The sequence below is a fragment of the Agelaius tricolor genome, unplaced genomic scaffold, assembly GCF_023055355.1.
Source record: "Agelaius tricolor isolate 1412-34295 unplaced genomic scaffold, bAgeTri1.0.p SCAF_18, whole genome shotgun sequence".
NCBI lineage: Eukaryota > Metazoa > Chordata > Aves > Passeriformes > Icteridae > Agelaius > Agelaius tricolor.
Window position 1 is genome coordinate 12,472,193 of NW_027269278.1, and position 273,783 is coordinate 12,745,975.

The 273,783-nt window shown below is 53.4% G+C and overlaps 16 protein-coding genes across 25 annotated transcripts in view; 8 read left to right on the plus strand and 8 right to left on the minus strand.

Annotated features, from left to right (window-relative positions):
- The first annotated feature begins 684 nt into the window (after positions 1-684).
- SYNPO (synaptopodin) lies at positions 685-14,950 on the plus strand. Its single transcript, XM_071443378.1, has 3 exons — positions 685-1,156; positions 9,778-11,726; positions 12,999-14,950. Exons 1-3 carry the CDS (start codon positions 700-702, stop codon positions 13,764-13,766), a joined length of 3,174 nt encoding a protein of 1,057 aa, XP_071299479.1. The 5' UTR covers positions 685-699; the 3' UTR covers positions 13,767-14,950.
- Positions 14,951-15,872: 922 nt separating this feature from the next.
- Positions 15,873-20,661, plus strand: MYOZ3 (myozenin 3). Its single transcript, XM_071443383.1, is given in 6 exon segments — positions 15,873-16,463; positions 16,767-16,930; positions 17,169-17,243; positions 17,343-17,490; positions 17,770-17,941; positions 20,428-20,661. Coding segments are annotated over 6 exon segments (870 nt in total). The 5' UTR covers positions 15,873-16,315; the 3' UTR covers positions 20,591-20,661.
- Positions 20,662-22,508: 1,847 nt separating this feature from the next.
- Positions 22,509-29,927, minus strand: RBM22 (RNA binding motif protein 22). Its single transcript, XM_071443382.1, has 11 exons — positions 29,783-29,927; positions 28,977-29,030; positions 28,071-28,100; positions 26,856-26,988; positions 26,499-26,599; positions 26,159-26,331; positions 25,426-25,626; positions 24,778-24,942; positions 24,276-24,364; positions 23,642-23,773; positions 22,509-22,953 (listed from the first exon to the last, which is right to left on the minus strand). Exons 1-11 carry the CDS (start codon positions 29,834-29,836, stop codon positions 22,823-22,825), a joined length of 1,263 nt encoding a protein of 420 aa, XP_071299483.1. The 5' UTR covers positions 29,837-29,927; the 3' UTR covers positions 22,509-22,822.
- A 164-nt stretch (positions 29,928-30,091) lies between these two features.
- Positions 30,092-43,642, minus strand: DCTN4 (dynactin subunit 4). Of its 3 annotated transcripts, none has more exons than XM_071443379.1 (14): positions 43,456-43,642; positions 42,092-42,162; positions 41,479-41,657; positions 39,541-39,584; positions 38,728-38,835; positions 38,125-38,145; positions 37,130-37,203; positions 36,681-36,793; positions 35,281-35,390; positions 33,807-33,880; positions 33,401-33,455; positions 32,829-32,936; positions 32,354-32,451; positions 30,092-32,183 (listed from the first exon to the last, which is right to left on the minus strand). In XM_071443379.1, the coding sequence occupies exons 1-14, from the start codon at positions 43,588-43,590 to the stop codon at positions 31,970-31,972; spliced, it is 1,404 nt and encodes a 467-aa protein (XP_071299480.1). In that variant the 5' UTR covers positions 43,591-43,642; the 3' UTR covers positions 30,092-31,969. The 3 variants fall into 3 exon arrangements, with proteins under 3 accessions (XP_071299480.1, XP_071299482.1, XP_071299481.1); XM_071443381.1 differs by lacking the exon at positions 43,456-43,642 and adding an exon at positions 42,678-42,698; XM_071443380.1 differs by lacking the exon at positions 38,125-38,145.
- A 2,090-nt stretch (positions 43,643-45,732) lies between these two features.
- Positions 45,733-47,796, plus strand: SMIM3 (small integral membrane protein 3). Its single transcript, XM_071443744.1, has 2 exons — positions 45,733-46,122; positions 46,785-47,796. Exon 2 carries the CDS (start codon positions 46,786-46,788, stop codon positions 46,963-46,965), a length of 180 nt encoding a protein of 59 aa, XP_071299845.1. The 5' UTR covers positions 45,733-46,122; position 46,785; the 3' UTR covers positions 46,966-47,796.
- Positions 47,797-52,388: 4,592 nt separating this feature from the next.
- On the plus strand, positions 52,389-55,092 carry GPX3 (glutathione peroxidase 3). The gene is made up of 5 exons (XM_071443388.1): positions 52,389-52,596; positions 53,567-53,720; positions 53,901-54,018; positions 54,189-54,288; positions 54,376-55,092. The coding sequence occupies exons 1-5, from the start codon at positions 52,510-52,512 to the stop codon at positions 54,595-54,597; spliced, it is 681 nt and encodes a 226-aa protein (XP_071299489.1). The 5' UTR covers positions 52,389-52,509; the 3' UTR covers positions 54,598-55,092.
- A 636-nt stretch (positions 55,093-55,728) lies between these two features.
- TNIP1 (TNFAIP3 interacting protein 1) lies at positions 55,729-69,874 on the minus strand. Of its 3 annotated transcripts, none has more exons than XM_071443385.1 (17): positions 69,736-69,874; positions 63,863-64,033; positions 62,738-62,860; positions 62,350-62,432; positions 60,182-60,373; positions 59,914-60,008; positions 59,754-59,835; positions 59,425-59,514; positions 59,114-59,179; positions 58,698-58,829; positions 58,485-58,613; positions 58,051-58,167; positions 57,617-57,742; positions 57,222-57,302; positions 56,912-57,106; positions 56,579-56,669; positions 55,729-56,224 (listed from the first exon to the last, which is right to left on the minus strand). In XM_071443385.1, exons 2-17 carry the CDS (start codon positions 63,993-63,995, stop codon positions 56,199-56,201), a joined length of 1,761 nt encoding a protein of 586 aa, XP_071299486.1. In that variant the 5' UTR covers positions 63,996-64,033; positions 69,736-69,874; the 3' UTR covers positions 55,729-56,198. The 3 variants fall into 3 exon arrangements, with proteins under 3 accessions (XP_071299486.1, XP_071299485.1, XP_071299487.1); XM_071443384.1 differs by having other exon boundaries at positions 59,425-59,517; XM_071443386.1 differs by lacking the exon at positions 59,425-59,514.
- Positions 69,875-76,246: 6,372 nt separating this feature from the next.
- ANXA6 (annexin A6) lies at positions 76,247-92,438 on the minus strand. Of its 4 annotated transcripts, none has more exons than XM_071443389.1 (26): positions 92,286-92,438; positions 89,931-89,989; positions 87,287-87,371; positions 86,945-87,039; positions 86,673-86,786; positions 86,475-86,565; positions 86,282-86,361; positions 86,150-86,206; positions 85,908-86,001; positions 85,730-85,825; positions 85,424-85,482; positions 85,054-85,176; positions 84,816-84,874; positions 84,313-84,388; positions 83,343-83,424; positions 83,021-83,115; positions 82,480-82,593; positions 82,002-82,092; positions 81,500-81,579; positions 81,247-81,300; positions 79,332-79,349; positions 78,442-78,538; positions 78,045-78,140; positions 77,722-77,780; positions 76,877-76,999; positions 76,247-76,601 (listed from the first exon to the last, which is right to left on the minus strand). In XM_071443389.1, the coding sequence occupies exons 2-26, from the start codon at positions 89,946-89,948 to the stop codon at positions 76,542-76,544; spliced, it is 2,016 nt and encodes a 671-aa protein (XP_071299490.1). In that variant the 5' UTR covers positions 89,949-89,989; positions 92,286-92,438; the 3' UTR covers positions 76,247-76,541. The 4 variants fall into 4 exon arrangements, with proteins under 4 accessions (XP_071299490.1, XP_071299492.1, XP_071299491.1 ...); XM_071443391.1 differs by lacking the exon at positions 92,286-92,438 and adding an exon at positions 92,016-92,156; XM_071443390.1 differs by lacking the exon at positions 92,286-92,438 and adding an exon at positions 91,851-91,983.
- Positions 92,439-92,662: 224 nt separating this feature from the next.
- Positions 92,663-101,228, plus strand: LOC139597965 (cationic amino acid transporter 2-like). Its single transcript, XM_071443791.1, has 12 exons — positions 92,663-92,710; positions 96,478-96,850; positions 96,934-97,089; positions 97,346-97,514; positions 97,761-97,897; positions 98,265-98,487; positions 98,929-99,065; positions 99,404-99,506; positions 99,619-99,761; positions 100,024-100,190; positions 100,709-100,817; positions 101,074-101,228. The coding sequence occupies exons 1-12, from the start codon at positions 92,663-92,665 to the stop codon at positions 101,226-101,228; spliced, it is 1,920 nt and encodes a 639-aa protein (XP_071299892.1).
- Positions 101,229-103,077: 1,849 nt separating this feature from the next.
- CCDC69 (coiled-coil domain containing 69) lies at positions 103,078-111,202 on the minus strand. The gene is made up of 9 exons (XM_071443746.1): positions 111,005-111,202; positions 105,986-106,055; positions 105,423-105,577; positions 105,156-105,231; positions 104,910-104,983; positions 104,574-104,675; positions 104,282-104,401; positions 103,936-104,033; positions 103,078-103,359 (listed from the first exon to the last, which is right to left on the minus strand). The coding sequence occupies exons 1-9, from the start codon at positions 111,050-111,052 to the stop codon at positions 103,191-103,193; spliced, it is 912 nt and encodes a 303-aa protein (XP_071299847.1). The 5' UTR covers positions 111,053-111,202; the 3' UTR covers positions 103,078-103,190.
- Positions 111,203-115,840: 4,638 nt separating this feature from the next.
- On the plus strand, positions 115,841-120,687 carry GM2A (ganglioside GM2 activator). The gene is made up of 4 exons (XM_071443393.1): positions 115,841-116,136; positions 117,937-118,089; positions 118,919-119,101; positions 119,215-120,687. The coding sequence occupies exons 1-4, from the start codon at positions 116,020-116,022 to the stop codon at positions 119,368-119,370; spliced, it is 609 nt and encodes a 202-aa protein (XP_071299494.1). The 5' UTR covers positions 115,841-116,019; the 3' UTR covers positions 119,371-120,687.
- An 878-nt stretch (positions 120,688-121,565) lies between these two features.
- LOC139597743 (proton-coupled amino acid transporter 1-like) lies at positions 121,566-142,418 on the plus strand. Of its 2 annotated transcripts, none has more exons than XM_071443394.1 (11): positions 121,566-121,680; positions 125,032-125,179; positions 125,873-125,963; positions 126,552-126,640; positions 126,871-126,966; positions 127,683-127,767; positions 129,819-130,037; positions 130,277-130,375; positions 131,763-131,929; positions 136,856-137,025; positions 139,746-142,418. In XM_071443394.1, the coding sequence occupies exons 2-11, from the start codon at positions 125,037-125,039 to the stop codon at positions 140,012-140,014; spliced, it is 1,428 nt and encodes a 475-aa protein (XP_071299495.1). In that variant the 5' UTR covers positions 121,566-121,680; positions 125,032-125,036; the 3' UTR covers positions 140,015-142,418. The 2 variants fall into 2 exon arrangements, with proteins under 2 accessions (XP_071299495.1, XP_071299496.1); XM_071443395.1 differs by having other exon boundaries at positions 121,588-121,744.
- Positions 142,419-143,856: 1,438 nt separating this feature from the next.
- Positions 143,857-200,642, minus strand: FAT2 (FAT atypical cadherin 2). Its single transcript, XM_071443396.1, has 24 exons — positions 200,432-200,642; positions 185,699-188,984; positions 184,984-185,298; positions 178,523-178,584; positions 177,372-177,683; positions 176,533-176,743; positions 174,066-174,205; positions 172,106-172,381; positions 171,458-171,668; positions 166,443-170,495; positions 163,919-164,115; positions 163,137-163,290; positions 162,225-162,458; positions 161,057-161,446; positions 160,055-160,269; positions 159,333-159,470; positions 158,369-158,512; positions 157,919-158,116; positions 155,987-156,794; positions 155,104-155,249; positions 151,589-152,030; positions 148,794-148,947; positions 146,504-147,096; positions 143,857-145,445 (listed from the first exon to the last, which is right to left on the minus strand). Exons 2-24 carry the CDS (start codon positions 188,961-188,963, stop codon positions 144,913-144,915), a joined length of 13,191 nt encoding a protein of 4,396 aa, XP_071299497.1. The 5' UTR covers positions 188,964-188,984; positions 200,432-200,642; the 3' UTR covers positions 143,857-144,912.
- A 30,952-nt stretch (positions 200,643-231,594) lies between these two features.
- On the minus strand, positions 231,595-241,780 carry SPARC (secreted protein acidic and cysteine rich). The gene is made up of 10 exons (XM_071443397.1): positions 241,626-241,780; positions 235,689-235,757; positions 235,463-235,513; positions 235,224-235,308; positions 234,674-234,795; positions 234,348-234,468; positions 234,032-234,165; positions 233,753-233,901; positions 233,039-233,187; positions 231,595-232,852 (listed from the first exon to the last, which is right to left on the minus strand). The coding sequence occupies exons 2-10, from the start codon at positions 235,743-235,745 to the stop codon at positions 232,824-232,826; spliced, it is 897 nt and encodes a 298-aa protein (XP_071299498.1). The 5' UTR covers positions 235,746-235,757; positions 241,626-241,780; the 3' UTR covers positions 231,595-232,823.
- Positions 241,781-256,148: 14,368 nt separating this feature from the next.
- On the minus strand, positions 256,149-261,109 carry ATOX1 (antioxidant 1 copper chaperone). Its single transcript, XM_071443398.1, has 4 exons — positions 260,981-261,109; positions 259,492-259,567; positions 258,058-258,214; positions 256,149-256,364 (listed from the first exon to the last, which is right to left on the minus strand). Exons 1-3 carry the CDS (start codon positions 260,984-260,986, stop codon positions 258,081-258,083), a joined length of 216 nt encoding a protein of 71 aa, XP_071299499.1. The 5' UTR covers positions 260,987-261,109; the 3' UTR covers positions 256,149-256,364; positions 258,058-258,080.
- Positions 261,110-263,132: 2,023 nt separating this feature from the next.
- The window catches only part of G3BP1 (G3BP stress granule assembly factor 1), a 20,089-nt gene continuing 9,438 nt past the window's right edge, over positions 263,133-273,783 (plus strand). For both annotated transcript variants that reach the window (XM_071443399.1, XM_071443401.1), the window contains exon 1: positions 263,133-263,288. The gene's annotated coding sequence lies outside the window, so the exon portion shown is untranslated. The remainder of the gene's footprint in view (positions 263,289-273,783) is intronic.

Sequence of the window (273,783 nt, forward strand, 5' to 3'; positions counted from 1 at the left end):
TCTGTCTGCGCTTGTCCTGACGCCGCATGAGTCACTCAATGGTTAAACACAGTTTAGCCGCCTGCTGGAAATTTTCCCTTTTTTGTTCCTGATAACCCTGAGCAACATCCTCAGGGGTTTGGTTCTTGGCTGGACACTCCCAGCTGCAGAGCAGTGGTGCCACAGTGCTGAGCACTGGCAGGGGTGCCACATCTGGTCTGACAGAGTGAGGGGAGCCGGGCACAGGGTGCTGTCCCCAGGGTGAGGATGGATGGACATGGGGTGGCCAGCACGGTGGTGGGGTTGGGGCATTTCCAAATTGCATCTCAGGGGGCTCTTCCTCATGGGAAGTGGTGCTGGAGCTGGAGTTCAGGTTGGGGTTGCTGGGAGCTGCTCTGTGACCATAGGAAATCAGTGCAAGCACAAGCATCCTCAACACTCCTCCCTCCCTTCACACAGGTCTTTGGATGCTGGTCCTCTGCCCGGAAAAGAGAAATTCATGCAAAATCGTCCCTGCTGGCCTGCCTGCCCTGGACACATCCCTCCATCCAGGTCTCCAAAACCTGCCTGCTCCTGTGGCATCGTGCCTGATCCTCCTGCAGGAGCAGCGGCTGCCCTCCCTCATGCTGCCCATGCTCTGAGGGAGGATCCACCCCCCTGGCTATGCAGAGCTGTTTGGAAAGGCTGTGGAGTGCCAGTGAAGGAAATCAGTGAAGAAAGATGCTGAGGACAAGGCTGCAGCAGTTCTGCCTCCACTCCCAGCCCGGCTGCCCTGTGCCTGGCGAGGCTGAGCAGCCCCCCTGTGCCCGTGGGACAGCCAAGGGGGACACTGAGGGGGACAGTGGCTGCTGGCAGGAGAGGGGCAGCAGAGGGGGGCAGAGCTGCCCTCAGCTCTGGGGTGCTCCAGAGGCAGGAGAGCAGGAGGCACGGTCGGGACTGCTGGGAGGGAAATCAAATGGGAGCTGCCAGAGGGACCTCAGGGGGCTCAATGGGGAAGCACCACAGCCCCCATTGAATGGCAGCAGCCTGGCCTTGGCAGAGGAGCCTGCAGCCCCCCCCAGGTGCCCTGGCTCTGCCCCAGAGCTGCCCCCCACAGCAGACAATCCCAGCCAGGAGTGGAAAGTGGTGAAGATCCAACGGGTTCTCATCAACCCTGACTTGGAGCCAAGGAAAACAGGTAAGAGAAACCCCCTTTGGCCACTGTCCCCCCTGGAAAGGCACTACTGTGCTCCTAGTGAGAACACCCAGCTCTTCCCAGGGCAGGACTTTCCCTGGGTTAGAGGTTCCAGGCTTCCAGCAGAGCTGCTGGGACTAATTTAGCTTGAGATGATCTCTTTGGCCTTAAAAATAAGGAGGAATCTGTGGATTTTCTCGGGAGGGGGCTGGGAAGGCAGCAGGCTGGTTCCCACTGTCTGCAGGAGCTCAGCCCATCCCTCAGTGGGGCATGACCAGGATGGAGTTCCCAGCCCTCACCCTGGCCATGGGGCTTGGTGGGATCCTGCCCAAGAGTGATCAGAACCAGCTCCCATGCACTGTCTGGGACAGGGACCCCTCTCCTCCATCGATTTGGGATGGCCAAGTGTTCCTCACATGGCTTTGGGCCATTTTTGTCAGCCCCTGTTTAAAAACCAAGCGCTTTATTTCGGGCTGGTTGGTTCCTCCAATGCTCTCTGCCATCTCCTCACTCACAGCCCCATGCCACAGCTATTCCTCCCCCCATGACTGTCCCTTCAGCCACAGTCTCAACCACAGGCTCATACCGAGGGTTCCTGGGGCTGCTGCCATGCCTGGGATGCCCCACGTCCCTGTGGGAGATGCTCCCACAGCACCCATCCTCTTACAGGCATTGGACCCATTTTTAAACCCCTCTTCCACCCTGATTTCTATTTTGCTCCTGCCCAGCTGTTATCTCAGCTGCCACACCGTGCCAGGTGTGTCCCTGTCCCCATGGGGGGGTGGCATTATGGGATGCTGCTGCTCAGCTCAGAGCCTGGCTCTCCCAAGGCAGCCCCCAGGACTGGGTGGGACCGACTGGGGGTGCTTGACACGAACCCAGTGTGCAGAACCCACTCCCTGCCCTTTTGCAGTGTCAGGCATCCTCCAAAGCAGCGGCCCCTGGATGGGACACGGGCTGGGAAGCTCAGCCAAGCCCTTTGGCTCACAGCTGCCCCAGCAGCATCGTGTTTCAGGGCTCAGCACACAAACCAGATGGACCCAAATAGTCTTCCCATTTCTCACTGCTCTGGGATGGCAGATCTGTGGTGGGGAAAGGTCAGGCCTGACTCTGTCCAGGCTCAGCATTTTCCTAATCCATGCAGCCATCCAGCGCTTTTGCTGCCAGCCTGGAATTTTAAAGTAACTCAACAGGTTTGTTGGAAAGAGTTTGTCTGTCCCGTTTCCTCCCCCTCCAAGTGAGATCACCAGCAGCCACTGCCTGCAGGACCCGTCAGACTTTCCAGAGCCTGCAGGCAGGATGTCCCCGAGGGTCCTGGGAGCAGGGACCTTGCCAAAAGCCTGCAGCTCTGGGGGACAGAGCTTTGGAGCAGTGCAGGTGAGAGGAAAGGGCAGTGCCCTCACAAGTGGCTCTAGGGCTGTTCCTGCAGCAGGAGCATCCCTGGGAGGCGTCAGGGGCTTGCTCCTCTTCTCTTTAGCTGCCATGGGCTACAGGACCCTCCACCTTTTCCAGCTTCTTCAGGAGAAGAGGGCACATCCATCCACACCCAGAGTGGTGCAGGGCTGGCCCTGGGAGCCAGGAGCCAAATGGGTGCCCCACCTTGAGCTGTGTGGACCCACCCAGGCGGGTCCCAGGTGCCCCTTTGGTCCCCATCCAGCAGCCCAGGGCCAGGCTGGCTGCTCTCAAACATCCAGCACGGCAGCCCGGCCTGGCTGGCACCTCTCAGGGCAGGCTGGGGAGCACAGGAGCCCCGGGAAGAGGCAGAGGCTGGGAGATGCAGGAGGCAGGACTGGTTTCTCCGTCTGGTGTGCAAATAAATGGAGGTTTCACTCCCCGGGGGCTGCAGAGCCAGCGCCAGGCTCCCTCAAAAACCAGGAAAGCACAAAAAAGCACAGAGGGGCAGGAAGAAAGGAAATTAGAAAGGCAAAAAATCAAGCCAAGAGCTCATCCTGAGGTGTGGACAGGCATGGGAAGGGGGTGAGGCCGGTCTCACCCGCAGCCAGGGAGCTCTGCAGCCCTAGAGGGGTGGTGGAGATGATGCTGCCTCCCCAGGGATCGTCTGGGGTTCCCTTGGGAGCAGCCCTGCCCTGGCAGAGGGGATTGAGGGCTGTTCCCAGGAGGTCCCCAGGGCAGTGACACCCGTGCTGGGTTTTTGTCTCTGGATTTTTGCCTCCCTCCAAGTGCTTCAAAACGTTAGCACTGAGGAAACCTGCGGGAAGGGGAGGCTCCACACCCCCAGCAGCGTCTGAAACGTGAGGTGCTGTGGGGGGGGAGGAGGGAAAAAGGGTGAGGGGCTGGGTAAGGGGGTGTCCCGGGATGGGCGAGAGGATGCTCAGGACGGTTATAGGGAATGTGCAGGGCTGGGAGAGAGGGATGCACCGGGATGGGATCAGGGGATGCCCCAGGATGGGATAAGGGGATGCCCAGGCTGGGTTAGGGGATGCCCAGGATGGGATAAGGGGATGCCCAGGCTGGGGAAGGGGATGCCCAGGCTGGGGAAGGGGATGCCCAGGCTGGGGAAGGGGATGCCCAGGCTGGGTTAGGGGATGCCCAGGCTGGGGAAGGGGATGCCCAGGCTTCTCCCCGCCCCCGCAGCGGGCTCAGGGCAGACCCCGCCGGGACGAGACCCAGATGTAGATAGAGAAGCAGCGGAGCAGGAACATCGGGGGCGGCGGGGCGGCTGCCAGAGTGGCCGGGCGGGGGGACCCGTCCGGTCCTGTCGGTCTCTCGGTCTGTCGGTCTGTCGGGGCGGGCAGGGGCAGGGGCCACCCCCCCGGGCCGGCCCCCGCCCGCCGCCCCCCCGGGCCCGCTCCGAGGGCGGAGCTGCCGCAACTTTCCTGCCCGCCGCCTCCTCCCCGGTGCAGTCGGGCTGCGCGGGGAGGCGGCACCGGCACCCGGCACCGCGGGTACGGTGGGGCTGGAGGGGTACGGGGGCAGCGACCGGGGGGCTCCGGGCGGGGGCGGGAGGTGCCGCTGCAGAAGGGACAGGGCAAGGAGGCTGCGGGCACGCAGAGGGGCTGGGGGTGTCCGGGGTGTCCGAGGGATGGCAGCGCGCAGGGGGTCCGGGGTGCATGGGGGGGACGGGAGTGCATGCCCAGATGTCCCGTGGGTGCCATGGTGGGCGAAGGGTGGGCGATGGGCGCACACAACCGGGGCTGAGCGGGGTTTGTCCCCAGGAATGAGCGGGGCAGGTGTCGCTTCCCTCCGCCGGCACCCGGGTGTCCGATGGGGGTGTGGGAGGCACGGCGGGGACACACGGCGGGGACGCGGAGGGACCTGGGGGTCCCCCTCGGGGCTGGCAGGGTCGCACACCTGGCAGCTCCGCGGAACTCCTTCCCAGGCCATGTCCCCTGTCCGCTGCGTCAGGGACGTGACCTCCCCTGGCCGTGCCACCCATGCTGGGGACACGAGGTCTGGCCCTGGGCTTGGCAGGCAGCAGGATGGATCCTTTACGGGTTGTGCAAGGGACAGGCAAAGGCCCCGCTCCGTTCCGCCGCCCTCCCCGCTCTGCCCACCCCGCAGGGACACTCGGAGCCGTTTGACCTTCTCGGGGCACCGGCCCGGCGGGGCTGCCCCGGGACCTCGCAGCCCGGGACGGGTCACAGAGAGCTCCAGCGGCTTTGGGCACAGCGGGGCTGGGGCGCACTTCCCAGGCAGGATGGATGGAGCGCCCGTGGTACCCGGCCGGCCGTGGGACGGGCTGGTTCTGCTGCCCTCGGGGTGGATGGATGGCAGGGCTGTCTGGGGGAGGTCTGCCCGGCTCCAGCTGCCTTTTCCAAGATAAAAGCTTGATTTTAGCCAGCTGGGGAAGGTGCTGCCTCTACCTGTGTGATGGCAACAGCTTCTTCTTGCCCAGTGTGGACACATGTAGGGCTGGGGCTGCTCACTGCATCCCCCAGGAGCTGGGGATGGGCAGGGGCAGAGAGCCCCCACTCAATCCCCACCACCCCCATCTCCTCCCCCTGTGTGGGAATTGGGTGCCCCAGCCCTTGCTGCTTGGAGACTGTGGGGCCATTTCAGCAGGATTTGGGTGCTGAGTGCCAGCCACGGCTGGGGAGGCAAACAGCTCCAAATCCAGCAAAGCCCCTGCGAACAGAGCACAGGCAGAACTTGCAAGCGCAACGAATTTTCTGGCTGTGCCACATTTTGTCACTGGCAAAGGCGCCCGTGTGGAGAGGCCCAGCACAGAGCGTCTGCCAGGCAGGAGAGGTTGATCCCACCACTGCACCCACCCCCTGAGCCAGATCTTTTTGGGGCTGCAGGGCCAGCAGGGATGAGAACCTCATGGAGGTTTTGTATCTGGGGCATAGGAGGGCTGGAAGCTGGGAATGAGGCAGAAAATTGTCATCTTTCTATCCATATGTTTGAATCATATCCGTTTCTAGCTAGCTCAGCTGCCTGTCTGTGCTACCCTCTGTGTTTTCCTAGCTGCAGATTATTTGGGATAACTGGGAGCTGGAGGGGAATGTGTGCACAGACTGAAATGTGGGTGAGTTGGTAAGCGTTGCAAAAAATCCTGCACAGCTGTAGCTGGGGCAAGGGGCCAGATTGCTGCTCTGCCAAAAAACCTGCTTACATTTCCTCAGTGGCCAAAGTCCTCAAGGTTTGGGTGAAAACATTGGATCTCCTCTCCCCAGCATTGCTGGCTGTGGATGTGCTCTGGGGCTCGTGTCAGGTGGCACAGAGCGTGTCCCTCTGGAAATGGGGTTTGTCTTGGTTTCGCTCTTGGTTTTGCCAGTGGGATTTTACCAGCAAGAGGCACCGTTTGGGTTGACCACAGAAGTCCAAGAAATGTTTGGAAATGGGGAAAAGTGCCTGCTGGTTGTGGATGGTGGGTGCTGTGTCCAGGGGTGGTCTGGTAGGACACCCTGAGCATGGCCAAGCTGGGCAGCAGCCCCAGGGTGGCTGAGCATCCACACTTGGAGCAGGCCAGGGACAGAGCCCAAACTGAAGACTTTGGAGTCACCTGCCAGCTCTGACTCTGAGATTTCACATGACCTGTGGCACCCTGCAGGTCCCATTAAGGCCTGGGTACCTCTTGTCTTCTGTCTACAAGGACTTCTCACCAGGCACAGCTTCCAAGTCTCTGTTTTTCCTTCCTGTGATATCCCAGCCATGTCAGGATCATCAGCTTTCACTGAATTTGTCAGTTCAGTGAAACTGCAATTTAAGGCCAAATCTTCATCCCATTTCAGCTCTTGGAGTCCACCTTAGGGCAGGATGGGTCACAAGCCATGTCTGAAACATCCTTCACCTCCATTTGGGGTCAGATGGTGATTCCAGCCTTTCCTGGCTGGGCTTCAGACATCCTGCTTTAGCACCCTTCAGGGGGATCCATCCTTTGCATGGAAAGCTGAGATGGAAGGAATTTTTCCCCCCCATCTGTCCAGGAAGTGAGAGTAACAAAAATGCCTTTCATCACCTTCGTCATCCTCTCTCTGGAGGAGAGAGCACTGCACATGCTGTGGGAAGGATGGCTGACAGCTCACAGAGAAGCTGTTAAGCCCTGAACTTGGGGGATGTTCAGGAAGTCACCCCTGGAGCAATGGAAAACCTACAGAGCAACTGCCTATAAATCTATAGATAGAGATCTATAAATCTATAGATAGAGATCTATAAATCTAAAGATCTATAAATCTATAGATAGAGATCTATAAATCTATAGATAGAGATCTATAAATCTAAAGATCTATAAATCTATAGATAGAGATCTATAGGCTCCTGTGGCCAGAGCTGGAGTGTGTTAAAGCAGAATAGCACCTGGAGCTGCTCTGTGTGCCAGGACTCTGGCAGTTCCATGGGCCACAGGATGCACAGGGAGCACCTCCTGCAGCATCCCTGGACCAAGAGAGACCCAGGGAGGGCACAGGGCAGTGGAGAGGGCTGGTGGAGGTAATTGTCCTGGAAAAAGATGGGATATTTGGAGAGGGGAGATGTTTAGGAAGGAAGGAAGGAAGGAAGGAAGGAAGGAAGGAAGGAAGGAAGGAAAATAGGAAAATAGGAAAATAGGAAAATAGGAAAATAGGAAAATAGGAAAATAGGAAAATATAGGAAAATAGGAGCTGTCACCTGTTGGATTTTGGACTGGGTCAGGATAATGGGTGGAAACCAAAGTAAAATTACTCCCAGTGTCCTTGGACACATGGAGTAATTTTACTTTCACTCCTTCCTGCCTGGCTTTGGCTGCCTTGAGCCCCACACCCCTTTTCCTTCTCCTCCTCAGCACCTGGACATTCTCAGTGCATTCCCTCCTGCCTGCCTGGGGCTGGGGAAAAGGACCAGCCTGAGCCCCCCCGGGGCTGGCAGGAGATGGCAGGGAAGGATGAAGGAATGTTCCCTGTGGCTGGGAGGGGAGTGTGTGGTGTAGAAGCTGCCCCAGATGACAGAATCCCTCCAGACACCACGGCACATGGATAAAGGCTCTAGCACTGGGTGAATAACCTCAGCCCATGGCTCAGGCTGCAGCAATTTCCTCTGGACTGCCAGAGCCTTCAGGGCTCTTCATCTGTGTCACAAAAATCGGATGTGAAGAGCAATTCTTACCCTCAGCATCCCAAGCAGTATCCTGAGGGATTCATTTCCAGTGCACCCAGGTGCACCAGCCCAGGAATGGGCGGCGCTGGGTGGGCAGGGGGCTGCTGGGAGACTGGAAGGGATGGGTGTGGATGGAAATGGATTCCAGGCAGGGGATTTTATGTGGTGGAGTCCACCCTGCAGCACACCCTGGCCCGGAGCAATGCCCTGGAGACACCCGGGGCAAAATCCCGGCGGGCAAATCCCGGTATTGGTCCCCGCTACGTGGGAGCGTATCTGGCGGCTAGTGCAAGCAGGAACGGGCTGGCCAAGAGCTGAGTCATCCCTCCAGCACGGAGGAGATCCCCCAGGGCCCCTCGTTTGCTGTTAAAAGGCAGTAGCAAGAGCAAGAGGCTGCGAAATGGCTCCGCCGAGAGCTCGGCTTCTTAGGCAGCCCCGGCCGCCTAAGGAGGAAGCGGGGATGGATGCTCCGCTCGGAGCACGGAACCCGCAGACATCTGGAGCCTGTGGCTTCTTTCTCGACGGCTCCTTGGCCGCGTTTCTCCTCCGTTTCGGAGATAAAGGCGGCGAGGGTGACCCCGTGGAGCGGGAGCCGCGGTGCTGGCCGCCCTCCAGCCAGCCCGGCCGGAGGAAGCAGCGGCCCCGCTCTGTGCCGCCGCCAAAGCAAACAGAAATGGGGCGTAAAACAATGCTGGGCGCTAACGGGGGACTCTGACCGCCGGCGACGCCGCTGCCGACGTCTGCAGGCGAGTTTCCACTGGCATCTCTGCCCCCTGCCCAGATAAAACCCTGCTGAAGACTTCATGCAGGGCATCCTGCACACCTGAGCTGTGTGCAAGGACTTGCCGGGTGCTGAGGGAGGCAGGAGGGATGAAGGGTGAGGAACAGGAGTTGCCCGGCTTCCAGCGGCCCTCCTGCTAACCGTGGGCTTGCTGGAAGGGTTTGGCTTAGTCATCCATCCCTTTCCCTCGCTGGTAGGCTGAGCCACTGCTGAAAATATCCTGGAAGAGTCCCAAGCAGCACAGAAGGCAAGAAAATGAGGAACACATTGAAGGAAAGGAAGACGGGAAGGGATGGGATGGGAAGGAAAGAAGAGCAGGGCTGGGAGCGGGCTGCCTTGGCCACCCACCTTCCTGCTGGGGCCAGAGCAGAGCAGGGACACCGTCAGAGCCGTCCTGGCAGTGCCTTTGGAGAGGGGCTGCACCCTTGCTGGGTGCGGGGCTGATGCCGATGGTGTCTGTGCCCAACAGTGGCCTCGGCAGGGTGGGGGGCACTGCCCTTCCCACGGGCGCTTTCGGGGGGGCCAAGCTCATAGGAAATGGCTCACGCTGAGAAAATGCATTCCCGGCAGCTCCACATCCTCTCGGTCTCAGGGAAGGGCTGGTGCCTTGACCTTTGTCCGGCACAGGAGGAGCCCAGCGGCACCGGGCTGCTCGCCGCGGGGCTCGGGCCAGGCTTTTAGCACATCGCTTTTAGGGTGGCTCCTCGCTGTGTCCGTGTCTGTGTCCGGCTGGGCAGGATCTGCACAGCCTCTGTCGGCTGCTGCCATCTCGTGTTGCTCCGCACATGAGTCCCCCGCCAGGGCTGCCCACCGGCCTTGCTGTGCGGTCGGGGTGGGCTGGCATTTCCCCCGGCTTTGTGTCCTGCCCGCTCGGGGCTGAGCGTGCCGGGATTCGGGGCGAGGGGCTGGGGGACACCCGCTGGCCTCTTCCCTGCCACTGCCTGAGTGAGCCGGGGCCGAAGCCATGGGAGCTGCAACCCGAGACCCGCTCCGAGAAATTCCTTTCCCATGTGGTCAGCGCGGTGGGTGCGCAGAACCCAGCCGAAACACGGGCTGGGGTGGTGGAAAGGTCCTGAGTGTCACTAGGCGTCCCCTGAGCTTTCCCATCTGTCCCAGCATCTCTGTGATGGCTGTGCTGGGTCCCTGCTGTGCCCGGACCGTGTATCCCAGCCCCAGCGCATCTCCCCGCTGCCAGGGAAGAGTCGGGATGCCGGGGGATACCCGGAGGAAGGGCTGCCAGTCCTGGGCGGGGAGGATGCCACCCCACATTCCCTCTGAGAGCCTTAATGCCCCTCTCCTCTGTGCCCAGGTCTCTCTCGCAGCGCCAGCCTCTCGGAGAAGGAGCTGAAGGAGGCGAAGGCGCGGAGCCAGAGGATCGCGGCTCAGCTCACCACGGCGCCCGGCCCCAGCTCCAAGGGCGTGCTGCTGTTCCACCGGCGCCGGCAGCGCGTCGAGGGGCTCACGGGGGCCGGGCATGGCGGGGGGCAGCCGCTGAGCCCCCCTGAGCCCCGGCCTCACCAAGGAGCCATGGAGCACAGCCAGGGGCAGGGCATGCAGCCGGAGCCCGGCCAGCCTGGCAACCCAGGAGAAGGGATGCTGGCAAACGCCTCCCCGTGCCAGGAGCTTCCTGCTGAAGCCCAGCAGGTCCCACTCAGCGTTTACCTGAAGGAGAACATGGCATCGGCCGCCACCAACGGCGTGCAGGAGCAGGCGGCCAGCGGGACGGAGAGAGGGGTGGAGGGGCTCGGAAATGCAGCAGCCCCTGCGGGGCCGAACACGGCGGCTTTTGTCCTGCCACAGAGCCCCGAGGAGGGGAAGAAGGTCAAAGTGCCCGGGGAGGCTCCCGCTGAGATGCCCGGGGAGGTGCCCAGTGAGGTGCCCGGCGAGGTGCCCAGCGCGCCAGCGGGGACAGCCACAGGGATGGCACCCCCAGGCGGGCGGCAGCAGAACGGGACACAGGGCCGGCAGTACTACGAGGTCCACCTCACCCTGGCCAAGCCCAAGCCCGTGAAGAACCGGACAGCCAGACCCTTCGGCACCCAGGCATCCCCCGCCAGTGCCCAGCCGGCCGAGGAACCCCCCGCCCCCGAGCTGCCCCCGCCACCAACCTATGCAGAGACCCTCAGCAGCCCCCCACCCCTCACCCGTGTCCGCTCCCCCCCTGCCTACTCGGCCCTGTACCCCAACCAGGAGCAGAAGGTGCTGCCGGATCCCCTCCTGGGCTGCGGGGTGAGCGGACCAAACCCCTTGCCCAAAACAGGGATCCTGGAGGAGTCGGCTGCACGCAGAGCCAGCAGAAAGTCCATGTTCACCTTCTTGGAGAAGCCAAAGCTGAGCCCCAACCCCGACCTGCTGGACCTGGTTCAGAGTGCAGACAGCAGGAAGAAGCAGAAGGAGCAGGGGGAGCCCAGTGCTGAGGATGAGCCCTTTGCCCTTGGGGCTGAAGCTGCGAACTTTGTCCCCAACAGCACAGCCAGGGGTGTGCAGCACCTCCCACCAGCTGAGGATGCTCCAGCGTGGTCCTCCTGCCTCAAGTCTCCCACTATCCAGCCCAAGAAGAAACCACAGCCCAGCCACATCCTCACTGAGGCGAGAGGGAAGGGGGCCGAGCTCTTTGCCCGCCGACAATCCAGGATGGAGAAGTTCATCATTGAGGCCCCCTCCCAGCCTGAGCTGCTGCGGTCACCATCACCCACCATGTCCCTGCCTCCCTCCTGGAAGTACGACAACAACGCTTACCTGTCACCCATGGTCTCCAGACGCCCCTCCAAGAGTCCCTGCAGGCCCTCCAAAACCCCTCCTGCATCGCTGTATGGCAACAACCTCATGGAGAACGAGGTGTCCCAGAAGGAGCTGGAGATCTCCAGGCACCAGCCTTACCAGCTCCAGTCTTCTCTCTTCATCCTCTCTCCATCCAAGGGGCCAGCAAGGTCCATGCCCCAGGAGGTGCCTCCACCCAGACCCTCTCTTCCCGACTCCTACCCCTATCCCCAGCAAGCCTCCTGCCCGCCCTCTCCGCTGCCTCCTTCCCCGGTTTGGCATCGCCCCGTGGTGCCCAGCGCCGGCCAGAGCAGTGCCAGCCCCTTCCCCAGCGCTGCCGGGGCTCTGCCCCTGGCTCAGGAGAGCCGAGCCAGCCCCGCAGCCCCGGCCGAGGCGCTGCTGGCCTCGCCCTGCCGCCTGCTGCCGCCGCGGGCTAAGGCAGGATTCCAGGCACCCCGGCCCTCCTACTCCACCAGGAACGCCGGCATCGAGCCGCAGGTGTGGAAACCTTCCTTGTACTACAAGTAGTGGTGGCAGAGAGAAAAACGCAGCGGTGCTAGGCTGAGTCCTCCCGAACTAACTGCTCATGGGAGAGCCAAAAGCCAAACCAACCACTAAAAAAAGTTGTGGGGAGGGGGAAGAAAATAGAAAAAAGAAGTGGTTGTGATGTGGGGCTGCAGTGCTGGGACAGTAGGTGACAGACGATGCTGAGCCCCCATGCAAGAGGAGCTGAGGAGTCCCGGGGAGGCAGCAGGAACTGGGCACAGAGGTGCAGGATTCCCAAAGAGGCAGCAGGAGCCTGCCTGTCCAACAGGGCTGCTCTTGCTCTTCTCTCTCCTGGAAACTGTTATGGAGCATCTCACCTCTGGCTCCCTCCTTTCCTCACCTCTGGCTTTTCCAGCTCTCAGAGCTCTGCCTGCTCCTCCACATCCCCTCTGTCCTGGGCTCTTCTCAGCTTCCTACCAAAGCAAACCTGGAGGGGACACACTGCCTTTCTGCCTCACTGTGCCTGCTGCTGGCTCTTCTGTTGCTCCTTCAGGATCTGTCCTCGTTTGCTTCCTCACTATGGAGGAAGAACTGCACCCCTTGGGCAATGGCAGAGCCCAGTGGCACCGGGCCCAGGGTCCCTGTGGGGTCCCTGTCCCCACCTGGGCTCCGTGTGGCACGGCTGGAAGCAAGGGATGTGCTGGGATGAGGAGGGTGCCAAGGGCAGGGCTGCTGGGTGATGCTCAGCCCAAGGCTTGTCATCCAGCTGTGCCTCTGCCCATGCCCTCCTGCCACTTTCCCCATGGTGCCAAGTTGCCTTTTGACTGTGCTTTATTTCTGCATTTTTCTTTTCCCCTCTTTCTGAATACACTCTCTGCGCTGTCACACCTGGCTCTTCTCTTTCCTGCCGCCTGGGGAGCAGTGCTGGGTGATGGATCCTGGGGCAGTGCAAGGGGGGCTCCGAGCATCCCCCGCAGGGAGCCTTTAGGAAGCTGCGGGTAATGACAGGTCCTGGGACATACTCTGGACAAGAATGATTGTTGGCAGGCTCAGCCTGCCCCTATCTCCTTGGTGGGAGAGGGGGTACAGGGTCAAATGCGTTTTGGGGACCCCTTGGAGGGGGGGCAATGACAAGGAGACATCCCCAGCTCTCGTGGGGCTGTGCCAGCATGAATCTTCCCTTGGCACCCTCCTGTCCCCTCCTCGGTGCCCGTCTGTACCCCTGCTCTGTGCCTGCATCCCCCCCGAGCGGGGGTCACTAACCTGCTCTCTGTCCCTCTCCAGGACAGGCGCTCGTCCCTCCCTGCATCGCCCACCTGGACGCCCCGGCTGGCGCGGCGCCCGGGCAGCCTGGACGGCTGGGCCAGCCCGGCCTCGGTGCCCGAGCTGGATGAGGGGCCCCCCACGTCCCCTCCGTGGAGCGAGCGGTCCCTGTCCCCGCTGCGGCAGGACGCGGAGCCCCGCGCCAGCCGGCAGATGCAAGCGCGGCTGGCCAGGAACATCATCAACGCTGCCCGCAGGAAGAGCTCCTCTCCCAAAGCCCCGGGGCTGGAGAGCTCCCGGCCCTTCACCCCCATCCCCGCCGGCCCCCCCAGCCTGCCCCAATCGCCCCGGCTGGGGCCGAGAGCGCCGGCGCTGCAGGCAGCGGGCAGCGCGCTGGGGAGCCTGGGCAGCCCCTCGCCCACCCACAGGAGCCCCCTGCGATCGCCCCGGGCAGGCAGCCCCCAGCCCTGCGCCTCCCCCGGGATGCCCCGGGCCGCCTGGGCAGAGGGCCGCCGGCTCCTGCTGCCGTCCAGCGCGTCTCCCTGCCCCGTGGCCCGGCTGTCCCCCGTCCCCAAGAGCCCCCTGCCATCCCCCGTGGTGGGCGGGCGCTCCCCAGCCAAGCGCTGCACCTCCCGGTCCCCGACGGACTCGGACGTCTCCCTCGACTCCGAAGACTCGGGGACCAAGAGCCCGGGAATCCACAGCTTCAACCTCTGTCCCCGGGGCTGGACCAGCAGCCTGCGGCTGAAGACGGGGGCTCTGCCCTCAGGGGCTCCCTGCACCTCCTAGACAAGCCAGCCCCAGCCAAAAACCCCTCTCCCTGCTCCCGTCAGCCCGGGTGAAGCCCTCGCTCAACCCCCACCGGGAACGCACCAACCCCCGGGGCTGAGGTCCCCAAAAAACAGTGTCCCTCCAAAAAAAACAGCATCCCTTCGGAGCTGCCACAACTCCTCTGTGTGCCAGCGGGGTCAGGTGCCTCCCGCCCGCCCGCCGCCCCATGGCCCTGCTCTATTTTTACCACGCTAACCTTTCGGGGCAGGACTGCGTGGTCAGCAGGCAGAGGGGGGAGCCGGCCCCTCCCTGCCTGCCAGCCAGCCCCATCCTGCACAGCCAGCAAGGGATGGGCTGGGTGGTGCCCCGTGAGCCCTTGTCCCCAGCTCCCAGGTGTTATCCCGGGCTGTCACTGCTTCCCTGGGGGGCACATCTGCTGCGGGTGGGCTGCATCGATTGGATGCCATGAGCAGGCTCTCCCAGCCTCCAGATTTGGCTGGTGTCAATTAAAACCAGATTTTGGAGAGGAAAATTTAATTCTTAGTTCCAACCCCCAAGTTCTACCCTGCCTTTTTTTTAAACTTTTGACTCCTTCTCAAAGAAATACTCCTAAATCCTTCTTTCCCTAGAAAGCAAAAGAGCCAAAGTTATTTATTGCCATGTTAAAGGGGACTGTTTACAGGTGCCCTCCTGCCCTGCCCAGACCAAGAGGGACAGCCCCACCGTGTACCTGTCACTGTCCCCATACCCAAGTTCACCACATCCCATCCCCACTCTGGTGGATGGAGGCACACACAGGAACCAATGGGTGCTGTGACAGCAAGGGCAGGTGGGGAACTGGAGGAGCTGAAGGAAATGGCAGAAGTTGCAGAGGGTTTGAAGAAGGTGTTGGCACAGAAGGCGATTCTGAGGATGTCAGTGTCCCCACGACCTTGGGCCAGCTCTGGAGAGGAGGTTGTGTTTGGGCTGCCAGGGCTCTGGCATATTCCTATTCACAGAGCCCATCACCCCTTCCCTTCCCCCAGGACACACTGCTGAAGCCATCCCTGATCCCTGGAGAACCTCCACAGTGCAGCTGCCCCTCCTGGAGCACAGCCCCCCATTCCCAGGACACATCTCCCACCCTGGCTCCAGCAGCCAGCACAGCCTGCCTTCACCACACCGCTGTATACCCAGTTCTGAAATAAACCTCCGTTATTCCACCCAGGCTGGCTCTGATCTGTCCCCCAGGTGGCCTGGGCACACATGGCACATGGCCACCTCCTGCTGCTGCTACATGTCCCCAGGGGTCAGCTCCATGCCAGGTGACAGTGTCTGCACCCGTGTGGGTCAGCCCTGCTTCACGCTGGGTTGTGGCGTCCTGGTCCCCAAGGGTCAGAGCCCTGCTCCATGCCAGGATTATGGCATCCTCATCCCTGTGAGTCAGACCTGTTCCACGCTGGGGCGATGGCATCGCAGTCCCCAAGGGTCACAGCCCTGCTCCGCCCCCTTTCTCAGCCAGAAATAACTTCTGTCCCGTGGCTGGACCTTGGCATCTGGGCTGGAGCCCAGCACGGCTTGGGGCGAGCAGCAGGAGCCCGAGGGTGCCGGGAAGGGCCAGCAGAGGCCACCGGGTGCTGGTGGCTGCACTTTGGCTTCAGCCTCACTCCCACCACAGCAGGAGAAGCAGCTTCAGTGCCCCAGAAGCATCTGGGGTATCCCCTGGCCAGGTAGGGAAGGTGAGGCCCCACATGGGGGTCAGCAGGTGGGTGGGTGCACAGGGCTTGGGGATGTCCTTGGAAAAGGGGACAGCACCACTGTGGGGGTCAGGGTACCGTCTCCCTGGAGGGGGGCAGAGGGAAGGATGGGGTGCAGGTCCCTGGCTCGTTGTGTGGGTGGTCAATGCTGAGCTCAGAGCTGGCAGGGAGCTGTGCCAGGCACCCCAGCCCCACAGGAACCCCAGCACTGCAGGGCCCTCAGGGGAAGCTGCCCTGCATCAGCCCGAGCTGAGGGGTGCCAGAGGCACCAAACAGGGTGGAACAGCACCTGGGGAGCCGAGTGTCCCAGCAGCACAGGAGGGCTCTGCTGCAGGTGGGCAGCTCAGGGGGCTCACACTGGAGCTGGTTTCCAGTCACCTCTCCACATTGGAGCAACCCAGCTGAGTGGTGCCATGACTCTTGCTGCTGGCTGGGCTCACCAGCTCCCTGCAGGTTCAGGGCTGCAGCTCCTGCACCCCGGGAGCCAGCAGCTGAAAATAGCTCTGCTAAGGCGGAGGTGCTGGGGGGGCAGTAGCCAGGGCCCCTGCCCGGCCAGCACCTGCTGCTCCGAGGGCACTTGGGGCACAAGGACAACAGCTCTCTGTGGGCAAAGACAGGGACAAGGACAGTTTCTGCCCTAAAGAAAGGTAGAGAGGAAAAAGGACAGGCAGGGGCTGAGGGGCAGTGTGATTTGAACATTCTCTATGTCTGTTGAAGGCGACAGAGAGTGGTGCAAGGAGATGCTATGGGGTGATGCTGAACAGGGGAGATGCTTGGGGATGATGCTGAACAGGAGAGTTGCTCAGTTGAATCCCAGCATCTCTCTGGGGCATGCCTGGGGCTGACATGTGCCCATGTTTGGTGTCACTCCTGGAGTGCCTTTCTCTTCCAGCCTGACAGGATCCATCCTCCTCCCACAGAGCTGCTCCAGGAGCACAGCAGCAAGTGATGGCCATCATGAGACCGGGCCCTGAAGATGGTAAGGGGGTGCAAGTGTGTCACCAGCCCCAGGACAGTGCTGCCTTCCCTGCCTAGGGGCCAGACCCAGCTCTGGTTGAGGCCTCTTGCCCTGTTTTTGCTGGAACAGTCCATGCACAGGGTGGGAGAGGCTGCTTGAACCTCTGGAGCTCCCTGGCAATTCCTCACACTGAGGAAACGCCAGTCCCTGGGGTGGGCAAATGGCCCAGCCACAGAACACAGACCCCAAGGAGGGGATGCACAGTCTGTGCTGCCTTGGGGGTCCCCAACCCTGCAGCATCCTCAGCTGTAGCTGCTCTCTCAGCCTCCTCAGAGCCCCAGCTGGACCTGGGGAAGAAGATGAGCACAACACAGGACCTGATGATCGAGGAGCTCTCCCTGCCCCACAACCGCGGCTCCCGGCTCTTCCAGCAGCGCCAGAAGCGCGTGCAGCGCTTTGTCTTTGAGCATCCCAGTGGCTCCAGGCAGGTGGGTCTGAGGGCAGCCCTTCCCTGGCCCTTGCAGCCTTTCCAGGGAAGGAATTCCTGATTCCTGGCAGGGTCAGTGCTCTATCTGCAGGGCAGCCATGCTTGGCTGTCTGCTATGCAGAGGTGAGAGATGTCCTGGTGGGCTGGGCATGGAGATGGGCAAACATGGGGTTCAACATCCACCAAAGAGGAGGGGGATGGTGCTGATCCCCTCTGCACCCACTCACTGTCTCCTGCAGCTCCCAGGGCAAGGGGCAGGCGGCTCCCACCACACTGGGAAAGGTGGTCCAGAAGGAACAGTGAATGAACAGATGGTGAGTAGATGGAGGAAACTCTGAGGTGCTTTCAACCACCCTGAGTCCCAGCTGGGGCAGGGGGAGCTCCCCTGTGCCTGTTAACTCTCCCTTCCACAGGCAGGTGAGAATGCTGGGGGCCAGGAGAATTATCACTCCGAGCTCCATGTAGCAGCATCACCCCAAGGTGGCCCCCCAGAAGTACCCAAGAAGTCAGAGAAGGTCTTGCATATGAGCAAAGTGCTGAACCCCAGTGCCCTGGCCCCAGGTAAGTCAAAGCTTCCTGCACCTGAACCCAGCTTTGCTGTGATTTCAGAAACATGGGGCTGGAGGCAGTGAGCTGCTGCTTGCTCAGGGGTCTGCCCAACCTCCCCCAGAGATTTTATATGTACAAAAAAAAAAAAAAAAAAAAGTATATATATGTTGCAGATACTCATTCCTGCCCCAGTAACAGGCTGTGGCCATGCAGAGGCCAGGTTGTTCCCAGCCCCCTGCCTCAGCCTGCCTGTGGCCCCTGCAGCAGCCCACACTGTCTCTCCCTGCACAGGGTACTCAAGTCCCCTCAAAGAAATCCCCCATGAGAAGTTCAATGCCACTGCCATCCCCAAGGGCTATCGGTCCCCATGGCAGGAGCTCTTTGGTGACAGGGACAATGCCGTGTACAGCAAGAACCCGCCGCCCATGAGACCCCCTGCGTGGGACTTCAGGAGCTTCAACAGGTAACAGGGGCAGACACCACCAGCCACAACAGCCCTTGGCCAAGCCCTTTGGCCTCAAGGAGCACCCACCATCCTGCCAGGGAAAGGCAACCATTGATGCCCTCTTTATAGCCCAGAAGGGCACAGTAAGGGCTCAGGATGCTCTTTTCCTACTCAGGAGCTCCTCTGTGGCTCCCTGCAAAGGTTCCTGCCTCCAGCAGCTCTCCCCCAGATCTCCTCTCAGCTTCACTACTGGGCTCACACAGCCTTAAGCAGCTTGACCTCACTTGGTAACCTCAGGGATGAAATTTGGGAGGACCAATTCTTACAAACGTGGCCCTGGAGTAGGAATCACTCCTGTTCCCAGCTGGGCACAGCTCTGAGCTGGGTGGAGGAATGACACAGTGCCAAGTCTCTTTCCTAATTTCCTTAAGGTATTCAAGCAGCTGCTGGAAGCAGTGGGGGTATAAGGTTAATCTTCCCACAGAGTGCTAAGAGGTCACCAGATTCCTTCCAAACACCTGCTTGAGCCCAAAGCCTCCAGGCCAGGGGGTTTCTGGTGGCTCAGCCTGGCAAGCTCCCTGCCCTGTGGCTGCTTCTGGTGGAGCACAGCTGGTGCCCCCTCACACCTCCAAATTGCACTGGGGTCAAGGGTGGGACCCTGGAGCAGACTGCCAAGAGAGATCTCCTTTCTGGAAAGGAGTTTAGTGGGGATCCAGGAGCTGGAGATCTGCTGGTAGCAAAGCATCAGCAGCCCATGGCAGAATAAGGAGAACTGAAGTTTTAAGCTGAACATCATCCCAGGGAATCAACAAAAAGAGTCCTGGCTGTCCTCCTCCCTGAAAGCCCCTGTGATGAGGATGGAATTACATTGGCTTTGGTGGCCTGGCTAAAGTCACCTTCCAGAAGTCAAGTTCCCACTGGAGTTTCCCCCTGGGACACAGCACTGGTCTCCACAGACCATGTGCCAACAGCAGCAGCAGCATCTCCCCTGCACCCGCCCCAGGGCTGGATTGGAGGCATGCTGTGCTTTCAGCACTTGGCAGAAGGGGCTGTGGGGGACCACAACCCCTCCTTGTGGGAAAAGCCATCCTAAAGGGCAGAGATGAGCCTGGCCACCACCGTCCCTTTGCTGCTCTCCTCCCCCTCAGCCCTGGGGCTTTGCCCTGTGGCTCTCCTTGAGGAGTTTGAGCCAAGGAGGTGCTGTAGGGGGAGAACAAGGAGCTGCTCCAGACACTCGGCTCTTTTCTTTCAACATTTTGCCATGTTTCTGCCTCAGGATTTATTTATGGACAGGGACTGAAGCAAGGGCATGTTTCTGAATAATACTCTACCCTGTACCATTTCTCCCCTCTCACACACTGCCTTTCTATTTTAAGTCTTCAACTGTAATTTAATACAGATGGATGCTAATTTAACTCCAAGCCTCTTGCCACCTCCTCTAATTCTTCAGTGAGGCAGAAAGATTCAGAAAGCCAATCTGCTTTTAACTGGGCTTTTCACAATTTTCCAAGCTTTTAAATCACTTCTCAGTTCAAATACCAAGCCACAGAGAAACAAACTTTTTGGAATAAGCTGGCTATCGAAAAGCCAGTGGTCTTGCCTAAGGCTAGCTGAATCCCAGCACAGCTCTCATGGGTCACAGAGCAAGGGCAAGTCCACCATCTCCACAACAACTGCGTTTAAGCAGGCTGATTTATCCACAATTTAAAATATTCAGACGGATGCAAAAACCTGGGCCACCTTGCTATGATGTGCTGCTTTAAGAGAGAGTGAAAACCGAGCTTTGACAAAGACTCTCTTTTCCCAAAAGAAAGTTCCTAGAACAAACTTGTCTCATTTGCCTTTCCCCTCTTATTGCAAAACAGTGCCACGTTATTCATGTTCTAGCTGTGCTTCCCAAAGCAAACATTCCCAGTTTTGCCTCACTGATAACTCAGCCCCCATGTGCTGCTCCAAAACCAACATTCTTGGTTTTTTGGGGGCTGGCACACTCTTCCCCAGTCCCTTTCCACATTTCTCCAGAAAGAGATGACAGCTCTTGCCCCCACACTGCTCCTCCTGTTAGTCATTGTTCAGGAGTGGTCCCAAAAGGCAGGATGGAGGCAGAGCCAATAGAGCTGCATGTGCTGGTGTGATCCTGAGCAGTGCTGTCAGCCCCAGCCCTCTGCAGGACACAGGACATGCAGATGAGGCACTCTCAAGACCAGGGGTTTGTCACTGTCACCGGTCTCTGAGTCCAAGCCCTTCCACGTGCAGAACACTTCCCCCAACATCCAGGCATCAAACCTCACTCTGCAGGCTTGAGTTGAGGTGGGCTCTGTACCAGAGAACCACCCTACTGGGCTGGCAGGGCTCTAACAGTGTGCTGGGGAGGAAGAGGAGGGTTAGGCAATGCAACAATGCTACATTGTGCTGGGCTCAGTAAATCCAAACTTGTTTTTTCCAACACCTTCACAACATGCCCAGCCTCTCCTTGTGACTGTGTGCTTCTCCTTGTGCTGCAGGACCCCAGCCCCATTTGACAGGGCGTTGGTTGGTGAGCTGTTCTCCTTGCCCACTGTAGAGCTGGATAACCTGAGTGTGCTGGAGGTGATTTCCCACAGGCCCAACTTCAACAGGGTGGCCCAAGGCTGGGTGCGGATCCTGCCGGAGAGCGAAGAGCTGTAGGACGTGCATTCCCTTCCCCGTGGCCATGGATGGATCCCTCACTGGACTCAGACACGCTCACAGGGGAGGGGAGGGAGGGCAGGTGTCCTTCATGGGAGCTCAGCTGGTGGGCTTGGGTCAGCATCTTTGAGTGGGGTTTGAATGAGCTCGAGTGTGGGACCATTCTGAGCTCCCCTTGCAGTCAGTGCCAAGCCAACCAGCCAAGTCCTCGCTGTTAATCCAGCGGATCCCCGCAAGCACCCGTACAAAACATCCCGTACAGCCTGTCCTCTTCCCTGCCTCATGGAAAACAGCAGCACACCAGCTGCAACACCCCAAAGCTGCCTCACTGCATCCTCACTGGCACACAAGACCTGCTTGGACAGAGAGTGCCTTTGCAGAGAAATTCCATCTTCAGGACAACTCTGCATCGGTCATTCCAGTCAGGACGCAGAGAGGAGGTGATAATGGGAGAGCAGTAGCAAAACAAGTTACTTGAGGCACTGGCATGTTTAAAGCAGCTACCTTGAGCTTGGCTGGACAACAAGAACAAATGAAGGAGTGGGAATCTACCTGTTTACCAACACAGCACAGCCACAATAGAGGGGAGAGGAATGCTGGGAATTGGAAACTTGTGCTCTGTTTTCCAGAAGCTACTGGCTAGCACTTGGCAGCTATTTCCCCCTTCCTACTGCTCTTTGCATGTCTCGCTTGAACATCTAATCCAGGCTCTCTGAGTGACTTATGACAGATTTGCTTCCTGTAGTTGGTCAATGATCAGGCCCTGCAGAACCACACCAGTGTGAGGATGCTGCTGGGGTGTTCTGGTAACTTCCACACCAGTGGGAAGGAAAAGCAGCACGGCCGTACCTCCAGAGCAGGCACAGGCTTCCCTGGGAACGTGAAAATCAGCAATGAGGATCCAACTACACCAACATTTCCAGCAGTGACACACAGTGGGACATGCAGATAACAACAGCCTACAGTCACCAGAATACCTGGGGAACCCCATTCACAAAAACCTCTGACTCAACACAGGCTTCCTTCAATTGCTTTTGTCAGGTTCTTAACGTTACCCTTTCTTATACTCCCAAAAGCACCAGGATAAAAGTTCCTTTTTCCACCACTGTGGTTAAATGGGGTAAGTAAACATTGTGGTAAAAATGCAGTTAGCAGCTGCCTCATTTGTGAAGTTTGTAACGCTGTGCAGAGCAAACCCCACGCAGGGATTCTGCTGCCACAACATATCATTCAGGTGGGAAGCTTTCATTACTCTGTTTCCCACAGAACCAGGAGGGGGCAAGCAAATGGAAAGAAAAATGGTTTGTTCCTTAGAAACAATAAATCTGTGATGCTTAACTGCTGCCCTGTTCCAATTCCGTTTCTCTCCTCTTTGTCCAGCATCTGCAGAATCTAGGCACCCCGGGTAACTGGCTGGAAATAATAAATAAATTGGGATGATGTGAAGCCTCCTGCATGCCAAATCTGTTAAAGCACTCACAGGTCCTGGCTACAGACACTCTGGACCAGAGCAGTGCAAATGCCACAGCCCTCTCTCATCCTCCAGCATGTCCAACACCACCCTGGGTGAGCTCTCCCCTGACAAAAACAGAACTAATTACCCACACCCAAAGCCCAGCTCTTTCTCCAGAGAAAGCCAGCCTGTGGTGCCACAAATGCTACACCTCTTCTGCTTTGTTTTCTTATCTTTTTTTAATCAAGAAGTCAGGAAAAAAGAGGGAGGAAAATTCTGTATAGTGGTAAGGCCAAGCCATGGGTTTGGCAGGTCTGATGAACTCGTTTTTCAACTCTTATTCAGTCCTGGTTTAATACCTCATTAGAATAATACATCATTAGTTATCTGACAGAAAAGTGTCTCTGGTTACATTTTAACAGTCCATAACATTCCGACTGAGGATATCAAATGGCTTGAAAAGGGTTTGGTTTTGTTTTTCCAGAAGTTTATTTCAAAAGTGTGCCAATGGGATACACAGATAGCACTGTAATTCTGGTACCCCAGACCCACAGACCTCTGACAGCCCTTCTGTCTGTCCCCCACCCACCCCCCACACTAACAGAAAGACCTGGAACATATCAAGAACCCGATTATAAGTGGAGACACGGAGCTGAGCTTGCCCTGTGGCTGCAAGCAGGGAAATAAGGCATCTCTAGCTCACCCACAGCTCAACATATGGTGCTACCATGGTAACTAGAAAATAACATTTACTTCAAGGATGAGGGTGGCAGGACGTGCTAGGGGCTGCTGTGCTTTCCTGCGTGGGCACCCATCCTCTGGGGATCCTGGGATGGGTAGTGGATGGGGCCTGGGGCTCTCATGAAGGGAGGTGGGGGCCCCATGGCGTGGAACATGTGTGGTCCAAAACCTGCAGAAACAAAAGTTGGCAGCTTCAGGCAAAGCAACAAAAACCTGATGTGTGTGTACTGCTGCTTCAAAGTGCTGACACCACAGCTGGCTGACAGCTGTGCCCCACAAATGTGCACATCTCCCATCTCCCTGAACTCCTGCCCCTCTTTTCAGTACAACTGGGGCCAATCCCTACCCAACACACATCCTTACAAATAAAAGCTGGTAGGGGGACTGGGCAGGTGTCTCTAATATCCATCTAAATCCTTTCTACTCAACCACAGAGCAGAGCAAATGCATCTGTGAGAGTCCAAAATTCCATTAAAAAGAAAAAAAAAGTATCTCTGGATAGATATATAGAGAGCCAAGGACATGCCAGCATTCAACCATCTGCAAAATTACCCTTTGAAGTTTGGGTTAATGTGGCATTTACACAGCCAGCAAAAGCACTGAGTAGGTCTCAGTACCAGTAACAGTGATCTCCAACATGCCTGGGAATTTGCAAGCAAATACCAACCACAACAGGCAGCTCAGTTTAATTAAACTGTGCTGACAGCTCAGTTTAGCTCATCCGTTTACACTGTGTGATCAGGGACGAGGAAAATCAGCTCAGGGCATGCATCAGTAGTGCAGCATGGCCTGGCAGGGAGGAAGAGACTGTCTAACACTGAATTTCACAGCCCCTCTTGAGGGGGAAGCACAGGTACCTGGAGGCGGCGGTGGAGCGATGCCAGGAGGAGGTGGCAGGGCAATGTTCACCACAGCTGAAGGGCCACTTGGAGGTAGATTGAAGTAATTTGCAGAAGCCTCCTCTTCTGCAGCTGGAGGAGGGGGGAGGGCTGCAGAAAAAGTACATATGGTTATGAAAATCTCTCAGGCAAGACAAGCAGAGGTGTCTGCCTTCAGAGATGGAGCACAACACACGTTTTTCACAAGGGCAAACTCTTGCTACTATTGCATGTATGAACTGGAGTGAGAAGCTGAACTCCCCTGAATTCCCAGTCACCAAATTCCTCCATCTGAAACCAGCTTTGCTTTGTCCATCATACAACACTCACTGGACATTAAAAGCGTGGGTTGCAAGTATCTGTGAGCTAAGTAAGTTGAAGTCAGCTTTAACTTTTCACTCATCACATAAAGAGCTCTCTTTTCATCAAGGATCTGTTGACAAAGCTCATCTCCCATCCAGCTGGATCTGCTGCAAACCTACTGTAACTGCTCTGGGCTCACCACAGCCTCTAACATCCTGAACTGTAACTGCTCCTGGAAGTTTAACTTCCAGTCTCACTCATGGAAGTGGGTCAGCATTAAGTGTTTCAGAGATGGATACAACTCCCTTACCTCCAGGAAGTCCTGGAACTGGCTCCAGCTTTATCCCCGATTCTGTAGTGCCTTCCTTGTCCTTTTCTTTTCCTCTTGCTGCCTGGGACCTGAAAAACAAACAAAAGTTTGAGAACAAGGATGAGAAAAGCAGGCTAAGGAGATATTTACACCAGAGTGGCTTCACATTATCTATTCCAGATCCGTTTCTTCAGGGCAAAGATGAAAAACTCACAGAACATCAGACAGATGGTACCAAGTTTGCAAACAGTGTTTACAGGAGATAGACTAGGAGCAAAGCTACCAAAACTCATCCATAATCCTCAGCCAAGAAATCTCCTATGCTACTTGTGTCATCTCCAAGCCAGATCCCATTATAAAAAAAAAAACCCAAAATACAAGAGGACCCCAACTATTTACCAAACAAGTATCAACTTCTGCATAATACCCAATCCTGCCAGTCAAGTCTGTAAACTGAGAGAAGAACTTACAAATCCTCCAGGCTTCCTTCCCCAACCCTTACCTTCCCCATTTGACGTTGAGCCTGCGGCCGTTGACGATGAGTTTGTTGAAGGATTTCTCAGCAGCCACCTCTGCAGCCTGCCTGGTGGCAAACTGGATGAAAGCACATTGCTGCCTCTGCACCACCGTGATCGTCCGGATCTCCCCAAACTGGTAGAAGTGATTTCTGTACAGGACCAAAAAAAATTATTATGATTCCCCACTCCTCCTACTCACAGGGTACAGAGCAGGTGAGATAGGCATGCTCAGAAATTTATCTTCTCCATTTCCAGTTCAAACTAATCATTAGAAATCAATAATCAGTTAATCATAACTGGCCCTCCATGCAATTATGGAGCAATTAAAGCTCTGCAGCAGCTTCTCTCAGTAGCTAGCTAGAGGATACAGGAACTCCTTGTAAAGAAAGAGTTCCACAGTATCCCCAACAGCACAAAGGGATGACTCATCTTAAAAGAGATAAATTTTAATCAAAGCATTTGAAACGTTCCTTCTTGTTCTCCAAAAAGCTGGTACTCCTCTGCACTTGCCCACCAACCAGTTCCCCATTAAAAAAAACCTGAAATCCAGATTTATTTTTGTTCCTCACTTGAAGAGCCATTATCAAAGTGTCAAACAAAAAGGCAAGGGCAATACAGATTCACAAACACACCTGAGATCTGATTCAGTGATGGTATCTCCAAGCCCTCCAACATACAGTGTAGTAATAGTCTTGTCTTCAGGAGGATCTAGACGAGGCATGGTTGATGCTCGTTTCAGAAGTTTGTCAGCCACAGGATCATTAATTCCATAGTAACGATCCTTGATGTTCTGGTCAGCCAGAGGATCATCTGGATCTGTAGGTTTCTCATGTCTAAGGTGCAGCAAACAAAGCACTTTATAACATCAGGGATGACTGAATGGATTAAAATTACTGTAGCTGCCAGTTTCCCTTCTCAAAGCCTCGGGTCAATTATATCCTTAACCCTGTTCACATAAACATGCCAAAATGGAACAAAGCCCTGAAGACTTCAACTGCAGCCAGGACTGCGTCAAGTTCTGAATGAATGGTGCTTCTGACAGCTCAACACTCAGCACTACAAAACACAAGAGCTGGGTTTGAAACAGCCTCTTGTTCAAATACAAAGATCTCTGCTTGAGGGGACTGACGCCACAAAGGGAAAAAATTGACTACACAAGAGAAGAGCTGCAGTCACTGCTTTGGCAAAGGACACAGCCAACTTCTCACAAACCAACTTGCCACCACAGAGATTCATTTGCTGGCACTGGATGCAAGTGTTGCCTTGACCCAAATCACTGTAGTGTCTCCTGCCCACTGCAGCATCTCCAAGGGAAGCTGCATCTGACCATGGTGAAGAGATGGACTGTCCAAGCTGTGTCTGTACCTGTAGGGACACTCCTCTCCTCTCTTGCACTCTCCTTTTACCCAGAAGGAACAGATGTGAGGACGGTTGCGTTTGTAGTATGGAGTGGTTCGGGCCAGCTTCAGCAGCATGTCACTGGTAGAAGTAGCTTTTCCTAGTGCACCAACTGGTCTGGTGCCATCAGAATTGGCTATCTAAAAGCAGGCAGAACACAAATAATTATGAATGTATCAGCACTGAACACTAATGCACAGAATAAGAGCAAGCAAGTGGTTTTAAGAGAAGCTAGGTCACTGCTGCCCTTTCCTCCCCCCACACACACAGGCACCCAAAAAGCATAATCATGGCTGGCTACACTCACCTCTCGCTCCATGTTCTGGGTGTAGTACTCCTTGTTGACGTCAGATTTAGGCATTTCATCCTTAAGGGAGAGTCCTGCATCCCGGACTTGGATAGGCAAACCTAAAATGAAACAAAAAACCCCAACCAATCCATATGAAGAATAAGCTGAAAGAGCAGAAATAGTGATTTCTGCAATCTGCACTGACCAGAGGTAAATCATCTGCTGCTCAGGGAAAACACTTTGCCCTGAAGAGACAAGAGCTGTTCTTCTCAAAGACTGTGCAGTGCCAATAACATGCACACATTCAAAGTGATTTCGTCAGCTCCCATTTCAGAGGGCAGCTCCCTGTCCCGGATGAGGTTTTTGGGTACACACCATATTCCAGGTCGAGCAGGCAGGTCTGACAGACATTCTTCAGCTTGCTGCAGGTCTGGCACACTTCTGTCTTCTTGAAGCGCATCCGCACGCCGGGGCACCAGCGGAACACCGTGAAGGGCCTGGCACAAATCTGGGACACAAAGGTGGCACTTGGTTCACCCTGCACACAGCTACTGTCTGCTTCTGGCATGGAAACACACTCCAAACTCATCCAGCTTCTCCAGACCATAAATACAACTTCTTTGTCCTAAAGCTAAGACTCAGAGCTCAGGAAAAACGCATTTCTAATTGGGGTTTTATTTTGATAGGAATAAGTGTTAGGGAAGCTGGTTTGTTTTTTGGGGGTTTTTTTGTTTGTTTTTTGGTTTTTTGTTTTTTTTTTGGTTGCTGTTTTTCTTTTTATTTATTGCATTTATTTATTTATTTATTTATTTATTTAAATGCAGATCTACTCAAAGATACATAAATTCTCTTTGATTCCAGGTGATGTCAGTGTGGAGCTTCTAGAGATGAATTACAACGACGGGTAGATCAGGCACCAGCACAGCAGCAACCTGGAGGAGGTTATGAGAGCTTTGGTGCAGAAGAGTGATGCTCCCTCTTATCTCATGGAATGATGCATCTGCTTCCTCTGCAGGCACAGCTTGAGTACACAATACAATCTCAGTATGTGCAGACTCCAAATTATACCTTTTCTCCACCTCAGATGAAAACTGATAAAAGGGCAAAAACCTTTAATTTTCTCAGTCCAGGCAACTCTGAGCATTTCTTGCTCTTGGAAATAAGTGTGGCTTATTTCTTGGACAGCCAACACAAATCATCAAATAGCCATGAATAACATACAGTAAAACCCAAACTCCAGGTATTTTGCACTTCTCAGTAAAAATAAGAAACTCACCCAAGAAAACATGTATCATTTAAAATCCTGCAATAACTTCACATATAGTACAATAGTATTTGCAAAACCTCATTCTAATAAACATGAAGATTTGTTTACACAGACTCGGATTTGCTCAATAATTTTACTATTTTAGAACTAACTCTGTCTAACAAGCACAGTAGACCGACCTAAAAATTTAAATAGTTACATAAATATTTTAAGTTAACCCAGATAAGCACTCTTCTGAAGCTGACAGTTTTTAATCATTAAAATGGATTGTTCCTAGATCTGCACCAATTTTGACAATATTTCTTCAAAACACACAAACATACCTTGCATTCTTTTCCATATTTTTCTTTGGTCTGAAATATAAAAATAAAACATGAAACATATAATTGATATGATAACACAGTAGGTTTTTTCATATTTATGCTTCATTTAGACTCACTCATCCCTACGTATTTGGCTTACTCCTTGGAAAGTAAGCAGGACAAAAAATATAAATCCTAAATACTTTCAATACACTTTTGGTTTAAAAACTTTCAAGTCACAGAGCACTTTAAGTCCCACCTCCTGTACTGATGAAAGGTGAGAATGAAAAGGAACATTATCAGCTCTTTTTAAGGAAAGATGATATTACATTAAATAACCCATGGAAACAAACAGGTTTTGAAATATCCCCTATAGTAACATTAGGGTTATAAGAACAAACCAATCTCTCAGAAAATTTGTGCAACATGAATGTGGAGGAGATAATGTCAATGTAGGTCATGGGCAACCAGGCCAGGCAGAGAAAAGCAACAGAACGTGGGGTGACTCACCCTGCACAGAGCAAACCTAGGCAAACAAACAGGAATTTAAACTACCTTCATAAATCACCTTTAACTTAATTTTAGAGGTGCATGTTTGTCACAATTTAGAAATTGCACTAATTAGAATTTGAGCAGTTCACAGCTCTCCATGTTGGACCTTGTCAATACTAAAATTTCATTTTCTACCATTTCCTGCACTCCAGACACTGGACTGGATCATCTTCTCTTCTCTGTGATTGATTTGTTCTTAAATCACACCCCTAACTGTGATATTACACACCAACAACAGCTGGAACCAGATCCTGTTGTGCAGAACCAGCTGTTCAGCACCTCCTCCTGTACCCAGCCCTATTTCAGTCCCCAAACCCACAGTTTTAGGGCCACCACAGAGAGAGGGAAGGGCTGCAGTGCCCAACAGGCACCTACCATCCGAATGTAGGGATTTTCTCCAAGACACGTCTGGCACAGGATAGGGAAGTCCTGAATCGAGCAAGAAGAAAATTAGGAATTTGTAACAAGCTCTGCCATCACAACAGTATTCAAGTCACACTCTGAAAAATTATCTAGTTTAACTCATCAGACAAATTAAAAAATGCAAATGGATTCAGAGACACTGGGAGACCTGCAAGCCACGACCCTGGCCCAAATTACTACAGAATCATAATCTGGTCGCTATTGGAGTTTGGAATAAAACTTAGAATAACCGAATAAAAAGTGTATTCTTGAGAAAAATCGTATTCTTGCGTTGTGAACCTGTCAGTGCCCGGACTGCAGCAGGTGACACCGCCCCCGTTATCCCTCAGCAGCGATTGTCTGCACTGGGCCCACTCTGGGGAGGCTTCAGCTGGAAGGGACGCGGCCAGGGGCACCCGAGAGGCCCAGCTCAGCCCCGCAGCTGCTCCAGCCCCTCACGGCGGCGCGGGGGAAGGAGCGGCGGGCAGCTCGTTCCCTTTGGGCCGCAGGAAGAGCCGGGGAACCGCGGCACATCCCCCCGGGGCGGCTCAGCCGCAGGTGGCGGGTCCCCAGGGAAAGCAGCGGGTCCCCAGGGAAAGCAGCGGGTCCCCAGGGAGGGCAGCGCGTCCCAGGGCAGGTCCCAGCCCCGGGGCCGCCGCCCCGCACTCCGCCCGCCTCGCGGCCTTGCCGCCCCCCGCGCTCCCGCGGCGGAGCAGGGCCCCGCCGGCCCAGGCCCGCCCCTCCCGGCTGCCCCGGCCCCTCGCGGCCGCCCCGCTCACCGCATCCTCCCAGTTCTGCCGGTTGTAGGTGTTGGAGCCCAGCGATGTGGACATGGCGGCCCCACTCCGCTACCGGCAGGCGGCGGCCGGAAGTGACGCCACTTCCACCAGCGCCGTGACGGAAAAGGCGGGCTGCGCGAGCGGTGACGTCACAGCGGCAGGGGGCGCTCCAGGCACGGCTCGACGGGCGAGACCACGCGCAACGAGCGGGGGAGCACGGGGACGAGACCATTGGGAAAAGCGGGGGGAGCTCCGCCTTTTGTGCTGTTTAAATAATGAGTGTTTTGGAATAAGAGCCAGCGCACAGAATCCGAGAGCCACGTGTGGTTTATTGAAGGTCACTACACGACGTCAAGCACAAGGCAACAGGCGCCTGTCGGGGAGAAGGGACAGAGGCAGGGACACGGCAATACCTTTCCTATGGCCTACAGCACCTGCAGGGAGGGGAGAGCAGCTCGCTGAGCTCAGAGCGCCACAGCCCAGTGCACCTTTTGTTTGTAGTGAGAAGAGCCCAGGTCACGTTGCCTGCAGCAAACCCCAGCCCCAGGCACAGCTCCAGGCTTGGGTCCTGGGAGGTCTTTCTGTGGTGCTGTCAAAGTGCAGCAGCTGTTTTGGCTACTGAACAGAAGTTGTGGCCAGAGGTGAAGTGCTTTGTTATCCGGACAGGGAAAGCCACAGCAGGCACTAGCACTACACATTAACTACTAACTACAAGTCTCAAACTCATGCTGTACATCTGTGTGTCACCTACACAGAGCTGTAAACGTGATGCCTCGCTGCTTTGAGACCCGCTGCAGGAGCAGGGCTGTGAGCCCCCCAGCACACCACAGCAGGTTCCTTGAGCTAAGGGAGATGTTTTGGGGTGCTGCACCACCCCCCCAGGGAGCAGGCAGCCTCATGCTGCCCCTCCATGCAGAGGACTGGCAGAGCCATGGCACAAGCATCATGACAGGGCCATGGCTGGCTGGCGTTCAAGCCTTTCCCAGCACAGCAGGGTGTCAAAGCCCCTCAGAAATGTTTAACAAAGGTCAAGGTCTGAAGTGGGAATGCTCTGCAGGAAGAGCCATCTCACCTGCCTGCACCAGCCATGCACTTCTCAGTAATTCAGTCTCCTGGATACACAGCTCTTAATCACCCATTTTAGCTTGGACTGCAGCCAAATTATACCCTGGGTAAATGACCTTCTGGTACAGTGTGTGTCATTAACACATAATGAGTTTCCACCTTTACACCTCCCTCCCACCCACCCTAACTGGAAAAACAAAGATTATGAACCCAAATCACCACTGTAGCTTTATAATTACCAGAACTAATCTTAACTCTCCAGGTTTCATACCCTCATTGCTACAACCCCTAGCAACACAACATTTACTGAGCTGAGGTCTGCCAGGGAGCCTCTCTGGAGCATCCTTGCCTCTCCAAAGCATTCTGAGAGCTGCAACAGCACCTGAATTCTCAGCTTGCAGCACATCCTGCTGCCACATCCAGCTGAGATGCAGCAGGCTTGGTTGCCAGTCAGATCCATGAACACTACAGTACACTATGTTTAAAGTTTAAAGGCAAACTGATCAACTCCTTTGTGAAAAAACATCTGCCACCTTGGCTAAGCAAGCTACATATGCCAGAAGGGTAGGGCTCTGTGGCCCAGCCCCCACAGTTGAGGTATCCTATGAGGGAGCAGAAAACCAAACTAAAAGATCATGCTGCTGGCAGTAACTTGCCAGAATGCAGAAGGCAGGGACACTCCTTAAAATGTTTGTTTGGGAAGGGCATTGCTCTGTGTGAAAGAGAAGTTGTTCATTATTGGGTATGTAACATCAGGTTTGTGGGCTGAGAAAAAAACAGTATGGCTACTTTTCTGCTGATAAATCCAAATTCAGCCCTAATCATCTCTAGATAAAGCCCAATTCAGTGCAAACCTGGAGGGAGATCTTTTTCTGTGCTCTAAGTCGTGCTGCAAGTTACTCTAGCCTGGGGCAGTGAGGGGAAGTGGAGTGGTGGTTAGTGGGCACTACACAAGGGGGGAGAGAACAAACCAGCCCAAACCACGGCAGCTCAGCCCCCTCCTGGCAGCTGGCCGGGCCCGTGGCACACCCACACATCACAGAGGAGCTCTGGAGAACCTTTCAGAGGTGCTTTCTCAGGGTGCCAGTCCATCCAGCCGTCGGGAGCAGGCGCTGGGAGGCGCTAGGGGAGCACGGGCCCGAGGCTGAGCTCCACGTGGTGGGTGAGCCAGATCACCTCCGAGGTGTGGTCACCATCCTCGTTGGGCCTGATGGGAGCAGTGAGGTTTTTGAACTCGTGCTTCATCTTGAAACTCACGGTCACCTCGCCCTCTTCTTTCTGTGGGGTGACCTTGATGAAAACTCCCACCTTATTGGCTTTTCTAAAGGCAATAATGCTGCAGGGCAGAACACACAGGAACACTGGGTCAGCCAAGTTCTCAAAGCATTGTTCCAAGTGGAACAATGCTCTCAGAGGAACTCAAACCACACTGAAGACAGACAGGAAGAGAGGGAATTACTCAAAGAGCCGAGTTTTTAAGGGAGAGGATCCCCACAGGACACTCACTCAGGATCATCCTGGAAGTCTTGAGGCTCTGCCAGCTCATCATATTCTGCTGCAGCATCTTTGCCAGCCAGAATAAGCTCCTTAGGAGGAACTGCCACCTGAAACAGAGCAGGGAGAGAAAGAAGCCTTTTAGCAGTGCAAGCAGGAGGGCTCTCCTCTTCTGAGGTCTGCTTCACTGCAGTTTAACAGAAAACTGACTCATCTGCAGCTTTTCTCTGCTCCAGGACAGCCTGATTACTACCCTGCCAGTGAAATAATAAATTTCTCCCTTGGGTTTTGGATCTCAAGGAACAGCCAAAATTTCAAAATAATTAATGAGCTGCTGTTTATCTTGGTGACAGTAATTTATGCTCCAAGGAGGGAAATGCAGCACAGTTAGCAGGGGTTGAAGTACATATGAAAAGTGTGTCCTGTGGAAGGACAAATGGGAGTGGTAAACCCATGGGCTTACCCAGCAGGAGGTTACAATCAATACCTTGGCAGTGCTGTTGATGTTATCAGGATCTCCCTCCTCACACTCCAGCAATGTGACATGTGTGACGTTCTCCACAGGGTTAGTCAGAGTCAGAAGGACTTGGCTCTCCTGGGGAGATTCAGGAATCACAGTTCAAGAAGCAATTGTGCTAAAAATCATTGTTACTGTAAGCACCTCCATCTTCTCTGACTCAACACATTCAAAAATTGCATCACATCCTCTCAATGGATGGACAGTGACTGCCCCTCATCCATAAAAAAGGCATCAATACCATGCAAAACTCTTAATATAAGAAATATGTATCTTGGGAGTCTAACTGAGATCTCAATTCCACACCCTTTATTCTTCAGACATTGGCAAGTGATGATGTCACACTGCACAGCAATCTGCTGCTGCAGTGACAAGTACATGCAGAGTTACTCTGGCCACTCCTTTAAACCCTGTACCCTCTAAATTGAGAGAGTGGAGCCCTCAGGGAACAATCATCACACCATGTCATTTTCCAGAAAGATCCCACATTCACAGCTCCTGGCTATGTCTTAGCCTAAGACATTTCTGGAAAAGCTACTGACCTTCATGTAGCGCAGGTTGGGAATAGACATGATTCTCACTTCAGGGATGTAGTTACTACAAAACAACAGAGCAAATGACTGTGAGGGACTGTGTTGCTGTCTGCAAAGCTATTAGAGCTTTCCTAAAAGGAAAAATGAAGTGTCCTTTTGCTCCATAACCCTAACCCTACAAAACCCTGCTGCAGTCTGGGGCTGGCACAGCATGAAGTGTTTTTGTCAAACTGCTGAAATCTTTAGTAGATCAGCAAGCAAACCTATTACAGATAAGCTAAATATATTTAAAAAGGTGATTACACCATCCTAAGGGATGACACAATCCCACAAGAGGTCAAAGGAAATTAAAATAGAAGGCATTAACTAAGCATGAACAGGGAGTTGTTGTCCCCAGTCCCCATTTCTTACTTACACAGCAACCAGCTGGATCTTGAATTTGATAGAGGTTGGATTGAATTCTGGTTTGCTCAGGTTATGTTCACATTTCTAGAGAGAAAGGTATTTCAGTCAGTACCAAAGACAGTGTGCAGTCACACACTGAAGAATCAGAGCCACAAGTGCTGCGTCACCAGCCATGACATTACAGCCTCCAGCACAGCACACAAAAACTATCTGGGGTGCCTGTAGCCACCCATGTGCTCAGCTATTGATACTCCAAAATGTCATATCCACCACTGCCAGCACCACCTCAGAAACACAAGACTTTGAACCAGTCTTGAAAACACCTGGACACTGACTGCAGCACAAATAACTGCCTTATGCTCCAGAATCCATTAAAAAATGAAGCAGCTAGAAATCCTGATCTCCTCACAGGCTACTCTTCAAATACTGGATCAGTCTGAGATTACTTATTTCTGAGAAAATACTCTGCATTTGTTCAGCATCCTGCACCTTAAATACTTACAATAATTACTTTAGGAACTAGATAAATAAATATCCTTGTATGACTGAGAAAACCAATAGTGTAGTAAGGGCCATGTAGAAAGCCAACAGCAGAACTTGGATTTAACCCTTGCCTGTCTTCACAGATCTCTGCTATGCTTCTCTGAAATACCATCTTCCTGCCTTCAGTCTAGTGACATCTTCAGTATTCTGCACTGCCTCTCCCTAATATTTTGTTTGTTGACTTTTGTCCTTAGTAACAACAATTTTTTTTTATTTCAACTGCACTGGCAGTATTCTTGGCTAGACAGGGCACTAGCACAAACCACCTTGGTGTCTTTATACATCCTTGACAGTGTTGTGCCCCTTTCACAACTGTCATCCCATCAGAGACATGACAGCCTCGCTCACCCCCTTAATGCTGCTACCACTAACTTGACTGAGACCTTTCAACAAGCAGAAGCATTTGAGCCATTTCTTTTGAAAGAGGAGCACAGAGCCCATTTCCCAGCACCCAAGTGCTGGGAGCCTGGAAAGGGCATGTAGGAGAGTGCTCTTTGTTGACAGAGTGACAAAACTATCCTTTGCCTCCTTAAAAAGGAAAGAAGCTCGGAAGTTTCTCTCTTTGATTAGGTGAAAAAGCCACCTCATAGGCCTAGGAGACCTCACCTCAAACTTAAAGATAGTTAATTAGACAGAAGCCAAAAAGTCCTGCCTGGGCAATTGACTAGAAAAAGAAGTAAACAAAAAAACTAATTTCTTTTGTAAGGTGTTTTACCAAGAGCAAAGACCTCCTGCACCTAGCTCAGTTTTTCTCTGTTTGTTATTTTGCCTTTTATTAAACTTTTTGTTTCCAACATTGCAACAGAAGCCATCCTGCTGATTTTTCTGCCTCCAAGGGTAGCTGAGCTATCTTGGGTGTGTTCCAGGCCTCTGAGAGCTCATGAGACCTGGCTGGAGGAGGCTCCTGTAACAGGGGCAGTGCTCAGGATGGAATTGCCTACCCGGCAGCGCAGCGAGCGTTTGATCAGCAGGTGCTTGTGACGTGGGTAGAGCTGGGAAGCGCAGATGGGCTGGAAGTCAGGCTGCAGCAGGCGCTGCCGCAGAGTCGTCACTGGCAGCACGACAGAAAGCAAGACAAAGAAATGTCTCAGGAACTGAAAATGGATTCTACATATGCACCTCACACTGTGTGGAGATCTGCCACCATCTCTAAGAGACTTAATTTCACCTGCACCTTGTAATTCAGAAGGCACTGGCAACTATCACATTTCTAGAAATAAATAGAAAGGCAAAAGCTGAATAAAGGGCTGCCCTGACTGGGCACAGTAACATGAGAACAACATCAGTGTTAGCCCAGGAGAAACAAGGTACTCACATCTTTTTTCACAGCTGAACTAGGATGGAAACAAGAGTTTTCTAACCATCTAGAACACAGTTCTTTCCCTCACCACAGCAAATGAGTTTCACATCCTTGTTACCCTCACAGCTGGGTGCTGCATGAGTACAATACAGAGCTTCTTAGCAAGGAGTTTGCATAACTCAGACTTACACGTAGAATTAGAGAAAACAGTTCCCAAAGCAAGAAACTCCCAGCAGCTAAAACCTGCCATGGGTTTCTCTCAAAATGCAGGTTCCTCACTGTTTCAGTACCTAAGAGGCAAGTGAGCCACCTGGCAGCCTTTTCCTCACTGTGAGGAACCAGGAAAGCTGTCTTCTTCAGCAGCATCAAACTCACAATGCCAACAGCCTGATGAGAAAAGGAGACCAAGAAGATCTACTTCTTTCCATAAACCTTTCATAAATTAATTGATACTGGCAGACTTCGTAGGCCTGCAGAACTACCAACATCATCCGTTCCACTTGGAGCTACCTCAGCTGGAAGCCCACAACACTCCTGTACCTGCTGGTTTATCCTGTTCACATCAAGTCTTACTGATCAATTTACAGTATTTATGGATTAAATTTATGAGTCAGCTAAAGAACTGGCAAGTGTACACAGGCTGTTCCAAGCTGATGTCAAAGCAATGCGCAATTGTTACTCAACAGCCCACTTCTGTTCCAGATCCCCAGCAGCTGCTATTTCCTTATTTCCTGCTATTATTTGAAAAAGGACATCAGCTTTTTTCTCCATCCACACAGAAATTAAGGCCAGCAAGAAAATTAAATAACCTTTCAGGCCTTCTGGCTCTGTAGCCATGTACAACATGACTTCTTTGCATGAACAACATGAAGCTGAGGCTGGATTCAAAGTTACCATTTAAAAAGTCAAGTTTTTCCCAGTATTTCAATCCCAGCATAAAAATGACCAGGAACTTGGGTCATGACGAAATGTCACAGACTTGTAGGCAATGCCCATGTTACAAAATATAAGCCAAAAAGTGACAGAATACTAAGGTTTTACCTTCTGTCAGATTGATTGGTCTTGTGTAGTAATCTTCAGGAAGAGGCTCCACTTCTTCCACTGCATCAGCTGGCTCGATCTTGATCTCCTTGTGGTCTTCTCCTTCTTTCAGGCTGAAGCAAAATAAGGGGCAACTCAGTCATGAAATAGGGCATGTGTGCTCTGACAGCAACTGCATTATAGCCCAGAAGACAGTGAGAGCTGAGATTGCACAACAATAATTGCAACAAAGGTGTGAGCAGTCCCTTGCTCCTCTTGGGAGAAAGCAGAGCATTTGGAGCTGCTGCACAGAGATGCCTGAGGATCTGACACCTCTCCAGTGCTCAGAAGGAGAAGTCTCCTCTCACTGCTATCTGCTAATTGTCTATCATCTTTCTAGAGCTGCTTTACTCCTCTTTGCCTACCCCTCCAATGCTCCCCACAAACATAACCCTGACCCTGAGACTCACGAGAGTCCAGCGAGGGCACTGATGGGAGCTCCGGGCCTCTGGCGCTGCAGCCTCGTTCCAAGGCTGTATTTGTCCTACAAGGAAAAAAGGAACTGTCACCCTCAGGTCTGCCTCTGATGGGACACAAAAACCTGCTGCAAACTCATCCTTTGAGCTGCATGACAAGCATGGGGGTACAAGCAAAGGAAAGCAAAAAGGAAAAGGTATTCATCGCTTGCTAAGATACATTTTTCTGCTTAAACTGTTAGCAAGGAGAAAACAATTCCCACTGCACTGCAGATGGGGAAAGACAGATGTGTGTGGCTACTGCTAATAAAGCTTTTTGCTCCTTCCACAAATCATCAGCCTGCACTACTGACACATATTCCCTGGATATTCTCTTCAGAGCAACTCCATGTCAAGTAGTGTAGAATGAGAGCTCAGTTGCCAAAAACAGTGGGTTGATGTGGTTATGCATCCATCTGAAAGGCTCTGTAGCACTACTTAAAGCAGCTGAAAGCTGTCAAAAGTTCCTGCAAGCCTCCTTACCTACAAGTCTCATTCACCAGCAATAGCTGAGCTACTCCTCAGCTTTCTGCAGCTGAGCTGTATGCAGGGTGCTTGGGGGCAGACATCTTCCTTCTGGGCAGGGCTCAAAACCTGAATTCTCACCAAATGAGAAATGTGAGCATCAGCCTACTCTGGTGATTTTTCAAGGATGAGATGATTAATGCTAGTGCCACCTGCCTTGGCCAAGCAGACAGCTGTGTTTCAGCCTAATTTGGTGAAGGACTGCTTTTCAAGGGTACATTACTTACTCAAGACACTGCCCTGTTTCTAAACTAACACAAAATATTTTTGTAACAAATGTTACCCTCTGAAGAGTTAGGCTTCACCTGTGTTTGTTCTAGGCACACCTAAGACAGAGGCCCTGAGGCATGGTGTAGGATCTGTTACTCCCCTTCAGTTGGTACCATGAGAGCTTTAACACCAGCAGAAACTGTGAAAAGACTTACCACTACGTGTATAGTGTGTTGCTGTGGAGAGCCCCCAAAATAGCAGCAGGTAGCAACGGAGACAAAAAATGCAGCCATAAGACACAAGCAAGGGCACAGAGCAAGCACAATTCATTGAAGTAGCAAGCATATGCAGTCACTCAGCTAAACAAAGTGAGCATTTACCTGCCAGGTACAATAAACAAGTCATTCAAGCCACAACCAAGTCTTAAGGTTAACTTCAGTAGAGATTTCATGCAGAGAAGTGTCAGACAATGCTGATCTATCTGTCACTAAGCTGTGGGATGAACTGTCCTGAGAAAGAGCTGCCACTGGCAATGTGGCTGCAGTTGGACTGCACTTCACTGCTGGAGAACATATTCCTAGGCATGGCAAGTATAAACCTTCTGGCACTGCTGGGGAGGACTATCAGAGAGAGTGGCAATGTAATACACAGTAATGAGTGTAAAAGTGTTCATCCCTAAAGAAAGCCTCATTTTCTTCATGTTGTCCTCAATTAGCCAAAGTTGGGCAGCCCTATCATGCTACCAGCTGTCTAGTTTTCCAGGTTGAGGCTGTTGTGGATCCCTTTTGCTGCTCTGAGAGGATGGCACAGCAGCTCACCGAGAAGGCCAGTGGAACGTAGTTGCGGCGTCGCACCAGCTTCTTCCTGTCCCGCTCGATCTTCTCCTTCTGAGCCAGCTGCTGGTAGTACTCAACCAGTTTGTTAATCTGGAGGGAGGAAAGGGAGTACTGTCACCTCAGCTGCAGCATTTCTTTGTGAACTAGCTGGGGTTCCTGCTGCTTGTTTCACTCTGTTCCTAGTACCAGCTGTATTGTGCAAGCCTGTGTACCTTAACATGTTAAGACAAAATGACCCTTCCTGGGAATGATGTGTATTGGAGGGCAGTGTCCAATTCTCACTTTGCAATTCAGCAACTGAGACTTTGTTCATGAATTTGCTATGACTGCATAGAGTAATGCCATGTGGCCAACTCTGAGCAATTTGGATTGGCAGAGCAAACAGCATCTTTAGCATCTTTTCCCCCCTCCCCGAGGCTGGTCACGTTTAGAGTGGAGCTCTAACGGGTAAAAGGGAAGGGTGTTAAAGGTGCAGTTGTGTTTTCCAGATCCTGGACACACTTTTGATTGGAAAACAGCTTTTTTTCACATACATACACAGCACATTCACCTTAACAGCACCATTAGATAGGTTGATTTCAACTGAGCTTCTTCTCAAAAGGAGATTTTATACTGCGATATCCTCAGGGCAGCCTCTAAGAGGCCTTCCCTCCATTCAAGGTGCAGATTAGGAACTGGAACTGGTATCTGAAGGATTATATAGATGCAGAAAAAGTGATTGAGAGGGCCTGACACTCTAACAGTTCTTTCTGGCTGATGCATTTCAGCCCAAGTACAGCTTTCCCACTCACTCACCCTCTGTGTGTGAGGATTCTCCGGCTCCTGCCAGCCCCCACTCGCTGCACAAGAGAAGAGAAAAAGCAAAGTCCACAGGAGGTTTCCAGATGCCACACAGAAATCACACCCAACACTCACCTATCTTGGTGTTATTTATAAAATATGGCATTCCCTATTTTTCCTACACCTACATTGTAAAGTTCATGTCTTTACAAATATACACCTCTGAAAGAGTTGCACAGGCAGGTTTGGAATGAATGAGCACTGACAGCTTTTATATTGTGTTTTTAAACAAATGTTGCTTGAGAGACACTTAGGACAGCACCCAGGAGTGACTTCAGCAGTAGGTACTTGTGTTTATATGTGCATCTCTTATAACTGGCTGCTGCTGTCTCTGCATCCTCAGCTCCATTTTCAGTCACATCAACACTAGAAGCCAGAGGATCTGCTTGGCCTACCCAACCCCACCTAACAGATATTTTCTGTACATCTCACATACCAAAAAAATAGATGAAAGCTTTGTTCTAGTGCTCTTGTGAAGAGAAAAGCCAAGTTCAAACACTGACTAGCAACTCTGGAATAAGTCTAAGTGAACAAAAGTGATGGAAAATAAATTAGGTGTTTATGCTGTCAGACTGAGCAGCTTCAAAGCCTGTGAAAGCACACAAACAAGATCTCAGCAGTGGGGAGAGTGCACTGACTAAAACAGTTTGACAGTTTTCTCACTAGTCAGGTAACACAGGCATGAAAGTGGGTCACACAATTCCACTAACTCAGCTCATCTCTTCAGAGGAGTCTTCAGCAACAAAGAGTTTTCCTGTGAATTTCCAACTACAACTCCAATCCTCACCAGATATCAAGTCCATAGCACAAGTCTGGAGCTAACTGGATTATCTGTTACCTTCAAAACACAGACTGGGCTCATGCTGTAACTCAGTTTTGTGTCTGTTCCAGATTGCTAGGCAAGATGTATTCTATTACCATCTGTATGGCAGTTGTCTTTTGTGGAGTGGCAGTTTTCCTTATCTCTCTCTGAGTGATCACAATCAGTGATCCCCTCCCCTCTGAAGAGGACATCTGTTGATAACAGGCTATTGAATGTCACTGCCTGACTGATAAGAACTACAGCATCCCATTGGGAGATGCTCTGCCCAGAAGGAGGAGCCAAGCATTCCCATCCAGATATAATCTGTAGATTTTGGAATACCAGTACAGCTTCTCCACTGGATTTCTCAGAGGAACAGCAGCTGCCTCTTCTTCCACTGGATCTTCAGAGGAAGACTACACCTTTCTACAGGATTCCCGTTCCAGCAGAACCACCCCTGACACTCCAGGAGGGCTGCAGCCATGTTTCCAATTGGACTGCTACCAACACCCTGACCAACAGGGTGTCAAGGCTGAGTTCTAACTCTGTCAGTGTTGCTCTAGTGTACTGGATTGTTCATTTTATCCTTTTATTTTCTTCCCTATTAAAGATCTGTTATTTCCTCCTCCCATATTTTTTTTGCCTGAGAGCTCCTTATAATTTAAAATTTATAGCAATTCGGAGGGGTGGGGAGGATTTTCATTCTCCATTTCAGGGGAGGCTCCTGCCTTCCTTAACAGACACCAAGACAGTCTTTTAACTGTCCCTTACCAACAGACTTGTCTGCCATTCTAGAAATTTGAAAACTTTGCTGGATTCCCCCAAAACTAAAGCCGCCAGCAACTAGGACCCTTCAAGTCCTTAGAGCCCCAAACACCACCTTCGATCTGATCCCCAGACCCTGGGGAAATGATTTCTTTTTCCCATGGAAAATGTCCTCAGTTTGCCGCCACTTGCCCTGGCCGACAGAGCGGTGCCAAGCTGGAAATTGGCAAACTTTGCTGGAACTAACTGGATTACCTGTTACCTTCAAAACACAAACTGGGCTCATGCTGTCACTCAGTTTTTTGTGTCTTTGAACTGTCCCTTACCAACAGACTTGTCTGCCATGCCCACATCCCGGGAAGTCCAGCGGCAGAAGCCACAGGCCAGGTAATAGGCTTTCTTCATGGTGGTCTTGGCCGGGTCGTCGGGCAGCGGCGCAGGGATGCTCGTGGCCCGTGTGGAAAGGGTGTGCATGCAGCACGGGCAGTCAAAGCAGTTGGCACACCTGCAAACAACAAGGCAGGGCTCTGAGAAGGGTGCCAGGCTGAGAGAAATGCTCCCAGCAACCACACCAGCACTAAAACAACAGATCATTAACTCCTAGGCAACAGCGCGAGGGACAACGGGCTGTGACGGGAACTTGGGGGATTCAGAGTCAGCATAAGAGCAGCAGCAGTGAGAAACACAAAGTGATACTAAAAAACCTCTGTATTATGAGGCCAGGTCATTAAAAAAATCCCAAAAGTCCTGAACATGAACAGCCCTGTTCATCATGGAAAGACACTTCCCCTGATACATCATGGAAAGACACTTATTCCCCAAAACAGACTCAAATACAACAAGCAGCTATGTAATTTTGGAAGAGTTTCAGACAGACATGGGAAGGGACTGTTTTAAACAGGGAGACTTGATGAAAAAAAAAACCCAAAGAAACTTTACCTGTTCTTTTTCAGCTTGGCTTCAGCTGAAGGCATGTTTTCCAGGCAGCTGGGGCAGTAGTGAGAGTCAACCTGAAAAAGACACAGCCACATCACACACATTATCTGGCACACCTTTGTCCAAAAAGCCCCAAACTGCCACATGATCCAACAAGGATTTGTATCTTGCATCAGCAAGGTGAAGCCAGGAAAGGCTTGAGATGTTTTTTGGTATGCAAAACCTTAGCCCATCTCAGCCAGATTTTGATCTTTAATAACATAAATTATAAGGTTTCTTTAGGCAGAATGGATTAAACTACTCTGCCTTGTAAATGGGAAAAGATCAGCTGAGTGTTGACCTTTAGCAGTTAACAGAATCTCATTTTTCAGCTTGAACAAAAATTTTAATTTTTATTTTCTATTTAGACCTAAATTTATTGTGTCCTCACAGTTACACTGGTCAGATATTTCAGAATATGCATATTTCAGAAGATGCTTTGTGTCTCTCGGCTGTCATGGTGAATTTTGTCTATTAAAACAACAGCAGCAAGACTGGGGCCCCATTCTTGAGGAGGAATTCAAACTAATTATTAAGCATGGCCACGCACAATGACTGCACTGCTCACACCACAGTGAATTCATGATGGATACAACCAGGTCACAAATCCACACTTCAGAGGCCTTAATTTCATTAAGCTGCTTTTTCTGAGATCTGGGCTGCACAGTCATTCCTTCAAGGCTTCCCAAATCCATCACAATTTCTTAATTCACCCATTCTTCCATCAAAACCAATCTCGGCGATTTTAATATGACAATTTACGAAGCCAAACCCCCCCTCCACACCAAAAATCGTAGCTGCAAAAAACACACACAGCCCTCCACAGCAAAAATCGACATGGGGTGTGGGTCTGGGGGTCGGCCGGGCCCGATGGGCATTGGTGTGGGGAAGGGTGGGGTCTAGACCCAAAGGTTGGGTCCCCGCGAGGGTGAGGGGTCCTCGCGGCCCCGGTCGGGCCCCACTGAGGTCTGGGTGGGGATCCCCGCTCCCCCGGCCGGGCCCGTTTAGGGGGTCTCGGCCCCCATGAGGGGAACCGCCCCTGTGCCTGGGCGCTCGCCTCAGCCAATCACAGCCCGAGCTCCGCCGACGGACAGGCGCGCACAGCCAATCAACACTCATCCCCGCCCCACCATCACTCGCGGCCAATCAGCGCGCTCCGTGGAGCGCTGCGCCCACCCGCCAGCCGCGCTAACAACCAATACCAAAGGAGAAAAGGAGTGAGAGGCAGGAGTGCGACCCAATCGCTGCGCGTAGAGAGAGCACCGTCCCGCCCGGTCCCGCCTAGTCCCACCCGGTGCGCGGGTGCGGCGCGGCCGGTCCGCCGTTACCTCGTGCGAGACGCACTCAAGTGAGCGGAGCTCGCTGCAGTAGCGGCAGAAGTACAGCTGCGGCAGCGGCGCCCGCAGCTCCTTCTCGCCGCGCACCAGGTACAGCACCCGCTCCGATTGCAGCAGCGACGCCATCTTGGGAGGGGGCGGGCTCCGCCGCGCCGCCGCCGCCTGACGTCACCACGTCGGCCTGGCTACGTGACACCACGTGGCTGCCAAGGGGGCGTGGGCAGAAAGGGGGCGCGGCCTCCCTTAAGTGCCACCCAGTGCCACCTGGGGCCACCAACTGCCCCCAAGTGCCATCTAATGCCACCCAGAGTCACCCCTGCCATGGTAGCGACACCTTCCTTGGTCCTGGAGCCCCTCCAACACGGCCTTGGACCCTGCCGGGGATGGGGCAGCCGCAGATGGTCTGTGCCAGTGCTCCCCACCCTCACAGCGAAGGATTTCTCCCCAGTATCCCATCTGTCCCTGCCTTTGCCAATGGGAAGCAGTTCCATCGCTCCGAGCCCGTGTCCTCATTCCCTCTCCAGCTCTCTTAGAGCCCCTTTAGGCACTGGAAGGGGCTCTAAGATCTCCCGGAGCCTTCTCCAGTTTTCCCAGCCTGGGTCCCGAGCAGAGGGGCTCAGCCCTCAGAACCTCTCCATGGCCTCTTCTGGTGTCACCTCAGCAGCTCCGTGTCCTTGTCACGCTGGGGTCCAGAGCTGGACACAGCTCAGGTGGCTCTCACCAGAGCAGAGCAGAGCAGAGAGGGTGGTTTTTCACACCCCAAAGGTGGTTTCTCTTGGTTTCTCTTCAGTCTCACCTCCACTAAGACAGGATCCTGACAAGAATGAACATTCCTGTGCCGTGGGATCAGCAGGAAAGCACGAGGTCTGCAGATGCTCTGCTGTGTGCAGGCAGAATAAACACATCAGCAGACTTTAGGAGATCTGAAGCTCGGTGTCTACGCTACAACTGCTTCATTCTCTGCTGAGGGCAGAGCTGGCATCAGCAAACCCCTCCCAGTGTGCTGCTGGAGAGCCCAAACAAGGCAGAGCCAGCCTGGCCTGTGGCATGAACCCCCCACTCTCTCCCCGAGATCCATCCCCACACAGCGCCTGCACTCAGTCCCTGCCCTCTGCTCCACAGGAAAGCCCTGTCCATGAGGATGTGCCACTGCTCAGATAAAAACCTCACGGTTTTATCCGCCTGCAGCAGCTGGAGGGGCAGGGAGGAGGCTGTCTGCGCTCTGCTCCCCTCAGAGCTGCCTGTCCAGGAGTGCCTGGAGCACAGGGGTGTCTTGGAAGGGTGAAAAGTGCATATTACACGGCTCTACACAGATATTTACTATATGTATTTTGTTGTATTGATTAGTAGTTCTGTATTAACATTTTAATAGTATGATAAATGTAGTTTTGTAGTTAAAAGGTAACTTTTGTAGTTAAAATAGGAACTGTGTAAGTGGGATTTTTTTTAAGAAAGGAATGAGGTACTCGCACCAGATAGCAGCCACAGGATACCTAAATCTTTCAGAGAAAAAGAATTGATTGTTCTCTTATCAGAAGAAACTGACTTCTTCCTTCCTCGCTCAGGATCGAAGATGCCGTTAGGATTAGGAGGAAGAAAATCATGATGACCAGACCAAATCCTTTGTTTGAATGGAATTTATGCATCATGTATGGGATGTATGAATATTTAACAGGCTATTGCTTTTAAGGGTTAATCCTTTGTGAGTGGATGTCCTTCTTCGGGCTTGTGCTGCCCAGAAAAAGGTACCCAGACGTCCGTAACTCTTTGTTTCTGTTGTCTCATATTGTCCTAATTCAAATTGTCCAAATTATTATTACTCTAATTGTATTACTATTTTTATAACCATTTTATTACTATTAAACTTGTAAAATTTTAAAAACAAGTGATTGGCATTTTTCACAGGAGCATGCGGTAGGGCATTCCACCACCAGAAGCCCAACAGCTTTCCCTGGGAAAAGGCAGGAGTGAAAGGTGCAGTGTGTGGCTCCCACCGTGACTGACACTGAGCTTGTGTCCCAGAAGGAAAGTCGGAGCATCCTATCTTGCTTTTGCCATTCAGCATCACCAGTGGAGTGGAATATTCCACTGGGCAGCAGAAAGAGCCTTCCCAGCCGGCGGGCTGAGCTCTGTCCCCTCCCTGGCCGTGTGTCTGTAAATCATCCTGTCCGAACCCTGGGCACTGCAGGCACCGCGCTGTGGCTGTGGAGGCTCTGGGTGCTCCTGCCTTGGGCCTCGGGTGCAAGAGGGTGCCTGTGAGCCCTGCTGAGGCAGGAGCGGGACAAGGTAGGGAGGACCCTTTGTTAAGAATTACGAAGTGAAATGTCCCCGCAGCTCCAGAGGCACTCCCCCAGTGGAACCCCATTGTGGGTGGGATGAGGTGGAGTGCGTTCTTATTTATCCCGGTGTAGAAAAAACGTCCTGCCTTGCTTTGCCTTTCCTTCCTTCCCTCCCCTTCCTCCTATCCCCTTCCCCTTCTTCCCCCCGTGCCGTCCCCCGCGGGCCGGGCCGGGCCGGGCCGGGCGGGGCCGGGCGGAGTCTCTCTCTCCTCGGCGGGATTCTTTCCCTCCCGGCGGGATCCGCCGCTGCCACCGCTGCCGCCGGAGCTGCAGCAGGAGCCGCCTTCGGAGCGGGAGCCGGAGCCTGGCAGCGCCGCAGGTACGGGGATGCGGGCAGGTGGGACGCGAAGGGCACGGGCAGGACACAGAAGGGCACAGGGCAGGCAGGGCACAGAAAGGGCACAGAAGGGCACGGCAGGGCACGGGCAGGGCACAGGCAGAGCACAGACAGGGCACGGCAGCTGCCGCCTCTCCCCACGGCACCGTGTCCCCCAGCCCCGAGGTGCCGGGGCAGGACGGCGGGACAGCCGCGGTCCCCGGGGAGGGAGTCCCCGCTCCCCGGCCCCTCCGTCCCCTTCAGCTGATGGAAAATCCGTGACTCAGCTCGAGGTGCGGGTGGGGGGGGACGCACACACGAGGTTCCCCAGAAACGAGGGGGCTCCTGGCTGAGCCGACCCCACCGTGTCCCCGTGACCGGCGGGACACCCGGTTGTGGCTTCTCTTTATCAGTTCCTGTAACAAACAGTAGCAATTAATAGGGAAGTTTTCCCCTGGGCTTTTATCCAGTGCCTTCAAAGCATGCTGTAAATCCTGCAGGTAATTGAAGGAACCTTTACCAAAGGCTCTCGAAGGAGCCCAAGGTGAAAGCTGGACCTGGCCACAGGGGTGTCCCCGGAGAGAGCAGCAGGGGACTGGGGGAGACTCTGGCTAGGGGAGGGATGGACGGGGCTGCCCCACCTCCCCTCTGCCTTTTCCTTGCAGGATGGACCTCCCTCACCTCGCGAGAACTACCGACCTCCCCAAGCACATCCTGGATATCTGGGTCATCGTGTTGATCATCCTGGCCACCATCTTCATCATGACAGCGCTGCTGCTGTGCCCGGCCACGGCCGTCATCATCTACCGAGTGCGGACACACCCCACGCGCAACGGCATCGTGTGAGCCACAGGCACGGGGGCACGGCCAGCTCGCTGGGCTGGGGGCTGCTGCCATGGCACCCTGTGCCAGGCACCTTCACAGGGCACCCTGAGAGCTGGAGTCTGGCCAGGAGCTGGGGTGAGCCAGCCCAGACCTGCTCCTGGAGCTGGCTCTTGCTGGGTACCCACTGCTCATCTTGCCCACTGAGCCCACGGGGGCTGTGGGGGAAATGCCAGCGTGGGCAGCAGTGGGGAGAGGTGTGACTTTGTGGACATGTGCAGCTGGAAATACCTCACTCCATGAGAGAGGCAGGCTGGTCTCACCTTCACTGGTGACACTGTCTCCTCCCAGGCAAGCAGCAAGGAGTGGAAATGCCTGACAAAGTTATTTCTTCTTTGGAGTCCCAGCTGTCAAGGTGGCTGGGGAAAAAAGAGTCAAAGCAAGATGGATGTGGCTTCTGGTTGTCCATTTAGTGCTTGGCTAAAAGCATCAGTGACAGAGCTTGTGCTGGCTGCACAGCAGACGTGCAGCTGGCACCAGCTTCTCCTCTACCCATTATCTGCAGAAATGGTAGGAAAATCCTGCAGGACTCTTGGTTCCACTGTGTCTTGTGGGGCAGAGGAGTGTATGCAGTTCCTGCCAGCCCTCCTGTCTGCATGCTGGCTGCACTCCCCACTCTGGTGATAGTGAGAGCTCCCACTGTTTGCCCAGCACTCCAGCCCTGCTGGGGAGTCTGTGTGTGCCTCACCTGGGCAGGCAAAGCAGGAGGAGCAGGTTTGTGCCCAGCCAGTGGCAAGGGATCATGTAAGCTCTTGTACTGCCCTTTGTTATGAAATAAATGGACTTTATCCTTCATGTGAGTGTGTCGTGCAGCTCTGTCCACACTGCAGGTGGTGTCTGGCTCTGCAGGATCTGGGATACTTTGCAGCCTCTCCAGAAACCCTCCCTGCTCTGACCTCGTGCCCTGCCTTGCCTCAAGGTCCCTGGGGCTCTCCCCAGCCTTGGAGCCCAGCAGGAAGCTCACTGGCAGCCCAGCCCCACGCTCCAGGAGGGCAAACCTCAGTCTGGACCCCGTGGGTGGGAAGGATCTCTCAGGACTTTGTGACAGTGGTTGTGGCTGTTTTTATCCCACTCGGGTGACCGGCACCACTTCCCTCACCCCAGCCTCGTGCCGGGTCAGTGTGGCAGGAGCCCTGGGGCTGAAACGGCGTCTTGGTGACTCACAGCAAGGAAGGTCACAAAATGAACTGCATGAATCAGGAAGGATGTGGGGAAACACTACGGTGATGCTGGTGGGAATTGTTTAAATCCAGTTTTCTGTGCTGAAAAGAGCAACCAGCCCTGCAGTGTTTGTTGGAAACCCTGTGTGGCTTGATCCACAACATCCAGATTTGAGTTTGCATTGGGTGGTGGGGCCAGAGGGGCAGGAGGTTCCCTGGGAAGCAGGACCTTGGGCAAACACCTCCCACCTTGGGGAGGGAGCCTAGCACTGGGATACAGACCCTGGGGAGCAGAAGTGCCTGCCCTGGAACCACTGGCTCTGGTTGTGCTGGGAGGGAGCAGACACTTATTCCTTGCCCAGCCAAAAAAAACATATTTCTGTTTTGAGCTATCAACTCTCTCTTCCCCTCTCAAGTTGCAGAGTTTGAGGTAAATAACCAGAGTTATTTTCCTGTTTTTCTTCCTCTCTCCCTCCCTTGCTGGCACAGTGCAGCAGCGGCTGGAGGACATTACAGATGTGCAGGGTGGGAGCAGCCCTGGCTCTGGTCTCCCCTGTGCTCCACCCCAGAATTGCTTCCCTGGGGACAATGTGGGGACGGCCAGCAGCATCAGGAATTAGAGCTGAGCAGCTTTGCTATGAGAGGAATAGGGGAGAAGCCACAAACATTGGAGTGGTTTGGGAAGGAAGCCTGGTTTGGAGCAAAACATGAGGAAAAGCATGGACCACCTCTCCCCATCCATGCCACCATACACGATTGCTGTTCCCACCTCTGCCTTCCCCTTGTCAAGAGCAGCAGAGGCAAGTCAGAGATTTCCTTTATTGGTATGAATTTTCTGGGAAGTTTCAAACCCGTGGCAAACATTTCCAGGAAAGGCCTTGGAAAGATGGGTTTGCTCATAACAACAACAAACACGGAGCTAAATGGCAGCAGAGGTAAAGCAGGGAAAAGTCACATTTTTTAAAACATTAAAATGGCGGAGAATGAATTTAAACTGGATTTCCAACACTCTCAAGTTAGAAATTCCTCCTCCAGGATGGAGTGAGATAACAAAATCCCCCTGTGGCCCTGGACAGTGCTGGAGCTTGGAGGCAGCATTTGCATGGAGTTTTGCCAAGGAAAAATGCCTTTGTGCTGAGCAGCGGGTCCTGCTCGGTGACGCTGTAGCAGGCAGGGTGATGTGGGCACCGAAGTGATTCAGCATCCACTGGGATGTTTCCCTGGAGGTGCTGGCATGTGCCAGGAGCTGGCTGCTGGCCCCTGGGGCTGCTGCTGGGGGAGGCAGGTGAGGCAGTCCCAGAAGGGAGAAGGGGATGCAGGATGCTGGCTCTCACCTTGCCTCCCTTTGCAGAGGGAAGGGGGGAAATGAGCCAGAGACATTTCCACAAGGAGCAAATCTTCCCCTGGAAAAGGAGGGGATGGCAATGCTGGAGGGGGCAGAGCACAGAGCCTGGGGGCTGTGGGGGCACTCAGGAAGGGGGACCCCCACTCCAAAGGGTGCTGGGCACCATGCCCAGCAGGGAGGCTGCTGCTGAGCCAGGGCAGTGTGTGGGAGCACACGGGCTGGGGCAGAGCAGCGAGGGCTGGCTGAGCTGTGAGCTGGCAGCCTCGGGAAGCCTGGAGCTCAAAGAGCTGGGGCCTCTCTCCTGGCAGAACTTGCTTTGCTTTTGCTTCCCCGTCGCACACTTAGAACAAAGGTTCAGAGGTTGCCCAGGGATTGATGCCAAGCCAGGCTGCCAGAGGGAAGCTGCACTGCTGCTAGCCAGAGCAATGCTGCCTGCTGCTGCTGCCCAAGCTCCCTGCCACTGTCCTGCCACGCTGCTGGCACCATCCCTGTCCCTCTGCATGAAAATACCTCTGGGTCAGCTCTGGGGTAACCCCAGCAGGCAGTGCTGGATGGTCCCCACTGCTGCCTTCACATTCCCCATGCTCAGCTGGGGCCCTGCAGCCTGGCACAAGGTCCCTGCAGCCCCGGCACGTGGCTCAGGGGACACCAGGGAGGCTGGTGGCAGTGGCAGCATGGGGGCCGGGGGGCTGGAAGCGCCTGGCCTCCCGCCCCGGACTGCTGCCAAACATCTGCAGCAGGCGGGGGCTGGCTCCAGCTCGGCTCTGGTGGAAAACAACCGAGCGGGACGGTTCGTGTGAGGGTCAGCCCGCCCTGCACGGCTGCTTTTTGGGGTGGGGGACACCAATCCTGCCGCATGCGGCCTCCAGCATGACGGAACAGTGTGTTGGGAACACTGGGAGACATGCCCAGGATGCCAGGGAAGATCAGTGGCAGAGAGGGAGTCCATCACACTGGGGACACTGGGTGACATGCCCGGGATGCCAGGGAAGATCAGTGGCAGAGAGGGAGTCCATCACACTGGGGACACTGGGTGACATGCCCGGGATGCCAGGGAAGCACAGTGGCAGAGAGGGAGTCCATTGGCTGTGTCTCATTAACTCCTTCCCCGTTCCCAACCTCCTCCAAGGCTGATTTGGCACTGGGACCCAAGGAGGAGGGACTTGGATTAACGGGTCCCTTATTTTTATTTTGGTTTTAGGAAAACCGAGTTCAGGAGTGACTCAAACTTTCACTGCTCATGGCAGGGATCAGAGACACGTGGAAGGGACACAACCACACTGTGCCACACACCACTATAACTAGATGTCGCTGTTCCTGTGGTGGGAAATGTGGGGCAGGGAGCTCAGTCCTGAGCAGCTCCCCAGGCCTGTCCCAGCTCTGTTGCAGGAGGTGGCTCAAGCCCTGGTCAGGCTCAGAAGTGTGATCTGTGCTGGGGAGCACAGCACTGGCACACACTGGTCCTTGTTGGCTGCAGGATGCAGAACGTGCAGGCCAGGAGCTGCAGCCCCATGGCCTCAAACCTCCCTAGAGCCTGGGAAGCAGGTGGAGAGGGTCAAACCCTGGTTTTGGCAAGGAACCACCTCACTCCACTCACAGCTGTATCTGTGAGAGTCACCCAGGGCACCTCTGTGGCTGGCCTGGCTCTTGGCATGCTGTGATGGGCTCTGTGCAGTGCCCAGGCAGTGGCTGAGCACCCTGAGGGTTTGCCTGAACCCGGGGGAACACCCCACACTGCTTGGGGTCCAGGCAGGGCACAGCTAAGCCATTCCCCCAGTAGCAGTGCAGGTTTGAAATGCTGGGGTGACAGAAAAACCCACAGACAGAAAAACCCACAGCTCCCCTGCTCCGTGGCTTTTCTGTGTGCCTGGGAGATGGACCCAACCCCCAGCCCTCCCACGCCAGCTGAGGCTGCAGTTGGAGCCTCACGCCACAGCCTTTCCCAGGACATGGTGTTCCTTCTGGTGAGGAACACAGATTGGGAGATTGCTCCCAGCTTCCTCTTAACCCATGGCCTCACTCCCCTTCCTTGGTGGCATCCCCAGCAGCTGGCTCAGTGACAGCATCGAGGCAGGGCTGACCTTGCTTTCTAGCAAAGCCAAACCTCCTGCTGGCACTCACGGTCCCCCCAGGGCTCACCCCCTGCCATCCCATACTGTCCTCCACCCCAGGCCAGCCTCCCCCCAAAACCACAACTCCCCCAGCTCCCCTCCAGCCAGTTAATTCTCCCACTGAATAATTTTTTGGGGGGGATTTCTGGGAATTTACACCTCACCACGGATATTTTCCTTGGAGACAGCCCAGGGCAAATGTTCACATTCCTTGGCTAAGCAAACAGGACCCTGGAAACTCCTGCCCCTGGGGACACCCAGCAGTGCCTTGCCCTTGACCCCAGCAGGGTCACCGTGCAGCCACAGCCCCTGGCAGGAGGGATCCTCCTCCTCTAGCAGCGGCTTCCTTCACCGGGCACACAGGAGAGGAGCGGGACCAGCCCAGCCCGAGCAGCCATTGGGGGGCACCCAGCGAACCCCGAGGCTGCTGCTGGGGGGTTTGGTCCGTGCTCCTCGGGTGCCTGCACCCCCTTGGGGGGGAAATGTCCCCTGGCTGGGTGGCCTGAGCAGGATGGGGCGCCTCTCCCCACCTCCCCATCACCTCCTTCCCCCCTTCCCCGATATCTTTCCCCCACGCCGCGGGTTTAATCCCGGCTCGGGTGACATGTTGCATAAACCCTCGGCACATGCCGCTGCCCCGTGTCCCCCTGGATGCCACCCCCGGGCGGTGTCTGTCCATGTGTCCGTGTGTCCGTGCGTCCGTCCCAGAGCCCACACGGTTAACGCGGGCCCGGCCCGGCCCCCCCCGGCCATTGGCTCCCCCCTCGCAGCCCGCAGCTATTTCTCGGCCGCCGCGGGGCTCCGAGGTGACAGCAGGCGACAGCGGCGCTTGTCCCGGCCGCTCGCCCCGGGCTGTCGGGGGGTGCTGGCACCCCGCACCCCGCACCCAGCCATGGGGGGCTGCTCCCGCAGCAGCTGGATTGTGCCCCTTTTCTTGGCTGGGCTCGTCCAGCTGGGGCGAAGTGAGGAGAGGGAGAAGGTAAGAGCAGGGGGACACGGCCACGGGGCGGTCAGGGGGGTTTAGGGGGTGTGTGACACCCTGGGGACCTGCAGGACTCCCCGGGGCACGGGAGGGACACGGCAGCCCCCTGAGCCCCCCTCCTTCCCCCTGCAATCCCGGTGCCTGGATCACGGGGAGACTTTCTGAGCTGGTTCCTGCCAAGGGCCAAGAATCGTTGTCCTGGGGTTGGGAACAAAGGGGGACAGAGCCATGTGTCCCCCAAGTGACCTCCCCGAGGCAGAGCACGGCGGCTTTTTGCCCTGCAATGTCCGGGTGTGTTCCCCCATGTCGGGAAGGTGTGGGACCCACGGTGTCCCTACAGTCCAGCGGGCAGGGGCACTGTCCCCCCCCAGCCGGGCTCCCCACCTTGCCACAGGGACCCCACAGTCCCACGGAGCCTTCATTCCTCGAGTACGACCCCTGTGATTTCACCTCTCGCCAGCTCCCAAAATAGCCCCTCGGTGGCACTCCGCTGAGCCTGGGTACCCTGGCGGGGACGGAGGGGGCTCCTCTGGGTTAACCCCTGTGGTCCCGGAGGCAGGGGCTGCTCCAGCCCGACCCTTCCCGGCCTGTTCCCACCTGGTACCCCTGCCCTGCCCCTGTCTCCCAGGGCTGGTGGGTCCTGTTCCCCTGCCCACAGCCTCGGGATTCTGGTGCTGGCCTCCCCCGTGCTCGGGCTGTTTTGCAGCCACTCGCCCTCCTGCTGCTCCCTGCTCGGTAAACATCCCCCAGCTGCAGCCAGACCCCCGCCCCAGCCGGCCCGTCCCACCAGCGCGACCTTGGCACGCCGCAGCGTGGCTGCTGCCAGCGGCACTCAGGGCAGGGGACACAACGCTGGCAGCTATCCCCGCAGCCGGGCTGGCCCCATTGCCCTGCTGGCCGTGGGGATCGGGAGAGGGGTGGCCGGCAGCCCCCAGCCCGTTCCCACAGGGTGCTCCTCGCCCCACAGGTGGACTGCTACCCGTCGGTGAACGACACCATCTACAACTACGGGGCCCTGACCATCGATGGGGACGAGTACATCCCCTTCGAGAGGTACAAGGGGAAGACTGTGCTCTTCGTCAACGTAGCCACATACTGAGGCCTGACACTGCAGTATGTTGGTAAGGGTCCTGCAGGGCCGGGCCGGGCCCCATGGTCCATTCTGCTTTGGGGAGCTGGGGAAAGGGTTAATGCCCGCTCCCCAGGGCCTGGCCTGACTGGAATGGTCCCAGATGGTAACTGCAGGTGAGGAGGTGTGCCCAGCCCTCTGTTAACCCACTTCTGGCTCTTCTTGCATGCAGAACTGAATGCACTACAAGATGAGCTGAGAAACGAGGGGCTCGTTGTCCTTGGTTTCCCCTCCAACCAATTTGGGAAGCAGGAACCTGGCCAGAACTCAGAGATCCTCCCTGCACTTAAGTGAGTACTGTGGTGGGGGCTGTGGGACACCTCTCTCCCCCAGCAGTGGGAGCCCAGGCTACAGCTGCAGCTGCCTCTGGACCCAAACAAGGGGTTTGGGGTCCTGTCACCACCCCTGTGCAAACATCCAGAGCTGCACATTGCACAACATCCTGTTCCCTGCCTTGTAGGTATGTCCGGCCAGGAGGTGGCTTTGTTCCTAACTTCCAGCTGTTCCAGAAAGGGGATGTGAACGGGGCCAAGGAGCAGAAGATCTTCACCTTCCTGAAGGTGGGTGCTATGGCAAGAGGTGAGGGGGACAGACCCAGTTTGCTTTTCAGAGGGGCAAGGCAGTGATGCATTGGCTCCCCATTGCAGAACGCCTGTCCCCCGGTGGTGGAGGACTTTGGGAACCCCAACAGGCTCTTCTGGGAGCCTCTGCGGATCCATGACATCAAGTGGAACTTCGAGAAGTTCCTGGTGAGCCCCGAGGGTGTGCCTGTCATGCGCTGGTACCATCGCGCCAACATCGCTGTCGTGAAGAAGAACATCATGACCTACCTGAGGCGGCGGCAGCAGGAGAACCACGATGACCAGTAGAGCCTCGGGCTGCTGGCATGAGGGCCAGCATCCCCCCAGCTGCTTCCCATTCCATTCCCTCCCCAGATGTTCCCCAGCAGCAGGAATCACGCCCTGATCCCTCCACTGCTCCTGTCTCTGGCACCCCCCAGTCAGGTTGCTGGGCTGAGGATCTCATGGCAGAGACCTCAGTAAATACTTCCAATATCCCTGTGTCCCACCTCCACCCCTGGTGGTGACACCTCCAGCCTGCCCCCTCCTCTCCACCACCCCGGGCAGTGGGAGGATGCAGGGGCTGGCAGTCCCTGGAGGAGACCACATCTCCATGAAGGCTTGGCCCGAAAGCCCCGGGCTGGGGCGGGCCCGGCCTGAGCGTGCCGAGCTCGGGGCAGCTCTTCAGTGCATTCAGGCTGCCCGTGCTCCTGGCACACAGACGTGCTGCTCTCCTGGTTGGGGGTGGCCAGCCCCTCACCAACCCACCATAGAACCACCAAATAAAGGCTCTGCAAATGTGCAGCCCCACGTGTTGGCCAGGGGTAGGGGAGCTAGAGTGGGGGGCACTGTGGCCAGCCTGGGGGTAGCAGTGCCTGACTGGAGAAACTCATTTTTTTCCACAGTAACTGCAGACATGGAATTATCATCACAGCCCAGCATTTGGGGACAGGATGGGGAGGGAGTGCAGAGCAGAGGTGGGCAAAAAGGGTTGGAGGCAGGACCAGGGACAACCCCCAGTGAGGAGCATACTGGAATCCTATGCCTCCTGCTGTCACACCTGTGACAGTCATGCTTACAGAAACTGGGTTGTATTTGTTTTTTCCTCTCCAGATCTATTTCATGGAGCAAGATTTGCTGTGTGCAATGTCAAAGACTGTCCCCAAGGCCACGGCTGCATGGAAAGGCAGAGGGGGCAGCAGGGGCTTCCCTGCCCTGGCAGAGGTGGGGGCAGAAAAGGGGAGGGTGAGGGGCTGAGTTCAGCACACAGAGGGAGGTGGGGACACACACCTGGGGCAACAGATCCTGGGGTGCTCAGGCAAGAGTCGGGTCCCCTTGCACTGTCTGTCTCCAACCACATGGGGACCAACAGCCCTGGTATCCCTCCCCCTCCCCCTCCCCACGCAGAGACTGCCCAGGACAAAACCAGAGAGACTCAGGCACACTTCAGTCCTTAAATAAATACGAAGACACCAACCACCCTCAGGCCGGGCCACGGCTGCGGCCAGCACCTGCCTGGGGGTGTGGGGTCTCCCACCACCGGGAGAGTCCCCGCTGTTAACCCACTCCTCCAGGGGCTCTGCACTGGGGCAGCTCCTGGCAAACACTGGCTCCTCTTCCCTGAAGACCTGGCTTGGGTCTGTAGCGCTGCCAGGCCAGGCCTGGCTCCTCGTGGGGAAGGGGATGGCCGCAGGGGACTGACCCCATGCTGGCTGTCACCACGATGGCACCTTCAGTCCCTCCTTCATGATATCCTTGGGGGAAGGCGCTGCTGAGCCCCCCACGTGCAGCAGCACATGTCCTTGCACAGGAATTGGCGGCCGGAGGAAGCTCCTGGACACACACACACGGGCACACACACACACCCTACTCCTCTTCCACTGGTGTCGGAGCGTGGCCGGTCCTTGGCGTTAGGGCAATCCGGGACCTGCCTGTTCTGAGACACAAGAGAGGGGTGGCACAGGGTAAGCACAGCTCTTCATCCTCACACAAGCCCCACAGGAGGGATGCCAGCCATGGCATGGTTGTTATCCCTGAGCACCAACTGCCATAACTCCATGAGCTGTTTGGGCTCAGCCTGACTTTAGGTGTGGTGGAGATGCTGGCAGGGATGCAGCAGGGACCAAACCCATGGCAAAATCATCCCCTCAGCTGATGAGAGGTGGGGGCTAAGGGAAAATGGCCACTGTCTGGAAAGATGTGCCCCATCCCTCCCCCATGTGTTTAGCCAAGTGCCCCAAGTCTCAGGGTGAAGGATGGGCACCCCTGTCAGGGAGGGTCTGAGCCTTACCCATGTCCTTGGGGACTGGTTTCACCCCGGCCACTGGTTGGGCGTTCTGGCTGCGAGCCATGGCACAGGGCGGGCGCCAGGGGTACTCAGGCTGTGGGAGGAGATGGAACAGAGACAGGGAATTACCTGCCATGTGAATCATCAGGCAGCACTCTGACTGACTGACAGTGTGTGAAGAGGAGAGGGAGGGGGAGGAAAGGGGCTGAGCAGTCACATGCCACCAGCACACATGTGCTCAGCTCCCTGCTCTGGGACTCTGGGAGGGCAGGGAGCCCCAGACCCGCCCACACGTCACCCTCTGCTCCCCTCCTGCTGGCACAGGTGGAGTCTCACCGGGGGAAAATGGTGGAAGTTCTGTCCTTGTGTGTGCTCGCCCGGCATGGCTGGCGGGTATCGGATCTGCTGCCACTCCTCGTAGCCGTGGTACATGGGGGGAGCCATGGGGGGACTGTACTGGTACTGGTACATGGGGCAGGCTGGGCCCAGCGGCCCCGGCCCTGGCTCGGCGTGCAGCCTCTCTCCAGAAGCCTGCAAGGAGCCAGGACAGATGCTGGGGAGATCCCAAGGGCAGCCCACCACCTCCCATCACCTGCAGTCCCCAGCCCCTCTGCCCAAGGAGGGTTTCCTCCCATCCCATCCCTACCTGTTTGTGCTGTTTCAGCAGCTTCTTCAGCTTCTCCTTCTCCTCCTTCTCCCTCTGGCAATCGTCTTTGGAGGCTCGCAGCTGGGAGGAAGAGGGGTTAGTGCAGAGCCCACCCTGCCACTCCCCATCTTCATGAGTTAGGGTTGCTGAGGGAATGTCTGCATCAGTCTCCCCCCATCAGACCCCCAGGAGAGGTGCAGAAAGAGGAGATGAATAAAAGGAGATTCTCTGGCAGAGACAAGCAGAAGGAAACACACCCCTCTGGCCTTGCTGTCCTTCAGCCCCTACTCTTAGGTATGTACAGGGACTGTGACACTGGGGGCAAGCATTTCTGAGACACATGGAGTTCACATGGGGCTCCCAGAGTGCTGCTAGTAGCATCCAGCACTGCTCACCTGGTTGTTGGAGAGGACCAACTGCTTCTGCAGCTTTTCCAGCTGCTGCTTCAGCTCTTCCTTCTCCTCATTCATCCTCTCCCTGTCACTCCGTTCCCGCTGGAAGTCTTCTTCAAAAATTTTCACCTGGCAGGAAGGAAGAATGTGGGTGCACCTGGCTGAGGGCAGACACCTCCCCTAAGCAACCCCATCATTGTGCTGCCATCCTTGACTCCACCAGCCATGCCAAGCCTCAGGCATGTGGGCTGGCTCCATGGCCCATGGCTGCAGTCCTTCCAGATGAATGCCTGGAGGATGCTGAGTTGGGTCCCCAACTCCCACCACCCCAGCACTGACACCTGCCCAGCAGCTGCTGGCACACAGGGTTCTTTGCTGTGGAAATTCAGGACATGTATTTCCTTGCCTGTCCCCTGTGGCTCTGTGCCCTGCCCTACCTGCTGCTTGAGTAGCTCATTCTGGGTCAGCAGCTCCTGCTGTGGCAGCTTCCCTGCTGGCTCCATGGCAAAGATGGGTGGTGGAGAGGCTTGGACATTAAGGGCCTCTTCTAGTGCCTAGAGAGAAAGAGAGAAGAGCAGGGTCAGAGCAAGTTCAGTGCCCAAGATGTCACTGGAGGACCCTGGGCATGTGCCCAGCATAGGAAGTGGGTATAACTGGGCAGGGGCAAGAGGGACAACAGACTCTCCTTGAACCCCCCGTCTTCCTCAGAGCCCAGAGGGATGCAGTGGGCCTCACACAAGTGGAGGGCCTGACACATGTCTCTGCCTGAGCAAGAGTGGGTTATCAGGGTCAGTTTTGGTTTTGAGAGAGGTGAAAAGACTGGAGAACATTAAAGACATTTTGCAGTGAGGAGTTGTGCCCTGGCCCCCACCTTGTTCAGCCTCTGGATCTCCTTTTCCTGGTATTCCCGCTGCCTGGTGACCGGAGCCAGCTGCTCCTGCAGGAACCGCATCCTCTGCTGCAGGTCCCTCACCTCCATGGCCAGCCTCTCCTTCTCTGCCTGCAGGACCCAGGGTGGGGGGAGATCAGCCAGGGCAGGGCAACAGGGCTGGCAGCTCCCTGTCACCCTTCCCAAGGGACTCACCTCCTCTGTTTCGATCCGGGACTTGGCCAGGAGCAGCTTGCGGTCAAAATCCCGTTGCTTTTGCTCCCGCTCCGACTCCAGCTCGGTCACTGCCCTGCGGGCCTCAGCCAGCTCCTGGTGTAGGTCTGTGACCTGCCAGGAGGGAGTGGGGACATTGGCCTGGAAGGACTCACACTGGGGGAAAGGAGGCACAGGCAGCCCCCAAACCTCCCTACACCATTTCCTCTGAGTGCCCACAGCCTGCACCCAGCAGGAATGTGTCCCCCAAGCACCCAGCCCTGAGCACCCAGCAGGAATGTGTCCCCCAAGCACCCAGCCCTGAGCACCCAGCAGGAATGTGTCCCCCAAGCACCCAGCCCTGAGCACCCGGCAGGAATGTGTCCCCCAAGCACCCAGCCCTGAGCACCCAGCCCTACCTTCTGCTCGTACTTCTGCTTCATGGAGCGGAAATGCTGATCCCATTGTTTATTCACCTCCAGCAGCTGCAGGGAGAGAGGGATGGCTGAACAGGAGCCCAAATCCTGCTATGAACCAGCTGTGGTGGTCCCCAGCAGACTCCTGTCATGAAAGCACTTTGGGGACCAGCTGGATGGAGATCCCAGCTCCAGCAGTGCTTCCCTGCAGCTCTGAAGCCCTGCCCCAGTCTCTTGGTGCCATCCCAGCCCTGTGCCCACTCTGCCCACTCCCCGCCTCCTTAGTGGTGCCTCCCTCCCAGCCTGGTCCTCACCTCCCTGCGCTGGTGCTCCAGGATCTTCACCTTCTTTTCCTTGGCCTCCAGCTCTTCTCTGCCCGGCGCCTTCTCCACCATGGCCCCGCTCTGCTGGACGCGCACGGGGGGGACCCTCAGGGCTTTTGTGGAGGCTGTGCCCAAGGCCGGCTAAACTCGAGCCAGTTCCCCTCCCACTGCCTCCCCCATCCCCTTGAGACCCTGAGAAGTCCTGCTGGTCACACTGGGACAAACTGGGGGCTCAGTTAAAATGAGGCCATCTTTGCTGATGTGTCAGCGGGCTCCCTGCCTCCTTCCCAGCCCTCTCCATGGAGATGCTGCCTCCTCACCTGCTGCTGCTCAGCAGCTTCCCTCTTCCCACTGTCCTGGCTGCTCAGTGTCACCATCCTCCGGAGCTCCTGGTTCTCACACCTGTGGGCAGGAAGAGATGGGTCAGCAGGAAGAAGCTTCCAGGGCAGCTCTGTCCCCATCCACAGAGCCCATCCTCACCTGAGCTTCTCCAGAGCCTGGTTTCTCTGCTCCAGGTCATGCTCCAGCTTGGTGCGCAGCTCCTTGTTCTCACTGTGCAGTGTCTCACACAACGTCTGCAGGGTGAACACTGGCAGTGTGAGGACCATGGCCAGCCCTGGGGTCACCCACACCTCCCACCAAGCCATGCTAAGGACGTGGGTGTCCACCTCAGGGTGGGCATAGGGGTTTGGAGGGAAAAAACACCAGGGGGAAACCCTCCATGAAGTGCCAGGCCAGCCTTGCTCACCTGCAGGAACGACGTTCTCTGCTCATTCTTGTGCACCTTGGAGGCCAAGCGCTTGAGCTCGGAGGCCATGTAGCCCATGCGCACAAAGACCTGGTCCTTGCTGGCCTCCTTGGCACAGCCACTCAGTGTGTTCTCCAGCTGCTGCAGCTGGGGCAGCAGGTTGGCATCCTCGTTCGGTGCCTGCTCCAAGTCCTGGGAATGGGATCAAGTGTGGTCAGAGCAGTTAAAGGAGCATTGTAAAGTTCCTCTTAGGGCAGATTAACTTCATGTCCCATCTGGGCTGTGGTGGGGAGCTGGGCCAGCACCAAGACACTCTGCAGCACCTCTCAGTACACTGAAAAACTGTGGCGGCAGTTTTGTAACGATCTGATTCCCAGCTGCTGGATATGGCACACTAAGTCCCCGGGTGGAGGAGGAAATGGCAGCAGCTCGTGGATTCCCTGTACCCCCTGGCAGTCTGAGCAGAACACGCTCTCAAATCGCTGACAGCAATGGAGGCATCTCCACCCTTTGTCTCCTCCACCTGAGCTCTTCCCATCTGCACCAAGACTAAAAATCCCAGCTCCTGAGACTGCCCTCTCTATGTACACCCTGGTGTGTGCTGGAAGGGGTGGTGGTCTTACCCCAACTCCCATGTTTTCCTTCCACCTGTCCTACTTCTGTGCTCCCTGCTGCTGTGGCATGCCAGGCACCAGGAACCCGAGCCCTTTGGCAGGTGACAGCCAAGCGGGTGATGCACCAGATTTAAACAGCAGCTGGGAAAGCCCAGGTCACACCCACCAGTGCCAGAGTGTACCCTGCCCATGGGGAGTGTCCCCAGGAGGTTTATGCTCCCCTGGTGTGGTTGGTTAAGTCTTCCATAGCCTAGGAGGTGCCACTGGCACAGCAGCTGGCACACATGGCACTGCTGGGAGGAGCTGGGGTTGTGCTGGCACACCTATGCTCCACTCCCAGCCCTGCTGACTCACCTGCTGCCTGTGGGAATGCCCCAGATTGCACCACAGGGCAGCCCAGTGTGTCCCCTGACCCTGGAGTTTACAGCCCCAAACCTGCTGTGGGAGGGTGTGTGGGGGGCACAGCCAGCTCCTTCCACCCATGTCTGCTGGCAAGGGAGGCAGTGAGGACCCAAGCTGGGAGAATCCAGGTGTGAGCACACGACTTGGACTCGGCTCAGGCACCAACAGCTGGTAGCCAAGCAGATCCCATTCTGCTCTCCATCACCTCACAGCTGCACCCCAGGAGTGTCCAGTAGGACTCAACCCTTCCAAGAGTCTCTCTGGGCAATGATAACAGGATGTGCAATGAGAGCAGGTCCTCTTACTGGTGCCAGCTGATGTTCATTCCCTCTGGGCTCCTCATCCTTTCTCCCCTCCATTCCAGCACACGAAAAAGCAGAGCAGGACAGGATGGGGCAATGACAGTCAGGAGGGCATTCAGGTGGCAGCAAATGGAGCACACAGAGCTTTGGCTAGGGCAGACCCTGTCAGCAATGACAGGACTTGGAGGCCTGGTCCTCCCACCCAGTGTGGGCACCAGCTGAACATCAGAGCATCACTGACAGCTACCTGGGTAGTCACAGCCCTTCCTGTCACTGTCATGTGGCATCTGCAGACATTGGTGTCCCCATCTGGCTGGGGCTGCTTCACTGGCCCCTCACCCAGGCCCAGCCAGGCCAGTTGTGTTTGGGGGAGGACCCTTGCCCAGTTTATCCCTCCTCTGTGCTTTGCCCAAGGGCTTCTTTGACATGGGTCAGCCAGCCCTGCTGGTGCCTGCCTGGGTACAGAGCTGAAGCCCTTCACACCCTCAAACCCCTGACACTGGCTCAACTCCCCAGCTGCCAACACCAAATCCTGCAGGTAGCAGGACCACTCACTGCTCTCCTGCCCTCTTGGGGAAACCCCTGCACTTGGATAGCAACAATCTCAAACTCTAAGGAGGATCCCTGCAAGGGGAGGCAGCCAGGTCAGAGCTCCCCAGGGAATGGCAGCCCAGGATGCCCATCACACAAAGAGAGGAACCACCAGGAGTGCAGCAGGGGAGCTGACCCCTCCTTTCAGGTTCATCCCTGTTTCTGGAGGCTAAAGGCTTCCTCCTTTTGCTTTAATGAGATGGACAGTGCCTCCCTCTGCAGCCATGCCAGCACCAGCTTCCACACTCAGCAGACTCACAGTGGGAGGTGATTTCTGTGCTTCCATGTCCGGCTGGGCACTGCCTGGGGCTGCCCGTGCAAAGCTGGGATCAGGGCCGACGGCTGTGGAGAGGGGAGAGGAGGCAGCCATGAGCCTTTTGGAGAGCAGGGCCTCTCCACCCAGCACAGGCATGCAGACAGCACACCCCTGCAAGCTCAGGCACTGATGGATGATTTCTACCCCAGCTATGGGGATGGGACAGAAACCGCCTTTTAGAAGGGAGGGTGGCAGTGGTTTGATACACTGCAGAGATGACATGGCTGCAGGGGACCTTCATTAACGTCTCTTGCACAGCCTTTCCCTTCCCCCAAGCTGAGGATTCTGAGCCATCAGGTTATTCCTCCCCCATGAGCCTCACATCTCCTACCTCCAGTTTCCACCAAGTCCTCCAAGGAAGATGATCCAATCAGCATTTTATTGTCCTTCACAAGGTCCTCTGCCTTCTGCCGCAGCTTGGATGCCTCGACCTGGGACTCCTCCAGAAGCTCTCCTGTTGTGGGCAACAGAAGGATGCTCAGCCTCCTTCCCCCAGGGCCTGTCCTGCAGTAGCCCCATCCACCAGCACTAAAAACCCCATCTGGCTGGAGCAGCACCCAGAATAGCAGTTCTTCAGCTGGAAACAACTATTCTGGGCTAAATCCAACAGCAAAGCTGGATCAGCGGCTCACTGGTTTCAGAGATCCTCCTCATGCTGACACACAGAGCACTGGTTACAGGAGGCAGAAGGCACCACTGTGGCTCTCCTCTGCTTCCAAGAAGAGACAAATTTAAGCCTGGGTGGTGGACTTACAGGTCCAACCTCCCCACTTTGGGGTCTGCCAGGAGCAAAGCAATCCTCCCCCGATGAGGGGGGGCTGCTGTCACACCAGTGAGTCCCTGTCCCAGGTAAGGGCATGGTGACACAACGGGAATCACGAGGCAGGTGGAAATTCGGCTGCAGAAGCAGGACTCAAAGGAGGAAGCTGGCTCACGAGACAGAAAGCAAAACTGGGGGTGGGAGCGGGGGAAGGCTGACAAGGAGAAGAAGGAGGGTGGCACAACTCAGCTGGAACATTTCAACACTGGCATGTTCCTGCTGCCGCAGGGAGCGCTCAACATCAGGTTCCTTGAGAAACACCTGGGAAAAGCCCCTGGCCCAACAGCATTTGCAGGAGGTGGGGATTTTCATCAAAAGCAGAACTGGTCCCAGCACCCATGAACTTCAAGAAGATATCCTTGCTTCAGCACTTGTCTTTTCTTTCCAGCCATTTATTCCAGCATGAAACACCCCAGAAGTTCAGCAAAATTCTTGCTCCTTTTGCATTGCCACGTGAAAAAGCTCAGACATCCTGCTCAACCCTCCAGGACAGGGAGAGCTTTGCTGCTGCCCCAGTGCCAAGACCCCCAGCTCCTACAAGCATCTTCCTCAAGCAAGCAAGCAAGCCCTGGCTTTGTGGGCACAGGCTGGGCTGTCCCAAAGGCAGATCTCATCCCCCTGGCACGCAGCAGTTACCGATAGACTTGATGCCTTGCATCTTCTCCTTCAGGCGGGCGTTCTCCTCCACCAGCCGCTCCAGGGCCGTGGATCCATTCTCCTCTGAGCCCCCACCAGGGTCATAGATATGATAAGGTCCTCTCCCTTCCATGCCTGCTGTTCAGTCGCCTGCCTCTCAGCCAGGCATCCCTGCAAGGCAATGGAGCACGGTGTCACCTTTCTCTAGCTCCAGTTGGTGCCACAATCACCTGGTCCCAACTCTATGGGGGTCTAGAGTGCTGTGTTGGTGCCTTGCTGCTCGCCAGCCAGCCAACAAGTGACCCAGGTGAAGGCACTTCCCCCTCCAGCCCTGCCTGGGGAGAACGTGTGGGGTGACTCACAGCCATGAGAACTGTCACACGAGCAGGCATCACCAGCAGCCCCACTTGGGGCTGGCTCTCACCCATGCAGGGCACTGCAGTCACAGAGAAGGCTGCAACCCCTGGTTGCTGCATGCCAGGAGAGATGACAATGCAGCTCAGGAACATTCACCCACACCAGAGCAAACCTGGGCACTGTCACCAGGGCATCCTGCTCAACACATGCTATTTCTGGGGTGCATGAAGGCTTGTCAGGGGCTGTCTGGGGACAGGCAGTGTCTGCAACTCCAAAAGCCTTAACCAGCAGCTGAGGGGAGGTTTGGGCAGTACTGGGGGATGAGCGCCAGGAGCCAGGCAGTGACCTACTCTGTCCTCCTGCTCAGCCAGAAAAACTGGCTGCCACCAGCATGGCTTCCTGAGCTGGGCACAGGAAACATCCGGGCATAAGCCAGGCCTGGGAGCAAAGCCCAAGGAGACAAAACACCCACAAGCAGGATGCTAACTGCTTTTCAAAACCCTTGCACTTGTGCGTGGCCTAAGGCCTCCCCCTTGCTGAAGTCTGGCCTGGGGACAGCTGGGCAGGATCCTGGCTCCAGGTCTCACCCATCTCCTGCGGGCATAAAGCAGCAGCTGTGAATCACAGCACAACTTATCAGAACTATCCCCCTGATGCCAGCTTGTCATGGAGCAGAGCAGCAGCTGAGAAGGTCCTGGTGCCAGCTGAAGCTGGGATGCTGCCTGGGGGCACAACAGGAGCACCCCAAAGGGCTCTTGTCCCAGCCAAGACAGCTGGTGAGCAGGAGAGGGCTGAGAGGAGGCATTTAGAAAGGGGAAGGGGGGTAGTCTGTACCCGAAACTGTCTCAGCCTCAGACTAATGCTCATACCATGAGTGATCCAGGCTGATCTGATCTCCAGTTTGGATGACCTGCCTCCCAGGGAGCGGCAGGGACTTTCCAGATGACAGCTGTCACCTGGCAGCATCCACAACTGGAACAGCAATTAATGCCTGCCTCAGCAACAGGGAATTAGGCCTGGCCTCGGCAGCTCCCTGCTTCTGGGAGATGCATTGGTGCCTCTCATCATCCTCCAGCTCCGTGGGTGCTGCCAAGCCCTCCATTGTCTCTGGCCCCTTCATGGGGAGCCAGTGACCCCATCCCAAGCAGCTGGAAGTGCCACTGGGAGCTGCCCAGCTGTGTGGTGTGGGGTGAGCTGAGGAGAGGCTATTCCTGGAGCCCAGAGCAGCTGACAGGAAGCTGTGGAAGAGTCAGGGCCATTTCCGAGCCGTGGCTCCCAGCGATGGCAGCACTGTCACAGCCAGCCTTAAACAGAGGGCAGGTTTGGATCAGGTATTAGGGAGAAATTCTTTACTGTGAGGGGCTGAGGTACGAGAACAGGCTGCCCAGAGCAGCTGTGCATGCCCCATCCCTAGAAGGGATCAGGGCCAGGTTGGATGAGCCCAGCATGTACCCAGTGGGGCCCAGTGGCTGGGAAATGCCATCACCTGTGCCCATGCCACCTGCCCAGCCAGCCTGGCAGAGGATGGGGACAGTGCCACAGGCTGGCTGGGGACCCGAGCCTGCTTCTCACTGCTGTCCAGTCACCACATGCTGCTCCAGACCCAGGGCTCTGGGAGGAGCTGGGTACCAAACCCACCCTGCAGTGACCACCTTGTGGGGCATCTGCATCCTGCACCGGGATGAGCCCAGGTGTGTGTCAGGGAAGGTTGGAAGAGGAGGAAAAAGAGGGAAGAGCTCCCCTGTCCTGTGGTACCATCTCCTCATGTGGCTTGGGAGCAGCCCGAAATACCAGTCCTCATTCACTTAATGCCAGAGCCCAAACCTGGAGGTTTTCTGCCTTGTCCCATAGCACATGGGAGGTACCTGTCCCCTGTGCACCCCTGCAGGAATCCCTCAGAGTCCAGCTGCACTGACCACCCTGCCAAACAGCAGAGCTCACTCACAGTGATCCCATATTCTCCCAGCTGGATGGAGCCACTGCAAGCCTCTGATATTCCCTGTTCTCAAGATTCTATCAAGAGCTTTTCTACTCAAGGTCTTTACCACCCTACCAGGGAAGTTGTTGCAAAGGGACCGCAGGAGCTGTTTTCAAACAACAGCTGCAGAGAGGAACTGGACTATCTCCAGCTGACCCAAGCACAGACCAACCACAAATTCACAGCAAACAATAGCCAGCAAGAGGGAGGGGTTTCCACAGCATTCCAGGCCATCACTGAGGACAGGGTGGGTGTTCCTGGAGTGGAGGCAGAGTCCAATTTCTGCAAGGCACTGCTGAAACTGAGAGGTCACCCTGAGTACCAGAGACCAAGTCACCGATCCCAGTCTTGGCTTGTATTTTTTTTTTTCTTTAAGAGTTCTGACAGGCGAGATTTACAGTCAAAAGTCTCATTTCAATAAAAACACAAGTGGAGGAGAGAGGAGACCATACACCAGCACCTAGCAGTGGTTAGATACGCAAAGAAAACACGACTACCACAAACTCCAGCAGAAACCACCAAACCACCAGAAAACACTTCCCCCTTCACCAGTCACCAGTTCCTAAGGTGATCTGACAATATTTCACAGCCCTGGGGCCTGAGGGCCAGGCTCAGACCGTGGCTGCAGCTCACTGGCTCCGTGCCCAGCTGTTGTCAGAGACTGCCAGACGGGCACCTGTGGGCGTTGCTGGTTCCATGTGGGACACCAAGACCTTTAGGTAGCAAATTTTTAAGGCAACTCAGCAAAAGTAGAGAATGAGAGTGTGAGCGGGCAGAGGAGACTCATGGGCAAAGATGAAAGCAGAGTGGTGTTTAAATAGCTGTGCTGTGGCTTGGGAGGGAGCTGGAGCTGTCACTGCTGTCACCCAGAACAACACGCAGCACTGCCACAGCCATCACTGCTCCAGCCATGCAGAAGTGGCAGAAAGATGTGATTCCTACTTTAAAAATACTGAACACTGAAGATACCAAGGCTTAGGATGTGAAGCCTGTGCAGGAGGGGGCTGGCACTGCTGGGGGTTTGCTTTGGGCAGTGACCCCAGGGTGGGGAGCAGCCTCCCAGAGCTTGGCAGCCCTTCAATTCCCATTCTGTGATGGGAACCCCCTAAGGAGAAGGGGTTTTTCCTTACTCCAGTGCTCAACATTTGCAGGAAGCCTCCTCCGCACCAGGATCACAGGAGGTGAAAGCAAATCCCTGCAGGCTGCCAGCATAATTTTCCCATGGCTGGGGCTGCTGGGTCCCCAGCCTGCCTCCTCAGAGGGAAAGCAAAAGCCACTCAGACACCATGGAGTGATTTTGTTTCTTTGTTTCATCATTTTACTGGAAAACACTGCAGCCCCCAGACTGGTTTTCTTCTACACAGGGCTCCAGCAGCTTCCCAGACAAGGGAAAACCATTCCTGAACTGCTGGACTGGTCTCATTTGCAGGAAAGCAAAAGTAGAGTTTGCTTTAGGAGGCAGCAATTAATGAGACTTTTTGGGCACTGCAGTCCACTGGGCTGGGAGTAATAAAAGAAGAGAAAAGCAGGCATTGCAAGGCTCAGGTCTCAAAGGGAAAGGTCTGAACCTCCACTTGCAGTGTGTTCCTTTCCAGCCAGTTTAGCCACAAAGAGAGGGTGGGAAAGGCAAGAGACTACCCAAAACACAGCAGGTATTAAAGATGTCCCCAGCCAGAAATCCCACTCTTGCCTCAAAAACCCACCTTCCAAAGAGGCTTCATGAAACAACATGCTTCTGATGAGGCTGCTCACAAATAAAATAAAGCATTTCCCTGGGTCTGCCAGGTTTACAAACACAGCTGACCGCACACAGCTGCAGAGCTCCTCAGGATGGGTTCAAGCTCCAATGCAGGCAGGACACGCAGCCAGGCACAGTGGTGGTGCTCTCCTGGCACCACAGGGTGGGGATTTATGCAAGACCCTGTCTTCTGCTGCAAAGACATCTGGCTCATCCTGCCTGCTCCACTTCTCCCTGCAGAGCTCAGCAGCATCATGGCTGCTTGTCACAGCACTCCAAAGCAGAACAAGGCACAGCCACCCCTTTCCTTGTAGCCTTTCCCTTGCTTCCAAGCCACTCCTGTCCAGCTTGTGTGCTTCAGCCAGCAACAACCAAGCTGACAGGTGATAGCAGACAGTGACACCGCAAAGCTACACCAGCAAAGTGCCACCCAAAGTGCAAGAACTGCTGCTTTAAAACAAAATCTGCAATGCCACAAGAGTAGATGGTTCGGTTTCCTCCACCCACGAGAGTTTTGTACCAGCTGCTGGCAGGCAACAACCCACGGCCCTGTGCTAAATAGGTCTGCCTGGCGTAGGTCGGGCTGAAAGGGCGTCCTGGGATTTCTTGCAGAACCAGGAACGATGCCAAAGGCAGCAAAAAGCCTCTCCTGTTTTCTTCTTGCTCGCTTCACCTCACCACAGAAACAGCTCTCAAGGACGTGCCTGGTTGGAGCCTTCCTGTCTCCAGAATTCTCCCCAGTGCCCAAAGTCCAGGCTCAGGAATGCTTCAGCTGACAGCACTCTCCATGAAATGTGCACTCCAAAAGAGCTTGTGGCAGCAGAACAGCTCCCATTCCCCCAGGGGCTGGGAATAACCCACCCAAGTGATGGGGATAACCTGCTCAAGGGAAAAGGCTGTGTTTGACTTCTTGATACAGGGGGCAACCTGTGTGCCAGGGACACAGGAACAGGACAGCCAGATCTCTGAGGGGATGCAGATCCCCATGAGTCCCACCTGGAGCTACTCTCACCCAAAAGCAGCAGTGACTGGCAGCATCTTTTCTGTTTTGTTTTGATTTTTTTTCTGTCTCCCCTCCATGAGGGTCTTGAACGGAATCGAGGGAGCGCAAAGGGGGAGACAAGCTGTGCCTCCCTCCCAACAGAGGAGGATGCTGCCGTCCCTACTCCAGCTGTTTGAACCTCTGGATCAGCATCCGCTGCGGACACACGCGGTTGGACCAGAGGGAAAAAGTCAAAGGGAAAGGGAAACAGCACGGACAGGGGGGTCCCTGAGGCCATGGCCGCCGCAGCCCCCCCGGAGGCAGCCCAGGAACCGGCCCTGCCCGGGGGGGATCGCACACCGGGGGCAGCCGGGAGGCAGATGCGTGGGCCCGGGGAAACGCCGGGGTTGTGCAAGGCGGGGCGAGGGAGGAGCGGGGCCGCCCCGGGCACCAGCACCGCCCGGGGGGCCGGGGGACCCCCACCCGCTCCCCCCGGGCACCGCCGGCAGCACGGACACCCCGCCTGGCCGGGAGAGGGGAAACTGAGGCACGGCACGATTACCGCGACACCGGGCGGCTCCGGGACAAACCCCCGGCGAACGGCGCGGCCCCGGCCCCCACCGGGGTCTCACCCCGAGCACCCGAGCGGCCCGAGAACCGGCCAGACACGGGCGAGGCGCAGCCCCGACCCCGGCAGCTCCCTCCGCGCCGGGCCCCTTCGCTGGGGCGGCGCGACCCCGGTGCCCGTAAGCCCCCGGTGCCCCGGGCAGGGCTCCTGTCCGCGAGGGCGGCAGGGCCCCGCAGCGCTCCGAGCTCACCTGCCGTGCGCCCCACGGCGGGGCCGCCGCCCGGATCGCAGTCGGGGTCGGATCGGGGTCGGGGGTCTTGGTGCGGGTCCCTCCGCTCCGCCACCGGCACCGGCACCAGGTCCGCCCCCGGGAAATTCCCAGCCTGACGGACAGGCGGCGCAGCCAATGCGCGCGCGGCGGGGGCTATAAAGGGGAGGGCGGGGAGCCGGTGGGGACCGTGCCCGTCATGGCGGAGCTGCTGTCTCTGTGTCCCGTGGGTTCTCTGGGGGCACACGGGGGTCCCGCCCGGCTTAGTGGAGCTTTGAGGGGCGGTGTCAGCCAGCTCTGCGCCTTCTTCCTGCGGGAGGTTGCGCTGGCAGGGGAGCGGAGAGGCCGAGCCTTGCAGCGGCTCCCCCGGCTTGTGCAGACACAAAATGGCGGGGCCGGGGGGGCTCCTCGTGTACCCCCTCATGGCTGAGGGAGGCTGTGCCGAAGCGCTCTGGTGGCCTCGGCCCCGGGAAGGAGGAGGGTGGTGCTGCCGGCTGGCCGAGGCTGGCGTTCCTCTGAGACACAGAGAATTCCCCACCGAGCCTCCAGGTTAATGTTAAATGAGGGAATTGCACTCTCTAAGCGGAGTGTGTATTTCAGGGATCCTTTTGCTCTGTGCTGCTGCTGCGATTGTGCCGTGGTGAAGCACCGAAATCAGCCAGAGGAGCACCAAGCACAGGGAACATCTGGGTTCACTCTGCTCTTCGGGACTCGCTCAACAGCTACCTGATTTTCTTTGTCCTGTTGGTTTTGCCACAAGGAGAAGGTGGTGGGTTTTTATTAAATATACGTGTAAATAAAAGCAACAAACCGGGAGTGAAGAAATCCTGCTGTAAGCAGCTGTTCTGCTCTTTGCCTGTACTCCAGACGTGTCCTCCTTAGGTGACCTGGTGCTCGGTTCATCAAGGTCCTTCACTGGAGATTGAGCTGTTTCCAGCTGCCCCAGGCCTGCCTTCTTACTCAGCTGTATTCACACAGCTCCACCACTTCTTGGGGATTTGATGTTTTGGGTCATAAAAATTAAAACCCCAGAAACTCCTTTTCCTGACTGCCCTTCACTGGCAGCAGAACGTCAGCCTGGCTGGGTTACGAGGGTCCCCGATGGGACCCTGACGTGCTCTTTGTGCTCCTGTCTGAAGTCTTAGCTGGGGATGAGAGACCAGGACCCCACACATGCCCAACATCTTCCCTTTTGTTCCCTGAAAGTCTCGTTTTACCCCAACGAGAGGCCCAGTGCTGTTCTGTAAACGCTCAGAAAACCTGTCTTCAAAGTGAAATGCAGTCCCAACAAACCAGAAAATACCTTATCTATAAATTAATGCCTCAACCTGCATGAAATAACAAAACCCTGCTTATTTCTTTTAGGAGCAGAAGGGGTGGCTTGTTTTTGCAGCACCCCAAAAGCTGCCTGCCTTCCCCTCACTCCATAATGGGAAATCTCGCACCAAAAAAATCATTGTGCTACTCACCAGGCTGGGTCCTGGAGGGGCTGGGGGAGGGAGAGCCCTTCAGAGCAGGAGCTCTGTGTCTGCAATCCCCAAATGCAGAAAGGCTGGCCCAGCTGAGCTTACTTTTAGGCATGGAGAAGGGGAATTCCCCATGATGGAGGTCCCAGACACAGCCTCTGTGTGGTTTTGATAGGGAGCCAGGCACCACTTAAAGGGCTCTCCTGTGCTGTTCCTCCCAGGGGCCCTTCGTGTCAGGTATTAGTCAGCAAAAAGGGGATGGGGGGGGGGAGCTGTCGTAGAGGCTGTGATTCACTTTTAGACAACTGGAGAGCCTTGTTACATCATTTTCCCTGCCTGGTTTCTGGGCAACTTCACTGGAATTGCAAATGTGCTTTTCCTCAGAGAAACTGCTGCATCTGGCAAGAGGCATTGTTGTTGCACGTGTATTTCCATCTCATCCTTGTCCCTATCTGGAGTCAGAACAGGATGCATCTTCCTGGGGGAGCAGGGAAGAGCTGGGGCTGTTGATGGAGGTGCACAGGTGATGGTTTTCCTGGGTTGCAGAGAATCCCTGTAAATCATCCACCAGGAGAACTGGCGGTCAGAACCAAGGCTGGAGCCAGCTGGTGCTGGAATAAACACCAAAGCTTTAAATGTTTCTATTTTATAGAGGCTGATTCCAGCTTCCCCAGCTCCTTGCCAGCAGGTAGAGTTGTACCTGGCAGGGCATTTGGTCTACACTTGCCAGGTGTGAATTGCAAGGCCTGAAGAGGGCTCAGCTTTAGTCCATCTGGTTTGGGTGGCAGGAGTGTGAGTGCTGGGCAGGAGGGTGAGGAGTTGGGGGTCTGGGGTCTGCCTGCACCTGGGAACCTGTGGATGCCTCTCTACCTCTCTAGCCAGCTGCTCTTTGTGTTTTTACCTGAGATTGGCAGCTCAGGCTGGCCCAAACGCCAGCATGAATTCCACTATGAAAATGAAAGGCTTTTGGTCCTGCTGGTCCTTCCTCATTCCTTTGGTCCCACCATGCTCCCAGGGGAGAAGACTCCCCTGATGGCAGTTGTGGTTTATGAGCACGCCTGTGTGGCTGTGAGGGTGTGTTCACAGCTGACATGTTGACACACTAGGGTTTTTTTTTGGGACAGAGACTTGGGTTCAGCACCTTCAGCTGCAGCTTACTGATGTGAACATGGCCCTGATTGCTGCTGTGCTGTGGGAAACGGGCTGAGAAGGAGCACAGGCTGCGGATGGGGGTGGTAGAACTCCCCTGTCCTCAGGTCCTGCTTGTCTCAGATCAAGTCTGGCTTCCTTCAAGTTGATCCCACTCTGGAGTGAGCAGGGTGGGCCCAGTGATGTGAATTCAAAGTGGCATTGGCCCAACAGCTCTTATTGCCCAAAAAACCCCCTTGCCCTCTGCTGCTGGGCAAACAGAGCTCACTTGAACCCTGATGGGGCCAGCCAGGACCTGGCTGTCATGGGTGGCTGTGCCTGGAGCTGGCCCTGGAGCAAGGCAGGAGCAGAGCAGGCAGGGGATGCAGCTGGTTTGGCTCAGCATTCCAGGGCTCAGCTCTGCAGGGCGCTGCTGATGGATCCCTCTCAGATGAGCAGCTGGGAGCTGCTGTTTGTGCAGTGCTGGGAACTGCTGTTTGTGCAGTGCTGGTGGGATGTGTCCCGGTGATCCGGCAGCAAAAGGAAGCAGGAGGCCGACAGTGACGCTGTGAGAGTGGAGAGGAAGCTCTGGCTGCAGGAGGGGATTTCCAGAACATTGTGATCTGCTGCTTATGCAAATCAGAAACTCAAATTAACCTGGCAGGATGGGAGGGCTCTGGGATGGAGGGCAAGGGAGAGGCAGGGGAGGGAGCCTGGGATAGTTGGCTGCTGGGAGGGCAGAAGGGAGTGTGGAAGGGATCAATATAGGAGAGAGGGGAGGTATTGGGGAACATTCCTGCTCCACCAAGCCTCTGCAGTACCCTGCCTTCACAGGGAGCTGGATCACACCCTGGCTTTCCAGGGATGCTGGGCTGCTTTACCCTCTCACTGAATGAGGGCTCCCTTCTTCCTCTGTCTCTGGCACATGAGGCCAGACTCAGTGTCACCCATTTCACAGGAGATCACCACCTCCTGCCATCCTCTCCCTCCTTCACAGTCAGCAGGGATGGGCTGTGGTGGGACCTGGTGCAGTCCCATAATGGGGCCAAAAACTGTGGGAACCAGGTGTGGGATTGCTCAGAGGATTTCCTTGCATGACCTAAGCTTTGAATAATTTGGAATCTCATTGTACAAAACCAGCAATAGGCACAGAGGGGATTTTCCCCTCTTCCTCTCTCCCCAGACTGTGTCTCATCCAGTTGCAATGCCTGAGAACAGGGCTCAGCAGCAGTCATCGTGTCCTGTAGAGCTGCTCCAGAGATATGGGAACAGTCCTGGAGAGCTCAGCTGTTTCCCCAGCCCCAGCTCGCCAGCTCCCAAGGCTGAAGGCTGGGTTTGTCCCTTCTGAGGAAGGAGAGGATGGCAGGTGGGATGGAAGTGGCTTTCATTGTTTTAAGGATTTAGGCCAGCATCCCATGTGCCTCTGTGGCTCCTCCTCTCCAGGGGCTGGCAGCAAAGAGGATCTTTAGTGGCTGACTCAGAGCAGAGGTCCAGCCCTCTCTGTGCCCAAACATGGGCTCGTGGGGTTTTCTGGATGTTGCAACCTGTGAAATCTGGCCTTGGCTTTGCCTGGAAGCGAGCCCTTGCCCCCGACATTGCTGGTCAATGTGCACAGTGTAAATCCCAGGCTCTTCCCTGCAGTACCCCTGAAAACTAAAGCGTGGATGGCCAGCATGGACCTGCCTCCAGCCCTTACCCTGCTCACAGCCTTGTTGATTTTTCCCCCTTCCTTTCCTAGCCTTCTTTGAAATGCTCACCTCCTTGTTGATCTCCGAGGTTAGGCATGAGATTTGTCACTGACTGCTCTTGGATTGGGTGGGTTGGAGCCAGCACAGGGAGCAGAGGTGTTCATGGACAGTGGTGCTATGAAGTGTGTTTGCTCTGGAGACTGGGATGCTACAGGGATAGGGATGAAGCTGCTTTATGAGTGAGTCCCAGAGGCCATGCTAGTGCTTCCCAAGATCCCATCACCCTCCTGGCATTGCCTTAGGATAGGTAGCTTTGCTGAGCTCAGGACAGGTTGTGGTTCTTTGTAGGGCAGACCCAACCCCACCATGGCGCAGATGCCGAAATAACCTGTGCTCAAATGGGGTATTGACTGTGCCGAGTATTTGCAGCAATTAAAATACCACCAGCTGTTTTCTGCTCCAGCTGAAACAGCAGGTGCTGCAGGAGATGGATTACTATGGCACTGGGGCAAGACAAAGGATTTTTGGCTGCAGGACTTTTCCAGAAGAGGGAGTTGTTCAAGGAGAAAACCCCACCTCACTCTCCCTTCCTGTGCCCAAACATTGTGTGACTCTGCTCCCTTGTCTACATTGTAGGAGCAGCCTGCAGCAGGCACCAGGGAAATTCCTGGCCTTGGGAACAGTGTGCTCTGGTCAGCCAGTCCTCCTGGTTGGTGGCATCACCCTGAGCTGGGCTGGGGACTGGCCCTGAGGGGCTGATTTGTGGTCCTGTGCCAGTCTGAGACATCCAGACTGTGGGTGGTGAATGGCCCTGGCCATTGGTGTACAGAAATCGTGGTACAGCCAGAAAATTCACTGATAAATAGTGTATTTCCCAGGAGTGTTTACCCTTGGGAACATCCTCCCTGTACAAACCCCTCGAGTGTGTTTTGGCAACAAGAATGAAGCAGATGGTGGCTCACGTGTCATGGCCCTGTGCTAACACCGAGCAGGGCTCCCCCTGCTCTGGAGGAACAGGGCTCTGCTGCCCCAAATCTGGCTCTCCCAGATGGGCTGTCTCCCAAGCCTCACAACTTCCTTGGGCTTTCCTCACTGCTGGGCCCTGTTCCCAGCTGCAGGGAGGTGCCCAGCTCTGCTCCCTGCAGTCTCTGTGCCACCCTCATCTCCAGAAGGCTCTGCTGCAAAGCTCGGAGCTGCAGTGCGGAGCCGCAGGAAGAGACGGGCAGATGAAGGTTGGGGTTGCATCCTCCCTTCAAAACAACTTCTGCAGCTGCTCAGTCTTTGCAGCAGGTTCCTGGCCAAGCAGGTGATCTGTAGGCTGCTGCAGGTGTGGGGTATGTTGAGCCCCCAAGGTGCTGTCTGGACAGGGATGCCCAATCCTACTTACACACAGGGGCTGAACCCAAATCTATGGGGAGTATGGAGAGGGTGAAAAAGCTTCAACCAGACTGTTTTCCATCAAGAAAGGTTATTTTGTTACAAGGGGATGTTTTACAGGAAGGCATCAAGGGAATTTTTAGTGGGATATTACCCAGCCCAGTTGTTTCAGCTTCCCTGGTTTGTCTCTACATGTTGCTGCTTCTTGACCTCAGCTGGTTTTGAAGTGTTGTAATAATATTGTGTTATTATTCCTAACACTGCTTTGATATTTTGAAGGTGAAGCTTTCCTCACCCAGCTGTTCTGAGGAAGACTAGTGTATTCACAACTTTTTGTTCTGACTTGGAAACAATTGAAAGTGCTGGAATTTCCCGCTTTTGGAAATTCCAGTTCTTTTCTCCCAAGTGTTGGGGGAAGTGCAAACAAACTGTTTGGGGGTGTAGCCTGTGTGGCATGTGCCTTTCAACTGCTTCTTCAGCAGCTTGAAAGCACAGGAAACCGCGTGTGAGGACGGGTGGATGCCATCAAGTCTGATTTGTATCTCTGGTTTATGAAAGCATCATCCACACAACGGCAGCAACCCTGCCGGGGATTTTCAGAGGCATGAAGTGAAGCCCTTGGTGAAGTCCCTGCACTGCTGCCAGCCCCACATGCATTTTCAGCCCCTGTCTCAGCAGAAGCGTTGCTCAGAGAGGTTTTGTGGTGTCTTCAGGGCCCTCCCCGGAGCTGGGGCTGGGCTCTTACCCGAGTTTGCCTACGGGAGCAAGGAGACACCAAGGCTTCCCAGTCCCACCCAAACCTGCCCCAGTAAGTCAACTGCTCTCGCCCCAGGGTCAGCAACAGTGAGGTTTTATTTATCAGATTTAAAATTGTCTTTTCCATCTGGGTAAATTCTTTGGTTTAGTGGCATGTTCGGGTATGAATTATTTTGCTTCAAGACAATCTCCCTGCCCAGACCCCTCTGCTCCCCTCCCCGAGACTCCCCCGCTTGCAATGTGGTGCTGCTTTCCAGCGCAAAGTGAGTTGTTCTCTGGAGGGGACTGAGTGTCCCCTGAAGCCCCCGAAGCTGCGGTGACATCAAGGCAGTGGCTGTGTGCTGGCTCAGACACAAAGGGCCCCAGGTGCCACCTAGTCCTCCCCGCCACACAGGGCCAGCAGAGCCTTGCGGTAGTCGCCAGAGGTGTCCTTCTGCAAGAGGGAGAGCTGTGTCAGAGAACCAGCCCTGGGCAAGCCTGGTTCCAAGTGCTGGGCACAGCCCCATGTCCTGGACACCCTCCAGGCATTCCTGCAGCAGTGGAAGATGCCAGCACATCCTCTCTACAGCCAGACCAGCCAACTCTGGGGCTGCTGGGGGCAGCTTCCCCCTGCCCAGGTGATGCTCAGCCCTTGTGCCACTCATGGCTCAGGTGCCCTCAGGGCCAGACAAGATGATGTGCCAGGAAGGGATGTCCCTGTCCCCTCACCTCAATCATGTGGTGCAGTGATTTGTCAAACAGGTCTATGAACTCGCCCCGGATGTTGAACAGGTCAATCTCGCTCCGAGAAATCATGATCCGGGTCAGGGTCCTCTCATCTGTGCCTGCACCCTGCAAGGGAGAGCTTGAACAAAAAGCCCTGCAGGAACTGGGGCTCACAGATGCCCCTGGCATCTCCAGCACAGTCCAAGCTGTGGCCCACAGAAAGGCCACAAAATGAGTCTGGAACACCTCTCCTGTGAGGAAAGGCTGAGGGAACTGGGGTTGTTCAGCCTGAAGATGAGAATTCTCTGGAGAGACCTTTAAAAGGGGCTTTAGAAAGATTGGGACAAAGATGGGGACAAACTTTTTAGCAGGGAATGTAGTGATAGGAAAAGGGGTAATGGTTTTAAGTTAAAAGAGAAGATTCAGACTAGTTACAGGAAGAAAATTTTTACAGTGAGGGTGGTGAAACTGGCACAAGTTGCCCATAAAGCTGGTGGAGTTCCCCTCTATGTAAACATTCACAGCCAGGTTGGATGGCGCCTTAAATAGTCTTGAAGATGTCCCTGCTTATTGCAGGGAAATGGACTAGATGAAACCTTTAAAGGTCCCTTCCAACCCTAACTGTTCTGTGATCTCTCCTTGGACATATGCTGGACTTGCTGCCAGCAAGACATCAGCCTGACACATCTCCTGATAGCCCCAAATGTTGGTTTGAGCTCAGCCCTCCCTACTCCCCTAGGGACAGACAGAGGACAAACTCCATCCCTTCCATGGGGTTAAAGCACAGTCCCAAAGGAGCCCAGCCCAGCCCTCGCCCACAGCCCAGCCCCAGGAGGGTCTGTCCTCACCTTCATGGACTTGTAGAGCTTGTCAGCAAAGAAAGCTGGCTTGTTCTTCACACTCCGGACTGCAGCACACAGAGGGGACAGAAAGAGGGTTCATGGCACCCAGGGGACACAGCACAGCAAGGAGCTGTGGCAGCACTATCTCAGCCACAAGCCCTCCTTGGTACAAGGGTGCAGGCCTGGCCCTCTCTAGGGACCCCATAAGTGCCCCAACCCCATGCCCCAACATGGGGATTCCCAGCAGGAATCTGGTGCCCCCCTGCCTTGGCAGTGACAGCTGGAGGGGCTGCCTGCCCTGGGGAGCCCTGTGCTGGGGGAGCACTGACCGATGGCCACGAAGGCGTCCCGCACATCTCCCGACATCCGCTTCTTGATGGCATGCTCCACGTCGTGGTTGGTCATCTTGACAAACTCCTGGAACACTGGGCATGGGGGAGAGGAAAGGGTCACAGCTGAGCTGCTCCACCCCAGCCCTGGGCACCCCGGAGACTGGAGCCTCAGCTCTGGAGACTTCTGGACCAGGTGGGACCAGAGCAGGCTTGGGGGACTTCAACAAGCCACCTCAAATGCCAGGCCATACCATCCCTTCCCACTGCCTCGTGCCCACCACAGCTGGGGAGACAGGGCTCAACCTCAGCCTTGAGGGGACCCCCATCTCCCCATCTCCCACCCAGCCCAAATCCAGGTGCTGGTGTTGCAGCTGATGGAGAAGTGTGATCCTACCTCTGCGGAGGTGGGGGTAGCTGCGGGTGCAGAGGATGCTGAGGAATCGGGTCTCCAGGGAGTCACTGGAGTCATTGCTGGACACATCAGCAAGTTTCTGGAGAGAACAAAGAGTGAAGAGGGAGATATAGCAGAGAGGAACACAGGTGTCAAAAAGCTCTTCGTGGGACAGCCAGTCCTGACTGGAAACCCCTTTGTAAAGAGATTATGAGCAGGAAAATAGCTGGGGATTTTTTCCCCCTAAAAAAGGCATTTCCTCTGCATGGATGTGAAGCTGCACACTCACAGATTATCTCTAAGAAAAGATGTTTTCCTGTTTTTATGGGAAAAGCTCTGCAATGCTCATGGTTAAGACTTTTTTTGTCCTTTTTGGAGGATGTTTAAGGGGTGACCAACACCAACTGAAGAGGAAATTCAGGGCTGCCAGATACAGGAGCCACTCTGGGCCACAGCAGTGCTGCCCACGAATGAAATGGCTGCCATTCCTCTGTGGGCATCAGTGGGAGGCTGTGCTCATCTCATCCATTAGGCTATTGCAGGAGAAAGTCACCCCTTCCCCAGTGCCCACTTTTGGGGAGCCAGGGAAGCCAGCCCTGGGTCCCACACTGCCTGGAACATGCAGGCAGCAGGCAGGCTTGGTCCCCAGGGGCAGGGCAGGTGCCTTTCTCCCTCTCTTGCCCCACACTGCAAGGAAGTGCCCTCATTGCAGGTCCCATCTGTCCCCTTGTCCCCTATCCTTATGCAAGAGTCCCAAGCCAGTGAGCACAGCCCATGGGGTCAGAAAGGCCTGGCTTGTGAGGCTGCAATTCCCAGCCCCAGCCCTGCACCCCAGGACTGCAGCATCCCTTCAAACGTGCAGAAGGGTGAGGAACAAAAAGGCAGGCACTCACCAGGGTCTCAGCAACAACCTGGTGGAGAGAGAGAGACAGGAAGACAACAGGGTCAGAAGGTGCTGCTCAACCTTTGTAACTCCCTGACAAAGCAAGGGAAGTCTAGCAAAATCCCTTCAAACTACCTGTCCCCAGGTCCCCTGCTTCCCCATGAGCAGGACCTGTGTCCTCCCCCAGTTTGGACTCTACACCAGGACCTTGGGAGGGTGGTCTTGGGCCGAAGAAAGTGAATCCCCCCAGCGCTGGAGCTTGCTCCTCTTGGAGCATCCTTGCCTGGCTTTAGGCTGGCTCCCACCAGCCCACCTCTGCCAGTGGGATGAGGGGAAGGGCAGCTTTGCTTACAAAACACGGCGTGGTGCCAGGTCAGGTGCCACCTGGCTGGCTTGTCCCTGTGCATGTCATCCCTGGCTCTCCCTGTGCAGCAGGGTGAGGTGAGCAGCAGAACAGGCAGTGGGGGTGCAGGCAGTGAATGGCAGCAATGCTTTAGGATTTTAGCTTTTATATTTTTCATATATTTGTAATCTTGCAATGCCTTAGTGTATAACTCTAAACTCCATGTAGAGTTAAACTCCATTAGCTACTGCTTTCCCATTTTAGTAAGACAAAACAATTCCTCTCTAGGCCTGGGAGTCAAGGACACCTTATTGTCTCAGGCCCCAAGAAATGTAAACAAAAGGGAGCTGGGGGGAGCAAACTTGGGGTAAATTACTTTATTACCTGAAGCTGTAATTGGAATATTAACCCCCTAATATGCAAATGGAGCAAACTTATAAAAGTATGAAAACCTGTGGCCTGTCATCTATTTTGGGTGTAGCCCCTGGGAGGCTACGTGTGCCCTAAATATACCTGAAGGGCCTTCAATGAATATAACTGCTTTTTATTCCCTTAATTTTGTCTGGCCTCTGGTTTTAGATAGTCCCAAAAAGGCAGGAGCAGAAGTACAGGCACAGAGGGTGGCAGGGTGCAGACAGTGCATGGACAGAGGGACAGGCAGAGAGGGTGGCAGGGTGCAGACAGTGCATGGACAGAGGGACAGACAGAGAGGGTGGCAGGGTGCAGACAGTGCATGGACAGAGGTACAGACAACGTGGCAGGGTGCAGACAGTGCATGGGCAGAGGGATAGGCAGAGAGGGTGGCAGGGTGCAGGCAGTGCATGGGCAGAGGGACAGGCAGAGAACGTGGCAGGGTGCAGGCAGTTCACGGACAGGCACACAGGCAGCACAGCATCCACTCCCTCTGCTGGTGGCAGCCCTGCTGGGAAAGCTGTACTGTGCTGCTCTCCCGTGCATTGGAATATCCAGTGCTGGCACAATAGAGCCAAGCAAGATCTTGGGCTGGACCCTGCACAGATCTTCCCAGCCCCTTATAGAAAAGATGCAGCCCTGGGGGTCAGGGGACAGAGCCTGTGGGTCACAGGTCTCCTGGGACCAGCAGCTCAGCCAGGGAATGGCCCCCACATCCCCCTGCACTGCTTCTGGCTGCTCAGCCTCCCCCTCCAGCTGTGTCTCACCACACCAGGAGAGGTGTGGAACACCCCAGTGTCAGGGCTGCCCCCTGCACAACACACAGAGGGGGGTGGCTCCTGCAGACCAGCCCGAAGCTGTGTTTGAAGCTCAAATTTCAGCATCAGTGTGTGTTACTGAACACCAGAGTGGCAGCTCTGCAGCCTACAGGTGGGGAACTCCTTGGGGCTGCCCTCCCCAAGCCTGGAGCAGCAGAGCTTCAGGAATCAGGCATGGGAGCTTTACTTCCAAGGGTGCCATTTCACCTGGCATCTCCCCCTGCAGTTTACAGAGACCCTGGCCCAGCAGCATTTGCTTCCCTGAGACTGTAAATTCCAGACCAGGGCATGCAACATCCTCTCCTTTTTTTTTAATGCAAAGCCCATGAGAGCACTGCCAGTATGGGTCTTACCTTGGCATCTTCGTGTGCCTGGGTGAGGTTCTCTGGTCCTTCGTCACGGTTGCCCTGTGGTTGGATAAAAAAATCATGGAGATGGAGAGGGGACATCTCCTGGGAGAGCCCCACGTGAGGGGGTGGCAGACAGAGTCCAGCAGCACTGCCCAGCCAGGCAGGGATGCTGTGTCTTCTCCAGCCACTGCCCTTCCAGACCCCCAGCACTGCCTGTGGCAGGGAGAGGAGAATTCCCAGTGAGAGCTGCTCTTACCAGAGCCAGGGAGACGAGAATCCTCTTGAAATGCCCTGATGTGTCAGAGCTCAGGTCATCTTCCAGGCTCTTGTGGTAGGCTGTGGAGAAGGGATGGCTGAGCCCTACAGCTCAGATTCCCACCCACCAGTGCCTGTTGTCCCTGTGATCCCCATGGGAAGCATGGCTAAGCAGATGTTGAATTCAAACCCAGGGAAGAGGGGATCACCCCAGCAGCTCTAATGCCCTGAGCATAGCCACAGCCACAGGTACTCTGGAGGAAATAGGATCCTTGTGAAAGAGCTCTCAGGGAAGGAGACACTGATGGCAGAGCTGGGACATGGCACCATGAGATGGAGAGAGGCGAGGAGCAGCACTCTGCTGGAGGCACTAACAGACCTTCACAGCACCAAGCCATGCACCCAACCCAGAGACAAAACTTTGCCTGGGCTCTGGAAGGGCCTTGCACAGGGTGCTCTGTGCCCAGAACCTGGGTGCTCCCCCTGTCCCTCCTGTGCCCTACCTTCCTGATAGGCCTCGTTGATAGCCCTGATCTCCTGGTTGTTCCGCGTGGCCATGATTTCAATGAGGACGCTCTCATCTGTGCCAGCCCCCTGGAAGAGAGAGCCATGGTGGGTGCTGCAGGTACCAACACCAGATGGGGACAGGATGGCACTGCCCTGCAGTGCCAGGCAAGGAGGGGTTCAGGCCAACCATGTGGCAAAAGTCTACATCCAACAACTGGGCTGGTAGGAATCAACATGGAAGTGTCCAAGTACACTGCTAGTGGGGTCCCAGCCGGTGTGACTGGTGGATAGCAGTGCATGTCACTGGTTTGCCCCTACCCTGGCCCCTACCAGCTGGCTGAGGCATGCAAGTCTTGAGTGCAAACCAGGTCTTTGTCCTCATGCTGATATTTGCATCTCCATAGGAGAGAGACCCTGGGCCATGTGAAGCTGTGGGCATTGGCAGCCCTGGGCCACCAGCAGTGTGACAATTACCTCCACGGCCTTCCTCAGCTGCTTGGCATCGTACTGTGCCGGTGTCAGCATCAGCCCGAGGATCAGCTTGGCCAAGCTGCCAGACAGCTCAGACTTCAGGTCTGCCATCAGGTCCTGCAAAAGCATTTGAGGGGTCAGTCCCCAGCTGCTTCCGCAGGGATGGACCAGTTGAGGCAACACGAGAGAAAAAAAGGAGAGGAGAGCTTAGGGATTGGAGACATCTGTGAAAACCCTTGGGGAAGTTTAAAGTCACATATTTGGGTGGCTCTGGGGAGATTCTGGCTCTGAAGTCCTCAGTGCAGAGCTGAGGATGGGGCAAGCCAAGGGGAAGGGACACCCTTGCTTGGGCTGGTGGGGCACCCAGAGTGGGAGGCTGCTGTGACAACTGTTTCCCTTGGGGGAGTGATGCCAGGGCATGTGGGTGTGCCCCAGCTGCCCAGTGCTCCCTGGGCAGGATTCCTTCCAGTGAGGGGCTGATCTCCATGTGGGAGGGGGCAGGATGTGGGCAGGAGGAAGCAGGGTGGGATGGAGGCTGCAGTACCCTGCCATAATGAGCCTTGTAAGCCTTTATGATTTGTTGCCTCTGGGCGTTGCTCCTCTTGGTCAGCACCTCTATGATGGCTCCTTCGTCCGTGCCTGCAAGGACAGCAGAGGACACTGTGTCACTGACAGCAGAGCCACCCTGTGTCACCCCTGATCATGGGCACATCACCACCCCCACAAACTCGGTATGGAAGGGAGAACTCCCACAGTCTCTATTCCCCCTGGGCCTTCCATGCAGCCCTGCATGGGCCAGGGTGGATTCTGTGCCCCAGGAGCTGCTGAGGAGCAGCAGGAAGGGCCCAGTCACAGTCCCCACTTACCCAGGCCCTTCATGGCCTTCCTCAGCACCTGTGCATCCCCATCATCGTTGAAGTCTCCTGCAGGCTGCACGGTTCCTCGCAGCTGTGGATGCAGAGAGGGGGTCATGATCACCCTCAAGATGAGAGGGAGGGAGGAAGGGATGAAGGGATGGAGAGATGGAGAAAAGGAGAGATGAAGAGGAGGGAAGGTGCCACCCAGCAAGCTGAGGCCAAAGCAGGTTCTGTGTTAGTGCAAGCACCTGGGGATCAGTGAGGATCTCCCCACCACTGTCACTCCTTCCATTAAGGGGAAAACCATAGCCAGACCAGCAGAGAGCAGGAAGAGGACAGCAACAGACAATCCCTGGAGCCTCAGTGTCCTGCCCAGTGTTACACCTGCCTGCCCTAGCCTGGAACATCTCAGCCTGGGCTGGCCATGTCACTGAGAGACAGAAGAGGAGTTGCTAAAAGGGCGCCCACTCCTGCCCTACAGTTCTATGCTCCTGTGTCCTTATGCTCCAAACACATCTCCATCCTCACAGTGTTTGTGTAGGGCTCAGGGTGTATTTTCTGCACATCCCAAAGCACCCTTTTGTGGGAGTTTCAGCTGCATGCATGTTGCCACTCCCCATACTGCAGCCATGCCCTGGCCAGCTCTGGGCTGCCCCAGGGGGCAGGAGTTCTTTGGTGGGCACTGGAGCCAGGGCTGCATGTGATGCATTGCAGAGACATGCAGGACCCACTGCCCCAAGGGAGGAAGGCCTCAGAGAGAGGAGGGGGTTAGTGGAGCCCACGGGGGGCAGCCAGCCCTGCCATGGTTACATCCTGCCAGCCTCGTACCCCAGCACCAGAGAATGGCATCGAGAGAAGCCGGGGAGCGAGAGTCAGAGCAGAGGAGTGGGGCTGGCTGTGCCCCAGGGCAGAGAGGAGCAGCCAGGGGTCCCAAGCTGGCAGGCAGCACAGAGGGGTGCAGGGGGGTGGGAGTGCTGACCTCTACTTTGACCGCACTAAGCTCCCACATCCGATAGGCCACCTGCGCCGCCTCGGGGAAGAACTCACCTGCAGCACTGCAACGGAGGGCAAGGACAGGGGACAGTGAGCCATGGGGCCCTGCACCTGCCAGCAGCCCCCCCTCACCCTGTCTTGCTCCTCCATGAGGGGTGTTTTGTATCCACTGGGCACAGGGGCAGGAACCAGGTGCTTGCTGTGGGGCTGGATGGGTGGGAATGGGAGGAAATGTGTGGTGAATCCCAACCTCCCCCACCAGAGCATCCTCCCTCCAGGGCTTTGGCCCTGCCCCGCAGGGCTCCCATGTGCCAAGAAGGGACCATGACATTGTGGCTGGCCATGCAGAGGGGCCACAGGGCCCCCTGTAGCAAGCCACAGTCACTGTGGGTGCTGCTGGTCCAGGTGCTCCACCAGGCTCTGACCCAGATGTTGTACCCAGCACCAAGGGAACAAAGAGGGACAAAGGGGGGTGACAGGTGGTCTTACTCATCATCCCCTCCACACAGTTTCAGCAGAGCCTTCTTATACTCCCCAGACGTGTCCTCCTGGAAAAGCAGATGGAGACAGAGGACCATGCAGTAGGTAAAAACAAGGTAGTGCCATGGGATGGGCTCATGGAGAGGGGTCTCCCTGAACCCAGCACAGCCCTCCCAGGGGCGCTGGCATCATGAGGGAGGCAGCACCAGCAGCTGTTGGAGGGTGAGCAGGGACCCCCAGCACTTGCCTTTATCATGTTGTAGAGAGATTTGTCATACTTGGTCCTGAACACCTCCCGGATGTCCAGCATGTCGATCTCGCTGCGTGACACCATGATGCGGATCAGAGTGTTGTCCCTCGTGCCCAGACCCTGCAACGGACCAACCCCACATCAGGCCTGGGATGGCCAAGAAACTCTGCTCAGCCCATCACATGTTGGACCCTCTATCTGATTTCTACCCAGCCCTGGCTCTGAAGGAATAACTCCTTTGGAAGGAAGGGCAGAGACCCCTGGTCACCCTCATGGACCTGTGTCACCCTCTTCTCCAGCAGCACCCCGTGGAAAGGAGACCCTACAGTGCTGGGGTGACCCTGTAGATAAGGGGAAATACACTCACCTTCATGGCCTTGTAGAGCCTTTCAGCAAAATACTCTGCTTTGCTCCTGATGCATTTCACTGCAGGGAAATTGAGGTGTGGTGAGGGATGCCAGCACCCAGCTTCCACCAGTGCCCCCAACCTCTGAGCACCCACACCCCATGGGAACCACATCCAGCATCCCCACCCATCCTGAAGGAGCCTCCCTGAGCTCCCAGATAGCAGGCACAGCCACAGCCCTGACCCTGCTGCCCTGGTGCTGAGCCCTGCCAGCCCAGGAAGGGCAGTGGTGTGTTTTTGCAGGATCCCCGTGTGGGGCTGGCTTACCCACGGCCAACATCAGCTTCTCAAAGTCACCAGAGAGCTCCCCCCGGATGCTCCTCTCAATGGGCTTCCCAGCAATCTTCAGATATTCATCAAAGACTGTGGGATGAGAGCAAGGAGATGCCTGGAGAAGCTGCCAAGGCACCTTCAGGCCCACCCTGAGCTCGCAGGTGATGCTCACCCAGGCGGAGATGTTGCCTGCTCCTCCGGCCAAGGATGTAGATGAACTGGGCCTCGTCTGTGCCCCATTTCAGCTCGCCAGCTTCCAGCAGGTCCTGGGGGCATGGGGCAAGTGGCACAGCCTGACTCAGGGTGCTCCCTTGGCACTCACCCACCTTTTGCAGCCTAAATCCAGACGTCCCAGTGCCACCAGCCCCATCCCTGCCCAGATACCACCTATCAGAGTGACCCACCAAGGCTCACCTTGGCATCCTGCTCCACCAAGTCCTCGCTCACCACATCGTCCTCTTCCCTGGCACCCTGTGGGAGGGAGATGGGCTCAGCCCTGCAGGCACAGGCACCCACCACCTACAGATGCTGGACAGATGGACATACCTGAAGCAGGACAACGAGCATCTTCTTGAAGTGGCCTGATGTGTCTCCAACAACGTCAGCTTCCAGGTCTCTCCCATAGGCTGGTGGAAAAGGAAGGGAAGAGATCAGACCTGGAGACCTGGATCCCTTCACCTCTGCCCTTTTTGTGGCCCAAGGGGACACAGGGCAGCCCCTGCCCTTTCTCAGCCCTCACCATCTTTGTAGGCAGCCACCAGGTCATGGATCTCCTGGTTGGTGCGGGAGGCGAGGATCTCAATGAGGCACTTCTCATCTGTGCCAATGCCCTGCAGGCAGAGACACAGCCCCATGAGCCCTGGGGCTGGCTGGGGCGCCCTCAGAGGGGCCCTGGGCAGCGTGCCCACCCCTGGGAGGGTGCCCACCCCTTCCTTACCGAGATGGCATCTTTGATCTCTTTGGCATCTCCATAAGCTGGGGGCCGCATCAGGCTCACGATCAGCCGCTCAAACTTCCCCGTCAGCTCGTACTTCAGGTCTGCAATCAGGTCCTGGTGGAGGGGGAGAAAGGGGCTGGGGGAGCCTTTGCTCCACAGCATCTCTGAGTGGGTCCAGGGAGTGGTGGGTCCCTGCATGGGCTGGGTGGTGGCAGCCACAGCCACTTGTGTTTGCAGTGGGGCCACAGGCCAGGGGGTGTTCCTGGCTTTACCTTCCCATAGAGGGACTTGTAGGCCTGGCAGATCTCCACCCGCTGCTTGTTGCTCCTGGATGTGATGAGGTCGAGGATGGCCTCCTTGTCACTGCCTGTGGGGAGAGCCAGGAGTCACCACAGCCAGCCTGCTGTGCCCAGAGCTGCTCTGGAGCAGGGGCTGGGAGAACAAGCAGAGCCAAGCTGGCTCCAGGGAGGAGAGGAAACCAGGAGAGTCAGTCAGCTGAGAGGGGAAGGGATGCAGGACACCCAGCCATGCAAGGGTCAACCAGGGAATAGGGGACACCCAGGAAAAAGGGACACCAGGGACAGCCCTGGGACAGTCTGGAGGAGCATCCATACCAAATCCCTTCATGGCATTGTACAAGGCCTCTGCATCCTGGTTGGCATCAAATCCCTGGAAGTCCTTCACTGAGCCCCTGTAGACCTATGGGAAAGGAGGGAGAAGGTACAAGAGGAAGGAGCAGCCCCAGTGGGATGGGGGAAGGAGAAATTGAAGCTGAGCAGGACTGAGGTCAGATCCTTTATGGCTCAGGTTGCCCAAGGCAAAGCTCGAGCTCAGACATAACCAGCTGTTTTCCTCTGCAGTTGTTTCCTTTCCTGTTTACTCTCCCTACACAGGAATTAATTTTCCACTGCCTGTTGCAAGCAAGGAACCACTTTGGATGCTGAGGATGAGACAAAATTACAGGCACAAATGGGCTGCTAAATGGCAAACACTGAGAAGCACCAGAGCTGCCAACAGCGTGTCCTGCTCCAGCATGCACTGCCATGGGGCCCAGGCTGATCCAAGGGGCTGGAGCAGAGACCTTGGGTATTGGGAAAGACTTTCCTGAGAGCCTGAGGAATCCTGGGGGTTGACATGATCCACTTCTATCTGCTCTTCTGCCACTTCAGACTGCCCAGGAATGACACCTCCAGAGACCTCAGGAAAAAAGAGGGACCAAAATCCCCCTTCCCAGGTCAGCTTTGTTCAGGGGAATTCACCCCCATAGGAGCCTGGACTCTGAATGAGACCAGCACCACCCTGGGTGGAAGCAGAGGTGAAACCATCCTGGCCCCACATAAGGAACTGGGATACATCCCCACCAGAGGCACAGAGCGGAAGAACTGAGCAGCAGCATTTCTTTAGCAGCCATGCTGACAAACAGGAGGGCTGGGAGCTGAGCTGGGGCTGTCAGCTGTGTCAGCACTCTGGGAAACTGAGTGTCCTCCCCTGGCTCTGCTCGTGCCAGCTGGGTATGTGCACCTCCCTGGGCTCATCTGCTCTGGATCTGCTGCACGGCTTCCTTAACATCTCAGGAGCTGCACAAAGGCCCAGGCCTGCTGCCAGCATGGACATCAAAAGCCAGCATATCCTCAAAGAAGATGAGCATCAATGTCCCTGACCCAGGAAGTGCCTCCAGGAATGAGCCCAAGGAGATGGACTCAGGGCAGCTCCACACCCGCCACTCTCCTGGCTCCCATCCCAATGTCACAGCAGCTCTGCTGCACATCCCCCAGCACCTTCAGAAACAAACCAGCCTCTCTCCTCCTGTTTTCCAGAGAGAAGCTGGGCACATCCCACAGGCCCTCTTGGGAGGAGCTGCTGGCACTGGTGTCCCCTGTGGCAGGGACCAAGAGGAGATGCTGCCCTTCCAGGGAACCAGGCAGGCACAGGACAGATCGTATTGCAGGTGATTCATCAGGAGAGCTGGATTTAGCCCCACTTCCCAGCAGCTCCCAGACCCTCCTGGCTTGGCACAAGCTGCTCCCACACACATGCCTTACAGGGGTGGAAATAAATTGCAAGGCAAAGGAGGTGCCTGGAGGCAGCAGGAGTGGACAAGGGTGGCTGGAGGGTATTGGGAAGTCGAGATGTTGGCTTTGGTTAAATGGAGAGGAAGAGCAGGGCTGTGTTCCTGCCTGCTGAACCATTGAAGCATGAGCTGCCTGCCTTGCTGGGGCAAGGGAAACTGAGGCAGGAGTTCAGTGCTCTGCATCACCCCACACTCCCTGCATTCTCCGTGGGAATGAGCCCCAGGCAAGTGTGGGAACATCAGCTGGGATGGAAACAGCATCCTGCTCACCACATACTCTTCATACCCCCTTCCCACTTTCCATGCTGCTTCAGCTGCCAGGGGCCTCCTGCCTCCCCTCCTCCAGCCTCTGAGTCATCCTGGCCTGTCCGGGACCTCCCAGCTAAAAATAAGCCACACTGGGGCCAGGAGGGTGGAAGCGAAATTCCCAGCATGGCTTTGCTCTCTTCCACCCCATGGCTGCTTGGGGTCCTGGACTATTGCAGGAAAATGCTGCACTGTGCCTCAGTTTCCCCACCCAGAGCAACCACTGCCTTAGCTGGGCAGGAAGCTTTGGGTAGTAAGGTTGGAGGAAATGATTGCTGGATTTCTCCAGGGAATGGGAAGCAGAGCCTGGCCCCAGCAGAGCAGAAGGGACGCTCTGGGCTGGGACTCCTCCCCTGGCAGCAGGCAGCCTGCACCGAGCCAGCCACGCCTGCCCATCGAGGCAGGGTTTCCACCCACACGGAGATGTTTTCCTGGCTGCAGGGGAGCACCTGCTCACCCAGCTGCCACACTGCACCAGCCCCAGTCTGGAGTGGGAAGTAATCCAGGCTGGGAGAGGGGGAAGGCCCCAAAAGAACTGCATGCCTTGCAGCATGCTCAGGCAGGAGTTTTCTCCATCAAATGCCCAAATCCCCAGTGTAACATCTCTTCTCCTCCCCTTCCCACGGCTCCTCTTCTCTTCCCCATCCCACTGTAGTCCCAAAAGGATTTTTGCTCCTTGCTGTCCCTGCTCCCCAGCCCAGCACTTCCCCCATCTGCATCACATCCAGACAGCACTGGCTGGAGAGGCAGGAATGTAAACAGGCTCTGGGCAGCACGGTGTCCATGCACGTCACCACATCCTTGCTGCTGCTGCTGGAGACACTGCCCCAGCCCTGGGGGCTGCCCTGGGCCCAGCCCTGCCCTGTGGAGGTCACCCTTACCTTTCCTTGGGGGGCCATGGTTCAAAGCTGGAAATCACTGGAGTGAGGGCAAGGAGGAGCTGCGGAAGGGAACAGAGAGGTCAGTGTGAGCCAAGGCCCCTCTCTGCAGGCTCTGTGAATCAAGGGAGGGTTTGCTCCCTCCTGGGGGTGGTGTCCATGGGAGAGCACTGCCAGGTGCTGCAGGATGGATCAGGGGAAGGGGCTTTGCAGGCTTTGACAGCCGCCCTGTGCTTACTGAGCCTTTGGAATCTGGCACTGAGGGAGCCCCACAGGCCAGGGGCAGAGCAGAGCCTGCACAGTTTCCTGTCAGTACCAAGAGAAACCAGAAGAGAAAAATGTACTGAATACGTGGAAACAGGCAGAGCATCCTCTGCAGGGCTGGGCCTTCTCACTGCACCCCTCAATGTCCCTTCTGCTCCCCTGCAGGCCCAAGCCCTGGCACCATCCCAGCCTCAGCAGCTGCTGGGGACTTTTCCTTGTCTCGTGGTGCTGGGCAGCCCCCACAATATCCCCAGAGCTGTTATCTGAGTTTCTGTGCAGCCATCAAGGCCAACACCAGTCCCACACATCCTTGGAGACCAGGAAACACAGTCGGTTTCCAGGGTAACTTGCAGGTTGTTTTTTAACACCAGCACCATTTATAACTGCAACCCACTGCGGTGTGGGCTCTCCCCACCCTCCCAGAGAAAGTCCCCCAGCAGCGCCATTTGCTCCAAAAGCAGCTGGTAGAGGGAGAAAAACAGCTGGAAAATGGAGTCTGGCCATGAATGAACCGCTGAGCGTCAGCTGAGGCACGGCCCCGCCTGGCTCCTTCACCCTCCCTCTGAGACACGTTGCAGAAAAATTCAGAGCGGAGCAGGGCCACCCCGGGGGATTTCTGACCCCAGAGGAGTTGGGTTTCATGCCACGGAGCGGGCAGGAGAAATCACATGAACTCCCCTGCCTTGGCTGCACATCCCTGCAGGGGCTCCCAGGCAAGGGGAGACCCAGCCCCGCAACCATCCGTGCAGCTGGGTGCCCCTGCTTGGGCACGGGGAGCTTCTAAAAGCACCCACAAGCACCGTGGTTGAGGGCAGAGAGTTTTGCAGGAACGCAGAGCTGCTTTCACCCCTCCTTCCCCCTGCAGCTGGGGAGGGTGTGAGCCTCGCCCCTTCCCGTGGCTGCGGGCCGGGGACAGCCCCACAGGTGCCACAGGCAGTGGGGCCGCACTGCGGCCGGGGGCTGGGTGGGTGCCAAGGGCTCCCACCCCGGCACAAGCAGCCTGGTAATGCCCCTCTGGGGCCTGTGAACCCTCCTGGGCGTGGGGAGATCCCAGCATGGCACAGCCCTGCTCCCTCACTGCATGCATGAGGCAGCGGGGCTGAGAACACCCAGCTCACCTCGGCAGCGCTGGGGAATCGCCGACCACACCCAGTCCCCGACCTGTCCTTGTAGCGCCCCGTCCCTGTCCCCGCTGCTGCTGGCACCTCCGCGGATCCCGGGAGAGCAGCCCCGGGAAAATTCCCGCACAAACACATCCCGTCCATCGGGCAGCATGGGGGTACACCTGCCCCCCACCCAACAACCGAGACATGTGGGTTATGGGGATCCCCTGAGAAATCCTAAGTGATGCACTCAGCCTTTGTGGAAGCCTCTGTTTTGCCAGCAGCGCACCCGTCCAGGCTCTCCAAAGCCCCGCCAGAGCTGTGAGCTCAGGGCTGCACCCCAAGAGCTCCACTGGCTTGGGGGGCTCCCCGAGGCCACAACACCCAGCGCCCCACCACCCGCTGTCCTGAAGCAAAGCGAGCTTCCCCGGGTTAAAAACACCGGACCCTGCTCCTGACAGGGCTTCCCCAAAATGCCCTGCCCCACCCCACTGCCAAAAAACCTCCCAGGCCTTGAGGAGTTCCGAGCCTCTGGGCTGCTGTGGGCAGCGTTTACCTGTGCACAGCTTGGTGGGTACCAAAGCAGGGGGGATCCCCAGCCTGGATGCCGGCTGGAAGGAGGGAAGGAGGGATGGGCGGTTCCGCAGCCGCCGCAGCACCAAAGCCCGGACTAAGGCGCATCCCGGCCGGGACACACCCAGCGGGGCCCGCCAGCACCCACCTCAAAAAGCAGCACCGGCAGCGCAGCCCCCGGCGGGCTCGCCAAGAAGGAAAGATTTTTCATAAAAAGGAAAAACGCCAGGGATTCCCCCTACAGCCACCCCTTGGATGGAGCCTCCGCTTGCGCAGCTCACCGCCCAGCCCAGCCAAGGCTTTCCACGACTTTCCTCCCCCCAGGCCATTGCGGACAAAAGTGCCCGGCCCCTTTGGGCACCCCGCCCCGCACCCCGAGCCCGCAGCCCGCGGTGCCCCGGCCCGGGCGGGCACTGACCGGCAGCGCGGAGCTCTCGCTGGGTGCGCTCGCAGGAGCCGCGGCCGCGCTCGGGCTGTGCGCGGGGCCGAGCGCTCGTCCTTGGCCAGCAGCTGTTTCCTCACGGCCACAACGTCACCGCCCCCTGTCCCCGCCTGCCACGGCCACATCCCACCCCCGGTGCCGTGCCAGGGCTCAGCCCGCGGCACCCAATGTCACCGCAAAATCACCCGCGGTGCGGCGGGGCCCGGGGTCACCCACAAAATCACCCTGCTGTGGGGAAGGGTCTCCTGGCACAGGAGCCCCACTGGTGTGTGCGGGGCGCTGTGCCAGCAGCGGTGGCTCAGTGCCACACGCACACCGCCAGGCAATGCCGGTGATTGCATTTCAGGGCGGAAATGTCGCCCCTCCTGTCCCCCCAGCTGTGGTTTCCTGCCAGGCGCAGGGTACCCCAGTGCCTCCCGGTCCTGCCGCCAGCCAGCCGCCTCCTCCCGCACCAAATCACCCCAGATCACCCCAGATCACCCCTTCCCTGCTCATGGCTGGGAAATGTCCATCCCTGACCCTCTGCAGGAGTCTGAGGAGGGAAGAACAGCCTGACCTTGGTCCCTCAGGATCTGCTTAAGGAGGGAGGTGCTGACCAAGGCTCTGCAATGAGCACCCACGGGGCAGGACCTGGGCTGGAATGATGACCTGGTTTTGCCCCCAGTCTTCTCTTCCCGTGCTGCAGACACGGATGAGATGCAGGCTGAGTCTCTCCAGGATGCTCCTGGCAGGCTGTACCGTTGCCTGCACTGCCCTGAGGCCGTTTCCTTCCCCGCCTCACCCACGTTTAACCTCCTTTGCCACCACCCAGCCAGCGCAGAGGCCGTGGCAGGGCTGGAGGAGCTGGCGGGGCTTCCCAGGAGCCACCGCAGTGCTGTCTGACACCAGCCAGAGCAGAGAACCCCAAGGGACTCCTGGGGATGCTGAAGGCTGCTGGTGTGTAACCTTTCAGGCACCCCAGCCCTGGTGGTACCCACTGGCCTGAGCATCTCTCTGGGGCTGCAAGGCAGCTGAGCTGCTCAGCCCTGCCTGTCCAGAGCAGCACAGCCCCAGGATGGCTGGCATGCAGCCCCAGGGCTGTGCTCCCCTGGAGGAGCCTGGCAGGGGGAGACCCTCACGGCCTCCCAGCACTGGCTGCTCCTTCCTGCCCTGTTTTTCCCTCAGAGCAATGTTCCCCTGGCTGGCGCTGCTATCTGGAGACCTCGCTCATGTGAGATGGCGTGGGTGACAAGCACGCCTTTGTTCAGGCTGTGCTGCAGTGTGGGACAGCAGCCCTGCTCTCCCTGCTGTGCTGAGCCCTGCTGCCCCAGAGGTGCTCACAGGGCCCAGCAGCTCACAGGGTCTCTGGATATGGGGCTGCCCCATAGAGCCAGGCCAAGGCAGCCTTGTGGTTAGAGTGCACATCTATGCTTTTGATGCTCTGGATCCTTCCTTGCTTTCCTCCTCCATGGCTCCTGCTCCCTTCCTCTGCTCCTTGCAAGCTGAAAGCCAGAGGATGGGCTGAGCCACAGCCTGAGAGTTTTTTGTCTCAAAATACTGTAAGCAGACCCAGCCTGAGTGCTATCTACAATAAAATCAAAGGTAGCTCTTCACACCAAAGCACCTACTCAGAGCCCAGACTTGGTCCTCTTCTCCTAGGATGCTGATGACCAACCAGGTCACCCCATCACTTCTTCCATGGCCTCTCCTTGCCAGGAGCAGCCGTGCTGGTGCCCAAGGACACTCATGTGCCTTTTTGGCCCCAGGGAGCCTCACCTGGGACCCCCATCCACACACCCCTGTGCCCTCATTTAGGCCCAGCCCTGGACTTACCCCTGCCCCTGCTTGCACTCCTCTGCTCAGCCCCTGTGAGCTGCACCCCAAGAATGCCCAGATACCAGGGAAGTGCAAGCAGCCTCAGGATTTTGCTTCGGGGAGTTTCAGCTGGACATGCTGCTGCAAACATCCCATGGAGCTGGGTCTGTGCTCCTCTGCCTTGCTGCTGCAGCCCATTTCACCTCCCTCTGTGTTCCCCAGGGGCAGCTGGGGTCAGTCATAGCTGTAGGTGCATGCACCCCTAAACCCCAACCCAGCCTTGCTACTGCTCCTCTCTGCCTGAATTTCCTCCAAAACAGCTCCACAGACTGAAATGTGCATCCCTAAACCCCAACCCAGCCTTGCTACTGCTCCTCTCTGCCTGAATTTCCTCCAAAAGCAGCTCCATAGACTGAGATGTGGGTCCTGGTGCAAGGAGCAGGGACAGAGGGAAAGAGTTCCCCTTTCCACCTGCCCAGGGACCTTGGAAAAGTGACTTAAACCCCCTCAATAATGCCTCTGAGCCTATTAGCATTGCAGGCTGTGTGTATGATTTGGAAGGCGTTGTGGGAAAAATATTTCTGCATAGATTTCCCATTGTGCAGCCCGGAGCGGTGGTCAGCAGGGGGAGGGCCAGGGTGCTCCCAAAAGGGATTTAAGGGGACAGCGCCAGGGGGCCATGCCTGGTGCTCCCTGTCCTCAGCAGCTCGCCGCTGGAGCTAAGGATGGCTGGGGTGAGTCTTTTGTTTGCAGGAGAAGGGAAAATCGCGGTGTGCAGAGGGGGGGAGATGCTGGGGGGCGGCTCCTCCTCACCCCCAGGGCACAGCCTTTGTCCTGGGGATTGGAGCTCCCTGTGACACCAGGAACGCCTCATCCTGCGGGTCTGGGTGCGGGCAGGGCTGTCCCTGTCCCCTCCAGTTCCACGCCACAGCAGGGATCACATGTCCCCTGTGCCACGGGGATGTGCCACTGCACAGGGTGTCCAGCCATGGAAGTAGCAGATGATGGCATTTGGAGTGTGTGGCACAGCTTTTGCTTTGCTGTGAGATAGCCTGGAGGTCCTGGCAGCACCATGGGATGTGAAGGCAGGTTGTCCAGACCTGGAGCTCCTGGGAAAGGATGTGCAGGGTGGGGGAAGGCACACAAATCCCAGGCATGCCATACCAAGCATACCTTCCCCTGAGCACAGATGTCACACAATTTGGGGTTTCTGCCAGGCTGACATCCCCACTGGTGCCCCCAGCAAGCCAAAGCATTACTGCACAGGCTGATGGCCCAGGGGATCCAGTCTCCCCCTGAGCTGTGCCATTGACCCACAGTTACAGGTGCTGGGGGAGCATCTCCAGCTGAGCACGTGGGTCCTTCCTGGTGTACTTCAAGGCAATTTCTAGGACCAGAGCATCTCCCATCCTTCCTCGACTGGCATGGGTTCTGTTTTTCAAATAGTTTCAGTGTCAAAGCTGGGGTAATCCTGACTGTGTGTCCCTGCTGAGGAGGCTGCTGGAGCAACAGGAATTTCTGAGCTGGCAGAGGGGTGAAGCATGTGTCCTTGTCCCCTCTCACAAACTGGACAGAGCCAAACAAACCCCAGCCATGCATAGCTCCATTTGTCACTGGGGATGAGAGAGCAGCACAGCTGCTTGAGCCCCCATCTTGCTCCAAAATGGGCTGTTTTAGTGGCAGGGACAGAGAGCAGGCAGCACCCAGCAAGTCCAGGAGCACTGTGGATGGTGGGAGCTGCAAGCCCATCACTGAGGCTGGGTTTGTGTCACATTAGGGTGGTCAGTGGGTGAGGCAGAGTAGGAGTTTTCCAGGGTAGAAATGCATTTTGATTTAGGTGGAATGTACATCTTTAAGTATGTAGCTTGCTGTGTAGCCTGACTGCAAAAGCCTGGGCTCAGAGAAACTGCTTCAGTGAAAGACATAAAGGGGGGGAGACAGAAGGTGATAGAGACAGAGACTCCTGTGAGAGCAGGTGAACCTGACCTAGGAATTCTTTCTAATAAAGAAGAACTAGCGGCAAATGTCACGCGAAATTTGTACAAATGAATCTGTATGAACCTATTGTGAAATTGTAGGCATATGGATTTGAGAGGGGGGATAAAAAGAGACCTGAAGTTCCCAGAAGTACGCATGTCATTTTAAAGGAACGATTCCCACATGTGTCCAGCGCTGTAATAAACATACCGGCTTTCCAGCTTTCACAAAAGCTGTGGAGTTTTGATTATCTCTGCAAAACAGTGGGGCAGCAGTGGGGCAGCAAACAGTGGGGCAGCAAACAGTGGGGCAGCAAACAGTGGGGCAGCAAAACAGTGGGGGCAGCAAAACAGTGGGGGCACAGTGTCCTCACGGCTGCTGCTTTCCTGTCCTGCAGGTGCCGTGCTGGAGCCACCTCCGCGCTGTTCCCCAGCTCTGTTCCCGCAGGAAGCGAGTCCCCGCCGGCCCGGGGGGCTCCAGCCTGCGCCGCTGCCTCTCCCCGCTGGACCTGGCTGCCCTGGGCGTGGGCAGCACGCTGGGGGCTGGCGTCTACGTCCTGGCAGGGGAGGTGGCCAAGACCAGCTCTGGCCCGAGCATCGTGCTCTCCTTCCTGATTGCGGCTGCGGTGTCTGCCCTGGCAGGGCTGTGCTACGCCGAGTTTGGGGCTCGAGTGCCCCTGGCTGGCTCTGCCTACCTGTACAGCTACGTGACAGTGGGTGAGCTCTGCGCCTTCCTGGCTGGCTGGAACCTGCTGCTGTCCTATGTCATCGGTATAAGGCCCTCTTGATCCCTCCCACCATGTGCTGGTGGCTTTCCTGGGTGTCCTTTGAACGCAGCCATCCCCTCTCCCCAGGCACTGCCAGCGTTGCCCGGGCCTGGAGCGCTACCTTTGACCAGCTCCTCGGCAAGAAGATGGGGAGGTTTTTGGGTGCTCACGCAGCCATGAGCTCTGTGGGGCTGGCAGAGCACCCAGATGCCTTTGCTGCTGGCCTGGTGGTCCTGCTGGCAGGTAGGATGCCTCCCCCTGTGCCACCCTCCATCAGGTAGGATGAGCTCCTCACCTCACCGTGGGCTCTTCAGGATGGGGCTGACCCCTCTGAGGCTTTGCCATTTTCCTGAGCAAAGAATGGGGAATAGAGAGGGAATCTGGGGAAATCTGTAAGTTGTCCTGAATTTACCACTGCCCCCCTTTTCCACCCTCCCCAGGAACATTTACCCTGGTATCATCCAGGGACCTCATCCAGTTTTGATTTTTTATTCTCCAGCGCTTCTTTCCTTTGGAGTGAAGGAGTCCACCATGGTTAACAAAGCCTTCACAGCTCTCAACGTGCTCGTCCTGCTCTTTGTCACAGTGAGTGGCTTCATCAAAGGCCACATTAGCAACTGGAAGCTCAGGGAGGACGACCTGCCACAGGCAGCTACCCACGAGGCTGGGTATGAGGGGCTTCACTCTGCCTGTGCTGCCTTCAGAGGGGGGTGGGCAGTCAAACCCCCAGTGCTTTATGCCAGGAGACACCACTTTCTCTGTTTCTCTGTTTCAATGTGCCAAAGAGACAAAATCCTAAGCCCTGCAGGGTTGATGCTGAGGGTTGAGCAGGTTGGATGTTCAGCTTGACCCCATCCTGGGTCCCCATTGCACTGACCCCCCTGCACTGCCTGACTCTTCTTCCTCCTCCCCAGGAACCAGTCCATGGCTGACAACATGACCAGTGCCTTTGGGGTGGGAGGGTTCATGCCCTATGGTTTCACTGGCACCTTGGCTGGAGCCTCCACCTGTTTCTATGCCTTTGTTGGATTTGACTGCATTGCTACCACAGGTAAGTGGGGTGGGGGTGCTGCTGGTGGGACCCTCCCTGCAGGCTGGGCTGGCAGTGGCAGTGACTGTCCCCACAGTCCTGGCAACTGGTGTGAGGCTGGGAATCAGACACATTCCCAGCTCTGTGCTGCAGCCACTCTCTCCTGCCCTTCCTGAGTCCTTGTGGAATGTCTGGGCTAATCCTGCAGCAGAGACATTCTCTATCCCAATATCCTTGGGGCTCAAAACATCTAGTGGTCCTTGCTAGAAGGTCTCTGTGCTCTCTCTTGGGGGGATATGGGATCTTCTCTCCAGCTTGTGCTGGGCTCTTAGCATGCCATGCATGTTAAATGAGCCTCTGTTCCTACAGCTGAGCTTGTTCTTCCCAGGGGAAGAAGTGAGGGACCCCCAGAGATCCATCCCCATGGGCATCATTCTCTCCCTCCTCATCTGCTTCCTGGCCTACTTTGGGGTGTCTGCTGCCCTCACCCTGATGATGCCCTACTACCTCCTGGACACCACGAGCCCACTGCCAGTGGCTTTTGAGTACATTGGCTGGAGCAGTGCAAAGTATGCCGTGGCTGTGGGGTCACTGTGTGCCCTGACCACCAGGTGAGGGGCATCCTCTGATGGCATTTCTGTGGTTCAGAGCAGGTACTGGAGCTGAACACATCCAGGAGATATCCCCAACCCCTCCCTCCTGAATTCCTCCTTGCTTTCCCTGCTTGATTAAAATCCCTTCCACACAAGGATGTTCCCACCCTGGCCCTTCCTGATCAGGGAGAGCAGCCAAGCCTGTTGGCATGCCACTGAAGGAAGTGACCCGGTGGCTCCATGTCCACAGGAGTGGGCTGGCATGCACAGGTGACTGCAGACATCTCTTCCCTGTCCCTCATCTGATGGTGAGGAAGGTGATGATGTTGTTAGATGGCCTTGAGAAGGTTATGGACCATACAGATGAAAGGGAGCTCCCTTGGAGGGGCAAAAAAGGCAGGATGGCACCTCCTGCATTCCTCCCCTCTTCTCCCCCATCTCCTCCCCTGTCTCATGCAGCCTCCTGGGCTCCATGTTCCCCATGCCAAGGATCCTGTATGCAATGGCTCGAGATGGGCTCCTCTTCCAGCCTCTGGCCAAAGTCAGTCGCCGTCAGTGCCCAGTGGTGGCAACTCTGGTGTCTGGGGCAGTGGCAGGTGGGTGAGTGCTTGGGTTACCCTTAGCTGTGAGCAGGCCTTGGTGGGTGTCCTCCTTCCCTCTAGCTTGACTGCAGCTGTTTGAGCCATGTCTCTTCACCCAGAGACAGATCTCATGGTGGGTGAGGACCATTTGGCCTCCATGGTGTCCCAGACTCTAGTCCAGCCTCTCTGCACTGCCAGGCAGGAGGTGATGGGACACTGTGCTAGTGACCAAAGCATCACCAGTCCATCGAGGTTCTGTTGCAGTGGGTGTCAGGAGAGTATGAACTGAGGTGGGCACAGCAGCACTGCCAGCTCTGCTCAAAGGCTGAAGAAAGGGCTTCTCTTCCCCCCAGCTCTCCTGGCCCTTCTCTTCGACCTGAAGGCCCTGGTTGACACCATGTCCATTGGCACGCTGCTGGCCTACTCCATGGTGGCTGGCTGTGTGCTGCTGCTCAGGTGAGACTGCTGGGGACAGGGGACAGGGCTCGCCCAGCTTCTGCTGTGGGCCATGCCTGGGACAAGGCAGGTGCAGGATGGTGTGCATTGACACCCAGTGTCTGCTCCTCAGGTACCGGCCTGAGCCCAGCCCTCGGGACACGCCCGTGGGGAAGGTCCCAGCTGTGCAGCCATGGTGGAACCACCTGGTCCAGCCACCCCCCCATCCCACCCCTCACTCCTCTGCTCTGGTGGTCTGGGCTCTGACAGCTGCAGGTGTGTCTGGAACGATGGATGGGCTCTAAGGGAGCTGGCCTGGGGACCCCAGGGGGACATCCGTGCTCTAGCAAGGGCTGGCCTGGTGGAAACCACCCAGCAGCAGATGCAGGGGCTGCCTGGCTTCTTCCTGCCCTCACCCCACTGCCACACTGCTGGCTGCCCCAGTGTGTCCCCCAGTTGTCATTTGTCCCCCCTGGGAGCCTGTCAGAGGGATGGGCCAGCCCAGGGAAGCTGCCCTGACACTGTGGTCCCTCTGCAGCTGCCCTGGCCTGTGCCCTGGGCTGGGTGAGCACTGCTGGGCTGCCCTGCCTGCAGGCTGGGGGTGCCTGGTGCATCACAGCTCTGGCCCTGCCTCTCCTGGGGATCCTGGCAGCAGCTCTTCTCATCTGGAGGCAGCCTCAGAGCCAGGACAAGGCATCCTTCATGGTGAGCACCCAGCCCAGCCCTCGGGGTGTACCCAGGAGGAAGGACCTGGGGCACAGACAGCAGGAGGTGCTGCAGCCCTGTGGGGAAAGGGCCATTTGGGGCTGTTCCCTGAGCTGCAGCTCAGGCACATCTTTGCTGCACCCACATTAATAAGGCACTGCTGGAGGCAGCATGTCGCTCGTGGGGTTTTCCACTGGGGCATGAGGGTTCTTTTCCCCCATGACCTGAAGGAGCATCTCCCAGCTGAGGAACCAGGGCTGCTCTTTAGTAAAAAGATACCTGGCCTTAACACCTTGGCTTACTTTTATGAGTGCTTTGCTGCCTCTCACCTCAAATTCTGCCTCAGTGCAGGACCTGATAAGTAAAACACCCTCCACAAGCATCCCTCTCCAGCACTGCACTCCCAGCTTGGATCTCTGAGCCTCACAGCCAGGCTGGGCTTCCCCTTGCCCGTGGGACTAGCCAAAGCAGCAAAGAGCTGCATTTAGCCGTGGAATTTACCCTTGTGCTCCCTGCAGGTTCCCTGCCTGCCCTTCCTGCCTCTCCTCAGCATCTCCATCAACGCCGTGCTGCTGGCCCGGCTCAGCGCGGCCCCCTGGCTGCGGTACCTGCTCTGGATGGCTGCGGGTGAGCACGGCCACTCCCGAGGCCCCGGAGCTGGCACCCGCCCCTCTGGGTGGAGTGCTGGTGCTTTGAGAGCCCCTGGCACTAATGCTGCTCTGAGCAGTGGTGGGGAGGGAGGAGATGCTGACCTTTGATGTCCAGCAGCGGTGGGAGCACCGTGTCCTCTGATATGTGGCCCAAAGGAGGGGGCCAGCACTTGGTGGCTGGGAGGGGAAGGAAGAAAAGCAGTCCATACACACCCTATTCTGCCCTTTCCCAGGTTTCCTCATTTACTTTGGCTATGGGATCTGGCACAGCACTGAGAGCCCCTGGCCTGAAGGGACAGGTCCCTGGGAGCTGCCCCAAAGCAGAGCCAGGGAGGTGGCCCTGGAGCCCCGTGGGACTGCCCTGTGCCCACCTGCTCCAGGGCAATAAAAGGGCATGGCCAGTTCCTGAGTGCCTGGCTCCCTCCATCCTGTGCCCAGGGGGCAAGGAAGCCCCTTGGGCTGTGGGTCCTGTCCCACAGAGGGGGCCAGCCCTGCCAGAGCTGCAGGAGCTGCTTCCCTGACTCTGGTGAACCTCCCTGAGCAACCCAAATCCTCACAGTGAGCTCCTGCAGACAGAGTTCTGTTTGGAGAGGATAAAGCACTCAAGTTTTTTTGCTGCTGTTACTGGGCTGTGGTTTTGTGGTGTTTTTTCCTTTGAAATCTCCCTTGCCCACCCTGCTCCTTCAGCTGCTCACAATGAGGTGGAGAGGCTTCTTGTGCTGCCCTGAACTTCCATTTCACCTGGGCACCCAGCCTGAGCTGCTATCATCCCCCCCATGACTGCCAAGTACTGCCTGGTCCAGGCTTTCCCCCCTTCAGAGTGTGCAAGTCCTTTTCTGCACTCATTTATTCCTCCTCCTCCTCAGTTCCCAGTGTCCCCTTTCCCAGAGTCGGGCACATTCTTCCAAGTCCCACGCAGGATCTGCCTCTGGTGCTCTGGGACATGGTACCAGGTGTCCAGAGCGGGATCCCAGAGCCCACCAGCCTCACATCCCTTTGTCCAGAAATCCTGATCCCTTCAGCCATAACCAGGCAGGATTTGCTGGGCCATCCCTGCTTTGTGTTACAGCCCCTGGGGGAGGCACAGATGGTGTGTGGAGCAGAGGGTGCCCTGGTGGGACATGGTTCTGACACAACAGGCTCCCCATTTCCCCCTGTGGCCACCCCATGGAGGTGAGTGGGTCAGAGCTGGACCCCACATCCACGTGGCCTTCCTGGCTGCCCATTCAGCTGCTGTGCTGCTGATTAGGGTCAGCACAAAGGACGGAAGTGGCTGATGCAGTGGCCCTGATGCTAGGAGGCTCTGGGTCTGCCCTGAGCTGGGAGCCCATTGAAATGAAGGAAAAGGAGCAGGAAAATGGAGATCAGCCTTAAGGGCCTCATCTGGAGCTTCCTTGTTGAGACTTTGTGGTGCCAGCTCCCACCCTTCCCCTGCTTCCCACTGTATGGGGTGTGGAGCACACAGCCCCACTCGGGGACACTCACACATGTACAGCTGTGGTCAAACAGCCCTGGGGAGGGAGGGGACAGGCCTGTGACAGCCCCAGAGCAGTGGCTCCCACCACGCCAGGGGAAAGTGCTTGTGTGCATCCAGCCCTGAGCCACAGCCATGCTGGCAGCTCCTTCCCTGCTGGGGATGCCCTGCCTCGAGCAGAGGGATGTGACCTGCCAGAGCCTGGTACCCCCCAGGAGGATGCTCTGCTCCCTGATGTGCTGCTCCAGCCTCTGTCCAGCTTTTGGGGGAGGAGGTGGGACTGGTGGTGCTGCTGGTGGGCAGCAGGGACAAGTAGGACTTGGGGTCTTTGTGCGCTGGGACATGCCTGAGCTGCAGGAGCTGTACCTGGGAAACATTTGCTGAAGGTGGAGGAGGTGATGGGAATAGGAGGGCATGGGTGGGAGCCCTGCCTGGTGAGGTTAACACCATGTCCCCAGTGCCCTCCTCATCCTCCTGGTGCTTGTCCTAGTGGCCTCCTCATCGTCCTCATGCCCTGGGGCAGCACTGGTGTTGTTTATACTCAGAGCCAAGTGCTGGGTCAGATCTGGCCCAAAGGAAGTCTGTGTGTCCTGGCTGACCCCTTTCACCCCCAGACACCCCCTCACCAGAGGAAGGGGTGCAGGGACTGCGTGGGTGGGAGGCCAGGGTCCCTCTGCAGCCGCACACGGGCTGGGGAAATGCAGGAGTAAACGTCCCGTGAAATGCTCCATCACTGCCGTGAAATGCTCCATCACTGCGGTCCATGCGGCGCCCCGAGGGCTCGGCCAGGCCGGAGCCCTGCCCCGGCCGTGGGGCACTGGTGAGAGCAGCCCTGGGCTCGCAGGGCAGCCCCCGCAGGCCCCGGTGCGGTCGGTGCTACGTGGCGATGAGGGGCACCTCGCCCGTGGCCATGGGGAACGGGGCGCCGTCCCCGGCGTGGAGCACTCGGTACAGCAGCTCCTCCTTCTCCCGGCGAGCCTGGTCCAGCAGCTGCGCCTCCTTCTCCAGAGCCCCGCGGGCCGCCTGGAGCTCCTCGGAGAGCTGCCTGCGGGCAGAGGGCACCGGCTGGGGGCACGGGCTGGGGGCACGGGCTGGGGGCACAGACAGAGGGCATAGACAGAGGGCACAGACAGAGGGCACAGGCTGAGGGCACAGAGGGCACAGGCTGGGGGCACAGGATGAGGGCACCGGCTGGGGGCACAGGATGAGGGCACCGGCTGGGGGCACAGGATGAGGGCACCGGCTGGGGGCACAGACAGAGGGCACAGACAGAGGGCACAGACAGAGGGCACAGGCTGAGGGCACAGAGGGCACAGGCTGGGGGCACAGAGGGCACAGGCTGGGGGCACAGGATGAGGGCACCGGCTGGGGGCACAGACAGAGGGCACAGGCTGGGGGCACAGACAGAGGGCACAGACAGAGGGCACAGGCTGAGGGCACAGAGGGCACGGGCTGGGGGCACAGACAGAGGGCACAGGCTGGGGGCACAGGCTGAGCGCCCACGAGCCCCTCTGCTCCCTGCAAAGCAGCCGGTGGCACCGTGGGCTGTGATGTGCTCCTGCAGTGCCACCTGTGTCCCCCACTGGAGATGTCACCTGTGCACCGGGTGGGTGGCACCTACCTCGCCATGACCAAGTGGTTCTGGGTGCGAACTTGCAGGTCCTCGTTCTCCTGCTGGAGAGTTTTCACCTTCTCCTCCAGCAGAAGGTTCCTCTCCTCCTGGAAGGGGGCAGGAGGGTGAGGAGAGAGCTGGGAAGCACTTCTGAGCCCCCTGCCACCCCATTTTGGGTGAAATGCTGGTGTGGTGGCTCCCCCATCTCCCCATTGCTCACCCATCCCCTCCCCATGCCAAGAGAGGAAACGGGCTCCATCCAGCTTTGCTCCAGCTGCAGTTTCTGGGCAGAATTTAGGTGGGTAGAGGAGCTGAAAAGAGGAAAGCCCACCTGTCACCCCCCCTTTCAACTCACCACAGTCTCCAGGTGCAGCAGCTTCTTGTCCAGGCCGTGGATGTGCTCATTCTTCATCTCGATGACGAAGTGCAGGCTCTCCAGCTCCTGCTCCCAGAAGGGGCTGGGGCTCCCGTGCTCCTGCAGGCCATCACTTGTGTCCAAGGGACCTCAACACCTCCCAGGACAGGCTTTGCTCCCCCCTTCAGTGCTCCCCTCTGGTTCCAGCCCCCCTGCCAGGGTCCATCAGAGAGGTCCCTTGGCTCTGGGTCAGCACCCCATAGCAGGTCCCTCCCTGCCACCCTCCCTGCACCTGGATGTGCTTCTTGTAGTCTGTTCTCAGGAGTGACTCCTCCACCCGCTTCATCCTGTCCTGGAAGGATTTCAGCTGGGAATTCAGTGCCTGAATTTTCTCCTAGGAGAACCAGGGAAAAAGCAGAATGAGAGGTATCTGGGATTTCTTTCTGAGCCAGGGGACTGTTGGGCTGTGGTACCCAAATAACACCATGGCTGGAGGAGCTGGTGCAGTCCCCAAGCACACCAGGGACTGAGGTGGCCACTGAAGAATGTGGGGCACCATGGCAGAACCAGCAGATGGTCCTCAAGCCCTCCACAAGCTCCCCCTCCCCAGGGATTTCCCTGCTGGTACCTGTAAGGCTGCCTCAGCCCTGTGGTGGGACTCTGTCAGCTGCAGCTTCTCCTGCTCATGTGCTCCCTGGAGCTCTGTGGGGGAACATGAGCTGAGTGCCACCAGTGTGGGGACATTGGGGCCCCAGCTGAGCCCCACAGAGGTGGAGAGCAGGGAACAGAGTCCCCATGGCCCATAGGCAGCCAAAGGGACACAGCAGTAGCAGGGAGAGGGAGCTGCAGGGAGCCCCACTGCCCTGGCACACACCTTGCAGGGTTTCTGTGTGCTCTCTCCTCAGGGTATCAAGCTGTTCCTTCAGCTCCAGCTCTTTTCTCTTTTCCACCTGGGAAGCAGTTGGATGAGAAATCTCAGTGTAAGGGATGCAGAGCTTCACTCTTTGGGCTTCCTCACCCTTTCTTAGACCCATCCTTCTCCCAAAACTGGGAGAGCCCAGCATGTGCCACGGAAGAGCAGGCTGGTGACATGCTCCATGCCCAGTTGCTGCCTCCAGCAACACCAGCTCTTCCAGCTCACCTGGACCTCAATGTCCTGAGAGATGCTGGCAGTGCCTGCCTGGCCGGCATCCTGCTCCTCCTCCTCCTCCTGGCCTTGGAGGAATCTCGCACTCTCCGCCCACTCCTCTGGCCGTGCTGCCTTCTCCCCGTGCTCAGGAAGCGGGCAGGCATTGGCTGCAGGACAAACACGGCTGAAGCAGCACCGGCTGCCTCCCCCTGGCTGGGCTGCCTGCACATCCTGGGCAGCTGAACCTGACAGTGCCGTGGGCCGGGTTCAGGACTGCCCTCCTCCCACTGGAGAAACACCCCCCTCCATCTCTCTGGTCCAAATCGGCCCGAATTGGGATGGTGCTGGCAGGCTCAGAGAGCACACAGAGCTTGTCAGGTCTCCTGTTCTGGGGATGACCTGTCTGACTGAGAGGAGGGGATGCTATTGTCTCTGGGATGCCCTGTTTGCCCTCCTGCACCAGCATGCACCTTCATCCTCCCCATCCTCCCTGGTGCCATGCTGCGGCCTGTCCAGTGCTTCCTTAACATCACACTGAGAAAGCAAAGCAAGGGGAAAACACATTTTTTCCTCACCATTCTGTGTCTTCACGGCCGAGAGCTCCTGGGAAGCCAATCCCCTCTGCTGCTGGGCTTTTAGCTGTCTCTGGCAGAGAGAGAGGGGGCTGGAGCAGGGGGGAACAGAGTGGGGCAGGTGGCTGCAGGCAGAGAACACCCTGCACTGGGCCCCCATCAGCTCTGCTAAAACACAGGTCCTTGGGGAGCAGTGGCCCCTCCCCAGCCCCCTGCCCTCTCCCAGCACTGGGCACCCATGGGTGTGCATGTACTGCCCATCAGGCAGCCTCAAGCTCATGCCAATTCCCTGCATCCCAGACACTTCACCAGGTAGCATTCAGCTGGAAAAGCTGGGGGATGCCACCCCCACCGACGTGGTGCTGGTGCAAAATGGGCTCCAGCAGCAAAACTTTTGGTGGGGGAGAGCAGGCAGCACTTGGCAGGGTCCCGGCTTTGGCATTCCCTTGCCACCCTCCTCCTGTCCTGGGATGCTGAGCTCAGTCTGGTCCCTGGCACCTTGCAGTGCCCCAAACACACGCCTCTGCCAGGGCCTTACACAGATGGGGTTTGACACAGCTGGAGCAGGAGTGAGAAATGAAGAGTACCCATAAATCAGAGGCGATAGAGCCCCTGTGCAGGGCTGGCAGCAGGCGGGAGCAGGCGGCCAAGCAATGACCTCAGGAGCGCAGGAATGCGCTGCGCAGCCCCGCACGCTCCCGCTGCTGCCTCGGGGCTGAGATAACCCAGAGCCGGGAGCTGCCTCCAGCAACACAGCTCCGTGGGATGCCTTCCAGCCCTGCATGGGATTAATTTAGTCACTTGGAGGGGAAAAAAAAAAAAAAAAAAAAAAAAAGGAGTGGATATATTTTTATCAGTTGCTGAAAGATAGAAGCAAAGCTCGCAGGCTCTCATGGCTCGGCCTCGCTGGCAGAGGGCAAATCTTGTCCCTGATGCCCATCACTGAGATGTGCTTCTGGATACTGGATAGGTGCACGAGGGGTGAGAAAATTCACCTGAAGGCACGGAGCTGCTCTCCAGTCCCCCAGGGCAGAGCTGTCCCTAAAAATCCCGATCGCTAAGGAGAGCAGCCCTGTGCTGGCTGCTCCCCGGCTCGGCCCCGCACAGCGGCGCGGCCAAATCCAGCCCGGATTAGGGAGCCTGGCTTGGGAAAAAGCAAGGGAAAGCAAACAGCCGTGCCTGTCTCCGCCTCCCCTGCAGCCCCCCTTCTGGAGCTGGAGGGAGGCGCAGTTCCAGGGAGCAAGAGAGCTCCGAGCCTCTGGGAAGCCACGGCTTTATCTTCCCTTCTATGGCATGAGCAGCCGCGGCGTTGAACGTGGCCCAGGCGAGGGGGCGAGGAGGCACCCGGCAGTCCGAGTTCACAGGGCTCGTTCTCCTTGTTCATGCAGCTCACCCCGAAAGCGTGGGGTTCCCTGGGATGCTGCTGAATCCTGGCACACCTGACTGCAAAGTGTCCCCAGGAATCCCTGCCTGTCCCCTGACACACCTCATGCCAGTGCGCATCTCCCTGGTATTTACCGTACATCTGTGAGGGGTTTTGAAGGCAGGGGATGGGGGCAAGGGGAGAGATGAACAAGGGTCTGAAGTCCTGAGGCCATCATAGGAGTCACAAAAGGCTTCCTCCCCTAGCCCCACACCCTATATCTTCCCTATAACAAAGCAAAGGCTGTGTAGGAGGACCCTGCTGACACAGGGGAGTGACACCCACCTCAAGGGTTTTGGATGATCTCAGCAGAGGTGAGAGCAGGATGCTGTCACCACCTCCAGGAGGGACCCCAAACCCCCAAACCAAACCACCTCTGCAGCATTTGTCCTGCTCACTGGCATAAGCGATGCCTAAGGACAGAGAGCCCAGGGCTGGTCACCCCCATAGCACAGGCAATGTCCCCAATGTCCCCAGCACACACCCAGGGAACCTTCACTTCTCCCCCACACCCCAAATTCAGCAGGATGGGACCTCAGAGCCCCTCAGCCTCTAAAGGAAGATGATTTGAGACACCAGCACTGAACTCAGAAATAGGTGAAGCAAGCAACAGGTTCACCAGCATCAACAGACAAATCTAAATACTTGCCCTGAGGCTATGAGTGAGGCACCTTCCTACCTCTAGGAGCAATTAAAATAACATCTAGAGCTAATTTTAGTCATAAGCACTCAATTGTCCTTTGGAATAAAAGCTCCACCTCTGGAATGAACAGCAAAATTTGGCTGAAAGCTCTGAAATATGGAGGGACTTTCCACTGTCACTACCAGAGAAGTTTTGTGGCACCCAAACCTCTGGTATCGCCTGGTGCATTTTGGAGAGCTGGAAAATCATCCTGGAATCCACAGTGTGTGCAAAGAGCAGGTTGGGAATTGGTCCAGCTGGAACAGCTTTGGCCAGGGAAAAAGCAGCCTGATACATCCTGCAGGTGGGGGCCATCCACAGAGTAGCTTATTCTGTAAGTTCTTGGAAACCTCTGCCAAAAATACCTTCCAGCTATGAAAAACCAAAAGTATCTACATTCTTAGAACTAAATATTTCTAATAGCCTGGAGCAGAACTGTTTATGGATGGATTAATAGGGATTTCCAACAGGACCTGAGTCATCTCCAAGAGTTCTGGGGTGGGGAGCACCAGAGCAGAGCAGCTGGCACAGTGTGGGCAGCCAGGGTGGCTGCAGCCTCTGCTTCAGCTCTTAGCATGAGGTGGGGTTTTGGACTGTATTTTTCTTCCTCTTTTCCTGTTTTACAAGTACATTAAGCAATTCAACCATGCAACCTACCAAAGGAAATCACAAAGAGGCAGGAAATGAGTATTTAAATCCTGACTCTGCTCCTGGGTAGGAGGCTTTGCTTTGTGGCTGTGGAGAAGGGGGCCAGGATTTGGTCCATGACTGTAACACCTCCCAGGACCTGCAGCAGATGCTCAGTGCTGCCAGAGCAATCCTGGCACGGGTCCGTGGGACCTGTCTCTAACCCTGCTGCTGTGTTTCCTCCAGTGATGGTGATGGTTGTGTTAGGAGGTGATTATCACCTCTCCTGCAGTCAGATCTGTGCCGCAGACCGTAGGCAAACACTTCACACTGTTGACAGCCCCGAGTTTTGCATTCTGACCCTTCCCTGACTCCTGGTGCTACGTACAGTTCCTAGCACTTCAAAATAAATTCACCCCAGCCCTGGAAGGCGGCCAAGCCTCAGCCCTGACTTTTGGGAGGGCAAATTGGCCTCTCTCACGCCAGGAGTGTGACCAAAGCATGAGCGGTGACCGTGAGTGGCCAAGCAGGGGTGGATGGAGCTGAAGGGGAAGGAAACCCCAGGGGCAGCACCCACAGCTCAGGGCTGGGTTCTCTCTGTGCCTCCCTTATCGCCCTGCTGCCCGCAGACTGGTGCCAGGGAAGGATGAGGCTGCCAAGGCACCTCCCCCAGGGCACACAGTGGCTCCTGGTATGTCATCCACCCACCAGACCCAGCCCAGCACCAGTTCCTCAAGGTCACCTCAAACCTGGGACTGGCTTCAAAAGCCTCTGCAGCCCCCAGCCCCATTAGAGTCCCCAGCCCCGTGACCTGCACATGGCCCCGGCTTCTGGCTGGCTTGTCCCTGGGGTCTGAACTCTCCCCTAACCCTAAGCAACCTCAAGGGACCGACTTTGCAAGTCCACTCATCAGCAGTGGGAGGTGAAGGTCTCCCATCCTGCCTTTTGGCACTCTGGACATGAGAACATGGGCAGGAGTGGCCCCATGCCTGCCCTTATGCCTTTTAGCCATAATGGGGATTTTAGGTGCTTCTTTCAGAATGACTTTCAGTCACAGCAGCAGGGCTGTTTATGGGTGATGACTGTTGGTGACACAGGGCTGAGCAGAGCTCGAGAGCGGGCAAGCGCAGGAAGGGAGACGTCTGTAGGCAAATGACAAATTTCCATGTTTCGGTAAATGTGGGGCTCTCAGCACCTGGGGCCTTGGGGCTGTTGTTTCTCCCTGTCCTATGCCTGTTCTTGAGAGCTCTCAGAGTCACAAACCAGCCCAGAAATATCTGATCTTATGACATAGCAAAGAGTGGGATTTTTTCCATGATGTGGAGAAGCGACCAAGCCTGCAAGTGCTGTAAATAAAGGCACTTGTTGGCTGCAAGGCTGTGTGAGCCCTGTGCCTGCTCCCCCTGCACATCCTGTAGTGGGTTCTGTGGTCCCAAGTGGGGACTCTCACAGCTGGATCTGCAAAGGGCCACCCGTGCCAGGGGTGTTTCTGCCTTCCCTCCTTCCCCTGCCACCCTCCAGTGATCACAACACCAACAGCAGTAAGCACAGCACATCCGACAGCAAAAACAGCTCCCGAGGTCAGTGGTGAGGCACTGGGGCAGCATGAACACATCAAATAATAACAATAACAATGATAATAACAATCAGCAGATAATTTCAGACCTTGCTGAAGAGCTCTTCAGTACAGAGCAACGTGCTGAGACTGAGGGGACTCAGAGTGTTCCCCTACAGGAGCGATGCCTTCAGCACAAGGGGACACAGCCTTTGGGACGAGGGAGGATGCTGTGGGAAGCTGGCAGAGGTCTAGCTGGGGGAACCCATCCCTGTCATCTATGGGACAAGCATTTCCAGCAGGCATCATCATCCCAGATCCTGCACCCCCTTAACTATAAAATTCTCATGATGTCGGGGTGAGCCTGGAGGGGTGCAGGAGAGTGCAGGAGGATGCAGGAGGGCGGGTGGTTGCCAGCTTTCATTGTCCCCGCTGCCACCTCCCCCACCACAATGCCGGTAGGGTCCCAGGCAGCCGGGGACAGCCACACCGCCCGGCACCACCGCTCCCGGGACAGGGAGGAACCCACGCCGGGTGCTCCCAGCACCCCTCGTCCCCAGCAGTGCAAGCAGGACTCCCCGCAAACATCAGCCCCACGCGAACCCCAACTCCATCGAACCCCGACAACGTGTGCACTGGATCCCACGAGAGCCCGACCCCACGGAGCCCCGACCCCGAGAGGAGCCCAGCCCAAGCCCAGCTCAGCCCAGCCCCAAAAGCCCCCGCAGCCGCTACCTCGGCACCGACGGGGCAGCAGCGCAGGGCGCTGCCGGTGCAGCCCATGGAGCCCCGGCGGGACCCGCTCAGCCGCGGGGCGCGGGGCGCGGCATCCCCCGGCGAGCGGCACCGCTTCGGGACGGGACGGGACGGGATGAGCCGCCCCAGCTGGCAGGCAGAAAAAAAAAATAATTAAAAAAAAAAAAAAAAAAAAAAAAAAAAAAAAGTAATAAAAACGTCCGGCAGCTGCTGACAGGCAGCGCCGGGAGAGGGTGCTCTGCACCCCCGAGCCGCGGGCAGGGCCCCCGGCCGCAGCCTGCCCGCCCCCGGGGCTGGCCCTGGGCCCCTCCACCCCGGGGTGTCCCCGCCCTGGGCCGGGGTGCCTCGGGAACGCTCCGGCCCACGGGCCCCCTGCACTGAGGATGCCCCGTTGTGGGTGTGGGATTGGGAGAGCTGGACCCCTGCATTGGCAGTGTCCTCTCCTGGACCAGGAGAAAGGGGAACAAGAGCCCTGCACCAGGGCTAGGGTGGGAGCAGGACCAGCTGCTCAGGGGGCTTCCACTGCTGAACCCACCCCAGCCCCCTTAGGAGTAGGGATGAGAGCAAGAAAGCAAAATCCATCTGGCTTTTACCATCACCCCATCAAGTTTCAGCTTGTGTGGGGGTACTTGTGGACAAGTGGTGGGTTTGGGGTGTTACTCCTGGCAGGAGCTCTGCTCTGAGGGTCGTTGTGCTGGCTGGAGAGGGTTTTGTGTGATCCATATTGCCTGAGGGACTGCATCCTGTCAACTCTTCCCTTGAGCATCCCAAACACCCCAAATGCTGGGCCTGGAGCCAGGGTGTCCTTTTCCAGGGAGAAATCCTACACTATGGAAATGGGTCCTGAACACATAGGGAAATACATGGATTTGAAAATGTCCCATCTAAAAAGTAATGTGAGGAAAGGTAGGTTCTTCCAAATGTTTTGATTTTGATGATTTTTTTTAAATGCTTTTTTAAAATTATATTTTTATACATTCCTGAATGACCACACATTTTGACCTGAAAACCCATTGGTGCTACCCAGAACTACTGAAATCGGAGTGTTTGAACCTGGTCACGAGGCCGTGCCTGTATGGAAACATTGCAAGTTTTTTGTCAACAAGTTTCTATTCTGACATTTTCCAAATATCCCCTGGGAGAAGTCCAAGCAGCCTGCGGCTCTGGGGATGCCAACACCTTGGCATTTCGCCTGGGCAGCGAGGGAGTGGAGGTGCCTGGTCGTCCTGTCACGTTCGACTTGGAGGTGTTTTTCTTGCCCTGGTAACCCTGGCACGGGAGGAAATTGTGAAACACCCACTTGGATGGGAGGGTGGGGAAGGTGAGGGGCAGGCCCACGCTGCCCCAAGTCTCCCGGGGACTGGTGGGACCAGTTGCCTGCGTCCTCTTGGGTGGGTGCTGCCAAACCTGAGTGAAATTTTGTGAGTCACAGAAGCTTCTGGCATCTTCTCCCACTGCTCAGAAACCACCGAGAGCAAGCTCTCAGTTCTTATCTCTTCCAGCACTTCAGCATGGGGCAAGTCTCCTTCCCTGCATGAGAGTACTCATTTGGGCTGAGTAGATCGTTTGTGGGATAAAAGTACAAGGTGCTGTTCTCCACCTCTCCAGGGTTAATTAAAAATCCCGGTCCAGACTTCAGAGACTGAAGGCCTACAGGGGCAAGCACAAAGCACATGCAGATTTCCAGGCTGAATTTGCATCACTGGAGCCGTGGCTGCAAAGAGAAGCAACTGTGTGGGCAGCTGATGAGGAGCCTGTCCAGCTGCCATCACGTCTTGCTGGTGCACAAAGGTCCAGTAGTTTGCACGTGTGCTTGTGGAAATTTCAGCTTTTAACTGTGGGGTGATGAGGGGGTGCTTGGGGATGCTCCCATGCCACAAAGTGGGGCTCCTGGTAGGATTTCTCTTGACAATGGTGGAGAAAAAGCAGTTTGGTCACATCAGGCTAAGGCATCGAGCCAGCAGGACAGAGCTGGGGCTTGGGGATGGGCCTGTGCAGCAAGGCCAGCTCCAGCATCCCCATCCCCAGCCTCTGCTGCAGGCTCTGCTGTGACAGCCCTGTGCTTCTAGAGATCGCTGCCTTTTGGAGACACGACTGCCCAGACCATATTATATCTTTCCTTCAGCCTGTGGGTGCACTTGTGAGGCTGCCTGCCAAAAGCCCTGCCTGTGCTACCCCAAACCTCTCTTATGCTAGCTTGATTTTAGCAATTCCTCAGTTTCTCCAATGTTTCCTGTGGAAACTTCATGGGATATGTGCCTGCCAGACTGGTCTTTCATCTCAGCCCTTCTTTATCCTCCTCTGCCCCAATACATTGAAAACTTGCTCCCTTTTAAAGGGCAGCACTTTAACAGCCAGAAACTGCTCTGTTCAGCTGCTTTTGAGCTGGGGCTGATAGGGGCATCATAGGGGTAACCAGAGCACCTCGGGGATCTGGGGAGCACAAGGGCCTGGAGTCTGTATGAGACAGCCTGGAGAAAAAGGAGACTGTGGGAAAGAGGGAATTTCTGCCCAGGCAAAAGCAGAAAAGCAGAGGTGGTGTGGTGCCCCACCTGAGGCAGCTTCAGCTCGTTTTGAAGTTTGCTCTAATGTCTTTTTTTGGTGTTATCTTGATCTCCCCCCAGGAATGACAGCAGCTGGAGACATCTCCAGGGCTGTGTCTAGAAAAGTGAGACGAGGAGGCTTTATCACATGCTCGGCTGAATTGCCGTAAATGGGATAACAGCTGGAAAGTCGAGTTAATTTGTACCAATGGTCATTTAAAGTGTTTGCCAAAGCTTTTGGATAAGAAAAGCATTTGTGCAAACTGTTGAAGTGTCTCTTTTGGCTCTCTCTCTGGTTCTAGCTGGTAAGGACTGGGCACAACAGGATGGGCACAAGGCAGTGTCAGTGCCAGCCTGGCATGGTCTGTTTGCAGAGTGGTTCTGTGAGTGCAGATGGGGTCATTCCTTTTTTTTTTTTTCTTGTTTGTATATCTTATTTTCAGAAACCTAGTCTGGAAAAAAGAAAAAAAAAGAGAGAGGTGGAGGATATTTTGCTGGAAGGTTTTTGGGTGATGAGCTGGCATGTGGTGATGCCTGATGGCTCCTGGTAGAGCCGCAGCCCAAGCAGTAGACACAGAGTGGTCGTGGTTACACCCTGCTCATCATTTGCAGTCTGTTTGCTTTTGTAAATGAGAGCTAATGAAATTCTGGCTGCTTTTCTTCAATGCAAATCTGAGGTGTTTAGCCAGGCCTGCTGAGACCTCGTGACTTGCACTCAATTTTGTATGGGTGAGATAGCTGAATTGGAGAAGTTCTCACATGTGTTGGAGCCCAAAAAAAGTCACAGGCTCTTTTAGTGGGGATTTAGGTCACACATGATTCTGCCTTGAGGTAGTGAAATGATTTCAAGTCATTCCTGTCCCTGCTTTTTTCCAAGCAAAAAGATGTGGGTTAACCTGTTCTCAGAGTCCTTTATTCTCTTTTTTCCCCCATGGCAAAATGAAATGGAAAAGGATGGGAATAGGGAAGTGAAACCTTCACTCACAATGGTGAGAAGCAGAAAAGCCTGCGATGCCAGGGGCTCGAGGTGAGGGGCTCTGCTCCCCTCCCAGCCCCAAACACAATGCTCCTTCTGTGCCCGTGCCTCTCCCCTTGCATCCCTCTCCTTATCCCTGTCCTCCGGCTGCTCCAGGGCCTCAAAGTGAAAGCTAATCCCAGGGGATAACTTTCCGCTCCGTTCCCGGCTGGGAGGTGCGCGCTATTTATTCCTCACCCTTAAGCCTCGGCAGTGGACCAGCGGCGCAGTTGTCGCTGCCGGCTCGGGGTGGGCAGCAGCATCCACCGCGTCCCCTGCCTGCTCCCACGCCCTGCCTGCACGCTGCCGCCCGGCCTCGCTGCTAAATAAGGACGAAAGGCTAAAAATAGAGCTGAGACGGGGGTTTGGACAAGCCAGGCAACCCTTCCCAGGGCTGGGAACAATATGGGGAGGCCGAGCGGTGTCCGTGTGCAAGGGAGAGCAGAGCTGAATGTGGGGAAGGGTCTCACAAGTGGCTCCTGACTGTGCTGTGGCAGGGGGGAAGGTGTGAGACCTGCCACACTCACACTTGTGTCATGTGTGCTCAGCTGGCTCAGTCCCCTCTGCAGGGTAAAAGCATCTGTCCACCAAAATATATGGGAAAATCCATGCTACTGTGCCACTCCTGATGGAGGGGTACCCGTGTGACCATTCCAGCATGATGGGGGTGCCTGGGGCAGCTCTGTCTGGAAAATGATCTGCAAACAGGGGGTAGGAATGGAAGAGGGGATGATAAATCCAGCATTTTACATAGATGGATGGTAGGGGTACTGTGGCAAACTGCCCAGTCAGGGGCTACCCGATGCCAGCGTCGCCTCCCCCCTGTTCATACACATCGGGTTCGAGGGTCTCAAATATCTGAAATATCTCAAATACCTCTGCTCTTCAGCTGCCGCCTGCGCTGTGCCGAGCGCGGGGGGAGCGTGGGGTCCCGGGCACTGCCCAGCAGAGGGTACGGACCCTCGCACAGCCGGGGCACCCCCGAGCGGGATGCGCGGGGAGCCGCAGCCCTGGCTGGAGGGGTGGGTGCTGGGGAGATGGTCGTGCTTCCCCCATGGCAGCGGGGTGATGTGTGTGCCCCGGGATGGTGGGTGCAGCTCCCGCCCCTCCGCTCCAGTGCCGGCTCTGGGTTCTTGGGAAAGCGGCGCTTCCCGTCCCAGCATCCCTGCGAGTCCAGTCCTGCTCTTGGCAGCGAAACTGGGAAAGGGAGGGGGGAAAAAAAAAAAAAGCAAGCAAACGGGGAAGGGAAAATGTGAACGTCCTCGGGGGAGGGAGGGGAATCGGACGGTGGGCAGGGCTCCGAGAGAGGGCTCGTCCCCTCTGCTCAGGGCTTCAAAGACCGGCCGCTGCCAGCCCGGTCCCGGCGAGGTGCCTGCCCTCCGCTCGGAGCAGCTCCCCAGACGCATCCCGGCCCGTTCCCGGCGCATTCCCGGAGGATGCTGTGCGCGGGGCTGGCGCTGGCGCTGTGCGCGCTGCAGCTCGTCCCGGCCGCGCTGGCCGGGCCGCAGCCGCCGCTGCTGGTGGAGCGCAGCGGGGCCCGGCGGCTCAGCAAGGTGAGCAGGGACCCCGCACCCCTCGGGCTGCCGAGAGGGGACTCGGCGGGGCGGGGAGGGGGAAGACTCCGTCATCCCGCTGGCTTTGCAGGAGATCGGGAGCTTTTCCCATCCCGTCAGGGTGGAAGATCGCTGGTGGGTGCGTGTTTGTGGCTGGGCAGGGGAGTGGGGTCCATGGACCCCCTGGAGCCCCGCGCTGGGGAGCAGTGCTGGAGGTTGGGGGCAGCTCGGAGCAGGAGAGATCCAGTGTTTACAAACACTTCTCAACGCTGAAACCCAGCGGCCTCGTCCTTCGGCTGATCGTAGCCCGGCTCTCATTTTGCTGCTCCATGAATCTTTTCCAGCCCAGGTTCTTCTTCCCTATTCCCACGGAGTTCTGGGTCTGGCTCATTAACACGCGCTGATTAAGACACAGCCGATAACCACGTGTAACTTTCACGCGGTGTGAAGGGAAGTATCGCAATTTATTTTCCAGGATTCCTGCGCTTGCCCGAGGGAAGGGGGAACCGGTTGGGAAGGCTGCAGGGGGCTCGGCGGGCAGCATTCTGCAGCCACACACTGATGCTCAGCTCGCTGGAGCCTCTTTGCTTGCAGACTCTCGGGCTGGGGGCTCCCAGCTCTTGCTCAAGTGTCGGGGTGCAGCCTACCCTTGTCCCGGCTTGTGTCCTGCCCTGGGCTGCTCCCGGCGGGCGAGCGGGATGTGGGATGGGCCGCTCGGCTGCGTGGGCTGCGCTGTGCCCGCTGGGGCTGCCGTGTGGCACCAGGCAATACAGCCTCCACCGGTTCTGCGGCTGAGAGCAGGCAGGAGAGCCCCACGTCATGCCGCGGGGACCCGGGATGCTCCGGCCAAACCTGCTCGGGGAGGGAGCTGGGGCTGCTCTCTGCCATTTGCCTCTGGCAGGCTCAGAAGCGGCTGTTGCAGCCAAGTGCTGCTCGCCCTCCACCTTTGAATCAAAGTGTCTTTACTGGTGGTGGCTGGAGAGGTTGGTGTGACTTGTAGGAAACAGGGGAGATATCCCAGCATGACTCTTAACTCAGACCAGACACATAAGTGATGTCCCTCATTCGGGTGACATCTCCTTACATGTGGATTTTCATTATCTCATAGGGCAGTGCTGCTTCCCTGGCTCATTTGTACTGTGGATCAGGATTTGTGCTCATTTGTACTGTGGATCAGGATTTGTACTCATTTGTAGCTCAGGACCAGGCCCCTGGGGTGCATCAGGCAGAGGATGAGCCCAGACACTCACCTGGTCCCCGAGTGTGATTCCTGCTCCTATGTGGAGCTAGGTGGCTGGAGCTGGTGGATGAGGGCTCACAAAGCAGGGCTGGTCCTGGATGAGGTGGGAGGCTGTGCCAACCCCACAGCCCCTCCAAGGGGATCCCCACACCCCTGCTCAGCATCCTGCTGGACAGTGCAGCCACCACCTGGTCCCAGCTTGCTCTGACCTGTCCTCACACACCTTGCTTGGTGCCCTTGGCATGAAGGATGTATCTTGCCTTGGTCGCACATCAAGTGTTTGGAGGCAGAGCTGAGGCAAGTTTGGAAATTGCAGCCTGGTAATCCTCTATGGGTGTAAAGTACATGCAGAGGCACATGGACAGAGGGTTCTGCAGTGTCCTCAGTCTCGGAGAGTTGGGAGTTCAAGAACTGGCATTTGAAGGGGCTGAAGGTCATTTTCTGGCTCTTTGTGAGCAGATGTTTGGCAGGGGTCAGAGGTGCAGCTCTGGATAAACCTCCTGCAAACACAAGGCAGGGCTTGTCCCGCTTCTAACTCCTCCTGTCCCTTGGTGCTGCAGGTTGGTGGCTTTGCCTGGGAGAACTGTGGTGATAAGACAGACCCCGTGGTGCTGCAGAGCCTCTCTGTGGCACCCGACCCCATCAGCATCCCGGGGAGCCTGCGTGTCAGCGCGGCTGTCAAGAGTGGCAAGACCATGGGCTCCCCTCTGAAGGTAAGTGCCAGATGTCCCTCTGAGTGGTGAGGGAGGGCAGAGCTTCCCCAAACCACTGGCAGCTGGGAAATGGGTGCAGGAATGAGCAGCCCTTGGGGAGTGAGGTGCAGGGCTGAGCACACTGGGCTCTGTAAGCCAGAACAGGGCAGGGGGCATGGAGAGACCTGAGGTGAGAGCAGACAGTTCAGTAGGAGCCTCCCAACCTTGTTCCTAGGGCAGAAACCACCTGACTCGTTTCATGTCCTGGGGATGTATTGGCTTCAGGAGGGAAGTGAAACCCAAATGCTGTGGGTGCTCCTGGAGGTAACTGCTGCACTTGTTTTTCAGCAGCCAACCCAGCTGCTCCCTCCAAGGACATGCCACTCCCCACTGCTCTGGGAGCCTTGGCCCATGCCAGCTGCCCTGCAACACTTTTTGGGAAGTTTTTTGGAATGAGACAGAACATGTCTCTTGTCCAGTGTGCATGGGCTGTCTTGAGCAATGCTATGGTGTCTGTTTGGGCCTGGAACTGTGGGGTGAGTGCTGGAGGAGTGAGGAGCCAGAGCTGCAGGGTGGGAGCTCCCTGGGAGTTTTGGGACAGGCAGAAGAGAGGGGAAGCAGGTGGGGATGTGAGGTGTTGGGTGGTGTTAGCTTAAGGGATCAAGCTGAGGTTGGAGGAACAGAAGCTGCAGGTTGAGAGGAACTGAAAGCCAGGAGGGGGAGGCAGGAGGGGGTTTGGTGACCTCATGGACATCCCAAAGATTGCATGATCAGGAGCTGGGGGAGTTGGCTGGTGAGGAGCTGTGGGTGCCCCTGCTGGTTGTGCTGGTGCTGAACACCTTCCCTCCAGGCAGTGCTGGTGGTAGAGAAGGCACTGGGTGACCTCTGGATCCAACTGCCCTGCATCGACCAGCTGGGCAGCTGCACCTACAACGACGTCTGCAGCATTCTGGATGAGCTCATCCCACCCGGCACGCCCTGCCCGGAGCCCCTGCTGACCTACGGCATCCCCTGCCACTGCCCCTTCAAAGCGGTACGGCCGCGCCCTGCGGTGACGCTGGCACTGCTGCTGGGTGCCACTGTGCCCTCTGGTGCTGGGCTGGCCTTTTGGTTGACCTCTTGCCTGTCTGTCCCCTCTCTCCATAGGGCTCCTACTTCCTGCCAGCCAGCGATTTTGACGTGCCCGATGTGGAGCTCCCTTCCTGGATGACCAACGGCAACTACCGCGTGCGGGTGGTGGTCAGCAATGGCGGGGAGGAGCTCAGCTGCGTCAAACTGGCCTTCTCCCTGCACTCCCACTGAGGGGTGGGACACCGGCCCTCATATCCCCTCCAGCTTGGTCCCCTGTCCCATCCCATCCTGTGCCAACCCATCCCTGTGAGGCCCATCCCTCCTGCTGTCAGGAGGAGGCTCCTCCTGTCCCCCCCAGTGCCTCCTCCCCTGCTACACCCAGAGAGGCCCCTTTGGCTGTTCTGCTCTCCCCAAACCCATCACCAGGGTGTCTCCTGCCTGGACAGGGTGGCCTTGGAGCCTAACTCCAGCATGATCTGGGGTTGTTATTTTTTATCCAATTTCTTTTTTTTTTTTTTCTTTTATTCTTATCAGGGCAATTTTAGACAAAAACATTCCAGAGAAAAGCAGTATTTCTTGGAGCAGTCTGTTGGGATGAGGGAGTGTTTGGGAGTGCTGGGGCAGGCTAGAAGGATGCAGCACTAGTTGCAGAGGGTGTTCCTGCTTCCCACCATCTCTTGCCAGAGCAGGGGGCTGTTTTGCAGAAGTGTCCCCACCCCACACAGCAGCTTTGAACCTGCTGTTGCTGCATTCCTGTCCTGCATGGGGAACCAGCTTGGTGGCATGAGGTACCTGTGCCTCCCCATGCTCCTCCTGTGGCAAACAGGAACACCTGAGGATGGAAACCACCCGAGCCCCACATGGACATTCCCACTTAGGGGGGACCAAGAGGTTGGTGGTGCTCCCAGCAGCAGAAGAGGTTGCTGGTTGATGGCTGTGCTTGCTCCAGAGGGGGACACAAGGCTGTGATGCACTGCTGGGGCACAGCCTGGCTGAGGACCAGTCCCACCCATCTAATTTTTCCTCTGGGAGTGAGCCGAGGCAGGATGCTGCACTGGGACTATCCTTCCCCTGTGCTGGCAGAGGCACCCAAACACAGCAACATCCTGAACATGGGATAACTGGGAGATGACCATGAAAACCACCAGCCTAGATCCTATTTGGGGGTGTCCTGGCTGGGGACTGTCATGTGGGCAGGCAGTGTCCTTCTTGCTGCAGCTTTGGGCAGGGTGTGAGCCTGTCATCACTCCCCTGTGCCAGGTGCCACCAGCCACCCACATCCCTTGCTGTCCCTGCCTGCTTGTGTTTTGTAGCCCCTCAACAGGGCTGGTCTTCTACAAGCACTTTATATGCCTTAACTGCTGCGGGTGTTCCTCCACCATGCAGATGTGCTCCCACTGCCTTTCTGTGCCCTCCACTCGCTTTGTTTCACCCTGTGGCTTTGCCTGGAGAAGCACTAACCCTGTGCCCTTGCTCCCCTTCAGTGCCATGGCTGCAACCTCCTTTTGGGCAGGTTCTGCAGGTTCTTAATAAATCTTTTTACCAGGACATAGAGCCGGTGCCTCTTGTTGCTGGGGGTGACATTTATTTCCCTGGGAATACTGTGGATGTGGGTGTGAGATGGGGGAAGTGGAGGTGGTGTGGTGGGGGCAGCAGTGGAGGATGCTGTGGCCAGTGGAGCTGAGCAGCCCCGAGCCCAGTTCCTGTGTGAGGGGCAGAGATCTGCAAGCGCTGCTTTCTGATGTGGGGACATGGGGACACAGCCATGGCCCAGGGGGGCCAGCTCATGCTGGGGGGCTTTGAGGGTGTCGCTCATCTGGGTGACCTTCTATAACCATGACACCTGCATGGCTCTGCAGGCCTTGCCCCAAGGCAAGGGGGATCACAGAGGCACAGAATCAATGAGCTTGAAGAAGATCTCTGTGATCACGACCTCACTCTGTGAGTCCAACCCGTGACTGAGCACCACCATGTCCCCTTCACCATGGTGCTCAGTGCCATGTCCTGTCCTTCCTTAAACACCTCCAGGGATGGTGACTCCACCATCTCCCTGGGCAGTCTGATCACTCTCTCTGTGAAGAAAGCCTTCCTAAAGTCCAACCTAAACATTCCCTGGCGCAGCTCAGCACCTTGTCCTCTTGTCATGTCGCTGGTTGCCTGGGAGCAGAGCCCGACGCCACACGGCTTCACCCTCCTTTCAGGGAGTTGTAGAGCGTGATAAAGCCACCCCCGAGCCTCCTCCAGGCCGAACAACCTCAGTTCCCTCACAGTCCTGTGCTCCAGACCGCTGCCCAGCTCGCTTCCCGTCCCCGGCCGCCCCTCGGGGGTTCGGGGCTCGGCGCTCCCACCTTTCCCCACAGCGGCCTCGGGGCCCGCCCGCCGCCAGGGGGCGCCGCCGCCCGCGCCCGGCCCCGCCCGGCCCCGCCCCTCGCCCTCAGCGCTGCCCGCGCGCACGCGCCGCGCTCAGCTGAGCCGCGGTCACGTGACGACGCGGCCGAGCGAGCGGGCCCGGCGGGGCCGGGCGGTGCGGGCGGCGGAGAGGTGCGGAACCGGCACCGGGACCGGCACCGGGACTGGCACCGGGACTGGCACCGCGGGGCTGCGGGTGGGTCGGTGGGTGGGGGCTGCCAGCCGCCTGTCAGCCCGCCGCGTGCCCGGAGAGCCGGGGGCGCGGTGGATGCGCGGGGTGCCGGCAGTGCCGCCGTCCCGCGTGGGTGCTCGGGGCACTGAGGGACTGCGCTGATCACCCGGGGTGCGCCGAGGGACTCGGGGCTCCGGGGCCTCGTTGGCAGCCCCTGTGCATGGGCGGGTGCTCAGGGCCTGGGGGTCCTGGCAGCTGACATGGGTGCTGGGGGTGCTGGAGGCTGACATGGGTGTGCTGGGGGTGTCTGGGTGTGCTGGAGGCTGACATGGGTGTGCTGGAGGCTGACATGGGTGTGCTGGGCGTGCTGGCGATGCCCTGCAGGAAGGCTGGCCCCCCATGGGGCTCCTCCGGGCATGCCGTGCAGTGTAGGGGGCACAGCCCCCGATGTGAGCTGCTGGGAAGGGTGCGGGATGCTCTGTGGCACTGGGAGGCTGCAGGGAGCTCCACACTCTGCAGGCTTCAGCTGTGCTGCTCTGTGGAGGGGCAAGGGGAGCTGGGCAGCACAGCCTGGCTGGGGTGGGAGCTGTGGGGACTTGTGGAGTTTGTGCCCAGCAGCCTTTCTGGGTGCTGGGCCATGCTGTGAAATGTTGGAAAGGTGAATCTGGGGGCTTTCTGGAGCTGTGGAAGCACTGGGTAGCACAGGGACAAGAGGACTGATGCTGTGACTGGGAGGTGTCAGGCTGGCATGGACATGGTGGCCTGGGGAAGGGGCTTGCTGTTGGCTCTCCCTTGTGTCACGCTGAGGTGGATTATTATAAGTAGTCCTTTGGAAATGAAGGATTCAACATGCGTGGTGGGAAGCAGCAGTGAGTTTTGCTGTGAAGCTCGCTTTTCTGGAAGATTTCCTGATCTACACATAACCCCAGCTCAGCTGGGGAGAGCTGTCACGGTCAGCAGCAAGTAACAACTTGCTTTTGACTTCTGGCATGGGGCTGTCACTGTAAGGGACAAATTGCTGTCACTACTCCCCCCCCAGCTTTCCTAATAGGATGAAATTGCTTCTGTGTGTGGGTGGCAAAAAAAGCACATGAGAGTGGCTGAGGAGTTGGGTTTGAAGTGGGAACCGAATGTTCCTGCCTTTGCTGTTTCCAATCACAAGGAAATGGTGTAGTGGGGTTTTGCTTTGGTTTTAAATGTTTTTCTTGTGGATGAGACAAGTTTTGCAGCTTTTCCTTGTTGGTTGAGGTAGAGCAGAGTGCTCGCTCCCTGCTGCTATGCAACCTTTAATCCAGACACAAGGCAGGCAAGTCACGATGAATGCATTTCCCTGGCTCTTCAAAGCAGAAAGCAGACAGGCCTGCTTGAAAGGGAAAAAAAAATCCACAGGGAGCAATCAGGCAGAGTGATGTCAGCACGTTGTGTTTATCTCAAACTCACTGCTCTTGGATACTCTGGATGCTGTGCAGGCCATCCTTGGGAAGGGTACCCATGCCCAACCCAGTCCTGCACCACCTCTGCCCACTCTCCTTGCCCTCTGCCAGCCCGTGGGGGCTTGGCAGAGCCTCCCAGGTTTCTCTGCTGCCCCTTGGGCTGTCACTGATGACAAACGGCTTCTAACGCTTTCCTTGTGTAAACTCCTGCTGCCGCTCTTCCCGGTCCCTGCCCCGCCGGATGGCCCTGCCTGCGGCAGAGCCGGTTCAGGACATGATTACACATCCCAGCTGTGAGGGAGGAGGCTGGGCAGGAGTGATGCATGTGCTGCCTTTGGCTCTGGAGTGCCTGCCAGCCAGCCTCACTGCTGCTCCAGAGCCTGCTACTCCATGGGACACACTGCTGCTTCCTGCTGCTGGTGTTGCCTGGTGCTGCAGGAAATACAGCACCGCTGTTGTGGCCTGGATAACTGCTCCAGAGCAGCTGGGATCTGGAGCATCCAGACCTGAGGGAAAACTCCTGCTCCCTGCTACCCTTCTGATCACCAGGCTGGACCCTCCCTCCCAGCGGCTGCAGCCCTTGGCTTGTTTTCCATGTAGCAGCCAGGTTGGCAGAGCAGTGCTCTGGGGAATGCCTGTGTGCTCTGTGGGTGAAGCAGCACCCAGGTGGCCCAGGCTGAGCATTCCTGGCACGGCCAGATGTGCTGGTCTGTGCTGAGGTTGCATCTGGCAGGCGCTTGCATGACTTGGTGGGTTCATGAAGAGCTCTGCCAGGAAACGAGACAGTTTTTTTGCAGTAGTAACATTTCTCTGCTGCTTCCTCTTGCTCCCAGCTCTTTACCAGTGCTGGGGAGTGGGATGGGGGAGCACCAGGACTGCTGGAGCAGGTGTGAAGCCTGGGGCATGACAGCCCAGAGGAGCCGTGGGGCAGGGACTGGAACACCAGTCTGTGGCGCAAGAGCCTTACACATAATTTCCCTGCCTCTGGTGCTCCTTCCCGGTGGGTGTTTGGGATACTCTGGGTGTGGCATGTGTGGGAATTGAACCAGCTGATTGTTTTCCAGACAAAGGCATGAGGTGTGTGTCCTTGGTGAGGCTTGTGCTGGTGCTCCTGGTTTGCTGGACACTGTTGGAGTTTCTGTTGGAGCAAGAGCTCCAGGCTGTGCAGGTGTCTCATCCTGGGAAGTTCCTTTTCCCCATAGGCACCTCCTTGGCTGTGAAACCTTTGGGGCAGGTGTTTTGCTCTCAGCACATGGTCTGTGCTCCTCACTAATGGGAGTAAAATAAATTTTTGTAAAAATTCTCCTTAGTACAAGTTCTTCAATAAGGAAAAAAATAAAAAGGAAAAGAAAAAAAGAGAAGTTAGGAAACTTTCCCTTCCCTGGCAAGAGCAAGCTGTTCCCTTGCAGCACACTGTGTGCGAGTTTAAAGCAGTTACACTTTCCTGGCCCGTCCACTTGACAGCCCTAGTCCCAAGTGCCAGAGCAGGGGACACAGTGCCAGCATGTCCCCTCCTACCCCACTGCCTGTGGTGTCACACTCACCACCCTTAGAGCAGAGGTACACAGCTCCCGTGCCTGACATGAATTGGGTCACATCCAGGCTCTGCCTGCAGGATCCTGACCCCGTTCTGCCTGGGTGTGCCCAAAACATGGGCACGAGCCTGAAGGAAGAGCCAGTGGGAATGTGCCATGCACCTTTGACCTTAGGACATGCCAGCTCTGTGATTGCTGGGGCGGGAGCACGTGGCTGTATAACAGCCCTGGAGGAGACCTTGCTCGGGCAGTGCGAGCCGGTCTCTCTGCACAATGGCTGACCCCAAGGTGCCTGAGGATGGGGCTGTTGAGCTGGGCACCCCTAATGCCACTGCCCCCACAGAGACCATGTCCACACGGCGCCTCCGCAGCGAGGACTACAACGACTACAGTTCCACAGATGTGACACCTGAGGGGAGCCCTCCTGATGGCATGAATGGCTTTGCCCACCCCGAGTCCTACCAGCGCTTCGGGGAGACCAACGGAACAACGTGAGTGATGCTTCCCTCCTTCCTGGGCTGGCCTGGCACTGGGGAGGGTGGAGGAGGTTGTGCTGACTCCCTGCTGACTTTGCTAGAGGATGGTGGAACTGTGGTTTTATGGGGAGATCTCATGAGGGTGATGAGGGCAGAGCTGTGGTCCTGCCTCTGTGGGGTGCTGGCACCAAGTGGCAGCTGCCCCACTGTAGCTCTTTGCTCTCTGCTGAAGCTGGGCTTGCTGGCAGTGGGCAGTGATTGATGCTTTTCCCAATATTTTCCCATTCCACCTTCATTCAATGAGGAACTCTGGCAAGCAAACAGCATGCCCACATTCAGAGCCAGCTGTGGTCTGGGGGCTTCCTTGTGCCCAGGTGTGCAGAGGATGCTGTCTTTGCCTGACAGAGACTGATCCCTTCACCTTAGGGACTTCCTTATGCAGGTCCTTGGTGCTGGGCTGTGCTTATGCTGGGTTTTGCCATGAAGTTGGTTTTGCAAACGCCCATCCAAAATCTGTTTGTTCAGTCTTTGCTTTCACACCTAGCTGGGTCCCACCTGGTTGAGGTGGGTTCAGGGGACAGGATCATGACCTCCATGTGCATTCCCTGCAGCAGTTGAGAGCTGCTGTGGACCCTTAACAGGATAAACTGTGTATGGTCTGGATGTGGGCACCTGCTGACAGTGACCTCTGCATCTGCTCTCCCTCAGGTGGTACCAGACCCTGATCCATCTGCTGAAGGGGAATATTGGGACAGGGCTGCTGGGGCTGCCTCTGGCTGTGAAGAATGCTGGCATCCTGGTAAGGCCCTGCTGTGCTGGAGCTTGTGGGGCAGAGTGACCCCGAGGCACTGGGCAGCTCACATGGCCAGTGTTGGGGGTTTTGGGGCTTGAGTCCATGCCCAATCACCTCTCATTGTTTGGTGACTTGCCCGTGTTTGCACCTGAAGCTCTGTGGCTTTGTTTCACTGCTGAGACTGTTCCTGCTGCTCCTGCATTGTTGCTGCCTGGTATGGGGGAGGTGAGTGTGTGAGCTGGGCCTGTGGTTTCCTCTGCTGGGGTCAGGCAGGACACTGTGTCCAGGTCATGACCTCTTCATCACCCGTATAGCAGAGATATGCAAAATAGTTTGGAAAACAATCCTAGAAGTGTTTTGCTACAGCCAAACTGCCCCAACTTGCTTATTTTGCATCATTCCTGCCAAGCTTGTGGTTCTGTCAGGTTACTTGGTCCTGGGGGGCTGTTCCTGGGAGCTGCACCAGAGCTCTGGTTCAGCCTCCAGCAGTGTTTGTACTCACCCAGCCCGTGGAGTTTTGTCTGGAAGTAGAAGGCACAGTGCAGCTCTGCCTCTGGCCATCAGAGTGCAGCCTTCCCCCTCTCTTCCCTGCAGCTGGGTCCTCTGAGCCTGCTGGTGATGGGAGTTGTGGCTGTGCACTGCATGGGCATCCTGGTCAAATGCGCCCATCACTTCTGCAACAGGTAAGGAGCAACTCCCCTTCTCAGCCCTGCAACTCCTACAGTTCTTCCCTCTTACCCAAAAAGCCCTGGGGTTTTTCTGAAGCCCCTCAGCAGCAAGTTGCTCATGCCAAATCCTCAGTTGGGAACTTCTCTTCTTTTTCACAGGAACTGTTTTCCTTTTAATGTCACTATTTGCCTCGGGAACTAGCACACAGTGCTGATGTGATGATCCTTCTCCCTTCTCTGGACAGGTTCCAGAAGCAGTTCCTGGACTATGGAGGTGCTGTGATGTATGGGCTGGAGGCAACTCCCAGTGCCTGCCTGAGGACACATGCCATCTGGGGAAGGTACTGTTCCCCTGCCCCAGGCAGGGACTCGTCTTTGAGCCTAGCATGTGCTGCAGCTGGGACAGAAGAGCCTCTGGTCACTGAGCTGTGTCAGCAGATAAGCACAAGTGCCATAAAATGCTCTTTGGCTCACCTGCCCTGAGTGCTCAGTGTCCCCCAGAGGGTAATGCTGAGGTCTTTGATCCAAGTACTGTCCCCAGCCAGATGTGACTTACACTAAATGTGTGGGATAACTAAGTCTCCACAGCATAACAAAGGGATGAGTAGGGTCTTGCAGTGCTGGCCCATCTTGCTAGACATGGAACGTGTCCAGTGGCTGCTCCCTGCCCTATGGGTGTCCCACATTGCATCACACAGATCATTGCCCATCAGGGGATGGGAGCAATCACCTGTTCCTGTGTCCAGGGAATGTTGCCTCCAGCTCTGACAATTCAGCAACAGACTGGATATGCTGAACCTAAAAGGGAGACTTTTCTCCTAAGGCTGGTCCTGACCTTGTGAAAGGCTGAGAGGGGGAGACTGGAGAGCCTGAGATCTATGAGGTTGGGTGGAGAGAAGGTCCTCTCTCCTGATCACAGAGAAGTGAGCTGGGTGTGCTCTGACCTGTACACCCCAACCTTGGGGAGAGCAGCATTGCTGTGCTCTGCAAGTGGAACCCAAGTGGGCTCTTATTTCCTTATGATCTGGCTAACAAATGCTGTTCTTCTGCTTTCCAGGCGTATAGTGGGACTTTTCCTGATCATCACTCAGCTGGGTTTCTGCTGTGTGTACTTTGTCTTTCTGGCGGACAATCTGAAACAGGTTGGACTTACACCTCCTTCATGAGCTGGGGGGAGGTGAGAGGGTGTGAAGGTGCTTGGGTTTTTCTTAGCTCCTGTGCCCTGTTTTCCCCCAAAGGTCTGGTTTCTGTAGGATATGCTGCTCTGAAAAGGCCGCTCCTCTGCCCAGATACTTTTGAGGATTGGTTTTCCTGTTCAAACAGAGCAGGTTTTCCTGAGAATCTCTGTGATTTTGCAGAGGTGCTGGAGGTGTCTGTGTTGCTCAGGAAAAGTGAGGCCATCCTTAGTGAGGGAACAACAGGAAAGGGATGAAAGCAGAGGCACTGTGCATTTTTCTATCCTGTCCCCCTCAGTAATTGGTTTATTGGTGTCGATGGTAACGTGTAAGTCCCAAGACCTGCTGTGAACCTCTCTTCTCCCTTCCTTGGATCTGTTTGCATTCCAGTTTCTTTCCTCATCCTGTGGCTCTGAAGCTTAATTACATCTTTAGAGAAAGAGTTTCTTCCTGCCAGGCCTCAGGAGGAAATAAACAGAAACCCCGAACCGCTTGGCTGGCTCCTGTTCTGCAAGAAACTGGGGATAATGAGTCCCCATTCCCAGCCTCCACCAGCTCAGTGCCTTGCAGGCACTGCTCAGCTTTTTTCCCCATGTGTTCCTGCTGTGCTCTGGTCACTGCCACCATGGCTGTGCCCTTTGTCAGCTTTTCAGTGGTGGCCATCAGCTTCAGAGGGGGCTCCTGGGGAGCAAGGGGGCGTCCCTCCAGTGTGAGATTCTTCCTCTGCTCTTGCAGCAGCAGTGAGGAGATTGCCATTGTTGGGTGGCAGGAGGAGTAAATAGGTCAACACTGGTGATCCACCAGCCCTGAGAGCAGGAGGGACCAGGGTGTGTGCAGGGGCCAGGCTGCTGCTGGCCCCCACCCCTGGGAACAGCCCCCTGTTCTTTCTCCTCAGCCCCTCACAGCAAAGACTGAAGGCTGTCTCAAGCCTCAGGGGAAATTTTCAAAAACCTGCAAATCCACACCAGTTTTTTAGGCCACAGGTGGGAAACCCCTTGGCTTTGGTTTTGGAATTTTTTTGGGTGGGGAGAGGGGAGTGTTGCTTGTTTCTTTTTGTGGTGAGGAATAGCGTGTTAGGTGGAGAGTCATAGTGCAGGTGGTACCTTGGGCGAGGTGCCACTGTGTTGGGCAGGGCTTTGGTTTGGAAAATGGCTTTGGAGCAAGCCACGAAGAGGCAGGGCAGGCTGAGGCTTGAGCAGCACTGTCCCATGGGTGCATGGCCCTGCACTGCCCTCTCCCACAGAGGATGCTGGTTTACACAGAGTTCTTCAGCCTCTCCTCTGGGGCAGGACTTGCTCTGGAGCAGGTTAAATCAGTTTGCAGACTGCTCTTTGCTGCAGTGACTGGACAGGACCTGGTACCTGAACCAGCTTGGTCATGGTTGTTTTGGTGATTCAGGGAGCCCATGCTCTTGGGAGGGATGGCTCAGCCACCCCGTTCCTAGGCCTGAGCTGCCTTTAGAAGTGAGCACATGGCCTGGAGTGCCTTTGGAATGAAAGACCCCAAGGAAAGAATGGTTTGTCATGAGAAAGTGAACTTGGGGGCCAGCAGTAGTTTGCAGATGTCCTTGCATGTGAACGGGGCACTGGGTGACTGAAGGACTGTGTGACTTAGAGAACAACTTGGTGCAGCAAGAGGGAAAGGATACCTTTGGAAATAGCACTTGGTGCCTCTTTCTTCTCAACTGACCTTGTGGGCAGTGCAAAGATGCAGCCTGTGCTTTCTGCCCTCTGTGTGCCTGGCTGCTGAGTCCTCCTGCTCATTGTATCTGGGCTTGGGCAGGATTTGCTATCCTGGCTCAGGTGCCATAGCCCTGCCCTCTGCACCTCTGCCCTCTGCAAGATGACAGGGATTTGCTTCAGAGCTGTGTGAAGACATGTGTTTGTTTGATTTTAATCAGCTAGCTGTGCTTGAAGTGACCTCTTGAGGTACTCTGACCCACCTGGGATGGGCTGCTAAGATCTGTGGCTTTTAGACCTGTGTGATGGAGTTCACCAGGGCTTCCTGTGCTTCCCCAGGTTGTGTCTGCTGCAAATGGGACCACCAATGACTGCAGCCCAAACAGGACAGTGGTGATGACCCCCACCATGGACTCCCGCCTGTACATGCTTTCCATCCTGCCTTTCGTGGTGCTGCTCACGTTCATCCAGAACCTCAAGGTCCTGTCCATCTTCTCCATGCTGGCCAACGTGGCCATGCTTGTCAGCCTTGTAGTGATCTACCAGTACATTGTCAGGGTATGTGTGTATGGCTCCCCTCTCCCATTCCTGTGCTCTCCCATGTTTTGGCAGGTGGAGGGAGCTTGGCAATGGGGCATTTGGATGCTGTGGGGTACTGCTTGTTCCTGTGGGCATGATGGTTCCCTCTGCTCTGCAGGGCTTTCCCTGCAGCGTGGGGCTGTGACAGGGAGTGATGGGAACAGGCCAGGTCTTCCCCGTCCTCCCTGTGTCTGAACTCTACATGGGCTTTTTTCCAGGATATTCCTGATCCCAGAAACCTGCCTCTAGCAGCAGCCTGGAAGACCTACCCTCTGTTCTTTGGCACTGCAATCTTTGCTTTTGAAGGCATTGGCGTGGTAAGTCTGGGCATGTGGCAGTGGGGATGCTACACAGGAGGCTCAGCCCTGCTCGGACTTGCTGCAGCACCTGCTCTGCTTTGCAGCTGCAGTTGCAGCTGAACTTTTCTGACAGTAGCCCAAATTCTGGATGGTGCTGTTAGCTTTAGCTCCAGGCTATCTCCTGGGTCAAACTCTGGTGCTTCCATCTGAGGCTGGAAGAGCACGTGCTCCAAACCTCAGGAGGTTGGTTGCTGCTTCAGAGGTGGCTTTATCTGGCAGTAGATTGGGAATCACACCAGCCTCTGCCTTGGGCTCTGCTGGCTGACCTGCAGATGAGGAATTGTCCTGAGTCTTGTAACCAGGCTGGATCCTGAAGTGGCTTAAATGGGAGGCCAAAAAGTGTGGCATGAAAAAATGTGATCCTTCCCTTCCCACCCTGCTGCGGGGGCACTGAGATCTCCCTTTGGCAGCAGCGTGGCCCCAGCCTGCCCATGCAAATGGGCCTCTCATGCAAGTTGCTGTAAATAGACCAACTGTGTCTGTGAAAAAAGCTGGGTGGGTGGGTGGAGATCTTAATTACTCCCTAAGATGTTGTGAGTTGTTTCCGGGAGCTCCCTTCAAAGGAAGAAAAAATGTTTTCATCTCTTAATATAAGCTGGCTGTGTAAACACAGGGCTGGAGAGGGCCAAATCCATTACAGGAGGAGTGCTTACTGAATGCTATGCCCTGGGCAGAGAGTTCTTGCCAGCACTGAGGCACAAATGCTCTCTTCCTCTCTTGACTTGGAGGTGAAGAAGCAAATAAAAGTTTTTCTTGTCCTGCCTCCTCACCAGATCTGCCATTGTCTCTCTTCTTGAAATCAACACCACCCAAGAACAGCTATAAAATTGTTTGCTGAAGGCCTATATTTAGTGTCAGTAGTATAGAGGTGGGAGAATTACTTCTCCTTGCTCTTTTTATTGTCCTGCCTGGTTGAAATCTGTCCAGATAAACTTGCTAGTAGAGAAGAGTGTGTCTTGGTCTTCCAGAATTTACTGGGGAAAATAGGACGATGTGAAACAGTGGGCATGGCTGTGCTGTTTTGGGGTGCAGAGCATAATGCACCCAAGATATGGGTGGTTGGCATTGCCCCAAGACCCAGCACTGGGCACAGCTCCTGTCAGGGGCAGGGAGCAGGTCCCATTTTTAATACAATTGCTGTGCTCCAATGGGAGCACAGAAATCAGATCTCCAGTATAGTTTTGTTTTCAGCTGGATTCTCCAGGCTCCACGTGGGACTATCCCATCCTGGCATGGTGGGCTGTGCTTGACCATGGGGCTGCCCCTCCTTCTTTTTGGGGCTGAGGGGGGTATAGAGGAACGAGCAACCTGCTGCTCTGTCATCTTCCTCCTCCTCTTCTCCCAGGTGCTGCCTCTGGAGAACAAGATGAAGAAGCCCCGTCAGTTCCCAGTGATCCTGTACGTGGGGATGAGCATTGTCACCATCCTGTACATCAGCCTGGGTGTCCTGGGCTACCTGCGCTTCGGGACAGACATTCAGGCCAGCATCACACTCAACCTGCCCAACTGCTGGTGAGTCCCTGTGGGCAGTGGAGGGACTGGGGGGTGTGGAATGAGGGGCCCAGATAGGCAGGTGGGAGAGAGGGACCTCACTCCTAACGGGAGCTAATCTGGGTGAGCTTGAGGAATCTTGAGGAACTGTGCCATAGGCAAACTTCAAGGAGTTTGACAAGGATTGTCAGATGCATGTGCTGGAAGAGGCTTGTTGCTGTAGTGTCTGAGCCTGGTTTTGGAGCTCAGGCTGCTTCATCAGGGTCCCTGAAGGTCCCTGCCTGGGTAGGTGCAGCTCTTGTTTTTTTCTTGGAGCCTTGTGGCATTTTCTGGGGGCTCAGCAGTGCACTAACTAGCAGATGTTGAACACAACCCCCATGCAGCCCTACCAGAACATCACTGAATTGTGCAAAACTTCTCTTCCTCAAATGTAGCATGTGAAAAACCAATCCAAAGCTGGGAGCTCCCAGAGTGAGATGTGACATCTTCATGTGTGGGTTGTGTTCCTTGTTTGAAGGCCTGGAGCTGAAACTCCCACTTCTGGGCTCCACGTTGTGCCTGGATGTGGCTCATCTTGAGCCAATGCTTTGCCTATGAGCACTGGTGCCATGAGAATACCCCTTCCTTCTGTGGGGGGTGAGCTCTGCAGCAGCCTCCCAAACCTGTCTGTCCTCTGGGATCTGGTGAAGCCTCTTGAGATGCTCCAGATTCTCTCTGGAGCCCTGATGCCTGACCCCATGCCTGCCTGCCTGGAGGGGCTGTTTCTCCTCTTGCCAGGGCTGGTGGCTGCTGCAGCAGCTGCCCAAGCTGTGTGCTGCTCTGTCCCTGAGGATGGGGGGCTGCTCAGTGTCATGGCTCCATATTCTTCCACAGGAGAAATGCAAGCAGTCCTCTTTGATGGTCTCTGTTGGCTTGAAATCCTGCAAGAGACCAGAGTGAGACCTGGAGCTGGGGGTGCCTGTCCTCCACTTCAGCCCATCCTCTCTGCTCCTAGTAGCACCCAGCACCTTGCAGTGGGACTCACTGTCTCACTGTTGGAGTAAATTTGGGCAGGACTCAAGTTTTGAGTCACTGGTGCTCCCACATGCTGTCCTGGTATAGCTGCACAGCTGGGGCTCTGAAGACAGCAAAGGTTTGACAAAAATAGAGCCTGGTTTTGCTTTAATTACTGCTGTGTGGGTTTCTTTTCACTTTGAGTGCATGGATGTTCATTCATGCTGGGTCTGTGTAGTGACTGCACTGCTGGATGTTGGTGTTGCTGTGGTAGATGATCCTGCTCCTGCCAAGAGCCTTGTCCTGTCCCCTGCAGGTGTTGGGAGCTCTGCCAGGTCCCTGCTCTCAGTGAGGAGGGATGGGGCTGGTGCAAGGATGTGCCTGTGTTATAGGGAGGTCTGAATCCCACCATGCCAAGCACAGGAGGTGTGAATCCCCTCTGCTCAGTAAACTGAAGTACAGTGTGGAGGGGATGAGATGCTGCTATTTCTCCTGAAGGTGGAAAGCAGGTCATTTCCAGATTTGGGCTCTGCATGCCACAGCCTGCAATGATATCTGCTGACCTGAAATGCTGTAAAGGGGCTTCTGCAGGGAATCTCAGTTCTGTGTGCCCTGAGGAATGACATTCCCTTAGAACAGGTCCTTAGAATGGGATTACTCTGACCTGCTAGGCTACAGAGAGAAGAGTGCAAATCCATGTTTGTAGGAGTATCCACACCTTCTGTCTTTTCTTAAAGTAAACTACTTTTCTGAAAGGGAAGCATTCTAAAGTTACTTTTCTAAAAGTAGCCATAGGGTTTTTGGATAGTGAGAAGAGAATAGCCCTTTGGAAGCAGTGTCTGGGGAAGCCTGGGCATGTGGCAGGCCAGCTGCAGGGAAGGTGTGCTGTGGTCCTTGTCACTTGTCACCCTTGATATTTGTGCATGTTGCCTCTTGGCAGTGGATGTTGGACTTGGAAATGGGTTATCTCAAGTAAGGGCTGTGACAGTTGAGATAAAGCCTTCACTACCACTCCTGTAGATTAAACCACAGGTGCTGGGTGAAGACTTGCTCTTGAAATGAAAGTCTTGCCCATCCTGCCTCGCCCATGGGTTTTCTTCCTGGCAGTAAAAGGCTGGGCTGTAGGAGCTGGTCATAAGGACTGTGGGTGAGAAGTCATGGGGTTTGCCTGCAGCCTGGGAGACAAGGCAAGGATTGTGGTGGAGGTTCTGCAGCCTTCCTTAGCTGCAGCCATTGCCTGGAGGTCTCTGGAGCAGATTTGGTGAGTGCTGCAGGAATCGTTGAGTTGCAGGGTGACTAAGGACTTTTCCAGTCTCGTTTCTCTGAAACCACAGCTTCCTCAAATGAGGAGTGTGTCAGTTCCCAGTGCTCAGGTCTAACCACAGTGTCCAAAATATGGTGCTGCTATGCAGAAATTCTTCCTTGCCTCCTAGGAAGGGTTGCCTCACTGCACTATGTGAAGGGTGAAGAAATGCTGTAATGAGGGGGAAGCTGTTGGGTTGCATGTGGCCAGTTGAAGGTAATGGCAGAGCTTATGGTCCCAGGAGAGTATTTCACTTCTTGCAGCCTTTTGGGATGGCCTGGCATGGCAATCTGGCTGAAGCAGGCGTTGCTGTGGTTGGCAGAGTGCCTCTCCAAGGCCCTGCATGGGCCTTTTGTTTTCTGTGGATCAAGGGTAATGCTTGAATTCTTCCTCTTTTAAAGGGTATTTAAAATGCCCTTTGATCTTGTTGTCATGGTTCATGACCTGTGCAGGACAGGTACACAGCCTTCCTCTGTACTTGTTTTAATAACAACTATTAATCTTAGATTGCCCTGGAGCACTTTATGGCTTTTATAGAATCCCTTTCTTGGGAATGCAGTGATAAGATATGCCAGCCATGGGTTGTGGCTCAAGGCTCCTGTGCACGCGTGTGGCTGCACAGGTGCACTCTGGACTCTGGAGGTAACTTTGTGTTCAGCTTGTGTCTGGAACTTCAGGGTAATTCAGGTTGGAGAGGACACCATGGGATCACTGGGTCCTCTCACCAGCTTAAGTGTTGACTATCAGTAAGGACAGTGATTGCCTACCAATCCAGGCCCTGAACCATCCTTTGAAGATGCAGCTCTGTCTAATTGCACCTGGTTATTCTTCTGTGCAACTCCAAGAAGAGCTGTTACCCTCTCCTCCATGCCCTCCTATTAGGCAGCTGAAGACATTAATAATATCCCCTTTTAACCTTCTCATCATGGTGAACAAGCCCAGGGCTTGCAGCCTCTTTTTAGACATCATGCTCCAGCCTCAACCATTTTAGTAGCCTGCACTCAACTTGCTCTGCAGAATAAGTCAGTGTCCTGTGCTGGAGTATCAGGGGTGGACACAATACTCAAGATGCACAAGCCCCAAACAAGAAAATAATCTCTTGATCCCTGTCCTTCACCTCCTGGCTGTGCTTTTGCTAACACAGCCTGCTTTGTGATTGACCTTCATCACTGCAGGGTCCTGCTACTGGCTCATGTTCAGTCTGCTGCCCACCAAGACCCCCAGGTCCTGTTCTCCTGGCCCCAGCCCTTCACATGTGTGGGAATTTGTGTTTGCACTTGAACTTTGCTTGTGACATCATGTTGTTGCTCTGAGCTGTGTCAGACATTTCCTCCAATTTGATCTTGCTTGGAATTTGATGAGAATGTGCTCTGGGTCACTGAAAGCTCATCCAGGTCACTGGTGAGGATATTTCCGTGATTACCCCTTGGCAAATCCCTGCTGGCTGTTTACTGTCCACTATGTGCCTGGAAATAGATACCAGGAGCACTTAACCTATATTCTTCTGGGGATTGAGGTGAGGCTGATTAGCCTGTACCTTCTCTCATCCTTCTTGAAGGTGGATATTATTCTTCTCCCAAGGCAATAAGTCCTCTCCCTGAGCACCCTGCTCTTTTGAAGATGATAAGGTGGCTTCAGGCTCCTGTTTGCTGCAACCTTGAATACATCTGGACTGGTCCCATAGACTTGTGTAACATTCCATTCAGTTAGGTGATCCCTGACTCCATCTGTGGGAAATGTTTGACTCTGCCAGACTCTGCCACTAGTGTTCAAAGCTGCCTTGCATGGGAATACTTGGATTTCTCTGATTTAAGGCTGTTGTAGAAGGTGGGTGCTGAGACCCAGCATACAGAAGGGCACAGGCCCAAAGAAGGTAGAGGGAAGGCAGGAGCCAGATACATTCCTCAGCTTGGATCCACCCCTTATTTACCCAAGTGGTATGGCCAGGACCCATGTTTCCTGCTTGGTTAGTGTGTCTTGAGCTGGGGAAGGGTTAGGACCATATGTGAGGTAACCAGATGTTACTTCTCTTTTGGAGAGGCTTTTTCTGCTGCTGGGAAGCTGAGGGCAGAGATGGGGCTGGGAGGTGCCTTTTGGTCACTTGAGACGGGCTCTCTCCTGCAGCCACACTGTATCACTGCAGGATCTGGGACACCCTGCGATTTGACTTGGGGTGAGCCCAAGGTGCTGCTTGCAGCCTCTCTGCACTCTGCCTGCCTTCTGCTCAGCCCAAACTGCTCTTTTAACTCTCTTCCCCCTAAACATGTACCATGCAGCATTCCAAAAATAGCTGCTCCTTTTGTTTGATGGAGGAGGCTGAGCTGCCTGTTCACATGACTTTTTTTTTGGAACATTGTGATGTTCACTCTGCATGGAAGCCCAGACTTATCCCAGCAGTGCTGTCCTTTTCCCCCTCCTCAGAAGCCAAGCAGCAGCTGGAATGTGTAATCATGGCTGCAGCTGATACATCTTTGCTGTCTCTTGCTCCGTGAAGGTCCTTGTGAATTAAATGCATCACCCCTAATTTTCTAAGGATGTTCGGGAGTTTAGACCCTTAGCTCACAAAAGTCCTTGCAGAGCATCCTTTTCTGCTGCTGATGTGGCAGGGGCTGGAGCAAGAGCCTGTCTCACTGTGTCCTTGTCCTTTGCAGGCTGTACCAAGCTGTCAAGCTGCTCTTCTCCTTTGGGATTTTCTTCACCTACGCCGTGCAGTTCTACGTGCCTGCCGAGATCATCATCCCTCCCCTCGTGGCCCGGGTGTCGGAGCGCTGGGGCTGGCTGGTCAACCTGCTCCTCAGGATGGCCCTGGTCTGTGTGACCTGTGAGTACAAACCTCCTTGTCTGACCTTCCCTGTGATGCTGTGGCACCTCCTTCCCACTGAGCCTTCACCCCTGGCCCCAGCACCCTTAGCCCTCACAGCTGGCAGTCCCTGGGCCTGGCTCATACAAACAAGGCGCCTCCGAGGAGCAGCAGCCGTGGTCCTTTGCCCCCTCTGTATGGGACCAGTCTTCTCAGTAGAGGAGTAGGAAACTGCATTGTCTAGAAGTGGCAGATCCCCATGGAGTCTCAGGCCTGGGGATGGCAGTTTTGCAGGACGTCGAGTCCCACCAGGGTTTGCGTGGACCACCCAGCACAGGGTTCAGTGCCAGGGCAGCCTAGCCTAGAGGCTGTTTTCTGTAGGCAGTGTGCAGCCAGGCTCCTCGTGCCTGTGTGATGGGGACAGGGCTGCAAAGGAGTCACTGACTGTGAGGGGTGGGCTGTTCTTGTGCCCACACACTCATTGCAGCATGGAGCACAGCAGGAGGCAGCTGACAGGGGGAGGTGACCCATAACCAGAGCTCTGGTGTGCTGCTGGGCAGGTGTGCCTGGAGCAGCCCCACAGGCTCCCTTCCCTTCATGGTCTCTGGGGCCTGTAGCGAGGTTTTGGTGGATCAGGCTCCTGACTTGAGCCTGGTGGACCTTTGGGAAAGGTGTGGAGCAAATCAGGTGGTCTCTGATTTTGGCTGGCTTTGATTCCTGAGGACCAAATGCTTGCTGTTGTCAGCACAGCTGAGATGCTTGACTGAGCTCCCTGGCGTCCCCTGCTGAAATGGAGCTTTGCTCCATGGCTTGATGCTGCTGATGCACCAGAGCTGAGCATCAGGGACCTGGCCCTGTGCCCCAGCTGGCTTTGCCTTGGGTTTGAGAGGAGCAAGGTGCTAAGTCAGGGTGGTGGAGCTGGCTGAGTGCAGCAGGGTGCTGCTGCTTCTGGCTCTCACTAATGAAAGGCCTGAAGCGGTGCATTAACAGAGGTGGGCAAAGCCCATCTCCTCTGTGCTGAGTTCCTGAAGCCTTGATGTCCTCACAGGGTGCAGGGATGAAATCCTGCCCTGCTGGGTGATATGCTCTGGTCCCCCTCGTGCTGTGGGTGAACTTGGAAGTTGCTTGTGGGGTTGGAGCCTCTCCTGGGGGGTGCTGGGCTGTGCCAAGCCATGGAAGTGAAGGAGAGTTGGGATGGCTTTAGGCATCGGCAGTGCCCTCCTGTTTGGGGGTAGGGAGGCAGCAGAGGTGTTGGTGGAAGGATGCAGGTTCCTTTGTACCTCCTCCCCTCACCCTTCCATTAAGGGATCTCTGTGGCTCCTGCCGAGGATAAAAGCCATTAGGGGGGTTGCATGAATATTCATTGGAGGATTGTGTGGCTGCACAACAAGCCCCCACCAGGGCTTTGGCTTCTAAAGAGAGGATGCAATCTGGTGTATGGGTCTCTTTCAAGCTTAAACTTCAAAACCAGCATGCTTAAAACCTCTTTGAATTAATACCTGCAGAAATCAGACCGTTTCCCCGGAGGCTGAGGACTGCAGCTGGTGCTTCAAATCTGCTTGTTTTAGAGGGGAGTTAATAATTTTGTTTAGTTTTGAGTCCAAACAGCAGTGTGGGGTGGGCTGAGGATGCTGTTGGAGGGGAGCTGCTCTGCACTCCTCAGAGGCTGCTGGAGCAGGGATGCTGCTTGCAGCAGAGCACTCATTTGGCTCTGTTCAGGGCTGAGCACCAGGATAAACTGGCTCAGGACCTTTGTTGCTGTTTCCCTTGGTGAAGGGATGGTTTATCTCTAGGCTTATCCAGATAACAGCAGTGTTGCAGTAGTGGCACAGTCAGTCTCCCAAACTTTCCTTCTTCTGTAGTTCCACGGGTGACTTTTGGCTCAGGGAGGCTCTAACAGCCTCTCTTGCCTATAGCTGATGGCCAGGGAGAGAACAAATCCCTCCTATAAGGAGCCCTGAGATGTCCCTTCTCCACAGGGGCTGCTCCACATTGGCCCTTCTAGGTGTCTCCTGTTTCTAAGCAGAAAAGCTTTCATAGCAATAAACCAATTTATTTCTCTTGGTCACTGATTAAGCACTGAAGTCTGCTTTGTTTGCAAGGAGTTCTCATGTGTTCTGACATCCTTCTGTCCCCTCCTGGTGCCATGCAGGAGGAGGAGCAGGAATATCCCAAAGCTGAAGCTCACACTGCTAAGCTCAAGCTGTCAGGAGTCTCCCAGGGGGATTTTCCTTGGCTGCAGTTTTCACCTAACAAATGATTCCTAACAAATGTTCTCCCCCGGGCTGTGCCGTGGGCGTGCTGCTGCTGGAGCAGCTCTAAACACACGCAAACCACACGGATTGATTTGGGGTCGGGGGAGATGCCTTTTTCTCCCCTTCTCCTGCTTTTATGGGGTTTCTGAGGCTTTATGGCTCCCCAGGTGTGGGGAGCAGGAGTGCTGGCTCGCACAGGGGGGTCGGGAATGCTGGCAGCCAGCAGCACCCATCCTGCTCAGCCCTGCAGCTCGCTCTGGTGGCGCCCAGGGCGACAAAAAGGCTCGTTAATTTAACAGCTTAATTGCTTCTTGGGGAGGTGTTGCTGGAAAAATATGCAGCCTTGTCTTGTGTCAGGGAGGAGGGCAGAGGTGGGACTCAGCCAGTGGCCTGCCTGGGTGGGGTTTTGCTAGCTTTGACACGGGGAGGAGCCTTTCTGCCATCTGGGAGGTGGCAGCACTGATGTCGTGCTTGTTCTTTCTCCAGGCGTGCTGGCCATCCTCATCCCGCGCCTGGACCTCGTCATCTCCCTGGTGGGCTCCGTCAGCAGCAGCGCCCTGGCTCTCATCTTCCCCCCGCTGCTGGAGATTGCCACCTACTACTCGGAGGGCATGCACCCCCTTGTCATTGCCAAGGACATCGCCATCAGCCTCTTCGGCTTTGTGGGCTTCGTGGTGGGCACGTACGAGGCGCTGGTGGAGCTGGTGGCACCCGCGGCCACCGTGGTGAATGCCACCACTGTCCTGGTGCAGTGACCGTCCCCTCGCCCCGCTGGCCCCTCTGGGTGCTGAGCTGGGGCTGCATGGACACCGGGCACTGCTCCCCTCTCCTCTTGGGAAGCGTGGTGGGTTTGGTCTGTGAGAGGATGGGGCTGCCCAGCACCACGGCCCAGCTGCAGCAGGATCCTGCCCTGGGCTCTGTCTGGAAGGTGGGGTCCAGGCTGGGGCAGTGCCTTCCCTGGGGGCTCTTAGGGCAGGTGGTAGAGCAAAACAGTTCCTCTGTAAATAGGCACTTTGAGAGGTGAGGAATCCCGGGGATGTAGATTTTATTTTATTATTTTTTAAAATCCCAACCTTTCCATATTTCCCCTGTCCCTTCAGTCAGGGCGGGGAACAGGGACTACTCTTTTTTGTGCCAGTTTGATTTTTATTTTTTTTTTCCCTGAGCACTTTATTTTTACAGCAACAGACAAACCTCAGCTCAGGTTAGAGAGTGTGGAGCTCCCTCTTCACCTTGGCCTTGTTGGGAGGGTGGGCAGAGCCTGAGGTGCGGGGCATGCTGGGGCCCACACTCTCTCAGTGGGATCCCCATCCATGGGCACTGGCTCCTGCAGTGCTTCAGCTCTGTTTCCAGCTGCCTTGAGCAGGAAGTCTGAGCAGGCCCTGGAGCTGGGCACTGGGAGGTTTTGCTGACCCTTGGTCCACGCTTTCAGTAGTGACACTTCTTTATCCCCATCCCAACCCAGCGCTTGGCTTTCAGAAGCTTTACAGAACTGAGGTGTGTGGGGAGCAAACAGGCTCTGCCATAATGAGGGGCTGAGCTGGTCCCCTTTGGGTGGGAGGGGGTTTCCCCAGGGGTCACCACATGCTGCCCACACACCACAAGGATACATCACCTTGTTTACAGTGCCTGAGCTGGCCCTGGCACGCTCTGCCTGCCTCTGCAGGCTGATACTGAATGTCAAATCACACACAAAAACTCCATAATATTTCTGTTTTTAACCCTTCCTCTCCTGGTTGCACTCCCTCTGCATCCTCTGTTTCTGCCCAGCTCCTCTCTTCCTGTAGGATGCAGCTCCCTGGCACCTTTCCCTGTGCTCCTGTTGCTTCTTTTGTCGTGGCTGGTGCATGCCTGGTGGGGATGGTCCCGTGGCACTGCTGCTTTCCTTTCTCTGAGAGCCCAACTTCCTCCCTAGAGAGTTTCCTCACCTTTCTACTGGATTTCTACTTTTTTAAGACAAGGGAGCAAATGCGTCCTCCAGAGGACAGGTCGAACTCCTGCCTGCTCACAGCATCTCCCAATTGCCAGCTCTCTCTGGAGAGCCTTCATCCCTCATCCCACTGCAGCCATGTCTCCCTGGGGGTGGACAAAGGCTGCTGTTGGTGGGAAAGGAGGCTGAGTACAGCACCAGTGGGCTGTGTTCCCATCTTTGCTGGAGGGTGAGGTTTGCAGTTATTTTCGGTGTTTGGCTGGGTTCTGTGAGGGGCGGGCTGTGTGGAACAGTGTCCCTGCCTCTCTCCTGCTGCTTGTGTCTGCACTGTGCCCCTTTGCTGCAGCTCTGGGTGCCACATGCCACTATGTGCACCCATGGCCAGGTGTGGGGTGGGTCTGTGCCACGTCTCTGCCCCTTTCCAGCCCCTCTTTGCTCTCTGCATCACTTGGGGCTCATCTTGTCTTGTCCAAGGCTGTGCTGGGGAAGGTTTTGGCTTGGTCGGGAGCAGAACAAAGCTTTAACTCAAATCCTCCCTCTGGAGGGCACCATGGGGATAGAGAGGAAGCACCCAGGGCTGGGAAGGGGCTCCAGGGCATGACACAAGCGGGACAAGTGCAATATTCATGTCCATCTCTGTGTCCTGACCCCAGAGTGGCCCTTGGGGTTGGGTTTGAGTCAGAACTGTCAAGCAGAGGAGGGAGTGCTGTGAGGAGCAGGGGATGTGTGATGCTTCCCCTTGCCCTGCTAGTAGAGCACTTGAAGAAGGCTGGCCACATTTTAGGGACAGCTGTGTGCCAAGGCATGTGCCCAGCCTGGCACTGGGCATCCAAACTCACTTTGCAAGCAGCAGTGAAGACCTCATTTCTAAGGGGGCTGGGATATCACAGAAGCATTAAATGGGTTTGGCAGCTCTTCCCTTTTAATGGGGTGAGCAGGGGTGTTTGAAGATGGGGCAATTTGTGCTGGTGACTCAGGTGGTGTGAGGGGCTCTGCTGAGCCAGGGGTCAATGATGGACATGAAAACTTGACACTTGTGTATTGTAGGCTGCTCAGTAACCAAGAAACTTGTCTGTGTAAATATAGCAATGGTCACGTCCATGTCTTGTGCCTATGGATATTGTCAGTGTACAGCACAGGTGCCTGCCCAGCAGGAGAGCTGGTGCTGCACCTGAATCATGTATCTTACTTTAATCAATAAATATGATCTATTTTTTATGTGTAAAGGCTTTGGGGGTGTGAAGTGTGGGTTCTTCTTCCAAAAGAAGTGAGCAGGAGATGTGGAGCCCAGCAGGCAGCCAGGATCCCATCCTGTGCTGCTCCCACCCCCACACAGCACACACAATTTCCCCTCCCAGTGAATGTTTCAAATAAAAGTGTTCCAGCTTTGCTGCTTGGAAAATTTAATTTTTCTTTTGACCTCATTTGTGCAAGTAGGTTGTGGGCAGAGCTTCTGAGCTTGTAGGGCTGAGCTTTTCTCTGCCTCACCAAAGCTGGGCCTTGGTTTTTCATCTCCATATTTATGCCAAAAGTGGGGCTGCAGCTGAAAAAAAGAGCTTGGCATGTGAAAAAAAGATGGGGGATGCTGAGCTGCTGTAGATCCGCCCTAGAGATCAAAGGAGCAAAAGTCAGCCCACACTGGGAGACTGCCAGCACTGCTGCAGCTCAGCTTATCCTCACTGCTGAATAATTCATGCCATTGCAGTGTGTCATTACAGGGCTGTTGGGAAATCTGTGCTATAAAAAGTTCATCTTTAGAAATCTGGCAGAATTTTTTCCTTAAACTAGAAGGCTTTTGCAGGCTGATGGGGACTGTGGATCTGAGGTGACCTGAAAGACAGGGCAGGAGAGACTGCTGAGCACAGGCACTCCAAGTGCTTCAGGTATTTCTGGCTCTGGAGAGTCACCATGCTGGGATCCACAGCCATCCTTTCTTAGGGCTGAGCATTGCAGGGCTGTCCCCATCCCATGAAATGGCTTTACTGAGGCTGCTCCTTCCCAGGTATTACTGAGAAGAGCAGAGCTTCATCTCAAGCTGCCTTTGCCCTTCCCTGGGTTGTGACCACTGGCCAAAGCAACCCTGGGGAGTTAAAAAAATCTAAAGGAAAACATCACTGTTATTTGTGCTGCTTCTGCTGCTGGGAAGAACAATTTCTGTTTTCCCTATGGGGAAAATTGGTCCCTGTTGCTGAGACACCTCAAAATTAAATGTCCTCAAAATACAGAAATGCATTATTTTAGGATCAGAGCAATTTACCTAACAGAATAAAACCAACTACATAAAAGAGGTCTAATCTAGGCAGAGACTGCTTTCTGCTGAGCAGAGCTGGTGAAAGAGTTTTATGGAAGTGCATGAGAGCTTTGAGAGGTAAAACAAGTGGTGTTTGTTTGGGATGAAAATCAAAAGCTTCAGTTTGGGTTCTTTCAAGCCCTTTACTCCTGAGCTAAGAGATACAGGAGGCTCATGGTTTCCCAAAGCAAGACAGGGTACTGTGGGCCTGTCTGCCTCATCCCTCTGGCACTTACAGGATCCTCAAAAAAGTGTTTAACTTGCTGTCTTGGCACTTTTCTGAATGCTTTTGGTGCCCAAACTAAGCTGTTGTTCCCTTGGCTGAAGGTAGGCAAGGATGTCCTATTTATTTACAAGAGAATCCCTGAGATACTGAATAAAATCATAATAGTAAAAAAATCCAAACTCTTTTAATACTTTCCAAAAATTCAACAACAAAAAAAGTTACATCAAACAACCAACCAAAGCAAACCTCTCACGAAGAATGATACATGTCCAAGCACAAGGACAAACAGGCAAACCCATGCTCAGTAGCCTCAGTGCCCCTCTCTGGGCAGAGATTCCAGGCAGTGCTGGCCAGTCTGTCTGGGACACAGCACGGGGTGTGCAGCTGCATCAGTGTGGGACTGTGACAGCCATGGGGACCAGGCTGTGCACACAATCCTCAGGGCAGGGTCTCCCTTACTCGTGTGCACACAGCCCAACTGGGCAGCCTGGCTTGAGTCTGTGGGTGGTTCCTGCTGTAACAAACCTTGTTGCTTGGTTTTTCTACACAAATTTATTTTTTTCTTTTTTTTTTTTTTTTCCCTTGGACTTCTGTTAGCCAGTCAGGGATGTGCTGGTGGGATCAGCTGCATTCCCTCTTCCCTCCCCCAGTGTCAGGGAGCAGACACAAAGAGGGTTTGCAGCAGCTGATCCATTCCACGATCAAACTGTTGGCTTGATGCAAGCCCTTGGAGCCAGAGCTGGGAGCAGGGAGCCTCTGTACCCCACAAGGGGCACTGCCAGGCTGTGCACTGCTAATCCTTCCACACCTTTCTCCTCCATGACTGCTGCCATACCTGCAGTGCTTGCCCTCCTCCTCATCCTCCCTGTGGCCAGGAAGCCTGGCGTGGGAGGAGGTAGCATGCTGTGGTCCTGCATGGTGCTGGAGGCAGTCCCCTTGGTGAGGAGGCAGGTTAGTCACTGGCATCCCAGGAGCATCCTCCATGTCCCAGCAGTGCCTGGAGCATTTCCCCTCCATTTGCAGCAGGAGCACCGTGGAGGGCAGCGAGGGGAAAGATCCAGCCAAAATTACAACCCAGCCATGCAGGGGGGGACACTGCAAGCTGAGAGGGACACACACAAGCCTCCCTTCAGCAGCGTGTGCCAGCCCCCTGCCCTCTGTCCTGCGTGGCAATGTGCTTCTCTCCTCATCCCAGGAGCAAGCCCCGCTAGAACATCACCTCCTCGCAGCTCCCGTAGTCACTCTCCACCATGTCAGAGCCCTCGTAGTTGGGTGGTGCCAGGGGCTGGGCTCGGATGCTGGGCTGGTGGCCCAGCTCGCAGTCGGCGTACGAGGGCTGGGCCACGCTCAGGCGCATGCTGACCCTCTTGTAGCCCGGCTCGGGCTGGAACGGGACCCCCTCGCCCTGCACCAGCTGTGCTGGGTAGTAGCTGATGGCCGTGTACTCGTTCTGGCACTGGGATGCCCCCACGTCCATGGGGCCCAGCGGCAGGAAGTCCTCCAGGTTCTGGTTGCTGTAGCGGGGTGGGATGGGGGCGCGCTTGTTGCTCTGGTCCAGCGGGAAGGGGAAGCCCCCGTAGAGAGCGACCGGCTCCGCGTCTGCCGGGGGAGGGGGCGGCGGCGGGAGAGGAGGGTGAGAGGAGGAGGCAGGGGGGCCTTGGATGATCTCGTAGTGGGAATACTCCTGGACATCTGATGACAGGTACCGGGGCGGCCAGTAGGTGGTTTCTGCTGGGTAGACTGGAACAAAAGAAAGTTGCGTTAGATGCAGCTCTAGCAGCTGGTGCCTCTCTTTTGCCCTCCTGCCAATTCCCTCTGTGGGCTCTGAGCCTGCAGGAAATATGGCAGACTAGGGAGAACAGGAGATGAAGGGATAGGGGAGGTGTAGCTGCTACTTTGGGAATTGTGGGGACCTGAGATCACCCATGGGCGTGCTGAGGCTGCGTTCCCACCAGCCTACAGATATCCACTACTCCAGCACCCAAAAGACACACTTCATCATTATGTTTGGATGCAAGAAACTCATGTTATGAAGGGATTGGGGCAGTGATGCCCTGGATCTCTCCCTTTCCCTGCAGTTACTCCTGTGAGGAACTCCTGCATGGGGTAACCTTGCTGTCCAGAGCCATTCAAGGTGTTTCCCTGAGAATGTCATCCCTCTGCCCAGAAGCACTGATGCAAATGTCTTCATTAAAACCCCTACTGGCTTTTAGGATCTTAATTTTCTTTTTCCAGTTTTTCTCTTTCATAGGCTTTTTTGATGCAGGATCACAACTTGCTGTGCATTAATGGCTTCCCTGCTGATTGTGTACAAAACCAAGCAGGTTAAAGCAGACAACGGGGATGTAGTGGTGAACCAGGAAGGAAGAGCCAATGAAGGTCCTATAGCAGGGCTGAGGCAGATTTTGCTCCTACTTTGTGGGGGGATAGAATGTAAGAAAATAAAGATAGTGCAGAAGGTAATCTCACCCCTGAGGAGTTGCAGCTGTACTGATTACCAAAGATTAGGAATAGGCCTGCCCTTAAGAGGCCACAGCTGTGTCTAATGAGGATGAGTGCTATAAAAGAGGGGGTTAGCTGGTTGAGAAGGAAGCTGGAGTTTGTTGGCTGTGCTATGAGGGAGTCAGTGCTTTAAGGAGGTGCCTGTGAGAAATCACCAAGAAGGCATGGAACTTTTGCGATAAGACGACAACACTACTTTAGCCAACACCATTTTTCCTGCATGTTTGCAAACCTCAGATCCACTTCCCAAGGGAAAGAGGAACATTTAAGAGCAAGAAGAATCTGTGGCTACTGACCCATCTCCTCCCTGGCCCAGGTGCACTTGATGAAGGACTCGTTGTCGGAGTTGGACGGGGGTGCAGCGGGGGGCAGGTTGGGGGCCACGCTGCACACGATGGTGCCCCGGTGCTTGGGGGCGTTGGCCGAGTTGAAGGTGACGAACTCAGGGCTGCCGGTGCCTTTGCGCTGCTCGGGGGTGGCGCGGTCCAGGTTGTTGTGCGCCGCGTCGCCGAGGATGTTGAGCTCGATGGGGGGCACGGGCTGGGTGCCCACGCCCACGCTCTTGGAGAACTCGCTCTTGGAGAGCAGGTCGGGGTCCTCGCGGGCCACCGGCTTGTGCGCCTTGGCGCGGTGGCGGCAGCGCTTGCGCACCAGCACGAAGATCGTGGCCAGGATGGCCGCCCCCAGCACGCCGGCCGCGATCTCCGCGATCTCCTCGGGGCCCAGCGCCCAGTGCGTGGGCACGATGGCCGGGGTGATGATGGGCTGGGTGCAGTAGTCCCCCTGGTAATCTGGTGGGCAGATGCAGTACGTGGAGCCCTGGCTGCTCACGCAGCGCCCGGCGTTGCGGCACGGGTTGTCTGGGCACTCCTCTGCCAGCCTCTCGCACCTGTGGGGAGAAAGGCATGGAGATGATCTCTGTCAGCCTGGGATGCACCAGAACTGCCTGATCCTGGTCAGGCTCTGGCTTACACCACCCATGGATGCTCTGTCCTGGTCTGCTCTCCCTCCCTCGTTGGATTCTTGCTACCTGCTTATCCTGACAGAGGATCCTTGAGTATAAAATGATGCTGTTCAAGAGACCATATTTTACAGAGTGGTCTTATTTTTCAGTTGTACACCCAAAATAAAATAGGGGGCTTTCTGCCTCAGAGGAGTTTGGAATTCTAGGGCTAACACTGCATAGAGGGATGCTCCCATGCTGTTAAGTTAAGGAGCCTAGGATCAGTGTGAGGTGTGTTAACCTCTTATGAAGCCTCCCATGTCCTCCAAGCTCTGTGGAGCCTCTGGATGGCCTGTGGATGTCTGCAGGTTGCAGAAAACATTTGGGAAAAGACTACCCCATGAGGTGATGAATGGACACCCTTGCTGGAGAGAATTTTTTGACATTTTTTATGGAGCATCTGCAGAACTGAGATGGAATTTCTGATTCTCTGTCCTGCTCCACTCCACACAAAACCTAAATGTTTGCCAACAGTATAGGGGACCTTTCCTTCCAAGAGCAATGACCTCCCCATGCTGCGGTGAATATACAGTGCTTTAGTGGCTTTTCATGCCTTTTTTTTTTTTCCTCATTATTGAACAAACTCTGTGAGGTTTGCACTGCTCCTGTTGTAGTCAGTGATTTAGGATGTGTGAGCTGGTGTGTGTGACATGCACCCACAAGCTCTGGCTGATGTCAGGAATTACACTGCCACCTAATGCTCAGCTACGTGCTTTTATTCCAAGAGCTGAACAGATAATTTCTGCCTTTGCCTTGATCCACAGGACCAGTGTCCATGCTGGCTAAATGGGCAAGGCAGAAGGATGAACTGGGTGTGATGGGCAAGGCAGAAGGATGAACTGGGTGTGATGCTGTCTGAGCCTACACTGGGAATCTCTGACCAGGCTGGGCTGGAGGCAAGGTGGGGGTCTTGGAGGGGCTGCTGGGCTGGGGTGGTAATGCCCACTGTCTTGAGCTGGGATTTGAATTGGATGAATCACAGCTGCGAGCTGGGACAGAGATTTCTTTTGCATGAACTCCGTAGAGGTGGTCCCAGATAGAAACAACCTCTTTAGCACCCTGCAGGGTGGGTGTTCAGGCTACTGAAGCAGGGGGCACCTCACAGCTCTGCCAGGCAGGTTCTCCCAGCCTCAGGACACCCTCCTGCCACCCAGGGCAGTGTCTGCCTGTACCCTGCTGCCAGGCCCCCATCACAGCTGAGCTCCCCCCACCACTGCCAAGGTGTTCCCATTGCTGCTGAACTCAGGTCCTGTCACAGCTGCTGTGTGTCAGCAGCACTGTGTCCCATCGCAGAGAGCCTCTGCACTGCCCCACAGCACCTGCAGCCACCAAAGCACCTGTAAGCAGAGATGTTTCTGTTTTCCCTCCTGCTCAGAGAGGCAGTGGCCACACGATGGCAGAGTTATTTGTGTCCTGCTCTGCTCAGCTCTGCCCTCCAGCACCTCCTGGCTGCAACGCTCAGGCGCCTGCAATTTGCAATTAATCCCAGAGTGTGTTGATCTGGTGAGCTCCAGAAAGGTGCAATGCTCATGTTCTCAGCCCATCACGGGATGTCAGCTGTCCCAAAGCCCCCCAGGCCTTACCTTTCACCCAGGTACCAGTCAGGGCAGTGGCAGGAGTAGCCAGTGGCTGAGAGGGTGCAGGTTCCCCCATGCAGGCAGGGCTTGGACTCGCAGGGACTGTCCCCGAGCTCACAGTGCTCACCAGAGAACAGCCCGGGGCAGATGCAGGTGTAACCTGGAGAGGGTGAGAGCGAACATATCCGTGTGAAAAAATGAGCAAGAACAGGGAGGAGCAGAGCCTGGTGCTGATGGCCCCCACAGCCCCTTGCACAGCTACCCAGGCACAGGAGTTTGCTGCTGCAGAGATGCTGTGGGACACCCAGGCCATCCCTGGAGGCCTGGTGGGTTCATTACAGCACCTGGCATAGTTGCTGGAGGCTGGGTGGCCATTCTGGGGCAACACAGTGGCACTAGGGAGCTGATTGAGCAAGAAGTCAAGCCTGTCCTCTACTGACACAGATCAGAGATGCAGTCAGGGCATAGCTTTATTGCATGGAGAAGCTGAGGGACAAATCTGGGATAAAGGAAGGGGAACTTGGCAGGCTGATTCACAGTTTCTGACTCTGTTGAGTGCAATCCCCTGTAATTTGTTGTTCTCAGGAGTCTTTGGTCCTGCGAGTTCTCGTGGTATGAAGTGCCTGTCTCAACATGCAGAGTTTCTCCTGCTTGCAGGAGATGTCTGCTCACAGACAGAGGGAAACCCAGCACAGCCAGGGACTCAGAGGGGCTCCTGCTGTTTGTGCTTTCGGCTGCTGTTTAGCATTGCCCTAAGCATGGGAATGTCCCTGGCTGTGCTGAGCTCCTGCTTGTCACCTGGCTGGTGCTGCAGTGAGGGAAATTCAGAGTTTGCACCTTCCAGCACACTTGAAAAGTCTTTGCTACTCCTCCACAAGCTGAACAACCCTGCTTTAGAGCACAGGGCAAACAACCTGGGCCTGTTCCCACATGTGTGTCAGTGGCTGTACCAGAAGGACGTGCCAACACTGGTGCAGCAGGTGCTGGACATTGCCCACAGGCCTGTGTGTGCCCAAACACATGTCCTGGATGTGGGGCTCACTTGTGTTTGTGGTCCTGGGGTGGTGCTGGGCTGGCCTGGGTGCTCTCCCCACAGCTGTGTTCTCACACAGCCACGTGGTTCCCAGGCTTGCTCCACAGGCGAGTCCCTGCCTGTGCTGCAATCCCACACCGAGATCCCTGGGCAGGGCTCTGCAGGAACTCACTGAGATCCCTGGGCACAGCTCTGCAGGAACTCACTGAGATCCCTGGGCACAGCTCTGCAGGAACTCACTGAGATCCCTGGGCAGGGCTCTGCAGGAACTCTCTGAGATCCTGGGCACAGCTCTGCAGGAACTCACCGAGATCCCTGGGCACAGCTCTGCAGGAACTCACTGAGATCCTGGGCACAGCTCTGCAGGAACTCGTGCTGCCTGCCTGGGGTACCCAGGACTGAGCCCATGGCACTCAGGTAACCAGGATAACCTCCCAAATAAACATCCCTTGGGCAATCCCTTCCCTGCAGCAGTGCCCTGCCTGGGGCCATGTCCCACAGGCTCTTTCCTGGCCAGCTGGGCCATTTGCAGGAGAAATTGTTCATCCTAGAAGGAAACTATGGGAAAGGTGCTGGATGATCATTAGGTTATTACTGAAGGAATGATTTTTCACCTCCCCCTGCCACTGTATTCTCTCTGCAGTGAAAGCAGGGGATGCCTTGACTTAGAGCAGAGATGTGTTTTCCCTTTGTGGGCCTTGAGCCCCTTCCAGCCCAGCCAGAGAGGTTTTCTGTGCAGAGGGTCTGAAGGCTGAGGTGTGAGTGCCAGCCAGACTAACTGTTCTGTACATTTACACCTGGTGTCAAACAAGTTCACCTGAACCAGGCAGCTGCTGAGTCGACAGGGCTGGGAATCTTGTTCCCAGAGGCAGCGGGCAGGGCAGGGGAAGGTGGTGCCTCCTTTGTCCTCACTTGCTTTCCGGGCAGGGTGTGCTTTGGCAAGGGCCCCAGAGAGCTGCAGGAGCAGCCTCTGCCCCACACAGCAGCGTGGGAAGCACCCCACTGCCCCTCTGAGGGGCTGAGGCACAGGCAGTACCCATCTCATAGAGGGTGTTACGGGGTGCAGCCCTGCTCTGCTGGCAGCTACAGCCAGTTGTAGGGCAGTGACACACAGGTGGACATCACTGGGAGCAGCTCCTCTGCTCACAGCCCCCGTCCCTGTGACACAGGACACAGCTCACTGCAAGGAGCCCCTCTGATGGCAGGAATGGGGCAGCAGGGACACTGCCTGGTGCAGAGCCTGTATCAAACCTCTTTTGGGTGTGTGCACCCCATGTTAGCCTGGGAGTCTGGGATTTGAGCTTACAGTTTTCCCATATCCCTTTGCATAGCCCTGGGGAGTTGCTCCCTGCAGTGGGAAGAGTCCAAGATCTTGGCTTGTTTCTGCCCAGATACCATCACCACATGATCCCATCTTGCCTGATTCCAGCCTTGTTAACAGCTCCTTAAGCAAAAAGGATGCAGAGGGGTGGGTGGAATCTCTACATGCATTTGAGTTTTTGGCAACACTCTGCTCTCCTATGTCATGCACACTCCTTAGAAACACCTTCCTGCCCTCTGGGCCCGTGGTCCACTGGTGAGAGCCAGGATGATGATCTCACACCCTGCAGCTGCTGGGTGCTGCACTGAGTCACCTGAGGTCCCCTGGGACAGAGGATCTCTGCTTCCCCTCTGGAATAGCCCCTCCCCAGGGATAATAAAGCTGCTGCATCTTTCCCCCCCTCACTGCTCACTGCTCTCCACAGCTCTGAGTGGGATGTTCACGTACCTCCTCCGTGAGTTTCGGAGCACATCCCGTTGTTGAGGCAAGGGTTGCTGCTGCAGGCACCGCTGGGGGAGCAGCACTGCCTTATCCCCACCTGCTCCAAGACTTCCCTCGACTGCCCTTTCCCTGGAAGGAGAACCACTTCTCTGCCGTTGATGGCAACCACGTCCAGGCAGCCCCTGAAGCCCCGTGTGACCCTCTGGGACTGCAGCGACTTTGGGAGGCCCCCAAAGACCAGGTCTCGCCTGCCCTGGGGGACACCACAGGTCCCTGGCAGCTGGAGGGAGGCGTTGCCCAGGCCATCGACGAGCAGGCGGACGGAAGAGTTCTTCACCTCCAGGAACACGGAGTGCCACTCGCCGTCGCTCACAAACCGTGAGGAGGAGAGGTTCCCAGAGGAGCTCCCCTGGCAGCTGTAGCCAAGGTGAGGCACTCCATTAACCATCTGTAAAACACAGAATCACAGCTAGCTGGGACACAGGTGGCTGCTGTTTCATGAAGGGTTTCAACATTCCTCCTGCTGCTTGTTCCCCTCTCTCCCAGCCTTCACTTGACAGTTGAGATTACTCCCAATTTTCTAATTCCAAGAAGTACCAAATGCAGCCTTTTTCACCTTTTTAACCTATGCCTGGATCAATTAAGGGACTGCAACTCCTTTACTTTGGAGAACACCTTCACCTGTCTGGCACAATTTCACCTATGGTCCTTCCTGGCAGCCTTTGACCAGCATGCAAGGAGGGAAGCCCATCTTTCCATGCAATAGAGCCATGGGATCACACAGCTACTGCTGCAGCTGCTTGCCCTTTCTCCCACCTTCCTGAGCCTGATCAGAGCCCTGGCATTCAGACTATCCATAAGAGCACCACCAGTCACAGATGGACCCTTGTTCTGGGCCACGTGGCTTTTGTTCTGTTCTCACTGTCTCATTGGTAGTGGGGAAGGTGCTGGACCAGTTGCCCTTTTGGCAGGGGTGAGGGTGGTGAAAGAATCTTATTGAGGAGAAGCACTGGAAGCTTTCTCTGGAGGAAAAAGCAGGACTTGGGAGGCAGAGAAAGGAATAACTGTTGTACCCATGCAGGAAAACAAGGCCAAAGTTACTGCAATCCAATCCTTGATCTCCACCAGACTGGAGAGAGACAAGGCACTGAGCTGCTAAAAGTGAACCTCACCAAAGTCCTCTGCATTAAATGGGGACATCAGAAATTCCTATTTCTGGCCCAAGATTAATCTTTAAAAGTCATATAGGATGAAGAAAGAAAAAGTTATTTGTGTTGTTTCAGGGTGAAGTCAGGGTTAAACCCCTTTTTCACCTTAATCTCCCCAGTGCTTTGTTGATAAAACCTCTCTCTCACAGAAGCCAAGAGCCTATGGAAAAGGAGAAAAGAGATGGAATGAAGTGCTGGTGGGAAACCTGCAGAGCCTGCTATGTAACATCAAGCAATTCATCCCAGGCAGGAGAGATGTCCCTGGAGGACATTAGAGACAGCAAGAAGGGTTTCACTCTTGGAAGGGGTTAGAAGAGCAGGAATGATTATGGGCTACACTCGAGAGAAACCCACCCACAATATGAAGGCGATACTCTGGAGCAGAGCAGGACAACAGCTAACTCTTAGAGAAGCCCATGGTATAAATAAATACAGTGGGAGGAGAGAGCAACTGCTGAAGGAAGAAAGAACAAGAAGCAGCTGGCACATGGCATGGAAGGGCCTCGGGGCAACACGTGTGTAAATCCCTTTGCACAATTGGCAAGCACACCAGAGAACTTTGTCACTTCACTTCATCTGCAGGAACATGATTTCTCTTCAGATGGGTCTGTAGATTTGGCTTATCAATTTCTGGGGCTGGGAGACAGCTGAGAACTCGATTCCCTGGAGCAAGAACTGACACACTGCCAAGCCTTTCCCAGCTTGCCTGGTCTGCCATCCTCTTCCTGTAACCTATTTCTGAACATCAGGAGAGCTTAGAGACTGGAAAAGTGGTGATATGCATGCTCTTGGGAGAGCTCATCCTCTTCATCAAATCTACAAACCATCAGTTATGGTCCTTTCAAGGCTTTGGCTCATATCTGGAGTACTTCAGTCTACAAAGTTTAAAATCTTGAGGGACTCCTTCAATTTTATCAGGCCAGGTGGTTTAGAAACCTTTTTATCCATAAGATATTGCTAATAAAGTGAGTCAGGAAAGAAATTATTCACAGACACTTTTATGGAGGAGGATTTATGAATGTTTCCTGTTGAAAAGATTGTGGAGACAAGCTTGGGCACAGGACATCATGAGCTCACTGAACTCCACCAATAATGAACCTTGACTCCCTATGCTGGCCTGGATCAGTGGAGTTTCTTGCCATCTTGTACTTCCTGAGCACCACCTAAAGTGCTGGATTCCTTCTGATGAGCTCTTGGGTGACTCTCCTTCCCAGAGGTGAGGTAGAAATCACGAGACCCTTAATGAGAAGTTTTTCGCACTGGGCCTTTAGAGTTCAGCCTGAAGTCACTCTCAGAGATGGGTACAGGACACATGGATAATATTTCTCTGCTCCTGCTCTTCAGGAGCGATGGCTGTGGCAGCAGGAGCTTGAAATATGTGCAAAAGGCATGTGTGGGGGTTGGCTGCCGTGCAGCTCCCTGTCTGAGTGGGTCTTTTGTAACTGTGGGAAGATGGAACAACAGGAAGATGGGGTTGTGAAACCATGAGAAGGGATGGGGAAATCCAAGAATAGGATGAACACTTCCAGGTAGGTTATAGTTGTAGATCTCAATGTGATCAGTCTCAAGGACAAATCTCTGTAAGCTGGTAAGCATGTCCTGTGATCTTAGGCTCCAGTTAGTCTGAATTCAGTTGATGAGGAATATATAAACCAGCTTTTCTTTAGTCATCTGCTGCTTTCCTTCTGTTGCCAAAGTGGAAGAGGGAGATGATCTCTGAATGCTTTGGTAAGTTCAGTGTTCAGTCAAAGGGAGGAAGAGTGATTGGAATGAAATATTCCTGTCTCTGAAGGTGTCTAAAATAGTGAAACCATCTGAAGAAAGTGGTTGAGAAGAGAGGTGTGTGTGTGTGAAAAATAAAATTTTGGATTCCTGTTCTTTCTTTTCTGTCCATTATTGTAAAGGACCTTTAATTTGAGGTATGGGAGAAAGTTTGGCCTTTGCTAAAGTGGAAACAAACAATGGTTTGTGGACAACTCCACCTGATAAATGCTTTGTCCTGAGAGGTGAGATGCAAGAGAGGAATGAAGAAACAAGAAAGAAGGTTATGTAGACCTGCTATGGGTGTCTGATGACTTCACCAGAAGTCACACCAGAGACCAACACATGCACTTACATGTATAGAGGATGATTTCCCGTTGTGGTTGCAGCAATTGCCAAACTCAGCTTGGCTCTCATTTGGGCTTCCCAAGTCTTGTATTTCACAAATTACTAAGGGTACATATTTTTGCATATTCTTTCTGTGATTCCCTCCCCCGAGAGAGTGAGGTTTTTGTAGCTGTGAGAGAAGTCCCCCTGCAGTGCCATACCCACCTCCAGCGTGGCGTGGTCGCTCCCGTTGGCGTGGAACACGACTGCGTGATGCTGGTGGGTCTTGAGGCGAAAGTGCATGTGCCAGGAGCCAGCCTGGGAGTGCTGGTACCAAATGTAGCTGTGGCCCCCAAACCTCACAGCTGTTCCTGAAAGGACAGTGAAAGAAAGGTCTCATCTCTGTGGCACTTTGAGGCTGTGCACTGTATCAAGCCTTGCCTCTTTTGCTAGCCTGAAGCCACAACTGTCCAGGAGCAGTCCCGTCCACAGCAGCTCATGGATCCCTGCACTGCATCTCCCACAGCCCCACCAGGAACTCCCAGTACTTCCTCTATGTACTCAACTGTGAAGCAACCCTGAAATACCAACCTGGCTATTTCTATCCTTCAAGGTGCCCTCAGCGTGGTCTACAACACCCTTGAATTTCTCCATCCTTAGCAAGGTTTTCTATTATTCTGTGGTATCCCCTTACGTTCCTGCCCTAGTGTCACTGATCCCGCTCCCTCCACTTATTTCTTGAAGTATCCTAGAACCAGTGTAACAAATATATTTTATTTGGCTTTCCTCAAATTTATTTGTTATTCTGTGCTTTGGTCCAGGATCAACACATGAGATCACAGATACAAAATTCTGATCACTGACCTTTCATTTCCTGCTAAATGTGAGTGACTTTTCCCAATCAGAGAGACAGATGTTGCTGTTATTAAATGCTACAGGAGATAAATTTTTTAAAAGAGACTATATGAGACTTCCAGATTTTAAAGTCTTTGAAGTTGTGGGCAAAACTATTGGTCACTGGGCAACCTAATTCCATGGAAAATCCAGGTGCTCTATATTGTACTGAAGGAGAGCACAACATGCCCAGGTTTACAGAAGGATTGCTCACCATTGCACGAGCAGATCTGCTCCAGGCTGTGCCGCGGGGTGAGGACGCTGAGCCGGGCAGTGCTGTACGTGGACATCATGCCTGGGTCCAGCTGGATGGTCTCCTTGCAGACACGGTGGGCACAGTCTGACCCGTGACAGGGCACATGGATCGCTTTCTTCATCCGGAGCCCCACGAGCTGGTCCATCTCCCCAGCTGACCCAGTGAGCTTGCTGGCCAGCACCCGCGGCTCATACAAGGAGCCGTGCGGCTCTCCGACAGCCAGGAGCAGATCCACTCCATCCGAGGCAGCTGCAGGCTGCAGGCTGGCCATGTGGATGTTCTGGCGCCGGGTGACGAGGATGTTCCCCAGAAATCTCTGCAGGTTGCGCCAGTGGTCCCCCACAAACTCCTCGGGGGAGAGGTGTCGGAAGTGCAGCACCACGGCCTTGTCCAAGGCCTCCTGCGTGAAGCACCACACGTGGACGCTGACGCTCGTGGTGGCTGTGAACGTTCCGTCACTCACTGTCACGTTCAGAAGGTAGTGCCCGTGGGGGAGCTTGTCCCCAGCAATGATCTTCCCATCTGCAGCCCCGACAGAGAAGAGCCCCTCCTTGGGCACCTGTGCCACCAGAGTGTACACCAGCGTGTCGTGGGGGTCCCGGTCCGTGGCGTGGATCTTGCCCAGAACACCGCCTCGGAAGGCGTCCTCATTGGTGGTGATGAATATTTCCAGGGGAAGGGCTGAGGGCGCGTACTGGCTCTGCTCAGTCACTTGGATGTTTATAAATGCAGATGAGGAGAGGGGAGGGATGCCGCTGTCGGAGACCTGGCAAGGAGAAGAGAAGGATCTGTTAGAGCCACACACTCACTCACTGTCACCTCACCTGACTGGTGAGCTCTTGCAGAGGAGAGTGCCTTTCAGGGAGCAGGGAGTGGAAGCTCTCAGGCAGCAGGTTGGGAGTGAAGAAGGAATGGGAAAACTTGGCAGCAGTGTTGGAGCTCTGCCTGGAGAAAGCCCTTGGGAAAGGGGAGCTTCCCTTCCTTAGGGAAGGATGGAGGAGACTGATGAGGCCTTGGAGACTGACTGAGGCCCTCTGCTAGTGGTGGGGTCATGCTCACTTCCCTGTGCATTCAGGAGCAGCTGAGGCACCTCTGAGTGGCTCTGAATATTCCTTAGGCTTAATAATTTTTTGTGATGTTGCCAATCTTTGTGGTTCCAAGCGTAACTGAGTGTACAGAGATGTAAAGCAGTTACGCACATCAACACATTCGCTCACCTTCCAGGCTCTTTAAGCCCCTGTCCCACCTCTGACAATGTCTGCCTAGCATTGAGTCAAGGAACCTCAAACAGAAAAATGCGAATAATCAGATTATGGGATAAATTTCTCCCTAATGCTAAGCAGTTAGAGATTGAGGTTTGTAATATAATAGTACTCAGCTTTTGCAGCAATTGCCATTACTGAAGAAGTATGTACTTTACATGTTATTATGCTTTTGTTTGTAATGGACTACCCCTACTGATAATGTTGAAAAATAATGAATTCATTCTGCAACAATAGAAATCCTTTTTGAAGAGGAACTGAAACCACTTCTTAAATGACAAGGATAATTAGAGAAAGCTTGTAGGACCAGATCCAGCTCTCACTTTAAATTGGAATTCACTAGAATGATTATGGGGAAAGCATCTGTCTAAGGAAACTGCTGACAGAGTATTGTTCATGATCACATTATCTGATTTTATCAACACAGAAGCTGGCCCCCTGCTTCTTGTGGGCAGACTGTGTGCAGAAATGAGCTCTGCAGCTGGCTCCAAGCTGCAAAATTTGTGCCTGGATTGGATTTCTTCAAAGCCAGAGATGTTTTCGTTCAGCTGGGCCATGCTAATCGCATTTTATTGCTGCTTAAGCTCACTGGGGAATTCAGACACCAGGACAGTAACACAGGCTCTACCTGGACTTGCAATAGGTACTGTTCTTTCACTCTTCTGTTCAGGACAGACGATGTTACCAGCAGACCATTTTGGGTGACTTCAAAGGCTTTCCCATCATTGCCCTGGGTGATCTGGAACGAGTAGGGTGGTCCATTTTCTGGAGAGTCTCTGTCGCTCATAATCAGCTCCAGGACACTTGTCCCCACGGGAGCATTCTCCTGAAATGGGGAAAGACTCTATTGGAGGGAGGAAGGCAAGCAAAGAGAAATGGCCCAGGGGAACCTACAGCACCCCAGGAGCTGCTGGATCAGGAACAGGAAAACAAATCCCACCCCTGCCCTAGAACCCACAGAGCACAAAGCAGAAAAGTGATTCATCACTGTCTCCCCACTTTACTCCAACAGCAGCCTAGGAACGAGTTCCTGAGGGCAATGAGAGGGACTGGGAGAACAAACTGTCTCCTGGCTTACCTGCACCACCACACTGTAGTTGAGCTGGAAGAAGCGAGGAGGGTTGTCATTGACATCAGACACATGGACGTGCACGGGGACATCACTGAACTGAGCAGGGTGGCCGTTGTCCGTGGCTCGAACTGTCAGCGAGTAACTGGGGATCTGGAGGATTTGTAGGGCAGCATTACTTGGAGAAAGGGCAAAATGGTGGCTTTTTCACATCACAGTTTTATTCTCCTGCAGCTTGTTGAAATGCCTGAGGTCATGCACCATGGCCACAACAGCTTTGACTTTGGCTAAGGCTCTCCATCCATAAATCTCACTCAAAGCTCATTGCTAAACTAAATCAGCCTCACAACAGTTGCAGAAAAGAGAAACTTGGCAAAGATGGATGAAACTAAGCTGGGCAAACACCTGCCAATAGTTGTTTAAGAACCATACAATCACACAATAAGCTGGGTTGGAAGGGACCAATCAGGATCTTCTCCTGTTCCTGCGCAGGACATCCCAAGAATTCCATCATGTGCCTCAGAGTGTTATCCAAAGGCTTCTCAACTCTGGCAGGCTGAGACAAGCTGCTGCTGTTTTATGAATGAGAGATTGTCCAGGTGACCTTTCTCCCCCCCACACCTGTTTTCTCTAATGGAGAGAAGCAGAACCCAACCATGTTGGTTTCCACAACCAACATTCTCAATATTGAGACCAAAACTCAGAGCTGTGGAAGGTGTCCCTGCCTATGGAAGGGATTTGAACTAGATGATCCTCAAAGTCCCTCCCAATCCAAACCATTCTATGATTCTATACTGCCTTTCCTAAAGCCCAGCCTTCCTACTGCAATATCTGTGAGTCTAGAAAACAAATTAATGCCTTGTCTTCTACCTACAATATTATGAAAACAGGAGGTAGCTGAGGAAGCTGTTCTCCCTCAGTCTTTTTGGGCACATCTGTTTCAGCCTTCCCACTCTCATTTTCCTGAACTCACCTCCTCCCTGTCCAGATGCTTGGCAATGCTGATCTGCCCATTTTTGGGTTGAATGGCAAAGTGTCCCAGTGGGTTCCCTTCCACAATGGAATATGTGATCTGATTGTTCATGGACCCATCCAAGTCATCAGCTGACACCTGTTTGGAGGAAAAAAAACCAAACCACTAGGATCCTTGGGCCAAAAAGGATGCCATGGAGAAATGGGATTACTTTCTCATTTTAGGGTATTGGTTGGAGCTTGTCTCAAATGAGAAGGGGGAAAGGAAGGTGCTTCAAATAAGTGTCATCCAATAGTTTTTTCAAGACAACATAGTTTCCTCAGCTTTCTCCTCATCCCTTTCCCGACTTTACCACCCCTGTGATGGTTATAGGCTGGACAGGGAACTCCACATCACCTTGGACTCTGCTATTCTGCCCAGGTGAGCCTCTGCCTTCTCCAGGCCACAAGGGCATGGTCCTTTTTCAGGCATTTTTGTTTTCTTGGGATGTTCTCAAAGCTCCTAAGCCCTTAATTTTCACTTAAAGGTGTTTTATAACACAAAGTGTTCTCCATGCCTGTGGAGTTTCAGGAATTAAAAGTCATGCTTTAACCTTAGATGCTGAATGCCACAAGCCCACTGAGGTCACTGTGTCCAAGGAAAAGAAAAGTGCACAAGAGGAGTGAATATTGCATAGCACAAATGAAGCAGAGGTAAAGACAGCTGGCGTGGTTCAGTCATACCGTGAGGATGATCTCTCCAATGGCAGCATCCTCCCGAATGTCAGTGGAGTAGGGATCCTGGATGAACTCTGGTGCATGGTCATTAATGTCAGTTATGTTGATCACCACCATGGTCACATCACTGAGAGAGGCTGAGCCCTTCCTTGTGCCCTCAATGGACAGGTAATACTCGTGACTTGCTTCAAAGTCCAGGCTCCCATTGATGTATAAGGCACCTACATTGGGAGATGGGGAGGAAAGGACAGAAAATACTTCAAATGAACGGCACATGGGATTTCTTGGAATACTGCAGATATGCCAAGGCAACTGCCAAACTGCCAGCTGAAACTGTAGTTGACCTAACTTCAACCCCCTTGATGTGGAAGAATTAGCAAGAGCCTTGTGACCAGAGAGGCTGAGGAGCCACTGATGAGGATGTTACAGCTGAGGGCAGAAGGCCATTGCTGACGCAGCCAAGGGCTCGTTTCAGGGAGTTAGCACTGGCCTTCTGATAACAGCTCTTATCACATCTCTGTGCAAACAGAATAGGGCTTTATTTGGCTGGCAATTGTGGCTCAACACCTGTCCATAGTTAGGGTACTATTATCCATGTTCATTGAGTGCTACTCAATAAAGCTGCCTACTACCCTGGGCAGCAGGTTCCTCGTGGGATCTTGATGGAAAGACTTTTTAAATGAAAACACTTTCTCCTGAATTTTGAATTGGGAAAATTTTCTCATCCTGTTCTCCATGTATCCTTGACTCACATGGGCCTCTCTCAGGTCTCAGACATGTAGGAGGAATCTTTCCATTAATTTCAGTAAGATTTGGATCACTCCTTAAGTGACTTGGATAGTAAAATTTGAAGTAGAAAAGAAGACTGTATTTCCTACCCTTGTGATGTGTAAAGACAGAGGTAAGCAGAAGTGGGAGCCAAATGGGGAAGAACCAGAGAAGATGCACACAAAGACATCCTTTGATGTTGGATCATCCTGGACCTGCTCGGGTACAAGATCATTTTACCTGTGTTTGAGTTGAGCTGAAATTTCCCGTGGTCATTGCCGTTCACAATTTCATACTTGATCTCTGTGTTTTCTACATTGTCCCTTGTCAGGACTGACAAGTTGAGGACCTCGGTACCAACAGCCACGTCTTCTTTCACCATGGCCACGTACTCAGGGGCCAGGAAAACAGGCAGGTACTCATTGAGATCCACAACAGAGACAGTGACAGTGCCGAGGGAGGAGAGGGGCTGTGGGCTGCCCCGGTCGGTGGCACAGACTGTCAGCTCAAACGCTGAGTGCTGGGAGTCCTTCAGGGGCTTTTCCAGCCGGATCACCCCCGTGGTTTCCTCAATTGAAAAGTGCCCATTGGCAGAGTCAGACAGAGAATAGACCACCTCAGCATTGAGACCTGGAAGGGAAACAGACAGGCTGCAGTAATTCATGGGTAGGGATGCTGCTGGGTTTAGTCATTTATAATGCATTAGGACTACAGGAACAGAATGATCTTCAATTCCCAGGATAAATGGAGGCTGTATGAACATCATACAAACATTAAGTGTGCCCCTGTTCATCTGCAGGTTCAGTCATCTAGCCAGCCCTCACCATTATCCACCAGTGTCAGCTATCTGCATGGACTACTGTTCCTCATTTTTAATTACCTTGTTTTCAAATGTAATTTCTCTTCATATCTGCTTCCAAAGAAGATAAATATGATCCAGTCTCTGCTGGAGAGGTTTATTGAAAGTTCCTTTCTTAGGAGCCTTACCTATACTTCGGAGAATCTCTGTGTTTTCGGAAGGACCTCTCCATCCATATTACCTACACCACCCATAACTAAAGCTCCTTTTTGCCTTTATTACACTCATTCTCAGTCCCCACCTCTGAACAAGTTTCTGTCCAGTTTAGATCCCTGCATCACACTTTGAGCTGTGCATCACAGCCACAGTCACTGAGCATATTCTCAAAGAAGGTCTGCATGTTTCTACAGATACTGTGCTCCCAATAGGGTCACAAAAATGCTGATGCCAGCCCAGTAGTCAAGAATATGTCAGTGATGAGATCCAGGCACATCTTCGCCAAGATTCAATCATCTAAGCCCATTGCTGTAGCACTTCCCTAGGTTTCAAAGGCTTCTATTCAGAATGAAAGATGAACTCTACCAACACATAAATCCCATTCTGACTCACCTTCATCAAGGTCCCTGGCAGCAACCACAGCGATGGGTGTCTTGGTTGTGGTGTTATCAAAGACGGCCACGGCGCAGTGGCTGGGGAAGAACCTCGGAGCGTTGTCATTGGTGTCCTCAATGATCAGTGTCACATCAGCCTGGCACGAACGGCCCCCGCCGTCAGTGGCTTTGGCTACGAGGTGGTACACGGGCTTCTGCTCACGGTCCAGGGGTGCAGATGTGGTCAGCTCCCCTGTGGAAAAGAACAGGAGGTGGTCGTGTCTCCAGCAATCACAGCTGCAGCCTACAAGACCTCAGAGAGGTTCAGCTGTTTTCCTGGATGAACCGTGGGAGACAATAATTGAGCTAATAGTGGTGATGTGTCCATGCCACATTGCTCAGGGCTATCCTCAGATCGTTGCCAGCCAGGGCCCTGGCAAGGCTTTGCATGGGCAGTCCTGCAAGTTCAGCTGAACTTCATCCAAGGGATGCCATCATGGGATAAAACTGTTCAGAAATAAATTGTACTTCTAAACTCCCCTGCACTGAGCTTTCTGCAATGAAATGAACCCAAGCGATCTCTAGAATGATCATCGGGTCTGGGTAAATACACTGACCAAGACACAGTAAGAGGTATTTTGGGATTTAGAACTTGTGTCTTTGGCTGAAGCCAAATACTTGCTGCTCTTTCCTCCTTGAGACCTGGCTGCTAGCAATAGTGTCTGCTCTTCATTTCAAAAGAAGAGACAGAGCAATCAGGATGATGTAGAACTCCCTCTCCTCTCTGCTGTGGCCATTCCTTCCTAGCTTGGGACAGCTGGAATAAACAGCTCCTTGTGTTTCTCAAGAGGAGGTAAGTGTTAAGCCATGCTGAGAGCTTGCATTTCTCAGGGGAGGGTGAGGAAGAGGATGAAAGCAGCCCTGCTCTCACCTGTGTGCGGGCCCAGCCGGAACTCCTCAGCACCAGGGCCGTGCAGGCTGTAGGTGATCTGGGCATTGCTGCCCACGTCAGGGTCACTTGCTGATATCTTCAAAATTAAAAGACCCGGCCCAGCATCTTCAGAGACTCTCCCAGTGTAAAGTATCTGGCCAGGACAGAAGAAATCATTGGCATCTGAGCCGTCTCCAAAGTACCTCCACCCCATGTGGAGGGAGAACAGACCCACAGAAGCTTCACAGAGGATAAACTCTGTGTTTTATAGGGGAACACAATGTGCCTCCCATTCTTGGCTGCTGGGGTGTGGACTGGGACAAGTGAGCTCATTTCACACAAGCCTTTGAATCTCCTTTGGGAAGTAACCACCTCTGTTCGTTCTCACCACGGGTGACGTCCACACCAGCAATCAGCTCTCTACAGCAACAAACCTCCTGATGGGAATCTCCCAGCTTAGCAGGATATAAAACTCAGTAATTTACATGCCCCTTCCCAGGAGGCTTCCTGGCATTGTTTATCTCCAAAAATTACTCTTCATAATGCTTAGGCTCTCACTTGCTGCTGGCAAACATGCTTGGAGGCTAGATTTAATATTCTTGCTTGACATGCTGCTTAATTAAAATTGTTAAGCATAATCAAAGCAACAGGATCGTGTGAGAAGAATTATGACAAGCCAAATCCTTTAACATGCTCTGCCTGTTCTTTCTTCTTTTCTATTGTGTTCTTTCCCTCCCAGGATCTCCCTTTATGCCCCTGATGTCCCAGAACAGATGTCTTACCTGGCCACACTCAGGGCTATTATCATTGATATCCAGTACAAAAATTTCCACTTCAGTGGTAGCCTGAAATTTCCCATCAGAAGCCATAACCTTGAGGAGATATTTCTGTGTATCTTCTCTGTCCAGAGGCTTCTTGGAAGAAATTGTCCACTCGCCCTCAATTTGATCAACTGTGAACTGTCCCAGTACGTCTCCTTCTAGAGGGGGCAGGAAGCAAGTAAAAAAGGCATTTACTAAGTGCTGAAAATCAGAAGGGGTAAGGAAACAGAATACAGGTGTGTCCACTGATGGCTCCTTAGGAGACCTGAAGGACCTGGATGCTCCTAGAGGTCTTTCCCAACCCAAATGATACCATGACTCTGACTCACACTGGTGATGCAGAGAGGGCACTGGTGGCATATCCAGCAGGTGAGGAGCTTTTGGTTAACCTCACTGCACAGCTGGGAAATACCCTGCACAATTTAGTTATTCCCTGTCTGCACATTACAGTGACAGAAGGAAACAAATGACGGCAGAAAAGTCAGTAATGTTCTGCAGATGTGCATATTCATTGCCTCAAAACCACATTGTCTCACCTTCCCAAAGCCTGTCAAGTCTTTTTTCTGCATGTTCCTAAAAGGATTTGAGAGCTGTAAACACCCTGCAGACATGGTTTGGATCTTACTGTTATGGTACCATGTACAGTTGTACTTCCTCTAACCTGTAGAGGTATTTAACATATAACTTTGTTTTCTGGGGCTACTTTTTGTTTCTGTAAGAGCCAAATGATGAGAGACAGGTAAATCCAGACTAGGCAGGCTCTCTGGTCCACCAGATCCATGCTGATCCTACTGTTGTTACCCACGTTGGATTTTAAATGGGCTGGATGCTGCCACAGGAAAATCCTTCTCTCCTGGGAAGGAGCTGGTGCTCTCTGCTGACCCAGGAGGAAGCACAACAGGCAATGGGGGTCACTGAAGAGAGCTGGCTGTGGAATCTGTTCATGCTGGACTCTGAAGGGTCTCACGCAGTGGGATAAATTAAATTCACTCCCTTTCTGTTTTCATTTGTGTGGCAGTGATGAGGTTGTGGAGGCACAATGACACCTGTACTAGCTCTTCTTCTGATGCTGGGAAACACCAGCCCATGCCCAGATTTAGTGTCTGTGTGTTTGAAATCAATGTGGACAGGGGGAAGCTGGACTCTGTGTTCACCTAATCCTCTCTTTTGCTGCATATCCATGTTTATTTGCAAAGTCTGATCTGTGTTTGTATGTGCAGAGCAGAGAGCACAAGGTGTTCACCCCTAACATAAGTGTGCATCCTCTCAGGTTTAAAGTACTTGGAAGTTATTACTACCTTCAAGATGGCAGAAATGTGAATGCATAATGGATTAAATCTTTCCTCTCAAAGGCTTGCAAATACCGAGGCATGCCATAAACCAAATGAAAGTACCAGCATTCCTCCCCTGTTTCAGATGGTTACAACAATAGATAACAGGCTGCAGCATGATCTGGCCTAATGTTTTGACCCTGAAGGGTCCTCGTTTGAGCCTGAACAAACATTTTAATTTGAAGGATCTGCCCCAGGTCTTAGAAAGACCCTTTAGGGTCAAAAAATACCATAAAAGCAAGCTTCTACTTGTGCAAATACAAAACAAACATTCCAGTGTAACTTTTTAGTTATTTTACAGCAGTGGTTAATTTTAGTTGGCACACGTGATATTTCAGGGATGCAAGAGTAATCTTTAGTTTGTCTTGTTAGCCAAAACCTTTACTAAGATTGACGTGATAGTCTTAAATATTCCCCAGTGCAGAGTGACTATCTGCAGCCTTGTTACTATGCCAGCCTCCAAGTGGTTTTGTAGGAAACACACAATACCAAGAAGTTATACATAGTTATTAAAAAACACAAATAGGCTACAGGTATATATGTGATGTATAAATTGACTGCAGTGGTGGCAGGAGAAATAGCTGGGTCAAAGAACTTAAATACAGATCACAGTATCTGTGTGAGAAAAATCTTCCTTCCTGCTGTACTGCCTCTCCTGTCCTTCCAATAGCTATTACAATTACACTGTCTTAAATATTCCTCTGTTAAGAAAGTGTAAATAAATATTTCTACAGTACAGTGTAATTGCTTACATGTATCTTATTTATTAATTTCTAGAGAAATAGGACGATTCAGTGGTGAGACAGTTATTTTTAATGATCATTCATATTTTAATGATCAACCCACTGCAGTTATATGTAATTACTTATATGTATCTTATTTATTCCCAGAGAAATAGGTCAATTCAGTGGTGAGATAGTTATTTTAATGATCATTCATATCAACCCACTGCAGTTACTAAAGGGTTTTGTATTCCCCAGATTCATCTGAGTCCAGCTCATGACAGAGCTCAGCCTTCATCTCCTGTTTCTGAGAGGACTGTCAGTGCAACACTATTTCTGTACTAACAACCTGTAAGACAAGGTCTCAAACCCTCACTTCGAGATGACACTCTCCCCTTGCCCACTGGAGATTCCCAGTCTGGCCCAACTCACCGGTGATGTAGCAGGTGACGCGCCGGTTCTGCTCGGAGATGTCGGCGTCGATGGTGCTCAGGGTGACAACGACCTGCCCCGGCTCCGCGTTCTCAATGACTGACCCCCTGTAGAACTCTGAGGTGAACTGCGGGGCGTTGTCGTTTTCATCAGACACCGTCACCTCCACCAGGGTTTGGGAAGAGAGCTGCACCTTCCTGCCGTGGTCAGTGGCCACCACGTAGAAGCGATAGATCTCCTGCTCCTCGCAGTCCAGCTCCTTCAGGGTGGTGATCCACCCGCTCTCGCCGTCGATGGTGAACAGCCCACGGAGGTTGCCAGACTCTGCTTCCAGACTGTAGGTCACCTGCCCGTCACTTCCCATGTCCTGGTCATTAGCTGTCACTTGGATGACTGTGGTTCCTGAAGGCATGTTCTCCATGACAAATGCTCTGTAGGGATCTGCCTCAAAAACAGGTCTGTTGTCATTCACGTCCTGCACGTGGATATTCACAGAGACCAGAGAGACCAGCTCAGTCTCCAGATGTGAGCAGTGAGCCATGACATCAACCTGGTACCACTTGGTGGTCTCATGATCCATAGGTTTTTTGATTCTCAAAGCCCCTGTCTGTTCATCCAATGTGAACACCTCATCCTTGTTACTTTCTGTAGTGGTTCCCTTCACCAGGCTGTATATAATGGGATCTTCTGCAAAAGCTTTGACTGACCCTATTTCTGACCCCTCTGGAAGATCCTCAGATGCAGAGAATGTATAAAGGGGCTCAGAAAACCTTGGCAATGTCACTTCCCTGGGGACAATCTGGAGATTCACTGGAACAAGGGAGTTCCAGTGAGGGGGTCTGCCATCTTCAGCTTTCACCTTGAAGTTAAAGGCTCTATTTTCTAAACCAATAAGACTCTCCTTGACCTTAACAACCCCAGTGGCAGCATTGATCTCCACAAGGTCTTCTGCCACATCTTCCACAGAGTCAACAGAGTAAATGACATCTGCATTTGCACCTTCATCAGCATCGTAAGCCAGTACCTGGATGACAGGGGAGCCTTTGCTGACATTGGACTGGATGGACAGGGTGTATTCAGAGGCTTTGAACAGAGGTGGGTTGTCATTCTCATCTGTGAGGATTATTTTGACAGTGCAGAAGGCCACCTTCCCACCCCCATCCTTGGCCATAACTTTAATGGCAATGACCCTCTCTGTGGAATTTTCCCTGTCCAGTTTTTGCAGTGTGGCAATACAGCCCTTATTGTCTATGGAGAACTTCTCATGGGCAAGTTTATTTATGATGGTGTAGTCTATGGTGCCATATGGGCCACCATCTGGGTCAATAGCCAGCAGCTCAATCACTTTGGTTCCTATCTCAGCATTTTCTGCCAGCTCTGCCTCGTACACATTCTGCTGGAAAGAGGGGCTGTATTTGTTGGCATTTGTGGTGTTGATATACACAGGCACAGTGCTCTTGAAAACTCCATCTGAAGCAGAAACTCTGAGATTGTAAGATGGCTCCAAGTCCTTTTTGCAGCGGTTGAACATGGATATTATCCCAGAAGTGCTGTTAATGGCAAAATGCCTGTTGTCATTACCAGAGAGGATCACGTACTCCAGCCGGGTGGTGTCTCCACTGTCGGGGTCCAGGGCCTGGACTTTGATCACAATGTGCCCACACGTAGCCATTTCACTGACCTTGGCTTCATACTGAAGCTGGCTGAACTCAGGGGGATTGTCATTGATGTCTGTCACATCTACGATTACCAGGGCATCGCTACTGAGAGGAGGCACCCCATGATCCACAGCTCTGACTTTCATGCGGAACTGTTGATTTGTTTCATAATCAAGTGCTTGAGCTGTTGTTATTTGCCCTGTGCTGGCATCAATATTAAAGAACTTGGCAGCATCTGAACCATCATCCATGATCTGATAGGAGACCACTTTGTTTCTGCCCGAATCCTTATCAGAGGCAAAGAGCTGGACAACAGGGGTCTGTGGTGGCAAACTCTCCGAGACAGACGCTGTATAAATGATCTGAGAAAATATGGGAGGGTTGTCATTAATGTCCTCCACCTCCACCTCTACTCTGGCTTCTGAGAAGGATCCAAGTGCTGTGTCTGTGGCTCTAACAGTGAATGTGTGTTTTGTCTCTAGCTCATAGTCCAGCTGCCCTGTGACAGTGAGGACACCAGTTTTGAAGTCGGTGTTGAAGAGTTTCAGGGAATCTTCTTCCACAATGTTGTAGATGAGGCGCAAGCCTTCGGGGCTGCGGGCCTGGATGTGGAGGATAGATGTATATGGGGGGACGTTTTCTGGCACCTTCACTCGGTAGTACAAACTCTGGAACAGAGGGTTGGATCTGTTCCTCACACTGATCACCACCTCCTCTTCAGCTTGCAGGGGAGGCTCTCCTTTGTCCTTAGCAATGACCCGGAGGTTGTATTTATTTAATACTTGATAATCAAGAGGCCTCTTAAGGGAGATGTCTCCAAGGTAAGGGTCAATCCAAAAGTATTTGTATTCCTCTGCAAATGAGTAGGTAACAGCTCCATTATCCCCTATGTCTCTGTCTGTTGCTGACACCTGAAAAAGGACATCCCCTGGCTCTGTGCCGTCCTGCACCGAGGCGTAGTATGGCACATTCTCAAACTGTGGGGGGTTGTCATTGACATCCTCTACATAAACTCTGACTGTGGCTTGGGACACTCTTGGTGGCTTCCTGTTGTCCTTCACTTCCACAGCTACCTCATGCATGTCTTGCATTTCGCGGTCAAATTTCACACCCTTGGTCTGAAGAACTCCAGAGGCCTGGATCATTTTGAACCTTTCCTTTTCATTCAAAAGTGAGTAGAAAAGGGGTTCATTTAGCTGATACCCTTTGACTCCAAGAATGGTTAGAGTCTTCTCATCTGTAGAGTTCTCCATCACAGTTGCTGTATATACATCTTGTTCAAATTTCAAGCTGGTACCTTGTGCCCGAGTTAAATTTAGTTTAACCAGAGCAGTGCTCTTATACAAGCCATCACCAGCTCTGACTGTGAGCTCTTGGTAGCTTCTCAGGCCAGTTGTGTTAAGAATGGAGATGAGACCTGTTAGTGGATGGATATGGAAAGCATTGTCAAGGTTCCCTTCCACGATGCTGTAGGTCACCTCCGAGTCTGCATCTTTTGCCTGCACTGACAAAAGCTCCATCCCTGGGTGGGCAGGTAACAAGATAGAAATGTCATAGGTGTCTTTGAGAAAGACTGGAGGTGAATCGTTGACATCTTTAACGTGGATCGTGACCTTGGCAGGCTTGGATGCAAACAAGCTGGGACTTCCACTGTCATGCACATGTACACTGAAATGGAAAACTGGGGTGAGCTCATAGTCTATATCAGCACGACTGGTCAGCGTCCCTGTGCTGGGATCCACGGTGAAATATTTCAGTGCCTCTGGTTCCAAAATCTCATAGGTCAGCAAAGCATTGGAGTCTTGATCAGCATCTGTTGCATAGGTGACGAGGGGAGCATTGCTTTCATCCAGAACCATGCTCTGGGATGGGGCATTCTCCATGATCCAGCCAATGAAGGAAGGCTTAACGAAGACAGGCACATTGTCATTCTCATCTATGACATAGATGAGCACCACTGCATCCATAAATGCTCCAGCCATGTTGGTACCACGGACTTTCAACTGGTAAAAAGACACCTGCTCAAAATCTAAGTTCTTCTGAGTGGAAATAAGGCCTGATTGATAGTTCATGGAGAACACTCCATCTCCATTTCCATCTTTTATTTCATAGCTGACTGGTGACAAGCTTGTGGCTGAAACCTGGATCAGAGGAGAGCCAATAGCAGTGGATTCACTGATCTCTGTGATGTATTCAGCCTCTGGAAATTTTGGAGGGGTTCGATCTGAGGGTCTAATGTGGACATGTACTGTAGCAGAATCTTTAAGCTGAGGAAACCCCTGATCTTCTGCCTTTACAATGAGAGTAAATCGCTCCTGCCTGGATGGGTCCAGTTTCTGGGCAACTGTAACAATTCCAGAATATGGGTTGATGCTAAAGAAGCCTTCCCCATTACCTGCAAGAAGAGAAATTACAGAGTGAAGAATGCAGACACCTTACTGGTCTTCGTTTTCTGCAACTCTTGTTCATAGATTCTCCTTATTGCAGACCTGATTAACATCTATTTCTTCTACTGAGAGAAATTAATTCATTTCTAAATAATTTTAATTGTAAGAACAACAAACCCATTGAGATCTGTGAGCTAACATTTGAATCAATCAAAATGTAAATTGGAGATAAACACCCTTCTAATTTAAGCATATTTAGTGGTGGCAGAGCATGTGCTTGAAGCTTTTGCCTCGTGTGCAGAACATGGTAGAAAAGACAGTACTAGTTCCTTCAAGCCCTGTCATGCTTGTAATTACCAATACTTCAGGAGCAATTAAATTCCTCAGTCCTTGATCTAAATTGCAGTGAGAAAGATGGAGCAAAGGATGGCTTGTCTCCTGCAAAGAGTTTACAGGCTAAATTAGGCCGTGTGGCACAGACATAAATACTTAAGTTTTAACCTTTATAGTGAATGATAAAATATTTGCCCATTGAACATGAATGACTCAAAACCACCACCAGTCAATGCTGAGAGGGTTCTCACCATTCCTTGAGGATGTATTTCTTGATAGAAATAGTGGAATGGTGATGACTCCTGTGGGAATTGGGAGTACTTTTGCCTAACAACTGAATAGTTCCCATGGAAAAAGAGGATCAGATTTTAGGCTGTTCTAACTCATCCAGTCACTATTTTTCTTTGACTAGTGACTCAACATTAAGCTGTCTTCTTAAGAAAAGATGCTAATAATCCATAATATGGACATTACCTACTCACTCTGGATTTTTTCTGCGTAGGAAGAAAATCACATTATAGAACTGTGCAGCCATTTGATGTTCCTTGCAAGGAGAAAGCTGTCAAGTGGCCACCAGTTAGAGCATGGTAACACAGGTATGATCAGAACCTAAACCATCTTGTTGCACGGCTCTCACCTGCCTGAAGGGAGTAGTGGATTTTAGCATTAGCTCCCTGGTCCTGATCCAGGGCTCTGACTTGTATGACCTCTGTGCCCACCGCTGCAGAGTCCAGCACTTCTGCTTCGTAATGGATGCTGCTGAACTGGGGAGGGTGAAGGTTGCAGCTGTCCACGTGCACGATGACTCTGACAAAGTTCCGCTTGATGGGGACCTCCTGGTCTCGTACCTGAATGGCAGAGAGAGAGAGAGCAGGAACAGTCACACCCAGGGACAAGCCAGTCTTGTCTGCACCATCTTCCAAGTAATTCATCAGCACTCTTACAGAGATGGGTGTTTTGCAATGGTGCCGACCCCTTGGCTGGGAATGAGCCTGGAAGTTTCAGCACCAAAGCTCAGCCCTGAATTTGAAAGCAAACATTAACTATTACACACTGTGTTTTGTTTTGTAAGAATCCAGTGGCCCTCCAAAGAAGGTGGTTAGAGGAATGCAGGGTGTTAACTACATTTAGCCATATAGTAAAGGTTAACACCCTGCTTTCCTCTTCCCTATTGTTCCAGACAAGTCCTCCCTCAACGACTAGAACCACTTTTAATTTCTCCAGTGACCCATATATCCTGGCCAAACCAGTGGACTCAGCTTGGTTGGGCTTGGTTAGGACTCACCATCACTGTGAGAGTGTGCTGAGGCATGGGCTGGGAACTGAAGCCTTCTGCTGTTGTGAGGGCTCCATTGCCTGGATCCAGCTGGAAAAGTCTTGTGCTTTTGGGGTCCACACTGCCATGGATGGTGTAGATGAGCCCCTTTCCTTTGTCCTTGTCTGTTGCACTGACTCGAAGGATTTCTCTCCCTGGGGGGGTATCTTCAGGAATCCTCTCCTCGTAGTGGCTCTGAAGAAACTGGGGACGGTGCTGGTTGATGTCAATCACGTGGATAAATGCCTGTGGGGGAGACAGCACAGTGAGGGCAGCAACTGGACATGCAGCCATGTAAAATCTCAGCTACCAATCCTTCTTGGATGTTGACATTGGGTGCTTCTTGGGTGCCATAACCATCACAGTTTTCCAACTCTGGGAGCTTTGCCATCTCTGATGATGAGGAGCCCCTTTGTCCTTCATCCCAAGGAAAACCTGCTGTGCTTTCCCCTTTTGTGTTTTTCAGTTTGCTTCCTCTCCTTGTTCAAAATCTCTCCAGTCTGGCAGGGCATTCAGAGTGAACGTGCCTGCACTTGGCACGTGGGGAAGCAGTCACAGCCTGCCATGGAAAGCAGCAGCAGCTCAGCTGTGGTGCCAGCTTTGCTGCTGGCCAGTGCCTACACAGCAACCCCCATTATTTACTCAACAGAAAGCTGACAGAAGGGGATGTTTGGTTAAAGAAAGCAGGGTCTGGCCCATCTCAAGAGCAGCAAGTGTGTGGAGAAGCAAAATTTCTGTTCTACCCTTTTTAGCCAAGTTTTCCTCTCTGCACTGAACAGCACATGCTGGGAATCCTGAATCCTGCTGGGGAAGTCACTGCTTTCTCCTGTGTGGTCTCCTACCCTGGCTGTCCTGACCCTCCTACTGATGTGCCTCCTGCATCTTAGGAAGCCTCAACCAAGTGTAATAATTGGCTTCCTTTAGCAAACCTGAGCATGCCATGGGAGGTTTTACACGAGCAGGTTTCTTGACATCTGCTAGCAGCCTTGAGTGCCAAAATAAACGTGGGGATGAGATGCAAGGTGGCATGGAATGCACACTAGGCAAGGTGGGGCTTTCTTTGTTTATTTGGAACAATACCTGAAGATAGTTGAGACATGTGGCCATCCGTTAGCATCACGTTTCACAGGAATGGTGGAGTTTCTCACTCATCATCCCCCACAGAGAATTCCCCATGATAAGCATTACTGACAGGTGACTCACATCCTAGGTCTTCCTGTGCATTGAGGGCTGGATTTTTGGCTGCTTCTTATGCATGGAGAGAATGACTACTGAAAGATCATGCCTTGAACACCTCTCTTCAGGGTAGTAAAGATGGGCAAAATCTCATCATTTTAGCCAGGGCTCAGAGACATGCCTGAGAGTGAAGTGCCTCCTTTTACCAGCACTTACTTTATATGTGGGAACTCAGAGCACACAGCATCTTTGCAGCTGCCCCACTCACTCCCTGGGCCTGACCTCACCTCTTGCACATGGATTTGTGCTGGCTGTACCTGGGCTAGCAAATCCCAGGAACACACCTTGACATGGGAAGACGGACCCAAGCCTGACCTAATCGTGTACACACTTCCCTTGTCCCAGATTGCTGTAACTCAGCCTGAGCAGCTGACACCAAACTGGGGTCTGAGTGTGTGAAATGCCACCCCAGTTTGGCTGGTGGTGTGGATGTGTCCCCATGTGCTGCCTGGGATCAACAGGAAAGATCCAAGCTTTCCTAGACCAGCTGTGCTTCTAACAACATAAAAACAATCTTAGCTTGGTATAAGATCTGTGTACTGGAGGATCCTCCATTACACTGTCACTGTGTAATGGAGGATCACAGTGTAAGGACATCTGGCAGATGATCCAGAGCTCAGCAGACCCAGAGGAAAGGTTCCCTTTGGCACATCCTCCCTCTCAATAGGGTCTCCACTAAAGAAAAAAACATTACCTGGGTTTTGATTGTACTGGACCCATCAGTGACTTCTACTGTGAGGTTATAGCTTGACTTCTTCCTTGCATCCAGGGGTCTTGCAATGACCATGCTGCCTGTGCTCTTTTCAATGTCAAAATCCATGTCATCATCACCACCTGGGACACGGGGGAGAAGGGAAACAGGAGGGCAGTTACAGTCAGCCAGACTGGGGATAGTGCCACAGGTAAGGTTTATTCCAAATCTGGAAACTCAAAACACCATGTGATAGATAGATTAGATAGACAGATAGACAGATAGACGGATAGACGGATAGATAGATAGATAGATAGATAGATAGATAGATAGATAGATGATAGACAGATGGATACACCAGGAGATGGGGAGGACAAGGCAAAGCTGAACAAAGGGATAATCACAGGTGGTGACAAAGGAGTGTGAAAAGCAAGATGAGGGGAATGAGAGGAAATGAGGAGGAGGAGAGAAGGGGAAAGGATGCACTTATGCATGTGATGTCCTGGCTAGATTGGCAACAGGCCCATTTGAGCATTGATTTATCTGCACAAGGTTTCCAGCCACGCACCATCACTGGCTTAGCATGGACCAGGGACCTGCTGGGCAGAACAGGGCTCTTGCTGGCTTCTGATTCAAGGTCACACTGTGAGCATATCAGCAATGGTCCTCATCACCATGGCTGGGAGCCTGTGAGCTCCCTGAATTCCCAACACTCCAACAGTTGGGGAGGCAGACGGTGCTTCCAGGGTGAGCAGAGCCTGTTGCCTCCAACCCAGATGGCTGAGAATGGCCAGGAACAGCAGGCCTGAGCAGCTCAGCAGCAGAAGGCTGTCCCTCACCCTACTGCTGCTCAGCCCTGGCATGGCAGCTCCTTTCTCATGCCTCACTTGCTGGGGCCTGTTGGGCCCCTCTTGCACATTAAACCCTGCAAAGCTGCTCTGAGATACGGAGAAGCTGAAATAGTTTCCTGTAACTTATTTCAGGTCTCAGGTTCTTCCTTCCTGGCTACTGGATGCTCTGATTCTGCTTGATTCTATTACCAGCTGGTAAAATCTTTTCTGGTTGTAAAATTACATCTCTTCCCTTGCTGGAGGAAGGCAGTGCTCACCAGCCATCTGCACCACTGCTCTCCTGCTGGGAAGGAGACACAAAGAAGCAGAGACAGAGGGAGAGAGACCCATGGATGTCTTTCCCTGAGAAAAGAGAGAAGAGCTCCCTGTGCACAGTGCCCAACGGAAAGAAGAAGCCCAGAAAAGGAAAGAGATGAGGAATGATTTGCTTTGTCAGTTTTTGCAGACTCCATCAATCCCAGTGACGGAGTGATTGTGGTCTGGGGAAGGTGAAACTTTGAATGAGGTGCTGAAGGCTCCTGGATCTCTGCATCACCCCCTTGGTTGCCAGCTACCATGATGCTTTCCTTCCCTTGCAGGGAAAATAAAATCCTGTCCTTTTCCACCAGGATAGAAACCAAGAGAGCCTTCAGCATCACTTGGAGCTCTAGGAACTGGGGAAGATGAGGTCAATCTAAGCTCCAGCACTCAGCAGGGAAATAATGGGATAATGTTCAGAGGAATACACCGTTAATTCTGCAGACCCAAGCAGACACTACTAATGCCAGATAAACCTTGCACTGATATTGTCTGCTCCTTGTAGGGTTGTGTCTCTTGTTGGTTAATTGTATTTATACACCATTATCCTTGCCCTAACACAGTAAGGGGAAAAACTATTTACTTGCCCAATTAAGGCTTTGTCTGACAAGGGCAGGCCCTGCAGGCAGTACCAGGGGGAAAGGCTGTGCAAGGTAGATTGGGGCACCACTTCAAAACATCAAATTACAGGAGCACAATTGGCCCTTGTTGGTAGGACCAGTTCTGCACATGCTGCCTGGAGAGTCCCCTGGGGTGACAGCCCACGTCCCCTCTGAATCCTGTGTCTTGAAGGAGGCCCTAGAGTTCCACATTCCATGTCTAAATCACCCCTGGGATGTGGTGAGGAGGAAGGGAGAGCCCCACAAGTTAGGGCAGACCAAGTCTTTGAGGAATGCTTCCTTCTCCATTCCCTGCTCAAGACTCAACATGGAGAGAAATACAGGGGGTATCTGTAACACTCAGCCACACACCTGGATCCTTGCAGGCAGTTTTAACAAAACCAACAGTGTCACTTGATTCCCAGGAGGAGCTGGCACTGGCATGCCCTGCCTTTCGTGCGACATCGGAGAACACCTCAAACACAGGCAAGTTCCAGACTGCCATTAAAAAAGTGTGTTGGGTAATTGCACTTGGCACCAGAGGCCTTGGATGGGCAGCTTTGTCTAGTGGCTGTTTAAACCTCCTGTGCCTGTGAGAAAGCTTTCCCTGTAGCTCACCTACACCTAAAGCAAACAATTCCATTAGCTCAGGCATGTGAGCGCTGAAAGCCAAGGGAGCCGAAGCAAACACTCACGGACACTGCTCTGATTTCTGTGCCTCACCTGTGATATTAAACCACACTTGGCTGGGGCCCATCTCGATGCTGATCACTCCCACCATGTGGTTCACAGGATCTGTTTCCATCACGGCGAAGTTGAAGTGGGGCTCATCAAAAGCCAGAGGCTCTGAGGAAGGGCCAGGCCGGGCGACCCAGCTGATGTGGAGCCTCACATGGGAGGAGAGCGGGGGGCTGCCACCATCTGTGGCCTTGACCTGCAGAGAAAGGCATGTGCACCCAGGGAGAAAGCTGAGTTATCTCATGGGAGCTCCATGGAAAGTTTCAGCTCCCAGTGTGCCCAAAATCCCACAAAACAAATGCTGAGGCAGTGGGCCATGCTCTGGCTGCTTCCAAGGCAGAGCCATGCAACCCAAATTCCTCTTTACTGTCAAGTAAATCTGCCAAGCTCTATCCATAGCAGAGACCTGGATCACAAGCCTTGTCTGCAAGGACCCACAGATTGTGGGAAGGCTTTGAACCCATATCCAAGCTCCATGGCCTGATCAGAATGCCATACAGAGGCATGATGGAACACAAAGACTGCTCGGGTTTGGGTCCACATCCGTATAGAACCATGGATCACTGTATTCCTCTCGGAAGGTAGGTTGGACAGTTAATTTCAAATTTATTGTCCATTTTTAATAGCTTCCCACCTTCTGCATTTCCTACCATTCCCTCCCACTTTCTCTCCCTCTTAACACATTTGTCTTATTCACGTTCTCCTCCTCTCCACTGCTGCATTCTCTCCATCTCTTTCATCTTTTCTCTTTCTGAACCCCTTTCTCTCTTTCCCCCTCCGCCTGCCTCTCCCCATCAGCTCTTTGTGCTTCCCTCTCCTCTCACCGTGAGTATGTTGTACTCGGAGGCAGGAAAAGCTTTCCTGGAGAAGACTGTGCCAGTTGTGGGGTTGATGGTGAAGATGCCCTCCTCCTCCTCCTCGATGGTGTAGGTGATCTGGCTGTTCTGGCCCTGGTCGCGGTCGGAAGCGATCAGCCTGTACACCGGCAGCGGGGTCTCTGAGGCCTCTCTCTCGGGGAGCTGCACCATGAACAGCTTGTGGGGGAAACTGGGAGGGCTGTCATTGGCATCCAGGACTTGGATCACGACTCTGCTGGTGGACTTCAGGGCTGGCTCTCCGTTGTCAGAGACAGCCACCTGTCAGCAAGCAAAGGGAGTAGGTGACAGGGGCTCTTAGGTGACCCAGAGTGTGACCAGCCAGCCTCCAGCCTGGTGGGCAAGGACTCAGCTACGGGGTTTTGTGTGGGTCTGCATTTGTATCTCAGCATTTTCAGAGGCACTGCTCCTCTCGGCAGGGCAAAGCCTGGTGGCTGTGTCTGGCAGTGTGCAGGGCCTGTCCATGCACAGGGGGGTGAGTTTGCAGGGCTCCTGCCTCCAGCTGCTCTGGGCAGTAGGTCAGGCTGGTGTTTAGAGATCACACACAGATTAGAGATCTCAAAACATCTGTACTGCCATGGCTTGGCCAGGTACCAGCCGTCCTCACCCTGCCCTGCCTGTGCATGCTCCCAGCATGTTGCATTGCAGACAGAAATGATAGACCCTGATAGGCTCAAAAACCTCCAGATCCCTCTGATGGGAATGCTTACAGCTGTGAGCAGCTGAGGATGGGTGCTGGTGAGCAAAGCTACACAGCAATATCTGATACAATGGGATAAACAAGGGTGGGTTTCTCTGGCTTGTTCTTTCCCCCATGATGTATAAACTATCCTGCTAGAGGACAGTTCCAGTCCTCTTCCTGCATTCCCACAGCTTCCAGAACAGAACTTTTGCTCCAGTCCTCAGCAAGAAAATAATAAACCCTGCAGTACTGCTGCAGCTGTCTCTGGGGTTAACACACACCATTTAATTAAGTTTCCCAGCAGTTGGGAGCTGATGGGATGAGATTCTTTCTCTGTGCTCCAACTTGCAAGGAAAACCCTTTGAGGACTTAATACACTTGTAGGTAAATAAAGCTAATTACAATCATCATTACCCACCTCTAGGATATGTTCAGCCTTGTATTCTCGATCCAGCTGCCGTGAAGTCGTGGAAATCAGACCTGCCAAGAAAGAAACCCTTTGAGCTCCAAGACTCAGCATGCAAGAAAAGCCAGGGCTGATCAGATCCCTGAATGCCCAAGATCAGCCTGCCCACCTGTCCTGTTTCAGGCTCCCTTTGTGATCAGAGGAGAAAGGCAGATACCCCCAGAGGGTAACCCATCCCCTCCCAGCGTGAATCCCTCTGTGGAGGTGTTGCTGCTGCTCTCTGATCACAGAGACCACGGAGGAGGGGGAACACCTACCAGATGCCTGCACCAGCTGAGGGTTGGCAAGGCATTAGGTGAGAAAAGCTGCAGGACCATGAAAACAAAACTTTTCTTATGCCTCTAAGTAAGAAACATTCTGCATGTGCTGGCACAAGTCTGGCCTCTTAACAAGTCTCTTAACAAGTCTCTACTCCTGTTTTTCCTCTGTTGAACCTTGCTCTCTGTAATTTACAGTGTTTTGACAAAAGTTTGTCTCCTGTCTTGGGAAATACCCTCTGCTCAACTGCTAGAACAAATGCATTCAGGCTAAAAATAAGGTACACAGTCAAAAATAATGTTGGTATATTATTTAAGCCTTGCTGAGACACAGGGTGAGTCCTCCAACAATTGCAAGATTTGAGGGATTTCTGAAAAATACACAGTAGTTTAACCACAGGGAATAGGTTGGATGCAGGAGGGAAGAACTGTGGCTATAATAAACTAGAGTTGAAACAAAAACATCATAATTGCCCCTTTTTGGCCTGTCAATGACTAAAGCTGAGTAGATGCAAGAGTGGAAAGGATGAAATTGAGGCTTCTGTTTCCATGTCTGGTTTCATAACAGTCCTTGCTGAGTGCCTTGACTCTTCACTTTTGGGGAAAAGCAGCTCTAGATCATTTTACAACTGCTTTACCAACAATGGAAATTGTATATGTAATATTGTACTGTATTGTATACGTAATATTTGTCCTCCCGAAAGTCATCAAGGCTGACGCATGTGAGTTTTTTTGTCCACTCCCAATTATCAAGGGAGTCTCTCTCTTCCCTGTGAAGGGAAGTTCTGCTTCTTCACACCAACAAGAGGCAGGGTGAATTTCCCTGAGCACAGCAAGCGCTGACACAGATTCATGCTACCCTGGGCAATGCTTCCCATGGGATGCCATGTCTGTGTGAGCACCTGCACTTGTGCGCCCTGAAAGATTTGTACATCCCAGCTGCATGAACTCATCTCTACTCTCACTTCTGGTGCAAAACCAGACAGCTTTAATTAACAGTCTTGTCTTCAGGTGTACCATAGTTTTTGTGTATGTCTGTCTGAGCACGACAGCAGGAGAAAATTTCAGATGGCTGCAGGAAACACGAGGCAGCTGAAGGAGGGAGCAAGGAGCAGCTGCTTGGAACACGACTCGTGCTCACCGTTTCCACTTGTTCTCTGGGATTATTCACATTTGGCACCAGCCATGGTGCTAAACATTCATTTGATGCCTTTATAATCATAAATCAACACTCCTTAATGCGTTATGACAAGATGGCTTGAAAAATACTGTTTGCTTGTCTGTCATAGTGGGTTTTTTTCTCTCCCTAATCATCCTTTTAACATCTCAGCAGGTGAAAAGGACTCAGCAGACAGCCTGCTGGCTGAGGAGCTTTTAAAACTTTCCCAGGTTAGTGAGAGCCTCTATGGCTCCATTAGCAGCAAAATTCATGGAAATGCTCTTCTAATGGGGGTCTGGAGAAGGAATTGCAGCAGCAGCTCACTGAGATCTCTGATGTTCCTGTCCTCACTACCAACAGGTTGGCTATTGAGCCCAGACCTGCAGCTACTTCAGGGAATGCTTCATAATTTTGGCCCAAAAAGCTCACAGGACACACAGATATTGAAAACAGACACCTGTGTGCACATTGGGGATGTTTCTGGTTTATCAGTTTCCAAAATCCAGTTGCAGCAGACTAACACCTTGTTTGTACTGGATTATTGCACGCCAGCTGATGGAAGGGAACTCAACCACTCTAAAGTAACTATCTGGATTTGCTTGGCCACACCCTGAAATTCTTCTACGATTCAATGAAAAAAATGAAAGAAAGCAGGATCATAGCTCAGCTTTCTAGTGCTGGAGAAGGAGGACTGCAGTGAAGGCAGATGAACTGGAATTTAATGACACTTGAATGTCTGTAAGACTGAAGATGCTCATTCCCCTGGGGAGTAAGGGCTGGCTCTGCTCTCTATCACATAACCTGTGCTGTATCCCAGCTGGGAGTCTCACCGATGGAATTTTTTTTGCTTTATCTTCACATCTGCTGAGCCACAAGGCAAAGGGTTGGCTTCTCCTCCTGACCCCAGGCGAGCTCTGTCCCTTACTCCTGCCCAACCGCGGCTCCTGGTTCCCCCCTCTGGAGCCAGTTACCAGCTGGGATCTGAAAGGCCTTGTGGTTAATTAATTAGGGTTAATCACCCTAATTCCCGTTTGCAGCCGCAGTGCTGAGATGCACAAACTGACAGCAGTGTTCACACGGGCACAGAGCACCCAGAGCTGGGGAGAGGGACCCTGCACATGGCTCCTGAGAGAGGCCAGCTGGAATTAATGCACATTTTCATTTGGTGCTGCTTGGTTATACACCCTGTGAGGCCAGAGGGCTAAAATGCAACTGGAAGCTGTTATTAAAGGGGAGCTGCCATCAGCTTTTGTGGCCTGGGGACACAGTTCCTTGGTTCTTTCTGCTGTCCCCTACAAGGCCTGGGAAGTGCACGCTCAGTTTTAATGAGTGTTTTGTGTGTGCATGTGCATGTGTGTGAGTTATCAGTGCCCTGCCCTGCTGGAAAACCCCATCCAGCCTGTCCCATGGGACCCCATGTGATGGAGTTGAGTGGGTGTCCTGTAGTTGTGCTCTTGCATGAGGCCCTGATGGTTTCTGCTGAATCCTACAGAGACTGAACAACACTGTCAAAGGTCTTAATTGCACCTGGCCAATTAGCCAGGTGAAGGTCCAGGAACAATGCCTTCTGTTGCCTGCATGCAACAGAATAGACTGTGCTTCAGCAGCCTGTCCACACACAGTGGACAGGACTGTCTGCCTCTCTCCTGCTTGCTGCCTGCAAAGGGCAGAGAGGAAGGCTGGTCATGTTGGAACAAGAGCACCAAAATTACCAGGGCACTGTTGTCAGGGAACAAAAAATAATAATAACTTCTGCTGGCAAGAACAGGGCTGGGGTGGAGGTTGCTGGCCCCCTGCCCTTGCTGCAGGGGGGAAAATCTAAGATAGTTAAAATAGCCAGAATCAGGCTTGCAGGCACTGAGGCTTTCACAAGAGCTTGAGAAGGGAAGAGGTTGTCCTCCTAAAACCCTCTTTCTCTTGTCTTACTCCTGTTTCCATTTAACCTTTTTATCTTTCTCTTCCTACCACCCCACCTCTTGTTCTGACCCCACTGTGCACTGCTCCATGCTCAGCTATGTGTTATGTTAATTTTGAGGAGCAGCCATGCAACCATCCCTTGGGCCTAAAGAGCAGGATGTCCTTCCCTATGGAGAAATCTTTCCTTGCAGGGAACCACAGACACCCTGGGGAAGCCAATGGACACAGTCACAGCAGAAGAAACACCAGAAGAACAAGCACTAGATAAGAGCTGGAGACAAATAATCCAAAGCAAGAGGACTCTCCAAACAGCCTTTCAGCAGGATGAATGGCTTTGTCCTGACTCCTCCTGCCACAGCCTCCCAGTTCCTCCTGGTCCTGTCTGCACCCCCTTCACATCAAATCCTGAACAAAACAAGCTGAAAACTTTCCCAGCCCAAGAACACCCCAAGCCCTGCTACCTGCCCATCTCTCCATGTATCTCTCTGCCCCTGTCTCCCACAAACCCTGCTCCACACCAGCTGCCAGGCTGGGCTGGAGAGATTCCATCGCCCATGGCACAGAGCTTTCATCTCAGTGCACAGTTTTGTTCCCTCTTCTCATCAGCCTTTCATGTATTTTCCTCCTTTTTCTCCACCCTCTTTAGAGAACTAAGAGCTTGCAGATCTTAGAGCCTTTCTGTGGTGTTTGGGAATGCTGGAGAAGCCCAGGACAGTTACCATGGCTGTTCCTGGTTCCCCTGCAAGGCCTCAGGAGAAGTCAAGGGGCCCTGCTGGTTATGTCCCCACTGGCCAATCCACCCCATGTCACGGCACTGAATCAAACACACAACAACTGAATTTGGTTACTTGCAATAGTGTGTCACTCTGCCCTAAATGATTATCCAGAGCTATTCTGCAGGGTTATTCTGGGTGTGGGTACACCTGTTGTAGCAGTACATCAGGACCTTAATTCCTATTAAGACACAGGATGAGAACAAGCTTCCTCCTCCTCCTCTCCCTTTGCCTAGAGGCCACTACCAGAAATGTCCTGCCTAGGAGAGACCCAGACTGACCTCTGGCCCTCTTGTGTTCTTATTTCAGTGCCAGTGTGACTTATTTGTCTGTCCTTAGATGACAATGACCATGTGGGATAGGCCAAAAGGAGATGTTTGATCACAGTCTTCAGCCCTGCAGCGGGATAACACTTTTTTTTTTTTAATATAATCCTGTACTAATGGGGATGACAGCAGCTCATCTTCCAGCACTGCACTACCAAGTTGAGACCAAAGATTATTGTTTTATTCTACTTAATGGAGCAACTAGCCTGCAGAATGAAAATACTGCTGGGTTTCCAAAAGGCTGCCTAGGGCCCTGAACGGTTAGACAAGTTGTGATATTCCTCCTGGCAGCAGCAGCAAATGACTTCTCTTTAGATACTGTAAACATGAGGGTATAACTGCTCCGTTTATGCCAATGTTCACAGGTAATTATAGGTTCTTTTGGGTGACATGCAAGTAAAGTAATGGATAACTGAATCGTCATCAGGGTTGGAAGCAGGACCTTAAACAACCTCCAAGCTCAGGGTTTAAAGAAGAGACTTCCAGCAACTGTCCAAGAGATAAGATCAGCCCATGAGTTTCTTTCAGAACTGACAAACTTATCACTCTTCTCATGCAAATCACCTGAGTACAGGGAGAGATGGAGAGGAGATGACTCATACCTGAGAGAGCTTTTTTTGTCAAAGATTGGATTAATGGGATGGCTCAGAGGTGAGGTGTCTCATTAGCAAACATTTGGATTTTGCCAGTCACTCATTTTGCTATGGAACAGCCTTGGATCGTGACTTTGCACTCAAATGGGGCTGAAAGCTTTGCCTGCAGCATAAAGGCTGAATTTCCTGCAGGGTGCATGGCTGCTCAGCTGAAGAGGGGAGCCAGCTTGGTGTCCTGACAGCCATCCTGCTCCACATCCCATCAAAAAGGCAGTGGTTTTGTGCCACAGGGCTTCTGAAGGAACATTTCTGCAGAACCCTGCATTGTGCAAGCTGTCCTGGGGCTGCATTGTGCATGGCTGTTTGGATTATGTGGGAAAGTTGGATGCAGAGCAATGTCCTGAGCAGGCTAAAAAGCTTCTGGCAGCACAGACAGCTCCAGCTGTGGGCAGCAGTGGTCACAGTTAGCTGACATCTCCAGGTGCATTTATACAGTGCCATGTAAACACACCCTGTGAGGACCTTGTGACAAAAATAATTTAGTATTTCATAATAATAATAATAATAATTTCTTTCTTCCAGCTGTAAAGCACTGCCAGAGAGCCATCACACCACTGGTAACACGTAGCTGAGAGCAGCACCAGCCTTTTCCAATCCACCCAGCTCCTCATCTGAGAGCAAGCTTCCATCCCGCTGCAGTAGCTGAACTGCTTTTATCATCTCCAGGAGATCAAAGTCATGCAATTAATCCTCTCCCATACTCAGGCTCTGTGCCCTCCCTTCCCTCCTCTCCCAGGAGCTGATGGCATGAAGGGCTCGGCACAGCTTTCCCTGCCAGACTGGCCCAATGTCAGCTCTGCTGGGATACTTTGAGGAAGCTGTTTACACAAAACATCAGCGGGGTTTTGATGGCTCTGGAAGATCTGGTAAATAATCCTCAGATGAAAGATATAGTCTAGGAAGATGGCAGAAGAGGCTTACTACATTAATGGTGCTGGAGAATGGGTGGAGCCTTTAAGTGCAGTGGAATTCATTTTTGTTAATCCTGCCTGGGTCTGTGTCAGGAACAGTCACCTCCAGAAGGGTGTTGTTCCCTGGCTCAGGCTGTGCAACAGTTGTTTATAAGGGGGAAGATTAAAAGCAACTGTTTAGGGCTTTGAAAGCAGCACATTTGTGTCATTCTAAGAGCCATCTGGATGCAAATGGCAGCCCTCAGGTTGAGGGTTTCAATCCTCAGACTCCCCACAGAATGTATTTGGAGACTGGGACTTTTGCTGCAGCAGAAAAGTGTGACAAAGGCAGCTGCGTGGGCTGTTTATATTGAATATGTAACATCCTCTGGGCACTTGGAAGCCTCAAAAACAGATGCTGAGCTGGGTCAGTCTTACCTGTAAGGAGGTTAATGGTGAAGAGTCCCTGAGGATTTCCAGTTAGGATGTGAAAGGTCAGTTTCCCCTCTGAGCTGGAGTCTGGATCAAAGGCATCAAGCTGAAGGACAGATGTGTTTGGTGGGGAATTCTCCATCACAGAGGCATAGAAGACAGGTCTGGACATCTGAGGTGGGTTGTCATTGGTATCAGTGACTTCAATATAAATTTCAGTCACAGAAGACAGAGGAATTGTTCCCAGGTCAAGGGCCAGCACAGTCAGCCAGTAGTGAGATGTTCCCTCCCGGTCGAGCGATCCTATGGTCCGTATGGTGCCTAGGAGAAGGACAGGGAGTGTTTGTGAGGGATTTAAGGAACTCAGACTCCTTGATGACAGAGCAGCCTCAAGTCTGCTTCCTGCTCTTTGCTGCACACACAAACTCTCACACCCACCCTGTGGGGCTGTGAGATTGTGTGAGGGGCTTGCTGCTGCTGAGGTTAATTTTTGGTACACAGGTGATAGAGAAGACCTTGGTATTTTGGGGCAGGACAGGCATTGATCTGCTCTTATTTTAAAGAGAAAAACTCCTGCTTGTTCCTACCCAGATGCAGGGGTAAATTAGTACATCTCTGCAAAATCAAGAAAGGCTTGAATGCATAGAACATTGTAAAGAGCCAGGCCAAAACCAGGTAGTTTAATCCTTCAAGGTGCACTATTAAATGAAGAAGTCCTTACCTGTGTCCTTTTCAATGTGGAAGACAGACAGGCCAGTGCCTTCTCGGAGGAAATACTGAACCTCTCCATCTTTGCCCCTGTCGATGTCCTTGGCTGTGACCACCATCACTGACGTACCCTTTGGGCTGTTCTCCTGCACCCAGCCTTTGAAGACAAAGGAGGCAAAGCGTGGTGGGTTCAAGTTCTCGTTGACATCAATGACGCTCACTTCCAGGTGGCAGAGGGAAGAGCGAGAGAAGGGCTTCCCACCGTCACTGACCTGCACGGTGAGGTTGTAAGAGTCCCTCTTCTCATAGTCCAGCTCCTTGTCCAAACGGAGCGCTCCAGTCAGCTTATCCACATGAAACATCATCTCCTCATTGTTGATGAGGCTGTACCTCACCTCCCCCCCAGAGCCAGCATCAGGGTCAAAGGCTTCCAGAAACAGGAGAATGGTCCCCACGGGCAGGTCTTCGGGGACCTTCACACTGTTGAGGGCTGGGAGGCACTGAGGGGTGTTGTCATTGACATCCTCCAGAGTCACAACGAGGTCTGTGACAGAGAACAGCTGGAAGCCTGTTTTGGGCTGGTCCCTAGCTTCTATTTTCAGCACATAGCAAGGCCACAATTCTCTATCCAGAGCACCTGTAACTGTCACTTCTCCAGTGACACTGTTAATGGCAAACTTGTCTGTGGGGGTTAGGAGGGAGTATTTTACTCTCCCATTGTCATCTGTATCAGCATCTTCTGCTTTCAGTTGAGCAATTGTTGTCCCTGCTGCTACATGTTCTGGTATTGCCACCCAATAGGCACCTTGAGTGAATTTAGGAGTATTATCATTGGTATCCAAAACATTCACAGCCAATAGTTTCCAAGATGATTTTTGTGGTGTGCCAAGGTCATACACAGTAATGTTGAGAATGTAAAAACTGGTTTGCTCATGATCTAAGGGAGAAAGGACTTGAAGGAGACCCAGTTCCAGGTCAATTGTAAAGCAGCTATCATCATTTCCATCTGAGATCACATAAACCAATTTTCCATTAAAACCAGTGTCAGGATCAATGGCTGAAAGGTCAGCAATAGTTGAGTTGATGGGAACAGTCTCTATGATATCAATGGATCGTGGAAAGCTGTCATCAAACTTAGGAGCATTATGGTTTATAAGGTGCAAGTTCAGAGATGTTTCATCATCCTGCCCATGGCCTTGAGACTGAGACTCGATGGAGTGTATGATGGTTTCTGTCAGTTGCTTCAGGACTCCGGTTTCCTCACAGTGCATTTGGACGGGGAGGCCTTGGCTGACCACAGTGATGTTTACAGATGTTGGCAAAGCGTAGTTCTCTCCGTCTGTTGCAGTTATTTTCAAAGAGTAGAAAAGTGGCTGTTCAGAAGGAAGATCTCGCAGAGATATTCTAAGGGATATTACTCCAGAGATGGGATTCAGTTCAAAATGCTGTAAGTCATTGCCAGACTTGATTTCGTATTTGATATGCTGCAGCTCATCGCTGTCGATTGCAGAGACCGTGGCCACAGGGCTCCCAACTGGAAAGTCCCGTGGGATGGTGCCACTGCAGCTTGCCTTCTCAAACACAGGAGCATTGTCATTGACATTGCTGAGTGTGAGGGAGACGTACACCTCAGTCTCGTGGCGGAAGGGTGAGCCCCAGTCTGACGCCCACACCCGCAGGTGGTACCATCTCTGCATCAGCTCGTAGTCCATCGACTTGGAGGTGGAAATGACACCAGAATAGGGGTCAATGACAAAGGGAACTGATTTCTGGTTGGCAATGCTGTAGGTGACAAAGCCATTGTCTCCTTTATCTTCATCTGAAGCCCTTACTGTTAAGACACTGGTGCCAGGAGGAACATTTTCATCAAAGGCCCCATGATACGAAGACTGAGTAAAACTTGGAGGGTGATTGTTGCAGTCGGTGATGTCAACAATAACAGTGGTGGATGTGTGACTGTTACTGCTTGTAACTTCAAGCTCAAAACTAGACTGCTCATGGAAGTTCATTGCTCTGACTGTTGTTATCAGTCCAGTGTGAGGATTGATCTTAAAGCTTGTGCTGTCAGGAGTAGGTCTCAAAATGTATTTAAGATTTGGGACAACTGGTGTGATCTTCACCATAACAACTTGGCTTCCAGCTGGGGAGAATTCACTGAGCTGGACCCGGTACACTTCTTTCTCAAACCTGGCAGAAACATACTTGGAGGGAGGTATGTGGACAACTCTGACAGGAGAGAACAGTGGTGGCTTGCTCTTGTCCTTGGCTTGCACACTGAGGTTGAAACCAAATGGGTAAAGTAACCAGTTTATCTCTTTGTTTGACACAATCATGAACTCAGTGCTCCCGAAGTAGGATCTGATGGCTTTGAAATGTCTTCCTGGATCTCCATCCACAAACTCGACTGAATCAATCCCTGCTTCTGAGTCACCACTTTCTACAGAGAGAGTTGCATAGATAAAGTCTTCATCTGAGTCAGGTGATGTCACCTTCACCGAGGAGATAGAGGGGGGTTTCCTGGCAGACGGCTCCACCTGGATGGTGAGACTAGCCAAATTCCCAAAGCCATTCCCCTCCGTGATCTTTCTCATTCTGTCCACAGCCAAAACCTGCAGGTTATGCCTGCCTCGATGGGTACTGTTCAGCCTGCCTGTGACCATAACTGCCCCCGTGGTGGGGTGCACAGTGAATAGGTTGGACTTGGTGTTGAGGGCGTAGTAGAACTCAGCGTTCTGGCCAGCGTCAGCGTCAGTGGCACTGAGCGTGCTGACCACTGTTTTCAGAGGAGTGTCTTCTCTGATGGACACTTTGTAGGAGGGGGGTGAAAAGAGAGGTTTCAAGTCATTTCTGTCCAGAATATGAATCAAGACTTTGGCCCAGGCTTCGTAGGCAAAGGTGCTCTCTGTGGCCTTGATTATTAACATGTAACTGTCTTTGACCTCACGGTTTAAAAGTGCTGTGTTGCTGCTCCTGGTTCTTATTCTCAAGAAGCAGAAATCCCCAATCACATGCTCCTCTGTTTTAAACAGACCAGTGTTGTCCCCAGAAGCTATTCTGTACCTGATGTCCCACTCAGGCTCTCTCTTGTAAATACCCATCTTGACGTAGCTCTCCACGTAGGTCTTGGGGGCTGAATTCTCATAGATGGTGGCATTGTAGAAGAAGTGGGTGAAGTGCAGAGGGGAAGTGTTGCCCTTCTCACAGCTGGCCTTGTGGACCACACAATGCATGAGGAAAACAGCAACACTCAGGAAGTGACTCCTGATGGAGACTTCCATGGTGCGGTGTCTCCTTGAGCCCTGCAGGTGTCAAAGGAAGAACATTGGTAATTCTCATTAAGGTCAGTGTGTTACAGATGAAAGTCTGCAAGGGCTCAGCCTCACCTCCCTGCTCTGTCTACCCTGACCTTTATTGATAATACAATTGTTAGTTCAGCTCTTCTTCCCTCTGTCCCAGTGACAGATCTGTCCTCCCACATCCCCATGCTGGCTCAAATTTCTTCACCTTCTCTGCTTCAGTTTCTGTCTTTAGAGAGGGGGCAAAATGTGCTAAGTCATGCAAAATGCTCTGATCAGGCTAACTTGCTACTCTGAACAATCTTGCCCTCCCTTTTCATTCTGCTTTCTCCTAAGTCAAACAGCATATCTACCCTCTCCACCCATAATCCAAACTTCCTCTTGTTTTGCTTCTCCAGCCTCCCTTCTCCATCTTAACTTCTCTCTTCACTGATGTTTCTGAAAATTGTCTTTGAGAGTCAAAACACAAACTGATTTATGTGCCTCTCTGTGGCTGTCTTCCCTTTTCTCTCCCTGTGCTACAGAATGTGTTGTCCTTCCCCAGTAATGATGGGGAACACGTGCCATGTTGTAAAAATTCCTTCTGAATGTGCAGCCCCACTATGTGGCCTTTCCAACAGCTTCCTCTCACTTTCTAGTCAAGCCCTGTCTCAATTACCTCAAAGTCCTTCTAATTCACAGGCCTGACCCTGCTGCCTCTCTCCTCTGTGCTGACTGAAGGAGCAGGTTTCCAGCTGGACACTTTGCCCATGTCACCCTCAGCCCTTGAGTAATCTCTCTGGCTGCTGCCTTCTCATGGCAAAGCCCCAGGGTCAGGATTCCTGTGGAGGATCTGCTGTCCATGACCACCTTCCATCAGCTCCCTTCTCCAGCAGTTCCTGAGCATCTGTGGCTCCATGGTTTATCAAAGGTGGAACTGTGGCTCCATGGTGTATCAAAGGAGGAACTGGGGAGCACACATGTGATTAACAGGGATGTAACTTTATTAGGGAGCTTTGCAGAGCTTGTTAAAGGATCAAGGCCTGTTCTTTTCAAAAGCTAAGTGCACGCTGCTGTGTGTGCAGTTAGGGGTTGAAACCAGGGATAAGCTAAATATAGGTGCATATATTTCCCCTAGATATCCTAGGAGATCTTTATCTAGAACTGTTTCTTCCTGTTTTAAATTTAAATTATATATCAAGTACCTGCCAGTCATTTGGCACATTCCTAATTTAAACAGGGAAGACTTGTTTTTCCAGACACTTTTTCAAGACTCATCTCTTTAAGAACCAGAACTAGTTCAATTTGTAACTCAAGTTGAATGTTAGGAACAAATTGTTAGATCCCAGCTAACAGCATGTGTCATATTCTCTCACTGAGGTATCTAATTACTGATAAATACAAAGCTGTAAATTTCATATTTGCTTCAAATACTTTTCTCCTTGGTAAATAGAAGCCCACCATCCAAAAAATCTCTCTGTGGTCATTCCTTTTTTGGAACAACTGCTCTGAAGCTGAAGTCAAACTAGCAGACGTTGGAGAGAAATCAACACAATTAAGTTTTGACAAAATTCAGACTCATTTTTACATGCCACCATTTCACTTCTAGGAAAGACAACATAACCCCAAATGCACTTCAAATTAAAGAAAAACTCAGGGGGGGCAGAGATGGGTGACCCAGAAAGGCACTGTGGCTCCTTCTGAGAAGTCAAAAACCATGTTCTTAAAAGCTCTGCTTGTTGCTCGTTACTTAACAGCCCTTCAGAGCTGTTCAGCATGTAGGGACCTGCCTAGAGCTACTCCCTTGCAGCATTTTCAACTGCTGAACCTGGAGAGGAGACGTTGGCAGGCTGCGCACGCGTGGCTGCGAGCGCCGGGGCCAGAATCCACACGGCCCAGAGTGCAGCAAGGCAGCAGAATCAACCAGCAACCAAAGCAGAGCTGCTCCACCAACAGCAGACTTAATGAATCCGATGGCTTTGTATCTGGGCTAATTGACTTTTTAATTGAATTGTACTCGAACGGCAATGTGAACTCATCTCTCGTAAGACATCAGAGAAGCCGCAAAGCAGAGACGTTATGAACTCCACAACCACAAGAAAAGCTGGATCCAGAGCACATGCCTTCCTGGGCACCAGCAATTCAATATGGGAGGATAACCTTCAGCAAGGAGTGGGTTTTCTGGCATTTAACAAGATGCAAGCTTTCGTCTGAATCTCTCCTGGAATGTACTTAACCTCCCTCTTCCCTGTGTTATTTCCTGACATCTAAGAAGGGCTTCACTTAACATTGCTGCTTTTCCCCTCTGTATTAGCAGGGTTTTACTCCTCTGTCCAGATAATTATTTTTCAAAACCTGTTGTGACCTCAATATTTCTTAGAGCTTTGCTCTCAATTACAAGCTGGACTGAGAGCAATCAATGGCTTCAGCAGTTATTATGAGGGATGGAGAGTGATTACGCATCTGGGGCATGAGGCAGAAGCCTCATTTCCTCTGGAAATGATCTGAAACTTTGAAAGACACAGTCAAAACTTAGGGAGAATTGTCTGGGAGGCATCACCATCAGCTTTTCAAGAGCTTCTCTTTGGGTCAGGACCATGCTCAGTTGAGCAGTATCACAGAGACCCTGTGTCCCCTGACAGCAACTTCCCACCCTGGGCCTGGAAATCATCCCCTACGACCTGCAGCTGCAGTTTCTCCTTTAGTAGGCTGCACTGGGAAGCAATCATGTCTGAGGGTCTTGTTTCTCTTTCTCCAGCAGGGTTTTAATGCAATTTGAAGTGTAATAGATCCCCCAGGAGATGTCTGTGCTGTCCCTGATCTGTCCTCTGCTTCTGGAATCATTTATGCCACAGTCACAACGCAAAATTATCCGGGACCGGGACATTTTCAAGGGCCATGGGGAAGATTAACAGAAAAACAGGGGACAATGCTCTGAAGACAGGGGAAATCTGGTGAATTGGCTCAGCTCCAGGGAAAATCCTGTTGGGACTGACCCTGGAAGATGACAGCAATGAACCAGCAGAAAAGAGGTGGGTCTCTATGACTTTTGTTCCATGGGTTGAAAGCTTTGCATAGCATGAAACCAACAAAAAAATCAATTTACCAGCCCTCATTCCCAAATGCAGGTGGCTACCAAGGAGGAGCAGCACTGCCAAGCTCAGGGGTCCTTGCCATGGATTTCAAGGATCTCCAGATGGAAACTGGGTGAAATCAAACAGATTTTTCATGCAGATTGAGAGAACCATTCCTCCTGTCCGTGTGCTGTCAGTAATTAGTGCACGACCCATGGGACCTGTGGCAAGGACCATGCACACTTCAGGGCTGCCAGATCAGCTGCAAGCATTTAACACTTGAACACCCTCACTTGCCTCTGGTCTCTTCACCTCATGGGACCATTTCTTTCTACCCCTGAGTGCTCCAGTTCCCTTTGGTGGCCTGCTGGAGCTGCTGCACTGGGGAGGCAGCAGGGCTGAAGGGAGCCCTCGGTGGGATGGAGGGTGGAAGGCAGGGCTCGCTCCCACTGAGGGAAATACCAGGGCATCATTATGTGGTGATTCAGCCTCCTTTCCTAATCACCAGGCGAGGATCAGAGAGCCTCGGGGGGCTTCCCCCTCAGCCCTGTGGATGCAAACTCCCCACAAAGGCAGTAAACAGCCGGGGTATCTCTAATCAGAGCCCGAGCGCGCGGCTAAATTTAACATCCAAATTGTGAACCTCTGTCAAAGACATGCCCAAATCTGTTGGCTTGAAACGAGGGAACAAACACAGCGCTGAGATTCAAAGTGTGTGCGTGGGGAGACCTTGGAGATGGGTGATTTGGGGGGGTTGGTGCAGGGAAAGGCTCCTCTGGCCAGCTGGGGTGAGTGGCTGGGGCAGGGCTGGGGGTCTCTGGGGGCCCTGCCAGGGGTCTCCTGCAAGGTGTGGGCTGCTCTGTTTGTTGGCCATATCACAGGAAAGTGCTGCAGCCTGCCAGGAAGCAGGTGTGGCCCCAGCCCCACCTTTTGATTCCCTTCAAGAGGAGCATTTAAAAGCAATAAAAACCCAAAACACAAAACAAAGCGAGTGCTGAGTGCACCCAGAGCAGCATTCCCCTCATGAGCTGTGGTGGGGGCTTGGCACAAGGTTTTGAGATCAGAAGCTCAAAGAAAAATCATCATTTTCACTGGAAAAGAAGGACAACTCTTTCCTTACTACTCTTTTGCCAGCATGCATCACAAGTTTTCTTTCTTCCTCTTGTTTTCTTCCCTCACCTCCCTCCATTTTCTTTCCCTTTTTCCTTCAATACAAGAAACAGCCTCTTCCCCATGATAAGGATCAAGCAAAATCACCCCCAAACACATCAACTTCTTGGTCAGAGGCTGCAAGAACAGGGAAAGACAGGAGATGAGACTGGCTGTTCAAGTAATTACTTTAACGATGCATTTCAATGGCCATTGTGAAACAGAGAGCAAAGGGAGCAATGCTGTAAGATGGTGAGTAGAAGGTTTTGGGGAGGCAACAGGAGATGGGACACTGTTCTCCTGGCTTGGTGGAGCAGAAGGGGTCCAGCTACAGATGGGGCAATGTCCTTACAGCTGCCTCCCAAACAGGACTGGCCAGAAAGCAGTGCCTGGGCTCTCAGTGCGGCAAAGTCACAGAGTTAAATGGACACTGTGTTGGCCACGTCTGTGAAATGTTTTGCTTCCCAATGCTGAAGTAGCCTGTGCTCACCCTGCAGGGAGGTTGTGCTGCTTGGTTAATGTTTGCCCTCTCCTCTGCCACAGTGATTTTGGTGGGAATTTGATCCTTTTCCATTTGGGGAGCTCCCTGATGGCTGCTCACAGTCACCCCGTGGGGTTTGAATGCTCTGTGGAGATGGGTATCCTTCAAACTGTCTTCCTGGACTTTGAAATAGAACCAAACAAAACCATCCCATCCTTGGAGATCCTGCTCCTGCCTTTGGTTGTGCAGTCTCTGCTTGGTTTTGCAGTGCACAGGAGAAACATGTCCTGGAGGTACTACACAAAGCCAGAAAACTAATGAAAAGAGCCCCTGAAGTTATGGTGTTTCCTTCTTCAGTGTATCTCGGGGTTTTCCAGTGCCTGTGGATGGTTTCTTAGGGCTGATGCTTGCAGAACTGCCTGCACTAGCCTGCTTGGGGGCTGTGCTGGTGTGGGTGCAGCTTTCTGCTGGACTTGCAGATTCCATCCAGGCACAGTTGGGCTGTTCCTTCCCCCATCTCGACTCTCCAATCTCTGAATGGCTTGGACAGAGTTTTGGAAATTGTTTCCAGGTTGCTGGGCAGCCTGGAGCAAGGTGGCTGGACATGCAGAACCTGGAGCACGTGCCCTTCACCTCAAAGGACTGTCCTTGCTCCCAGTGTCCCATGAAATGCTGCCAGGGCAGAGCCAGACCTGTGCCACAGCCTGAAAGGGGCTGTGCACTGATGGGGTGGGCTCTACTGAGGGCATCTCAGCTGCAGAGCCATGGAAAGCCGTGGGTTAATGAGTCTCATGCTGGCATGCAGAGCAGGGACTCTCTCCTTGGCCTGCCCAGCGTGGCAGGAGGTCACACACATGGCCCTGAGCACAACAGGTACAGCCCTAAAACACTACAGATGTTCCTTCACCACCTGCCAGCTAAACCAGGCAGGTGCTTTAACCCAGGGGGCTTGGGTTCCCCAAGGAGCTTGGGCTGGCAGCCTCTATGGGTGTTGGTGAACAGAGACTCCCTTGAAGGAGTTTGGGGAGGCCTGTGAGACACTGAGTTGTGTGGGGCACTCTGGGGCCCAGGCTGGGAGGGGGATCTGGCAGAGAGAACCTTGTTCTCTGTACTGCTGCAGGGCTTGGTGAAAATGCTTCATTCTGAGGCAGCCCTGCCCTCCCCAGACCTGGTCTGCTGTGGCCAGGGGACCTGTGAGGGGTCCTGCCAGGACCACCCTTCAGGGCTGATGGTGGGAACAGGGGGGGATGCTGTCCCTTGAGTGGTGCAAGACACAGATGAGTAGAGCCAGAGAGGAGATGGCAGGATGGCCTTCCAGATGGGAAGGGTAGCTGGGAAGCATTCAGTTACTCTGATGTCCAACTCCTCCTTCCCCCTTACAGCTGGGTGCTTTTGCCACCTTTGTCACCGTGCCAGGTTCCACAGGTTGGATGCTCAGAGCCAGCCTGACTCTAGAGGCACCCTGCTCCATGACATCTCACTGTGGCCTCCTCCAGCCAGCCACTCACCCCCTTCCCCCTGGGACATCTCACCCAATCCTCCATCCTTGGGGCTCTGCCTGTGCCCTGGTGCTGCTCCTGCTGCCCTGCTGTGACCCTTCACTGGAGCAAGCAGGTGCTGTGTGTCTTTGCCTCCAAGCCATCCTCTGTCCCACAGCATCACCAGGTACGTGAAGCCAAAGGTCACCTTTCCACCTGCAATGTGCATTTCTGTCTGCTCTGTGAGGAACCCAGGGAAAGCTGGATTTTGCACTTGTGCCAACAGCTAGGCCTGGCCCAGATGTGTCACCTAGCTGAGGTGTCACTGTTGTAAGCTCACCTGTTAGGCACAGGACAACCTGAACATGCCTGAACTCTCTGCAGAGTTGTGAGGGTCAATGATCTCTCTCTGTCTTGGCATTGCAGCATCATTCTAGAGCAAGAGTTAACTGAGCAGCTCCAGAGCTATGGAGCCCTCAGTGGGGTCTGGGGCTTGAGGGAACCTTGCAGTGCCAGCTGCCTTGCTGCTGGCTCCTGTCCCAGGGCAAGGGTGACAGGAGGGAAGTGAAGAAGGGCTGTGCAAGGGGAACCATCCTTATGCATCATTCCTGATCCCTTTCCTCTGCTCTCCCCAGTTATGGGAGCAAAGGGCTAAATCCTGCTTATGATCCAAAAGCTGCCACTGCACAGATAACCAGAGGAGGTGTTGAGGAGCTGTGACAGCCAGGAGACAGGGAGAGACAGCACATCCCACTGTGGCTGTCATGGGAATGGGGCACCTGCTGGCTGGGACAAGAAGCAGCCCTGGGGGCTGGAGAAGGGGCAGCCAGTGTTGGTAGGAAGGAGATTTGGTGGGAGCTGCTCACCAGGCAGGGGGTGAGGGGCCCTGGGGTTGGGCACCACAGTGCAGCAGCCCAAGCCCATTGGCACAAGAGCCAGGTGGAGCATGCCAGGATCTCACGTGAGTGTGCCCCAGCTCTGCTGCTGCTGGGACTGTGCACCACTCACCCTGTGATTCAGATGCCATGGAGGCTTGCAGCACCAAGGATCTCATACCTCAGTCACTGCAAACTATCTGTGAGAGCCCACAAGGGATCCTGGGCTCTTCTCTGATTGCTTTCTCCTGCCAAAACTCATACTGAGCCTTTCACATTTTCCTCATGCTTGGGATGCAAGTTATCTTACACTGATAATCATTCCCCTGTCTGCAGACTGCTGAGGGATTTGGCTGTGTGGGACCACACTGTCAATCCTGCTACCCTTCAGATCCACTGCCCAGCTCCAGCCAAATTTAACCAGATAGGCAAAGACTTGAAAGGATTTAACTTTGCACAAGCTTGTGCAGAGCAGCAGGACAGAGGAGACAAATCCAAATTAAGACTCCCAGCTGGAAGAAAAAGCTCTAATGTGAGCCCAACCCGATTATTAGACATCAGAGAATCCACACAAGAGGGAGCGCCGCAGGCAACCCGGCTTCATGAATTCTGCTGCTCACAAACCAGCTGTTTACTGAGGTGCTGCAAAGCTGGGAGAGCAGAGGTCCCCACACACGACTCACACCTGACCCACAGACACCAACAGGGCTCGGTTCACCCCAGCCTGGGGAGAGCAGCAGCTCCGCACAGCCTGAAGGGGCTCTGACCCTGCGAGTCCTCACTGCCACCTTAACTCAGCCTGGCTGTTGCTAACGAGGCCACTGCCCTCATCACCTCCAGTGCCCTTTCTGTGATTCCCCGTGGGGAACACACGTGTTATCCTAAAATCGCTAAAATTCCTTGGGAAGGAGCCCAGGAGCATCCCGGTGTGAAAGCTGCTGAGGGACCTTGTGCCCCGCTGGGTGCAGGTGAGGAGGGACAGCTCAGCCTCGCCTGCCCTGCAGCACAGCCCTGCCCTCACCCTGTCCTCCTACCCGGCAATTCTCATTCACCCTGCAGACCTGTCCCCGCACTGATCCGACGATTTTTCTCCTTCCCCTGCCGGTGCTTCCCTCCTGCTGCCCGCAGGTGAGCTCGGAGCGCAGCTCTGCTCTGCCTGCAGCCCCTCTCTCTCCGTGTCCATCTGTCCGCCTCCAGCTGCTCCTTCCCGCCCCTTTCCTGCCTTTGGAGGCAGCGTAAGGACACGGAGGACAAAAAAATGAATGAGACAATCAGGGCATCAAGGATGGCTGGCCAGCACGCCAGTAGCCGTGCCACAAAAATTCCCTGCAGCAGGTATTTATTGAATGCAAACTGATAGAAAACCTTCAGCTCCCAGAGCTGCCCGCAGCCTCCCACCTCCTGTGCCGTGTCCAAAGCGCTGCACAAGCTGCTGCAAGGCCAGCCCGTGCCCTGGGGAGCTCGGCGTTTCACCGGGAAAAAAGATCAACCCCCAGGACAGAGGCGTTTGCCCAGGCTGGCCTCGCTGCCACAGTGTGTCCTTGTCAGCCCTCCCAGCACAGGTCACTCCCTCCTGTTCCAGACTCTCTGCTTTACGTGTATTTCTGAGATCTCCTGCCAGCGCAGCACCTCTGAGGGGCCAGCAAGGGTGCGTGGACACTGCGTGGAGCACCCGTGACAAGCAGGCTGGGCACAGAGTGTCCCTGTCACCCGGGGCCATATGGAGTGGCTATTCATGGCACAGCCCCCGTCTCCCGGGCTGCCTGAGTCACAGCTTCTGTCCAATGTGCAACCCAGCCACGCAAAAATAGTCACACGATGGAAGAGCATCCAAGTAGCCCTGCCTGGCCACCTCTCTATTCTCTTTCCCAAAATGATCAGTTTTGATTGCTTAGTGGAGGAGCATAAAAAAGAAGGCACAGGTAACCTGTTCCTCCTCCCACTTTTCAGCATCAGTGCAAGTACCTGTCTGATCTTGGGCTATTGCATTTAAGAACCTTCACTGGAGCCATCCATCCCAAATGGATCAAAACCTTGTTAGAAGCCAAACACAACTGTTGGTGTCTGCAATATCCTGTGGCAATTTGTTCCACAGTTAATTATGCCCTCCATACAGAAAAGGAAAGTGTTTCCTTTGGTTTGTTTCAACCCTGCTCCTTGTCCATTTCTAAGCTACAAACCTTCCTAGCAGCCCTTGCAGCCTGCCCCTCCCTGGAGCTCCTTCTTGCAAGAATTAGAGAAGAAAGTTTCTTTGCTAATAAAGCAGTACCTGCCTCATTGCCAAGGAAAAACTGTGGTTAGAGGAAAAAATGCTTGCTCAGCAGATCAGCTCGTTAATAGACAATGCAGCATCCATGTTGCCAACCCAGTTAAAAAAATTTAAAAGGGCTCAGGGGTATTTAATCCTCTTATGTTTGTCCATGATACAGGAGGAAGCCCGGTGCTAACTGCTCGAGGTGCAGCTGCACTTGCATGCTCCACACGTGGCACGCAACAAAGCGAGGTGCAGGGAGCAGGGAATGCCATTGCTGCAGCATGCAGGTTGCTGGAACCATCCTGCAGCACTTGCCTTGGAGCAGTTGGCAGGAGAGCAGGATGCAAAATGCATTAGCTCCTCACAGATGTTTGATTCCAGGTGTCGTGCCTCCTTTGAACTCTCCCTCTGTACATGAGCGATGCTTGTTTGTTTGCAGGGTTGGGAGCTGCACTGGTTTGGGAACATTAGGGTTTGAAACGCATTCATGGTACAAGGGAAAGGCTCGGGAGAGGAGCAGATCCTGCTGCACTCTCCCTCCACAGGCAGGGCAGCTGGGCTCATTTTGGGACTGTCACAGAGCATGCTGAGCACAACAAGCAGGCTGGGAGAAACCCCTGGCTGTGTTAGAGACCTCTCCCTGCCCAGAGCCTCAGGAACCCCAATCCTACAGCACACAGGTGGATGTCCCTGAACCATTCCTGATAAGGTGAGGTGTGCTGCACATTAGGAGATGGTAAAAGCACACAATGCCAAGCCCGGAGACTTTGCTGTCCTGAATCCCGAGATAGCCCAGCTCTGCCCAATACAGACTGTTTGCTTTCCATCCCAAAGCTCCTATAACCTCACAGGTCTCTCTAGCTGACAGCTTGGAGAGCCACGGCAGCTCCCTTCACATCCCCTGCCTGCTCTTTGCCTCTCTGAGTGCCAGAATGGGGGAACAGAGCAATCCATGTGCCCCTGCCGGGATCCAGGGCACCCTGGGCGAGCAGGAGCCCGCTGGCCACAGCCCTGCCTGCCCAGCAGAGCCTGCCCAGCCCGTACCACCACACAGCCTGGATTTCCACACCACCTGGGAGCTCTCAGCCCTCCGCAGCCACAAAGGCAAAGGAGCAGGAGCATTCTTTGAGGGTTTCCTCTGAAGCAACCCCAGTCGCGTGACCGCTGATCTTTGCCCCTCTGGAGTGTGCTGTGCTCCACCGAGTCCAACTTCAATTTCCCGGGAGGCTGATTAGCTGATAACTGCAGTTTGGAAGGGCTGGCTCCAAGTGCCCAGGCCTCCCTGCCTGTATTTCCACCTCTTTTATCAGGGCTGCACATGTACATAGGAAATAATTCCTGCACGCCCTGAAGTGGGACTGGGCTTGCTCTGTCTGGGATTTCATCCCATCACAAGGCACTGGCAGTGAATGAAGGTGCAGACACACAAAAGGTGCCTGTGGCTTCAGCTCCCTGGCTCTGCTGCCCATCGTGGACGGGCACAAGGGCAGGTGAGGATGTACAGGGTGTAGAGGGAAGCTGGGCAGGGGAAAACCAGCGCTGTGACTGCACTCGGGGATCCCCAAAGCACAGCCCAGTTCAAGGTGACAATGGAAGTGGCTTAGTGGGGCACGTGGGGACAGAGTTTGGAGCTGTACCACCTCACCCTGGTTAGCAGGGCTGTACATGGCCAGTAGCTGAGCCTACAGCCAGACGCCATCGCTGCTCCTGCCACAGCTCATCCATTTACTCCAGCACAAACTTGCTCCCTGCCGAAATCCTGCCCTGCTCAGACACCTGGATTGCTTCTCTGCTCACTCCCTCCACACCTGCCTTGCTCTGCAGCGTCGCTTTTGCCTTTGATACCTGGAGCCCACCTGCTTGCACTGGCTGCAGCCTGCTGAAGCTTCCCAGCTAAGCCAGATGCAAACAAGAATGAAACTTTTTCTGCCTCCTTCCATAAGCCCCGTGCTAGGGCTGCCAGAAGTGAGGAAGAGGTGAAGAGCTCTGCATCCCAAAGCTCTCTCTGTAGGTGAATGCTGCTCCCAGCAAAAGTTACTCACATGCAAAAGCAGTTTCACGATTAAATCTCTGCATCCTCCATGCCTTCCTCCATCCATGCTGCACAGACTGCTCCCTGAGTCATTCCCACTCCCCACACCGGCGAGCAGCGTGCCTTACCTGTTGCAACAGGAGAGGCACCTCTCCTGAAGTTCACTGCTGTCTCTGCGCTCCCTGCGCTGCAAATCCTCTCCGGCAGCAGCAGCACCGCCTCGCTGCCCGCCGGGGCTCCATGCTGCCTGCGAATCAGAGCAGGGGGCTCCGAGAAACTCCTGCAGGAAGGGGCTCTGCCGGCTGGAACTCCGGCGGCACCGGCCGGGAGCGGCGAGGGAGAAAGTTGCGAGGGGTGGAACTGGCTCGCAGGAGCGCCAGCCCTTCCGTGACGGGCTGCGGGAGGAGGAGGAGGAGGAGGAGGAGGAAGGGCATCGCCCGCTCCCTCCGTGAAGTTGTGTGTGTGTGTGTGTGCCTGTGTCAGAACTGGGCAAGGACCCAAGCCTTAGAGCCAAATAATTGCAGCGCTTTTTACTGTTAGATTAACCAGCGCTGCCCTGAAATCCAGGGCTTCAACTGCAGGGGGGGTGGCGGTGGGCTGGTGGAATAGGTCAGGTAAATCCCTCCCAGCACACCTGAAAAACTCAAAGATTGTTTTTAGCGATCTGCCAGGTGGGTGTTGTAAGGAGGGATGGGTAGAAGGGGGTGGGGGAAACCTGAGTCTGCCCTCGGAGCAGCTGCGTGCGAGAGGCGCTTTGAAGGTGTTGTTGTTGTTGTTGTTTGTGTTGGGGGAGCCCCCAGAAACCTCGGCTGGTGCCAGCGAGCCCCGGGGGCTCTGTGCTGCACGGAGGAGAGGGGATGAAGAGGGGGTCCTGCCCTGAAAAGGCAGGAGGCAGCGAGGAGAGATGGCAGCGTGGGGAGACCCGACAACGTGCAGGAGCTTTGGGGGATTTCTCTGTGTACAAGTGGAACATCCTGGCTCTGGGGGAGTTGTTCAGGGCTGGACCAAGGTAGAAGGACAGGAACCCTTCTGTGGGTGTTTCTGTGAGGGTCCTTCAGTCTCCTCTTTGTGCCCTTCTGCCTCCCCTCTTCCTTTCCACCCCAAACCCCAGTAAATATTAACATTTCCCCTTTAGATTGAAGTGAGGTTTGAACAGGGCAGTTCTCAACATGGGAAATGAATGTTCAGCTTTAAGTGAAGTTTCCTTCCCCTCTGGTGTGTTTTTGCAGATGAAATTACCAGAAAGCCCTCTGTATAGTTTTAGGGGGGGAAAAAAAAAAAGTGTATGGAAATTTGAACTTCAAACTGTCCACATAGGTGCCTGACTGCTCCTCATGAGGCTACTACACCCAACAATGGCACAGGAATGAGTGGAGGAGAGAGACAGGGTCTATTAACATCCCATTTGAGGAGGAGTGGTTGGCACAAACTTGCATTTTACTGGTCACCAGCAAGCCTCACAAGACAGGAGGTTATTGATCCTCTGGCCACACGTGCAGCCTCAACTGGAACTCGTCTCAAACTAGACGCTGTCAATTTAAGTCACACGACACCAAGCCCTTGGAAAATCCATGTGATTTCATGGTGCAAGTCCAAAAAGATGTGAAGAAGTTGACCCATGATATATTGGGACTGTTTGGAGTTGTTGGTGGAGATGAGTGAGAGCAACATGGTAAATTCACCAGAAAATGTGGTTTTGATGGAATCAAAATTGGTCAGGAATTTCGATTAAATCAAGGGAGTTTGTACCAGAAACGAGAGAGGAAATGTGCATAGCTTGGTGAGACTGAACAATCTCCCCTGGGACACTGCTGGGTTTTGGGAAATCTCTGTAGCTTTGGTGTTTCAAATGTTCTTGTTGGGTGCTCTGCTCACAGCATTTAACTCGACTTGGAAAGTGCCATTGGTTTCAAGCTCATCATGGCCTTTCAGAAACAGTTTGAACTGAATGGGAAGAAGGCAAAAATTTAGTTGGATTTACATAGGCAGCTTGTCCATTTTTTCCAGCTGGTTGGTTTGGATGATTTATAGGAGAACTTGTAATGAAGTTTTGAGGATTATGAAAGTGACAGTAGAACTAACAGTACCTTAAAATTGCAAATTAGCTCCTTTTCAATGACATCTCATGAGAAGAGGCCAGATCAGCCAGTGATGGCACTGGGAGGTGCATTTGGGAGGAAGGAAAGGAAAAGTTCCTTCACACAAGCTGATGTCTCATGTCTCACAGCTGGGGAAGGCGAGAAAATCAGGTATTGGTGGCTGGATCTCAGCAGGGCTGACGCAGGGCTCAGAACAATACCTGTATTATATTTAGACACACCAAGGTGCAAGTGAGCAAACCTCTGGCTTCAGGGCATCAGCTGATTGCTGCAAGAACCAGCATTTCCCTGAGTTTGGAGCCTTTCACCACTGCACAGGTGCCTTGCTCCTTCTGGAGCAGTGGGGACTGGGTCCCATCCTGTGGAGCAAGGTGTGAACCCTCAGCTAGCAAGGCCAGCAGTGCTGATCTCAGCAGTGCCACCCACGAGCCAGCTCTCCCTGTCTGCACTGTCTTCTTGCTCTCCCAGGTGGTGACAGGGGCCCTCTTTCATCCCTTTTCTTTGCTCTGTTGATGAAATGCTCTTTGGGGAGGCTGGTGCTCACAGAAGGGCTGTGTATCGGTCAGGCCCTGCAGAAAAACTGGGTGTGAGCCTGTTATTACCTGATCCCCTTACAGAAAATGTACAATATCCAGTGAATGCAAAAGCCACTGACAGCTCCACCTTGTTTCCAGCAGGTTGGTGGCACTGGGTGTTCCTTCCCACAGAGGTGGCAGAGCATGGTGCTGATCTTGTTGGCTGCAGGGGACTTGGCTCTCAGAAAAAAACTTCCTTGGCTATGGAGCAGCAGAACATGAGGAATATGACTGAAGGAGGGCTTGATTATCCAAAAGCCCACCTGCTTTTCCAAATGTACCAGATGGTTTAATAACAAACATTACCTTTCCTAATTAAATCATGGCTTTGGGGTGAGCAGCAACCTAGCTATGGAACCCCCAAAATCCTCATATTATAGTTAGCTAGGATAGTAAGATGGACTTCTGCCTTCCTTACAAAGACAAACATGGTCTCTTAGAGCACATTTGGATTGGTTACCATCCCAGTGATCCAGGAAGCACAAGAAGCAGAGGAGAGCTTTTCCTGGGGTCCAGCTGTTCATTCCATATCAGTGGTGAGTGACAGCATGGAACTGGTGAAAACTTTCTGGCTCTGCCTCCTCAGCTCTCCTGCTCAACCTGAAGTCAGACTGGGTTAGGAAGAAAAGCGTTGTGTTTATCCCAAGGAGCAACTCCTGCTCCTGCAGAAAGGGGTGGGTTGCAGAATTACCTGTGGTTGCAAGCAGAGAGGATTGGCCTGGCTGGGGGAGCTGTGCCAGGAGGAAAGAAAGAAGATGGGGCTGTGCATGGTGCCTGGCTTTGTCCTTCTTCACACCACTCAGACAGTCAGTCAAACAAGCCAGCAACGCTCCATAAGCTGCTGTCAACATTTCATGCCACCATGTCCTGCTGTCGGGATCTCACCCTGTCAGAAGCAATGGGACCTTTCCAGGGTTTGGGGGATGTCAGAGCTCCATCACTTGGCTGGCAAGGTGCTTCTTTCTCCCTAATATGGGGAGAGATTCCATTTCCTGGTTCCACCCAAGATCTCCATGTAATAAAGCCAAGGTGTTCTGCTGTGGGTTACCTGCATGCAGAGTGTTCCAGAAAGCAGCATGTTCAGGCTGGGGCAGGGAAATCACCACGGGCCTCTCTGGACCAGCAAGAAACATTTACAGGGCCTCCCTGCCAGTGGCTGGACTCACTGCCCTGCCTGTCTCCTGAAGTCCAGCCTGCAGGCCCATCTTCCAGCTGATCCTCCCTAGCATGTGCCTTTCCTGGCCAACACTTGCAGCTGGCCCCAGCCTGCAGGCCCATCTTCCAGCTGATCCTCCCTAGCATGTGCCTTTCCTGGCCAACACTTGCAGCTGGCCCCACTGCAGTGTTGCCTCCATGGACCCGCAGGTCAGGGCAGTGCTGTTGAGATGTGGCACTGGATTTGTTTTACTCCAAACCCTTCTGCCCTCAGAAACAGCCACGAGGGTGTGATGTGACCCCCTTGATCCTCCCTCCTGAGGGTGTGGGTGAGCTGGGGGCTGGCATGCTGCAGCTGTGTTGGTGAGGGTGGGCAGCAGGCTCCTGGCGCAAGCGCCCGCTCAGGGGTGCAGGGATCTCTGAGTTACCTCCCTCGGGGACAAACGACTCCTGTTTCCCCTTTGCAGGGAATAGAGCCTGTCTGTGTGTCTGGCCCTTCAGCCCTGCATTGCTGCCGTGCTCTGTGGGTCTGTTTGCTCGGCAGCGTGCAGGGACTTGCCAGGGAAGGGGCGATTATCTGCCTGGAACGGCGGCGGCAGCGCTTCCCCAGCCAGCAGCAGCGTCTGCTGGGGGCAGGGAGGATCCACTCCTGGGCAGGGATCGGCTCCCTGAGCTGGGTCTGGCTGCAGCCTCCTTGACCAGGGCTGCTCCAATGACTCAGGATCGTTCCTATGGACCTGTAAATCACCCTGCAGCTCCCAGACAGGCAGGATCTGTGGGGGAATGAGGGGGTGCTGTCTGGAGAGGGACCTTTGGGTGGTTTGGAATCTCCCAAGGGGCACAGGCTGGATCCATCTCTCCCCTTGCAGCAGAGTGGTAATCACAGCCCTTGACTCATATCTCTATGAGCACAGCTCATTCTCACTCTGAGACTCACCCTTTGTACCCAGTACAAATTTGAGCTGGGATTTCCTTTGAGCTCCAGGTTATCCTGGCCTGAAGTCCAAGAGGAGTCCAGAGATGAATCAGTTTGACTCAGGCCACCCATCAGACATAATTTTGGGAATAAGAGGCTGATGCACTGCAGACCACTCCCCTCCATTCAGTGTGGGTTCTATTAAGACATCTTTGGCTGGTGAGACTGAGTGCTGGGTAGTCCCTGCCCTTAGACACTCAGGAGGGCATCACATGGAGCTCCTGTTGGTCCCCCACTCCACAAGTTTATTGTTGGGACAGATGAAGCATGACACACGGCTGAGAGTGAAGGGCACAAGGTTGTTGGCAGTGTTGGAATGGAATCCAAGCCTCTTTGGGCCCCGTGTGGGATCATAAGGATGCTGTGGCATGCTCCCCATGTTGGCTTCCCACCAAGCATGATGCACATTGATACCTACAGGGCACTGCTGATAGATCCATTGCCCCTTTAAAAGAGATGAAGTCATCTCCCTCCGAAGCCATCTGGCACCAGGACAAGTCAGGAGCTCAGTGCAACAGAAGGCTGGGATGCCAGCCCACAGAGGGGATGTCATCGCTCTACAGACAGATGGGACCCTGAAGGGATGGGGAGAGGTGCTGCTCAGGACCCTGGGGGAAGGGTTGGTGTCAGGGTGAGGCAGTAGGGATGCACTGGCAGAGTACCAAGGTGTGCCATGGCCCCACTGCCATCATCCCTGCGAGCAGAGCCCCACTGGGGGCTGGAGCTGCAGGTTTTCCTGGGAGGACAGGGGGCTGTACCAGGCCCCCATCATGGGATGAGCTGGTGAGTCAGTGTGTCTCCTCCTCCCCTCCATCCAGGCATGAGCTCATCCTGAGCCACTGGTCCTGCCCCGCGTGCCGGATGGCTGATCTCAGGGATGGCTCATCTCAGGGATGGCTGATCTCCTGGATGGCTCATCTCAGGCATGGCTGACCTCATGCATGGCTGATCTCATTGCTGGCTGTGCCACCAGCCCTCACTCCAGAGTGCCGTGTCACCGTGTCACCGCAGTCCCCGACAGGATGCCGTGGGGAGAGGAGCCAGCGCGTCCCAGCGAGGCCTGGGGAAATGATCTCAAGCAAAACTGCCCACCAGGCTAGAGTGGGTGGTGGGGGATGAGGTGAATTCCTTGCTGGCATGCCCAGGGAACAGCCTCTCACTTCCAGGTCTGGCAGGAGGTTTCTCTCTCAGTATTCCTGGCCATTCCCAGATGCCTCTTGTATCACAGACCCCTAAACCCTCCTGGTGTGACTCACTCAGGAGCTGGTCCCCCTTCACAGGACTTTGCTTGGTCATGCTTTTGTGCACCAGGAATGGTGCCACATTAGGTCTTTCTGAAGTGGCTGCACTGGACCCCCTTCTCCCCACCATGCACTGCAAGGCAAGCATCATAACATCACCCTAGGATGCTGGCCAGGGCAGGGACCTGGTCAGTGCCTTCTGCTGGCCCAGCTTTGCAGGAAGGAGCTGGGGCTGTGATGGGTGGATGAACACAGATGTGCTTTTCCACCACCCTGAATGCAAAACCAAACTTCAGCTTGGTGTTGGTGGGTGGCAGTGGATAATAGAGGTAGGGACAAGGTGGGAATTGCTTGGGTCTTACTAGGAGCAGGGGATAGAGGACAGTGAGTTAAAGGGTAGAGCAAGGATGAGAAGTTAAATTACAGCTCCATAGTTCAGGTGTCTGTCCAGGGAGAATGAGCCATTCCCAGAAGATGAGTCTCTCCCCTCAGTGATGCCACACAACCAGCTTGGACTGGATGTTTAACTTTTAGTCCAGTGCACTGCTGGATCGTGTGCTGGGGATTGCATGGGCACTGGGAGATCGGGCACAGGCAGAGCAGGGTCTGCCCACACTCTTGCTTCACCCAAATGTCTCTCGATTGCCTGGCTTGAGCAGAAACTCTTTCAAAGTGGAGGTTAATTTTGAAATAGGGAAATAATTTGTGCTTGTTCTGGTCTGGCCTGAAAAATCCTGGACCACTAACTCTTTTTCCGAGGAAACACCACTCCTTTCCTGCTTTGTCATGCTTTGGGGAAAAAGTTCTGTTCTTCTTCAGCCCAAGTCCTTTGTACTCTCTCCTTTGCGTTGCAGTCCATAAATGTTTATTAATCTGTTAACCCATTGCAGTCCGTAAATGTTTATTAATCTGCTAACCCATTGCAGTCCATAAATGTTTATTAATCTGTTAACCCACTGCAGTCCATAAATGTTTATTAATCTGTTAACCCATTGCAGTCCGTAAATGTTTATTAATCTGTTAATGCATTGCATCCATAAATGTTTATTAATCTGTTAACCCATTGCAGTCTGTAAATGTTTATTAATCTGTTAACGCATTGCATCCATAAATGTTTATTAATCTGCTAACCCATTGCAGTCCATAAATGTTTATTAATCTGTTAACTCATTGCATCCATAAATGTTTATTAATCTGTTAACCCATTGCAGTCCGTAAATGTTTATTAATCTGCTAACCCTCAGTCCCAGACTACCATGCTCCCCTCTCAGATCCTTCTCTCTCCTTCTCCTGTGCCTTGGTGCTTAGACCTGACACCCAGTCCTGCCTGGCAGAGAAACCAGGCTGGAAGTTCCTTGCTCCAAGGGCATTTTAAAGAGGCGCCGTTGTGCAAGGCAGCCAGTCCCAGGAACACAATCCATGTGATGATTATCTCGATACCATCCTCCCTGAACCAGGGCAGCCTCAGCCAAAAGAGGAATTTAGAGCTAAACAGCTTTTGTTTACAGGAAGCCAAGCACAGTGTCTGGGCTTGTACCAGTGTAGCAGGAGATGTTGCTACTGTCTCAGACTGCAAAATATTGATGGATGTGTGTCCCTGAGATTTCCCAGGGACGGCACGGGAGCAGTCTCCCTAATTTTTGAAGGATCTAGTACAGGAGCCTGAAGGGAAAAGTGTTTCCTTTGGCTGACTGGACAACCAAGCAAAGGTCATCAGCTTTATTGACTGCTGTGTTTGGCCATGATCACCAGAGGCTTTGCAGCACTCTGTGCCTTGGGATGGAACGAGGTTGGGTCTCAGGTGTGCTGTAAAGGGCAGTGGCCACCAAGGAACACAGTCCCAGCAGCCAAACCTCCATGAATTTGTACTACTGAACAAATCCATTGTAAAAAACCCACTGATTTCTCACAGGCTAGCAAAAGAGAGGAGACAAACTTCCCTCCCAATACTGAAGCTACTTTTCAGGGGGTATTATTGTCTTCCTTCTGGGTTTGCAAAACCACAGTCCAACAGAAAAAAAAAGCTGCTCTGCAGAAAGAGGCAAAGAACCTCATCTCCAAGGCTTGTCCTGCTCAGGACAAGGAAACAAACAACTGGGAGAGAAAATCAAAATGTCTGACTGCTCTCCAGATGTGAGGGAGGGCTTGCCCACATCTGGCAGGGAGTGTTTCTCAATGGGAACAGCTTTCCTCAGCCCTGGGCACAGGGCTGGGGGTGGCTCTGGTACCCACAAACAGGATGGTCCAGTTCCTGTGGAGGCAGATGTGTTTGGGCAGTTCAGTGAGTCAGAGAACATTTACCAGGAGTTTTTTGCGTCAGGAAATGTGTTTTGGTGAAAAAAGGAAGAAGTTTATAATAAGTTGAGAGAAACAAAGGATTGAAAAATGAAAGAAATGCAGGTTGCAGAGGCATTTCCCAAACAGCAAATCCTAGTGCTGAGGGATACCATCCAGCCCGGTCAGGATGGCCTTTGTGGGATTCACTGCCTGCTTTCAACTGAGCCATGTTTGGTAACACCTCTGGGGCTACAGCAGGACTTTTCCTATCCTTGAAGCACTTTGTGCAAGCATTTGGAGAAATGTCTGAGAAATTTACCTTTGGAGTTGTGCTGCTCTGATGTGTATCAGTCCCAGGCTCCGTCTCTTCGTTCCTGGATTAGGGGATAATGATGTCTGTGGTGCTGACAGTCTTCTTGGTAAAAAATGTGTGCTGAGAACAGGGGTGGCAGAGCCTCAGCAGTGTTGGGCTGGGCCCAGGGCATTCCCCAAATGTGTCATCTCCCAGTGCCTGCATCCTTCCAGGGAAACAGGGGCATCTGTTAACCTTCTTTTCACTGGTGGGGAAAATGAGGCATGGACGTGTTCAGCCATACTTGCAAATATTTTAAGCCAAACAGGGAATAGATGGATAAGGGGAAGCAGAGGAAGGGAGCAGGGACCTGAGGACTGGAAGGTTTGGTGGGGCCAGAAGATACAGGGTGTGGAAATGCTGCCTGGGAAGGTGAGCCTGTCCAGCCTCCTTTGCAGAGCCAAAACTTCTGTTTTGTCTGGGTTGGGGAAGGCACTGCCCTCATCACCCTGCCCAGCAAACCCTTCCCCAGTGAGCTGGGCATGAGGGCTCAGCTCAGCTGTTTGAGATCAAGGCTGGATACACTGCTGGAGAGCAAGGCTGGTCCCCTCTGAGTTTCCCCAGAAAGAAGGTTTCTCCATTTTCTGCTATGGCAGCACTCTCCACCCCTGATGCTTCTTGGATGGGGCTTTTGCTGTGAAGCAGCTCTGAGTACCCACCCCTCCCTCCTGCCCTGATCTGTGCAGTTCAGGCATAGCCTGAGCAAGAGGAAGGGGCAACCTTCATTGGAATGAGGGGCAGTCTGCCAGGAAGATAAACAGAAAAAGGCCTGGGTGAGAGGTGTGGAGAATCCCTAAAGCTGAGGGGCTTTGCATTAATTATCATATTAAGCGTTCAAACTGCAAAAAATACCCATCTCCATTTTCATGCGTGTTCACTTTAAAAAGAAATAAAAATCCTGCTTAATTGCTCCACTTAATTCATTAAAGGATTAAGGCAAAGACTAAAGGAAAAAAGTGAAGTATGATGATGGGCGGTTCTGGCATCCTGCTCCAAACCATCCCTGGGTGTTTTGGAAGGAGCCAGGGTGTGAACATGACTCCTCTGGCCAGGCTCCTGCCCCGTTCCCAGCACCGTGGTGAACCCTGGAGCTTGAGCAACCCCCACCACTGGGACCAGTGGCTCTTGGGGGCACAGCCCCAGGCCCTGTTCTTTGCTTGGCAGATGCAAATCCTCCCACTGAGCCCTTTGCAGGAGCTTTGCAAAGACCTCAAGGCATTCTCCATCCTCTTTGGCTGCATGTTTGACAGATACTTCTGACCCATGGACCAAACCTCATACTGAGCCATCCCATAATCCAGGGGTTTCTTTTTTTTGTTTTGAAGCGCTGCAGCAGGAGGCAATGTTGGCTTTTGCAAAATGTCCTCTGTGTTTGGTTGCATTGAGCTTAAAAGTAAACCTGGGAGGCTGGTTTATCTCTCAGGCCCATTTTAATTTGAATTCCTGAAGTTTAGAGGTCAGGTTGGTGTGGGTCTGCCTGCATCACACCTGGGCAGGGACTGTGCTGGCAGAAAAAGGAAATGGGGAAAATGGGCAGGTGGGGAGTTTGCTGCCTGATAAAGGGGAGGGGAGCAGCTGGCTGGAGATTAAGGTTAAGACTAAAGTTAAGGTTAAGGTTAAGACTAAGGTTAAGGTCAGGAGAAGAGATTGCCCATCACTTCTCAGATTGGTGTGACCACAGCCAGGCTGCAGTGCTGGCTTTGGAGCAGGATAGGGGTAATCCCACCTCAGGGGAACAAGCTGTGCTGAGGAGAGGAGGGAAGTGCTGCCATGGGCAGGGGCTGCAGGGGATCTCACAGGGCAAAGAGAAATAGGAACAGAGCCACAGCTGCAGCTCTGGGCTTCTGCCTCCCCCTGGGGAAGGAAGGCTGCTGGCTTGACAGAGGAACTGTGTTTGGGGTGTGGGTTTGCTGCTGTACGGCCCCTGCAATCCGATCCCACATCCTGAGCAGCTGAGTTTGCCCTGTGGCTCCTGGTGGCTCAGCACAGCTTTGGGGGCAGGAGGAGGCCAGGGCAGGGTGCATCTCCCTCCAGCCCAGCTCCTGCAGGGCCTGAGGTCAGCAGCAGCACTGCCCTGCCCAGCTGCCAGCACACCCGAGCCAGGATGGGCTGGGAACCTGTTCCCTGCTGCAAGGACTGGGATCCTGGGCATAGCTGGGCTGTTGGGGGCTGGCCTGAGGGGGGAGCAGAGCATCTTCTGCTGTAGGGTGACCTCAGATCACTGTGCAGCACCTGGAGCAGCTGGGCTTGGGCAAGGTGAGCACCCAGACAGAGCTCACCCCTCAGCAGGGCACCCTGGCTTTGTCTGACCAGCCTGGCTTTCATCCCTCTCCAGTCTCATCCCTGACCACAGGTGGTAGCAGGTGCCTCACAAAAAAGCCAGATTGGAGCTACAGATCTGTGTGTGTGTGTGAGGGGAAAACAGCAAATCATCCTTGAAACAATGTCCCTTTTCAGAGCCTTGGCTCCTGGCAGGAATAATCTGTCCTCCTTGGGCAGATCAGCCTGGCAGCAGCTCTGCCTAATCCTGCCCAAATCGTGGCAAATCTGTGGATTGCTCAACTGTGGGGTGACAGGAGAGGCTTCTGCAGCCCCTTGGGTAGCTTCTGGGGCTTGTGGTGGCTCTGGAGGAGGCTGGGAGGAAAGGGCAGGTGATGTGTTTCTATGGGCAGGCACATCTGCATGGGCAGGCAGGGGTGCTCAGAAGGGTGAGTTTGTGCTCTGCTCTTAGGACGCCCCCCATGGGGGATGCTGAGGGTTGATCCAGGGTGGGGATTGGGGTCCATTAAGGAATTAACCTGAATGGGGATTCATTGCTGGGTGGGGAGAGCACTGACTGCTCTTTGTGGGTCACTCTTGGTGCCTCAGGGCTGCACTCAAAGCAGAGACCCCAATCCTGGTGTGCTGCAGCAGCTGGGTGCTCTGGAATGCCCTGGACACAGCTGCTGTCACCCACAATAAAAAATAAGGGCTGTTCAAAGATTCCCAGTGACTTAATAACCCTCTTTCCACAAGGAGAGGAAGAGGCAGCACGATCCTGCTCTCTGGAGCTGTTTGCAATAGTGCTGCTCAGGTTACTGGGGAGGGTGTGCACAGAGATTTAATTTCAGGAGTTTTCAGCACTGTGGGTTTCTTTCTGCAAGTGAATCTTGTGCTGTTTTGGATGTAACAGTCATTGTTTGAAATGCCCTCCCGGAGTTGTTCCCCTACCAACTTTTATCTGTCTCCGCCATCATAAATATCATCTCATTTTATCTTTCAGATGGGCCCTGGAATGAAGGCTGTGGGCTGTCTTGAACCCCAGACTGGGGAATTCAGATTTTATTTGCAACATGCCAGGGAATTTTGTTTTCCAGTAACGACTTGTGCTGTAATTGTGAACTTCCTCTCGTAACAGAGATCTAACTCCCCACTTCCCTGGAAGGGAGGCTTGAGCACTGCTGGTGTTTTCTACAGTCCCCTTGAAATTCTCAGTTTCAGCAAAGCTGGTGCAGGACAGGGATTTGTTCACCTTTTGATGCAGAAAATTTGGAGCGGGAGATGCAGGAAGGGTCATTGCAGCTGGACCTGCCCTGGAGGAAGGATGGGAGGAAGGATGGGAGGGAGGAGAGTTCCTGCTCACCACCTCCGCCTTTCCTTTCCAGCTCCTGTTTTCCTTTGCCTCCTCTCAGCGTATCTGACCCCAGCCTGGCCCTGGGTCACCTCCTGCTGGCCGGGTCAGAGCCCAGCTGAGCCCCTGGCCCTGGCAGGGAGGGCAGTGCTGCCCTGTCGCTGCTGCCAGCCCTGCAATTACCTTGGGAGGAGAGGAGTTCCCTCAGCCTGCTCCTGCCAGACCCCGGGGTGATGAAAGTCGGTGTGTAAAGGCAGCAAGACAGGGCAGGGGAGGGGATCAAAGGTGTGCTGCCTGCAGCAGCTCTGGGCCCTGCAGAGCGTGGGGCTGTGCTCTCGAGGTGATGCTCAGCACTCCTCATGCCCTGGGCCTGCTCTGTGCCACCCCAGTGCCAGCCCTGGCTCCAGACCTGCTGCTGCCCTGCAGGGAAGGCTCTGGGCTCTGCTGGGCACAGGCATCCCTGTGCACAAACCCCTCCTGCACTGGGGCACACGGGAAGGTGGCGGTGGTCCCTGATGTTTGGGGGGCTCTTTGGTCCCTCCGGGGGTCACACAGCACCCAGTGCCACCTGCAGGGGCAGAGCTGCAGAAATTGCATGCACATTAAAATGCAGCTTGTGCTGCCTGGCAGGCGTGGAGCAGCCTCTGTTCCCACGGACTCATTTACCTGCTTGGAAGTGGAAAGTGTTCAGTACCTGGCGGGCTCTGCTGAGCTAATTAATTTATTTAATAACAATTCTTAGCTGCTCTCCAGGCCTAGCTGCTTTGCATCCCAAAGGGTAATGATTTTTTTTTTTTTCAGAAATTCCCAATGGAGATGTGCCTGGTTTATTTATATAGATAGGTATTACCTTTTTTTGCAGTTCTCCATTTGAACAGCATGTTGCACAGCAGGGCTCTGGCTCTGTACCCCTGCTCTGACATGCTGTTGTCATGTACATAAATGCTGCCACCACTCTGGGGACACTGCTCTGGGGATGCTGTGGGCTCTGCCCTCTGGGACAAGGGGTCCCAGGGCTCCATGAACAACGAGGCTGCAGCTTGAGCTGAAATCCTCCAAGGACTGGAGGCATTAGAGGGAGATGGGGGAGCCCCTCTGCTGGTCTGGGTGTGGGTAGTTCATGGTGCCCTGTTTCCCTTCCACTGCAGTCCCCAGGAGGAAATCCAGCTGGTTTGGGGGAATGCAGGAGGGTGCAGCTTTCCATCATGACTTGTCAGCTCAGCATTGCTGCTCTCACCCTTCCTTGGAAGTAGGGGTGGGGCTGTGCCCTGGACTAGGGACACACATTTCCTAGCAGGAATTAGGAAAGTCTTGTTACCTGGCCGGGAATCTCTGCCCATTTTCCTGCTTCCCCTGGCAAGGCTGTTAGGACAGTTCACTCCAGGGAGTTTGTGTCTTGTTTCAACACAACATGGAAATGCTGATCAGGGCTGCCTTGCCTTCAGGGACAGGCAAGAAAACATAGGTGTGGGAAAAAGCCTGTTACCCTGTAGGGCAGGTGCAGGGCATGCCACTGGAATTACCCACAGCAGTGCCCATACTCTGGGCAATGGGGACACTGGCTCCTGCTGGGGTGCAGGTGCAGGGCATGCTGTCCCAGGGGCTGGGCAGGGGAGGAGAGGAACAATGTCCATGGTTTTCCTAGAGCCTGGCAGTGCCACTGTCAGGGATAAGAGTTCCCAGTGCCCAGGCCACTGATTCCACGCTCCTCCCCTCCAAGCTCCTTTCACGATTACCACAACATTACTGCTACATGGCAGGCTACAGTCCTGCTGCTGGCACAGGATTCCCTGCTGGGAAAGACTTTTTCACCTCAGTGATCAATCAACTGGAAGACCATTAACCTGTCACAGCACTCACTCTCTGAATTGCCCAGACAGCTTTGTTGAGCAGCCATGACAATCAAAAAAATGGGTTTAAGCTTCTGTCTGGTGCCAGCCCCAAAGAGCAGCATTCCCATTCCAGGTGCCACAGCATCTGAGCAGAGATGTGCATGGACTGCCTGCATCTCAGGAGCTGTGATGCACTGACTGACTGCTCCATCTCTACCAAGACAGAAGTCCCAGCATGGAAGATAAACGCCGTACAGAGACATGGCAGAATTCAGCGAGGTGCATCCAGCCCAAACCTCCTGTGAGCACCCTGTGTTCATGGGGGGCTTGTGTGACTGCCTCTGGGGTGCAGAATCCATGGCTGGGGAGGCTCCCGGGGTGGGCTTGCTCACCCCACCCCATCCCTGCAGGGGTTTGTTCTCCTCTCAGCGCTCTGCCGGAGTGCGTTCCCCTCCTCGCCCTGAGACAGACCTGGGTGTTTCCGAGCCTTCCACCCCCGGGTTGTGCCCCGGCGGGCTCTCTCCTCCCCCGTTCCCCTCTCCTGCCCCAAATGCCATTTTCCCTGCCATTCGGTGAGTCACGCCGCGCTGTTGCAATTCTCACCTGGCCACGACCCCAGCGAGCGCTGTCCCTGCACGCCGGAGCTCGGTGATTCAGCCGGGATCAGAGCACTCGCGCCTGCTCCCCGGGCCCAGCTGTGTGTATCCAGGAAAGCATTTCTGCCTGCTGGGCAGTGAATCACCCAGGAGTGGCTCACCCAGCCCTGCCTGCTGCCAGCAGGACGGGCCATGGGAGGAGAGGAGGAGTGTGGGCAGCCTTCCTCCTGCACAGGCACCGGGGCTGCTTGGCGATGCAGCACGCAGGTTTTGCAGAGGGGGAACAATCAGGGATGGGGCACTTGGCTGCTCGTGTGCAGCCTTGCAGGGCACGCTGGTGGCTGTCAGCCCCGGGGCAGAGCAGAGCAGAGCAGAGTGTGACCGTGTTCGCAGGGGTCCCAGGATGAGGGAAGAGACGAGGATCTGACTCCGTGTTTCAGAAGGCTGGATTTATTATTTTATGATATATATTATATTAAAACTATACTAAAAGAATAGAAGAAAGGATTTAATCAGAAAGCTAGCTAAGAATAGAAAAAGAAGGAATGATAAAGGTTTGTGGCTCAGACAGAGTCCGAGCCAGCTGGGCTGTGATTGGCCATTAATTAGAAACAACCACATGAGACTAATCACAGATGCACCTCTTGCATTCCACAGCAGCAGATAACCATTGGTTACATTGTGTTCCTGAGGCCTCTCAGCTTCTCAGGAGGAAAAATCCTAAGGAAAGGATTTCTCGTAAAAGATGTCTGTGACAGCAGAGCAGCCCAGCCTGCCCTGTGCTGGCTGCAGGGGCTGCAGATTGTCCCCAGCCCCGTGGCTCGTCCTCTGCTGGTGCTTCAGGCAAGCTGGGACACGGACACTGCTGAGGGGACATGGCCATGCCATGCCCTGAGCTGGGCTGGTCTCTGTGCCATTCCCACAGCCTGTGCTGCAGCTGCAGGCTGGGGATTCTCCAGCTGGGGAAGCTGCTCCAGGGCCATCCTGCCTGCCCAGCTGTCCTCTCCCACAGGCAGTGGGTGGCATTTTGTGTGGATGGAGCAGACTCTCCTTGTGCTCCTTGTGTTGGGCTGTTTCATTTGCTGTGGTCTGCATTTGCTCTCCACTGGCTCAGAGCAGTTAAGAGTTCTTAAATTAAGAACTACTACAATAAAAACAACTTGTGGCATTGACACCAGTTTTAAAAGAAAGCCAGTTGGTGAGTCTTCCTCTTTGACCTGTCTGCTTTTGGTGCACTCTGTAGCATGATGAGCATTAGCCACTTGCAGCAAAATCCTCTGGTCTTGGGAGAATGGAGTTAGGAGCTGAGGGTAAGGCTGCTTTGGGCTCTCCAAAAAGCTAATGTGGTGGTAGCCTGGTATCAACCAGCATCTGTTTAGATGGGATTTGCAAAAGTATGTCCCTAACAGGTCGAAGCAACCCTGTGGCCAGTCACTGAAAAGCCTGCTGCACTCAGAAAGGGCAGGAGCAGGTGGTGGGGAGCACAGACATCCCACCTGTGCTTCCCCTGTGTGGAGCTGCTCTGTGCTTGGCTGTGACTCTGACCTGAGCTTTCTGGTGGGAATATTGGCCAGGATTGTTGGGCCTTGCTGCTGGCTCCATTCTGTCTACACAAGGAGTGATCTGAGCAGCAGCAAAGCTGTGTCTGATCTGGACACAGGTCCCTAAAGGACAACATGGCTGCACCCACTTGAATCTCCTCATCCTGCTTGTTGCCTTCATTCTCAGGATGTATCTTGGCTTATCCCACCCACCCATGCATCCCTTATTTGATACCAAGCAAAGGGGTTGTTCCCTGCTGGTCCTGGGCAGAAGGGGACCTCACCCTGGTGGTGCCACCATCCTTCAGGCACCTTCTTGGTGCTGCTGCTGCTGGCAGACACACGCACGTGCCTGGTGCTGAGGCACCCAGGGACAAGGGCTGAGAGGTGCTGTGGTAATTCACACCATCAATAACTGCAGGGGATGAATCCCAGATACACATCTCTGGGGCAGGGTGAGGGATCTGCAGCTCATCTATTCCTGGCACGGGAATCAAGAATAAAATCGCAGCCCCCGAAAGTTCAGTGATAAGCCTGACAGTGATAGGTGTGGGGAGGGAATTTCCTGCAATCTGCTGACTATAAACATGGCTGTTAATACTATTCTGAGAGGATCTGGTTCACAATTTATTAGACCTGTGTGGGGGACAGGCCCACAGAAGGCACAGGGAATAACTCAGGTGAAGCCCAGAGCTGGTTCCACCCCTGGTGCTGCAGCGAGGGTGGTGGGAGCGTGGCAGGGAGGCTTTCCAAGGACACCCCACAGCGCTGGCCAGGATGGCTCTGAGCTCTGTTACCAGGGCTGGGGTTGGAAGAGGCAGTGAGCAGGATGCTGGGAGCTGCGTGGTGAGGAGCTTGGTCCTTCCCAGGCCCCAAAGTGTCTGGGCTGCAGCACCGAGCAGCTCAGTGCCCTGATGGAGGAAGGGGGCTGGGAGGGAGGCATGTTGCTACAGTTCTGCCATTACCACATCCAAAATTATCGTTCACATAAACAAGGCAAGCAAGAAGCAAACCTCAGGACAAACCAGAACTCGTCTGGGGGGAGCGGGAAAAGGCAGGAGCCACAGGGAGGGGAGTGGGAGGTGGGCTCCTGCTGCTGGCACTGCGGTTTAACCCCTCCCGTGCTGCTGGACCCCCTCACAGCCACCTCACCTGGGCGCTGAGGGGCTGAATTTCCCCTGGTGCAGGTTGGAAGGGGGACAGGAGGAGGTGAAGGAGCAGGGGTACCTGGGGAGCAGCTCCTCCGTGCTGATGTAGGAACTTCTCCCTAGCCCCGGGCAAGTATCCAGCAGCAATTATCTCCGGTGGGTGCCACCCAGAGCGAAGCTCTCCTGGGTTTTATTTCCCGGCCATCTCTGGAGCTGCCTGAAGAAAGCCCTGCTGTAAAACCTGTGCTCCTCCTCTCACAATGAGGGTTGTGCCTGCCTGACTTGTACTCAGATAAATAACAGCAAATGGGCTCTGTGGAGGGCACTGGGCAGCAAAGGGACCATCTGCCAGGCTGAGGTCTAAAGCCTAGACTGGAATATTGTAATGAATCTTCTTCCCATTCAGCATCCCTGCCTCTCCAGACTCTGGTGCACACCTTCTCCCCACGGTTCTGTAGCTCCATGGAGGCCAGGGCTTCACTAAAAAGTGAATTGTGTGCCATTACTGCCCCTTGGGGCTGAGGGTGGTGATTTGATACTGGGTTTTAGAAGAAGTCATCTGGTATTAAGTGACTTCTCTTAGGGAATTCACAGGGAAATAACCTAAGGGTTCACACACCAGGCTCTGGAGGCAATATCTGTGCTTTAGGTGGCTGGGCTGACCACTGGGGTCATTTTGCCTTCTGAGGGGCTCTCCCTGGTATCTGGAGAGTGTCTCACTTCAGTTGCATTTTCTTGCTGTTAGGGTTTTATTTGATACCAATGAGTAACCTGCAGGTGAGCAGCTTGAACATCCTCGGTGTTAAATCAGAGGAGTAAATATGCCTGAAATATGGAATTTGAAGCACCAGGAGAGCAGGAATTGAGAAATAACCAGTTCCTTGACTGATCATGGGAAACCCAGCCTTCTGGTCTGCTGCAGCACAAGTGTTGCAGGGATGCAGGCAGGCAGATGGATGGGTGAGATCTAATAAATATTGGCCAATGCTGACATGGCTTGGTGTGTGTGTACAGAGGATGATTGTGAGCAGCCTAAATGTGATTGTTGGGCAATAGTTTGCTGTTATGCAAATCACACCAGCGTTGCACAACCAGGGAGGGGTAATTCTTCAGGTGTCCCAGTGCCTCAGCTGGGGCTCTGCTTGGCTGAGATCAGCTTGAGCAGCCCTGCAGGAGCGTGATGAGGGGCACAATGTGCAGCTTAATGTCTTTTTCTGGGCTCAGAGGACAGATCCTGCCCCCTCTCTTTTGCTCTGTTGTCACAAAATCCACCCAGCTGGCTGAGGAGCTTCTCTCTGTGTCCATCTGCCACCGCCTGCCCCTTCATTTAACGCTGTTCAAAGCTGGACAAGGGCACAGGAGCTGTGGCTCTTGCACAGAGCCACTCCAGACACAGCTCTGCTCTCAGATAAGCTTGGGGCCAGGTGTTTCATCCAGTTTTAAGTCTGGAGAACTTCTTGCTTGCAGCCCCAGGGTGTAAGGAGCCCAGGCTGGCTGCAGCTGGGAACACACCCCTGATGTCACTGTCTCTGCTGCTGCTGCTGCTGCTGGGGAGTGTGGCACTGTGAGGTGTTCCCATGTGGATCTGCACTGGCTGATCCTTGGCCAGGCCCAGATTGCTGTTAATATGCTCTTAATGCTCCCTAAGCTGGTTATAGAGGAAATTCTGCTTTAGACACTACCTTACTGCTTACTGTGTGAGCTCCCTGCCAGTCCTTAGCACAGCTCAGTGGATTTCAGCAGCATGCAGGATTCCCAAATGAATAGGAAATGATGGGGCATATCTTTGTTAGGTGCTTGGAGAGGATTTCCTTCTGCAAAAGCAGCGTGTAGTGTTAATGGGAGAAATTATAAAGGGATTAGGAGGGACCATACCTCTGCAGCAGATGGGAAAGGGCAGAGCAGCACAGGAAAGTGCAGTGGAGCTGGACCCTGTGGGAGCTCCCTGGGCTGGCTACAGGGAAACCTGGGGCATGCAGAGCTGGAGAGGGGAGAGCCAAAGCCCCTGGCTGTGCACAGTTCTCTCAGGGCAGATCAGATCAGCCTTTGCAGCTCCTGCACCAAGGGCCCGTGAGGTATCAATGGTTGTGACTGAATCCTCAGGTGAGGGGGAGAGCCATCAGCTGGTACTTGTTCTGACTGAGCCCTGAGGGTGGCTTCAAACCACTGAATCCAAGGGCTTTAAGGTGAACAGAACCTCCCTGCTGGGCTGTGCTCTTACTGGGGAGATGCAGTTTCAGGGTGAAGCAGGTGCTGGGTGACTGTGCTGGGCATGCACTGGCTCTGGCTGTGAGTCCTGGGCAGCAGGACATCCATCAGCATGAGTGCCAAGGCTGGGGTAAGGTGAGGGCAGGTCCTAGTTCACAAAACAGGGGCCTTGAGCCAAAGCTTGCAGCGTTGCTGGAGAGTGGGGCAGGTCAGGAGGCTCCTGTGGCAGCTGGTGTGCCTGCTGGCCAGGCTGGCTCCAAACGTGGCCCAGTGTGTCCAGCAGGGAGTGTGTGCACGGGCAGGAGCCCCACAGGGCACAGCAGGGACATTTGCTTCCTGGCTGCAGGGTTTGACATTCTTCTGCTCTTTGTTTTCTGGTAGAACAGGAGAGTGTGTGGATTCTCACAAGTTCTGGTATCTCTGATTTATCTCCTTTCTCTTCATACCTGAAATCACTGAGGATGGGGAACAGAAAGCCTGACTGCCAGCAGCGCTGCAAGGGCCCTCTATATTACCTGTGGTTTATAATTTCCCAAGTGCTTCTGTCCAAAATTACCAGAGGGCAGAACGGCTGTGGGGAACATGGAAACAACAACAGGATGGCCACAGCTTGCTCATGTTTATACAGGAATGGACCAACAAGGCAGTGGGAGCATGTGAGTGCCAGATGGACAAGTGGACAAATCCCTGGGAGCTCCTCACATGGATGTACCTGGCCAATGTCTTCTGCTGTGGTGGATTTTTGCATGTATGGACTGTAAACAGAGGTAAAGGCAAAGTGACCACAGGCTGTGGTATTCCACCACCCTTCCTGAGTGTGCCTTTGTTCTTACAGAGACATGTGGACCTGTGTGGGGTTCAGGAGACAGAAAACTGAAGGTGGGGGGGATTGTTCTCTGCCAGGGCCTTTGATGAGAGCCAGCTCTGAAGGCAGAGGTAATTCCAAGGGAGAGAACACAAACGTTGGGATGTTTTTAGGATCAAGGGATTGCCTTCAAAGCTGGTTGGGCATCTTAGGCTAACCTAAGGTAGATGTTGTAAATAAAACAAGTGACCTGTAAAATACACATCTCTGGTTTCCCTTCTGCTGGGCAGCCAGGATGCAGAGGCTGGGGCAGGTTGGTGGGGAATGGTGCAGAGCCAAGGACATGACAGCAGCAGTGGAGAAAACCATCCCAAAGTTGTGCATGTGCAGAAATGAATGGTTGTAGGGACATGGGATAAACACTTAACACACACATGTGTCAAAACATCTCTGTAAGGTGCAAAAGCAGCTGTTGGTGCAGAATGTATTTATGTGGAAATATGTCTGGAGGTAGTAAACACCAGTTTGTGCTCCTCTCCATGGATGTGCACAATGCCTTTCATGGCATAATGTGAACATGACTGAAGGGGAGGCCTGGTAATCGAGATGAGAAAAGATATGGAAGCACATGAAAGGCAGAGATTATACATTCTTGTAAAGCCTTCAAAGGTGAATTCATGCACTGGAATACAAATATGCAGGGTGAGGGGAAGAGATGTACCCAAACACATCAACAGGGAATTATACCCACAGAGAGATGAGCAGTCCCCCTCTCTTTTTGGATGTCTGTTTAATACCTTTGTGATGATAATTAAAGCCCCTGTTTGGGTGTTGCATCTTGTGATTTACTGTGGTCTTATAAATCTTTCAGCAATTTGAAATCTGCAGGGAACAAAGGTACTGCAGAGTTTGGAAAAGAAACAAAGAGAAGGAGCTGCACCACATTCAGCAGAGGGTACCCTGGGCTATCTGGAAAGAGTGGCTGATAGGCAGGGAGGGTAGGAGGTCCCACAGGACTTTCCAGCCCAGGAAACCAAAACCTGTTGCCTGTGGACCCCAATTCCTCCCACCAAAGGGAGGCACTCATCCAAAGCACCTCTCCCTCTGGCTGGCTCTTGCACTTGTGGAAGGGGATCTGGGTCTGATTTCTCTCCAAAAGGGCAGAACCTTTCCTGATGGCTCTGTGCCCTCCTGGAGCTGGAAGAGGGGAGGGCTGGAGGTGGGCAGGGAAAGGCACGTGTGAGGTAGGCAGTGCTGTGGGCAGCTGTGCGTGGAGGCAGGCGGAGAGAGCACTTGGGAGCAGGCAGAAGGGGGTGGAGGTGGTTTTTGGGGAGCTGGGGAGGGAAATGGAACCAGTGAGGGATGTGCTGGTGAGTGATAGAAATAGAGCAAAAATACTTAGATGAGATGTGTGAAATGGGGGGGCTGTGGCGAGAGGCACTGGATGCAGAATTAAGATGGTGAAGATGGTAGAGTCTGGAAGGAAGAGCCAGAGGGCTGGAGAAATGTCTGGAGACACAGAGGAGTGGAAAAAAGGATGTCACAGTGGGATAGAGAACAAAGATGAGGTCTAAGAGGATTGATGTGTGAGAGGCAGGTGGGCCAGGAGGGCTCCACTCCACCACAGAGCAGCCCTGCTGCAGGTCAGGGAGAGGCCTTGAGGAGGGATCTCTGAGCCTCAGGCCCGCGGGCAGTGGGAGCATTGCAGTGGTGTCTGTGGGCATGCACAAACCACATCTCCCTGCCCTCTCTGTGACCTTGGCAGGGTGCTCCCTGTCCTTGCTTCCAGGAGCTGAGCAGGCTGGGTCAGCAAGGCAGCGCTGAGGGCTCAGTCTGGAGTGCAGCTGTGGCTGCAGTGTGGTGGATGGGGGCTCAGTGACCATCACAGGAGCTGCATGGCTCCTGGGCCTCAAAACCACCACCTGTAGCTGCTCTTTGGAAAACACAGCTGGGAGGCAGACAGGAAAGGGCTCAGAGGCAGGAGGGGGCTCAGGTGAGAAGTGCAAGCAGTGAATGGTGCTGATCAATTGTGGCATTGCTGGCCTCCTCCCACGGGGCTGGGAAGGGACAACTTGAGGGTTTCAGAGCAGCCATGGTGCCATTGATGTGCTGCTGCCTGGGCCTGCTGAGAAAATGCCAGAGCAGGGGAAGAGGGGGTGGCTGGGACAACAGCTGGAGTGCAGAACAACCCCCAGCTCTGTGGAGGATGGCCAGGCTGCCCTGCCACCACCAGAGCAGGGAAATGGCAAAGGGACAGTGCAGGGATGGGGCTGTGGCAGGGACACACGATCTGCCTCTGGCCCAGCAGCACCCACCACACCACATGTGCCACCCAGCCCTATCAGACAGACTGCTTGCTTCTGCCACCCCAGCCCTACCAGACAGACTGCTTGCTTGTGCCACTCTTCTCTGGGATTTGTTTTGCTACCCTGACACTGAACTTGTTTTCTTCTCCTTTTGGCCAGCTCGCCTGATGTCCAGTTGGCATTTGGTGGGATGGCAGTCACAGCCATGACAGCAGTCCTGACTATTCCTGCCAAGAAATCAAAGCTGAAGAATGTGGAGGTGGGGGTGATGGTGGGACTGAGGGGTGGGGAGGCATGACAGGCCATCTGCAGAGAGCATGGGGTGGTCTGTGCAGCTGACAGTGAGCACCATGGCTTGCCCGGTGGAGATGGTGATTTCTGGCTTCCTTTCTAGGATGAGATCATTCGTTGGATTCCCACCAAAAAATCAGCACTCCCTCCCTCAAACAGTTCAACCCTGCTGAGGGCATCTGTGCTGGTTATTGCTGTGGATGAGGCTCCAGGAACGCCGAGGGCTGATCCTTCAGGGAATCGAAGCCTGGCCACGTGTGGGTGGATGGGGAAGTGAATAAAAGGATGAAGAACTTGGTCAATCAATGCCTCCCAGTGCTGGAATCCTCCTTGTCATCATCAGAGTCGGATGAAATGAGAGGCACTGGCACTGAGCAAAACTGGAAATGGGTAGGAGTCAGTGGAGGTTTTGGGTGTTTTTTTTTTCAATGATCACCTGTGTGATCATTGTTTCAAAGCAGCACATGGCTTAATTCTGAGTTCTGCAAGGGAGAAAAATGTTGTTGCCAGGCTACTTCTGATACCCTAAATAATCTACAAGAAATCCAACCATCTCTTCTTCAGCAAGGCAGGGTCAGACTCAAAGTACTCAGATAAGAGCTGGACCCCACAGCTAATCCCGTTCCTGGGGTGCCTGCAGATGAACAAACTCAGCTGCAAAGCTGAGACCCTTCAGTTTGTGCTCATGTTTTCCAACTTTGCTCCTCTGCAGGTCTCTGGGCAGAGGTCACAGGCAGGGTCCTGCTAGGAAAACGTGCTGAGAGATCAGTGCCTGCTCTTCCCCAGCCCTGAGGCTGAGGGGGGAAGGAGAGACTGATGGGGCCAGGAGAATGAAGGCTGATAATCCCCTGTGGGTGAGCCATGGACTTGCCAAGAGGGCGGGGAGCAGAGCCTCCTGTTTAGCTCTGGGGGAAGGTTGACTTCACTCCAGAGGGATGGGGGTAGTGCTGGGGTGGCTGCTGGCTGTGGCATGTCCCTGGTGATTTAGATCTGGAGATATGGAGGAGGAAACCCCAGCACAGAGAGGCAGAAAATCCCTTCCAGCATTTCCTGGGAGGTCTGCCGGGTTCTGGAGAAGGCAGGATGGAAAGTGGGCAGGACAAAGGGGTCCTGGGGTGCTCAGAGTAGCTCAGAGAAGCTCTCCAGACCTGTGTGGGGACCAGTTTGGGGCCATCTGTAGCCCTGAAGACCTGGCTTGGCAGGATGGGATGGAGACAGGAAGAGGGAGTGCAGAGATGGAGGGTTTGAATGGATGGATGGATGGATGGATGGATGGATGGATGGATGGATGACTCCCATCCAGACGCATCCACCCACCAAGTTATCTCTTGGGTTAACAAGCCCCACTCCTGTTCTCTGTGGGGCTGGTGAGGTGCCCACAGAGTCAGAGCCACCTGGACTCAGCTTTACCCTCGGCTTAACTCACTGGGATGGAGGGAGCTGTGCAAGGATAAGCTGAGCCCAGGGAGAAGCAAGAGAGGGAGCAGAACATGGAAGAAGAAGTAGAAGCTTGTCAGATAACCCAAGAACCCCTGTTTGTGTGTGGGTGTGCACGTGTGTGTGAAGCACGGCTCTGCCATTTGGCCTTGGTTTGGTCTGCATGGAAGGGGAAGATTTTTGCTCTCACACCTGGATGGAAAGAGGAAACATTTCCAAAGAAGCAGGGATGCCAAGGCAGGTTCATTCACTCTCTTCACAGATCCTCTGGCATCCTCACAGAAGGAACCTTTAGCAACAGGGGCATGTCTCAACCCCATCTTGTTTCCTCTGTCCCTGTGGCTGCCAGCGATTCCATCCCTCTCTGCCTCCTCCCTGGGTCCATTCAAAGCCTTCCCAGACAGGGCTGGATCAGGAAGCCTCTCCCAGCTTTGGCAGTCCAAGGCTGGCCTTTCCCCAGCAGTTCAATCATTCCTGCTCTCCCAAACGGAACGTGCCCCAACACCTTTGCCTTGAACCGAGCTGCATTCAGGAACCTGGGTTTGCCCACACATGTTAAAGGTACAGCTGGAGGCCAGGAGCAGGGGAGGCAGCCACAGCTCCAGCGTGGAGGGAAAGGGGAGCCCTCAGCAGAGCCCCAAGCTTGGGGCTGAGGGGGGGGGGCTGGCTGCTGGAGCAGCAAGGTGTGCCCTGACATCCCAGCCCAGCTCCTTTCCAAGGAGCTCCTCCTCAGCTAACATTTGGCTTTTCAAGCCAGAATTGAGCGTCCTTGAGGAGAGAAACCATCCACAGTAGGAGGACTGGGTCTGCCAGGGGGTCATGCCTGTGATGCTGCAGCTGTGTGGTGGTGATGGGGTCTGGGGGTGGCAGGAGGAGGGATGGGCACGGCGGGGTGGGAGTGCTGGGCTGAGCCCTGCTTGGCTCCCAGCCCTGCTCTCCTCCCTGCAGGGCAGCATGGGCAGGGGTTTGTAGGTGGGAGCTCTAGGTGCAGCACTTTCATCCCTGCCAGTTTTCAGGCAGGGGCAGCCAAGGAGAAGAGGATGGTCTTCTCCTCCCTTCCTCTTTTGCCCTTTGCATATGGAGAGGGAAATTTATTCTCCTTCCACTCTGTCTGCCATGCCAAGATCTCCAGGGGAAATGAGTTTCCATGGCCAGGGGTTGAAGTCTGCCAGCACAGGCCCTGTGTTATGGTTAATGTGCAAGGGATATGGGCATCTGCCTCTGAAGGGCAACAAACTCTGGAGCCCTCCAGATTTCCCCTCTGATTACTACAGCATGTTTCTTCCTGCCACAGGTAGTTCATCCCATGCCAGCTGCTGGGCAAAGGAGAAGGATGCAAACAAGAACATGTTAAGTAAAATACTCCTGGATGAGCAAGCTGTAAAGGAAAAGGAAATTATTCCTGTGGAGCAGGATAAAGGCTCACCAAACAGACAGCATGTGGGCAGTGCTCAGAACAGGGAAGGGCTCTTTGAAGGGCATGAAAATCTGCACCAGAGCTAAAACCTGGAGCTGGCTCTCAAGTGAAGGGGGAATCATCTGATGGAAGATAAAGTTTTCATTAAGGACACCATGGCCAGGAGGAAACAACAGGAATCCTGCAGGATGAATGGTGCTGCTCAAGCCCAAGCAGACAGGGCATGATTGCAGGTGTGGTTAGTGCAGAAGAGCAGCAGGACTGGGTCAGACCAAAGGTCTGCCCTGACTCATCTCTGTTCCCAATAGCAGATGCTTCAGGGAGAAGGAGCAGAGCAAACAAGTGGTGACCCAGATATTAACCCAGCTTCCAGACTGCATCCAGTTCAGGCACTTGTGAGCTGAGGCAGCTCTTCTGGGGAGATTGGTGCTGGGGGAGAAAGAGCCTCCAGTTTCCAGGAGATCCCTCATTTCACAGGAAGGAAATGCATTGCATGGCTGGGCAGCACTGGATGCTCAGTGTAGGAGTCCTGTGGTGGTTTTACACTGCTCCTGGCTGTGAAAAGCCCTGTGAGTGTCAGGTACAGCCCTGGCCACCAGGAATTGTCCTGCCAGGCATGGTTGTGGTGCCACAACTGCCCTGGGCAGCTGCAGACAGAGACCATCAGGCTGTGGTCAGGCTTGGGTTTGAGCATGGAGAATTTTGGCCCCAGAGCTGACAGCAGCAGTCTCCAAAACCCAGGCAGTGAAGGTGATCCGTGAGGTGTTTGGACAAGAAACAACAAGAGACTTGTGCAGTCTCTCGAATCCAGATGGAGTAGCAATCAAAAGGAATATGAAATTAAGAAAAATGTAGGGAATGCACATAAAAATATGTCCTGGGGCGAGTTGTTTCCCAAGAATCACAGATTCAGAGTTTCTTTGATTAGGAGCATAATACTGAGCCTGGCAAAAAATGGGCTCAGTTGGGAAATGGCCCTTGTTTATGTGGTAGGACATAACACAGAAAGTAATGGAAGTTCTCCACGGGCAGTGCAGAAACTGGATAAAACCTGACACAAATAATTACTTACTGTGCAATTACCTCAGCACCAGAGCATCAGGCCAAGCCCAGCTCCTGTTAGAATTCAGCATCACTGTGCAGTGAAGCACTTGTCTGTCTGTCTGTCTGTCTGTCTGCATCCTCTCTCTGTCCTCAGGCCACCCAGAGGAAGGCCATGGCTGTGGTTTTTTGGCCCATCAAATCAAGACCAGCCAGTAGGTTCAAAAATTAGAGGGAATGGTACTGAGAAAGACAGAGCGAGCTGCAAAGCACAAAGCTTGGAATCATACAGGCCATGAGTCCTTTAGAGTGCAAACTGGTCTGTGCTCCAGAAGGGCAGGGGGGGCTCAGGCACCTCGGGGTGAGATGGGATGGTGTCATTAGGTCACTTAAAGAGTCACTGACAAAGGTGTCGGCAAAAGCAAGTTGGAATGAAAGTTTGTCAAACTGCAACTTAACGGAGTTTGATGGGCAACATCCACTCTGTCACTTCCTAGGTTGCTGAAGCATACAGAAGAAAATTACCAAAATCATCTTAAAAGGATTTGCTTGGAGACCAGAGACAGAAAAAGATAAGAGTGTAAAGGGTAAGGAAGAGCCTCCCATTGAGTCATGAGGTTCAGAGTGTCCGCCGTGGCCAAACTCAGCCTGAGATTTGATCAACTGCTTTGATCAAATATAATATATTACACATATTATAAATATAATAAATAAACATCAAATATGTATTTACATATTTATATTACAAATATTTATTAAATATAATATTATTTATTATAAATATAATAAATTGTTATTTAATATTTATTATAAAAATAATTAATATAATAAATAATATTTATGATTTATTTTTAAAATTGTAAATACATGTTATTATTTATAAAATAAATTAAAAATCAATTTTATAATTTATAAAATAATTTATTATATGAAATTTATAAAATTATTTATAAAATCATATAAAATATATTATACATATTATAAATATAATAAATAATAAAGATTTAGTTATATATTTATTTACTAAATAAATATTTATTAAATATGACAAATAATATTTATTATAAATCCAATAAATAATTATTTGTTATTTATTATAATAAGTGACAAATATAATAAATAATATTTGTAATTTATTAAATAAATTATAGATAAATTTTATAATTTATGAAATAAATTATAAATATTATAAATACAAATATATTTGAATAAAGGGTTTAGCAAATGGGATGGGATGGGATGGGATGGGATGGGATGGGATGGGATGGGATGGGATGGGATGCAATAGGGTGCGATGGGATGCATTGGGATGCAATGGGATGCATTGGGATGCAATGGGGTGCAATGGGATGCAATGGGGTGCAATAGGATGCATTGGGATGCAATGGGATGCAATGGGATGCAATGGCATGCAATGGCATGCATTGGAATGCAATAGGATGCATTGGGATGCAGTAGCCCAGCGTGGTGGGGACGCAGCCCTAGAGGGAGCAGGGCTCTGAGCCGCTCGCTGCGAAGGGCAGAGCCCTCAGCTGAGCGGGTCTCTTCTCTCGCCCTGTGCCCGGGCAGCCCCGGACAAGCTCCCTGCGCCCGCTCCGCTCCGGCAGAGCCTCCCCGGCTCCATCCCCGGCCGCATCGCTCCCCCCGCCGGCCGCTCCGCGCCGCTGCCGAGGACGGGACCGGCCGGGGAGGAGCAGAACGGGCAGGAAGGAGAGAGAGGAGGCGCCTCTCACAGCTTCAGGGGGCGGACAAAATGTGTCAGCTTCCCTCCCCTCTGCCCTGCCTCCAGCCCGGCCGCAGGAGATGCGTCCCTAGAGGGGTTTCCCCCGGCACTGTCTCCTCGCTGGCGGTTGGGCAAGATTTGACTGAGTTCGTGCATCTTTCAAATAGAAGGGATTTTGAGACCAAAGGATGCCGCACAGGGGATATGGGCAGTTTGGGAGCTGCTCCTCAGGCCGGAGCAGGGCAGAAGGGTGGAGGAAATTCTGACACCCTCTGTGCCGATCCCCCCCTCAGTAATTCTGGGGGTGCTTGAACTGCTGTGGCAGAGACCTGTGTGTGAGATTCCCACTGGGAATGGTGACTCCATCGACCCCACCACCCTGGGTGCCTGAACACAGGTCAAAGGCCTAAGTTACATGGTTCAGTCTTCCTTTGCAGGGCTGATTTTAGCTGATGAGGCTCGAACCTGTGTGAAATACCAGCCTTCACACATGGAGCCTGAGGGAATGGTGTGAAGCTGTGTCAGGAGAGGCTTAGGTTGGATATTTTCAAATATCCAGAGGGTATTGGGCACTGGAAGAGGCTTCCAAGGGAAGTGGCCACAGTACCTGTCTGATTTTTAGAGGGATTTGGACAACACTCTCAGGCACATGTTGTAATTCTGGGGGTTGTCCTGTCACAGGAGTTGGACTCAGAGATCCTTGTGCGTCCCTTCCAACTCAGAATTTTGATTCCATGATTTTGTGCTGTAGGATGAGTTTAATTCCACAGGTTTCCAGTGTCACTGTTGGCGAGAGCAGAAGCAGCTCCAGGTGCAGCTGCACCTCACAAACAGCAGGGCTCTGAGTCCAGGCTGTTTCCAGGTGTGTGACTGGAGTAGTCCTGGTGATCCCTGGCTTGTCACCTTTTTCATCACCTGCATTTTGTACATTTCAGCCACAAACCTTAATGCAGTATTTATGCCACAGTTTGTTTCTCTTACAAAAGTAAGAGTCAGGAAAACAGAGCACAAATCTGTACAGAAATGTTTGTCTATGCTATCTTTCCTCTCTTGAATGCAGGACATGGCTCAGTGGGTAACTGCACCAAGAGGAACCATCTCTGCAGATGCACCGGAGCACACAGGTGAGGCTGGTGCTGGTTTTGGATCCAGATCTGTCTGTTAGTTTTCTATTTAGTTTGTTGGGTTTATTTTTTTTTTTCTTTTTCAGGTTTGCAAACTGTGTCCTCAGTCAGCACAAACCACAGGGAGAATTTCCACTCGGAAAGTACAGGGGAGTTTCTTTACTGCTGTGCAGGCACGGGAAGGCTCCATTTCAGCTCCAACAGGGAAAGGGCTGTTCTGTTCCACCCTTGCTGACTGCCTGGGTCTGAAAGAGGCCAGCTTATTCCTCAAGTCCTGACATAACCCCTTGTATGGCATTTGCCCCAAGGCAGTGAAATTCCAACCACTTGATGCTTCAGGCTGTGACCTTTGAAGGGTTAAGAGAGCCCAAACCTCCTGAGCTCGTTCTGATGCTCAGCTAAAGCCAGGCCAGCTGCACTTTGTTGTAGCACTGGGTTGGCTCCTTTGGGCTCTGCCAGTCTGCTGGGACAGCAGTGTTGTCCCATGGGATGGGACATGGCCTTGGAGAGGGATCACTGCACCTCCAGAGCTGTGACACCCAGCAATCCTGGGGCAGCCTGCTGGCTTTCCTGAGCTTGCTGGGACTCGTGCACCAGAAGGGAAGGCAGGGGACAGCGGGGCTGGAGACCCTTCCCCTGCACAGGACCCAAGCTCCTGTGCTGTCTGGTGGCCCTGGCAGGAGGGCTGGGCTGGAAGGAGTGGAGGAGCTGCCTCTGACAGGGGAGCAGAGCGAGGGATCCTGGCTGAGAGGGAGTGACTGGAGAGCAGCTGGCACAGGATGGCTGATCTCCTGCAGCCCCTGCCTGTCCTCCTGTCCTCTGCCCTGCCCAAACCTCCTCTCAACAGCTCTCCAGGCCTGGAGGTGGGTCACATGCAGCTGGCTCTTGCAGGGGTCACGGGCAGTGGTGCCCTTCTCTGTGTCAGGTCTGCCAGTTTGTAGAGCTGCTCCCACGGTGGGGAGGCATTCACTGTGTCTCCCCCTTTGGCTAGCAGCCCTGGGGGCAGTGTGGCCAGGGCAAGGGGTGCTGTGCTTCCCCTGCCCCCCCGGGCTGAGCCTTCCCACGGGGGTCACACACCTTGGCCATATAAAGTGTCTGTGTCCTGTGGGATCTGCAGCCAGCAGTGACCCTGTGCAGGATCCTGACAGCCCTGCTGGGAGCACAGCACACCCCACAGGGGCTGTCAGCACGGACCTCACAGCTGAGCCAGAGCTCTTGAAACTTGGCTATTTTTAGCCCATGCAAATGGGGGTGTTTACTTTCCTACTCTTGTGCCTTTTTGCCTTTCCCAGGGATTTTATTGCTGATGAAAACAAGGGCCTGAGAGCCATGTGAGTGTCTGTGCTGGCTGCTGCAGTGACCCCATCTCTGCCCACACGTTTCCCATCCAATATTCCCCAAGCCCTTTACAGTGATGGGCTGGAATGGGCAGAAACACCTCAGCTTACCTTGGACCAGAACCTTTTTTGGGGCTGGGAGACCTGTGGGAACAACTTGAACCCAGGATGGGATGAAACAGAGGAACATTTCAGGCTGGTTTATTGTCAGTGTTTCAAATCAGTATTTTTTATTACAGAAACTCATCAGGTTGCTCACACTGTGGCAGGAATTTAATAATATAAGGCACAGGGAACATTCAGAGGTAAAAAAAGAGTTCTCAGCCTGTGAGATTTAACCATCACTTTGCTCCTGTCAGGACCCTCTCTTATAAAGCAAAATCCAAATACCTTCTCCCTTCCATCCTTTGCATCCCTTAAATCCACAACGGGAAAAAAAAATATTACAGCCTTTCCCTCAAGCATGTGGCACACAGGCCACTTTCTGGGCAGAAATATCCCTTCCAAGTCTGACACAGCTTCTCTGGAAGAGCAGGGCTGGAATTAGGCACAGCCAAGGCAGAGGGGTGGGAAGTGCTTCAGGGCATGTGATTTGGGGAGAGCCAAGAGCTTTGTCTCACCTGGAGCTGAATCACAGCACCAAGGTGAGCCACACATACACCCTGGGGAACAGGCAGCCACACAGAAAACACGACAGCAGCGTGGTCATTGAGTGATGGTGAAGCATGTAGCACTTTCAAACCTTTATTATTCAAGAGGATTTTACAGGATGGTAATAATTTCATCTTACTTGTTTTAAATTCTGTGCACTTCCCTATTTGCTTGTTCAGTTTATCTTTTTTTTTTCTGTGCCCAATAACTGCTAAACCCTGGGAATGGGAGGGAAAAAAAAAAGGAAAACAAAATCCTACCCCTCTCTGTCTTTCTCACCCCTCTCCACCCTTCCTACCACGAGCTGGGTGGCCACAATGTCACCTGCAGCTGCTCTGCTTGAGAACCCAATCCTCCTACATCCTCTGGCTCTGCCTTCCCTCGCTGGCATCTGTGCCTGGGGCGGTGAATCAGCTGAGAGGGTTTTGTGGCTTAGTGTCCAGGAACGTGCTGCTAGCGAGAAGTCAAGAGAAGTCTGAGAGCGGATGGTGAGGCAGAGCGGATATTTAGCACAGGAACAATCAGCAGTAAAGACGTAGGAGAGAGAAGAGGCTGGTAAGAGCGTGTGGAAACAGCTGGGTGAGTAATCTAGTGGTGATAGATAAGGCTATGAATGAGGACTGTTATTTCTCTTAGCACCGTTACTACATATGTTTAGACCTATATTAGCACCTTGTTCCCAGGGAAAAACAAAACAAAACAAAAGCAGTTTAAAAACCAAAGGAAGTGGGAAGGTTAAAACATGACAAAACAGGCAGCAGAGCAGGAAGGTGAGCGTTTAGATCACAAGATCCTTGTCTATGTCCTCTGTGGAAGGAAAAGAGAGACGAAGTTAGGAGGTGGATACTGCCAGGCTCCCACTGTTCCTGCACCCTTCCCAGTCCCCCGTGCTTGCCCTCACCCAGGGCTGGCTGTGATGCATTGCCTCATGCACATTGGGGGTTCTGGGGGTGCTCTTCAGCCCCTCCTGCCCCATTCCCCCTGGGTACTTACGCTCCTTGATGCCAAAGCAGCTGGCCCACTCCTCCAGGGCGATGTACTTGTCGTTGTCCAGGTCGCAGGCCTCGAAGAAGCGAGTGGTGCAGTGCTCCATGGGGATCAGGGGGGCACGCAGCGGGGCCAGCTCCGTGTGGGACAGGTACCTGCCAGGGTCACCACCACACCCTCACAGCAGGGAAGCTGCTGGTCCCAGCTCTCTGCTTCGGCTGCTGTCCCTGTGCCCTCCCAGTATCAGCCACCGAGTGTCACCAGGGTCAAGGGCTGGTCACAAAACAGCCACCAGCTGGGGGTCCCTGCCAGCTGCCCCCACCCCACAGGCCTGAGCTGAGGGTGTGATCACTCCCATGCCCATCTGCAGCCCACAGCTAAGCCAGCAGCTGCTATCTCAGCTGCTGCAGTTATCCCAGGGCCTTTGGACTAAGATATTTTAGGGGATTGTCATAGAACAGTAAATCTGAGAAGGGAGGAACTCCATACCCAAGGGAGGTGGGAGCAGCTGGGGCTGGGGGAGGCCCCTCTTGCTGCAGAAGAGCAGTTTGCAGGAGGCAAAGGTGCCTCTACCCCAGCCTGGTTTGCCACAACCTCTGCCACCAGCCACCCACTTGTGTCACATCTCGAGCCTGCATTGACACCTTCTACTGCCAAATCACCCTGCTCCTCAGGCAGGAGATGGCTCTGGGCTCCTCGTCCTGCTGTGCTGGTACTCACCCATCAATGGGGTGCTGGTCCAGCTGCCCGAACTGCCAGTGCACAGGGAAGATGTACATGTTGTAGTTCTTCTCAAAGTCCCGGGCCAGGAGCTCCACAGTGTGGTCACCGGCCTCCAGGCGCTTCTCGTTCTCATGGATCTTCTTCACCTGCCATGGGAGAGGTGGGGAGGCCTTGTCAGCAGGGAAATGGGGGCCAAGAGTCAATCCCACAGGTCATTCTGGATGTGCTGGCCTCCACTGTGGGGGTGAGCTCCCAGACCCGTGCCCTGTGCCCCACCTTGAGCTTCTGCTTCTCGGTCAGCAGGTTGTTGTCCTCATCGCGCTCGTACAGCGTGATCAGCACGTTCTTGAGCCAGTCCCGCATGCGCAGGGGGAACTCAGTCAGCTCCGTGTCCAGGCAGGCAGGGATGACTGCAAGTCACACACAGGGCTCAGTGCAGCATCTGCACATGCAGCTCCACGCCCTGGACACAGCCCTGGTGCCCTCACAACTCAGCCCTGAGCTTGCCAGGATCTTTGCCCTCCACCAGGCCGTGAACATGGGGCTGTGCCCAGTTAGGGGTGCCTTTGTCTGAGGGAGTGGCTCCACTTACATTTGCAAGGCCCAATGTAGTCCAGGTGCAGCTTGTGTCCCTTCTTGGTTCCCTCCAAGGTGCACTTGGTGGCAAAGAAATGGCAGGAGGAGTCATAGGTCTTGTTGTCAGTGCCACAGACCTGCACAGGAAGGGGAGAGGCTGCGTGAGAGGCAGGGAGAGCCTCCAGATGAGATGTTTAACTCGTTCCTGGGGTGGGCAATGGCTCCTTCTTCATCACCAGATGGGGACCAGCCACCCTGACTCTGTCTCCATGTGTCACCATCTCTGGCAAAGCCCGTGTGGGTCCCTCCCTGCCCTGGGCACTGAGCAGATCCTGCCCTCACCTTCTCGAAGACACCAGCAGTGGCAGGGCAGCTGGAGGGGTCCTGGCACACACACATGGGTGAGTTGTTGTCATCCACCTCACACACCTTGCCATGCTTGCAGTGGTGGTTCTGGCAGGGATCTGGAGCAGGAGGGGAGCAAAGTCAGAGCCAGCCACATCCTCACCTCCCATGAGATGCTCAGGGCACCTCAGCACAGAGGGAAGACTGAGAATTCACCAGGGACAGGTCCCCACATCTGTTCTCACACTGAGAAGATGGGAAGGTTTACATGGTAAGTCCATGGTAGCCCTGGGCTAATCCTGGACTCCTTTCTGTAGCCACACCAGTGGCTTTTCTGGCTTTTCTGTTGCAAAGATGGGCTTACAGAGAGCCCAGGGCTGGAAGAGGCCTTGTGCCTCTTGCTCTGAATGTGCATCCAGGCTGGCATCGTCCTTGTGCTACAGCCCTTCCCAAAGGAGCCCATCACTGTTTGGGGTGGCCAAAGCTCCCTGACACAAGGAGGGGACAGTGTCCCTGCCAGCTGGAGGGCAGGGGAAGAGTGACTTACTCTCTGCAACAATCTCCTCTACATCCTCTGTGGGTTCCTCGAACTCTCCCACCTCCACCTGGACAGGATTGGCCCCCACGGGCTCCTGCAAAAGAGGTTGGTGTTTCTGCTGTGGGTGCACAGCCCCAGCTCCTGTGGGGCAGAGCAGCCCCCCTTGGCTCCCCAGAGCTTTGGAGATGCTCTTTGCAGAGCAGTGGCTGCTGAGGGGATGGGTGAGGAGGAGGGACAGAACCACCTACCTCTGTGGTGGGATCTTCGATGACCTCTGTCTCATCAGGCAGAGCCTCCTGCTGCAGAGGAAAATGCACATGAGTGGGGGTCCAAGGGGGGGGACCCACTGGAACAGGCAGTAGGGCCACCCTCAAGTTGTCCCTCATTCCTCAGTACTTTATTTTTTATAAAAGCAAATCCCCTTGGCTGCTCCAGATGAACAACCCTGACAGCTCTGCTGTCTCCTGCACTTACCGGCGCTGCCAGGGCTTTGCCTGCCAGGCAGAGAAGGAAAAAAATCCAGGCCCTCATCTTTCAGCAGACCTTGAATAAAGCAGAGGAAAAGGAGGGATGAGGAAGGAGGCCACTGTGTGCTGCTGGGCTCCAGGCTGAGCAGACACTTCGAGGAAGGCGTTCTCTCCATTTCCTGCCTCGTCTGTTTGGTGTTACAGACCCACATGATGGCTTTTCAAGCCAAAACCTTGGGCCAAATTGTGTTTCCAAGATAAAGTCGTTTGATTTTGCAAAATGAGACAGTGGGGTTTAGATGTCTGTTGCTCTCCTGGATGGCCTTTAGGAAAATCACAGTCAAAATGGCTCTTTCCTTCTCTGGAGGGTTTTTTTTTCACCAATCCCCCCCCATTTTTCACATTAAAAATCTCCTGATAAGAGTGCCAGGTACAAGGAATGAAACTCTATCATCTTAGTTGCCAATCAGAATAAATATGGAACTGGATGAAGGAAATAGATAACAGAGAAACAATGAGACACAGCACTTGAGAATGAAATCCTTTAGAAAACCCCTTCCCCCATGGACACAGACACCCCTCGGGGTATCAGAGACCAGTCCCTCATCTCCAGCACCCCAAAATATTGGTGTGTCTATTGTTTATCTCTTTCCTGCTCAGACCTGAGGCTCCCCAGACTGCATTTGAGGTACCCAAGGCACTTTGGGGTTGTGTCCTGCTCTGAGATGAGCTCCAGAAGGACGAGCCCTTTGCACCCCCTCAGTCTGAGCCCCTGCAGGAGAGGGGGTGGCTGCAGTGTGAGCCAGGAGAGCACAGCTGGTGGCATCCCCGTGTCCTCGTCCCCCCGGTTCCTGTTTGGCAGGGCTGGTTGCTCTGTGTGCGGGCACAGGGAGCTCAGCTGCCCGCTTGGTATGCGGCTGGCATCGCTGCTGGCACATCCTCTGTCCCCTGCATCCTGCCAGCCAGGGGACCTGTCCTGCTGCCAAGCCTCCCCTTCCGCCTGCCCTCCTCCCCTCCACCTGCACACAGCCCGCCCTGGGGCCAGCCGCCGAGCTGTTCATGGTTATTGCTGCCACAGAAAGCCTTGGAGCAGGTTTCTCCTTCTCTCCCAGGGTATCCAATGGCACTGCAGCCTTTTCCTGCTCGTGCACAGCAGCTCTCTGGGTGTAAAGCCACCCCAAAGCTGTGCTGCAGGGCACCAACCCGGCTGGGCTCTGCCTCCTGATTTAGAGAGGTTTGGACACTCAGGGAAAATCCTCTTTGCAATCTCAGGACCTCACCCAGCCTCTAGTGGGGTGCAGGTCATGCTGTGGGCAGGGGTGATGAGCTCTTTGGGGCTGTGGGCAGGGGTGGTGAGCTCTTTGGGGCTATAGGGAGGGGTGATGAGCTCTTTGGGGCTGTGGGCAGGGGTGATGAGCTCTTTGGGGCTGTGGGCAGGGGTGGTGAGCTCTTTGGGGCTGTGGGCAGGGGTGATGAGCTCTTTGGGGCTGTGGGCAGGGGTGATGAGCTCTTTGGGGCTATAGGGAGAGGTGATGAGCTCTTTGGGGCTGTGGGCAGGGGTGGTGAGCTCTTTGGGGCTGTGGGCAGGGGTGATGAGCTCTTTGGCTCTGTTGAGGCTGCAGCTGAGCAGCTCCCTCCTCTCCTGCTTGGTGTGAGCTGTCCCTTCCCTTCATCTTGGTTTGTTCTGGAGGTTTCTGTGAGCTCTGCCAGCATTTGCCAGCAGAGATCACTGGTTCTTTCTTCCTGCAAGGGTTCTTTGGGGAGAGAGGTGGAAAAGTACAGGTGATTCTGGCCATGTCCTCCCTTGCTGGTATCCCCTGGCTAGTAAAGGCTCCTCCTGGGCTTGTTTGCTTTGGAAGGTGCTCTGAGGTTCAGTGGTGCTCCCTGGGCAGTGCCCAGCCTGGAGGAGAGGGCAGTGCATGCACATGTGGAAGGTGGCACTAAGGAGAACCCAACCCCATGCCAAGGCCATCTTAGATCATTTCCCCAAGCTTTAAAAAAGCCTTGAATTTCAAAGTCTGGGCATGCAGTAAGTGGGGTCAGGGAATTAGGTGTTTGCTAGGAGCCAGCAGACAGTTGGAGCTGCCAGTGTTGTGTTTGGAGGAAGAAGGAGCATGAAAAAGTCTGAGCAAACAACCTCTGCAGAACTGTCTTGTGCCTTAGATGGTAAAACAGATTTATAATAAAATAACAACTTTTTGGAGGCAAAGCTGTGCAGTGAGGACATTGCAGAGTCTGTGAGCCCCTGGCTGGGTTGCAAATGGTCATTCCTGAATGCCTGGTGGCCAAAAGTCCTGAAATAACAGCTCAAGATCCCTGCACACAGGGTTGCTCTATCAGGATAACGTGGTACATGGTGCAAGTCTCCCTCCTGGTGGAGCAACCATGGCCCTGCTATCCAAGAGGATGCTCTTTGGAGCTGGCAGCTGGGCCACACCACGAGCTGAGGGACCTGGGAGGATCCCTGAGGGGCTCTCACTGGGAATGCCTTTGTGAGCCCCATGGAGGGCAGAGGGCAGCCATGGGGTCATTTTGGACAGAAGAAAACAGGGAAAAAGATTTTAGCAAGCAGGGACTTAGGCCCTTCTGCATCCTAAAGGAATCAACAGACACCAGCACTTTGCAGGATGCTGCAAACCAGCTCAGAAAAGGCTGCTGATAATATAGAATAAGAGAAGCTCCCTGGTCACCACCCTCTCCTCAGGCCTGCCATGCTCAATGCTGTGGATTGAGCAGACAACCATGGGCTGCAGGACCCATGGGCTGTGCAGATTTTTTAATACCTGATCCCACTTACATCCTACATGGGGACTTCAGCTCCCAGTCACTCTTTAAATAGAGTCTGGGGGCTCCCCCAAACCCCTCCTGGAGGTTAACCCCAGGAAGGTTTCACACCTGGAGAGGTGAACCCCAATGGTTCACCTCTCCAGCAGGGCCCTCATTGCAGCACCAGCTGCTCATTGCATTTCACAGCCATACCCCAGAGAAGAAAACCATGGGGTGTAGAGAGGGCAGAGCCTGACCCTCAGCACCTCCATAAACCCCAAGCCAGCTGCTCAGGGAACTCTTTACCAGGCACCCCCCCAAGCTTGTGGCACCACCATCAGCTCCTCCTGATGGGGAATGTACCCCACAGTGATGCACAGAGAGTCTGTGCCACTGGGTCTTTCCTGGGGCCTTTGTGGGGTGGGGAGGACGCTGATGGGGAGGGTGCAGCCTCCAGGAGAGGCTCCATGGATGGTGGAGCTTGGTCCATGTGGCGCTGGCCCTGTCCAGGGTTGCGTAAGCCCTTTGGGATGCCACGTTAGCGTGGGGAGGAGTCTCTCCCTGGCCACTTGGGCAGCTCCTCCTCGCCCTGGCTGCCACCCCTGCTACCCTGGGCAAGGGGCTCTGTGGCCTCCTCCCCCTGCAGCCACGGAGGCAGCAATGGGCAATGGGGGCACAGCCCTGCCGTGCCTCAGCCCCTGCCTGCACCCCAGCCCTGCCAGCAGGGTCTCCTGCACCCACCCTCCCTCTGCCCACTGCTCCTCCGAGTCTCTGGAGGATCTGACATTCCCCCACCTCACACTGAGTGTAAGGGCAAAGCTGGCCCAGAAAAAGATTCTGCCAAACCCGGCTGGGGTCACAGTGCTCAAGGTGCAGGTGGGTGACCAAGTGTGACCCCCACGGAGACACAACACCAGGGCTGGGTCCCCACTGCCTGCCCTGCCCTCCCTGTGCATGCAAGACCCTCTGAGCTTCACTCAGCGGCCACTCCCAGGCTGAAATTCCATTTGAAGCCGGAGATGTTTGTGTGAGTTCCCATGAAGCTCCCTGCTGAACAGGTCCCTGCACGTCCCGTGCTGGCTCACCCAGATGTGCTGCAGCTGCCCTGGGTGCCTGGGGAGCAGGGCAGGGGACTGGGCAGAAGCCAGCCCAGCTCCTGCCACCTGCACAGACCCCGCTCACACACTGTGCAGGCTCAGAGAGCCATGCAAGGCTTAGATGGAAATGAAATTCCCTTTAGCTCACACACACACTTGCTCTGAGTAAGACACAGTGGGGAGAAAAATCCCCCTGCCCCATGTGCCTGTGTAGAGTCACTAAAGACACGGCTACACCACAGCACTGTGTGAGCCCATTCCCTGTGCTGGGAGCTCTGTGTGAGCTCAGAAATGCTCAGATCTTACAGGGCTTGTTGATACAACAGCAAGAGCCCAGCCCCATCACAGCTCTGTGCTGGAGCTGCCATAGTTTCTCCAGATTACAGACTGAATCCATAATGGAAAACAAATTAGTACCAAGCAAAGAGCCTGGATGTGCCGTGGGCTGCAGGCAGCCACTCATGGATGAGCCCTGTGCAGACAGGCGAGACAGAATTTTGCTGTCTGTCCTGCCTGAGCTTTTTCTTTAGTGTGGGCTGGACCTAAGGCAGTGTCCAAAGCAGCCCGGACGCTTTGTGCCAGGTGCGGGGGGTCCCTCGGGCCCCGGGGGTGCCACCAGCTGATCCCGCACAGCTCCACAAAGCAGACAGAGAATAAACTGTCCGATAAATATTCTGTAAAAAATGCAAACCATCTCCAAAGCATTCCCTGGTCCTGCCCTGCCACAAGCGCTCCGGCGATAACAGCCCTGACATCCCTCGGACCAGAGGACCCAGAAAAGGTTTCCATGGGAGCCGACATTCCTCTGGGGCTGAGTCATGGAAGAGCAGAGTGTTGTGGAAGGAAGGGCTTGAAAAAAAAGTTCGAAAAGTTTATTTCTGCTCTTCCCCCTCCCAACACCGCCCGCACCCCTGCTCCTGCCTATGTGGCAGACAATGGCTTGGCTTTAGCTGCCTCGCCCGACGCCACAGCTTTTCTTTTCCACTTAAAACTCGCCCAACAAACGGCTGCAATTAACTTCTGTCCTTTTGCAGGGATGCTGAGTTTTTGGGCTGTTTCAAGCTGGTCCCCTCTGAGGACTCAGGAGTACTGGTGCCACTGCCGGTACCCCCCATTTCATTTCAACTTGAAACTTCTGCCTTTCGGTTTGGCTGGGGATTCAGCCCCCAGCAGGTTAAATTTCCCTTTTTTTTTTTTTGGCTGGATGCTTTCTTAGAGAAGGGACACAAAGAGCAGAGTGAGACTGTCACGTCAGCGGGCCGGGAAGGACAGCAGCTGCCTTTAAAGGAAACGAGCCCTCGTCTCTTCTGTGTGGACCTAAAATTGTGCCTGACGGAACCCAAGTTCTTAAAACTTAAAAAAAAACACCCCGAAAGAGTTTTGCTCCTCCTCTCCTGCAATCTCCGTCTCCCTAACAGTCGATAGCCGGAGTTTGGCAAGCCAGGGCAGCAGACTTGAAAGGCATTCAGAGTTTGCTTGGAACAAAAAGCCGAGTGTCTTTTTTTTTTTTTTTTTTCCAAAGGAGAAATAAGACCGGCTGCTCTGAAAAAAATAAAACCGCTGACATGAAGCCAGCAGCTCTTTTATTCTTCCTCTGGATACTCTGGTGAGTAAAACATCACCCTCCAACACACCTCAGGCTGGGAGAAGTGGGGACTGTTCATAACTACGTCTGATTTTCTCTGCAGGTTGGTTTGATGTGCCCGCACCTTGGTGTCATGGATCTCACTAAAGAGCTACCCACCAGCTGAAAACACAGAGGGGGAAAAGGGAGGGGGGAGAAGAATGAGGGCAAATCAAACCTTTACAGTCAGATGCCACCAAAGCATTAAAGCTCTGGCAAGGAAATTGAATAAGAGACGGTTTAGAAGGGGAAATGCTGCGAAGAGGAGAAAGGGGTGAAGTCAGGAGGGGTCTCTAAATGCACCGCGTCCAGCTGCCCATCCCGAGTGACGCACTGCCAGCACTGGATGGGGACAGGGCTGGGACGGCGGGGCCAGGGACCCCCACGAGTGGGGCTGTGGGACCCCCGTGTCGGGAGGAAAAGCACAGCAAAGGCAATCGCGGAGCTCGGGCCATACCTCGCAGTCCCGGCAGCACGGCTGAGGGAACTTCAGGCGCTTGGACAGGCTGGAGGAATCTGCAAGTTTTAGAAGGAGGCAGGAGGAAGCCAAAGGGTGGGCTGGGTTTCCCTCTGCCTCTCCCCCTCCTCCTCCTCTCTAGCTTTCCAAATCGGTCTCTTCCTCTCCTCCGCTTCCCAGTGGGCAGTCCCTGAGCTTGGCTCCACAGGATAGACCAGAGAAATCAAGCTGCAAATCAAAGGGTCCCTGTCAGGGACAGAGCAGTCCCCAGCAGCTCTCCCAGCAGTCACTGTCACAGCAGCTGCCTGCGCTGAGTTTTCAGTTCTCTGTCTCTCTCGGACTGACAGCACACGGGGATGGGGAAATGCCATCTCTCTGCCTGGTTCTGCACCTCCTAACACCTCTACCTGCTGCAATTGTAATGTTAAATGCTGTCATTTCTCAGTCCCTGAGCTGGTGTTTCCCATCCTCAGGGGGATGCAGAGAAAAACAGAGTTTTTGCTTCTTAATCCTGTCTCCTAATATTGCTGTTATCTGTGACTGCCTTGTAGAGAGGGAGAGGAAAGAATGACCCAGAGAATGTGGAGTGTAGATAATTTCATATCTGAAATGCTGTAAGTAGGCAGAGAAATGCCGGGCTGGTCGATGTGACTCTCAGCACAGTGATCTCTCTGTTGTGGTTATCATCCAGCAGATCTGGCCTGGTTGAACAAACCCCACAGCCAGAATTGCCACTCAGCTGAATTTGGTGGTCTCTTCAGACATCACTCACCATTTACAGATCATAAATCAGCTGGAGCAGCTGCCCACCAGAGGCAGCCAAGCAGCAAAGCTGTTTGGAGTTGAGTTTTCCCATCTGTTCCTCTCTTTGCCCAGGGTGAAACCCCAGCTCCTCTCCCCTTGCTTCTCTCCATGGCTGAGAGGCTCTGAGGTGCATCTGCTCCCCCAGCACCAGCATGGCCTTGGCACTGCACTGCAAAGGAGAACCAGGAGCCAAAAATCGCTACAGTTTGGGCATCCCTAAAGAATGTCTCTGTGCCATAGAGGGCTGTCCTGAGCCCCGTGGATAATCCAGCCCTTTGCAGCTTGTGATCCCCCTGTGGCATCAAACCTCACCCTAGGGCTGCTCTCCAGGCCAATGGAAAGATGGTGTCTCGTGTAGCCAGCAGGACTGAGGACATCTGGGCACCAGCAGTGAGATTGTGGATGCTGGGTGAAGGACACTGAGATCGCAGCAAAATTCAACATCGTGTTTTGTCTTGGCTGCCTGTGGTTTGGGTTCATTCTTGATTATGTGCTATCTTTGAAAGGGCTGAGACATGGACCTGGGTGCTCAGCTCTTCCCACTGATGCTGCTGAGGATTTAGATGTCAGCACAGGGACTGGGCTGTGATCACCTGCCAGGCTGTGCTGGCTCCTTGCTCTGTGGGATGCCTTTGTGTCATGGCTCTGTATCAGCTCACTCCACCCAGCCTCATGGCACTTCTGCTGCATGTGAGAGGTCAGATGTAAGACTAAACATCCCATGGCCAACAAGGCAAAAAAATATAAACAGGACAAAAAGGGAAGGCAGAGGGGAAAGAATGGAGGAGGGGTTAATGAGAACCCACCATCACTTCCCAGTGAACAGGCAATCTCTGGGATCAGGCAGCTCAGGAGGCTGGTGGCCAAGAACGAGAGAAGAAAATCTTCTTCACCCATTTCTTTACCTGGCTGCACACTTCCAAAAGCCATCCCTGGGTGCTGATATGTGGATGTTGATACCACTCACAGAGACATTCATAAATATTCCATGTGACCCTCCCAGGTCCCTGTGGAGGCTGGATTTGTGATGGTGTCTAAGACTCCATGGCTCCTTCTAATGCAACCAACTGGAGCACCTTGTTCTCCCACCACAAGTGTCCATGGCTCCCAGGTGTCACTTGCAGGTCCAGTTTAGCTCCAAGAGGTCACACATCCCCTAAGCCAAAGTTTCATTTGCTGGAGTCATAACCCAAGGAGCTGGACACAGCTGTTGAATGCTCTCTGCAGTGGATTAGTCACGGCTCACATTGAAATTGTACCACTGCTGGTTCTTCTCCTGAGGAAAAAAAAAAAAAAAAGACATCTGGAAAAAATTTTAGAGAGGGAAAAAAAAAAAAAAGAAGAGAAAAGAAACCACGACTTTTCTAACTGTCAACGTGGCAATTGCTCTGCACTAAAGCCTGGAGTTAAGCCCTCTACTGAGGGCTTAAACAAATGATAGTGCCACGGAGGTAATTATAGCAGGGCTTTCTTTATGGATGTGGTGGCTTGGGCCCTGGGTCTGAGTGAGAGCAAAAAGCAGTGGTGCACTCACATCTGGAAATGGCCCCCAAGCTCATCCAGTGAGCCCAGGGGGTGGCAGTGAGGGGTGCTCATGGTGCACAGGGTGGGGACAGCCAGGTCCTGTGCCTTGGGAAGGACACAGTGCCAGGCAACAGCAGTGGGATGGAGGGGGATCACAAAGAGCCTGGAGCAACAGCCTGGCTCTTTAAACTCAGCAGCTTTAAAGAGCTCCAGAAATGACTGAGAGCTTGCAAAGGAAGTCCTGGAAAGTCCTTTCCACTCTTGTAAGGCTTAGTGGGGTCAGCAAAGAGGAGATTTTGCTGTCAGGCTGCCAGGAGGAAACCTGGACCTCACACATATTTAGAAAGCTGTCTTATGCCATCTGGGGCACTGGATGGGCAGGAGATTGCCCAAGGGTCCTCTTCAGCCCCAGGAACCCTGGCAGGGCTGCAGCAGGTCCAGCTCAGGCTCCTGACCCTGTGCCAGTGAAATTTGGGCACAGCAGATGAACCCCAGGGCTCCCGGTGCTGGCTCCCAGCTCAAGTGGCTGCACAAACTCTGATGGAAACAGCAAACAGGGCAAGACCCTCTGGGGCTTGAGCTCATTTTACAGCAAAGCCAAGAGGCCTGGAGGGGTGAGGTTTGAACTCCAGCTAACCCCAGATTAAAATCCAAATTTCTTCATCCTGCTTTGAGCCAGGCTGGGCAGATCTGGGCTGGTGCTTTCCAAGAGGGGAACAATTCTGCTGTAAGAGATGAAGAAAAAGGCGAGTGAGCAGCTCTGTAGGAGTGATACAAGTGTGGATTAATAATCCTGCTGTCCCCTGCTCACAAGTCTGTCAGTGTGAGGAGCCTTTCCTTCCCTCTGCTCTGGGAGGGATTCTCTAATGAGTTTTTCTCTAGAGGATGTGTCTGCATTAATTTCTGGTGGATGCTGCTGCTAAACAATGAACCCAAAGTGCATATAAATAAACAGGATGCCCTGGAACCACAGTGGGAATGTAATTTGCTAAGTCTTCCTCCCTGGTGTGTGGCTGAAGGCTGAGCTCCTCACAGGTGCAGGGCAGTGTGGAGGAAGTCCATGGCTGCAGGGGTGGGAGCACCCAGCTCAGGAAAAGTTGAGAGTAAATGCAGAGCAGAGAGGAATCTGCTTATCCCAGGAATTTCCCATCTCTCCTGCTCTCTGGGAGTGTGTCAGCTGGAGGGTTTCTGGTTTTTTCCATTTCAGAAGCAGATCAGAGGCAGAAGGGCTCTGCTCTCTGGGCTTGCACTAAGCAGATGCAGGGCACTGGAAGCACCATCTGCACAGGGCAGGATGAACCCAAATGCCCTTGGAACATGCCTGAGAGTGGCTGTCTTTGTCCTGCATGGGGCAGGGAATTCTTCCCAGTGGGATGGGACCCTGTCCCTCAGCTGAGCTCTGGGGCTGCTGCCTGGCTCAGATGGAGCAGATGGACACTCACAGTCTCTTCAATGGGTGCTGGTCAGAAGCAGATGGAGAAGAAGGAGTGGATTGCAGATTCTCAGCTGTAATCCAGCAGGGCAGGGGGTGGAAAGGCAGCTGTGCATGGCTCTGCAGTGACTCATGGCCTGGGAGCAGGCTGCAGAGCCAGAAAGCAGGACAGGCTTACTGTGGGATGTCTTGCTCTTTCCATGAGGTGTGGGGCCTCTCACAGCTGTCCCTGGGTGCTCTGGTGGAAGGCTCTTCCACGGGGAAGGTCTCTCCCCTGCCTCCTTCAGACTCCCCCTGCATTATCATCTCCCTCCCTTGGAAATGTGTGGGGCTGCAAGCCTGGGAGGAGCCTGTTTGTCCTGAAACCAAACTGAGGCCAAAGAAGCAGGGGAGTAAAAAGCAGGGGAGTAAACTCCATCACCTTGCTCAGCTGTGGAGCAAGACAGGAGCTCTGTGTGCTGCAGCTGCCCCTGAGGATGCTGCTCCTGGGCATCCATCTGAACACCCAGAGAGGGTGGCAGAGAGAACCCTTCTGGCTGCAGCCCCCACCCTGGCCCTGTGGCAGAGTCCCCACAGCCCTGCCTGCAGACAGGACACCTCCTCAGCCGGTTGGAAACTCCCAGGCACATCCAGCCTGGCTGAGCTTGGTGCCAGCCCAGCACCTACAGTATCCAAAGAACCTGAATGTCCATCCCAAAGGCCTCCCTTGCTGCCAGGGGCTGTTCCCTGCTCATCCTGGGCACAGGGATGTTGAGTGCCTGAATTACAGTTGGGTGTCTCAGCCCAACTCTGCTCTTGCTTGAGACCTTGTGCTGGAGTTGTGCCTGTGACTTGCAGAAGGTGACATAAACCTCCCAGGAGGGAAGCGCTGCTAGCTCCAGGTAGTCCCACCTTGTTCCTGGTGTTTACCTAGGAGGCACTTTTGAGTCCTCTCGGGCCTGACAGATGGGGTTTGGCAGCTTTTGAAGGATATGAATAGAACTGCTTGAGGAAATAAACAGGAATCCACTCTCAGGCCCCTGGGACCTGTGGGGAGGGAAGCTCCTGGGCTGCAGTGGCAGCTCTTTTCCATGGAGAAACACAGCCTAAAGGGCAGCTTTGATGGGAGTACCCAGGCAAAGCTGTGGCAGCCCCATAACATCAAATGCCATCTGGAAAGTAGTGGCAATACCCATGGGTGAGGAAAAGCCCAGAAACGCAAATTCCAGGGTTCACAAGGCTCTCTGGGGCCAGCTCCATTTGGTTTCTTTGGGTCATGAGTGTGAGGTCCTCTAAGAGAAGCTTGATTCTCAGATGAGTTGGCCACTTACCCCACAACCCTTTTTAATTTAATCAGCCACACCAACTTACACCTAAGGGATGAAAGCAATGGTTTTCCTGGGCCACGTCTATGCTGGGAGCCCATTTACAAGGCTCCCCTTTGGGAACGTGGTGCAGAGGTCAGTGTCCAGTGGGGCCAAGCAGTGATGGGGCTTCATTTTAATTTTGAGTTGTGAACCATGAATTTTTCAGTTTTTTGCAGTAATAGTCTGCAATAATTATGTTTGTATTTATAAAGTCTTACAAAGAATTGTTATCTGAGATGTATGTGGAGATGAACTGCAGGTCCTCAAGTACTCCTCTATGGGAGCTGTCATGGATTGGGATTGCAGCTGAGGCAAAGCAGGCAGCAGGGTTTGGTGTCCTGAGCATAAGGAACCCTCGCTGCTCCCAGGATCCAGGATCCTGGGAGAACACGGGCAGTAAGGGGCTGCTTTTGCTGCAGGCTTGTGCATCACTGTAGGCAAAGAGGAGGAAAAGCCTTTCTTGGCAAGGGCAAGGCACGCTGGTGACAGGCAGGCTGGAATCTGAGTTGAAGCCTGGAAAGTTTAGCAGCTCCCCGTGGAGATGAAGAACAGGACTTTAGTGTCCTCCTATTAACCCTCACAGCTGGCAAAACCCAATGAAAACATCCCTGCCCCTCTCACAGCGCCTCGGTGTGTGCGCCCTCCCTGCTCCCGGCTCCTCCCCGTCCCTGCCCTCTGCACAGCGGTGACACAAGGACAGAGCCATCCCCATGGGCCACATCCCCCTGCCCTGCTGCTGGGTGAGCTACAGCATCCCTGGCTGGGAGCTGAGCTCTGCTGGAGCTGTGGCTGCATCCACAGTGCTTGAGGTGCCTGAGGTGCTGGGGACACCCCTGGCTGAGCCTGCACCCACCCACCCTGAGAATTCACATTTTTCTCTCCGTTGCTCTGCCACTTTCTGCTCCAGCTGAGCTCACTTCAGAACAAGCCCTGGCTTGAGAGGTACCAGACAGCTGAGCCAGGCTGCTGGATGCAGGAGGCTCCATAAACAGGGTGTCCCTCAGAGGAGGCAAAATGGGATTGGTTTTGGCAACGTGCATTTGGGAGGACTGGGTACAGAGGGGAAAGTGCTGGTGCTTGGTTGCCCACTGGGGTTATAGCACCATAGCCAGTCACAGGCAGCCTTGGAAGCTGGCAAAGAAGATATTAGGGGAGACAGTAGGAAATATTTTTTGACAAGATTTGGGGCAGGACATCTTGTGAGCCTGAGCCATCCTGAGGAGCCGTGGGAAGGGCTGTAGGGTCAGGCAGGCAGGGCTGGTAGGGGCAGTGCTGGGAGCCACCCTGGCATTTTGGCATCTGGCTGTGATTTACAGACATGGCCGTGCCAGGCTAACACCAAGTGCAAGCACTGACCTCCACACCATCTCTGCTTGCTGGCTCCTTTCAAATAATCTCCTGTGCACCTTTGGACCTCTCTAAGCTCCCCTGTGCAGTGTGGATTTTACTCTGGGAAGTTCAAGTTCCTTAAAGTCTTCTTACCTTGAGCAATTCAGATCTTTAGGGCCATGTATAGGCCCTTGCAAGAGCCAGTCAGTGCAGGAATCATTCACATCATCTCTGTGGAGCTTGATGGAATTTCACTGATCAGGGAGTAAAGGAAACCCAAGAGGACACAATGCCCTCAGGTGGATGAAAATCCAGCGGACATATGTGGGCAGAAAATACCTCTTCCATCAGTGCTTCAGTGTGTGAGTTGTGGGGATCTCAATTTAGCCCTGAAGCTTGTTTACTTCCCTTCAGAAACCACCATCCCCTCTGGCCGGGGTTTGGCAGGGCAGGGCTGTGGCAGCAGCCGCTGGGCTGGGGGGAGGCTCGGGGCTGAGGCCACTCTGTGTCTGTGGGCTTGGGGCAAGGTGGGAGCTGGGCAGCCCCAGAATAGCGAGGTCATGTGGGGCCCTGAGCAAACGCTGTGACTTTCCATCCTGTGCCTGGCCAGAGCAGGGTCCCTCCCTCAGGAGCTGCTGCTAAAATTAGCAGTGCTTCCCCAGCCTATGCCCTGCATTTGTTATCAGCAGCTGTTTGAGGAGAGGGAGGGACCAAAATCACAGTTTAAAAAGACCCTATCAGATTCGGAGAAGTCCCCTTTAAGCTTCTATTTTATGGGAAAAGCAGAGAGAAAACATCCTTCCTGAAATGTGGAAGAGAGAGAACACTGGACTCTCCCCTGTGTAATGCTGCTAATGAACATTAATTGTATCAGGCATCTGCAAAGACTAACCAGAAAATTTCAGAGATGAGATAAGCCCTGGTGATGTCACCCCCCAGTTCCTTGACTTCAGACATGCCCACAGGTACCCACTGCAATCTCTCTCCTGCCCACATCACCCCAGGGAGCAAGACTGCCCAGGATTTACTACCAGGATTAATGGAGTGGATTTTTAATGGCATGAACATTCAAAATATTCTGTTGTTCACTTAGGGGGAAAAGGTGGGAACTGGGAAATTATGGAAACAGCAGCTTTCTCAATGAGTGGGGTGGTGCAGGGAATTGTCTGGGCCCTTCTGGAGGTACTCAGCTGCAAAACAGGAGGGAGACCACACTGTGCTTTTGGATTATTGAAGGCCACCCAGCAGGATCCAGGCACCAAACCTGCCATGGTGATGTTCCTCTGTTCCTTCACTAGTGCACACAGAGGCTGATGAAGCTGTGGACAGAGAGGGCATCCAGGCAGCTGCTGAGGGAGCTTGGCTCCTGCCTGTGCCCAAGGGCTCCTTTCCTCTTCCTCTACCCCAGGAAACTCTGGAGAATCCCAGAACCATACAAGAGTTTGGATTGGAAGGGAACTTTAAAAATTATCTACTGCAACCTCCAAGAACAGAGGTCCTCACTGCCTGAGGGGTGTGCCTGGCCTGACATTGATGCCATGTCTCTCAAGGCTGGGCCATTCATGCTGGTTTTTATCCAAGACATTAGAAATAGTGAGTGCTACCAAGGGAATCTGTGCTGCTTCTGGATGGAAAGTGAAAAGGTTGGATGAGAAGTGACACCTCTTTCTCTGACCCCTCCCCAAATCTCTCTGTGTTCAACCATTTCCAGTGGAATCACAAAGTTCATCCCTCTCCCTGAATTTCTGGGGCTCTGGAAGAAATGAAGGGAGGAGTGAGATCTCAGCTCCTGGCCCCTCTTTTTGCACCTACCAAGGGCCACATCTGGAGCGTGGTCCCAGCCTGGTGTGTCTGGGGGGGCTCCAGCTGCTGCCCCCAGCCTGGAGCAAGGTCTGCCCTGCAGCCCAGGGAGGGCCCACTGCAGCTGGGACAGGAACACTTTCCCTCCTGCTCCCCACATGCTGCGAGGCTGAGACAGCTGGGGACAGGGGGACAATGCCAGCATGGGGAGCAATGCCTGGCTGTCAGCTTTGTGCAGACACACAAACGAGTTTGCTGCTCTGGCAGGAATTGGCTGCTCCTCTGTTGGGGCTGCAAATCTGAAAATAACAGCTGGAGGTTTTCAGATTATCCTGCTCTGGGGATGAATTGTAAAACCCTCTAGCACTGGGTTGGGTCTATTGTTTTCCATGGCAAAGAGCAGTTCATGCCCAGCTCCCTTTGCCTCAAAGCAGCTCTTGAGCATTGATCCTGAGTGCAGCTCCTGCTGTTCACTGGATCTCTGGGTGGCCCACAGGGAAGGTTTGTTGGCCTATTGCAAGGCCTGGGGGGCAGCTGAGCCCGTGCCATCCCTCTGGCATGCTGAGACCCTGTTTGGAGGAATTGTGAGCAGTTCTCTGCCAGGGGGAAGGAAAGCAAGGGTATGGCAGGAGGGGTTGGAGACACTTTGCTGAGTTGATTTCTGGACATACCAGGGCTTGTATCTTCAGCTGTTCATAGCAGAGGCGACCAGCACTAGTGGCAAAGGATGATGATTCATACCTGAGGATACACATCTGTGTCTGTAGCACATGGATCCTTGGTGAGAAGCTCAGCACAGAGCCTTTAGAGCCAGAGCTGGCCTCCTGCCTTCCTATGCTCTTGCTTTGACCATGCTTTGACACATTCTGACCTCAGGGCAAGGCAAGCTTGGAGGGCTGCTCCTGAAACTGGAAAGCTAAAAATCCCCCAGCAGTTGTAAAGCCAGCTGGGAGGACTCTGGATGTGCCACATCTCTGCTTTTTTGGCCTCTTCCCTGGCAAAGGACAGGCTGAATTAAGAAAGCAAACGGAGAGGAAACTGTGGAGAAATAAGAGCGGCTCTGTGAGTCGAGGACACTCTGGACTCAGTCCCGTCCCAGTTGCCCTGGAAATAGGATCATTCCCACCAAGCTCCCTGCTTTGCTGGCTGCTCCTGGGAGGGCACAAGCATGAAGCACTGGACAGATGCAGGGGAAGGAAAAAACACAGGGAAATAGAGATGCAAATGCTGGTGTCAGAGTTTTTTCCACCAAAGGGAGACCCTTTGTCCCATGCCTTTGTGGAGATAATAAAATAATAATAAAATAATAATAACCAGCTGACAAAGGCAAGGGAAAAGCCAAAGGACCTTAGGCTCTATTTGTAGAGCAGCACAGCACAAGCCTGCACTGTGGCTGGTCCACAGACCCTGGGACAGCCCCAGGGACACCAGAGCTGCTCCCCAGGCACCCCCACCCTGGGCCCTGGAGACAGCCCCGAGTCCCAAGCAGACTGATGATGCAATTGATGGGATCACCCTGACAATAGCTGTGTGGGATGGGGTTTTTTGAAGCTGTGCACAACAGATTAAGCTCGAGGCCCCTGTTGTCATTGCCAGGCATTGTGCACCCTGCTGACATTGGCTTCTGCGGGCCAAGCTCTGCCCACAGCCCAGCAGGAGCTTCAGAGGGGGGGAAATTGCTCCCTCTGAGATGGAACAGGAGGGTACTTGCACACAGTGGATTCCTGCTCCATTCAGGCATCTCCTTTCATTTACAAGGGGATGAGTTGGGTTTGTTGTTTTAACATTTTCTCACCCATCTGTTGAAAATAGGTGAGCAGGTCGCAGATGGGCTGAGAGAGATGGTCCTGCCCTGGGAATTCCATGCCAGCTGGGAATTGTGGAAAAGTCTGAAATGCTGCAAGATCTCTCTTCTGGCTGCGTCTTGCCCCAGTGACAGCAACCCACTAGTGTGGAGTGGTGAAGAGGAACTGAAGGCAGCTCTGCAGCACCCAGCAGTGCTTTGGGAGGTGCTCAGGAACAGACACGATGAGCAGAAGGACAATAGCAGGAAGGGCCAGGCTGAAGGCTCCTGTCTATGCAGAGCAGTTTCCCTCATCCCTTCAGGCACCTGGACAGGTCCTTGTAGCAGAAGAGTCAGAGGGCAGATCTGCTGCCCCCAGAGCAGCCAGGGCCCTCACATCGTGTCCTGTGCATCCCATGGCCCCTCTGAGGGAGCTGCTCACTTATCAGAGCTGGCTCCTACCCCTTCCCTGCCTCTGCCCCAATGTGCCACTGCCTGCAGCAGCTGTGGGGCTGTGAACCTCGGCTCTCCAGAGCCCAATAAATTAAACCTTAGTCCAAAAGGGGCTTGGGCTGTCTTTTGCAAACAGAGGCTGCACAAAAGCTGCCTTTCTCCCTCTCGTTTGACTTTGTTTTCTCTCCCTCCCCATCTGCTTTTAGCCAAATGGTTGAATAGCTTCAGTATATACTGTGGGAGCCCAAAGCCAAGGCTGGAGCATGGGGAAGGATGCAGAACAGCAGTGCCCTGTGGCCGCTGCCTTCCGGAGGGGCTGGGAACTGTTTGCTACCCTTGCTCTGTAACCCAGCCTCCATCACCTTACTGAACCCTTGGAGAAAGCAGCTCCAAAAGAAAATATTTGTGCTCTGGCAAGCACACGTGTGCACATTTCCTGCTCTTGAAGTCCTTAATTAAGTCTGTTTTTTGTTTGTTTGATTTGTTGGGTGTTTTTTTTTTCTATTTATGCTGCCACAGTCTTGGAGGGGGAGTCTGTCAGAACCCTGTGTGTTTTCCTGTTTTGGAGGGGGAGTCTGTCAGGTCCCTGTGTGTTTTGCTGCTTTGGAAGCTGCAATGTGGAAAGCTGCCTGTGATAATCACTCAGGGAATCTGCATGTATCAACAGGGGAGCTGGGAACCAGCCAGGCCTTTGATGTTGCTGTGTGTGTCAGTGCTGCATGGGGACAGTTCTGCAAATCACCCAGCACAGAGAGGCCTCAGCCCAGCGGAGGCAGATTGGGTCTTTGCAAACCTTATTGAAAAGATTCAAGACCAGCACATTTGGCTCAGAGAGACCACCAAGCTTTATCCAGCCAGTTTGGAGTCCTCCTGAGGGACACATCATTTGCAGAGATGTTTGACCACTTGAGGTGATGCTCTTGACTTTGAACACCCAGCCCAGGGCAGCCCCCAGGTCCAGCTGCACAGCCTTAACTCAAAGAGCAGCTGCTCAGGGCAATGTTGCTGATGTTGACCCCAAAAGTGTGGGGGTATGATCCTGCCACCAGCCCATCACTCATGGTGCTCATCACCCCCAGCTCTGCCGCTGGGCTGGGGACAGGCAGGCAAGCGAAGGTGGAAGCCTGGGCTGGGCTGTTTCTCACAGCAAACATTTAAAAGCACAGTAAAACTAGAAAATCCCCATCTTTTGTTAATAAATCCCCCATGGAACCATGTAACACGTGTGTCTTAACACCCAGACAGCCACGCCTGTGAAATTCCTGAGATTGTTGCAAACTGAACCCTTCTTTCCCACCCTGAAATTTCACAGCAATTTAGATCTCTAAGCCACCAGGAATCACCATTTGCAGGCACTGAGGGGGATCTCCTGTCCTTTGCTTGCTTTCTGCAGCCCCGTGGTGCTATTTTAGAAATTCTCTCATTTACTGGGTGGTTCGACTGAGCACAGCTGCTGCTTTGGCTAAAATCAACCCCTGCCTGTCATCAGGTAATTAGAAAGTGCCCAAAAGCCAGTGGTGCTTAAGGCAGCCCTGGGATAACCACGGCTTTTCTTTTGTGGATAAAGGACTGGGCTTTGGAGGCTGTAGACTTTTCCACCTAAATTAGATTCTTGTTTAAAATGTGGGGGAAGGTAACACTGGGTGAAAAATGACACCCACAAGCACAGCAGCAATGCAGCAAACACACAGAGATGGGTGAGAAAAGCAAATGCTGTCTGCTGGAAACACTGTGGAGGGGGGTCAGGGGGAAAGATCATTTTGAGGCAGGGGAAACAAAAGAACTTTTAAAGCCAGTCCCTCAGGGTTTGCCCAGTTTTTACTGGTGCTGCAGCTAGAGGCAATTTGTGGATTCTCACAGTTCAGCTGGAGCTGGGCTGAGACCCCTCTGAAGAAACCAGAAGTGAAGAAATTTAACAAAAAAAGAGACAAAAGTGAAGTCTCCCTGCAGCTGGGATGCCACATTCATGGATGGCAATGAACCATGGACCTGACCAGCTGCTCATCCTGCTGACACATCACTCTTCCAGCAGGCCACTGGGATGTCCTGCACAGTCTGGGTGTCTGTGGTATAGGAAAGCTCCTTTTCCAAGTGCCACCCTTTCCTGTTTGCATTGCAAACTGAGCATTTCCTTGTCTGAAAACAGCCTCATAGCCTCAGTGTCTGGCTATTGTTTCCTGTGGAAAATACTGTGGTGATGTTATCCATGTGGGCTTGTCAGGGTCCCCCTCCATGAGATGCAGTCAAGTTCAGGCTAACATGATAAAAGATGATGTTGCAGTTGGGCAGGGGTGGAATAAGAAAACTCTGCTTAGCTGGTGACTCTCTTATTCTTTTAGTCTATGAAGTTGTTTTTTCTCCCAAAGCTTTGCCATAAACCTTTCAGGCAGCCACGCTGCAGGCCTGCAGCTCTGTTCAGACTCAAACCATCCCAGCTGTACCCAGCCTAAATGCAGCCCACACCACAAAGTGAGGACTGTCACAGGATGTCATTACTCAACAGGCCAGAGCTTAAAGCAGAGTCTGGCCTCTGCCCACACTGCACAATGGAGGGGAGAGCTGGGAGATTGCAGCCCTGCAGATGGGTGCTGGAGCTTCAGGTATGTGCATGAGCCTGCTGGCTGGCTGTGGGTAGAAACCTTTCCTTGTCTGCCTCAGAGATAACAGGCTTTACCCAAAGCAGAGCAAGGAGAGAGCAGAGCAGCCAGGGCAGCGTGGGCAGCATAAGCTGCTCCCCGTACACCAAGGATGAGCAGCCTGGTTTCAGCAAGATGGAGAGGGAACTGTCCTGTGTGGGCACCACACTGCCCCTGCCCTCTGCCAGCCTGGCAGACAGTGAGTGCCACCAGGATTGTGGCCCCAAGGCCACTGTGCCATCCAGCTCCTCGCCAGGCTGCCAGCACGCATCCTCCCCCAGCCACCAGAGCTGAGCCACTGGCACTGGCCAAGCCTGGGAGGAAGATGAAAGCAATAAATAATAACTGAGCTTGGCAAACAGCAGCTCAGGGCAGCAAGGGCAGTCTGGGGAAAGGGATTCACTCACTCCCCAAGACCCTGGAGGGGTCACACCGGGCATCTGAGTGCATGGACACAAAGCAGAAATAGGTCCTGGTTCTGGGTCTTGGCTCTGGAAACTTCCTGCCAAACTAGAGACTTTAAGGCAAGAAAATAAAGCAATGATGTTACACTTGTAGCCTTTAGCTTCTCTTAATTTAAACAGTAATAAAAAATGTCTGTAACACATTCCTTGAAGTGCCTCTCCAGCCCCCTGCAAGTCCATCTACAGCAATTAATTATGCTTGGATCAAAGGTAAAGAAGGACTTTGAACAGTAAACTACTCTAAGAAAGAATAAATTGCAATTACATCAAAATTAATCTAAATTAGTAGCAAAAAAATCTCTGAAATGCAGAGTAACCTTTTCCTCCAAACTTGAGTTGCTTTTCCTTTCTGTAGAACAAGCCTTGTGTCACTGGCAGGTGTGGGAGACATCCCCCATGTGAAACCAGACAGCAGACTGGGACACACACACACAATCCCTCACTGGCTGAAAACCTGAATTAAATGAAAGCAGCAGTACAGTCCAGAAGGCTGGTCACTGGGCCAGGAAATAAGAGACCTTGGATATGCCCACACCCTAATCCTTCCTCCATGCCTTCTGTGTTTCTCATCAGCCCAGGCATTCTCTTTTGCACACTTGTGCCTCCAGGCCACATTGAGCTCAAAAGGACACTTGGTTATCCTTGACTTACAGGGGCTCCTAAAGTCCCTTCCTCCCAGCACTTGCATCCCAAATGGAAAGTCTGTTTGTTTGTTCTGTGATGGAAAAACAACTTCCAAGATGCAGATTCCCTGAATCTAAGTGACCTTCAAGCATAGTTCTCCTGAGATGTGTCCCTCAGGCAGAGGTTGCAGTCAGCTTCTAAGGATAGCTGCAATTTCCTGGGAGACCTGTCTTGCATGGAAAGGGGAGTTTTCCATCCCTAAAAGCTGCCTCTTTCACAGAAAACCACTCAAAGCAGTACAAAGACACACAGGACACACAGACACACATTGAAAGTTAAAAGCAGTGCCTTGATTTACTGTGGGACTAGAAACACCACACAACCTCCTCCCCCAGATCTCTCCACTCCTGGAGCACAAGGCCCAGCTGTCTCCTCCTGCCAGCCCTCTCTGCTTTCTGACATCTGGCAAAGGTCAAATGACACAGCAAGCTGGGACACATGCAGACAGTTAAGCCATCTTTTTGCTGAAGTCATGATTGAGTTCCTGCAAAATAAACACATAAATAAATAAATGAATAAATGAAGGGGAAAGAACAGCAAGGCTCAGAGGAGATAATGTTATACAGAGATGCCCTCTGCCGGTCAAGCAGGAAGAGGGCCAAAGGAAATCATCCAGCAGAGCCAAGGATTTGCAACTTCCCTCCCTCCTTTTACAGATGGGCCCCTAAAAGCATTCCCTATGTGGTGTGCAAAATTTAAATTGAGTGGATTTTTAGCCTGACTGCTGAAGTGATCTTGCAAGGGCAGTCCAGCCCCCTGATCTCCTTTGTTTTGGGTCTTAAGATCCTTGGATAAGTAAAAGAGCTTCAGTTAAAATGCAACAGGAAAACAAAGGCAATCCAGAGAAATGTTCTGCCACGCTGGCCAGCTGAACTGACTTACCAGCTGCCTTGATGTCATATAAGGAAAGAAATGGGAAAACTGGGCCAGGAAAAGAGACACACCCCCCTTATTTGAGACTGACTTTGCTGTAATAGTTAAATTCTGCAGACACATAGTCCACAAGTCCCTGCAAGCTGCAACAGCCCTTGCAGTCAATACTAGGAAACTGAAATACACTGAAAACTATTTGAGGCACTGATCAATTCAGAACAGCCTCCCTCTGTTAAGTAGGGTTGTTATTTGATTACAGCTATGATTTTAAACAATTTCTAAGAAGCACAGGGAGCTTGCTTAAATGATACAAACTGCGGATTTTAAATCTGTTGTCAGCCTATTAAGCAATGCAGATCCATTGCACACACATCACTATCAGCTCAGCTCTTTCTTGTATCAATTTAATTCCTGCTGGTATAAATCCCTGATTTAATTTACTGACTGGGAATTAAATCAGCATGAACTGATTTCAGTGCATCTGTGCTGGGCATTTGTGATGATCCAACTAGACCATTAAAAAAAATGTCACTGGATCAGAAAGCTGCACTGACAGAAACAAATTCTTAGGAGATGCCATGTAATAATTTTGCACACTAAAGAACGATACATGCAGTGAGTGGGCAGCCCTCTCCCACTTTATTCTTTTCACTGAAATTGAACCTTGTCTGCCAATATATTTTACAGTCAACAGAGTTTTGTACATGTCTTCATAATGCTGGAATTCTGGGAAAATTGACAGGCTGCAACCATCAGCTTGTCACTGGAGTAGACAGTTGGCCAGGGAATGTGTGTACTGGGAGCTATTCTGAAAACCAACATTTTACAGAAGAGTAGCAGGGAGCTGCTGTTTTTCCATCCTTAAGTGTAGTGGAGGATTAAAAGCCTTATCAGGAGAATCAGCTGTTGGAGGTCCTTGTGCTAAGAGCCAACCCACAGCATCTCACACCCAAAGGGCTCTTTGTGTCCTATCACCCTCCCACCACTCTCTCTGGCCAGCTGTTAAGTGTGTTTGGGATTTGTTTTCATGCACAATATGCTCTGGCAAACTCTGGGATCATCTGGGAATGGCACAGAGGCTGTGTTCTACCTCTCCACTACAGCCAGGCTGGCATCACAGGCTGTGCAGAACAGCTAAGGAGTCCCTGTGTGTGCTCCAGCTGCTTCTCTGATATGAGGGGTTTCCTGAAGCTGGACCTGCAGGTTTTTTTAAATTTGTGCTTTCCAGGAAGATGCTGTTTTACTGGGAGAGCTGGAAAAAGCTCAGATGTCTCTCTTCCACACTGGGTACAGCTGGTATATACCTAGCTCCTCACACCAGGCAAGGCTACTGTGCAGACTTCTCCCCAAGGTAGGAAGCATTCTTTCCAGTCTTCTTGAGGGTTTCCAAGAGGGTGTCAACGTTGTGCTCTGAGTCAATGTACACCTTCTTGTTGGGCAGGTCAATATCAAAGTTGACACCTATGAGGAAAAACATTTTGCAGAGTTAGAAGCAGCCAAATTGTGTAAGCACAGGGGAAGATCACCTTCACACATCTGTGCTCCCCAGGGCATCAGTCAAATGGACATTTATCTCCTGCCAGCACACTCTGACACCACCAGCTGCCAGCAAAACCAACCTGCTGTCCTGCCAACAGTGGTATGAAGGAAGTTCAATCTGCTCTAGCTCCACATCAGGTACCACAGTCTCTCAACTGTTTTAATCTGCTCACCCCACCTTGGATCAACACAATCACTCCTGTAGGAACCAGGATAAGCTGAGTTCAAACCAACCACTAAAATTTCCATCCAGCTCAGTCTGTGCTCTGGTTTAGTGTGAATAGGGTTAGGAAAGGCTCAGGACAAGATGCCTAAACTGGCAGTACCACCTACCAGCTGGAAGTAAAAGGAATAAAAATACATTTTACCATGTGGATTTCCCAGTGCCTAATAAAGGTGGGCCACTCTCATCCCAGTGAGAGGAACTGGACATGCAGTCTCTATCCAGTTATGTATTTTCACAAAACCTGTAGGTATGTATGAGCTTCGAGAGCTATTCCTCATCATCACTGAGGCTGATACTGGCCAGCTTGTTGAAGAGTGATGGAGGTGCTGACAACCACACACAGAGAAAATGGAATTGTCACAGCCTGGTAACAGGGTCTGGAAGAAGTTGCAAGGCCTTTGCCTTGGTGGCTGGAAGCTGTTCTCCCTCAGAGGGAAGCAGGTCCTCACAACTGACGAGTGCAGGCCAGATCCTTCTCTCTTGGAAATGCCAGCAAACAGAAGACATGGGCTATAATTTTTATAATTTTCCAGGTGGTATTAAAAACAGGCTACACAGACAACCACCAAAGGCTCTGCTCAGCAGCTCTTCCCTGTGACTGCTGCTGACACATCTGGGGAAGCACCACAGACACCCCAGGCCTCCTTGGAAACAAGGCCAGGCAGGACATTCACCTCCCTTCCCTCTGGCAGCCTGAGCAGGGGTCCACCAGTGTCCTTCCCAGAGGGCTCAGGGTGAGGCCCTGGTGACTCAGAGCCACCTGCAGCCATGGCAGCTCCTCCCTCCCTTGACACTTCTCCAAGGGTCACAGACCTGCAAACAACCAGTGACTTGTCACCAGCTAAGGAGCAGCCTCAGAGCACAGCAAGGAGAAGTTTCAGCTTTCAACTTTCATCACAGCATTATCCTTGAGGATGGAGGACCCCAGGGCACTGCCCTGGAGCTGGCTGTCCCAGAGCCAGCACTGACTCACCTCCCAGCCTGTGCAGGACACGGGTGACTGCATTGGAACAGCCCTCACAGGTCATGTCCACGAAGAACTCGTGTTTCTGGAGAGAAAAGAGGCAGTCCAGGGGTCAGGGAGAGCACAGCTGGAAATGCACCTTGAGCACTCCACACCTGCGTTTTTCCTTGGGGAGGTTCAAAGCCTCCCAAGTCAAAAAGGTCCATACACACCCCACTAAGGGATCCTCAGCAAAACTGAGAACTCTTGGTACTTCTCCCTACAGTGTCCTTGTGCTGTCCCCCACAGCATAATTCTGAGGGGCCTTTGGAGATTGTGTGGCTATTGAGTCAGCACAAATGGCCATCTCCATGGCCTCTGCTGGATTTGCTCAGCCTGTCCAGGGGACACAAGGAGAAGCAAATCTCCTGCCTCCAGCTACTTGCTGTCCTGACTTAAGTCTGTGATGTTTTCAGTGCTTCCCCATCCTATTCTTCTTGCATCTACAAGGCTTCTGGTCCCCAACATAATAAAAATAAAAGCAAAACAGAAATTTAAGGGCCATTAGTGCTGTTTTTCCATCCCTCCACTCCACTGGGGCCCCAGTGATAATTTCACTACTTGTGAGCAACACTGGGTCAACAAAACACTGTTTGCCTGTAACCAAGCACTGCCTTCAACCTTTGGCACCAGATGGGTCCTAATTTCCTTCTCTTGCACGTGCTTTTTACTTTCCTTTAAAGAGAAAAGTAAAACTATTGTGCATTTGTTGCCTGCAACCCATATTTCCTTCTATTCAGAACCATCCTGTGCCCCCTGCCACCGTGAAGCTAAAACCCTCTTGGGATCTTTCACCCAGGAAGGAGCTTGGGATGGAGGTTCCCATTAGGGTTTTTTTCAGTGAATTGCCATTGTTTTCGGTTTTATTTCCCAAAGGCCCTGGGTGCTTTGGGGAAGTGTGCAGGCAGGGAGGAAAGAGAGTCCCATCAACGCTGCCCTTCTGTGTCTGAACCCTGGGGGTTGGGAATGGCCTGGGTTTTGGGGGAGTTTGGGACTGGGGGAGCCCTGGGAGACTGGGGGGAGCTGCAGGATCTGGGGGGACCTTAGGGAGCCTTGGGGTTTGGAGGAGCTGCAGGATCTGGGGGACCTTGGGGTTTGGGGGAGTTGCAGGATCTGGGGGACCCTGGAGGACTGGGGAAGCTTTGGAGGGCTGGGGGAGCCCTGGGGAACTAGGGGAGCATCGAGGACGGGAAGAACTCTGGGGGCTGGGGGAGCCTCGAGGACTGGGAGAGTCGGGGGGTTTGGGGGAGCCCCAGAGGCTGGAGAAGCCCCAGAGGCTGGAGGAGCCCTGGGGGTCTGAGAGAGCCTCGGGGGCTGGAGGAGTCCCGGGGAACCTCGGGGACTGCGGGAGCACCGAGGGTCGGGGAGCCCCGCGGCCGCTCCCGGGCAGCGCCCTCCCTGCCCCGCCGCCCGCCACGTCCCCCGGCCCCGCAGCGGCCCCCGGGCCCCCCGCACCCACCGGCATGGCGGAGCCGCTCCCGGATCCCCGATCGCGGCTGCGGGCGCGGCGCGGAGGAAGGGGCGGGCCTGGCGCGGCCTCGGGAGGCGGGGATGCCGCGGAGGGCGAGGGAAGGAGCGGCGCAGAGCCTTGGGATGGTGGCTGGGCCGTGTGGAGCTGCGGCGCGGGTGCTCTGCTCGCCTCCAAGCTGGGGATCAGCACGGACCAAGGGCTGTGGGAGTGCGGTGGGGACAGCCATGAGGATGGGGCCGGCTTGCTAAAGAAAGCTCGTTCGTGTCCGTTTGTTGAGGTTTTGAGATTTATTGGCTTGGGAGAGCTCTGGTAGACTGGATATTGAGGGCGGGAGGTTTGGGGGAAGTCTCTAATGCAGAGCAGGTTGAGAAGAAGGGTCCTGGTCCCTGAAGGTGTGTCTGCTTTGTTTGGTTTTGTTTTGGTTTGGCGTTTTGGTTTGGTTTGTTTTTTTTTTTTTTCTTCCCCGGCTCTATGGTCCCTTGAAGGAAAAATAAGCCCCTTTCTAAAAAATGTGAGTCAAGGTGGAGTACCCGAGAGCAGGGAAGCTGGAGAGGGGAGGGACAGAGCATCACACCAGGGCTGAGGAGAGCTGGCAGAGCTCTGTGTGTGACACTTCCCCACCACGTGCTGGCTTTCAGCATCTTCCCCTGGAGAAGCCCAGCCTGTAACAGGGAATGTAACCAGCGTGTTTCTTGTTTTCTGCCTCACCAGCTGGGGGTCAGGGCATTTCTTTTGAGGTGCACAGGATGCTGCTGCTGTACGGGTGGTTTTATAAAAGGGGAATTCTCTGCTCCACTATTGCTCTGCAGAGAGATGCCCAAGATCCCCCTGGCAGAGTTTATTTGGGGAGGGCCGTTGTGCTGGGTCATTGGGCTCACGTTAAACTTTGTAAAAGTCTGCAGTGCTGATTTATGAACTGGCAGATTGCAGCGTGGCTTAGGCTAAAAATAGGCAGGAGGTATTGGGGGAGGATATTAATGCTGAGGGTGGCCTCATGCCAATCCTGTCTGTATCCTTTGCTGCCAGGCATGGCAGGGAGGGGTTTAGGCAGCGATCAGGGATGTGGCGGTGGGCAGGAAGTCATTTTTATAGGGTGAAATCCATCTCTGAGTGCTTCATGTCATAGATACGTGTGGGATGGGATGTGACACAAACAAATGGAAAGCTATGGCTGCCTGGAAGCTGCTTAGCTCTGGCTCACTGCCTGCTCCCATTCCCTCCTGCTCGCTGGGGTCCCTGGACCAGCACCTACTGGCGAGCAAAAGGATCTGAGAACTTCCAGGCCTTTCTCCTTTGTAGATGTGTTAGAAAACCCTCCTGCTTGCATTGCCTTTCCTCTGGGGCAGATGATGCTGACTTGGCTATGTTCAGAAGCTGTGAGGGAAAAGCAGCAGCTGGATGAGCCTCCCGGGATGGGCAGGGGTCAGTGACTATCAGTGACCACCAGTGACCACCACCTTCAGCTTGGCGTGAGCGGCCGGGCTGGGTGTGATGGAGGCGCCTTGGGGTGAGCAGCTCCTTTTGCCCACCCGCACTGGGGGTTTCTCTCAGGTGCGTGGGACAGGTGAGCCCTAAGCAGCTTGTGGAGACACAGCCAAAGTGGGCGGCCTCTGCCTGGGAGTCCGTAGCGCTCGACCGCAGGGGCCGGGCCCTGAGCGCCCTCTCAGCCCCCTCATGGCGCCCGCCGCCATGTTAGCGCCCCCTCCCTCTCTGCAGCAGGGGGCGCTGCGGAGCGCGGGACGCGCCCAGCGTGGTGGCCGCCTGCCCCTTTAAGAGCCGCGGCGGGGAACTGTCCGTCAGCGCCCAGCGCGCCCTCCCATTGGCCGTCGCGCCCCGCGGAGCCCGCCCCATCTATAACGGGGTTTACCAGCACCTTCTCAAGGGCGCTGCAGTGCGGCTCAACCACACTGCGGCGTCCGGCGCGCGCCGCCTTGCGCGCCTGCTGGCGCGGGGAGCGTCGTCCCATTGGCCAAAGCGCAAATCTATCAGCAATCGCCCTCCGCCCATTGGTTTGCCCGTTTGTCAATCACTCTCCCCGCCCCGCGGAGCGCTGCCGCATGGTTGGCTGGCTGAGCTGCCCCTCAGTTCTCCGCCCGCCTCCTCACGGCTGTGAGCCAACCGGCATCCGAATGAGGGCGAGCGCCGCTCTCTGACTGGCTGGACCGCGCCCGCTGGGGTAGGCTGCGCGCCGGATATATGTAGCCGGCGGCAGAGCACGCCGCTGCGTGAGGCGCTTCTCGTCCGCCGGGCCCTGTGGTGAAGCGGCGCCTCCGCTCCCGTCCCGCTCTGCCCGCAGGTGAGGGGGTGGGAGGCGCGGGGAGACACCGGCGCGGCCGCGCCTTCCCGGGGGGGACCGCGGGCCGCACGCACCGCCCCGGCTCTGAGGCGCCCCCGGCTCTCAGTAGGCCGCGGGCCGTGCGGGACGGCGCTGCTGGCGCCCCCCTCCCCCTCATCCCGCCCGCTCCCCGCGGCGCTTTGTGGCGGGCGCCGGCGCCCTCCTGCCCGACCCGCGGCCGCGCGGCCCCCGCGGGCTCCGCAGCCTTCGCCCGAGCTCCCGGTGCCGCGGCGGCCTCGGAGCTGCCGGCGGGAGCCGTGCGGGGCAGGGGGGGCGGCGGGGGATCGGCTGCTCGCGGGCCCGCATTGTGCGAGGCGAGGTGTGCGGGTCGAGCTTTGTTCTCCGCTTTCCAAGCTCGGAGGCTTTTTCGCTCTCCGCTTTTGGGTTTTGTTTTGGGCAGGTGGGGCCGGGGAGGAGCCCACCCGAAGGCCGAGGTGTTCCCGGTTCAGGGGGAGCTGTAGATGCGGATGGAGGGGCAGCGCTGGGTGCTCGCATGGTCCGGACCTGGGTATCAGCTCGGGGTGCCTCCCTTGCTGTAACTTTATAGGTGAGGGAAGTTAAAATTCCAGCAGGAGAGCGTGGATCTTAACCTGGTTTACCGCATGACCTTGGCTGAATCCGAGATTAAGCTAAGATTTAAATGCGAAGTAGTGCTTGTAATGAGAGTTTCCAGCATCCTGTAAGGTCCCAGATGAACGTGCGGGAGAAACCCCAGAGAAAAGGTTTCCATACATCTTCCAGTAGCTCCCAATGTTGATCTGGATGTTCTACCGCGTTCCTCGTTCTCAGCGGGCTTACCTGGTGACCTTCTGTGTTAAGGCTTGCATGAATAGAATAAGTGGTCTTTACCAAAAAAAGGATTTTTTTGTTCCACCACCGGGGGAAAGCAGCATTTGCAGCAAGCCGCCATGTTTCCAGTGTGTGCTATTTTTGGCAAGCCCCTGCTCTCACAGCCAGGAGTGACAGATTTAGGAAATCTGGACACTGCTATCAAGCTTTGGAAGCTGATGCTTCCAGATGCCATAAATCAAACGTGGGGAGGGGTGTGTTGGTTTTTTTGCTTTTTTTTTTTTAGCTAACAAAGCTTGTTAGATTGATGTCATAAAGGGAAGTGCAGAAGTTGACAGACAAAAACTGCATTTCAGACCTTTCCTGAAATTTTTCCCTTCGACCAAATTTTCACTTTTCTTAGTCTCTGTCTGTAAAGAATAAGCCAAACCATTTTTCTAAATAGCTCTGTGATAGTTCCATGATGCTGATGGTAGCATGCTCTCATCCTGTGAACTGAACTCACCTTTTCTGGGATGCTTCAGTCACCATATATAATAATGTAGAGTTGTGAGTCCAGCTTTTTTTGGTTTAGTGGATGGTGTATGTAGCTAATTTGAAGGTTGGCTGGAAGTGTTCACGTGTTTAAAGTCTTACATCCTTATCTTTATGATGGAGATCTCACGACCTTTTTGACAGCATCACGTGTTGCAGGGACTGGTTTGCCTGAAAGGCACTACTGAAACCTGCTAGAAAGTGTAATTGTACAAAGTCTGTTAGGGAAAAAAAATCAATGCTGGAACTTTTGCAAATGGATGCCATAATTTTGTAAATATAAATATTTTTAAAAACCTTAGGCTTATATACATCAAGAGGTGAGGAGTGGCCCCAGTTCCTGACTGGGGTGAATTTGCCCTTTTTTTGCTAGGTTGTGTTAAGTGTGGACTCCTTCAGTTGAAGACAGGGAAACATAATTAAAATTAAAGAAGAAAACCTGGTGGACAAGACTTAGTCAGTGTGTGCCAAGCCCATCAGGGTTTCTGTTGGAAATCTTTGCATTTGCAGTCTGAGAAACAACAAAAGGATTTGTTTGTGCTGTGATGGCAGGACCACTGCTCTGCTGCTCCCTTTGGCTGGCACAACAGCATCAGTAGAGTTCAACACATCTGATAGAGTTTGAACACCTGAATTTTAAACAGAATCTTTATGCACTTAATGAAACAGTAAATTCTTGGTTTCAGAGCTTTATTTTTCACGTTGCAAATTGTAAGGCAGACATACAGAGCAACACTTTACTGAAAGGGAAATAAAGCAAAGGTGATGTTGTTTTAAGTACATCTTGGTATTTCTGTTCAAAACAGTAGGACCTGATGAAAGAGCACTCATAAGGGTGGCATAAATGGCCTGTTAAACTAGAATAGTGTTTTCTAATTCTTTAATATTAGCACCTGGGCCTTTTTGCCTGACAGGGGTGATGACTGAAGAATCAAAGAGGAAATCCAAGCAGAGCAGGACTTCAGCAGGGTGGTGCTGGGTGCTGTTCTGGCTGTAGTCTGCTCTGCCTGGAACAAACCAAAAGTGATAGTTTGCTCTAGAAGACTGAGTGACTTTTACAGGTGCCTGTTAGAAAATTTACTGAGTTTTTAAGTAGTTATTTGATTTCCTGGTCTACCTACTAGTAGACTTGATAACCTTAGGCTACCTCATTGAGTAATTCAAAAGAAAATCAGAAGTCTGATCCTCAGGTACTGTAAAAGAATCCTTAAACTTTGCAGGCAGTGAGTGTTGTGCTGGCTTGAGGTCCCAGCTTTGCTATATTAGGTCTGGAGCTGTTCCAGGAGGCCATGGCTGGTGCAGTGCAGCTTTCAGAGCAGGACCTGGCTGCTGTCAGTTATGTGGGAGTGATCTGTGCTGAACCTGATTCCTTGCTGAGGCAAACGTGCAGCTCTGCACTGCAAAGGGCTGGTGCCCATCTTCCATTTCCATCTGCTCTGGCCTGTGCTGTTTCCTGCCTGCTGCAGGGCTGGCTGTGTTTTGTTTTTAATGTAACAGTGCTGGGATGGGTCAGTCCTGAGTGCCAGGATACAGCTGATACATCAGCTTTAAGCCTCTTCTGTGACCTAAGAGGGTAGAGGTGAAAGAGTTGATTCTCTTTACAGTTCTCTGTTGCTTGGCATGCAGAAAATATTTTGAATCTTAATCTTGGTGATTCTAATCTGAGTAGCATTAAGCTTGAATTTTGCTGTAGTTTTGATGTAGCTCAGGGTTCTGATCTGCCTCTTCTGACTGCTGATGAGTAACTTTTGCTTTTTTACTTTAAGAAGCTGCACTGGAGCCAAATGGAAAATTTGCAGACCTAAGAGAAGATGACTGGACCTGCTGCCAACTTCATCGAGATGTTGGAGCAGCTCTTGGATGTCAAAACAAAACCTGTTCTAATGGCAAAATCACAGGGTCTAAATAGCTGCTTTATCGTGAAGCAGTCTGGAGAGCAGTAGAGGCAGAAAGCTGACTTATTTCTTATTAAAGAAAAAGTAAACAAACCATTCAGCACTATCCTACTGCCCTTCAGGATGAAATTTGCATGTTTAAAATGTAATTTTGCAGAAAAACATTGCTTCTAATTGAGGGGTCAATGAGGTTGAAATAAGTTCAGTTAGAAAGGCAAATCCTTCCCCCACATTTGAAAGCCCGTTTAGGATAATCTGATTTTAGGATTATTAAAAATGTAGGAATATTTCTGGGAATTCTCAAGGCTTTGAGTTTTCAGAGAACTCAGATTTTGAAGAGGAGTTTGTGTTTGGCTTCTGTCAAATCACAAGGGCCACGTGTTTTTCTGTAGTGCTAAATGCAACAGAGCTTTTTGTGAGGATATGAAGTGTTGCTCATTAGGCTCAGGAAAAATCACTTTAGTTTAATGTTACAGCAGGTAACTGCTGAATAGAAGTGATGATTGGTATCAAGTAGAAACTTGGAAGCCAGGTGAAACAGCTTTAAAAAGGAAGGAAAAAACCTCAAACCCACACCATAATAGGGTGTGGAAGGGGAGGCAAAGTGTTTTTAGGGAGGAAGAGAAAAGCCAAACACCTTGTTAAAAATTTCTTACTATATCACTTAGTTTTAATAGCAAGTTTTCAGGATTCTTCTGGGTTAGATTTTTTCCCCATTCTCTTGTAAGCAGGACCTGATTTGCTATTTGTCTTTGGAGCTTTATGCTCTTAGCCACAGGAACAGTGTTTGGTATCATTTTCCTTACCCAGATGAATGTTCTTCCCTTACTGTAGGGGTTTGCTGATCTCAAGTACCCTGACTTACACTTTAGGTGTTTTTAATCTGCTTTTGAGCTTAATGCCCTGGAAATAACATTTCTCCAAAATTATCTCTTTTCTTATAGATTAACTGAAAGCATTAGAAATCTTCAGTTTGTCTCTTTCTTGCTTGGTTGAGCTGAAAAACACGAGTGCTGAATTTTGTCTAAGAAATAGCAGACTCCATCATATCCATCAACTTGTGGATCACACTTAGGTTTGTTAGCAAAAACACAGGCAGATTTCTACACTGACAGCTCTTCAGCAATTGCTGCCTTGTTTATTTGTATTCTCCCACTGTTTGAAGGGCTGTGCATTGCTGCTGAGTAAGGCTTCCCATCTGCCACTGGCAAGCTGAGGGGTTTTTGGTACTAGCATGGGCAGTGCTGAATGTAATTCTGAATTATTTTTTAATCTTGTGACGAAAACTTCTTTTTATTGTGCTTAAATTTTGTTTGATTAGATGATTTGATTAGAAAATAGTTAAGCTTCTAACTTAATTTTTCTTATCCATGTGTTGGCGTGATACATGGCTTTTCTAGAGAGTCCCGTGTCAGTGTGTCTCAGAAGGGGCTCAGGTATTGCTCTGCCTTTCTGCTACATCTGGGTAATTAAGCACAGAGAAAGCTGATTGCCTGGTGATTATTTTTTTAGGATGTAATTCCCTGTAGCACCTCAAGTATCTTAAGAATCTAGGCACTGCCTGTCTTGGTAGGTTGTGTGGGTCATACAGTGGAGATGAGTCATAAGTGAAAGGAGAAATAGCTGTGCTAAGTTTGACAGTCTAGATCCACGTTTTATTAGGTGTTTGGAAGATTATTAAAGGCTCCTCTGTCTGCATGATATGTCTGACACTTCATTCACTGCCTGCTTCTGGAAGTTCCTGGTGAATACATTCATCTTACAGACTCTCAGTGTTTGCTGGAGATGCTAGTAAGAGTTGAATGCTGGTAACTTCACAACTTGTCCCAATTTGATCCTCAAATATTTACTTATTGCATAACTTATCCCATCATTGAGCTTCCATTGACAGTGGCTACCAAGCATCTTGCCTCCTGTGGAATAGTGCTGACTTAAGATAACTTCTTCCAGTCTGAATGCTTTGCCTCTGAATCTGTCAAAAGGCAGAAAAGATGAGCTGGTTACAGGTAGGCAGCTGTAATGGTTTGTTTCTGAAACACAGGCTGTGCTGCTGGGACTCTGTCCCAGTGACATTGTCTGCCTCTGCATCCAGTGGGAGGCAAGTAATGAGACCTATTTTTTAAAGCAGATTAGTGTTTTGGGACTTCATCTGCCTGCTTATTTGAGGTGCATTTTCAGCTCTCTAATTTAAGCTCAGGTCAACAACTGGATTGTTTTGGGTGTCTTTTTTGCCCTTGGATAGTTAAGGCTGTATTAAAATAAGGGTATCTCAGTGTATCTGTAGTCTTTGTGTTTTAAATACACGTTTGCCTAACATCACTCTTCTACTTGAGAGCAAGCTGGTGTGATGATATAAATCCCCAGCTGAGATGGGCCCTGGAATTTGCCATGGGGTGCAAGTTTAGCTTGTGTTCCATTGTTCACTTTAATGTTTTGTATGATGGTCCACACAGGTACAAGCCTCATGGGTTTTTTCCTTTTATTGCTTAGTTAGCAGCAGAGCAGATGCTAATCATATAAAATGTATGGAGAGTTGGAATTAACTGTATTTGTTGTTTTGTAGTTAAACTTTGTTTGTATCATGCCTCTTAGAGGCTTACTGGCGTTTTTCTTCCATTACTTTCTTTTTTTTTTTTTTTGGTCCATAACAGCAGCAGTAACTGCTTCTAGAGCTGGTTATTCCATCTAAATAAATGGTTTGTGGCTTTGAGCATGCTCACCTGTTGCTAAGCAACTTGGAGAAATCCCAAATGACACTTAATTATGCAATCCTATTAACTATTGACCAGACCTTTAATTTCCAGCAAAATTGCTGTTTGCCACATTTGTGTTGTGTTGTGCTTGGATACAGACACCTCTTTTTTGTGTAAGCTTCTCCTGTTGTCTCTTCAATTTCCAAAAAACCTTTTTAAGTTAAGGAATTCACTGATACCAAAATGAGGGAGTGGGGTTGTGTGAAAAGTTTGATATTCTGAATGGCTGTTCTGGCACCCTGTAAACTCCACCAGTTTGTAGAGATGGAAGGAGTGGAGTTCAGATGGTCACCTTATGGCACTTGAGTAGCCAAAGGAGAAGGGGTGAGCTGTGTGTAATATTCCACTCAGGACTAGAATGCACTGTAGGAACTTTGGGTTTCTTGAGAAGGTTCCTTGTATTAAAATGTAAGTCAAAAAAAATGTAATTAACGATGGCAGAGAACAAAGAAACGAGGCTAATGTTAAAAACACATCAGAGCCTGTTGAGGTTATGATTCAATTTGAATTTGTCTTCTTGTTAGTTCTAACTTTTTTTCTTAACAGAAGTTTAAAATTGCCACAGTCTTTGGGAAGTGAAATTTGGGTTTTGGTCTTTTGGCTTGTTACATCAGGCCAAGGGGCTTTTGCCTGGGTCTTGGGACTGGTTGTCCTGAGAGCCCAAACATCCTGTGATGAGCATAACACACACTTCTGTTGTGTAGGAAGTCCAGTAGGAGCAACATTCAGGCTAAACTTGTCTGATTCAAAAAATTAAAAAAAAAAAACCCAAATCCACAAAAACCCCAAACAAATTAAATTGGGACAGCGGCGATTAGTTTGCTTTCACCATGTTGCAGTTTGGTAAGAAAATAATAACCCATGCTAGATGTGAGTGCTGAGTCCATTTTTCTGAACACTAATATACTAATAGGTTTTGTGGGCCTAAATCTGAATTTGCTAATGTGGAATTTACATAAATGGCTCTAATTTACATAACACTATTTCAGAAATTCAGTGCCTGACATTGATTTTCTGCCAAGTGGGAGCATTGTAACAGATGGTGGAATTTTCCATCAGCCAGGTGATAACCACTGTAAAGGAGGTATTTGTCTTCCTCTAAGTCCTTGGCTTAAGGAAGGGGCTCAGTTATGCTGCAGAATTGTTATGGTGTATTTGTTAAAATTTGACTTATCCAATTTGTTTTACATATGGGATAATATGAATGCGTGATTATGAATGAATCTTAAATAATCAGATTTTCGGCTTTTCCTGTCAATTTTCACCCTTTCATCATTATGTCAATTGACAGGAAAATGTGTGGATAAGCTTTTATCAGGAGTAGCATAGTGACAGTTCAAACATTTGGTGCTATTATGTGCTGTGCAATGAAAATTGGTATGAAGTATTAGCAGTTTTTCTTGGATCAGGGAATAGTGGAGTAGTAAATTGCTCATGAGTGGTAGGGAGCAAATGCTCTCTGAGGAGATGCTTGGCTTCCACCATTCAGGTTGTGCTGGCTGGAGAACAAGAGCAGATGGCAGCTGGCAACGTAGCAGCAGGTGCAGCAGCAGTAAAAACAGATTGTTGTCCTCTGATTAGGTCATGTAGGTCTTTCCCATTTCTTTTCAGATCTGCTTGAGAACAACTGGGCACTCAGCAATTCCTCTTTTCATGTTAGGAGTGAGTTCTGATAGATTTTTCACCCTTAGCAGGAGGGAAGTTCTTTTATGTGTATTTTTAAGCATGTAAGTATGACAGACCTAATCAAGCCACTTCACTTCCAATATTTCTTGAGACCAGCACAGGAGATGATGTGTCTGGGTTAATGTAGGTGAGGGCTTTCACTGAAGAACAGAAATCTGAAAGAGCTGGTGGTGAATCAGCTGTTGAACTTTGAGTGCTACAGGAAGATTTTGCCATAATGTGAGAATGTCAGGCTTTGTACATTGGTGTTCTAGGAAGCACTTGAAAATAATTCTCAGAAGAGTCCAATTCATCATTTATCAGAACTGAATAGAAAACTGCCTCTTTATATTTGTAGAAATAAGCTTGAATTCCAGGGAAACCATATCCTCACAAAGAAATGAAGTGTGCCTCCTGTCATTCTCCAAGTGGTGATGTGGTGTATGGTAGGACTGGCTTCCTGGCTGTAAACTGTCAGCACAGAAGCAAATTTTAAACTGTTGTGGAGCAAAGAAATCCTGCCTTGTCAGTTCAGCTGACTGGAGCTAAAAGTGCAGGTCATGTCTTTCTGCCACTTCTGCTCCCGCTGCTTTAGGCTTGGCCTGCTCCTTCTAGAGCTTCACAGGTACTCAGGAGGAAACAAAGTGGGATGAGGAAGTCAGCAGTGGTAGTCACCACTTGGCTGTACTTTACCTTTGCTGTGTTCTCTTATTGTCTGATAATATTTTATGGGGATCTCATTTAACATGCAGTAGAAGGCAAGAGTTCATCTCTTGGAGGTTTTTGTCACCTCAGACTGTGCTGTGGATGTTGGACATCTGTATCTGTAATACATTGCATTTTGAGTTCAAAGGCTTCTGCCAAACGACAGATAGTAGAACCTTCCTGAAATGAAAGTGGTTTGCAGAATCTGAGCATTTCCTGCAGGCCAGACCCAGCCATGGACTACTTCTTCCTTTCTACATGGTTAACTCTTGAAAGTCCTCTAACAGCTGAAAGCTTCTGAATGTTTTGAAAAGCCTCTTTATGTTCTAGGTCATATTTAGTCTTATTTTTTCTGTACATTACCATGTAGGTAACATTTCTTTGTGTGGTGGTGATAGGCACATACCCTGCTGAAAGAAGGAGTTCATGGACACATCTTCTGGAGCTCACCAGATCTTTCTTGCTGTGTTTAAACCTAGAGAAAAGTGTGCTTTAAAATATAATGGGGAAATTTCTCATTTATTTTAGACTTAAAAAGATGGTAACATGTGATGGTATTAAAAGCAGAGCAAAACACCTCAATGTATACAAAATTATGGCTCTGCTGTTGTGTCTTCTGGCTTGAGTCTTAGCTGCATTCCTCCAGCAAAGCTGATTGCAGTGCATTCTGGCCACTGCGGGGAGCTTGGGTCTGATCCCATCCTCGGTTCTGTTACCTGGGTGTTCTGACACTGTGGCTAAACATTGCCTTGTCCCTTGATTACCATGTTTGGGTCTTTCACCATTGACTGAGATAGATGAAATTTGCCAGGTTCATTTGGACTTGGCTTCACCCAAAGTACCAGATTCCATGGCATCTTCTTAACTACATTCATCTCTTTGAGGCTTAAAACTTCTGTTTTGCATTCCTGGTCCATCCAGCAGTGTGGTTGTGATTTCCTTTGCAGCCCGTTGTGTTTCCTTTGCAGTACGTTGTGTTTGAAATTAACACCAGCCTGGTCACCTCTGTCTCCTGAAGCTTTGCTCTCTTGTCAGTTTTTGGTGTCTAAAGGACAAGTTCTCTGAAATTCACTAAATACAGTGAGTATCAAACATTTAAGATCCTTGGATGAGCTGGGACAGGGCTGAGTACAGGCAGGTGGGAAAGCCAGTCTTTTTCTTTCCCTTTTGCTATGTTTGAAGGATAAGTTGTGGGCAACTCAGTTTTCCCAGGGTATGGGATGCTCTTGGGTATAGTGACAAGAGAAAGCTTGTCCTGAGACATGCCTGGCTTGGCATGAGCTTGTACAGGCTCCTGGATTATTCCATGCTAAAAGACTGCTTAGTCTGGGTTCCTTTTTCTCCCCCATTCTGTGTTCTGGCTGTGATCCAGTCTGGGTTTTCCTCCAGTTGTTGATGCCATCATTTCTTGTCACTATTTATAGTAATCAGTATTAAATAAAAGCAGTTAAGTAATCAATGATTCCTGAATTGCTTTTTAGAGGTCTCAGATGAGTAGTGTCAGTTTTGACTTGCTTGTCACACCTGGAGAGTGTGCATCTGGAATTTGAATGCCATGTGTTTGGGAAAGGGCTCTGTAGTGAAGGAGATTAAGGGTCAGTAGTGGGGAGAAAGTTCTTTCAGCAGCAAAACTGTTTGCTAAGCCCCCATTCTCTAGTGATTGGTACAACTGAGTGTGAAGCAGAAAATCTGCTGTTGGTTCTGTATTTGGTACCAAGAACATGCTCTGCTATTGGTGTTTATCCCTGTGAGTTTAAAACTATTTCAAAATGAGTTTGAACAGTGTTTGAGTATTTAATAACAAGGAAATGTGGGAATCTGCTCTGGTTTGGGCTGAAGATATATGTATTGTGTAACCTACCTGCAAATGCTTTATTTTTGTTACTTACAGCCTCATGGAAGGTAGGTGGAAGTACCCAGATGGATTTGTCCCTGGGCATGGGTGGTGCTGTTCACTTGGCTGGTGGTCTGAATTTAAGTGAGAAATGACTTGCTGAGATTGGTGGAATCAGGGGAAGAGCAGTATGTGTCAGTTTGCAGCATAATAATTTTAATATAATCTAATATTCCTCCAGAGTGCTTGACACTCAGAGCAAGTAGTGCTGTGCTGCTGAT

What these genes read in the sequence shown, in the direction of transcription:
- SYNPO (XM_071443378.1), top strand. Translation starts at nt 700, where the DNA reads ATGCTGAGGACAAGGCTGCAGCAGTTCTGCCTCCACTCCCAGCCCGGC. An exon ending in CTTGGAGCCAAGGAAAACAG is followed by an intron (nt 1,157 to 9,777) that starts GTAAGAGAAACC and finishes CTCTGTGCCCAG; the next exon opens with GTCTCTCTCGCAGCGCCAGC. An exon ending in ACGCCGGCATCGAGCCGCAG is followed by an intron (nt 11,727 to 12,998) that starts GTGTGGAAACCT and finishes GTCCCTCTCCAG; the next exon opens with GACAGGCGCTCGTCCCTCCC.
- RBM22 (XM_071443382.1), bottom strand. Translation starts at nt 29,836, where the DNA reads ATGTCCACATCGCTGGGCTCCAACACCTACAACCGGCAGAACTGGGAG. An exon ending in AAAATCCCTACATTCGGATG is followed by an intron (nt 28,101 to 28,976) that starts GTAGGTGCCTGT and finishes TTTATATTTCAG; the next exon opens with ACCAAAGAAAAATATGGAAA. An exon ending in AATATGGAAAAGAATGCAAG is followed by an intron (nt 26,989 to 28,070) that starts GTATGTTTGTGT and finishes TTTGTGTCCCAG; the next exon opens with ATTTGTGCCAGGCCCTTCAC.
- DCTN4 (XM_071443379.1), bottom strand. Translation starts at nt 43,590, where the DNA reads ATGGCGTCGCTGCTGCAATCGGAGCGGGTGCTGTACCTGGTGCGCGGC. An exon ending in TTGAGTGCGTCTCGCACGAG is followed by an intron (nt 42,163 to 43,455) that starts GTAACGGCGGAC and finishes TGTCTTTTTCAG; the next exon opens with GTTGACTCTCACTACTGCCC. An exon ending in CCAACCTGCGCTACATGAAG is followed by an intron (nt 32,937 to 33,400) that starts GTCAGTAGCTTT and finishes GAATCTCCCCAG; the next exon opens with GAGAGCCAAGTCCTTCTGAC.
- SMIM3 (XM_071443744.1), top strand. Translation starts at nt 46,786, where the DNA reads ATGGACCTCCCTCACCTCGCGAGAACTACCGACCTCCCCAAGCACATC.
- TNIP1 (XM_071443384.1), bottom strand. Translation starts at nt 63,995, where the DNA reads ATGGAAGGGAGAGGACCTTATCATATCTATGACCCTGGTGGGGGCTCA. An exon ending in CCCGGATCGAAACAGAGGAG is followed by an intron (nt 58,614 to 58,697) that starts GTGAGTCCCTTG and finishes TGGGTCCTGCAG; the next exon opens with GCAGAGAAGGAGAGGCTGGC. An exon ending in TGGTCCTCTCCAACAACCAG is followed by an intron (nt 57,303 to 57,616) that starts GTGAGCAGTGCT and finishes TCTTCCTCCCAG; the next exon opens with CTGCGAGCCTCCAAAGACGA.
- ANXA6 (XM_071443389.1), bottom strand. An exon ending in CAACGAGGCCTATCAGGAAG is followed by an intron (nt 81,580 to 82,001) that starts GTAGGGCACAGG and finishes CCTTCTCCACAG; the next exon opens with CCTACCACAAGAGCCTGGAA. An exon ending in GGACGCCTTCGTGGCCATCG is followed by an intron (nt 77,781 to 78,044) that starts GTCAGTGCTCCC and finishes TGTGTGCTGCAG; the next exon opens with TCCGGAGTGTGAAGAACAAG.
- LOC139597965 (XM_071443791.1), top strand. Translation starts at nt 92,663, where the DNA reads ATGTCGCCCCTCCTGTCCCCCCAGCTGTGGTTTCCTGCCAGGCGCAGG. An exon ending in CTGGGCTCTGACAGCTGCAG is followed by an intron (nt 99,762 to 100,023) that starts GTGTGTCTGGAA and finishes GTCCCTCTGCAG; the next exon opens with CTGCCCTGGCCTGTGCCCTG. An exon ending in AGGACAAGGCATCCTTCATG is followed by an intron (nt 100,191 to 100,708) that starts GTGAGCACCCAG and finishes TGCTCCCTGCAG; the next exon opens with GTTCCCTGCCTGCCCTTCCT.
- CCDC69 (XM_071443746.1), bottom strand. Translation starts at nt 111,052, where the DNA reads ATGGGCTGCACCGGCAGCGCCCTGCGCTGCTGCCCCGTCGGTGCCGAG. An exon ending in GGCCGTGAAGACACAGAATG is followed by an intron (nt 105,578 to 105,985) that starts GTGAGGAAAAAA and finishes TTTGTCCTGCAG; the next exon opens with CCAATGCCTGCCCGCTTCCT. An exon ending in TGCTGCACCTGGAGACTGTG is followed by an intron (nt 104,034 to 104,281) that starts GTGAGTTGAAAG and finishes GCCCCCTTCCAG; the next exon opens with GAGGAGAGGAACCTTCTGCT.
- GM2A (XM_071443393.1), top strand. Translation starts at nt 116,020, where the DNA reads ATGCTGTGCGCGGGGCTGGCGCTGGCGCTGTGCGCGCTGCAGCTCGTC. An exon ending in CCATGGGCTCCCCTCTGAAG is followed by an intron (nt 118,090 to 118,918) that starts GTAAGTGCCAGA and finishes CCTTCCCTCCAG; the next exon opens with GCAGTGCTGGTGGTAGAGAA. An exon ending in GCCACTGCCCCTTCAAAGCG is followed by an intron (nt 119,102 to 119,214) that starts GTACGGCCGCGC and finishes CTCTCTCCATAG; the next exon opens with GGCTCCTACTTCCTGCCAGC.
- LOC139597743 (XM_071443394.1), top strand. Translation starts at nt 125,037, where the DNA reads ATGTCCACACGGCGCCTCCGCAGCGAGGACTACAACGACTACAGTTCC. An exon ending in GCCCATCACTTCTGCAACAG is followed by an intron (nt 126,641 to 126,870) that starts GTAAGGAGCAAC and finishes TTCTCTGGACAG; the next exon opens with GTTCCAGAAGCAGTTCCTGG. An exon ending in CTCAACCTGCCCAACTGCTG is followed by an intron (nt 131,930 to 136,855) that starts GTGAGTCCCTGT and finishes TGTCCTTTGCAG; the next exon opens with GCTGTACCAAGCTGTCAAGC.
- FAT2 (XM_071443396.1), bottom strand. Translation starts at nt 188,963, where the DNA reads ATGGAAGTCTCCATCAGGAGTCACTTCCTGAGTGTTGCTGTTTTCCTC. An exon ending in CCAGTACAATCAAAACCCAG is followed by an intron (nt 172,382 to 174,065) that starts GTAATGTTTTTT and finishes TCTCCCCCACAG; the next exon opens with GCATTTATCCACGTGATTGA. An exon ending in GACTGGTACCTGGGTGAAAG is followed by an intron (nt 147,097 to 148,793) that starts GTAAGGCCTGGG and finishes TTCTCCCCACAG; the next exon opens with GTGCGAGAGGCTGGCAGAGG.
- SPARC (XM_071443397.1), bottom strand. Translation starts at nt 235,745, where the DNA reads ATGAGGGCCTGGATTTTTTTCCTTCTCTGCCTGGCAGGCAAAGCCCTG. An exon ending in TCGAAGATCCCACCACAGAG is followed by an intron (nt 235,309 to 235,462) that starts GTAGGTGGTTCT and finishes CCTCTTTTGCAG; the next exon opens with GAGCCCGTGGGGGCCAATCC. An exon ending in CTGCTGGTGTCTTCGAGAAG is followed by an intron (nt 234,469 to 234,673) that starts GTGAGGGCAGGA and finishes CTTCCTGTGCAG; the next exon opens with GTCTGTGGCACTGACAACAA.
- ATOX1 (XM_071443398.1), bottom strand. An exon ending in TGTCCTGCACAGGCTGGGAG is followed by an intron (nt 258,215 to 259,491) that starts GTGAGTCAGTGC and finishes TTTTCCTCATAG; the next exon opens with GTGTCAACTTTGATATTGAC.